The sequence below is a fragment of the Lynx rufus genome, unplaced genomic scaffold (assembly GCF_022079265.1).
Source record: "Lynx rufus isolate CCGP_SWC_20201006 ecotype Redwood Valley unplaced genomic scaffold, mLynRuf1.p SCAF_7, whole genome shotgun sequence".
NCBI lineage: Eukaryota > Metazoa > Chordata > Mammalia > Carnivora > Felidae > Lynx > Lynx rufus.
In genome coordinates, this window is record NW_025814889.1 from 115,129,031 (window position 1) to 115,417,388 (window position 288,358).

Here is a 288,358-nt window from a genome sequence, read left to right on the forward strand (position 1 = left end):
TGCCCGCCTATGGGCCGAACTTGGCTTCCAAACGTGTTTTGTTTGGCTTGCACACGTTTCTTTCAAATGAGCCAATATTTAAAAATCTGGACTTTTCTATAAAAATCTGGATTCCTGGCTCTTCTTTAAAAATCCTCATGTGGCAGCAACCAGCAGGGGCTCCATGCGGCCGGCTTCTTCAGAGGAGGCGTGCCCTTAGCCCCGCCACCATACCATGGGTTGATTTCAGTGGTGACACGGTTGCTTCAGGCGAGGATTTACAACCTCAGTTAAGCCCGAGGTGGGGGTAGTTCCAAGGTTAATACAGTGGCACAAAAACACTGTTAAGGACTGCTCCTCCCCCAGTGCTGAGGTCTTCTGCCTTTCCTCTCTGATATCTTCAAGCATGTCAGCAATGATGTTCCTCCTCATTTCTCCCAACGCTCCAAAGGCTCATAGGACGCATGCAAAAACACACGTGTCCAGAAGAGGAGAGCATGCCCTTGCATTGGTTTCTTTTTCTTATGAAGGCAAGTCTTAAAAAACAACAACAACAAAACAGAACCCTAGCTGACTTCCCCCTGAGCTCACAGTGGCCAGGACTGGATCATATTACCAATTCCCCGGGGGGGGGGGGGCAAGGGGGCCAGGAAGCATGTCCCACACTTCCTGCTGTTCTAAGTGGGAAGGCAGGATCTGCCTACAGGAAGGAAACAAGGTTGGTGAGTAGGCTCTCAAGAATGCCAGGTACAGCTCACCTGGTAACAGCTCAAGTGCATACATCCAGCTCCCGCTACTTACTTAGCTACCCCGGGGGCAGCCGAGTTTATGATTCTTGAGGAGGACTGTTTGCCCCATTTTACAGATAAACTGAAGCTCATAGAGAATACAGAATTTGCCCAAAGTGATACAACTAATGCATGCTTTGAAGACTGCTTGCCACGTGATAAGCATTCAACAAGTAATAGCTACTAATTTTCTGTCTTCTGAGAGGTTTGAGGTATGATTACTTTAAGCAAGTTTTTTTGTTTTGTTTTGTTTTTTTAATAATCACTTTGAGTTCTTTAGGAAGAAGGCCTACAGAGGTTGCAAATGCCATGATGACTTTACTTTTTAGAATTTGAAATTCAATTAAGATACTTACTTCTGCCTGGATAATCAACAGCACCAAGCCATATTTATTGGATCTCCAGGTACACAAATAAGGTGCCACTGAAGATACTATGGGGGAGTGGGTGGCACCTGGGTGTCTCAGTCAGTTAAGTGTCTGACTTTGGCTCAGGTCATGATCTCTCAGTTCGTGAGCTCAAGCCCTATGTCTCATCTCAGAACCTGGAGGCTGCTTCAGATTCTGTGTCTCCCTCTCTCTCTGCCCCTCCCCAACTCACTTCCATGTCTCTCTCCTTCAAAGATGAAGAAACGTTAAAAAAATTTTTAAAGAAAGATACTATACAGGGATGTGTGCCCTCCCAAACAACTTTGCGGGGCATTGTTTTATTATTTTAATGAATGAATTAGTTAATTTATTTATTTATTTTGAGAGAGAAAGAGGCGGATGGAAGAGAGAGAGAATCTTAAGCAGGCTCCATGCCCGGTGTGGAGCCCAGTGCAGGACTCGATCTCACAACCCATGAGATCATAACCCAAGCTGAAATCAGGAGTCACACACTTAACCAATTCAGCCACCCATGTGCACCACGGAGGGTGTTATTTTATAAGAGCAGAGCATGTGAATGTTGCAGGCATTGGAGATTGCCTAGATTGTTAGAATTTCTTAACGGGACTTGCATGCCATTTCATAAACTAAGGTGGGGGGAAGCTGTAGTTCTGTAGAAGCTACGTAGATGAAGTTGTTTCTGATGCCATGCTAATGATAGAACCCCAAAACAAGACCCGGCAAGATGTTCCTTGGTGGAAAGAATCTTGTTGGGTTAGCAATGAAAGTGACTGATGCAACTTACTGTTCTTTTCCAATTGTATCTTATAAACTACCATTGAAACAAGCAGATTAGGGCCCAGCCCTTCACTAATCCCTTAAGCTCATCCTTTTAAAATTCTCAGCAGCAAGGGAAGGTCTTACTTCTCCCCACCTCTGATGTTGCTTTCAGATCCCTTCACTGTTGGCATTTGCTCTTACTGGTTATTTGGCATTTGCTCTTACTGGTTATTTCCCATGCTGAATCAGACACCAGCTTTCCGGCCATCTCCTGGGGGAGCCAAATAGTTTAAAACATCCTCATGTATCCTTACTAGTTCTCTTATTTATTTTTGTTGATGGGTCACACGCACATGCAAAGTAAGACTCTCAAAAAGAGTTTCAGTCATCTAATACCAAATCTCTGCTTTCTCAGTGCACGTCTTCACTGGTATTGTAGTTTTCTGGTTCATACAGATGAAATAAAAATTTGATTATTTAATCTTTAACCAAGTCCCAACTTTAGCCAAGAGTATTAAATTCAGGATTCGGCTTCAAGAAGCGTAGGAATTCCTTGATGAAAAAGAAGGGCATATCATCATTCTTTTGGCCATTGGATCCATTGTTTTGCTACCTTCCACCCTTCTGGCATCCAACCCTGTGTCTGAAATTATTCAGTAATGAGACTAGCAGAGTCAGTGGTGCAATCCTGTTTTATGATTTTCAAAAAGCCCTGAAAATATAGGATGCTCAGTAACTAAGAGAGAAAGGCCTGATGAAAGTGATAAGCGATGTGAGGGGCACCCAGGGTGGACACTACAGCGAATACTTAGCCCCGCTGTTAAACTGTTCTGCCAGACTTGGCTCTTTACAGCTTGAGATCATCGCTTAAGTCTTCCTAGGGAGTATTTAAAGTAAAATGAGCCTCTTTTTGTTTATCCCACAGCTGCCATTTTGTCTTAACAATGTATTCCTTGAAGGCTTCTTAAAGGCTCGGCTGAATGCGGACATACTTTTGCAGACTATGCTGAGTCTTGACTCCTTAGCATGGCCCACCTCTCCAGCTTTATGTTGCTAGACTTTTTTCCAAAGGGGTGACACCGGCTTAGATTCCCACCAGCAATGTACCAGGGTTCCAAATTCTCCACATCCTTACCCACGCTTATTATTATTTGCCTTTTTGATTATAACTGTCTTGGCAGGTCTTACGTGGTATCTCATTGTGGGTTTGATTTGTGTTTCCTCCTTGATGGCTCAGGAAGTAGAATATTTTTTTCATGTGTTTACTGACCATTCATATATCTTCTTTGGAGAAATGCCCATTCAGATCCTTAGCCTATTTGTAACTGGTTTCTTTATTTATTTTTATTATCTAGTTGTCAAAATTCTTTATATATTTCAAGTCCAATTTCTTTTTCAGATAGAGAAATTGTAAACATTTTCTCCCATTTTGTGAGTTGTCTTTCCGCTTTCCTGATAGTGTCCTTTGAAGCATGAAAGTTTTAAATTTTGAAGCCCAATTTATCTAGTTTTCGTTTTGTTGTTGTGTTTTTGGTGTCATATCTAAGAAATCATTGCTTAATCCAGGATACTGAAGATTTTCACCTATAGTTTCTTCCAGGAGGTTGGTAGTTTTAGCTCTTATATTTAAGAGGTTTTTGATCCATTTTTAGTTAATATTTGTAAATGGTGTGAGATAGAGGTCCTACTTTCTTCATGTGAATATCTATTGTTCCAGTACATCTGTTGAGGAAATTATTTTTCCTCTCTCCAATTGCTTGGGCAACCTTCTTGAAAATCAATTGACTGTAGATGTAAGGATTTATTTCTGGAGGCTCCTGGGTGGCTCAGTTGGTTAAACACCCTGCTGTTGATATTGGCTCAGGTCCTGATCTTGCCGTCATGAGATCAGTTGTGAGATGGAGTCCTGCATTGGGCTTCTGGTGGAGGGTGGAGCCTGCTTGGGATTCTCTCTTTCCCTCTCTCTCTCTCTGCCCCTCCCCCACCTTCTCTCTCTCTCTTAAAATAAATAAATAAACTTAAAAAAGGATTTATTTCTCATTCTCAATTCTATTCTGTTGCTCTATATATATATGTCCTAGTGCCAATAACCACACTACCTTGCTTACTGTAGCTTGTACTATTGTGTAATTGATAAGTGTGAATTTTCCAACTTCATTCTTCTATTTTAGGATTATTTTGGCTCTTCTGGGTCTCTTGAATTTTCATATGAATTTTAGGATCAGCTTGTCAATTTTTGCAAACAGGTCAGCTAGAATCTCAAAAGGAGTTGCACTGGATTTGTGGATCAATTGGATGAGACTTGCCCTATCCAACAATGTTGTCGTTTGATCAATGAACATGAGATGTCTTTCCATTTAATAGGTCTTCTTTAGTTTCTTTCAGCAGTATTTTATAACTTTCAGGGTATATACTTTGAACTTCCTTTGTTAATTTTTAATTTCTAAGTATTTTATTCCTTTTGATGCTATTATAAATGGAATTATTTTCTTTTTTTAAAGTTTATTTATTTTTAGAGAGAGAGAGAGAGCATGTGAGCAGGAAAGGGGCAGAGAGAGAGTGAGAGAGAGAGAGAGGGGGAGAGAGGGCTCTGCCCTGTCAGCACAAAGCATGACACAGGGCTCAAATTGAGCTGTGAGATCACGACCTGAGCAGAAACCTAAAGTTGGACGCTTAACTGACTGAGCCACCCAGGCGCCCCAATGGAATCATTTTCTTAATTTCATTTTCGGATTGGTCATTGCAAGTGTATAGAAATACAATTGACTTTCATATAGTGATATTCTATCTTATAACCTTGCTGAACTCATTTTTTAGTTTGAATAGTTTTTTGGCGGATTCCTTAGGATTTTCTATGTATAAGATTGTGTCATCTGCAAATACAGTTTTACTTCTTCCTTTCCTATCTGAATGCCTTTATTTCTTTTCTTGTCTATTTGCCTAATTCACTGCAGTACAATGTTTAATACAAGTGGTGGGAATGGACATCCTTGTCTTGTTCCTAGTCTTAGGCAGAAAGCATTTAGTCTTTTACCATTAAGTCTGATGTTAGCTGTGGGTTTTTCATAGATGCCCTTTATCAGCTTGAGAAAGTTTCTATTCTTAGTTTGTGGAGTGTTTTTTAATTAATGAAATGGTGTTGGATTTTGTCAAATGCTTTTCTGTATCTTTGCATCTATATTTCTGTTTTTAATTTTTTAAATTTTTTTTAATGTTTACTTATTTTTGAGAGAGAGACAGACAAAGCATGAGTGGGGGAAGGGCAGAGAAAGAGGGAGACACAGAATCCGAAGCAGGCTCCAGGCTCTGAGTTGTCAGCACAGAGCCCGATATGGGGCTCAGTCTCACGAACCATGAGATCAGGACCTGAGCCAAAATCAAGAGTAGGAGGCTTAACTGACTGAGCCATCCAGGCACCCCTTGATTCTTCTTTTAATTATCTGTAGAATTTATCAGTGAATCCATCTGTACCTGAGATTTTTCTGTGGATAGTTTCAAAATTACTAATTGTTTTAAAACAATTATTTTTATTTTATTATCATTCAAGTGTGGTAAAGCTATTAGATGAGGAGATCATTGCTGTTGAGAAGATAGTTTGTTACTCGAAGTTCCCAAGGTCTTACACACATGGGGAAACAACATCGTCAGTGAGGAGGCAAGGAGATCAAGGGGAAGGAACACTTTGGCAAGGACTTTTTTTATGGTTTTCATGGAAAGCAGTGCCATCAGGTTTAGGATGGTTAATTTAATGGTTTCAGCAGGCTCTAGGGCATAGTGATTTTTCCTGGTTGCCTGGCACTTGGAGCTGGGATGATTAGGGCAGTGGAATAGTGGCCCAGAGTATAAGAGCCCATTAACAGAGATGGTGGGGGCTGGGGTGGGGGGTGGGCTTTGGATGTGTTAGTTTACATATGAAAGGTATACTCACAGGTGAGTAGGTTACTACCTGTGGGAATTGGCTAATCTGGAAGGGGCAGTCTCTCAAGTTCCACAAGACTTCAGATATCAACGCATCAGAAATACAGAAAATAAAAATGCATGATTAATACACAAATTCAATCTCTTTATTTATTATAGGACTCTTTAGATTTTCCATTTCTTGTTGAGTCACTTTGGGTAGTTTTTGTTTGTAGAAATGTGTTTGTTTCATCTATGTTATTTAATTTGTTGGCATTCAGTTGTGCATAGTATTTTCTTACAGTCCTTTTTGTTTCTCTAATGTTGGTAACAATGTCCCTTTTCTCACTTCTAATTTTAGTAATTCAAGCCTTCTCTCTTTTTTTCCGTGGTTAGTCTAGCTAAATATTGGTCAATGTGGTTTATCTTTTCAAAGAATCAACTTTTGGTTTTGTTGATTTTTCTCTGCTGTTTTTCTATACTCTATCTCATTAATTTCCACTATAATTGTAATTATTTCCCTCCTTCTACTTGGTTTGGGTTTAGCTTGCTTTTCTTTTTCCAATGTCTTAAGGTGTAAGTTTGGGTTACAGCTTTGAGATGTTTTCTCCCCTTTCCAGTATGGGTGTTTATAGCTATAAATTCCCTTGAAAACACTGCTTTAGCTGCATCCCATAAATGTTGGTATGTAAGACTTTCATTTTCATTCTTCTGAAAATATTTTTAAATTTCCCTTGTGATTTCTTCTTTGAGTTGTTATTTAGAAATATGTTGTTCAATTTCCACATATTTGTGAATTTTCCTAAAATTCTGTTATTCTTTCTGTTATGGATTTCTATTTTTATTCCACTATGGTCAGAGAACATATTTTGTATGATTCCAATCCTCTTTACATTTATTTAGACTAATATATACCCTGGAGAATGTTTCATAGTGCACTTGAAAAGAATGTGTATTCTACTGTTGTTGAATGGAGTGTTCTATAGATGTTAGGTATAGTCGGTTTACAGTGCTGTTCAAGTCTTCCATTTCCTTGTTGATCCTCTGCCTAGTTCTATCAATTATTGAAAGAAGGGTATTGACGTCTCCAGCCATGAGTATTGAATTGTCTATTTCTTCCTTCAATTCTGTCAGTTTTTGTTTCGTGTGTTTTGGGGCTCTGTTGTTAAGCGTACAGATAGATTTATAATTATTGTATTTTCCTGCTGAACTGGCTTTATAATCATTATAATACATCCGTCTTTATCTCTAGTAATACTTATTTTGGTTTTAAAATTGATTTTGTCTGATATTAGTATAGCCACTCCAGCTTTCTTATGGTTGCCATTTGCCTGATGCAACTTTTTTTATCCTTTTACTTTCAGCCTATTTGTATCTTTGAATCTAAATTGTGTCCCTTATATACAGCATGTATTTGGTTCTTATTTTTTTGATTCTGTCTGACAATCTCTTCCTTTTGATTGGATTGTTTGATCTATTCACATTTACCATTATTATTGAAATAGTTGGATTTATGTCTGCCATTTTCCTTCCCCCCACCCCAACTCATGTCTTTTTTGTTCCTTTAGTCTCCTTTGCTGTTTCTTTTGCATTAAGTGGTTATTTTTTAGTATAACATTTTAATTCCTCAAATGATTTTTCTCACTACATTTTTTGCGTTATTTTCTTAGTTGTTGCTCTAGGTCTTACCATATCCTCTTTAGCTTATTGGAATCGACTTAAGATTTATACAAATTTAATTACAATGACATATAGAAAATTTTCTCCTCCATAGTTTTATTCCCTCTTCCCCCTTCTTGTGCTGTTATATATATCCTTTCTTCTCGCAATTTCTTTAAAAGACATAAAATTATATAAAATAATAGTAATAATGACGGATTGTTGGGTATATACCATATATAGGTATCATATATGTATATATGTATAATATGTACATATACATATTGTGTAGTATACATTTATACTACAAGTATGTATTAGTTTGTTTATATTTGTTTGTTATATTAGCCTTATTTATTCTGTCTAGTTCTCTCCATTGTTACTGTGTGTGTGCATTACCATCTAGTGTCATTTCCTTACTCCAGTACAGCTTTGTTCCTTCTATGTGCTGTTACTCTCAAATATATTATGTTCCTATATGTTGTGGGGGCCCAAGGATTATATATAAACTGTTTTATATAATTGCTATTAAAATAAGTTAAGAAAAGAAATATACATTTTATGCATTTAGCCTTTCTCTTATAATTACCTACATAATTACCTTCCCGGGTTTTCTATGTATTTTGTGTCTGGAGTCAAACTACTCTCCAGACTTACTTGCTTTCAGCTTGAACAACTTTCTTTGGTGTTTCCTGAAAGGTGAGTCTGTATCTTTTGCATTGAATCTTTGTTGTTGTCGCTGCTGTTGTTTTCACTTGATAATGTACCATGACATTTCCTGTCAACTCTTCCTCAGAAAACATGACTTATTATGCCTACATGATATTTCATGGCTAACGTGTATCTAACTATTCTTCTAAGGGGTTTATTTTCAACTTTTCACTGTTACAAATCATGCTATCATTAACATCTTTGCATGTATGTTAATGTATGTATGTATGTATGTATGTATGTATGTATGTATCCTAAAGGACACCTTCATTTTTAAAGTAGGCAATTCATCTGAGAATATGCTTATACCTGAAACCATTCAATAACACGAAGTCCCCTTCATAGGGCATATGCATCTCCTTCTAGACATAATCACTCTTATCAGCTTAGTGTGTATACTTTTTAATGTATTTGTCTATGCATTTCACACACACACTCAGACATACACACACACACACACACACACACACACACATGTTTTTTGTTTATTTTGATGCTGGTTTTAGTTTTACATCGGTGGATCATCCTGTATGTCCTATTGTTCATCTTGTTTTCTTTACCACGTAACATATGTCTAAGGGATTTTTCCATTTAATAATTTGAATTCATTCTTTTTTTTGTAACTGTCACATAGAATTTCAGAGTCATTTAACAAACATTTGTTGAGTCCCTGCTGTGTGGCAGGCCCTGGGGATTCAGAGACTATGTTCTCATGGAGCTTCACTGTGACAGTATGAATGTACCAAAATTAGTATTCCATTTTGATGAATGTGTAGATATTTTCCTAAAGACAGATGCTTAGAAGAGGAATTACTTAGTCAAAATATATGAAAATTTAAAAGTCTCTTGACGTGCAGTGTGAAATTGCTTTCCAGGAAGTGGGACCAGTTTATATTCTCAAGGGGAGTGTATGAGCATAGTAGCTTGCTTATTTAGTAGATGGAAAATTTCTGTTTTAATTTGCATTTTTTATATTGCTACTGAGATAGAATATTTTTCATGTTTATTAGCCAATTGTATATTCTTTGTGGATTAAGAATTTTTTTGCCCAGCTCTTAGTAAGGCTTATTTTCCTTATTTAATACACTGTGGATATTTTTCTTTTGTACTTTTTGTTGCAAATATTCTTTCCCACTTGTTTTTGGTATCTAATTTTTCTTTTCTTTTTCTTTTTCTTATTTATTTTGAGAGAGAGATAGAGAACAAGCAGGGGAAGGGCAGAGAAGGAGGGAGGCAGAATCCCAAGCATGCTCCGCATCATCAGCACACAGCCCAGTGTGGGGCTGGAACCCATGAACTGCGAGATCGTGACCTGATTGGAACTCAGGAGGTGGACGCTTAACTGACTGAGCCACCCAGGCGCCCCGGTACCTAATTTTTCTAATGTCTCTTTGTTGGACAAAATGATTTTATTTTTTAAAGGTTTTATTTTAATGAAGTCAACGCATTCATTTTTTCCTCTTTTGATATTTCTTTTACTGCATTTATACTTACCGTGAGTTAAAGATAAGATAGATAGGATAAATTAAGGTAAATAATCAGACATTTATTTAGCTATTTGGTTTCGTTTTTAACATTAAACTTTTTAATCCACCTGAAGAAAGTACTGTAGGGAGTGAAGAAGGATTTAACTTTATTATTTTTCCCCCAAATTATTCTCCTACAAGTTACCAAATGGCTTTCTTTGCTCATCGTATCCAATGTCACAGAACTCTGTTCGCATTCATCCATGTGAGACCCATCTCTTGATTTATGTTTTTACTTCCATCACTGATCCTACTCTCATTTCTTATGCATCGACATTCACCTTAGTATGGTTGATGTAGGTCTTCAAATAACATACACACCCTTATAAGATGTGTATTGTTTGTTGTGTGTGCTTAAAATGCACACTCAGTGTAAAATCCCACAGATCGTTCTGCCTATTTTGTTCATCTTTTCAAGTAATTTGTTGTTGGTTATTAGTCTTCTCTATTTTCTTTCTATCCTTACCTTCATTACTTCTTTCCCTCTTATTTCACTGAGCTTATTCATTTTTTTTTCTAAATTCACAGATTAAGAAGAGTTTAGCTCATTTTCTTTCAATTTCTCATTTTCTAATAAATGTATGCAAAGCTCTAAATTCTCTTCTTGGTACTTTCTTGATATTTCTTTCCTGTAGCATTTCTGATGTTTTCAATTCTAAGCATTTTTTAAATTAATTTTTTAAATATTTTAGCTAGTTAACATATAGTACAATATTGGTTTCAGAAGTAGAATTCAGTGATTCATCACTCACATACAAGGCCCAGTGCTCATCACAAGTGCCCTCCTTAATACACATCACCCATCTAGCCCATCCCCCAACCACCTCCCCTCCATCAGCCCTCAGTTTGTTCTCTGTCATTAAGAGTCTCTTGTGGCTTATTTCCCTTTCTTCTCTTTTTTGTCCCCCCTTCCCATATGTTCATCTATTTTGTTTCTTAAATTCCACGTATGTGAAATCATATATTTGACTTTGTCTGATTGACTTATTGTTGCTTAGCATAATGCATTCTGTCTCCATCCACATTGTTGCAAATGACAAGATTTCATTCTTTTTGATGGCTGAGTAATATTCCATTATATATACATACAACATCTTCTTCATCCATTCATCAGTTGATGGATATTTGGGCTCTCTCCATAGTTTGGCTGTTGTTGATAACGTTGCTATAAACATTGGGGTACATGTATCCCTTTGAATCTGTAATTTTGTATCTTTTGGGTAAATGCCTAATTGTGCAGTTGTTGGATTGCAAGGTAGTTCTATTTTTAGTTTTTGAGGACACTCCATACTGTTTTCCAGAGTGGCTGCATCAGTTTGCATTCCCACCAACAGTGCAAGAGGGTTTCCCTTTCTCTGCATCCTCACCAACGTCTGTTGTTGCCTGAGTTGTTAATGTTAGCCATTCTGACAGGTGTGAAGTGGTATATCAGTGTGGTTTTGATTTGTACTTCCCAGATGATGAGTGATGTGGAACATCTTTTCATATGTCTGTTAGCCATCTGGATGTCTTCTTTGGAAAAGTGTCTATTCATATCTTCTGCCCTTTTCTTAACTGAGTTGTTTGTTTTTTTGGGTGTTGAGTTTGATAAGTTCTTTATAGATTTTGGATACTAACCCTTTATCTGATATGTCATTTGCAGATATCTTCTCCCATTCCGTAGTCTGCCTTTCAGTTTTGTTGATTGTTTCCTTCACTGTGCAAAAGCTTTTTATCTTGATGAGGTCCCAATAGTTCATGTTTGCTTTTGTTTCCCTTGTCTTGTGTCTAGATGTGTCTAGAAAGAAGTTGCTCTGGCCAAGGTCAAAGAGGTTGCTACCTGTTTTCTCCTCTAGGATTTTGATGGCTTCCTGTCTTACATTTAGGTCTTTCATCCATTTTGAATTTATTTTTGTGTACGGTGTAAGAAAGTGGTCCAGGTTCATTCTTCTGCATGTCGCTGTCCAGTTTTCCTAGCACCACTGGCTGTAGGGACTGTCTTTATTCCATTGGATATTCTTTCCTGCTTTGTCAAAGATTAGTTGGCCATTCATTTGTGGGTCCATTTCTCAGTTTTCTATTCTGTTCCCTTGATCTATTTTTTGTGTCTGTTTTTGTGCCAGCACCATGCTGTCTTGATGACTACAGCTTTGTAATATAGCTTGAAATCCAGAATCGTGATGCCTCCAGCTTGGTTTTTCTTTTTCAGGATTGCTTTGGCTATTCAGGTCTTTTGAGGTTCAATACAGAGAGACAGGGAGAGAGAGAAAATCCCAAGCAGGCTCCATGCTGTGCAGAGCCCAGTGCAGGACTCAAACCCATGAACAATTAGATCATGACTTGAGCCAAAATCAAGAGTTGGATACTTAACCAACTGAGCCACACAGGTGACCCTAAGCATTTTTAAATGCTCCTTACAATTTCTGCTTTAACCTAAGAATTAGTTCAGTAGAATATATTTTAGTTTTCAGACATAAAGAATAACTTTAAATATCCTTTTGTTATTATTTATTAGAACATTGTTGGTAAGACATCAACTGTACTTTATTAAGGTGGCCTTTGTTATTACTTTTTGTGAGTGTTCTATGTTTGCTTGGAAAGAATGTATATTCTCTGCTCGGTGCATGTTTGTTCATTAGTTGGTTTTTCAAACAATCCATATATTTGTGTATGTGTGTGCCTGTTGGGTTTTGTGGAGGGAGGTGGTGTTTGCTTGATCACAGAGCTTCTGACAAGCATATATTAAACATACCAACAACATTCATAGCTCTGTTTCTCCCCATAGTTCTGCCAGCTGTTGTTTTATTTAGTGAAGAGAGGTCCACAGTCATCTTGTTGTTGTTCTTTTAACTTTTTGGGGGGGGGGTGGAGAATGATTGCTTAAAAGATTTTTTGTTTTTAAGTAATCTCTACACCCAGTGGGGGGCTCGAACTCACAACCCCAAGATCAAGAGTTGCATGCTCTACTGACTGAGCCATCCAGTTGCCCCCTTAGCCATTATCTTGTATTGAACTCTGTTCCTTCTCTCATGCATAATGTCCCTCTTTATCCCTTGTGCTTTTGGTCTTGAACTCCATCTTGTCTGGCAATGAATATTTCCAAGTTATTTATTTTCCTTTATCATGGTAGCAGCCTTCTGTATTTCTCTTTCAAGAGTTGTTTTTTGTTTTTGTTTTTGTTTTTGTTTTTGTTTTTGTTTTTGTTTTTCAAAAAGGGCCACAGGATGGTAAACTTTCTGGGTCTTTTTTTCTTCTTTATTGTATGCTCACATAGAAAAGATACTTTAGCTGGGTTATAAGTTTCAGCATAATACATCCAGGTGTTGTCTTTCCCTTAATTTTGTTTGGCTTTCTGTAAGGTCTTTTGATCTAAAACAGCTTTCCTCTCTCTGGTAAATTCTGTTACCCTTTCAAACACTTCCTCCCCTCTGTTTGTTTTTTCTCCTTCTGGGATTCCCATTATAACACATGTTGACATTTCTATGTCTATTCTCCTATCTCTTAATTTTTCTTATACATTTTTCATCATCCTATCCCTTCTGTGTATCTATATGGTAGAGTTCCTCCAACTTGGTCTCCCAGCTCAGCAACTTGTTCTTTGGGTGTAGTTCTCAAGTTATTAATCTCATTTATTGAGTTATTTCAACAAAGCAAATTAGGTATTCAACCTGGTGCTTTATTCTGTTAGTTCTGATGTCATGTTACCAATATTGTCTCATGTGTTTGAAAATTTTGATGCTCATTTAGCATTATTTAACTACTCCGTTAATTGTTTCTTCTCTTTTTGTTGTCGTTTTTTTTTTTTTGTTTTGTTTTGTTTTTTTTTTTTGTTAAATAGTAACGCTCCTCTCTTTGGGTTTCTGTTCCCCTGGGAAATCGACTTCAGTATTTGACAATATGCACTTGTACTGGGGAACTGTCAGGTCTTGGGTGTGGTGGGGTCAGGTCCTGGGAGGCAGAGGGTCTCCTGCCCCAGGATGGAGAGTTCCTTGCCTCCCACTCTCAGCCCCATAGTATGGGCTTGAGCCATCTTTGCTGTGTCCTGTTCATCACACATAGGGCAAGTCACCTGTCCATTAGGGAACCTCCATCACCTCTGCCCTACATTTGAGCTTTTTCCAAGAGTTTCTCTCTCTTAAGGGTGGGCATGAGAGCAGGATGAAGTACCTTGTGCTGGCCAGTCCACCTGCACCTGTTGTTTTCTTCTCATCCACCCAGCTCCAGGGCCGCCTGCCAATGTGTTACCCTGCCTACGCTGGCACTGTGGGGCTGGTGCCACTGTTTTTCTGCTTCTCTAGAGGCAGGTGAAAATCAACCCCAGGGTATTGTGAGAGAGGAAGAAAGAACACAGCTCCCAAAGAATCCTCTCTTCTTCCAACTGTCCTCATTCCCCAAAAGTTTCTCGCAGGGTTCACACAGATCTCATAGAGCTGCATGCGCTCCTCGTGTTCTGGGTGTTCCAAACTCATCTCCTGCTGCTCACCAGACCCTGTTCCCCAGGCCCTTCTGGTTCCTTGAGGCCTCAGACACACTCCCTCCAAGAGTCTTTGTGCTTTTGCATTTTGCTCCTCTGCTTGGAGGAGTCGTCTGCCTTCAGGGCTTTCTTCCCTGCCTCCTTCATTCTCTGCTCAGTAAGAGCATCTCTGGGCATGCCCCACGAACACTGTTCTGGTAGTTTGCCATCTTGCTAGGATCCAGTTAGCTCCAGACAACACAAAGTGTCAACTTGTTAAATTGTCCCCTCCACTAATCCCACTGAGATTTTGATTAGGATGGAGGGACTTAGGTATTGTTTGGAGTTGCAGCAAACATGAATTTGAACAGAATTAGCCATTTTGCATTAGACAAGACTCTCACTGATGGAACGTGCTAAGTGTGTTAGTTTTCCAGGGCTGCTGAACCCAAGTACTGCAAATAGGATGACTTAAAACAACAGAATCTTATTCTCTCACAGTTCTGGAGGCCAGACATCTGCAATCAAAGTACTGGCAGGGCCATGGTCCCTCTAAAAGGCTCGAGGGAAGATTGTCTCTTTCCAGCTTCTAGTGGTTGCCTATAATCCTTGGTGTTCCTTGGCTTGTAGCTGTTTTACTCCAAACTCTGTCTCCATCACGGCCATCTTCCCTCTGTATGTGTTTGTGTTTAAATTTCCTTCTTATAATGACCACAGCCATTGGATCAGGGCCCACCTAATCAGGTATGATCTCATTTTAGCAAAGACTTATCTTCAAATAAGGTTACATTTACAGGTTTCTGGTGGGCATGCATTTGGGAGTACAGACTAGAGGCACTGTTCAACCCAGCATCACAAGTCTTTCAGTTTTCATGTCTTTGTGCCTGCTGGGAACAGGATACCTGCATATATTTTTTAGCCATTGTAGTTTTGAACTGGTAATTACTACAAAAGGAATGCTTTTTGGATAGTGGAAGTAGAAAACCCCACCAGATTTCTGCTGAGCAATCCTGTTAGTGGACTTGAAATTCCTCCCAGTGGAATCTGTAATCGGTTGCTGATAAAGACAGGTCCAGTATCTCTACCCTGTAGGGGATTTGTTCTTTTGTCCTCCTCTGTTAGATTATTTGTATTATTTGACCAGATAAATGCTCTTCTAACTTGGTGCACCAAAGTGATTTTCTGTGCTTACCAGAAAGGAAAAGTAAATTAACTTTGATGTGAGCTAATAAGAGGGTTCAGCATTAGGTGGGGCAGACACTGGAGTGTGAAACTGACGCTGTGGAGGACAAAGGGGGCAACAGTAGGAGGAGGGATTCTGAGAGAAGGGGTCGTCTTCATCTCAGTTGCCATAGCCATTCATCCTGCCCCCATGCAGAGAGAGTAGCTGGATGTGGACAGTAGTGGCGAAAACACGTGCTTGACTCTGACACTTAGCTATTGACCGCTGGGCAAGCATCTCATTGTCACTGAGCCTCAGAGTTCTTGTCTGAAAAGTGGGGCCATGATACCTCAGAACGTTGTTGGAAGTTGATGAGATAACACACATAAAGAGGGTTTCAAGCACCATGCCTGGTCCATGATAGGTGTTTAATAAATGTTAGTTCCTTCCCCAAAACCCTTCTCGATCACTTCTGTTTCCATTGGAAAGTTAAAAACACGGGACAAGGGAATGATTGTTATAATTTTCAGGGAACGTGAATGTCTTGACATTCCATTTACAATTCTTTTCCTACTTATAAAGCACTCAATATTTCTTTAAGTTATTGCAAGCTAGGAACACAACCTTGAATTAAGCTGAGGCACGGGCATCCGAAATTCATGGAAAACCAGTCAAGGAAAAGATACCTTACTCTTTTACCCTGCTCCTCTGCACTGCACCCCAAGCCTTTGCCTTTCCCAACCTGTCTCATTTTGTCACATGCCCTGGTCCTATAATGCAAGCAGGGGGCAGGTGGAGGTAGTCCCCTTCATGTAGAAACACTTGTGGCTTCTATTCCAAGCATTTTCCTCTTGTTCTTTTACCTGTGTTTTGCACGTTTGTAAAACAGCTGCTGTTGTGAGTGCTTCCCAGTCTCCTTGTGAACACTGGGGACTATTTTGCTATCTAAGTCTTTGCAGCTGGCTCCTTGGTAGTATTTTGTAATTCATTCTGCAAAATGGAATAGCCTCTGGTTTTTCATGTGCATAACATTTCTTGTCTTAGAGATAATTATGAGTAATAGTTGAGACTGGTTGGGCCATCTAAACCCTTTTTCACATGTCTTGAAGGGGCACCCAGAATGCTGAATTTTTTTTAAGTTTACTTATTTATTTTGGGAGGGAGAGAGGGAGAGAGAAGGAGAGAGAAAGAGAGAATCTCAAGCAGACTCCATGCTGTCAGCGTGGAGCCCAACGTGGAGCTTGTTGTCACGACCGTGGGATCATGACCTGAGCCAAAATCGAGAGTGGGACACTTAAGTGACCGAGCCACCAAGGCACCCCCAGAATTCTGATTTTTGAGGCTGATAGAAGCTGACTATTTAATTCATTTCTGTTGGGAGTTATGGCTTTTCTCAAAGGTCTATTATTTATCCTACTTATAAGTACTGATGTACCCTTGAAGTTTGTGTGATTTAACCTTCTGATTCGTAAGGGTGTTTGCCAAGTTTTCTCCTTTTTACAATTTCTTTGTGAATAATGCCTAAAGAGTTTTGGACTTTTGAATGGGTACCAGACTTATCAATTTCATGGACCAACAAAAGAGAAAAAAGTTGAGAACTGAAATCCTCTGCCAACATTTTATTTTGCCGGGAGTACACCTTTTTAAAAATACCATTTTCTATTATTATCACTTCATAAAAGGACATTTTAACATCAAAGCAAGCAAGGAAATAATCTTGCAATAAAGGACGGTCCTTTAAATGGAATGCATTTAAAAAGAAATACTTGCTACATTGTCCTTTTTCTCTTTTTGCCTGGGACCAGTGAAAATCTCTACAAAGACACATGAGAACGGCTACCTTAAGAGCCCTATCCATTCCCTCTTACCAATTTGCTTTGAGCACTTTCTGTTATCCTTATTTTGTCAAGGTTGTTCCCACCTGGCACTTTCCCCTCTCACTCAGCGGCAGTTCAAACGCCTTTCCCCCTGGCAGAGGCTTCGCTGCCACACCGGAGAGCCTTGATCATCAATTCTGTTAGGCTGGATGTCAAAGGAGCTGGTGGCGGAGAAAGCCCAGCAGAGGCGGCAGCTGTTAGCTCGGAGGAAACCAGGCAGCTGTTCGCTGTCGTTCCAGAGCTATCTCATCATTCATTGTGCACCAAGATGGATTTATAGCTCTCCCGCATCCTTGTTCTTCTCACCCAGGCTGGGGGAACGGATGCCTTTCATCTTGGTGCCACGACTCAAGGACTTTGCATTTGTCTTGCTTTCCTTCAGGGCTTTCTTTAAGTGTTTCTTCACGGTCATGGTCTGGACTGCGTTCCGGCACCGAACGCAAAATGTGGGTCTCCATACGGCAACGGCTCCTACCCTTTCAGCTCTGATCAGATTTTCTTTCTGAATTCCCAGCACAGCCTCTGCAAAATTGGAAAGAAAGTGGAGTGCCTGCTCTTCCTGGACGTTCTACAGGAAAGTCCTTCTGTTTCATCCTTATCTACCCTTCCCCCTGAGATCTGGTGGCTTTGTACCATCTTTCACTCTCCCTCCGGAGTTATTGTCAGCGTTCTCACTAGTCTCACAAAAACCACTCACAGTAAGGAGTCAGGAGTGTAATTCCCATCCTCCCAGAGGTTCTTCCTCACAATGAAGTGAAGAGAGAGCTCGGCTTTGGAGTCTGAAGGCCTTAATTCCAGTCCTGACGGGACATGTTGGTATGGGACTTGGGCAATTGATACAATTTCTCTGAGACTCTGTTTCTTCGTCAAGAAAATGAGAATGGTAATAATATTTATCCCACAGGCTTGATGTGAGATTTAATTGAGATTGTGAGTGGTTGGACTGCTTTACGATCTGAAAAGTCTTTTGATTATTCGTTAGTGTTTTCCTTGGGTTGTAAATAGTAGAAGTCAACTGAGTGAGCATCAGTAAGATACTGGATTTGACTAATGAAGCCTCGTATATGAGGCAAGATTGAGGGGCTACGGGAAACCAAGAGGTTCTCTCTCTCTCCATATGCAGCAGATCCTTCCAGTGCTGACCAATATCTGGTTCTGTTCTCGTTCATAGACACAAAGTGAAGTTCTATTTCCTTGCCCTCCTCGTGTCTAGATGGAGCTACACGACTGAGTTCTGGCCAATAGATTGTGGGAAGAAGTGATACATGCCTCCTCGAGACCTGCTTACAAAATATCCCGTGTGATTTTTCATGTTCTCTCTCTTCAGTACTGGATGGGAGGGGATGAGGCTGGGGGGATCTTGAAACCACCAGATTGTGGAGATGGAATGAAAGAGCCTGAGTCCCTGAATCACCTCTTGGAGAGAGCTGCACCAGAGAACTGCCCAGCCAACAACATTAACATTGGACTTTGTGTGAGCAAGAAATAAACTTGCATTGTGTTAAGCCATGGAGACTTGGGATTGTTTCTTATAGTGGTCTACCCAAATGCACCGTAACTTGAGTCTGCTTTTGCCTGCCCCCTTCATCTTCTGTCTGCTGCATACCAGCTTCCTCTGCCTTCTTATTCAGCATGAGGGAAAGTGGCCACCAACCATAGCAACCAAGGTGACCTCTCTTCCATTCAAGAGAACAGCTTGATTGCAACTAAAAACATTTATTTCAGGGGTGCCTGTGTGGCTCAGTTGGTTAGGCATCCGACTTCAGCTCAGGTCATGCGTGATCTTGCAGTGCGTGAGTTCAAGCCCCGCGTCAGGCTCTGTGCCGACAGCTCAGAGCCTGGAGCCTGCTTCGGATTCTGTGTCTCCCTCTCTTTCTGCCCCTCCCCTGCTTGCGTGCTCTCTCTCTCAAAAATAAACAAAAACATTTTAAAAAATTTAAAAAAATTGTATTTCGTATTTCACATTCCTTTGAGAGAACTGGGTTAATTCCAGCTCATAATAGGTGTCAGTCTCTGAACCATCACTCTATGACATCTGTGGGATAAGGAAGAGGGGGACATTCCAGAAAGGTGGTGCTTGGCCGCCAGCTCAAAACACATTTACCCGGTACCCCATACTCGCTGCTGACGTTTTTTGAAAAGGAACGTGGGCAGAGTGCAGACACGCTTTTCTTTCTTCTATACCTCTGGAGAATGAATCTCTAAGGATGGCTTTGGCTTCTTAGTCATCAGGTAATTATTTACTTCTTGGGTTTGGGTAGCCTTTCCCAACTGCCCTTAAACGGCACGATGCAACAATACTGCCCTTCCAGGGTGGTGAGGCAGTGGTGTAGGAGTTGCAGGTTCTGGCCTGTGGGCCACACCGGACATGGTGATCACACTGACGTCTGCAATAGGTGATGGGTGGGGATTATTATCTTGTGCGTTGGACTTCAAGTGTGATGCAGGAAAGTCCAGAAAGGGACCTCAGGATGGTGCTGCAGCGGATGGTAGATAGATAGGAGTTTGACTCCCCCAAAAGCACGGAGGAAATATCACAAAACAAAAAAGTGGCCACGCAAATGTCTGCTTTTCCACATAAGTAATTTTCTGTGTCTTTGTCACATCCCACTGCCTGAAAGATAAGTTAAGATTCAGAGCATGTTTTGCAAGGGCCTTTGTGAGAGCCACTCCCCAGTGTGATCTGCCACGAGGTCCTATCACACACTCTATCTACCAGCCTCTAACCAGGTTAAACCATGAGCGTTACCCTGAAAGGGCTATGTTCCCCAAAGGCTCAGTTTTCAAGGTGTACTTTCCCCCCTGCCTGAAATATCCCTTCCTCCTTATGAGCAAATAATCCTGGCTAATTTCAAAACTCAGCTCCAGCACACTTACAGTTAGGGTTAGGCCGTGTCTCCTTTATGCTCTGTCACAACACCTACCCATGATGCTTTGGTTTTGTAAACAACATTTTTCCCCTCTAATTGCAGTAACCAAAAAATGTTAATGCTACAAACTTTGGAAGTCCAAATAGGCACAAAAAAGAAAATGGGGGCGCCTGGGTGGCTCAGTTGGTTAAGCGTCCAACTCTTGATTTTGGCTCAGGTCCTGATCCTGAGCCCTGCAGTGGGTTCTGTGCTGAGTGTGGAGCCTGCTTAAGATTCTCTCTCCCTCCCTCTTGCTCTGCCCTCCTCTGCTCCTACTCTCTCTCTCTCTGTCTCAAAACAAACAAACAAAAAAGAAAATAAAAATCTCCCATCATCACACCCTCCAGGAGGTATATATGTACAACATATATACACACACACATCATGTACATATACAGATAATTTCCCAAAATTTTTCATTTTGTACTTATTCTCTTGACAATATGTCACAAGGAATTTCTTATACATCTACAATACGATTAAAAAATTTTTAATGTTTTATTATTTTTGAAAGAGAGAGAGAGAGAGACAAAGTATGAGCGGGGAGGGGCAGAAAGAGAGAGAGACACAGAATCCAAAGCAGGCTCCAGGCTCTGAGCTGTCATCACAGAGCCCGAGGCAGGGCTCTAACTTGTGAACTGAGAGATCATGACCTGAGCCGAGGTTGGACGCTTAACCAACTGAGCCACCCAGGCACCCCAATCTATAATACAATTTTAATGTTTATTTTATTTTTGAGAGAGACAGAGACAGAATGCAAGCGGGTTAGGGGCAGAGAGAGAGGGAGACAAAGAATTGGAAGCAGGCTCCAGGCTCTGAGCTGTCAGCACAGAGCCCGATGCAGGGCTCGAACTCACGAGCCATGAGGTCATGACCTGAGCTGAAGTCAGATGCTCAACCGACTGAGCCACCCAGGTGCCCCTATAATACAATTTAAAAAAAATATGTAATACCTTATGGATGGATGTCCCATACTTTATTTAACAAAATGGATCGTCAGATGTTTATGACTATTTCTTCCCCCCCCCTCCAATTTATAACATTCTTTATTCAGAGCAATGTAATATTAGCAGTTCTTTCCCAACCAATTGACCCTCAATGGGGTAATCCTTGGAAAAAATAGAGCACCGTGTATATTATGCCAGTTTTCTACTGTTTATGACCGTTTCTAATTCTCATTGTAGTAAATAATTCTGGGATGAGTGGCCTTGGATGTCAATCATTGCATATTTCTGATTGTTTCTTAAGGATGAAGACCTAGAAATACAGTTGCTGAGTTCAGGGGTGTGCAAACAAGTTCCAAAGGAAAGAAAGCAACAAATGTTACTGTCTTGGGTCCCTTTCACAGAAAGAGGAAAACCTTGGGGCGCCTGGATGGCTTAGTCGGTTTAGCGACCAACTCTTGATTTCAGCTCAGGTCATGATCCCACAGTTCCTGGGATCAAGCCCAGAGTCAGGCTCTGTGCTGATAGCATGGAACCTGCTTGGGATTCTCTCTCTCCCTCTCTCTCTGCCTCATGCCCTGCTCGTGCTTGCTCTCTCTCTCAAACTAAATGAATAAACTTAAAAAAAAAAGAAAGAAAGAAAGGGGAAGAGGAAAACCTTCCCAGGAACCTCCTCTTCCCAGAAAATTTCCCCTTAGGTCTGACAGACAGAATTACATCATATGCAAATGCAGAAACCAGGTGCTTGTAAGGGCAGCAAGACTCTGTGATTGGCTTAGATGTATCCTATCACATCCAATACCTAAAAAAAAAAAAAAATGTTTTTTTGTTATTAAGGAAGATTTGAGAGTAACTGTTTTATAGGAGCCAAGTTCCTTCCCTACTTGGTACAGGATATTAAAATGTTTAAAAGCCTTTTCTAATTTGATAGGTGACAAATAGTTCCCTATTGTCATGTAATATTCTTTGATTACCAGTGGGAGTGAACATTTTTTCAAGTATTTATTGGTCATTGTATTTCTATTGTGATTTGCTGAATCACATTATTTCGTACACTGCACATAAGTACATCCTTCCGAGCGAACTGTGTTTTATTTTCTGAATGCTGGAGAGCCTGAGGCTGTGTCTGCATATAGTTGGCCCAAAATAAAGCTTGTCAGATGAATGAATGCCCACATATACATGCTCCTACACACAGTTTGGTTTGTGTATTGTAGTAATAAGTAAGAATAGGTGAGAGAATAGTTCTCAGTGCACTTGACCTCCAGAGACTGGAAAGTTATGGGTTAGAGACCTAAGGCAGCCTGGGAACGGAATAAGAGACTTTCCCAGGATAAGTCAGGCAGTCATGTCTGAAGCTCAGCTTACTTCCTGTTAGTTCAGTGTATTTTCCATTGGCTAGCTTTGGAGCCAGTTTTACAATGACCATTACAATGTCATCATTACTTCAGCTGAAAGTACTTTGATGGGCTATGGAGAAAAAATTTCATCACCTGGAGAAAAAAAGCAACCCACATATTAATTATAGAACTGCTCACCTCGATAGTGATTCTTATAATGACTCCTCATAGAATTCTCATCCAGTTTTATGAGAATGAATTTGCAGTTGGGAGAGATTATCATGGTCTCTTAAGGCTAGACGTGCAGAACTCAGGAGAGCAATAAGAGATATCAGTCTATTGCTGAGAAACTAATATGGTGAGTCATTGGTTTGAATTCTAGGTTTATAGGAAATGAATAAGAGGGGGTGGGGGGATCTCCTGGAACCTCGTTTTGGCAAAGGGAGGCTTGGAAGTTTATCTTTCAAACCCAGGAGCTTCAAGTTCTAAATGAGGAAAGTGCACAGTTTTTTATTTCATGGTTAAAAATAAAGAAAAGAACCTTTTTAATTTTGTGACAAAAATTAACACTTGACTTTTATGGAGCCTTAGATAAATGAACCAGATTTCCTTTTCTGATGCGGTTAATGTTGCCCATCAGCAGAGCGATGAATCAGCATTATCTCCAAGACAATGAATAATTACGCATCCTTTTGTCCATCAATAAACAACTACCTGGTTATGTTAACATAACCAACCTTCATGTAGAAACCGTTCTTTAGATTTGTAATTATTGATAATTCTATTAAATTGATTTTTACAATAATTTATCTAAATCTAATGCTAACAATTTATGCTTATGGTAGGTCTTTTTTTTAAACCACAGGAAATGGATGCATCAAATCATTTTTTCTTTGCTTTCCTTGGATTTTTCAATAATTTAACATTGAGATGACTTTTGCATGAAGGAGATGTGGACCATTCAAGGGCTGTGTAATTGATTATGAAATTCTATAACTGAATGCAAAATTCTATAATCCTCCATCATCTAGACATGAAGGCAATCAATGACAAGCTGATGAGCATTACGAAGCCAATTACGAAGTGTTAAGTGTTAAAATTCATTGGCACTCAGGTGTGGAAGAGATTTTAGAAATGTGTGACCGGGAGAAAAGCCATACAATTCTGCCACCATTGTCCTCTCTCTGCCTCACACAGACATGAGACTCTGAGCATGGGTAGTAGCCCCCAGTGCCCACAGTGCCTGCTCACTTTGTGATAATGTTCACAGGTGGAGTGTTACATCTGGATGGATGTTATGGACTGAATGTATCCACCCCCCACCCCCGCTTATCCCCAGATTTGTATATTGAAGCCCTAACCTTCATTGTGATGGTATTTGGAGACGCAGGCTTAAGGAGATTATTGGAATGTAAATTCCATAAGTAATTATGTCTTGAATGTTGGCCTTCATGATGGGATTAGTGCTGCTACGAGCAGAACAAGAGACACAAGAACTCTGTCTGTGTCATATGAGGACACAGTGAAAAGGTGGCAAGGAAGAGGGCTCTTACCGGGAATCAAATTGGCCAGCACCTTGACCTTGGACTTCTCAATCTCCAGAAAGGTGAGAAATAAATGTCTGTTGTTCAAGGCACCCAGTGTATGGTACTTTGTTATGGTAGCCTGAGCTAAGACAGAGATTTAGGCTTCTGAGGATTTGATGAATAAATTGGATTTCTCAGGTGTATTGTCTCATGACTATACCTTTTTTTTTTTGTATTAACTTCTTTCCTCATTTTTGTAAGCAGCCACATCATACTTCATCAGCAATTATGGAATATGTAATTTAACCTCATTATTTTATTGTATGTTTATTAAAAATTTGCTAACATAGCCAATTTGGCCTTAAGCTTTGGATAGGATACAAAGGTGAAGAAGTGCCAGTCACTGAAAATGAGAATCTAACAGTTTACCCTTGAGTTTTAAAAAAAATAAATAAGGAACTGACCATAGGGGACTAAAATAGATGCTGTGGGAGTCCAGAAAGAGAAACTTCCAGAGGATTCTGAGGAGGCTTTCAAGAGGGGTGCTTATGAGTTTTACTGAGTAATGAAAATGCGTGTGAAAATTAATATTAACACTCTAATGTTATAGGCTGTAAACTATGAAGCATATTACACATACACAAAACACAGAAAATACTGTAGCAGACTTCTGCATATCCATGACCCAAGTGTAATACAGTGAGCTTTGTTTTAGATATCTCTCCTAACATTTGTTTTAATTTTAGGAAATAAAATGCAATAGTTACAGCGTAAGTTCTATCCTTCATCCGTTGATTTTTTCCTTATCCAGAAGTAATATATAGCATGAGATTGCTGGGTATCACCATACAAATGTTGCGATGCTTCCTGCATAGGTAAGTAAGTATGTATACATAGAATTATTCCATGTATTTTCAAAGTGCACATCACACTATTCTTCTAAAATTTGCCATCTTCAGGTAAGCATATACATTTGAGATTTATTCACATCTAGATAGGTTGATCTGCCACTTTTTCAGGAGGGGCAGTATCAATAATAGAATAAACTTTCATATACATATCTCATGTGCACTAAAGAGTATCCTCTAGATGCCTAGAAATGGAGCTGAGACTACAGTATGGTCATTTCAAGAAAGTGTTGCTCTAACCTAGGAAATTGTTTCACTATTTGAACACAAATTGCTATATGAACCTTGCCAGTAACAACATAAAATAACAGTCATTATTTACTGGGACTTGCTGTGTGTCAGGCACTGTAGTATGTGGTTTACGTGAATTACTTCATTAAGCATATTTAGTTTCACCTGTTCTATTTGCTATTTTTTTTTTTGGTCTTTCCAACTTTATTTGTATAACAAAATCTTCATCCCTACAGGATTTTTAATTTTAATAAAGTCTAAGGTCCAGTTTGCTTTCATGGATGTTTTTAAAAATGACTATTGTAAAAAATGTATAACATAAAATTGACTATCGTAACTATCTTTAATTGTACAGCACAGCAGTGTTAACTATATTCACCATGTGGTACAACAGATCTCTGGAACTTTTCATCTTGCAAAACTGAAATTCTAGGCTCGTTGAACAACTCCCCATTTCCTCTCTTGGTAACCACATTCTACTTTCTATTTCTATGCATTTGGCTACTCTACACCTCACATGAGTGGAGTCATACAGAGATCCTATTCTCAATTCTTCTGGATAATCCCAGAAGTGGGATTGCTGGATCATATAGTAATTTTATTTTTAATTTTTAAAAGAACTTCTAAGGGCACCTGGGTGGCTCAGCTGGTTAAACCTCTGACTCTTAGATCATACCATGCATATTTTCAGATCACACAACACTATGAAACTTGAACTCAACCACAAGAAAACATTTGGAGAGCCCCCAAATACATGGAGGTTAAAGAACATCCTATTAAAGAATGAATGAGTCAACCAGGAAATTAAAGAAGAAGTTTAAAAATATATGGAAGCAAATGAAAACACGACAGTCCAAACCCTTTGGGATGCAGCAAATGTAGTCCTAAGAGGAAAATACATTGCAATCCAGGCCTATCTCAAGAAGCAAGAAAAATCCCAAACACAGAACCTGACTTCACACCTAAAGGAACTAGAAAGATAGCAGCAAAGAAAGCCCAAAACCAGCAGAAGAGAAATAATAAAGATCAGAGCAGAAATAAACAATATAGAATAAAAAAAAAACCCAGTAGAACAGATCAATGAATCTAAGAGTTAGTTTTTTGGAAGAAAAACAAAATTGATAAACCCCTATTCAGACTTCTCATGAAGAAAAAAGAGAGGACCCAAATAGATAAAGTCACAAATGAAAGAGGAGAGCTCACAACCAACACAACAGAAATACAACAATTATTAATAGTATAAAAAATTGTATGTCAACAAACTGGACAATTGGAAGAGATGGACGAATTCTCAGATACCCACACACTACCAAATTCATAACTATTGGGGCCTCATCAAGATAAAAAGCTTCTACGCAGAGAAGGAGACAATCAGCAAAACTAAAAGGCAGCTGAGGGAATGGGAGAAGATATTTGCAAATGACATATCAGATAAAGGGTTAGTATCCCAAATCTGTAAAGAACTTATCAAACTCAACACCCAGAAAACAAATAATCCACTGAAGAAATGGGCAAAAGACATGAATACACACTTTTCCAAAGAAGATATCCAGATGGTAACAGACCCATGAAAAAATGCTCAACATCACTCATCATCAGGGAAATACAAATCAAAACCACAATGAGATACCACCTCACACCTGTCAGAATAGCAAACATTAACAACTCAGGAAACAACAGATGTTGGTGAGGATATGGAGATAAGGGGAAACCTCTTGCAGTGTTGGTGAGAATGCAAACTGGTGCAGCCACTCTGGAAAACAGTGTGGAGATTCCTCAGAAAAGGAAAAGTAGAATTACCTTATGACCCAGCAATAATACTACCAGGAATCTATCCAGTGGATACAGGAGTGCTGATTTGTAGGGGCACATGTACCCCAGTGTTTAAAACAGCCCTATCGACTGTAGCCAAAGTATGGAAAGGGCCCAAATGTCCATCGACTAATGAATGGATAAAGAAGATGTGGTATAGATATACAATGGAATACAATTTGGTGATGAAAAAGAATGAAATCTTGCCATTTGCAACAATGTCGATAAAACTGGAGGGTATTATGCTAAGTGAAATAAGTCAGAGAAAGACAGATATCATATGATTTCACTCATATATAGAATTTGAGAGGCTTAATAGAAGACTATAGGGGAAGGGACTGAAAAATAAGATACAAACAGAGAGGGAGGCAAACCATAAGGGAATCTTGAATACAGAGAGCAAATTGAGGGTTGATGTGGGTGGGAGATGGGGGTGGAGAAAATGGGTGATGGGCATTGAGAAAGGCACTTGTTAGGTAGGATGAGCACTGGGTGTTGTATGTAAGTGATGAATCACAGGAATCTACTCCTGAAGCCAAGAGTATACTGTATGTTAGCTAACTACAATAAATTAAAAAAAAAAATGTCCGACTCTTGATTTTGGCTCAGGGCATGATTTTGCAGTTCGTGAGATCAAGCCCCACATTGGGGCTGTCAGCACAGAGCCTGCTTGGGATTCTCTCTCTGCCTCACTCTCTGCCCCTCCCCCATGTGCACGTGTGAATTCTCTTCTCTCTCAAAATAAATAAATAAACCTTAAAAAACTACCTCTCTACTGTTTTCTAAGCAGCTGAACTATTTTACATTTTCACTAATAGTGCACAATGGTTCCAATTTCTCCACATCCTTAGTAGTACTAGTTATTTTCTTTCTCTTTCTTCCTTTCCTTTCCTTTCCTTTCCTTTCCTTTCCTTTCCTTTCCTTCTATTACCTTTTCTTTTCTTCTTTTCTTTTCTTTTCTGATGTTTGCTATCCTAATGAGTGTGAGGTTTGATATCTCATTTGGTTTTGATTTGCATTTTCCTCATCATTAGTGACCTTGAGCATTTTTTTGTATGCTTGTTGGCCATTTGTATATATCCTCTTTGGAGAAATGTCTGTTCAAGTCTCTTGCCCATTTTTAAATCGAACTGTTTGTTTATTTTGTTGTTGAGTTTTAGGGGCTCTTTATCTATTCTGGATATTAACTCTTTGTAAAATATATGGCTTGTGAATATTTTCTCCCATTCCATAGGCTGTCTTTTCACCCTGTTGATTGTTTCCTTGTCCATAGAAGAAACTCTTTGGATTATGAGAGTTCTCATTTCTTTGTATCCTAGACAGGGTTGAGTAGTGTCAGATTTTTTTCATTCTTGTCCTTCACGCTTTATAAACTCTGGAAGTCTCAGAACTTGGGCAAAAATAGTTCTGGAACTCAGGATTCTTTATTCTCAACCCAGGGCTCAGTAGTGGTTTAAATATTAACCATTTATGCCCTTGTATCTCTACTTTCTACAAATTTTAAGATAATTGACATAGTTGTGGGCCTGGAATTTGGATTTGCCTTATAACCCCCCTCAACCTGTCTAGCAGTAGGGAAATGCATCCATCCTTACCTTTCATTTCAAAAGCCTCATGGAAAACATGACCACTTACCTTGCTGTGTTTTTCTAAGTGTACATGGGAAATAGGGGCAGAGCATTGGGGATGGTATGATATGCCATCATTTGGAGAGTTGGGGCCCTTTTAAGACACAGCTAGAGATAAAATTCAAGGAATAGTTGAATTGAAAAAGTTCATCAGAATAGGTCTAGGTTATTGTTAATGCAATAAAAAAGAAAGGTAGTTTGGACAGAGATGTCGAACAGTTCAAATCTGGAAGGCTGTTGTGATTCTGCTGTTACAAAAATATGGGGCAGGCATTTATAGGTCAACGTACTTAATTCCATGCAAATCACACATTACTTTATAGAACTCATTGTTCAAAGATAATATAGAAAGAAATCCTTCTTCCTTTACCTTTGTCCCAGAGGACCTTCTATTGGCTGAAAGGTATTCACAGTGGTTTATAGGCATGAATTAGAGTATAGGTCTTCTCCCTGAGGAAGTAGGAATTAGGCCCTGCATTTATGAATAATACAGAGTGATGCCAGGGAAAAGGGCAGTATGATGGGTGAGTCTCTCTCTGTCTAGATACATTCCACCAAGCTCTCCTTTATTTAACCCAGACCTGGGTTTGTTTACTTGCATGCTAATTAACCTTAGTGTCCTCATCTGAAAATGAGGATAATAATAATTCTGACTACGCAGGACTGTTGTGACCATTAAAAGAGATAATGCATTTGAAGTGCCTAGCATATAGGAAGCACTGGATAAATGCTAGCTCGTTTATACCCTTTCTGAATCCTTAAAAGGCTTTTGGTGGAGTGCCTCATAATTTAGTAGCTAATCGCGTACTGTCTTATATAGTTTTCTCTATTTCTTCGAAGTTAATCATATCTTTCCTATGCATCATAAATTTCATGAAGGAGAGACTGTCTTAAAAATATCTAGACCAGCTCCTTTACATTGTACAGAACGTGTCCACAGGTATTCTTTTGCACATCTTTTGAACCTTGCACTTGCTCAGCTCACAGCTGAACATGGACAAGGCACTCTACAACATATATGAACTGATTGATGGCTCTTTGTCAGAAAGATGAATCCCTCCAGAAGTTACTTCAGTGATTGTGAATCATAAAGCTTCACTTTGAAGAAAGAGCAAAGTGTATTTAAACATCCTAAAAGAAAGCTTCTCAACTTGAGAATTTTTAGTCTGCTAGATTAAATACAAAATGATTATTAATCCTTTTTCATGGGAGCACTCTGGTAAAGTTAAAAAGTTCCTGTGGCACACTGTCCCTTTTTGAAGAGGAAAACACAATACTGTAGCGGTACGTGAAGCCAATTGCTAAGCAACAGAACCAGGTCTGGACTGCCCAGGACTGAAAATTCTTCTTTGTTCAGGATGATGAAGAATTATTAAATGGAAAGTGCTTAATAGAATCTTACCTGCAACAGTAACACTCGTTATTTTTCAGAGCACTAATCAGCAGTTGATAACTAATTTTCACAGGAGACTCTTTGACAGTAGCTTACATTTTCTGTTCTCTGAGTGAAGGAGTTCAACAAGGTTTTGGACATTCATTTTTTGTGGAAGGTATGGATCTGCGGCCTAGGTTTAATCCAGGACTATAAGAATCCATCTCAAGTAATTTCAATTCCAGTTAATCTTGATGCAAAAGTGTTTGTTGGCATAATTTAACAATGGTCTCCAGACAGCATCATCTTGGGAACTTGTTAGAAATGCAAATTCCCCAGCCCCATTCTGGGCCCTCTGAATCAGAAACCCTGGGGTTTCCGCACCCCATTTTCAGTAGCCCACCTGGTGATTCTAATGACCCTTAAAGTTTGATACCAGGGACATCGAGAGTTAGGATTACTGTGTGAGACATGTCAAAGTAGATAGCAAAGGGCTAAGTTCAGTTTCGTACTAGTGGATCATCTTGAATAACTGTGGAACTGTTGAACCATGTTGAACTGGGGAAGAAATTAATTCAGGAAATAACCATAGAGGGAGAAAAGCGTGTGTTATGAAAGAGATTTTTCAAGGCAGACCACACTTATGCCCTGCTGTAATTGGAGCCATTTGTAAACACCTTTCACCAGGTACATCTACAGGCAGTCAGTTACCGAAGAGATCATTTACTGAGAATATATAGCAATTTCTTTGTTTTCTCTCCCCAGAGACATTAAGGTGAAACGATGTCCATTGCTTATAACAATGGAGATTGGCAACCTGAAAGGTTTTAAATGAAACAAAATAGAAGTCTAGAAAAAAAAATATGCGCACATCAATATCATGAAACTCGGCATCATTTTGAAAGTTTGAAATAATGGGTACTAACTCAGGCAGAATGACTGAAAAGGTCATTGCTCAGCTACATATGGAGAATTAAATTTGGTAAATGGTGTAATTTCATTCCATCAGCTACTAGCTCTGCGACAAGTCACTTCACCTCTCCTGTGCCTCCTGTACTACTTTTGTAACATAAGGGGCCATTTCTCAATTCCTTTCCGTGTCCAGAATTCTGTGAGTGGATGATACTGCACATTCTGTGAAAGATCTCATTTCTTTTCAGAGAGACATCGTATGTACTAGCTCACTTGACTTTTATGAGAACACAATCCTTCTGTACTGGAGACCTGAATCTTAGAAAGCATGTAATAATCATTGTATAGGGTTCAGCAGAAGGTTCACACATTTAATAATCAACTGACTCTGGACATGCTGTTTTGGGTAATGTCTTGCTGAGCTTGCAGGATGTGCATCATAAGAAGCATATTTTTGGGTGGCCATGCCTTGATTTCTATGTGTTCTCAAAGTGAACCACGACATTCCAGGAATGATCCGTGAGCTCTAAATTGAGGCTAAGCTGCCATGACCATACTCTCTGGGGTGCATATTTCCAGAGAACTTGACTGGTTTTGAAGGGAATAGGGTATCAGGAGGGCAGTAATTAGGATTTAGGATTTTGGGATAAGACTGACTTATATTTGAATCCTAGCTTTGCCACTTAGCTAGTGGTACCTACTCCCTAAGGCTGTACAAGGATTGAAAAAAGTTAAACGACATGATATGTGTAAAGAATGCCCACAGTTCCTAGGAGGAAGTAAGTGTTCAATAATTATTAGCTTAAAAAATTAAGGTTAGAATTGTTGAGGGCAATTGAATCATCCAAAGCGGGTCTCAGTGAATATGTTATTTTACATACAAACCTGTGTTGTTTTGCATTCTGCTTATTCTCCATATACAGTTGTGTCTTAGGTTTACTGACTAATTGACTATTTATTTATTTATTTATTTAGTGTGTGAGAGAGAGAGAGCAGGGGAGGGGCACAGGAGGAGGAGGAGGAGGAGAGAGAGAGAGAGAGAGAGAGTCCCAAGCAGGTTTTGCACCATCAGCACAGAGCCTGACGTGGGACTTGATCTCATGAACCATGAGATTATGACCTGAGCTGAAATCAACAGTCAGACGCTTAATCAATTGAGCCACCCAGATGCCCTGATTCATTGACTTCTTTTTTTTTTAATTTTTTTTTCAACGTTTATTTTATTTTTGGGACAGAGAGAGACAGAGCATGAACGGGGGAGGGGCAGAGAGAGAGGGAGACACAGAATTGGAAACTGGCTCCAGGCTCTGAGCCATCAGCCCAGAGCCTGACGCGGGGCTCGAACTCACGGACCGCGAGATCGTGACCTGGCTGAAGTTGGACGCTCAACCGACTGCGCCACCCAGGCGCCCCTCATTGACTTCTTAATTCAAGAACAATTTAGGGATGCCTGGCTGGCTCAGTTGGTAAAGCATGTGACTCTTGATCTTAGGGCTTGTGAATTTGAGCCCCACATTGGGTGTGGAGCCTACTTTAAAAAAAAAGAAAAAGAGGGGCCCCTGGGTGGTTCAGTCAGTTGACTTGACTTCTTGACTTTGGCTCAGGTCAGGATCTTGTGGTTCTTGGGGTTCATGAGTTCAAGCCCCACATTGGGCTCTGCGCTGACAGCATGGAGCCTGCTTGGGATTCTGTCTCCCTCTCTCTCACTGCTCCTCCCACACTTGCTCTCTCTCTCTCTCTCAAAATGAATAGAAATAAACTTGAAATTTTTTAAAAAATACGATAAAAAAAGGAAGAAAATGAACTATTTATTGAGCACCTATTATGTGTCAGACTTTCTTGTAGACATTGGAAATACAGCAGCAAACAAGATGGCAAAGGTCCTTGCTCTTATGGACCCACATGTTAATGGGGAGAGACAGAAAGAAAGAAACAAATAAGTAAGAATAAACAAGCAACAAACAAGAAAATTAACTGATAGTGATAAATGCTGAGAAAAAAATGAAACAAGGTGATGTGATAGAGTCTGGGGAGCAGTTTTAGATCAGGTATTCAGGGAAGGCCTCTTTGAAGAGGTGACATTTAAAATGTCATGTGAATGACAAGATGGAGCAAAGTTCTAAAGTCTGAGAAAGATAAGATAGCGGTAGTGGTGAGGGTGGAGAGAGACATGACCAGGTTAGGAGATGTGACGATAGAATCAACAGGATTTATTGATGGGTTGGATGGAAGGTGTGAGGGCAAGAGAGGAATCAGAGATGACTCATGGTCTCTGGCTTGATGACTTAGTGGTACATCTATAGAAGCGAGCAGGTTGGGGAGGAATAGGCTGGGGTAAGAAGAATCAGAAGTCTGGATTTGGAAAGATTGAGTTGCCTGTTGAACTCTGAGTGGAATTTTCAAGTGGACAACTGGGTACATGAGACCAGAATTAAATGTTTGGGAGTTCTTTTTTTTTTTTTTTTTTTTTGCCTTTAGATAATACTTAATGGACTGAGCTGGATGAGAGTACTTAGGGAAATGAGTACAGTTAGAAAAGAGAAGAGGTTGTAGGAGTATTCTTAAAATCTCAGGTACTTATGACTCATAACAAAACTTCAGAGTAATAACACTCTTGTAGAATTAAAATGAATTGAAAGGAATTTTTGACTTTCTTACATTCTTTGATATATTTGGGGGGCCAAAAAGAAGTCTGGTTTTAATACACCTGTCTTATATTTGCATTCATTTGACCCATGTTTTTGAGTGCCTACTGCCAGGTGCCTTGTTAGGGACTATGTACAAAATGAGATCAAAAGAAACCAATCATGTTATTGGTGAAACATATTTGCTGAACACATGCTGTGTGCATTGTACTAGATGATTTGAGTATAGACCACAAAAATGAAAAATCAATTCTCTGTTCCCAAGAGAAGACAGTCTACCACGGCCGCTCAAGAGGAGAACAAACCCCTCAAAAGTCGCAAGGAAAGTGTGTTTCTTTTTTCTTCTACGTATGGATGGCCTTTGGTCATTGGCCATTAGGAGGTCTATGTGGGCCAAATGAATTTGGTGAAGTAGGCCACAGTCTAAAACCCATTTTGGTTTCCATGCAACACCCAGTGTTCATCCCAACAGGTGCCCTTTGACAATAAATTTCATATTAGAAATACATAAATAAATAAGTCAATAAATAAATAATAAAATAAACAAAACCCATTTTGTTTTTTCCCCTCCTTTCTACTTCTTGTCTGTGGGAGGGCTTCCATGAGTGGAAAGAAGCTTATTTCAGCCCATCTCATACTTGCAGTTGACTCGTGCTCCAAGCACCCCAGCATTCACATCCTTATTATCTGGGGACAAGAGACACAGAGAATCCATCAGCACTTTTAATGGCTGATTTCTTTTCCCCATTAAATCAAGCACAGTCTCTCTGAAGAACAGTTCTAATGCTTTCAATATTGATATTCACTGTTTGTTCAGGATTCTATACTTCCTCCATTGCTAGTGGATGGATTGGATCTGTGCCCACTTATCAGTGAAAATGGAAAGGAAAGGAAGCACCTCTTCTGGGCTAATGGTTGTATTTGCTTTATGAAGATGCAGCTGAATGTTTTGGTGGATTGTTGTCAGAAAGAACAGCCTAGCATCAATTATGCGGAAACAAAAATCATTTTTTTAGTAGTCATTGTCTAATTTTTAAATGGACTTTATTAAATAAACCCAGATAAGAGCTTAGTTCATTCAAATACCTGGTACATTTTCTGATAAATCATCCTGGCAGACCCATTGTGATGATGAAGTTCTGCTTGGAAAGAAAGACTCAGTGAGTTCCATGTGAAGTTTTTTGTGGTCAGTGTGGTCAACTGGTAATGGAAATACTTACATTTTTGGGGGGAGATAGGGTCAAAATAATTTTTTGGTGCCTTATGATGTCAGATTTTGTCATCTCAGCCAAATGCTTGGCCATACGCTTAAACAATTTCAAATTTGTGTTGTTGCTGTTCATTGAGAAATGTCTTAACCCTTGTCCCCTGATATCCATATAGTTTGCTTCTTTGTCACTTTCCTTGAACAAGAATAGAAGGTTAGTTACTAAGTTGTTCATCACAAACATTAATTCCGTTAATTCCTTATGTCTGCTATTGGAAGTGTATGGATTTCTCCTCAAATAATGATACATGATCTGAGCCCAGTAGATATTCAGCAGAGAATTTAGCTATTAAATTTTACCATTCAGAAGACTTCGGTTTGGTTGTTAGCTAGTACTTGAGAGTCTAAATGACACTCATTTACTACTTTTTTTTCAGTCACTGCATTTAGTTATATCACCAGAAAGTCATTCTGATATTGTATTATTTTGTGTTTTAAGTTGGGTTAATACCAGGAAGGTACATTTGAAGAACATTTTGGTATCTTATACAAAATGACACAGAGAAATCATAGTATTAATTTATCTAGTGTTCCTTATATAAAGAATCACAGGAAAAATTCCTGCTTGAAACCAGCATCAGAGAAATGTTGGTCTTTTTATTTATTTTTTTTTTAATTTTTTTTTTCAACGTTTATTTATTTTTGGGACAGAGAGAGACAGAGCATGAACGGGGGAGGGGCAGAGAGAGAGGGAGACACAGAATCCGAAACAGGCTCCAGGCTCTGAGCCATCAGCCCAGAGCCTGACGCGGGGCTCGAACTCCCGGACCGCGAGATCGTGACCTGGCTGAAGTCGGACGCTCAACCGACTGCGCCACCCAGGCGCCCCTGTTGGTCTTTTTAGATGACTCAGTGTATTTTCTGAGATGGGAACCACAGTACAAATGGTTTTCTCTTTCTATCATGAATGCCAGGAAACTAAGAACTTATTTTAGCATGTCCTAATATCTTTAGGTATCCTAATATCTTAAACTTTTAACTGGCTTCTTATCCATCTTTTAAATGTGTGTAGTACAGGTTTATAATAATTCCAAGTTTTTTGAAGAAAAATAGGAGGCTTTCCCCTCCCCTGGCCCCCTGACTGGGTTTTCTTATCAAAGCACTCTTCCTTCATTGAACTTGTAATATTTTGTAAATATTAATTATTATTTGTCCTTGTTTATGTTTATCTCCTTCTCTAGACTCTAAGTTCCATAAGACAGAGACCATATCTCTCTTTCAGTATGTTAGCACTACCTGATCCTAGCACGTAGTAAATGCTCAATAAAAACTTGTAGTCAAATTATGAATGAATTGTAGTAATCCTAGTACTATCAATCACTTAGACTATCAAGTCTTAACACACTTCGAACATCTAGAAATGTTGTTGGGATATTACATAAGTACATGATAATTTGCATGATAATGTATTCAGCTCTTTTAAAAGGTTTACAATTTAGGTTTTTATAAACTGTCCCAGAATTTTTACAATAAGCAATAATTAACCTAAGATCAAAACAAAATATTAGAGAATTTAAGGAATCATTAGAATCCATAACTTAGTAAAAGAGGTATCTATTAGTACACACGATTCATGTAATATTATCTACAGCATTTTACCAAGAGTTATACAGAAAAGGGGATAGCATGGCTGCAGATTCCAAGTATAGTTTAAGATTTACAGTTAGAGAGATAGATACTTATATTTCCTTTGACAAATTCTGTTTTTAAATCTTTTTTGGGGGGATGGGAGGGTATGGGGAAGAGTAGCTACATGAGATTCCTGTTGCATGTTCAGAAAATAGCAAACATGAAATGAGAAATAAGAATTCAGGTTCAGAAGTCTTCATACTTACCTGATGATGGGAAAACCTTTCACCATCTTCCTTTTCTACTTCTTTCCTCTTCTCTTCTGTACTTTGTTCTTCTCTTTCTTTAGTTGTCCTATCTCCTTAGTCTTCTCTGATCTGTGACAGTTTCATGACTGTGACACTCTGACTAGTAATTGTCAGATGTTTTGTGGAAGGTCTCTCAGTTTGGGTTTGCCTGATGTTTCCTCATGAAAAGACTGAGATTTTGAATTTTGGGGAAGGACAGCAGAGGTGGTATGTCCTTCTTGTCACATCATGTTGGGACGCGTGATGTCAATATGATTGGTTTCTCGTGAGGTTTAACCTTGATCATTGGGTTCAGGTGGTGCCTGCCAGGTTTCTCTACTATGAAGGTTTTTTTTTTTTTTCTATATTGGTTAGAAGTGCTGTTGTACCCAGATTTACTGAGATATAATTGACAAATAAAAACTGTTTACATTTATGGAGCACATGTGATAGTTTGACATATGTATACGTTGTAGTTGTTTACCACAATCAAGCTTATCGATACATCCATCATGTCACATAGTTATTTTTTTTAATGTATGGTGAAAACATTTAAGATCTACTCTGATAGCAAATTTCAAGTATGCAATATAGTACTAATGATAGCTACCATACTCTACGTTAGATCCCCAGAACTTACTCATCCTTCATTATTCAAACTTTGTAGCATTTGACCATCTCCTCATTTTCCCCTCTCCCGACCCCTGGCAACCACCATCATACTCTCTGTATGTATGAGTTTGACTTTTTCAGATTTTGCATGTAAGTGAGATCATGCAGCATTTGTCTATGTCTGGCTTATTTCACTTAGCATAATATCCTCCATGTTCATCATGTTGTAGTATACGACAAGATTTCCTTCTCTCTCTCTCTCTCTCTCTTTCTTTCTGTTAAGGATATTTTTTAGAGCAGTTTAAGATTCACAGCAGAACTGAGGGAAAGGTATAGAGATTTGCCATATACCCTGTACCCCATGCATATAGAGACTTCACCACTATCAACATCTTCTTGCAGACTGGTATATTTGTAACAAGTGATGACCCTACATTGACACATCATCATCACCCAAAGTTTATAATTTACCTTTGGGCTCACTGTTTATTTTTTTTTAATGTTTTTTTTTTGAGAGAGAGACAGAGACACAGAGAGAGAGACAGAGAGAGAAGGAGATACAGAATCCAAAGCAGGCTCCAGGCTCTGAGCAGTCAGCACAGAGCCCAGTGTGGGACTTGAACCCACAAACTATGAGATAATGACCTAGGCTGAAGTCAGATGCTTAACTGACCGAGCCACCCAGGTGCCCCCACTCTTGGTGTTGTACATTCTATGGGTTTGGACAAATGTATAATGACATGGATCCATCATTATGGCATTGCATAGAGTATTTTTGCTGCCCTAAAAATCCTCTGTGATTGCCCTATTCATATTCCCCTCTCAATCTCCTGGCAACCACTGATCTTTTTACTGTCTCCATAGTGTTGTCTTTCCTAGAATGTCATAGAGTTGGGACGTACAGTAGGTAGCCATTTCTGATTGGCTTCTTTCACTTAGTGATACGCATTTAAGGTTCCCCCATGTCTTTTCGTACTTGATAGCTCATTTCTTTTTTTAGGGATGAATCATATTCCACTGTCCAGAAGTATGATGGTATAATCAGCCATTTACCTGCTGAAGGACATCTTGGTTGCCTCCAAATCTGGCAATTATGAATAAAGTTCCTATAAACATTTGTGTCAGGTTTTTGTGGGAACATGTTTTCAACTCCTCTGAGTAAACACCAGGGAGGACAATTGCTGGACCATATGATAAGAGTATATTTGGTTTTGTAAAAAACAGCCAAACTGTCTCCCAAAGTAGCTCTACCATTGGGCATTCCCACTAGCCGTGGATGAGAGTTCCTGTTGCTCAACATCTTCAGCATTCGGTATTGTCAGAGTTCTGGATTTTGGTCATTCTAACAGGTGTGATTTTCTTCTGCTTTAAGGCCAAATATGTGCATATTTAGAATTATACGTACACACACATACACATAATCTCACATTTTCCGTATCCAGTCATCTGCCAATGGACACTTAAGTTGATTCCGTGATGTGGTTATCGTGTATGATGCTGCAACGAACATGGATCTATACTCAGAAGTAGGATTGCTGGATCATATGATAGTTCTACTTTTGATTTTTTTAAGGAATCTCCATACTGTTTTCCATCTTGATGTACTAACAGACTTTTTTTTTTTAATCAAGAGTTTAAGAGTTATTTTATTTAGTTTCTAAGCTTATGGGATTGATGGAAGCTATCTTGTTGTTAAAATTTCTAATTTTATTGTAAAATGGTAGAGTACATAGTTAGTAAGCTATTGATTTTTTTGGAATTTATTAGTTTCTTTGTGACTTAATTCGTGATCTATTTTTGTGACTGTTTCAAGTGTGCTTGAAGAGAATCTATTTTTCTCCATGACTTGATTTCCACATCCATTAAACAGTAAGAAGCAAAAGTGTCCAACTCCTTTGATTTTTGTTTTGAAAGTTGCAGAACCAAAGACCAAATTGAAAGAAAAATAATACATTTGTTTTTTTTCACTCTTTGTTTTGCAAACTAACAATGGGTTTGACACAAGTAAACATGGTAGGAGAAAGAGAAAAAATAAAATATCTGTCCTTCCTGAAAATAGATTTGTTACCACTGAGTAACAGGTGCTTAATCCTCTGTGGGGGCACATTTCCAGCCTACGGAGAGGGAATAAACAGAGTGGAGGAGGAATCATCTGTGATAGAGATTCTGGTCTGTTTGATTTTTTCGGGTCTGCTGGTCTTAGATATTTATATGAGTGAAAATGAATCTTTGGCGTGCTGCTCAGAAGTATCACTGTATGCTGATGTGGGTTGGTGATCCGTCAATAGGCTATAACTGATGGCAGTTGGCTAGTAATCAGAAAGCCAGCCTAGTTGCTTAGGGGGCAGCGCGAATGCTCATCTAAATTTGCCATAGGAAGAGGAATTTAATGGTCAAGGGCTTCACCTTCGGGATTTAAGTCAAATTCTTAATAGCCAACCTCTTACATTGTTCACCATCTGGACTCCACACCCCTCAGCTCCTGCACTAACTCATCTCATGCTGTCTCTTACTCTCTTTTCTTCTCTTCTGTGAACTCTTCATGGAACTCACTATTGGCTCCCCACCTCCCCTGGACATCATCATCACTGTCTCCTTCTAGATCCCAGAAGATCTCAAGTCTTTCCAAGTAGAACAAGTCATTAGGAAGTGTTTTAAAGTAGGTAGTTTTATGTGGGTGTGCTTTGTGCCATGTGTTTCAACTTTAGTACATGTTTGAAAATGATCAAAGTTTACAGTTGGAAACACTACACCCAAAAGTCTGTAACCTCAGCTATTGCTAGTATCACGAGAGGTCTGCACTTTATCTGGCTGAAAGCAGAGGATGTTTCTAATACTTGTCCACATACAAAAGATAAATCTTGCCCAAGAAAGGAAAGCAAGTCCAGAGGGGAAAAAAAGGAAAAAAAAGAGGAAGAGAGTGAAGAGAGTACTAGGAACTCAGGACTATCAAGAGTAGGAGGTGGCACCAGAATGATCCGCCAATGTTTTGGCTGTCATTAGAATAACAGACTCTTCACCACGCATACTGTGTACTGAAAGGGCATGAAGTTGGAAGGACCTGGTTAGAATTCAGGTTTTTTTTACATATAGCCGTGAAATTTTGGCAAGGACATTTGGGCATTTTGATTCTACAGTATTCACATATGTAAAATGCTAGTAATAATACTTGTCACCTACGTAAAAAAATTGTCACTGCTGGTATAATAAAATGGTATATTAGTATAATAACACTTTAAACTGGTTACAAAAATTAGAAGGTTTTGAGGAGGGTGGTTTAGAATTGCTTTCTGCTGACTTGCTTACAAAGATATTTTCATCTTCCACTAGAGGTGTTGGTTGAGAAAACCTTTATAGAAATAGTGATATTTGAGGTTTTTTTCCTGTTACTATCAACGAATTTTTAGCAGGCATATGACTTTCTGCATATATCACCCAACTGATTTAAAAGTGAATCAATGAATGTATTTATTGATTGCCTCAATTCATAAAAGAATTCAGGAAGGACCCTGATATTGATATTCTGCCATCTTTCTATATTTGGATCATGCATTTGTCTTGCCTTCCAAATGAAAAATGTGGTGAACTCAGAAGATCACCCCCCCAGTATCAGCTGCTGTCTTTTTAGAATGTCTTTGCGTTTCAGAAGTTGGAAAACTCCAAACTTCATGCCCCAGACACCTTTGCTGCTAATGTTCTGCATGCAAAGTAGGTTTTACCAATTGCATGCATCAGAATAAGATTTGCAGGTGCTGTTTTGATGCTGTTGGCAATTACGGCTGTGGAAACCTTGGTTTTTCTGCAGCAGTGTTTCAATGTCCAGTTACTTGCTCTGTCAGTGCTGAGAAGAGGTGGGGACTGTGGAGTGGTGGCTTCCTGACGACACCTTCCAAATTGTGGCCATGAGTCAGTTAGGCAATGTTGTTGAGGGAGTCATTTTTGGACGGCCAGGACTTTTCCAGCCTTTCTTGTGAATGTCCCCAATTTTCTGTGGCAAATTCCTTACTGTCTAGAGTAGCAGATTGCTACAACTGAATCATGACTGACTGACTTGTAATCTCTTTGTGGGCAGGAACTCTGATATAAAATGATATAAACAATCCTACATTTTTAGAGGAGGGAAAAAGATGACAATTAAGTGAAAGTTTTAATAAGATAGTAATACGTGCTACAGATAAAAACAAAGTTGGAATAGAGATGGGGAGTGCAGGAGATGAATGTTGCAATTTTAAATGTTTGTTTATTTTGAGAGAAAAGAATGTGAGCCCGGTAGGGGCAGAGAGAGAGGAAGAGAGAATTCCAAGCAGGCTTCGTGCTGTTAATGCAAGCACCGATGAGGGGCTGGATCCTACCAACCCTGAGATCTTGATCTGAGCTCAAATCAACAGTCTGCTGCTTAACCACTAAACCACCCGGGGGCCCCAATGTTGCAATTTAAAATAGAATGGTCATGGAAGCCTTCGCTGACAAGGTACGCGAATTGTGTACAAGGCCCTGGTGGAGTTCTAGGACTAACATGCAATTATCCAATTACTCCTTTCCTTAGATAACCCGCTAAATGATGCTACTATTTTTCCATCTCAAGAGGCTATGTTGTTTACCCACAGTAAACATGGCGAAAAAGGCTTCAATCTGACGCTTGGGTCCCCCAATAAAAATGCTCACAGCGCTTCCTGTGTTTGCCCTCAACAAAGATGGCGATACCACTTCCTGTTCAGGGCTTTCGCCTGCAACAAAGATGGTGCTTATGGTACAGGTTCCCTAACAGTCTGGATTCCGGTTGCGTTTTTTTTTTTTTTTTTTTTCTCCTTTCAATATACGTGTTTGCAGACGTAAGTAACAGGAAACCAGAAACCCGTATCCATTTTTTTCTCGAAGGCCCCGCACTGTGGTGTCTGCGGCCTGGGCACTGCTTGGCTCCCCCGCCCACGTAACTTGTTGGCGGCGTTTCCGAGCCCGACCGGGTTGGGGTGGCGGTGGGGGGTGCCGGGGCCGCTCCCGCTTCTGTCCGCTGTGAAGTTCATTCCCAGCACCCTCGTTTTAGCTTGTCAGGTTGCCCCGAGAATCTCTCATAGTTCTTCCCGTTCGTAATACAACAGGATTTCAGCTGGCGAGGCAGGGAATAAAAGTTCCAAATAGGCTCTGGCAGCCAAAAGTGCACACCCTCCCCCTCACCTGCCACCTCTCAGACTTCACCCAGAGCTACTCGACGGGGTGGGGTCGGGTCACCGGCTGGTGGTACTTTCTGTGGGTGCCTGGAAGCCCCATGTGCCGCGTCCTCCCCTCCCCCATCCCCGCCGCTTCTTTACATCCACGGCTTCCGCACCGGCGCCCTGGAGTTCACGGGCAGTGGCCTTTAAATCGTGCATGGCTACTGACCAGGAGTGGCGTGTGGACATTTTTTTCTTGTAGAGAAAAAGAAGATCCCCATTAAATGTCCCATGCGTGTGTGGTCCTGGCAGTGTAATCATAGGGAGTCGGAATTCTTAGAGGGAAGGGGTGGAGTCTGTGACCATATGTAAGGTTTATCATAGACTGGGCATAACACAATATTTTTCTTGAAGGTGATGGTGTATAGGGCTTTTTTTTTTTTTTTTTTTTTTTTTTTTTTTTTTTTTTTTTTAGGGGAAAAGAACCTTAGACTCACTGGTACCTACTGGGCTCTGGTGCTCACTCCCATTGTGGTACAAGTTCAGCAAATGCCCATGGTCAGAAGGGCACCTTGCATGCGTATTGGCAGTTAACTCTGGTATTGGGTATCTCTGATGAAGGCAATGTTAAAATAAAGCCACTGTGTTTTTTTAAGTATGTTAAAATGAAATGCTGCTCTGTAATTCTCCGATCAAAGTTGCTTTTTTTTTTTTTTAAAGCAGGGTCTCTGACCCACGTTTTTCCAAATCTCTTTATCAAGCAAGGAATCGAGCTAGGACCCCACTGTGAGGAAAGTAGAAACAGAAAAGATGATTCATGTTCAGGGTTGTTCGTTATGTTCGGAAACGTTCAATTTGCCTTGACTTAACAGCCAGGGACTATACACCGTGTTCTGACACTCAGCTAAGATTCAAAGAGGTACCTGACCTTAAGGAGTTTGCCTTGCATGCAGGACACTGTCTTTAGGGGTTGGTCAGCGGTCCTGTAATCTGAGCTGTTATTCTGTCTTTTCCCAGGGAGAGATGGAGGCTAGAGACAAGCAGGTGCTTCGCTCCCTTCGCCTGGAGCTGGGTGCCGAGGTACTGGTGGAGGGACTGGTTCTTCAATATCTTTACCAGGAAGGAGTCTTGACGGAAAACCATGTTCAGGAAATCAAAGCTCAAGCCACAGGCCTCCGGAAAACAATGCTGCTGCTGGATATCCTACCTTCCAGAGGTCCTAAAGCATTTGATGCATTCCTAGAGTCCCTGCAGGAATTTCCCTGGGTTAGGGAGAAACTGGAGAAGGCAAGGAAAGAAGCCATAACTGAGCTGCCTGCAGGTAGGCCTCAAAAAGATCATTTGATTTCAGTTGCAAAATTGTTGAAACTGCCCTTTGGATGTGAAGTTGGGGTTTTAGGCTGGGAGTGGGTAAGGAGTTTGGACTGAAAGCACATGGTATTGGAGGCACAGGATGAGGAAGTGGAATTAGGAAGTGCAGGGAAGGAAGGAAGAATGAACCATGATTGCGAGGGTGGGAAGGGAGGTCAGAGAATACATTTAGAAATGCTTCCAGGGAAGCTTGGCAAGTCACTTGGGAGGCATATTCTCATCTGAGAGCCAGGTCATATCTCAGCCCTTGGCATTGGGAGCGATTTGGAAAGTGCAGATGGGAAAGCAGGCATTAGGCCCACTGATAACTGATTCGTGGGGTGCCAGAGCTGCTGGCTGGAACAGGTCAGCTTCGGGAAGGAGGAGACAGCCTCTAGGAAGGCACGCCTTGCACCTGTTCCCTAAGCTGTCCTACATGGCCAAAGGGGATTATTTGGAAAGCTGGTTAAGTAAGTTTTTAAAGGTTACGATTTAAAGTCGTTCTTTTTTGTTTGGCTTTGTTCAGACACCCGGAGTATTTAATGTTAGAGGGTCAGTAGTTTGGAGAGGGTCTCATTTCGATTTTAAGGTAAGTTGGAAGCTATGGAGAAGAGAAACAGTCCTGGTGCTATTAGCATGGCTTGTAGCAGGAAGATGTGCTATGAAACACTTTCCCTCTAACACTTCCATGACGTTTACTGTTTTACGAAGAAGGAGGAGCAGAGAATTGAACTGGCAAAAAAATAAAAATAAAAAATAAAAATAAATAAATCTATACATAGATAAAATAAAAACAAATCAATTAAAAAAGAAAGAAAATAAATAAAAAGTTTCAAGTTGACTTGCAAATTTTTAACAGGAAGTCAACCTTCTCTTTAGTTTTTAAAAGCAGTGATAGAACTCCTCTGAGACGGTAGTCCTCAGACTTTGTTGTTGCAGTTTTAAACATACCAACCTAACTGGTTAAAAAACAAATAAGGAATAAAAGACCGATCTTATTATTTTTGCCCCATGGACCTCATATTTTATTTTTGTTTTTTGTTCATGGACCTCATATTTTGAATGATTTTTCAGACCACGCATACTAAGTAATCATGATTAACTCTTCTATTTTTATTAATGGCATATGTCTGAATATCTGCTCTGCATGAGATAACCGCTTAATGTAAGAGGGCTTGGTTAAATCCTAGTGGAAACAGCAAACATATTTTCATTTTCTAGCATGACCAAATTATAGGTAAATGTATGTTTTAGGCATTCTGAAATACTGAAAATAGCTGTCCTTTGAGGACCACAGGAATTCTCAAATTCGACTGTCCTTACAAAATTAAATACTCCAGGTATGTGAACAAATTGAAGCTAAAGTGTCTAAGACGTATCTACCACTTTACTGAAAACAGAATAAATAACATAGAACTGGGGACACGTGAAGAAAAATAGGGTATCCAGTGTCTTTTCCTGGTATTTGACTTTGAGATTCCTCTTTGCACTAAACAGTTGGAAACAAAGCAGGCAAACTGAGAGCCTGTTGCTACCAAAATATTTAATTTAATTTTATAATCATTTGAGGTGATGTAAGTGGTGTGAGGTGATGTAAATTGTCCTGTTGTATGTTGTTCATAGAGGTGTGACCCTATTTTCATTTCTTCAGATTTATTCAGAGAACAAGAAAAAAGATTATGATTTATTTTTACCAAATGGTGAAAGTTACACAGAAGCCGAGAGCAAGATAGTTTTTTTTTTTAAAGTAAGCAGAATGAAACAGTTTAACGTGAGAAAAAATTGAATGTGTCTGTGTGAAAAATAATATCGATGTTAATTCTGTGGAAGTGTTCAAATGAACAATAGGTTGGCTAATGTAGACATTGAATACTCTTAACTGTCCTACTTTTTGTTGAACAACATAGCTATTGAAAAATGTTTTGAAGGGAGAGCTTGATTTACATGTATTTCTCTGTATCTTCTACAATGATAATCACATAAACTCACTTTTAAAATAACTTTTGTTAATTATTGAGTATTTTAAGCAAGATTATAAAATGTAAGTAAGGTGTAGAGAAAAACGGCACAGAGAACACCTGCTTCCCCATCGCTCAGTTTTTTTTTTAAAGATTTTTTTTTTTTCAACGTTTATTTATTTTTGGGACAGAGAGAGACAGAGCATGAACGGGGGAGGGGCAGAGAGAGAGGGAGACACAGAACCGGAAACAGGCTCCAGGCTCTGAGCCATCAGCCCAGAGCCCGACGCGGGGCTCGAACTCACGGACCGCGAGATCGTGACCTGGCTGAAGTCGGGCGCTTAACCGACTGCGCCACCCAGGCGCCCCTCCATCGCTCAGTTTTTTAAAAAAATATCACAAGGGCGCCCGGGTGGCTCAGTTAAGCATCCGACTTTGGCTCAGGTCGAGATCTTGCGGTTAGTGAGTTCGAGCCTGTGCGTTGGGCTCTGTGCCGACAGCTTGGAGCCTGGAGCCTGCTTGGGGTTCTGTGTTTCCCGCTCTCTCTGCCCCTCCCCCACTCGCAAGCGCGCTCTCTCTCTCAAAAATAAATAAACATTAAAAAAAAAATCACCATTGCCTTTGAGGACCCTGGATGCTCCTCCTAGTCCTAGCTCAGCCCCAAAGCCCACTTACTGATAAATCCTAGATTTGGAATTTATCACTCCCTTCTTTACTTTGTAGTTTTCCCTCTCATAAAAATCACTTTTAATATCCACATGTTATGGAAAGTCCACTATACCAAAAGTTTTAGCAAGATATATAAAGATATAAATTTAAAAAATATATAAAATGTGTGTGGGAGGGTAAAAGATGGAAGAGATGATATATTTTAAAGGAGCTGTTAGTTAATAGCCTTCTCTTATTTGGGACCTTAAACTTTCAGTGTTTAAGTTGATGGCAATATTTTAATTCTATAGTTAATTGGGACTTAATTAATTGAAAACCTACACACACACACACACACACACACACACACACATATATGTATATGTATATATATATATATATATATATATATATATTTTTTTTTTTTTTTTTTTTTTTTTTAATCCTGGAAAGAGTATCAGAGTTGAGATGCCTTCAATTTCATGTTCCCGCAAAAACACAGATGGACCCAGAGGTCTATTTCCCCCGGACCCTGTGCTTTTCCAGTGTTGTAAGAGAGTAGTTTTAATAAACTTTTAAAGAGTCCATTTAAATCTTGTAAAGGCATTTTTTGAATTTTGAGGGATTAAACTGTCGGACAATGTGGAGCTTATATATTCTGTGTAATACATTAACCTCGTCTGATCTTTTACTCACTTTGTTGTTAGTAATTGATTTGTGTAGGTTTGGTGGTCTCCTCTTAGGAGGCCTGAGAACAAATGGGCTGAAATACCTATTTCTCTTTGGCCAAGAGCCTGCAACTTCTCCAAGAAAGAACTGATTTCATTTGATTAAAAAGCATTTTTGTTTTGGTCTTCTCCAGGAATCCTGGTTTTCCCTTTGCTTGTTTAATTTCTGTGTTTCGCTGTAAATTCTGAGCTGCCTCAGAAGGCCTTATTTGGTGATTGATCCTAGTTAGTTGGTTTTTATTTATATTCTGGGTGTAATTTTTTAGAGAAAAATCGAGTTGTATCTTAATCCCCTCTGGTCTCTTAAATCCCACCCTTATCGAATCCAGAAACATGAAGAAATACCTTAAAGCTTTGATTCCTTCAGTCTGCCTAGATGATAGGTTTTCCTGTCTCTGTTAGAAAAAAAAAAAAGTCTAAGATGTTAATGGATAATTGATTTTGTGTTTTTCTCACCTTGTAAGGACTCTTAATATTTTAAAAAAGGATTTCTGGCAATAAAATTACTTAATCCAGCTTGGCACCGTGGAAGGGACACTTCATAGTGTGTCCCTTGCTAGCCAAGGTCACACAGTAGACAGTAGATCAGCTGGCAGTCCTCCCTGGGCTCCTGTCTGGTCTTTTAGGAGATGAGAACAGGGCTGAATCTGGATGTAGACAGCATGTGCCCGCCTGCCTGGCTTCCTACTGCTCATGGGCCCTGTCTGCTGACAAGCTGTCTCTAGTGCTTGAGCTAATCTGGATCTGGAAAGGAGGTTTATGGGCAGCCCCAGTCTCACCAGCTGGTAGGACTTAGCCTAAGTCACGGTGGGAGGGACGCCTGGGCCCCGGGACTCTCTGTTCCAAGGTGTTGGCCCTGTTTGTGGGACTAGGTCTCTGCTGTGATTCTCACTTAACAGTCAGCCTGGCAACTTTGCCTTTAACTCCAGTCTTCTGTTAGACTTGGGAGTGTTTTTCTCCCCCCTCGTCCGGAGGCTAGATTCCTGCTTTATGTCCTCTTAGCCACTGGCAAGGATGAAGAACAGCAGTCTTGGAACACAGCTCGGTGCCTCATATGTTAGCATCAGCTGCTTCAACTCTCTAGCCTCCTGAGGCTGTTTGCTTCAGCTTTGCTTGAGTTTGAGCTGGTCCTCCCCACTGACCCTATGCCCTGACACCGTGGCCGCCCTCACGCCCTGCCCTGCAGGACGCAGGACGGGCCTGTTTCTCCTCTACCCACGGGCTCCAGGGCTCTGTCTGTCCCTTTTGGAATATGACCGTGCAGAGGCACATCAGCTACCCTCTCAAGATACACTCTGGCTCTCAGATGTATGCTTGGATGCATCTGAAGTTACTGAGCAATAATGGCAAAAATCTCAGGGATTGTAGTAGGTTTGTTGGAACAATTTCTAGCCTGGGATTCTCCGGTCGTTACCATGAACGAGCCCTACTCTACATATGTAAGTTCAGCATTGATCTCAGTTTTTCCAGCTTGTGGTCTATCCAGGCACTTGTGTGGCTGAGTAGAGTTCACTTTATGGCATCCTGTGTGCTCGAGAGGGAGTGGTGGGTCAGCATCCACGGTAAGACCCTTCGCTGTGGTGAGGGCGGAGTCTACAGAGAGCCCCTTCGTGACCATCGTGTCCTTCCTGAGGGCCAACTAGATACCAGGCGCTAGGAAATAAAGTCACGTGAAGGGCCTCCAGATCAACTGAGGGGATTCACTGTTCATTCAACAAATATTGAGCGTTGACATTAGGTGCTAGGATATTATGGGAAACAAAGCCCGTGTGCTTCTAGAGCTCACTGTATTCTGTATTCTGACGCGGATAGGCAACAAGCAGATGGGGGGATGCTGTGTGTGTGTGTGTGTGTGTGTGCGTGTGTGTGTGTGTGTGTGTGTGTGTGTGTGTGGTGGTGGTGAGGGAGGGCTTTGCAGACCACGCGGGGTGGTCAGAGACAGTCTCTCCGCTGTGATGACACAGAGCAGAGACCTGAATTCTGCAACAGAGTGGGTACCGAGAGGAAGAACGTTTCAGATAAAGGGGACCACAACGGCGCAGGAGCTCCAGTGGGAGCCCTCAGTGACAGTGTGGCTAGAGCCCAGGCCTGTCTGGGATAATAACCTCCCTCACGGAGAGATGAGTCAGGCTGCGTGTCAGCAAAGGCCCAGTCTTGGTCATTTGTTGTTGTGCTTCCCCAAATGTGAGATGCGTGCACAGCCATGATGTTGGGTAGTTCTTAAAATGATTTTAGGTGATGTGCAGATATGGGAGTGAATCTCATGGCGAGAGAGTCATTTCCTTTTTCTTTCTGTTTCAATCCTGAGGATATCCAAATGAAAGCCTCCCTTTGCTGTAATATATCTCTTGACACTTGCCAGTTTTCTTTTTAACAAAGAGAAAGAGGTCCTTATGCCTAAAGCCTTCTGTGGACAACAGTATTTAGCTAGATTTGAGTTGTGTTGCCTTTTTTCCCTTATATTAATCTCATGGTCTCCTTCCATTTATGGCAAGTAAAACTGTTTTCTATCTATGAACTTACTTTTATTTTTTTTTACATTTTATTTATTTATTTTTTTTGAGAGAGAGACAGAGCACAGGTGGGGGAGAGGCAGAGGGAGAGGGAGACACAGAATCTGAAGCAGGCTCCAGGCTCCGAGCTGTCAGCACAGAGCCCGAGGCGGGGCCCGAACTCACAAACTGTGAGATCACGATCTGACCTGAAGTCGGAGGCTTAACTGACTGAGCCACCCTGGCGTCCCCTTACTTTTATTTTTTTTAATGTTTATTTATTTATTTTGAGACGAGAGCGAGTGAAAGGAGGAGGGGCAGAGAGAGAGGGAGAGAGAGAACCCCAAGCAGGCTGTGCACTGTCAGTGCAGAGCCCAACGTGGGGCTCGAACCCACAAACCGTGAGATCATGACCTGAGCCGAAATCAAGAGTTGGACGTTTAACTGACGAAGCCACCCAGGCGTCCCGTGAAGTTACTTTAAAAAATATATAGCTTTTATTTAGGTAAAAATGAGTCACTTGAAGAAAAATACTATGAAATAATGGTTTGAAGATGTGGCAAAAAATTGTAAAGATTCTTTCCACACATTTTCTTATTTAAAAAGACAGGAGTTTGGGGCAGAAACCATCCCCTGGTCGTGTAGTTGGGGAAGGAAGGCTCCAGCTATAGTTCATATAGAAGATGGTACCATATTCAAGGCATTTTATTGTTTTTCTCATTCAGATTATGCAGAGTGGCTGGGAATTCGTTAAATTTATTAGTAGAATTGCCAGAATGACTGAATTTTAATTTTTCTAAGTTCTAAACATGTTCATTTGCTAGTGTACCAGAGTCAGCAAGATGGAGACATATTCTGGTATTCCAGAATTTTAGGCTGGGAGGGACTCATAGATCATCTAATTTTTCTCTGAGAAAGCTGAGGCCTAGGGAGATTAGGTCAGCTTGCCCATGATTACATAGCTAGTTAATGTAATTTATTGTCGAACTAGAATCCAGGCCTCCCAACTCTTGATTTAGGATTTTTTTTGCTATTCTTGGCTCCCCACTGGGTTTCAAGTGGAATTGTATTATACTGTTGTGTTAATAATTGAAATAAGCTTTTAAAAAATTATAGTAATGCTTTTTGTTTTAAGAGGAAAAATTTCAAGGGCTTTTAGAGGTGTACTGGGATAAGATTTTGCTAAAATATTTTATTGTTATTAATGCTAATTTTAATCATTTAAAAGGAAATTTTGATAGTTTAGTACTGCATTTTATCAGAAGATTTCTCCCCCTGCTTCTGCAAGGCTGACATAAAGGGAGAGTGGAAGACTTTTATCGAGTATTTATGGGACTGATGAAATAATGCATCTGTTGGCAGCTAATTGTAGCTCTTTCTAGGAATAGCAAACCATGTGACAGGCCTCTCCCCAGCAGGATGCTTCCATTTCACTTTAAAAAATGGATTTTATGTTCTTTTCTCTTAGAAATTCTCACCGTGACTTTTTTCTCCCTCCTGTGGATGTTTGGGCCACTCGGCTACATCAATCACCCTATTGACTATCGTGGTTGATTTAGCTTGTTGTTTCTCGGCCCTGGCTTTAAAACATTACTGATCCCTAGACTGTGACACAAGCCAATTCGTGCCAAAATCTGTGGAGGTGTGATCTGGGCAGTGGTAGTAAGACACACACACACACACACACGCGCGCGCGCACACGCATTTGCACACCCATGCATGTGTACACAAGCAAGCATAGGGACGTGCGCAAATGCCTCAGTGAGGTCATTGTAGAATGCAGCCAGGGTTGAGAACCTTGAAATCAGACCAGCCGATTAGGCGCGTGGCTCCTTTGTCACTTGTTGTTCCCCAAGTATGAACTTCCCAAAGTTGTGTACTTGCTTGAAGAGTTGTTCTTGTTTTCTGGTGAGGTGAGGTGAAAAGGTGGTAGGAATGGAGATGTAGAAGGATACGTAGTTTTGTTTTGATTAAAACCAAGTGTTTTTAATTCTTTGAATTTCTTGAACTGTGTTGCTCAAGAATGTTCCAGAACCTTAGACCCTACACAGGTGTGACTCTGCTGCCAACATATAAATCCATTAGAAGAACCCTGGGGGGATATACAGGCTTGATGTACTGGGAATGGCTTACCCAGTGAAATAACTACCATAATATTTATTGGCAGCTTTACTTTGTGCCAGGAACTGGTCCAGGTCCTTTGCATTTATTAATTCATTTAATTCTGGCAGTAACGTGGTGAGACAGGTGGTGGTGATATTATTACTGTTATTGCACGGAGATGTTTAGTCATGTGCTCAGGGTCATACAACCCAGTAGGGCCAAATTTGGAATCCAGGCACTTTAAAGCCTGCTAATTCATGGCCTATAAAAACACATTTTCCAGGTACGCTTTTCTCTCCCCCCTAATTCTGACAACCGGTGGCTGCTCCAGAGCCCATCATTTGCCAGCCCCCGGTGTTCTTCCCTCCCCTACTCCAGTCACTCCCAGGCGTGCAGCCCGAGGGACTTCTCTGTCTTTCTCTTTACTGCCTATTGTCAGAAGACTAAATTCTGGCTGGTATGTCTCTCTCCTCTGTCTCTTATTTTATTCTTTTTTGGGGGGTGAGATCTAATGTGAGGCCACATGGGGTCAAGGAACAGAGCTCCTGGGTTGCTCCTGTCCCAGCTTGCTACCTTGAGAGTAAAAAAAGACTAAATCTTCTTGGCTGTGATTAGGAGACGGTGTATTGGCTCTCCTGATACTGGAATCAGGTTCCACTTTTGCAGCTCTTAAATCTTGCTATCGAAAGGCGAAAGCCATCAGTTCTAATAACCAGCTTTTCCGATGGCACAACCTCAGAGTTTAACCGTATGCTTAGCAAGGTAGCTTTCTATTTTTACGGGTGTCGTTCAAACTTGTAGGCCGTTGTTGTAGCTAGCTGCAGGAATGTTTGCCTTTGCTTAATTTTAATAGGCAGCTGTGTTTATACTTGTTGCTCAGTTTGAACAGTAAGGAGTATATGTATATGCTTCTTTGGAGGACTTTTCCCCCAGAGGGGGGAAAAAGGGTACATTGTACTTTTCCAAACAGTAAATTTTAATTGAGAAGGAAATGTGACCTCTAAAAGAAGTTTAGTCCTAGGCTTTATTTTTGTTAATGTTATAAAAGAAATCTTAACTCCTTGTAAGAAGTGCCAAGTTGACAATTCCTGGAAATGTTCATGTTCTATTTATGCTCAGAGAGGGTGGTGACGCTGTTACCAAAATAATACTGCTGAGATGTAGTAAGTGGCAAAGGAGAGCTTTGTGGTTTCATAACCTAAATATAAGACTTTTAAAGCACCTCTCAGTTCCACCATTTGTATATAAGGTGTAAGGTGCTGAGTGATAATGACCAAGTTGTTAGGAGACTTGCAGAGGCAGTAGAGCACGTCTGCTGGGACTTGCCCCATTGTTCGAACTACTGTGGAAGGTTAGCGCCGGAAGGGACCTCAGAGACCCCCACTGTACAGATGAGGAAACTCAAAGATGTAAGTCAGTCTGACAGCATGTATGTGAACTCTTTGGTTCAAGCAGTAGCCCTCTTGCTAACGTAAGCAAAAATAGGAATTTCTCTGACGTATACTGGATTATTCACAACTTTGAAAGAATTGCTAAAATTTCAGGGCCCAGTAAGGTGGGAATGGGGCACCTCTGGGGATCTCTGGCCATTGGTGTTCCTCCTCTGAGTCCCTCCACCTTGCCGTCTCTCAAGATTCAGGGTCTGACTGGCCTAGGTTGAGTCATGAGTCCTTCGTTTAGGACACCAGAGTCACCTGGAGTGGGAAAGGGACAGATCCAAAAGGAAGAGGTGAAAGCTGGTGAAGACATGTCCACCATACTATATCATTCCCATTGTTTTTATATTGAACCCATTCTATAGTTGTGGACCTGGAAAAAAATGAAAGCCCTTTAAAGAAAGGAGAATGTTCTACATCTTAGTCTTAGTATAGCAAGGCTGAGGTCGAAGGCCAGAGGTAGTAGGAAAAGTAGAGGAGAACAATTTTGAGAGCAAGGTAGGTCTTCTGAAACCTTTCCAAAATGAGAAGATGTTCGGAAAAAACAGATTTGAGAATGTAGAGAGGTGGGTAGAAAGAGAATTTGGATTGGGTTCTGGCCTCAGGGCTTTACGTACATAAACTCACTTTATCCTTTGAGGTCAGCACTATTATTGTTACTTGCATTTTACAAATGAAAGTATTAGATGAATTGCCCAAGGTCACATAACTTGGTAGTAGCAGAGCTGAGATTTGAACACCGATAGTCTGGCCCTCCTGTCCATGCTGTTAATTGCTAGGCTATTCTGTCCCTAATACCAGTTCTTGGTTCTGGTCCATGTCACGTGTCTCAGAGTACCTGACCTGGGCTTGCTACAGCTTCTTTATTTTCTGACCCTTTCTTCCCTTGAGCCTCACATGTAGCCAACATTTTCATTGTGTTTTTAGAAATAGCTCATCAAATGAGAAGTTAAAAAAATACCAAAGAAGATAAAAAATATTTTCTAAGAAATGTGATTAGACAAAAATAAAGATTTTGAATGAGATTGACATGGCAGTTTTTGTTCCTTGAGTCTTTATCTTTTCCCTTTCTATTTCTTTTTATTCTCAATCAGCCCTTTGATGGGGCTGTGGGCAGTTGTCCTTTTTCAGGCCTCCTCGTAGTTGAGCCCTTTTATTCCTTTTTGTGCCAGTCTGGATCTATTCAGGAAACTTGAACAAAGGAAAATTTAATATAAAGAATAGTTAACTAGTAGAAGGTTAACTATGGTTAACTACTGAAGGGGTAAAAGAGGTCTCTAAGGAATATAGGAATAGCAGATGGAAGGAGCCATTTTTTCTAGGGCTGAAGGAGAGCACAGGATGAAGGCACCAAGAGCTCGCAAGAGGCCCCTCACCACCCCCAAGGCTGAGTTTCAGTCCCCTTTGGAGATGAGTGACTGCCACTTGAATATGAGGCCTACTGGTGGCCAGTGAACTGGCTGGACCGGTCTGTAAGCCCACTTGGCCGAGAATCTTGGGAGAGCATGTGGGTGGGCCAGAGTTGATCCTTAGCAGTCTGCTGAGTGGCAGAGAAATTCCCTGGAGAGTAAGCACCTTTGCGTTTCCCAAATGCCACTGGCAGTACACTTTGGGGGTGGGAGGGAATAAAGCATCCCAAACCCGAATGAAAAGCCCCTGCCTCTGCCATGGGCTTTCAGTGTCCCTCCAGTGCCCTCTTTTGATGGAAACGAACACTACACCATCTGGCAAAGGCCAAATGTTCCCAGGGTCCAGCCCCAGGGTCATGAAGCAGGGCAAAGAGGGCGAATTTAAAACTAAGAAGTAATACATCGCTAACTGGTGCATCTCATCTATAAAATGATGAGAGTATATAATTCCCAAAGTAGTTCTAAGAACCTGATTTAGTCATTCGTTTATTTAGCCAACATTTATTGACTGTCTACCATTGCTGGCTATTCAGCAAAGGCTGTGTTATGGCTATCATTGTCTATTTTTGTTTGTCTCTGAAGATACAGACTAATCACATCTAAGGCAGAGACTGTTTTTATCTCTGTACCTGCAGAACCTGTCTAGCATAGTGCTGGGTACACATTAGTCCTCACATGTTTATCAAATGAACGAAGGAATGACTATGAAGATGGATGTAAAGATGGAATCATACCCTCAAAGAGTTTAAATTATAACTGGGGAAAGGTAGAGGCAAAATATAATATGGTATTCTAGTTATATTTTATTGTGTAACAAGCTGCTTCAAAACATGATGGTTTAAAATAACAGTTGTTTATTTTTTTCCATGATTTTTTTTTTTTTTTAATTTGAGAGAGAGAGAGAGAGAGAGAGAGAGAGGGAGAATATCTTAAGTAGGCTCCACATTCAGAGTGGATCCTGACATGGGGCTCGATCCCACGACCCTGGGATCACGAACAGTTATTTGTTTTTACATGCATGTGCAATTTGGGCAGGGCTCAGAAGGGGCAGCTCATTTCTGCTCTAGCTGTTGTCAGTTGGAGTGGCTTAACCGGGGCAGGAGGAGCCGTTTTCCAGATGTGTCACTCATATTGCTGGCAAGTTGGTGCTGCTTGTTGGTTCCTCTCCACAGAGGCCTTTCTGCAGGTGGCTGGGGTTTCCTCACAGTATGGTAGTTGAGTTTCAGGAGACAGGAAGCGAAAACTGCCAGTTTCTTAAGGCCTGGGCCCAGATGCTGGCATAGTGTTAACTCTCACTGTATTCTTTGGTTCAGCTGTCCTAGAGGCCAGATTCAAAGAGTCAAAATAGAAACCTCACATTTTCTTGGGAGGTATGTCAAATCATTTTGGGGCCTTACTGCACTTACCAGATGTAGTGACTTAAAGTATGTATATTTGTTATCGTAAATGGAAATGTAGCTGCCATACGTGAAAGTGACTTGTAAATTAATAACAAATGTTCTTATTAGTTTCACAAAAAAAATGTTTTAAAAAGTGAAAATAGCTCTTTTTCCCCCCCAAATATAAAGGCAATTTGTTGCTTAAAAAGCAAAGGCTCTAGAAAGATACCAAAAAAATGGAAGTCATCCATAATCTTATTGCCCAGAGATAGTCACCGTTTATAACAAATGAGTAGTGAAATGCAGTATTTGGGTTTTTACTCTAGGACATTGTTTTAGAAGCGCTCTCTTTTCTCAACTGCAGTCATTTCCAGAACGTTATTATTTACTTGATACTAACACTTAAATCTGGAATTTCTTGTGATGCCAACTAAAGAATAAAAGTCAGAAGATTATATGTGTGTGTGTGTGTGTGTGTGTGTGTAAAAATATATAGACTTTTTTTTCTCCAGAGAGTAAAACTTTCGGAATCAATTTGACGTAGTCTGTTAAGTTATCCTTGAGGCTAGTCACTCGTTGTTTCATTTCAGTTAGCAGAGGGTGGGGGTGGGGTGCGCTGGACTTAAATGACCTTCTCCAGTTACCCTTAAGGAACTATGAGGAATATTCTTCACTCTGTTGTTTCAAGTATTTTTCTGTTTATCTTTCTATGAGTATTCTATTTCAAAGTGTTTCACTAGGATATTATATAACCTGATTTTTTTTCTAGGTCTCCTGTTTGTATGTTTTTAAATATTATGTTTCTAAATCTTTTCTCTTCATTGTTTTTCCCAAGCTGCTCCACTATAGGTGATTAAGTTCTTGCCTGTGGCATTTTTAAGATCTATTTATATCCCTCACATTGACTAGATTTGTAAATATGTGAGTGTTCTGGATGGTAGATGAGATTTTTTTTCCCCCTTTGCACTTGGAAAGGCATTCCTAATGACTGTTTTCACTAAATCACGGAGTATATTTCAAAGAAACTGTTAAAACCTTTGGCGGAATAATCATATCTCATCCCTCTCCTTATTATCAGAGTAAACACTATAAATCATTGTAGGAGGGGCTGTATAAGTCAGAGGAAAGAGCAGATCTGAGCATCTCCAAAACTTTGCTTCCTGCATTACTTCAGTGAGCATTTATTGAATTTCTACTGTTGGCTGGGAATACGGAAGGTTAGATACGGAAATTAATAAAGTATAATTCCTGCGCTCGGGTTGCTGCAAATAAATGAGATGATACGTGTAAACTGCTTAGAATAGAGTCTGGCGTCTATTTAACATTCAGTGAATGTTAGTTGTCACTATTACCATTAGAGGTAACTGAAGAGTTGTGACGCAGAGAGGTATGTGCAAGGGACGGGATGGCTCCACCTAGCCTGTGGTAAGACCGAACTGGGGAAGGCTTTAGAGAGCGTGTATAGTTGAGTGTTGAAGGGTAAGTAGGAGTTCACAAGAAAGCAGAGGGGAAGGGCATTCTAGGCAGAGGTAACAGAAAGTGCCAAGGCACGGAGGCAATGGCTTTACGTTGTATGCACCGAGTGTCTAGGGATGGGATGGGGTGGTGTGACGGCAGCTAAGGCTGGAGGCTCAGGCCCAGTGCTGCTCGACAGGGGCCTTGAGTGCCATGTAAAGGTTCAATCCGTGATGGAGCACAACTTGATGAAATTTGAGAAAGGGATTGACACGAACAGACTTGCATTTAGAAAGCCTACTCTGGTGACATATGGATGGGGAGCTGGGCAAAACAGGGGTAAGAAGCCCAGTTAGGAAGCTGTTGGAACAATCTAGATGAAAAATGGTGAGGGCTAGTTACTGGCATTGAGAATAGAGAAGAAGGGGATGGGCTGAGGGAGATTTAGGAGGGAGGATTATTAGATGTGTTCTTCATGGGGTGGGGGGGGGGGGCGGCGGTGGTCCCAAGGGGATCTTTTCCCAAGGTGAAAATTGGTTGGGGGAATGGTGTAAAAAAAAAAAAATCCTCAGATATTCAGATTCAAAAGGGCCACAGTACATAAACAGAGAAGCAGTTATCCATGCTGTTAGAATTTCATGGGAGCGACGCTATTAGGGACGTGTTCTTAGAGAGGCAGTGACCACACGAAGGCTGAGAAGCACGGGGTTAGAAGGACTCATTGCCTGGTTGAACTGTGGGCTGAAGGAGAAAGAGGATTCCGGCGTGATTCCTGGATTTCTGGTTTGGACAGCTCTTCCTGCTCACCGAGAATGGACACGTGCTGTGTAAGCTCTGTGTACACGCTCTGCTCCTTGAATGCAAGCTGACAGTGGCTCACATTTATCGAGCACTGACCGTGAGCCCGCCCCTTAGGTGCCTTACATTTATTAATAGTGTGAGGTACAGGCTATTATCGTTCCCATTTTTACATTTTTTTTTTAACGTTTATTCATTTTTTGAGACAGAGAGAGGCAGAGCATGAACAGGGGAGGGGCAGAGAGAGAGGGAGACACAGAATCCGAAACAGGCTCCAGGCCCTGAGCTGTCAGCACAGAGCCCGACGCGGGGCTCGAACTCACAGACCATGAGATCATGACCTGAGCCGAAGTCAGACGCCTAACCGACCAAGCCACCCAGGCGCCCCAGTCGTTCCCATTTTTCATAGGAGGAAGCTGAGACCCAGCCCAGAGCCACGAGCACTTCGTTCTGTGAAAATGCAGGGTGAGCGTTTGGAGATCCTGGGTCTAGGCTCTGGATGAAGTCCTGCTTCTACCTTTATCTCTCTGTGAGGTCAGGTAGATGATTTTGTTTTTATTTTTTTCCTCTAAATGTCAATTTCTTCATGTGTAGAACAGAGCTGCCGGTATTCTTCCCTGAGAGTAGTTGTTGAGGTTAAATGAGAGGGTATATGAATGAATCTTTCAAAACAAAAAGTGCTGTGTTCATGGAGGTAGTGTTTTTCATGTCAGTGAGTGCCTCACAGGTAGTCAATAAATGCCATTTTTCTCCTTTGCCTCACTTTCCTTTCCACTCTCTTCAAGCAGCCCCCAGAAGACTGGAAGAACAGAACGAGAGTCCCCTCGGCACCCCCCCCCCAGCCTCAACCCCCAGCATTATTGTTGCAACTGCCTCTGTGTCGTCCATCTCCTCCTCTCTTACCAGCCCCAGAAGATGACTCAAGCGGCTTTTATTTCCTTGAGTTTTCATGAATGTCCTCCCATCTGAACACAGTGATTCACTTCTCAAGCTGTGGCCATTGCACTTCTGCTCCTTGTAGCTGTTTTCACAGAGGTCACCAGGGACTTTTGGTTAAGTCCATTGGCATTTTTCAGGTTGCCACTTGCTGTCTTGGCAACATCTGACATGGGGGCCGCTCTCTCTTTCGTTCTTGGTGTTGCCCCCTTCCTCGGTGTTGTTTTTCCTCCTGCCCCTCTATTTATTATTTCTCCGCTTCTCCTTGCTCTACATGCCTCTTAAATGCTTCTCTTCTCTGGAGATGTGTTAAATTCTTATCTTCTCCCTGGCTGGAGGCTCAGCTTCCTTTCCCAGCAACCTTCTCCTAGGGCAGAGCCCATCTGCACTCCTGGCTTGATGACCACCTCAAAGTGAACTCTTCCAAATCCCTGTCTCCTGGCCGAATAGCCAGCTGCACTTCAGTCCTCCACCTTAACTCCACATGGCCAAAGGAGGACCTCCCATCGCTCACATCACACTTCCTCTTCCTCAGTGATATTTATTTTCTCCACTTCGAAAATATATTCCTATTCAAACAACCAGAAGAAAGTAGTGTTGTTGTTGTTGTCGTCGTTGTTTGGTTTTTTTGAAAGCCCTTAGCCCAGACGTTACCTTGTTCTTGAAGCTTTGTGCACCCCTTTCATGGCTGACTGAGAAACCCCTCTTCTGTGTTTCCAAAGTGTCGTGGGAATATTTCTGTTATGGCACATCCATACTATGTTAGAAAATTTTGTCCTCAAGTAGACTGTGAGTTCATCGAAGGCGAGAACTCAGTTTTTCACCCTTGTAGACTCAGAACCTAGCACATTGCAGAAATACTTATGGGGACCAATAAATGTTGGTTGAGTGTATGAATCTGTGGTAGCCTTATTTGCTCCCCTCACCTTCCTCTTAATCTCTAGGTGTCATAACTGTTTATATTAGTTTGTTTGTGTTGCCATAATAAAGTATCCAGACTAGGTGGTTTAAACAACCCAAATTTATTTTCTAACGGTCCCAGAGGCTGAAAGTCCCAGGTTAAGTTGTCAGCAGGTTTGGTTTCTTCTGAGGCCCCATTGGCTTGCAGATGGTGGCCCTCCTGCTGCCTCTTCAAATGGTCTCCCGTGTGTGTGTGTGTGTGTGTGTGTGTGTGTGTGTGTGTGTGTGTCTCCATGTGTCCTAATTTCCTTCTCTTACAAGGATACCACTCGTAGTGGGTTAGGGTCACCCTAATGGCCTCATTCTAACTTAATTACTTTCTTAAAGACTCCAAATACAGTTGCATTCCCAAGCACTGGGTAAGGTTAGGGCTTTAACATACGGCTTTTGGGGAGGCACAGTTCAGCCCATGACACTATTATCACTTTTTTAACTTTATCTTATTTGTCAGTCTTCCTCAGTAGTCAATAGATAATAACCCTTTGGTTCTTGATCCTCCATGAAATTGACTCTTTGGCATTTCTTAAAGGTTGCTATTTAATGTTTGCTAGGTGCCAGCCTTTAACCATTCATTTTATAAAACTTAAAGCATTTTGTTCTGGTCTCTGTGCAATGCAGTTTTTAACCTGTCTGGTTATTAAACCATTTTATCAGCTTTATTTTTAACTGTTGTAACAATGAAATCTCACATATGAGTGCGTTTTTTACCTTCTCACTGGTGAAAATTTGTCTCGTAGAGGTACAGATTAGGTATAGGAGCGGGTGCAGCAGTTAGAACCCCTGAAGCCCATCTCTTCCCAGGGCCAAATCATTTTAAAGATGAAGGAAATTCTTGGGTGCCTGGGTGGCTCAGTCGGTTGAGTGTCCAACTCTTGATTTTGGCTCAGGTCATGATCCCAGGGTCATGGGATCACGCCCCATGTTGGGCTCCATGCTGAATGTGGAGCCTGCTTTAAGATTCTCTCTCTCTCTCTCTCTCTCTCTCCCTCCCGCCCCCTCTGCCCTTCTCCCCCACTCACTCTCTCTCTCTCTCAAAAAAAAAAAAAAAGGATGAGGGAAATTCTAAGACTGAAGACTTGAGGCTTTCACAATTGGCCTTCTTGAACTGATATTCCTAGGAGCAATTGCATAAGATAAAAGCAAAACGAAAATCACCGTCTCCAACAGGCACGTAACCCAACAGACTTGTAAGGAGAATTGTCCTTGCCTGCTAAGAGAATAATTTTGTACACATAGTAGCCTCAGTTCTTAAATTCTGGGCTGCTCGGTTAATCTGCATTTTTATGATGTTCAGCTTTCTCACAGTTTAATCTACAGCCCCTCCCCTGGGCTACTCATTAGCTGACTTCCCTTTCATCCCTTCATTTCCCACAGATGCCCTAGAAACTTGGCCTCCTCCTTCCTTTTTTCTACCCTCCTCCCACAGCCCCAAGCTTTCACCTCTTTTACTTGGGTTTCTCCTCCCTTAGGCTGCAGTTTCCTGGTTTCTCATGGGCATCCCTTCTTCCTTCTCTATTCACCTTCTGTTCCTCTTCCTTCCCCAACAACCTTCTTTTAGAAGCAAGCTGAAGTTTCCAAGCTAATTTTGACTTTTTGCTGCCACCTTGCCTTTGGTATAAAGCAGGGGTTGGCAAACTATGGCCATGTCCCTGTGGTCCATATCCAGTCCACTACCTGCTTTTGTGTCCTGTGAGCTAAGAGTGGTCTTTACCTTTTCAAAGGGTTGAAACAAAAACAAACAAAAGAAGAATATTTCATGACATATGAAAACTATAGGAGATTCATATTTTAGCGTCTATAAATAAAGTTTTATTGGAACACAGCCATTCTTATTTGTCCATATGTTGTCTGTGTCTGCTTTCACACTATACCGGCAGAGTTCTGTAGTTGCAACAGAGAGTTTTTGGCCTAGAAGGTCCAGAAAATATTTACTATTTGGGACTTTACAGAGAAGGTCTGCCCCACACTTCGTATAAAGAGTTAGAAGGGACAGAAAATAGCTTTGCATGACAGGAATCAGTTTTGTTTACCTTTCTTTTCTTTGTGCTTACCAGAGTGCTGGATTAAAGCTAATGCTTGGTTCTAAAATTGTTTTGAGAGTCAAAAGGGGAGAGGCCCTTCTTCAGGACAGACTTTTTCTGTGAAAGTATGTTATTATCTTTGCCATTTCTTTAGAATTAAATTTTGCCAGAAGCGATTCATCATACCAGGGCCATTGAACCTTTTCTTTCATTTCTAAAATTGTACATAAGAGAAAAAGAATTAGGTAAACCAAACAGATAAAACTCCTTTGTGCTCTGCACATTCACACGAGGATTTAATTTCAGCTTATCCCATATACTTACTCATGGTTTAGTCTCAAAATGAAGTATTGGGGTGAAGAGATAATGTTAGCATTTGGGTACTAACCACAAAAAGAGTTAAGCAAGGTTTGCCGTCATGAGGATTTGGCTTTTGTTCTCATCTGTCACATATTTAGTGTATTTTTTACAACCCCCTATCTTGTCTCTGTTTTCACCTCCTTTGAAGGAAATCATTTACCACTGAAATTCAAACCTCTTGACAAGTAATGCCAAGCAAGGTTAAGAAATTTCTTCCCATTTCCTGAGATAGCCATTGTGCTATTTCTGTCTGTTATTCAGAAGTGTGGCTGTATGAGGTTTCTCAATCCCCTGAGGCATTTGTTAACAATACATTTTGAGTGTTCACAAAGTGCTGTGGGCTCTAAAAGGCGTCAAAGTGATTACATCAGAAATAGAAGGTCCTTCAAGGAGTTTGTAGTCTTTATGGCTATAGAGGGGTGACACACATGTGAATTTCTGGACATTTAACAGTGGCCTACAGAGAATAGAGTGGCACCAGAGCATGAAGCATGACTGAGCAATCTCAGTGGGAAGAAGGGTAAAGTACGGAATGCTTCTAGGGCAGCTCTGGGTCGGGGGGAAGGTAGTCATGATTACTAGGGGAGAAGCCAGTCCAGAGTAGATGCTGAGTGCTTTCTCCAAGATACCTTCCCAAGATGTTTTGCTGGAACATTAAACCTATCATGTTGCAAATGGAATGACCTTTCCCCAGCTCCTCCTCTTGCCTTTAGTATTGTCAGTGTCATTTCACTTTCTGAATTATATACCTGCCCTTTTTACAAAGTAGGTCCTTGAATGAGTGGATTCTGTGAGGGGAAGGATAGCAAATTGTTTGGCTCAAATGAAGAATTGATGTGTTTAGAAAAAGAGAGAAAAAGAGAGAGGCAGGTAAGAGAGAGATGAGCTGATGGATAATCTTAATGTTTGGGCTTGGGGGCGGAGGTCGAGCCTTGAATGTGAGGAAACTGGCCTAGGGAGAGAGAACATCACTCCATCTGCCATCTTCTGGGGCTGACTTTTCTGCCCCATACCTTCCAGGTTTCCCTAGATTTTAGCAGAGACAGAGATTTTCATTCCGTTTCTCATTTTAACTTAAGTTGGCTTTAGGTCGGTGCTGTTAGGTCTGGTAGCGATAGGCTTTGGGGGAAAACCGAGAATCCCATGTCCCGGGTGGTAACTGACTGTGGCTCTGCTTGGCATGATGCAACCTTGCAGTTTCCCTTGTGAGAGGGAAGTATCTCAACCTGGTTTTCAGGGTCATGCTGTGCCACCACCTGGAAACTGTATCTCCATTTTTTCCATCCTTTCTCTACCCTGTACAAAACGAACAACCAAACCAACCCCTGCAACTTTTTCCAGGAAAATTCACCTTGTAGGTGCTGTGGTGAGCCTGTGAATGGGGGCACGGCTGTTGGTCTTTTGGCACTGTTGATAGCTCTTGAGAGAGCAGTGGCCCTGGAAAAATGAGAGAAAATCACCCACCTGAGGGCACTGGTTTTCCACACTCTGGGCCATTCACATTTGATAAGCTCCATCCGGATTCGTTTCACCAGTGGTTTCCATCGTTTAGGTTATTTTGTTCAGTTCACTTGGGAAATGAAAACAGACACAAAACTGACATTTTAATTGTTTTTAGAATGAGTGTTTCTTTGCACCTACTATAGACCAGCCAAATGTAGATTTTGCCTCCAAGGCTGCTGACTGCATGCTGCCCATGTTCTTGGCAGAAGTGAACACAACCAAAGATTCTTTTTGCCTTCAAAAGGGGCAAAAAGGCAGTTTCTCTTTAGAAAGCAAGAAAACAGATGCCAATCAGGTATTGCTTTTTTTTTTTTTTATCTTAAGGCTCTTTTAATTCAAAGAAGTTTAAAAAAAAATTTTTTTAACGTTTATTTATTATTGAAGGACAGAGAGAGTCAGAGCGTGAGCCGGGGAGGGGCAGAGGGAGAGGGAGACATAGAATCTGAAGCAGGTTCCAGGCTCTGAGCTGTCAGCACAGAGCCCGACGTGGGGCTCAAACTCGAAAATGGCGAGATCATGACCTGAGCTGAAGTTGGTTTGCTCAACCGACTGAGCCACCCAGGCGCCCCTAATTCAAAGAAGTTTTGAATAAAAAATATGGCACGCTCAAAAGAACGAGAAATCAGGTGATCTAGACTTAGATATTGGCTGTTTCCCACTGCTTCTGTGTCCTTGGACAAGATTTTTTTTTTAATGACTTTTTACTTTGAAATAATTTAAGACAAGAGGTTCCAGAAGTAGTGCAGAGAGTTCTCAGGTATCTTTCACTCAGTTCCCACCAGCCAAAAATATCTTATATACAACCATAATACATTGTCAAAACCAGGACACTGACATTGGTACTATTAACTTAAATATAGACCATACTGGGATAGTTTTAACATGTACTTCGTGTGTGTGTGTGTGGGTGTGTGCGTGTGTGCGCGCGCGCGTGTGTTCTACGAAATTCTATCACGTGTTGATTTGTGTATGTTTTTGATTTTTAATGCACACTGACCTTGAAATTATTCTGAGCCTTTGTGTGAATAATTAGTAATAGCAAAATAGAAAAACTGGGTATTATTTAATGTGGAAATCTCAATTTAGTACTCTTAATTAAAAGACTTCTGGATTAGGAAGTAGAAGGTCAGGTTCTAATTCCAGCTGTCCAACTGGAGAAGGAATGAGGGACCTAACCCGGACAGAAATATTGATTTCCCATGGTTCCAGCTGAAAACCTGGGAATCATCATCCTTGCTTTCATCTTTTCCCGCACTAACCCTCCTCCCCAACATCTGTTCCATTACCCAACCTTCTAAAATGTTCTTCAGATCTGTCTACTTATCTTCTTCCCTTGCCAGGATAATTACAGTGGCTTCCACATGTATGGGAGTACATCCATTTTCCACACAGCAGTGTGCAACTCCTCTGAGCAAACCCTCCTCCGGTGGTTTTCCATTGTACTGAAATGCAGTCCGAACCCGTATGAGAGCCCATGAGGCCCTTGTGGTCGGAAGGCTGCTCCAGTCACATCTGCTCTTGTCCCTCACCGTGCTCCAGCCACGGTGACACAGGTCAACTAGCAGCTTCTCCTGGTGCCCAGGGCAGTTTCTGCCGAGGCCTTTGTTCTAGCTTGTTCCTTCCTCCGGTGTGCCCTGCTCCTACTTTTCCTGTCATGATTAGCTCCTCTGGTAATTTAGGTGTCGGGCCTCTTCAGCGAGGCCTCCCTGGGCGGTCCAAATTAGAGCCCTTGTCCGTCACCTTCTATCGTGTGATCCTATTTTGTCTCCTCTGTAGCTTTCAACACCATCGGAATCTATCCCTGTACTTGATTGAATTTGTTTTTACTTGACCAGTGAGTTACCCTTCCATAGACTGGAAGCTCCTTGAGAAGTGGGGCTGCTACCCTGTATCCCCAGTGCCCAGGACAGCCCCTGCCCCCTAGGGCAGTGCCTGCCCCATCAGTAATTATTTTTTGAGTAGCCATCATTGGACCATCAATGGTCCATCAATGGACCAGGTAATCACAGAGATTCATGAAACCAAAAAAATTACTTGATTGAATGAAATAATCTGATGTTTCAAATTATTAAATTTTTCTGTATTTGGGACTCTGAGGAATGCATTATGATTCAATTCCTAGGTACTATACGTTCCCTTTTGTGTACCCGTGTATTAATAACAGGTCTATTTCTGAGTTAGGGCCATTTGAGGTGGAAAATGTAAATCCTCTGTACCTTGGTGACAGGCTCCTGTCTGCCTGAACATGTCAGGCCACATTAGTGATTTGAAGAAGTAAATTTGACATATATTCATTTCCCCCATCAGTGGTGCTTTGGCATTAGAGAAGACCATTGAGCAGGTTTTAGCTTTCTTGGTAATGAATAAGGTGCAAGAAACTTAGTATCATGGGGTTTGACATTTAGCCAAACTTGCTTTCATTATTGGCTTAAACGCCTTCCTTTTCTTTTGAATTTCACATATAAGTAATGGCTCCCGAGGCTGGAAGACACAGAGCTGCTAATGTTCTCACTGAAATGAAAAGAGCATGATTTATGTCCTCTGCTACATTTCTTAAATTCCTGTTTAACTTTCATTTTATTGATAGTGAGAGCCACGTAACCAAAACGTCACTGTGTGTGCTTTGATGGTGTTACTAGCTACTTGTGCCTTTTAAGCAGTTTTAGAAATACAATGCAGTGTAGGAATATAAATACACGTGTTTTTAGACATGTGTTTTGCTGACCTAATGATTTACTGCTGCTGAAGGAATGGTTTCTGTGTGAAGGAAATCGTTAGTCTTTCATTAAGTATTTTTATCAGAGGTTAATACATTTTTCTCTAATTAAATTCTGGAGTTCTCTTTTGAAAAATGCATGTACCCACGTAGCTGCTAGTGATATAAATGTCGACATTTGGTTCCTTTTGTTATGATTTTATTGTTGTTATTGATAACGAATTATTTTTCAAGCAAACACACATGCTTATAAATCTGGAAGGTGATGTTTTCTGTTAAAAGCATTTTGCCATTTTCACATTGCTATGCCTCTCGCTTGTAGGGGGTTTTCTTGAGAACTTATTTTCTTCTGTTGATTTTTAAAAATGGCATACCAGTGGTGAGTGTGAATTCATATTATGAAAACCGTGGTGGAATATGATTAGACATACTACAAGGTAGTAGTTTATGTGAAAAATTGATGCTCTAAAGCATTTACTACCAAAATTTGTTCTCTTCATCTTACCCCTCCTCCCTGCCCTTGGCACCACATAATGGTTCTGTATTGTGTTGTGTGTGTGTGTTTTGAAGAACCAAACATGACTTGAAGAAGGTAGTGGGGGAAGGAAGAGGAGGAGGCTATAAAATGAGCAGGCTGCTTTCCCAGAAGCCTCTCACGTGCAGGGTCTGAAATGACTATTGTTGGGGAAAAGTGATATTCATACTGATGGGGCTAAAAATGCCTGCCCATTTTGAGGAGCTTTTGTTTTCATAATAGAACTTCTTTGCACAAACAAAAGGATGTTCTAAAAGAGAAGGACCGTTTGCAACTGAGTGTTTTCCATTCTGGTAGCGTCTGAGAATAATTTTCACAAATTCCTAGTATTGCATGTAATCATTGTCTAGCAGTTGGATCTTTTTATTTGCATGATAGAATTGTGCATTTAATTTCTGTTTTAAGTCCCACCCATGTTTTTAAATAGTATAATACAGTTGATCCTTGAACAACATGACAGTTAAGTGGTGCTGACCCTCTGCGCAGTCAAAAATCCGCAGATAACTTTTGACTTCTCCAAATTTACCTACAAATAGCCTATCGTCGACCGGAAGCCTTACCGATCACATAAACAGTCAATTAACACATATTTTGTATTTTTATTTACTATACACTGTGTTCTTACAATAAGGTAAGCTAGAGAAAAGAAAGTATTATTAAGAAAATCACAAGAGGGGCGCCTGGGTGGCGCAGTCGGTTGAGCGTCCGACTTCAGCCAGGTCACGATCTCGCGGTCCGTGAGTTCGAGCCCCGCGTCGGGCTCTGGGCTGATGGCTCAGAGCCTGGAGCCTGTTTCCCATTCTGTGTCTCCCTCTCTCTCTGCCCCTCCCCCGTTCATGCTCTGTCTCTCTCTGTCCCAAAAATAAATAAACGTTGAAAAAAAAAATTAAAAAAAAAAAAAAAGAAAATCACAAGGAAGAGAAAATACATTTGCCGTACTGTTCTGTATTTACTGAAAAAAACCCGTGTGTAAGTGGATCCACGTAGTTCAAACCCATATTGTTCAAGGGTCAGCTCTAAGTTGTTTTCTTACCTGTTGGGTGACTGAGTGAAAATATGTATAATTTGGTCAATAGCATAATTCTGTGACCTGTATAACCAAATGGATGCTGTGGCTTTTACATTGGATGCATTTCAGGTGACTTTTGTTGGCCTGCAATTTTAGTAGTGAGATTGATTCAGAGTACTCATTCAAAATCACCTCATTTGTCTTCCCTATGTCTATGGGTTAAATCTCTGGGAAGAGCAGTTCATTGGACATAGGACAAATCTTGGACTGTGTGTATCTGTCATTTTTATAAATGATTGGGGGACAGGCACTTTTGTGAGTAGTGATGTTCTATGGTTTTTTTTTAATTAAAAAAAAAACAACTATTGTATAACAGACTGCCCTCAAACATGGCAGACTCAAAGAAACATTTTACTGTGTGGGTTAAGAACTTAGAAAAGACTTACCTGTGTGGTTTGTCTCTGATCCATAGGATGTCAGTTGAAGTGGCGGGGGCTGGAGGATCCACTTCTAGGGTGGCTTCTTTACTCCTGTGTCTGGGCCGGGGTGGTCGACTGTTGATGCTGGCTCTTGGCAGGGGACTTTGCTGTGGCTGTTGGTTTGAGCACTGACATATTGTCTCTCCATTGTGCTTGAGTTACAGCATGGCAGCTGGCTTTCCAGAGGGAGTGTCTCCAAAAGGTGTGGGTGGAAACTTTAAGGCTCAAGGCTTTTTGTGACCTAGCCCCATAAGTTCCAGAACACTAATTCTCCTACATTTTATTGGTCAGATAAGTCGCCAAGACCAACCCAGACCCCAGGTGAGGGGAATTATCCTCCACCTTTCATTAGGAGAAGCAGCAAAGAATTCGAGGCCATCTTTAACGGCAGGTGTTGGGATCACATCAGGATAGCATTTACTTAATAGCAATATACGCCTGTCCTGAGGTTCAAATGGCTTAAAGTACAAATACTAATAAGTAGTTCCACTTAAGAGGATCCCATTCCAAGTGGTACAACCTTCATTTAAATAAAAACTCTGATGTGATTCATCTCAGTCATTTAATGGATGACTGTAATCTCAAAATATCTAGAAAGATGTCAGTCCTCTGAGTCATAGCGCAAACTAGTTTGTCAAAAGAGTTCAAAGGAAACATAGATCTTACAGCTGGAAAGGACTTCAAGGGATTACATCATCATTATCACCTTCCAAAAAGATTTATTGAGCACCATGTAGGTAGGTGCCAAGCCCTGGAAATGCAGAGGAGAATATGATACAATTCTTGTCCTTGAGACATAGTTGAGGAAATAGAATTGATGCATTAGAGATGAGTAGAAGTCCATTGAATGTAGACGGGGGTGGCAAGTAAAAGGACAGGTGATAAATGCACAGGAAGGAGAAGTGATCAGTAGAGGCTTGTTGGGGCGGGGTTAGGGCTGGGAAAGGGCATCAGGAGATAGGCTTCCCATTACACTGAAAACAAAATCCAAAGTGTTGGTCATTACCTATAAGTGCCTCTGTGAACTGGATCCCTGCTTCCTCTATGATCTCCTTTTCCACCTCTCTTTTCCTCACTCACTAGCCTCCTTCCTGGAATATTGCAGACATTTCAGGACCTTTGCATTTTCTCATTCCTCTGCCTAGAATGCTCTTTCCCCACATGGTCCCATGGCTTGCTTTCTGACTTCGATCACACCTCTGGTCAAATATGCCCTCTTCAAGTTTTCTCTGACCACCTACCGTATCTGCCTCCTATCCTTCATTCCTGTTTATCTTCATGAAGGCAGGGCCATTGTCTGCCTCGTTCATTATTGTATCCTCAGCACCTAGAACAGTGCCTGACAAATAGTTGGTGCCTGATAAAAAACAGTTGAATGAATAAATGGGTAAGCAAATGTAGAACTTGAGACAGGGGAAGGATTTAGCAAAGTGGAGAACAGATGGTGTTGTTGACTGCCTGCAAGGTAGAGTGAAAGAGAATTAGAAATATACATGATAGATTCATAGATAATTTGTTTTAACACCTTGACATCAGGGGTCCTCATTTTATAACTTTGGGTCCTTCAGACCCCTCTCTTCATAGCTTCATGTGGTAAGCACATCACAGGGCTTGCACAGGGAGTGATTCACTTGGACTAGAATAGCTGTGTCATGCTGGGTCTCAGTTGTCAGAGAACTCGCCATTCCTAAAAAATACTCTGTACTACAGTGCTTCTTTGTCTTTGCTCCTGTTCATATTTCCATCTGGAGTATCCTGGTTTTTGCCTTGACCTATTGAAATTCCATGTGAATGACCTCTTTCATCCATTGTACTTATTAGTTATGTGATTGATTATCAAATAAGCACATTCTGCTTCAATTGGAAATATTTATGTACATGTAGTTCTTCCACTTAAATATAAACTCATAGAGAGCAGAGCCTGGGTCTAGTTTATCTTTTATTTTCCAGTACAGTACATAAATGATTCTTAACAAAACATGTTAAATTTACTTGAGCATGAGAAATTAGAGTACTTTAGCTTCTAATGTAAAACAAATACATATGCCTAGAAGTCAGAAGAGGCAATGCGAATTTCCCCAGGAAACTAAACAATAATAAAGTAACTTCATCCATGGGCTTTTCTGGTTGGTTTGATCTGTTTAACATCCTTGGATGACTTCATGATTTGCACAGGGCCTTGTGAATCAACAACTCACACATTTTTATGTCAGTTAACTATAGCCGCATAACATACTGCCCTAAAATACAGTGGCTTAAAACAATAATAGCTTATTCCTCACAATTTTTTAAGTTGGCTAGGCTCAGCTGAGTGGTTCTTTCGCTCCATGTGGTGTCACTTAGTATCACGAATGCAGCACATGCTTTCAGTTTCAGAGCTTGGCTGGGGCTGGAATGTCCAAGAGAGCTTCACTCACATGTCTTGTGTTGGTTGTAGATGGGACCTCTTTGTTCTTCTCCATTAAGGCCTCATTTCCTCTGGCATCTAGTCCGGTCTCTTTTTTTTTTTTTTTTTTTTTTTTTTTTTCAACGTTTATTTATTTTTGGGACAGAGAGAGACAGAGCATGAACGGGGGAGGGGCAGAGAGAGAGGGAGACACAGCATCGGAAACAGGCTCCAGGCTCTGAGCCATCAGCCCAGAGCCCGACGCGGGGCTTGAACTCACGGACCGCGAGATCGTGACCTGGCTGAAGTCGGACGCTTAACCGACTGCGCCACCCAGGCGCCCCTCTAGTCCGGTCTCTTTATAGCATGGTCACTGGATTCCAAGTGGGTAAATATGGAAGGTGCTCTTGAGGTCTAGGTCTGGAATTGGCACCACATCACTTCCACCACATTTTATTGGTCAAAGTGAGTCACAAGGCCAGCCCCAGCCCAAATTCGGAGGGAGGGGAAGTAAACTCCACCTCTTGGTGGGTTGGGGAACATGCATGTAATAGGGATGTGAGCAATTATTAGTGGCAATGTTTGCAGACGGTACATGCCAGCATGCTTAGATATTTAGTAGTAGTATCTTTTCAATGCAAAGGGGAGCATTATTAGTGAAGTCACATGTCTTTGAGTATTATTTGAACCCCTTGTTTTTGCATTGTGAATTGTTTATAGAGAGGAGTGCTGTGCGCATTGTGGGCTGAATTGAGCAGCAGCCGAAGATCATTGAGTGTTGCAGACTGTGAGTCTGGAGTTCTCTCTTGTCCAGCGAGAGAGTGGATGCAGAATTGAATATGAGAGAGGCTAATGTCTGGGAGGAGACAAGAACCCCAAACAGGGGTTTTGTCTTTGTATTTATTGAGCTCACAGGGTAGTACCCACGTGGTGAACGTGAAGACAACAAGACCTTACACACATGAATGTGGAGAAAACAATCAGACAGTAATCATTAACTTGTATGTGTAAGAAGCAAAGGGTCTCATGGGGCACCTGGGTGGCTCAGTTGGTAAAGTGTCCGACTTCAGCTCAGGTCATGATCTCATGGTTCGTGAGTTCGAGCCCCTCATCAGGCTCTGTGCTGACTGCTCAGAGCCTGGAGTCTGCTTCGGATTCTGTGTCTCCCTCTCTCTCTGTCCCTCCTCCGCTTGTTCTCTCCCTCTGTCTCTCTCTTTCAAAAATAAACATTAAAAAAAAAGGCAAAAGGTCTGGGGGGCAAGTGGTGTTTGTGATCAGGTACATTGGCACCAGATAGAAAGTAATTTCCTGCAGGTGATATAACAAGTTTCTCATGATCCCATTACAATATCTCGCTAGCTAAACTTGGGCACTTTCACCCCGTGGTGGCTGCTTTCTGCCCTAGCTTTTTTCTAACCCATTTATGTAAGTAGCACCTATTTTTCCATAATTGACTGTGTTGCCCTTGTTTTCTGCTTTACTTGCCATTTATATAGTGTTGTTTGTGTTCCCTTGGTTAGAGTGGAGATTGGAATCAAAAGCCAAAGCATCTGAAAGGTGGTCCTGGGCTCTTCTCTAGTTCTCAGTGTAACCTAGAGCGAGTGACTCCATCTGCAGGGCAGGGAAGCACAGGCCAAGAAGCAAAAGGAAACAACAAGCCTGTTGCCCTGGGCTGATGCTATAATGTTAACAGATGGCGGAGGAAAATGTCAGCTACTCAACTGCTGCTTGGCTTCTGTCTTCCCTGTCCCAACTGGTTTTTCTGATTCCATCCTTGCCTCGTACAGTTCATTTCCCACAGAGCAACCAGAGCGATCTTTTAAAAATGTAAATCAGATCATGTCCTTCCTCAGCGTAAAATATGCCAAAGGGTTTCCGTTGTGTTTGTAATAAAATACCAACTCCTTATCATAAATTGGCTCCTGCTCCACCTCTTACCCTTCCCCTCCTGTGACTCTCCCCTCCCTGTTTATATTCCAAACCACTTTTTGTTTCTTTCTGTTTCTGGAGCCCCTCGGATTTATCCTGCCAGGTTCATCCTGTCTTAGGGCCTTTTACTTGTCCCTTCTGTCTGGAATACTCTGCTCCTAGATCTCTGTGTGGCTGGTCCTTCGTTCCAGGCCCTGCCCAGATGACCTCGGAGAGACCTGTCCTGACCTCCCAGACCAGAGCAGTGCACCAGGCACTCAGAATTTCTCTCTGTTTCTCTCTTTTGTTCTTTCTAGCACTGAATCTCTGTTTCTCAGTTCTCTCATAGATAAAATGGGGTTGGTGACAACAGAAAATCCTTCAGAGTTGTTATGAGGATTAAATTAGTATTTACACGATGTGCTCCCAAACGTTAACTGTGTTATTCTATCACTCTCTACTACCTGAAATTGTCATATTTATTTATTTGCTTGTTTACTGACTTCTATCCGTTATTAGACTGTTGGCTCTTTGCCAGCAGGGACTGCCTTTGCCTGTCTTGTGCATGTCCCATCTCTGGTCCCATTATGTTGGCATATACAGTAGATCTTCAATAAGTACTTACAAAGTGAATAAATGAAAGGCAGGAATGGTCATCCTGAACAAGCCAGAAAAATCCTTGGTAACATGAAATTAAAGCTTGAGAAACTTGAATGGATAGGAAGACATTGTTTAATTGCTCAAAATGAGTTTAAGATTTTTGATCCAGAAGAATTCTATTCCAGGACACTGAAAGAACTTCAGGATAATATATTATTATTAAGTATTATTTCCTGGAATTTTGAAGAATGGAAAAATGTCAGAATTATGAAGGTAGGTAAATGCAGTCCTGATTTTCAGTAGTGAGGAATATGGCTCAAAAGCTATAGACTGAGAGGGAGTGGTAAATTCCTTGTGGCAGAGTTCTAGAATGGATTATTAACAGATGGTTTGTGGATGTTTGAACAGTGTTGTTGTTTAGTGGGAGAGTGGGGGCACCCTTAGAGAAAGAGGCCTGGAAAAATAGGTTCCTCCAACCCCGGTCACCATGTAGTTTGGTAGTAGAATCAAATAAAAATAGAGACCTCCTGATTCTTTTCCAACAGTGTTTTCAAACTGGGATCATAGAGCTCCTCAAATTTTATACAAAATGGAATCTTTTTTCAAATTAAAAACAATTTTTTTTAATTAAAAACAATTTTTTTTTTTTTTTTTTTTTTTTTTTTTAGGGATGCCTGGCTGGCTCAGTTGGTTAAGCATCTGACTTCAGCTCAGGTCGTGATCTCCCAGTTTATGAGTTCCAGCCCTGCATCAGGCTCTGCTGACAGCTCAGAGCCTGGAGCCTGTCTTCGGATTCTGTCTCTCCCCTGCTTGCCCTGTCTCTCTCTCTCTCAAAAAGAAATAAAAGATTAAAAAAAATTAAAAGAAAAATTTTTTAATGTTTTATTTATTTTTGGAGAGAGAGACAGAACATGAGCAGGGGAGGGACAGAGGGAGAGTGAGAGAGGGAGACACAGAATCCGAAGCAGGCTCCAGGCTCTGAGCTGTCAGCACAGAGCCCGACGCGGGGCTCTAGTTCACCAAGCGCCAGATCATGACCTGAGTCAGAGTTGGACACTTAACTCACTGAGCCACCCAGGTGCCCCCGAAATAGAATCTTTTCTTTTGTATGTTGTTATTTTGAGGATAAGCTAAAAAAAAAAAAAAAGCCACTTTTGAAAGCCTTTTGAAGACTCAGTTGGGGAACACTGATCCCTGGAAGTTCAAGGACATATTCTTAGAGATCCATGAGTTCTAATTCCCTTTTCCTCTCCTTTAAAAGAGGTTTGTGTGGTATTCTAGGTCAAGAACCTTGGTACTATGATATTTGGCCAGTTTATTTGATTAACCGAACTCTATCTTCCGTCTACAGAAAACTGCATATGTTCTTCGAATACACCTGTGCTGTTCAACATGGCAGCCTCTACCCCATATAACACATATGATTGTTGAATAGGGAAAATGTGATAACTCCAAGTTGATGTGTTCTGAAGTGGAAAATGCATAATGGAGTTCAGTATAAAAAAAGTAATGTGAGATATTTAATCATTATTTTGTTTTGAATATCTGTTGAAGTGATAATATTTTTGATATACAGGGTTACCTAAAATACATTATTAAAATTAATTTCAGCTTGGTTTTCTCTTTAGAAATGTGGCTGCTAAGCCACTTGAAAATTTAAAATTGTGTGTGTGGCTTGCATTATCGTATGTGTGTCGTCAGAACTTGTTGCCTCTCTCAGAAGGGAGAGTTGAAGGAATTGGTTTTCCTTGTGGTTGCAAGATGGCTGCCTCCGTAAGGCTGTAAGTTAGCGGGGAAGGGGCCACTCCTGATGCATCTGTCACTTTTATCAGGAAAAGCAGTGGTCTTCCCAGAAATCCCCAGCACATTTCCTGTTTTGTTTCATTGGCTAAAAGTGTCACATGGGCACCCCTTGCTGCGAGAGAGGCTGCAACATGAATGTTTGCTCTTCCAGCCTCTAGAATAGAGATGGTACAGGAGAAAGAGGTTGGCAACGATAGTTACGTTAGCCCAAAGAACGGAGTTTGTCACAGGTAGTCTTAGGTGTGACCGGGGGTACTATTTCCAAGTCACATTGGAGTGCTTTGCAGTCAAGAGAGAACATCATCCAATGCCCTTTTTATTGTTAAAAATTCTTTGGAGTGATTTTAGCTGCCACTGATGGGCTGTGCCCTGGGTTGAGTTTTATTAGACAACTCCTATTTAGAGATGAGTTAACTGAGGACCAGAGATGTTCTTGCCTTTGATTCTTAGATAAATTACTTGTAGGGTAAAAGTAAGGCTTCTCGTTTTATCTCCTTCTACCTTTCTAACCTCATTAGCAAGAAGAATGTATTCCTGAAAAATGATAAGGCACGTTGGGTATAATTGTCACCATTTTTCATCTTTTTAACATTGGTTTGGACATTCTGTTTTACTACAAAGGAATTTTCAGTAGTCTTATCCGATGAGTAGCAGAGTTACAATTTTTATGTTAACCTCCTCGTTAACTTGTTGTATTTGCCTATGAGTGTTCTCTGTGCCTCTCTTTTTTCACCACTGGCCCATTACGGGTATCATAATGTATGAACAATGTATGTCTAAGAATAAAACAATTTTAAACCACCATGATTACTGGCAGTGTTCAGCTGAGTTTCTGATTGTCACCACCTGCTGCACATACTCCTTAGATAATCATTTGCATGTTCTCAAATCGTTCTGCTTTGAAGAAAAAAATGTTGATTGATTAAAAAATACAAATTGAACCAAATGCCAGTACTGCCTTTGAAGACTAAAGGCTCCCACCCCACTGTACCCTGCCCCACTCCTCCCAGCAGAATCCCTTGTGAACTACTATGGGAAATGGTGGTGGTACAATGGTATTTGTAAGGACAGGAAAATGAGAGGTTGGAAATATATAAGAAATTCAAGTTTTGCTGAAGAGAATGGACTTGTGGAGTATTGTAATGCAAAATGAGTTTGGTGTGCTTTAACGGAAAGAAGTCAAAACAGCTGGTCCCTGACTTGATTTTTCAGCTTTATAATAGTGTGAAAGCTATACACATTCAGCAGAAACCGCACTTCACATTTTGAGTTGTGATCTTTCCCTGGGCTAGCAATACACGGGACAGCACTCTGGTGACACCGGGCAGCGGCAGGAAGCCACGGCTCCCAGTCAGCCACACAAGATCAGGTGTGAACAACCCCTACCCTCACGACCATCTGAACCCATCCATATACCTATTCTGTTCCCCACTTTCAGGAATCAGTAAATCACATAATATATTCAATACTTTCTTATAAAATCGGTCTTGTGTGAGATGACCTTGTCCAGCTTCAGGCAAGCATAAGTGTTTTGGGCACTGTTTTTTTTTTTTTTTTTTTTATTTTTTATTTTTCTAATGTTTATTTATTTTTGAGAGAGAGAGAGAGTGAGCTGGTGAGGGGCAGAGAGAGGGGAGACACAGAATCCGAAGCAAGCTCCAGGCTCCAAGCTGTCAGCACAGAGCCCGACGTGGGGCTCGAACTCGTGAACCGTGAGATCATGACCTGAGCTGAAGTCGGACACTTAACTAACTGAGCCACCCAGGTGCCCCTGGGCACTATTAAGGTAGGCAAGGCTAAGCTATGATGTTCTGTAGGGTAGGTGTATTGAATGCGTTTTCAGTTTATGATGTTTTCAACTTAAAATGGGTTTATCTGAAAGTAACCTAATTGTAAGGCAAGAAAGATCCGTATATTAAATAGTAAGTGTCCATTGTGTGTTGAAAAGCTAGAGACATTTATTTTGACCACTTAGTGGGCTGAGAATTTGAATAGGAAACTAGTGGGGTGAAATGCCTCCTCTGTCTATTCATTGTTGGGCTTTATATATACCTTTCTTCAATCCTCAAAACCTCTCCGTATGAAGTAGGTATTTTTCCCATTTTGCAGAGAAGGAAGCTCAGAGAGATGAATTTTTCCAAGGCCTCAAAGCTACACATCATGGCACTATTATTTAAACTCAGAACTGGTTCCCAAGACCTGTGATTCTCCAACTGAGTTAGTCTGAATGCAAAGTCTGCAGCTGTAATTGCTTTCGTAGTTGATGCTCTTGAATTGGCAACAAGTAGTTTATTTAATGACTCTCTCAACTTGATTGGGCTTATTTATTTGAGACCACATATTATTTATTTGGGTCAATAAATGTATTTTTTACATTTAACTACTCATTTGATTTTTTTCAGATCTTGCTTTTTGTATGAGGGAACCAAAGTTTACTAGTACTCTTCTTGGACAGGAACATCTCTTCTCAGGCAAAAATCTTACTCATATAAATAAATCTATGCCATGATGATTGAAGCACAAAGAACTGCAAGTTATTGCATTTTCCTTATTCTTTTCTGCTGTGAATGTTACAAGGTTAAAGTTTCGTTTTCAGCGCAGGATAGAACAAATGGCAACTTTGTGAATTGTGGCATTTGAGATTTGACTGATAGACAGGACTACTCTAGCACACTAGTTAACAGAAACGAATAGAGCTGCTGCCGAAGAAGAAGACGGAAGAGGAAGAAGGTCTGCTGTATGTGAGAGTGATCTTTGGCATTGGGCCATCTCAGTTTCACGATAACATGAAGAAGCAGGAACCTTGGGATTGTTCTTCCGTATATTCCATTCCTGGCTAATTACCAACTATACCAAGATTTTGAAAGGTCCTTTTATTTTGTGATTGCATCTTTCAGCAGCAGCTCTTATTATCCTATTATGCAATTTGTCTCATTTATGCTGCTCAGGTGGGAAAACTTTCAGCCCCAGCAACTGAAAAGATCACTATGATCGAGCATTTTGTGGTGCTTTCACTTGTTTTGTGTTGAGTAAGCAGGGTTCAAGACAGGAGAATTTTTTCCAGATGTGCTTTGGAATAACTGGACAGATCCCTGGGATCTCTTCAGGAAAAACACAAGTGATTGTGTGTTCTCTCCCCTTCCTCTCTGCACATCTTCCTGCAGTCACACTGCAGAGGGCTCTGTAGTTGTGGGATGATTCCACAGTTCATACTGAACCGAGGAGGAGGGGTAAATAGTTCACTCAAGCAGCCAGTCCCTGAGCTTGACTAGGTCTGCTTATTTGGTACCAAAACCTGTCACTGTCCAGGAGACACACGGCAATTTTACTTTCATTTGATTTGTTACCATTATAGGCCTGAAATGGAGCCATTTTCTCCAGAACATAATGTCCCTGCTTAGAAATAAGTACTTTAGGGATTCTAAGGAGTCGAGAGCCAGGCCCATTAGTAACTGAAACTGTAATGACTCAACTTGACACTGATGGCCTTTTCCTGAGGCTGAAGAGAGGGGCTATGGGAAGTGTGGCTCTTTGACCCACAGTGTTCTTACGGTCCAGCTCAATGACAGGCGGCCAGGGTAGCTGAGCCAGTGGGTGAAGCCAGCAAGTTGAAGGGCTTTGCTGCCATGTTTAGACATGGAAGACAGGACATACTCAGCTCTGCCTTAATGGCACTCATTAGTTCTGGAGGATTTAATGCAGCTTCTAGATGTGCCTACTCACTGCCAGGTCTATTTAAGGGGAGAAACAGGGGCCCACCTCGGGGATCAGGGGTCAGTTCTTTGGGAAGTTTTTTCTAATTATACCCTCTACTTGTGGAGGAAGACTGTGTTGATCTCTTGAGCTCTCCTCTAACACAGAGCTTATGCTGCCATATTATGCTGATCTGTGTCCTTGTGTATCTCACTGTCTAAACTGTGAACCCTTGAGGACAGGGGTAGTTTGGAAACTGAATGCCTAGGATGCACTATGTATTCAATAAATGTCAAGCAGGTGAAATGGCGATATTCAGCTCCTTTCTTCCACAAGGTCCTCCATCCCTTCCAAGGACAAATATTATACCAGAAATCCTACCAGTTACCCACAACTGGTAGTCAGAATTAGTTCAGAATAGTAGTATCAGTAGGATCAGTAGTAATCAGAATAGCACCATGGACATGAACAGAGTTGAAAAATAAAGGTGATCATAAAATACATAGCAATTGTGCAGGACATGTATGAAGAACCCTTCCAAACTTGACTGACCCATATAGAGGAACACTTGAATAAATGGAGAAACATATCATGTTCTTTGGTGGGAAGTGTTAATATAGTAAGTATATCAGTATTGCTTTTGTCCACATTAATCTAAAATTTCAAACAATTCCAACAAAAATTGCAATAGGATTATTCTATGGAATTTGATAGAATAATTCTAAAGTTTAGAAAAAATATTGTTTGAGACTAGTGAAGAATAAAAATGGAAGATTTTATCCCATCAAATTTTAAAATATTATAAAATATAGTAAATGAAAGTAAAATAGCATATAAACTCAGAACATAGAGGCCAGTATAACCTGGATGCCAAAATGTGACAGAGACATTGTAAGAAAAATTAGACTTCGTTAACATAGATGCAAAAATCCTTAACACAATATTCGCAAGTTAAATACAGTAAAACAGAAAAATGATAATATGTCATCACCAAATGATTGGCTTATCCCAGAAATTCAAGATTGGTCTCTCGCTCACTCTCTCTCTCTCTCTCTTCCTCTCGAGAAGCATTTGGAAGTCAATGTACTTCATCATAGTAACAGAATAGAAGAATTTAGAATGGCATAGCTATGATGGGACGTCTAAAAACAGGCTTGAGTATGTATGGAAACCTAGTACAGGTCCACAATCCATTCTTTGAAACGTTTGGGGCCAGCTGTGTTTCAGAATTCAGGGTTTTTAGCAACTTCCCTTAGTCATATATGTGTTTATTTCCATAGCCAAACACATTAATAGTGACATGAAATGGAATAAATAAAGATAGAAATGGCCTCAGTGTTGGCTTAGGTCAGACTTTGCTACCAGACGAATTTTGGCACCATTCTTTAAAAAAACAGGTAAAAAGTTCTTTGTTTTCAGAGCTTTATGATTTCAGAATCTCAGATAAGGAATTAGCAACTTTTTGATATCAAGGTGGCATTTCAAATCAGTGATGAAAGGATTTCTGAAATCTTTTCTGAAAGGTGTTGGGATTACAGAGTAGTCATTTAAGAGAGAAAAAAAGATAAAATTAAATCCCTACTTTGTAGCAAGATTACTGATGATTAAATATTTTACTGTTAAAAAATTGAAGTCTATAAAAGCAGTAGAATGAAATATATACCCAATCTTTATTTATAAAGACTTCACTTTCTTGTGATAGTGAAGATCTTCGTAAGCATGACACCAATGGCAGAAACTAGAGAATTAAAAAAAAAAAAAAGACTTCACTATGTGAAGATTAACTTCTAGATAACGAAGAACCCCATAAATAAAGTTAAAAACTCATGCCAACATGGGGAAAATATTGGCAACATATATGGCAGCCAAAGAGTCATTATAACTCATAATTTAGAATGAGCTCTTATAGGTTACTAAGCAAAAAAATGAATTCTTTAGCCCAAAAATGGACCAAGAACATGAAAAGGCAGTTAGCAAGAGAAAGACATACAAATGGCTGCTAATCCTCTGCTACTACTCTGATGACCGTTATGACGACTAAAACTAGCCCTATGATTTACCAAGTGTTTATTGTATGTCAGACACTGAGCTAAGGGGCTTAAGAAAATACCGAGACAGGTGCAGTTATTCACATTTTGCCATGAAGAGGGTCCAGTTTAAGGAGTTCGGTCAGGTCACACATTTAGCAGGGCTTCTGTAACCCAGGACTGTTTGCGTCCAATGCTCTTGGTCTTCGGTAGACACTGACTTACCGCCTCTATATATCGATATGCATATGAAAAGAAAATGCAGGTGAAAGCAACGAGAAGTTGCCATTTGTTTTGTCTATCAGATTGGCAATGGTTTAAAAAGAAAACTCATTGGGGCGCCTGGGTGGCTCAGTCGGTTGAGCAGCCGACTTCGGCTCAGGTCACCATCTCGCGGTCCGTGAGTTTGAGCCCCGCGTCGGGCTCTGGGCTGACAGCTCGGAGCCTGGAGCCTGTTTCAGATTCTGTGTCTCCCTCTCTCTGACCCTCCCCCGTTCATGCTCTGTCTCTCTCTGTCTCAAAAATAAATAAACGTTAAAAAAAATTAAAAAAAAAAAAAAGAAAACTCATTGCTAGGGAAGGTCAGGGTGTGGAGAAGCCTGTATTCGCTTCTGTAGTTGGTGAGACTGTCAATTGACATGATCTTTCTGGAAGGCAGTTTGTCAATATGTATCAAGAGCCACATCCTTTGACATAGTATTTCGACTTCCAGGAATTTGTCTGAAAGGATTAATTTGACAAGTACTACATGTACAAGAATGTTCAATTCAGTATTGTTTATAAAAGCACAAAGGCTGAAAGAAACTTGTCCATTAACGAAAGACTGGCGAAATCAGTTATAGGAGAGTTGAAGATGTACAGCTATATTTATTTTTGAATATTGTTCCTGATTTACCGTTGGATGGAAAAAGAAAACAGCTGGTTGCAAAACAGTGCGTGTGGCGCAACCCTATCTATGTTTGAGAAAACTCAGTGTTTGTTTGTATACCCATGCACGCCAAGAAAAAAGTGGGACACGGTGTTGACAGTGGGGTAATTATAAGTGATTTATTTTCCTCTTTATGTTTTTCTGTAGTATTTATTGATTTCTTTTTGCTGTACAAATATACTCTGGTTTTTAAAAAGTATTTAAAAATACTTATTATAATTTTCCCATACTCACGGAACATTCCAACGTGAAGATTAAGCACAAATTTGAGGATTTCATCCAGGTCTGTATATTTACGTTGCTTTTGTTAGAGAGTATTTAGGTACTTCCTGTACTTACATTTTACTCTTTGAGAGTTCACACAGGCATAAGTTCACACATACACATGGTTTCCCACGTTTTTCCAAGAATTGCCAGACCTCTTTTTTACTGATTGTGTTTAAAGTAATAGTTTGCCTGCTGTTTGGTTTATAAATCCAATCAGTGTGAAACTGATGTGAGTAAACTTCTGAATAGATATAAGGGAGTCCTATTCATGTTTGACCCATCAGTAGATCCATAAGGTCAGGTTTCTTTATTGGGCTGACACCGTTTTTTTTTTTGTTTCTTTAACCTTTTTTTTGTTCTTCTTTTTTTTTTTTTTTATATTAATTAATCTCTACTCCCAACGTGGGGCTTGAACTCAAGAGCCTGAGATCAGAAGGCACATGTGCCACACCAACTGAGCCTGCCAGGTGCTCCAGGCTGACCCCTTCTTAATAACAAATGGAATTTTTAAACTTAGTCCTAAATATAGCTGAAGGAGTCCTCCCCAGGGAACCTGCTGGTTTAGAAAAAAAAGTATTATTTCTGGTAGGGAGGTAGCCATGTTGGGAATATCGTAGGAGGCTTGATACATAACCTAGAGTTTATAACGAAACTCTGAAAGTTGATACTCTATATGGCATGTGGATAATTTGCATAGTGGCTTTGAACATCTTCCTAACCACTCGACATTGTTTAATGATGACAACTGTAGACTGGGGAACTAGTGTACATTTTGGGGGCATCTCTGAAGATTTGGATGCAGAGGAAGGAGTTGCATTCGATTGGACTGGTAGTTTAAGAAGGAGATTTTTAACTTGCTTATCAAATGAAGAAGGAACACACTTGTAGTGAAAATGCTGGTTGTGGATTGTTCCAGAGGCCATCTGGGGCAACAGAACAAGATGACTAAGGAAGTGGTTAGTAGCAGTTAAGAGGGTGTATTTTGGAGTCGGACAGACCTGAGTTAAAATCCAATCTCTACTACGTAGCAGTGTTTTCACCTTTGGAAAGTTACCCCAGTCTTTGAGGCTTCGGCTTTGTCATCTCAAAAGTACCAGCCTTATAGGATTGTTGAGAGGATTAAATGAGAGAATTTTTGTAGAGAGCTTAATAGCATCTGGTACACGGTAAATGCTCAGGTTGCTCTTCCAATATATAGTTCAATCTCTTTTAGAACATTTTCATAGTAATACATGGTATAATGGAAAGAATATTTACTGTATTATCTAAAAGACCCAGATTTGAACCCTGCATGTGCCTCTTAATAACCCTGTAATCCTCGGCTAGTCACTTATGCTCTGAGCCTTAATTTTCTCTTCTGTGAAATGGGGTCAGTAATGATTACCTTTTCATATGTTTTGAGGATTAGAAATAGTAGGTTGGGGCGCCTGGGTGGCTCAGTCGGTTGAGCGTCCGACCGGCCTAGGTCATGATCGAGCTCGAGCCCTGCATCAGATTCAGTGCTGACAGCTCTGGAGCCTGGAGCCTGTTTTGGATTCTTTGTCTCCCTCTCTCTCTCTGCCCCTCCCCCACTCGCGCTCTGTCTCTCAAAAATAAATAAACATTAAAAAAAATTAGAAATAATAGGCTAAGTATCAAACTCTCTGTTTGGAATTAAGTAGGTATTCAATGAATGGTTACTATTATCATTGTCATAAAGCTAATAAATATCAAAGAACATCTTATCCCTCTTATCTTTGTTTTTTACCTTTTAGTTATAATTCTTTAAGAAATTGAGTGCACGCGGCCATGACTATGCAAGATAAGAAAAGTTTAAGAAGCTATATAAAAATTCATCATAACACGACATTTGGCAAAGAGAAAGGATAAGAATCTGGAGTGATGGGTTGTATTGGTAGAGAAGACCTGACTTTGGGGTCCCTGTCAGGGACCCGTCTCTCGGGCAGAAGCAGCATGAAGGGCAGTGGTTTCATTTCTCACATCACCTCCGCTTACTACACTGAAGGAGTGGGTGCCACAGGTTTCTGATCCTGTGCGGGCTGGCCTGCTGGCCGGGCCTCTAGGATAGCTGCTGGAGGTGCGTCGGCACCGAGAGGCCTGGCTCGTCCGCAAGCGTCTGCGATGTTGTACTAGCTCGTTCCCCTGTGGAGGCTGCCCTCCTGGGTGGGCTTTGTCCACACGTGGCACCTCTGGCTTCATATGTGTACAGTTCGGTGCTTGATGGGATCCATTTGTCTGCCTGCTCCCTCCCTCTTCTCCCTCCCTCTCTTCTTCCTTCCTTCCATCCACCCTTTAGGTGCTAGTAATAACAGTGGACAAAACAGATAAGGCCCTTGCCTTAAGGAGCTTCCATTTTAGAGATTTAAAGCATTCTCGAGTGTGTTATCTCATTTGCTTGCTTGCTTTATTTACTTATTTATTCACTTATTTGTAATTATTGAAGCATAGTTGCAATACGATGTTATATTAGCTTCAGGTGTACAACATAGTGATTTGACAATCCTAAGCACTACTCCGTGCTCACCACGGTAAGTGTCATCACCATCTGTCATTATACAATGTTTATTACAATACAACTGACTATATTCTCTAGTACTTTTCATCTCCATGACTTAATTCGTTTTGTACCTGGAAGTTTGTGTCTCTTAATTCCCTTCACCTATTTTGCCTATATTCCCAGCCCCCTTCCTTCTGGCAGCCACCAATTCTCTATATTTATGATCTGTTTCTGGTTTTGTTTGTTTGTTTTGTTTTTTAGATTCCACATATAAGCGAAACCACATGGTATTTGTCTTTCTCTGACTGACTTATTTTACCGTAACATTCTCTAGTGCCATCCCTGTCATTGCAAATGGCAAGAACTCATTCTTTTTTATGGCTGAGTAATATCCATATATATATATATATATATATATATATACACACATATATATGGTCTTCTTTATCCATTCATCTGTCAGTGGACACTTGGGTTGCTTCCATAATTTGACTATTTATTATGAATAATGCATTTGCTTTTTAAAACACATATATGAATTTGGATTTTTTTTTTTTTTTTTTTTTTTAGTATTTTGATAGTTGAGGAAATGGAGATATTTTGATATTAAATAACCTACTCAGGGTAATAATGCTATGAATAGAACCCATTATTTTTCATTCTTAGTTTAGCACTCTTTCTTCCCCAACACTCTGCTTTCTATTCTAAATCTGTTTTTTTATCATTAAAAATGCTTTTTCACACTGTTTGGTTTTTCTTAATACATTGATCTCAGGTAGCCAAGGGAATTTGGAAGAACATTAAGTGAGTTCAGTGGACCTGCTTTAACCTTTCAGTGCATTCCCGTTGCTCTTAGGGTGAGATTTGAAACCCAAAAGGGAGTCTGCCATGCCCTGCATCAACTGCCTGTGCCACCTTCACAGCTCTAACGTGGGACACCTTCCCTCTGTTACCTGTCTTCTGGATACATTGGCCTTTCTTCCTCACCTCAGAAGCATTGTGTTCTTTCCAGATTCAGGCCTTCGCACATGCTGTTCCCTCTGCTTAGAATGCTCTTCTCTGTTCCCCTTCCTGTCCCTCCACCCCTATCTTCATCAAGCTTCACTCAGTTCATGGGTCTCAGCTTTAATGTCACTTCTTTTTTTTTTTTTAACGTTTATTCATTTTTGAGAGACAGAGAGCATGAGCGGGGAAGGGGCAGAGAGAGGGAGACACAGAATCTGAAACAGGCTACAGGCTCTGAGTTGTCAGGACAGAGCCCGATGTGGGGCTCGAACTCATGGACTGTGAGATCATGATCTGAGCTGAAGTCGGATGCTCAACTGACTGAGCCACCCAGGTGCCCCTTTAATGTCACTTCTAAAGGCAGGCCCTCCTCATTCCCCAGCCAAGGTCAGATCCCTAGCCCTATATGCTTTCTCACAGCACTCTGTGGTTTTCCTTCACAGCATGCTGGCCCCAAACCATGGCTTTGTTTACTGCTTTCCTCCCCTCTTGGAATGGCTAGAAGATGAGCTCCATGACGGCAGAGACCCCGGTTATCTTAATTCTCACTGCTGTCACCTCAGCTAGTCCTGGGCCTTATAGTAGATGCTCTAAAAATATGTGAACAAACGAATGATTACTCAAGCAGCATGGAACTGAGAGTGGCACAAGCAAATTTAAATTGATTATGGTTTGTTCAGTTTTGGCTCCCTCCAGAATGTCATTCTAGCAATGGAGGGAGTTTATGAAATGGTGGTGGAGGTTTCCCATGTTTTACTAATATTTAAATAAAGAATGGGAAAGCAACTCCTAAGATTTGGAAAGTTAGTAAAGTGGCAGTAAAAAGTGACAAAAGGGGAAAACAAAACCTAATACAGAGCCTGGGGGAAAAGAATAAGCCAAGTCATTTGTTTCGGTGTCTGTTTCCCAATAAATTGAGTAGTTTGAAGTCAAATACTGGAACTAGTTTGTGTTTATATCCTCAAAAAGAGTAAAGTGCCTGGCTCATAGTAGCTGCTGAATCAATGTTGAATGAATGAATGAATGAATGAATGAATGATACACCTTTTACCTTTGAAGCTGACTTCTTGTATTCTCACTGCTGATATTAGAAACAGGAATAGTACGATTTATGGAAAGAATACTAGATTTAGAACCAGAGACACCTGGGTTTAAGACTGCATTGAGAATGAGAATAAGTATGCCTACTAAATGGGCTTGTTGGGAGAATGGTGGATAGATGGTGTATATAAAGTGCTTAGCAAGTACCAGGAAGATATAACAGGTCCTCAAGAGATTTTTAGCTCTCCTGTTCTGCCTCTCTCCCTTTGGTCTAGTGCCAGAAGGCTTTTGAGGAATATGGTATGCACATTGTTAAAACAGAGAAAGAGAATCTGAGAGCATAATAATGGCAACAGAGCTATGACATGAGTCAGTACGTAGCCCTTGTGTCTGTCAAAGCAAGCAAGCTGCTGGGATGCTTAAACAGCAGTGCAGCGCACTGTGTAGGAATTGGGGAATGATGTTCCTATTATTCTTGTCTATGGGCAGCCTATTACTAGAAAAGAGAGACCAAACTGATTTCTAAGCCCTCACATTCAAAACTTTCTGTTTTGCATTCGTCGTTCTGTTTTTCCCATCTTTTCTTACAGATACCGCCTCGTCCCAGCTCTTCCTTGGATTATTGCTTCTATTTGTTCTCAATGGTAGTTTTATTCTGTTTGCAACAGTAAACTCTCTGTTTTATTTCCATCCATGCCAATTCCAATTGTTATGACGGGTAGCGCGGAGGGTATGTTAAATGTTGATAGATCCACTGGTTTCCTTGAGTTCTACACTGATTTCTTTTAGGATACGACTAGGTAATCCAGTTATTCTCCAGTAACCCAGCGCCCCACTGCCCCCCACCAAAGAGCACAGAGAAGTGTGGCCAGGCTTTTTTTCTTTTCCTTTGAGGACAGAGCAAGAACAAATGGTTTCAGACAATAATGTGACAGACTTAAGATCAACCAACAGGGTCTCTATGAGCATATGAGGCTCATTATGCTCATTATGGTTAAAAGCTACAAATCATTTTACAGCCACACTAGCTTAGTTCTTTCTCTCTTTTTAATTTTTATTTTATCTTTAAATTTTTCTTAATTTTAATTTTATTTTATTTGGTGCAAAATATGCAAGGCACTAGAGATATAAAAACAATTTGTTCCTTAAGGAATGTGAGTCCAGCAGGGGAGACAGACGTCCTCCCCTGTCCCTCCCCTGGAGGAACAAACGTGCTGCTGTCTGAGAGGGGTAATCTAGGTACCTGTACAAGCAGAAAAGGGGGCCGTGATGACTTAGGTCTGGGACAGGTGAGAGATGGCGACGTGGGCCAGCTGTTGAAGAGTAAATTAGAGTTTGCTATGCAGATAGGGTTGGAGAGGGAATTCTAAGTAGAGGAAACAGTGTATGGAGAGACAGGGAGACGTGGGCTAGCATGGTGTGTGTGCAGGAAACTCCCAAGTAATTAGATTGCTCGACTGTTAAGTATAAAGGCTGTTGTGAAGTCTGGCAACGCAAGGTAGGTCATGGAATTTCTTTTTTTGGAGTCTTAAAAATCACACGAAAGTATTCACATCTGCTTAGGATGGTTTGGGTATTATTTTTGTCAGAGGTAGAGGCACATGACCGTAAGTGTTAGATATGTCAATGACTATTATGTAAACATTGAAATTATATTAATTAATTTAAAGAATGGCCTCAAAATTTGCACTTCGCTATATTTACCTGTTTTGTATGTACAGTTTCCAAGTCACCTAACTAAGGCAGGCTGTTGTTTGTTTTTTTATTTTTATTTTTTTAAGTTCATTTATTTATTTTGAGAGAGACAGAGACAGCGTGAGTCGGGGAGGGGCGGCGAGAGAGGGAGACAATCCCAAGCAGGCTCCGTGCTGCCAGGAAAGAGCCCGATGCGGGGCTTGAACCCCCAAAACCGTGAGATCATGACCCCAAGCCTAAACCATGAGTCGGACACTTAACCGACTGAGCCACCCCAGAGCCCCACTAAGGCACTCTGTTGTACAGAACTCTGCTCCCTCTCGGTGAAACAAATGCGTGTTCATAAAAAACAGTTCAAATTTAGTGTCAACCTTTCTCCACTGGGAGGGTGGTTTCTTTTGGAGCAGAGGTAGTTCCCATGGAATCGATGTAAGAGTCCGAAGAAAAATGGAGGGTGGCCCCTCCTTGTCCGCTCTTGGCTGCCTAGGAGCGAAAAGGCCCCTTGGATATTATATGCCTTACATCGGCCATGTTGCCTCTTTCACGGCCTTCCCGGGCCCGAGGAACTGGGGAGTCGCCTCCTAGTTCTGAGCCCTGGAGCAGGACTGCTGTGCTCGCACTTGCATGCTTTTTATGGAACAGGGAATGTTGTTTAGGGAATTTAGGCAGCTGGAACCTGCCGCATTAGCAATTTGGACTAAGGAAGAGTTTCAGAGTGAGAAAATAAAGCTCATTATATAATTTCACGTGGGTATTTAGGAGGCTGAGAGGGGAGGGGATGACAGTATTATGAAGGCAAGCAGGAGAGTTTCGTAAACAGCTCCCTCTCTATTCATTTTTACTGTAAGAGCTGGATTTAAACAGGGTGATCACGTGGCCCATTTTGCAAAGGGCAGTCATGTTCCTCTGGTGTTTCTTAGCTGTTTTGTCAGTTGGAGCAAAACAACAGCGCTGCTCATTTTTTGCAGGGTTAGAGGAGAAAGGAAGGGCTGGCTGAAGAATGGGGTGGAAGCTGGAGGAGAGAGGAGAGGCCAAGAGTGTCAGACTGTGGGGACAAGGACCTGAAGGAGGCCCGTTGGCCTCGGGGATGGAGCCTGGAACTCTGCCTTTTTTGAAGCCTGTTGACGATCTCATCCTAACTTAGCCTTTTGTGGAATCTTCCATGAGATGCAGTTGCCAACTTCAGTCTTCCTAGAGAATAGAGCCTGCTCACTCTGTTCTGAAGTCTGCCCGGAAGGGCTGGCAAAGCAGGCCCCCTCCTTAGAACGAGGATAACACCAACACGAAGTGAAAATCCTCTCTCTGCTAAGAAAGCACACTCAATTCTTCACACCTACCCCCCACCCCGCCCTGCCAGAAAACCCCACTGACACCCCAGCAGCCCTCAGCAGAAACTGAAGTTGACGTCACTGTAACCTTTGTCTCTGCCTCTTTGTGCGTAAAGCGTTACCCTCCTATTTCATCTTTATAAGCAACGGAAATCTTACTTCTTTCCAGAAAATCACCTAAGATAACAGGGACCAGAGTCAAACAGAATAAAGATCATTAAGTGAGTCTGACTTAAAAAAAGGAAAAAGGGGACCAAAAAAAAGGGAAGAAAAGAATGTGCCTACTTGTTGGCCTTCAAATGTGTCTTAAGGGGAAATCATTTAGGTTATGGGTGGTTTCTTGTTCTTTCATACTAACTTATGGTAGTAAAATTTGATTTTGAAAGGATACAGGGAGTTTGGGAATAGTTTTATGTTCTTTGCTTTTTCCCTTTTTCTCACAGCAGAACAGACAGATAGCTGGCTGTAGAGACACTTAAACTGAGGATTTCTGACTGACTTTGACGATGATCAGGATGTAGTGGGAAGTGTGGTGCTACGGGGTAGGCAGCTCCCCGCAGGAGAACGAGGCTGGCCGTGCACTCTTTCCGTCCTTCTCTTACACCCAACTGGGAAGACTTCGAGCCGTGGTTGACGGAGCCTCTTCTTTAAAAAATGCGTACACTGCCCATTTCTGACAGGTTTGAGGCTGGTGTCACTAATCTTAACAGGACATACATATTGAAAGCATGTATTACTTGAAATCAAATACAATGTCTTATTTAGGTTTTATTAAATTATCCTGTTTTCAGGGTATGCCGACAGGCTAAATTTGCCTGAACTATTGAGATTTTAGATTATCTAACTTTTTCTGGCATTGCAAGATTTTCTTAAGTAAAAGCTATTAAGATTAAATATCAGTATCCTATAAATCCTTCTAGGAAAATATAATCAGAAGCACCAAGGCTATCTCCTACTGTTGGTGGTTTCTGTTCTCTCGGTTCTCAGAGCTGTGACAATGTCCTTGAATTTCAAGAATTCAAAAGATAAATAAAAATAAAACTTGTAGTTTTAAAATGGAGAAAAGGAAAGATGCTGGCAGTTGTTTTCTGTTTTTAAATTAGTCATTCTCACCTTAAAAATGGAAAAAAAACAGAAATCTTTTTTTTCATATATTAAGAACAAAAATGAGCTTGTCTTTGTGAATTAATGCAAAGACCGGTGTTTTATGGATGAACATTAATAATCATTGTGGAGGCTACTAATTGCAACACTGTTTTTGATTTATTGTAAATATGCCTTCAATTTTCCTCCTCATTACCAACTGCCTTCTTTAATTACAAGAGGGCTTTCATTAAAACACTTGAATCATTTATTTTGAAGCATCTGACTTTAGAAAGAGTTTACTGATTTTTATAGCATAAAATACAAACATTTGTATTTTAGGATACAAAATCATAAACCAAAACTTTATGTGGGGAGTTTGGCCAAAGACACAAAGATATATAGAAGGGAAAGTATATTTAATACTGTGCACATTTGTACAATACAGCATGTGACATTTGGATTCAGAGTTTTAACTATAGCAACCTCATCTGTTTAGTAATGGTTTTTAAAACAGGGGGAAAAAAATCTACCGAAGCTGACCAGGTATTTACTAGATTTTTAACTTGGTTGAGCTGAAATTAGAGAGCAAAGCAGGATAATTAGAATAACTTTTTAATGAATATCTAAATATGCATTTTTTTAACATTTCACTTAAATGTGAAGAAATCCCCAAAATTAGAGACCCATTAGCTGTGTGAAAGGAATTCTGAGAGTTATAAGCTGTCCACAGTTTTTTATGTCATGAAGATTTTTTTTTCCTAAAAATAATTTTGCAGGGGGATTTTAAAATTTGTTAATTTTCCCAAATGCATTTACCAAAGGTTTTATTTTAAACAATGAAAAAAATTTTTTAAAGAAGCTGAGTCAGTTCATTTTTGTTTTAGTGTTGCTGTGATTAATACATGAAAATTAGAATGGAATGGATTTCTGTGAAAGCTATAGTCCTAACATCAGTACCTACCTAGGAAATGCAGGAGGCAACATTTGATCACTTGTAATCAGTTTGAAATTTTCTGATCTTTTTTTTTTTTTTTTTTAAAGCCTGTATTGGCTAATAGCATTGTGTGGCTAGTTATTTATTCTTGGCACAGCAGTTGAGTGATTTTTGTATACCTATAGCTTTTTCCTAATAGTTAGAAATATGTCTATTTGTGATATAAAAAAAAAGTATGTACATTTGATAATTTTGTTGTGTAGAATACTTAATACCTGTTAAGAGTTGTTTGGATTGACTTTCGGTTTTAAAACTGCTCTGTAGTTTGGTGACTCCTGCAAAGATTCTGGCTTTCTCCGTGACTTGCCAGCTAAATAATTTTTGCAGTATTTTCCTTTGCTTTCTTATAAACATTTAAAAATTTTCCTTGCTATTCCGTAAGTCCAAGCATTAAGCTAGAAAGCACTGAAGTTACTATAAAATTGCCCTTTATTTTTTCATACATCAGGGAGGAAAGATAGATTTTGTGTATCCCCTGTGAGTTGTTAAAACAAAAATACTTCGGGCTGCTCTTCTCGTGGAGCGGTCTACTTGTCTTATTACAGATGAAATGATTTTGTCTGACTGCCTTGCTTCAAATGAGTTTTGTTGCTTTCCTGCTTAGGCAAAGATATTTAATTTTATATTTGTTGAGAGTTTCCTGTAGTATACTTCTCCCCTATCTCAGGCTCCCAAGTTTGGGATAAGCATAGAATCCTTTTAGGACTACAGGTAACTTTTTACTGAAAAGCAAGACTCATGTAAAATAGTGACTAAGGATTATGAGTCCTTACTTAAAGGTTATCAAGAAAAAAAGTGAAAATGCCAAAGACAGTGCTGTGACAATAGAAACTTTATTTCCTCCGTAAAAGCCTGATACCTCACAGGAGGCCTTGGATCCTGTGCTCAGCTATCAAAAATGGTTAAATATGAAAGTAAAGGTGACGTGAAAGTGTAAGACATTCTGTGCCGAAGGCCCACTGTTCTCAAGGTGTGCGGTTATTAATCTTGGTTTGAATTTACAAATTATGTAGTCTGAGATTAATTTGCAGATAGGGTAGATGGAAGTTAGTTCATGGGGTTTAAAATGAGGAGGCTGGCGAAATAATACTCATGAGCCTTTCTGCTTCTGTTTTTGACTCTCTGGCAATGCTGTTAGATAGTTTTACTGTTTTGTATGCCTTTAGCTGTGGTTGAAGTAAACAGGCTTAGAAGTCAAATGTATTACTTCTTTGTAAAATAAGGGGCTGAACTGTGCTCTTTCTAGGCTGTTTCCAGAGACGTGAATCTCCGATTCTGAACTCTTGTTAATCATTCTATGCTTCACCTTTCATGCAAGCCATGATTTTTGTTATCTGATTTGCAAGTCAATGTTATGGCAAGTTCTCTATTGTGATGCAGAAAAATCTCAGCCTCAGGTCCTAGCCGATGTCAACAACCCAAAGGCGATATTTCAAACCACCTCAGAAAGAAAAATCTTTTTAAAAGATGGCAAACTTTGCTTTCATGTTAACCCAAAATGAAGTTCTCAAGCGGCATCTGGCTCTGCAGGGTAATCCAATCTATTTTAATGCAAAGATTTTCCAAGAAGGCAGGAAACAGTGAAGGGGAAAGCTTTCAGGCATCTGCTGTTTTGTTTCCAGATCCCTTGTGTTAATTTAATGTTTCTAGGGAACCGGGCTCTTTCTTTTTTCTCAGAATGCCTTCTCTAGGAACTGGTGAGTGCGGTGGCGCTGTGCGAACTGCAGATAAGCCGAGAGTTTGGCTCGGGGCGCTCGTCGGTCCAGTGCAGCCTTGACCGGGAGGCGGAGAGTCACCCCGTCGCCCCGAGGGCGCCCTGGGTGTGATCTGCGGGTGACTGGGCAGTTTCTCTTCGTTCTCAGCCTATTACGCAAACGCAGCGCCCGGCGTGACAGAGGTATACTTGAAAGACGTGTTTATTTGCGTTCGTCCAATTTGGCCTTAGTGAAAGGTAAATATGAAGTGACTGGCTTGTCCTCACTCCACCAAAACCAGGGAATCTCAGCCAATCTCAAGGAAACAAACCAAACCTAACGCGAACCTGAGTGAAATGTGAATCTTGTACGAACACTTGCATTTGTGTCTGGGAAAGAGAATACAGGGAAAATTGGCATTCCTTACAGCAGCCTGCTGCTTCAGTAAATTAGCAATCACAGGTTGCCGGGAAACTTCTTGCTTTTGTGTGATGAGCAGGTTCTGCAGATTTTGTTGTGAAGGGACAAACCGTACTAGTAGTCAGGTGTTTGTGTGACCCAGGGACATTAACACGTTGTGTTCTGGGTCCCTTCTTATCAGGGCAGGTTCGCTGGGTCCCTCTCACCTTCTCATCCTCCACTTCAGAACCAGAAGGAGAGATCCAAACTTCACTTTTGAAAAGGAATTCTACAGAATGAAAAACAAAAGCCTGCCCTCTAAAATAGTTTTGTTTCTGTATACTCATGTATGTTATTCTTATTTAGAAACTTAGAATGGTAAGAATTTATGTTGCTGGGAGAATGACCCTGTGCACCTTAATGTTGGAGTTTAAGTTCATGTGCCTGTCTGTATATAGAATGATAGCACCTTAACCAGGACTCTGAGAATGCCAGAGTTCTTGTAGCAGCCAATATAACTCTGTTACTAAGTGGATGAAATCACAGAATTTGGAGTTGGAGGTGGAGCTCATTCAGGCCTTTTTTTTTCCCCCCTATGGAATTGTAAGCATCCTAGAACATTTCTGACTGACTTTTGAGGTAGTCCATTTTGTGGCTGGAGAGCTCTAATTATTAGAACATTATTCCTTGTATAAAATTGAATTCCCTGTGTAATTAAAATAATTCAGCATAATCTCTTTCAAATCAACTGGTTAGTAACCTTAATTACACAGTGAAGTTCCTTCACAGCACTACCTCACAGGGGATGGGAATATTGGGGGCACATCTTTAGAATTCTGCTTACCACATCCTTCCAGGTACAGCTTTCCTGTGATGGTAATAGTCCTAATCCATCATCTTAAAGAGATTTTAAGCACCTTAAGTCTCAGAATTTTGCAAGGTAAAATTAAAATTTAAAAAGGCCAGGTAACATCAAATATTAAGACTTTTTCGAGGTTTAATAAAACATCACCTCTAAGTTTTGGTTTTTTTTTTTTTTCAACTTAGACTTTTATGTTGCAAAATCTCCACCAGTCTTCTTGTTTCGTTTTGTTTTTGGCATCATATGGGGTAACATCAAATAGATTTCAGTTTATAGTACCAATATCATATGTAATACTAATAATTGCATTTTAGAAAGAGTAGTTTTCCTCTGCAGCCTGATTTCAGCCTTGGTGAATTTTTGATCTATTCAAATAGAATTCGGTCAGCATCCGATTTGGGATAAGAAACTGACCTAGCTACCAGTTACTCATACCTAAGATGTGCTTGACTGTGTGACTTCTGTCATAGGGCACATATAAACACCTTTTTCACTTCTTATGGAGCTTCTTACACTTTGGGCCGGGGGCGGGCAGGCTTACATTATGTATCCTAATTTACTATTTATGGATCTTGACTGCCATTTGTTACTTAAATTCTAATTTTTCCTTTCAGAAATGTTAACTAGATAACTCTTCAGAAGTATGGATTCTATAAGGAAAAATTCGAATGCTTTGGAACCACTCAAAAGAAAAGAAAAGGTTGCTCACCAGATGCAGCCGTAGAACAGAAAGCATTTGGCTCTTAGGGGTTTTGTGAATACTCTTTGGGATTTCCCCATCTTTCAGTAACTCCATTGTCTTCCAGTAACTCCAGCAAGTAGGGGGTCTGCTGCAAAGAGTGGGAATTTCATAATTTCAGGCTCAGATGTGGTGCTGTGGGAAATAACTGATGGTCTGGGGATATGGAGTAGAGAGATACCTTGAATGCCGAGACTTGAAACTCGTGTCTCCCCAGCCTTTGGGGTAAAGTGATGGTCAAATCTCAGTCACATAGCTCGGGTGACAATATATATATTTGAAACACGCAACATAGCTAAGATGCTTTTTTGCTTTCCCTAATTTATGATCATATAATGAATGATGGCCATGGGCATTTTGGTATAGAAGGTTTTAATTATGGCTCAGTATTCCTGCAGTTAATCAAGTAGAATGATTTAGAGTTCTGTTACTACTGAAGTCTTTACAGCTGGGAGTAAATGGATCCATGCCAGTACATTATTAACTATACAATTACTTATTTGTTTACTTATCCAAACTCCACCTTATTAAAAGAAGATTTTGAGGAAATTTACAATACAAACACATCCACTGCTTCCCCTACTACCACCACCGCATAAAACAAGTAGATGAAGAAATTGGGCCAAAGGAAAATAGGAGAAAAACAACAAGGCTGGTATAACTTTACAGTGTAAAATTCTATATAGGAGCTAGAGGAAGGCTATACATTTGGCTCTGGTTTTTCTACCAAACAAAATGGGAGAAAAATAATCAGCTACAGGATTCATCACATTCATAAGATGGTTATAAGAAGATTGGAATTTTCCTTTGAACATATCTTGTGTTGAAAAGGGCATTTGATGCTTTCCTTCTGCTAGAAAGGTAAACTTTGGCAATAAAAGTCTTATAAACATAATTTGACAGAAATATAAATGAACAGAAGGACAGAATGGAAGCATTTAACAGAATTTCTAGTATTACCTCTCTTTTCTTTGGTCCATGTTCTAATATTCCAACACTCCTCAGTGTATAGAGAAGTGCAAGAAGATTGGCCTTTTTTTTTTTGAAGCTGAAGACTTCCTTGAAGATTGTGTGGGAATGGGAAGCAGGGTCGGATCTTTTTTTTTTTTTTTTTTTTTTTTTTTGCAAGATGGAAACCTTTTATCATGAAGAATTTTTCTTTATTGTATACTTTTATATAGTTTCCAACCCATGAATTAGTGGTGTCCCAAAAGTTCATTTTTAAGTTGCTTGTTTGAAATTAAGAATATATTTTCCTAAAGAAATGATGCTGTCTGTGACCTAATTTCAGACTTGCGATGAACCCAAGGTTCAAAGAGGTTAAATCTGAATAAAGACAGGTCTACAGTTCTGTATTCAAAACCTTTGAGGCCAGATTTTGCTGACTCTAGATTTTTTTTTTTTTTTTTTGTAAAGGATAATATTGTGTATATACCAGTTATTACATAGCACTGCAGTGTGGTCTGGAGCAGGATCCTATAATCAGACACATTAATACTTCTGCAGTGAAACTGATGAATATTCACACTCAGTGGGATAAATAAAAACTATAAATAACCACATGTCAGTTCAGGTCCGGTTTTGTCGCCAAATGAATTCAGGCCAAATGAGTTCAGGTCAGGTCAGGTTTTGCTGCCAAATGAGTTATGAAAAAACTTATGGTTTTCAGAGCATTTTGGATTTCAGATTAGTGGATCTCTATTATCTTTCTTTCTTTCTTTCTTTCTTTCTTTCTTTCTTTCTTTTATTCTTTCTTCTTCTTCTTCTTCTTTTTCTTCTTCTTCTTCTTCTTCTTCTTCTTCTTTTAAATAAAAAGGCTGCTGCTATTATAAACCCTAACCATAATGTAATGTAATTTTATGGAAAAATGTGTTGAATTCCAATTAGGGAAGCTAGTAAGCCATCACACTGTTGTAGCCCTGCAGCAAGAGTGAAGTGTTTCAGTCAGGCCAGAATCAGAGAGGGGAGGCTCTTGTCAGGCAGGTGCTGGTGAAAGTGCGAGACCAAAGTGGGGGGTGGCGGGGGGGCTGGTAAGAAGCATCAGGGGAGAGTGGGGAGAGCCGGGGTGGGAGGCTTTCTTTCTTTCTTCTTACTATTCATTACTCTACCTTCTCCCCCCAGATTTCCTTTCCTCCTAATGTTAGGGTGGGGAGCAGGGCAGTGATGTCAGATGGCATTTCCCCTGCCCTCTACTCCCATCCTTTTCCCACAACTGCCTGTAAAGACTTCAGATGGTTCCAGAAATAATGTAGCTTTTAAAGGTAGTTATACCTAAGTCTAGATCCTCCCTCTCCTCCCCTCTAGCAATGTGACCTTAGATGGTTTATTCAGTTTACAAAATGGGAAAAAAAAAATCTGATCTGCTTCCTAGGGTGGGTGAGAAAATTCTAGATTCTGAGGTCAGTGTGATGTTGTTATGTGAAAGTGCCTCACACAGAATGAGTGTTCAATAAATAGTAGTATCTACCAGCATTGTTGTCCCCTCACATACCTTCCAGTAATTCTCTCCCGACTTTGGCTGAGGTGCAGGGAACCAGGGCCTGGGTGGAGTTGCAGTGTATCTAGAAACGGGGAGGGAAGACTCTTCTCAACTGATGGAGAAGTGGTCTGCAGAGGCGTGAAGGCCCCACAGTGTGAGCATTTGTATCTGGCCTGACCAGGGTGTCCAGTCTCTCTTTAGAGCCTGATCCTGGCTTGGTAACCCTTCAGACTCGGAAGCTTCTGGAAGAAGGAATAATCTGTGTGCCCTTCTGAGAGTTAGGATGGAACCAAATGTCTCTGGGGCTTATCTGAAGCTGTTTGCAGCCATGAGGGCTGATATTGCTTCATGGGCTGGGGCCTAGTAGGAGTAGCAGGAGGACTTCCAAGAAGCGACAAGAAGTTGCATTACCTATTCTAGGGAATAGAATCTACCTATTCTAGGGCTCTGATGTGGGACCTGTTGGGTGGTAATCTAGTTCTTCATATTGACCACATGCATTCTTTCAATAATATTAAGTGCTTAGGTACTGTTCTGGGGATGTAATGGTTAGTGACGTAGACAAGATCCCTGCTGTCGTGGAAACAAGTGAGCATACTAAGTTAGGAAATAGTAAGATGCAGGCAGATGGGGCTCCTTGAGTTGGGGTGGTTAGGAAAGGTCTCTTTGAGGAAGTGGTATTGAAGTTGGGTTCCAAAGGATGGACAGAGTTAGTTAGCCATGTCAGGAGAATCCTAGATAGAGAGCCAGCAAGTTTGAAAGACCTAAGATGGGGAGGAGCTTGGTTCTTCCTAGGGTCTTCAGAGGCCATGTTGGAGCTTCGTGACCAAAGGGGAGAGAGGATCAGGGATGGAGGGAAAGGCAGGTGGGCCAGACCTTGCTGAGCCTTGTAAGCTCTGAACAAGAATATGGATTTCATTTGAAGAACAAGAAGCTCCTGAAGGTTTTTAAGCAAGGAAGGAATATGGGTTGCATGAGTCCACTTTGCCTCTCAGTGGGACATCATGTAACATTAAAAACTGGCAGGGTTAGGCTCTTTTGGCAATATTCCAGTATTTCCCTTGTTTTTAACTCAAATGTAAATAATTTGATGTCATTTGCCCCTCTTTTATTTTTTATATTTTCTCTTCAAATCCAATTAACGATTGTCATTAAATTGCTTTTTGGTGAAAGAATGCATGAGCAATTACTTCTGTAATATTGAGCAGTTCTCCTATTACCTGTTGTTGCTGTTGTTTTTATTCCTACTGGGGATTTTGTCTGTTGTCCATTTATCGTCCAGCACACCCATCCTTTGCTGCCAGCATTGACATGTTTTCTCTTTTAATCCTTCCTCTTTTCCTCCCTTGGTTTTATACTTGAGATAGATTTTTTTGTGTTTGTCCATTTCTTTTGGGACCTTTGGGGCATTCTCTTTTGGCTATGCTGATTTCTTACACAGAATTTGGTTCAGTGTAAAAAAAAAAAATAACAGACCTCGTACTGCTCCTTGTACATAGTAGGTTCTCAGTAAAGTTTTGTTATGTAAATGAAAAAATAGCAAGATCTGGGCTTTTGTGGTGAACGTGAGCAAGAATATGTCCTATTTATGCCCTTAAATGGGCTGTTGTCTAAGTGGGGCCACTTAAGGACTAAATGTCATTGTTTGGCATAGGACCCTGATAATGGGAGGTAAGTACAATGTGGAAAGGAACTTCGGGGTATAAATTTGACACCCGAACCTCAGATCTAGCCTCTGTTCTGGCTTTTTAATTAGGTGGGTTTTCAGGGAAAAAAGTATAGTTGTTATCATAATGGACAACTGAATCAGGAGTTTGTTCAGTTTAAGGAAAATGTTCTGAAACTTGGTAATAAGTTAATAAGACAAAAGTAATAACCTTTTAAAATCATACTAGAGCATTCTACAGTAAGACCTAAGGGTCATCGGAGATTCTCTAGAGAATGTAAATTTGTGGGTCATCTCATTCTCTAGACAATGTAACTTTGTTTTATGTATTAACTGCTATTAATTAGTACCTGGACTCTGTTAAAGTTAGAAGTTAACTTACAGAAAATTGTTGTGATGCAAATGATTTTTGTCAGGTAGAAGAGATAACCTGAGGGTTAAGTTTTATTGACCTATAGAACATTAGCTGGTTTTGTATGTAATTCAGCGATCTTGTTTCGTTTTTTTTTTAAATTCACTGTAACTATTTTTTTTCGCTATAACAATTTTTTTTTTACCACCTTGCTGTTTTCCCCATTAATAAGTTACATAGGTCTTTGACATGTGCTCACTACATATTTATATTCGACTGTATTTTTAGCCTTTTAAAAAATATATTTTGACATTCACATTCAGTAAAGTCCTTAGACCTGAACGTACATGTCATTATCCAAATTACCTAATTATATGTTACCACATAACTTCTGAATAGAAACATTATAGATGTCACAATAAGGGGAATTCTAGTGTGATACATAGTTAAAAATTTTGCTTCCAGAAAAGCTGTACTTTAAGAGGTTCTCTGAGGGCATCTGCCCCTGTTCAAGTTCACTGTAAATAATCTTAATTTTAGCCAGTCTCAGGGAGAGCTCTCATTGAACTGACCCTGGGAATGGGCCTGTATTCACCATACTCTTTCTTATATGGTAGCAAAATAAATAAGTAAGCTTGAGAGTCTTTCCCCAAATATAGTCTTGCTTTTTTTGCTTAAAAAAAAAAAAAAAAAAGAGAGCATGAACATAATTATAGGAAAAGTAGATTCTGAATTGTTTACCATAAAGAATTGCTAGACCCAAAGCATAGGAAGTCACTTCCAGTTGCATTTGGAAGTTCAGCATGCTTAGTGTTTATTTCCCCAAGGGTTCTTTACCGACAATGAAGGCAAGCTGTCAGGACCTGATGCTGTTTTCCTGTCCTCTTTGTCGAAACTGGAAGTTCACTTAAAGTCGCTATTAACTGAAACCTACATTAGTATGTGTTCTGCCCCACTAAAAACCTAAGGAAGATTGACTCTTTATTTGAACATATGATACAGTGAGAGAAAAACTAATGGCATAAAACATTTATTTGGTACCTTTTGGTAAACTCTTAACTTCTCCATCGCTGCTCAAAGGAATCTTAGAACTGATCTCAGTCAAGGCTCTAGCATAATGCTTTATTGACATGCTTGGCTCTAAATTTTTACTTTTGACTGCTCCTCTCAGGATAGCTCTGGAATTTGAATCTCCTTTCCAGAGCTTTATTCTCATCTTCAACAGTTTTTGTTTTATTTCCCACACTGTAGTCACTGAAGGATGTTTACGTACCTGCTTTGTTAGGGACCGTCCTATTTTATGCCAATATCATTCTCAGTAGGGTTCCTTTTCACTCTCAGAGTTATCCCTGTTTTTATGGCAAACTATATGGTCACCCTCCTTTTCCCTGGTTAGATGTGATTAAGGCTTATTAATCCAAATCTTGTTTGCCTTCTCTGGTCTCTTGGCTCCTTTTTCCCCCTTTCCTATATGTTGCAGAAGCCAAAAAAAAAAAAAAAAAAGGAATCAGCAGCCAAGTGAATGTGTTTTCCCAATTCATTCTACTGTCATTTTTACCCTTTTAAAAAGAATAACTTCATTTACTCATAATCATAGTAAGTAGCATTTATTGAGCACTTACTACATTCCTGACATAGTTCTTTACTAGGATTACTCACAACAATCTTATGAGACAGGTACTGTTATCATCATCCCCATTTTATAAGACTGGACAGATGAATAACTTGTCTCGGGTCACACAGTGTAGAACATACCTTTGAACCGAATTCGTCTGACTTTTGAGTTCTTGCTGTTGACTACAGGTGTATGTGTATTGTTTATTCAAATGTATGTAGTAGCTGGATCTGGTATGAATTGATAGTTAACATCGAATGGTTCATTTGTCAGCTGGAAACTTCACAGTATAAAGTTTTATATTAGTTATCTGTTGCTGCATAACAAACTACCCCCAAATTTAGCAGCAGCTAACAGTAAGCGTTTATTATCTCACACATTTTCTTTTAGTCAGGGATTTAGAAGGGCCTTAGCTGAAGCTCTGGCTTGGGATCTCTCATGACATCTCAATATGTCAACTGGGACTTGAGTGATGTGAAGGCTGGCATGCTTCTGGAGAATACACTTCCCAGATGGTCTACTCACGTAGCGTAAGTGTCCAGCATTAGGCTTTTTTATTGTGATGTAAGTGCCTGGCATTATGTTTTTCATTGCTGAGGCATTTACTTCAAAGACATCCATCTTGAATAAACGTATTTCTAGCTGTGTAACACAGCTACTAGCAAAACAACTAGATAAGGAACCAGGCTGCCCCCATCCATGAAATTCCCCTTTTAGAAAGCCCCTGGTAACCTGGATAGCTGACCACTTGGGTGACTCTGCTTCTCCCTTCTCATGCCTTGATGCTTTAAATTTGCCAATAAGGAGTGAAGCCATGAACTCCTAGGCACCCAGCCCTTAGACCCGATAAAGGCAGAGCCTCGGGCTCTTCTTCCTTCCTCTCTACCTGCCATCTTGGTGTGTGGCCATTGGGTGTGTCGGATATCCTCCAGGGCTTGTGAGTAAAGAATCTTATTCTTCAAAGTTCCCTGATAGTTTGCTGAAGTGTGTATCCTGCAGTCATGAGAACCACAAGGGCTGGTCCAGCCAGAACGTTGGCTTCGATCAGGGTTCACCACAAGTAATTGGGCCCAGGGGATGCCTTTCTTGCCCATGCTATCACTGTCAATGGGCTTACTGACACACAACTCACATGGGGCTGGGTGTTGGCAGGTCTTCCTTCCTTCCCATCTGAGCTCCTTCCTGAGCTGCTTGAGTATCCTCACAGCCTGGAGGCCAGGCTCCCCCAGAGCGAATAGTCTCACAGAGCAAGGTGAAAGCCAGAATGTTTTTTTATGACTTACTCTTGGAAGTCACACTCCTCTGTTGTTTCAGGAATATCTTACTGGTTACACAGTTCACCCTGAGTAGGGTGGGGTGGGAGGGTTACAAAGGGGTGTAAATATTAGGAGGCAAGAATTATTGGATCGTTTTGCAGGCTGGCTATCACAAAAAGACTTCTGTGTTTTAAAACAGTTTTTTAAGGCTTGACGTTTTAAATCCTAAAACTGAGATCCTTTTACCCACAAATTAACAAAAAAGCTCGTTTTTTTTTTTATAAAGTGTACCCATATCTAGTTGCTGTTCTCAGTTTCCACTGATAACAGCATCATTTTGTATATTTGTATAAAAACTATGGTTACTATTAATCTCAGAAGTTCTATCCAAAGAGGTATAGCAACAAAGCAGAAACTTCTGACTATCTGACAACAGTAGAGTGCACGTAGGCACCTGACTCTGGAGAAGGTAGTGAAAAAGCAGGAAGTGGAGGATAGTTTTGCCTTCAGAAGGTTGCAGGAGAGGAACAGGCAAGTAACTGCTTGCCCTATGCTGAGGAACTCTTGAAAGCATCTTTACTTGCTAAGTGTGGGCCGTAACTTTTCCTAGGCCCTTATTCTCACTGAACTACAGGGGAGGGTAAGGCAGGGTTTTTGCTGACAGTTTCCAGGTGGCGTTCCAAAGTGTAGTTAGCATGAAGGACTGGGGATGGTGACTATCTAGTTAAGTCATAATGTAGAGGTCCTTTGGGTTCAAGGTCTTTCTATTTAGACTTGCTAGATAGGGATATCAGCCATGTTGGGGCTCCCGGGTGGCTCAGTTGGTTAAGTGGCCGACTTCGGCTCAGGTCATGATCTTATAGCTCATGAGTTTGAGCCCTGCATCAGGCTCTGTGCTGACAACTCAGAGCCTGGAGCCTGCTTCAGATTCTGTGTCTCCCTCTCTCTCTCTGCCCCTCCCCTGCTCGTGCTCTGTCTGTCTCTCTCTCTCTCTCTCAAAAATAAATAAACATTGGGGCGCCTGGGTGGCGCAGTCGGTTAAGCGTCCGACTTCAGCCAGGTCACGATCTCGCGGTCCGGGAGTTCGAGCCCCGCGTCAGGCTCTGGGCTGATGGCTCAGAGCCTGGAGCCTGTTTCCGATTCTGTGTCTCCCTCTCTCTCTGCCCCTCCCCCGTTCATGCTCTGTCTCTCTCTGTCCGAAAAATAAATAAACGTTGAAAAAAAAAAATTAAAAAAAAAATTAAAAAAAAAATAAATAAACATTAAAAAAAAAAAGGATATCATCCATGTTCACATTAAAGGCAGGGATATTAGATTGTGATAGTGATCACTGAGGAGTTTTGATACCTTGTTTTGCCAACTACTGAGACCGTATCTCCTGTTAAGTCTTAAGGAAAAATAGACTGGTCACATTAACTCTGTGAGTTTAGACTGTGAGAGCCAGAGTCCCCTGTGGATTAGTGGGTTAGCAGACATGGAACATTTGGACACAGACATGTACTAAGGTCTGTAGCTTTTCTTATCTTGGGTAAAAGATGTATGCTAACCAGTCAGGACAAAGACTCTATGTGATGGTAAATGGATACAGCTCCTGAATGTGGCCTTATCCCTCCCAAGAGAGTGGTGGGCTTAGGAGGCCACATTTCAGAGAAGTCCAGCATTTCCTCTGTGCAGGCTTTTATCTCCTTTTGATTTGGAAGGTCCCTCCTCTGTGTCCTAATTTCATCCCGTACCCTACATGACAGTGAAGGACTAGGGCAGAGCTGGCATCAGCTACTCATTGTGGGGCCTTCGTGGTTTACTGCTGTATCCCCAGCATCTAAAACAAGGCCTGATCTGTAATAGGTACTTAATAAATATTTTTTGAATGCAGAACGGCTAAGTCTTCCCAGGTAGGAGGCAGCTTCTGTATACAGGATGGAAGAGGGAGGAAAATCCAAAGAGGAAATGAGTCCAATGGGGAAAAGCTGATGAAAACATGCCAGGCAGGCATAGAACCTCAACCTCTTAGCTTGTCAGGTATCCGGGGAGCTTGCAAGCTGTTGAGAACTCATAGCCTCCTGGCGTTCATCTGTACTGGGATGCCCCTCCTCTGGCACACCGGCAGGGGAGAAGCCTTGAGTGCCCTCTTGAGATAAGCACACCACTGGCAGGGGAACTCAACTTAAACAAGAGTAATTTCTTTGCCAGTCAATATTTTATTCATGTTATTACCATTGTCACAGAAGAGTGAATTTTTCGTCTAAGGGATGAATGAATTATAACCTTTTAAACAGCATCTCTTAAAACCGTCGCAACCATTTTGTTGGAAAATTTACTAAAACATATTGTGCATTTCTCCATCTTCCTAAGAAAATATTTGGAATACCATCTAACGTCTTCCTGTTATTTCAGGATCATTTTGGAAATACTGTGCTGTAAATAGTGATACACTTAGGGTTTACTCCAAGTGGAGTTTTTCCATTACACTGAATACCATATATTATCCTTTGGTTTTTTAAATTCTCATGTTTATTTTTCATAGTTTTGTTATCTCCTCCATGGCAGGCTATTAGTGTTCACTTTCTGATACTGCCGTGTGCGTGCCTCAAGAGCTCCATCCTCAACAATATATTCTCTCTGGTTATATGTAGGAAAAGGGATGCCTGGGGTTATTAGGTTTGTCTAAAATATGAGGGAACTTTAAAAAAATTATTTTTTTACCTTTTATTTTTGAGAGAGAGAGACAGAGACAGAGACAGGGCACAAAGCAGGGGAGGGGCAGAGAGAGAGGGAGACACAGAATCCGAAGCAGACTCCAGGCTCTGAGCTGTCAGCACAGAGCCCATCGTGGGGCTCCAGCTTAGGAACCGTGAGATCATGACCTGAACCGAAGTCAGATGCTCAACAGACTGAGCCATCCAGGCACCCAAATATGAGGGAACTTTGATGTGAGGACTTTGTGATATCTCTGAGTCTTCTTTCCCATTTGTATAATTTCTGGTTCTTCTCCAGTAGTGTTTTAGAAAGTTTGGCTCATCAGACATGTGGCTTCTGGGTAAGTGAGGTGTTAATGACTCCAGTAATATCACTACTAAGAATGTGCCAATTTTAGGGGCCAGCTCTCTTAGCCCCATTCTCATCAGAGCCTGAAAAGGAGAAAACAACCATAGGATGTTGTTCACCCAGTCTGTTTCTACGGGAAAAGAAGGATAAGGAGGAGGAAGAAGGGAAGAGAAAATGTGCAGGAAGTAGGATTTTTTAAAATGTTTATTTATTTATTTTGAGAGAGTGCGAGAGCATGTGCACATGGACACACATGCAAGCAGGGAAGGGGCAGAGACAGAGACAGAGAGGGAGAGAGAGAGAGAGAGAGAGAGAGAGAATCCCAAGCGGGGCCCATGCCCAGCATGGAGCCTGATGTGAGGCTTGATCTCACAACCATGAGATCATGATCTGAAACCAAGAGTCGAACGCATAACCAAGTGAGCCACCCAGGCGCACTGAGTGTCATGTTCTAGTAGATAGTTTTGAAAGGTTCTTCTGGCTTTGGAGTGGAAAAATGGGTTGTTGAGGATCAGGAAGGAGCAAAGAGGCCAGTCAAGAGGCTGTGGCAGTTGTCCAAGTGAGGGAAGATGGTGACTTGGGCAGGTGCAGAAGTGGTACAGGTAGTAAAGGGTGGTTGGACTCAGTATGTAATTGAGGTAGAACAGATTATATGGTCCATCGCTCCTATTATTAGAGTTTAGTAATGTATGTTCATACCCCACACTGGTGTTTGCTAAGGAGTCAAGTGTATCAGTTAATCCTCATTGCTACTGTTAGGACCATGGTTGGTTTGCTCTGAAAGGTGCATTACCAATAAGGAATGAAGAATGAAGACCAGTCCCTACCCTGTGGGCAAGCAATCCAGGTGTCTGAGATTAGAAATTAGAATTTGGGGGGCGCCTGGGTGGCGCAGTCAGTTAAGCATCTGACTTCAGCCAGGTCATGATCTCGCGGTCCGTGAGTTCGAGCCCCGCGTCAGGCTCTGGGCTGATGGCTCAGAGCCTGGAGCCTGTTTCCGATTCTGTGTCTCCCTCTCTCTCTGCCCCTCCCCCGTTCATGCTCTGTCTCTCTCTGTCCCAAAAATAAAAAAAATAAAAAAAAATATGCTTTAGAAATTAGAATTTGGCTCTAAAGAGTTGTCAGAATGTATGTTTAGCAATAAACATGAGATTTTATTGCCCCTTGCGATTCTTGTTATATAATTTACCAAAGAAAGATAATTTGGACGCTTTTCTAGAAACTCCACAATTTTTCAGGAAGTGAACACAAATCTTCAACTCAATGACTGAAATATTTCTCACAGGATACTAAGAAATATAATTTACAATTTGATTCATTTCTTCTAGTTAAAATTTTTGTGGTTCTTTTATAGTTCATGACATTTCTAAATAAGATCACCTCAGTGTTTCAGAGTTTTAGATACAGTTGGGGGTTTTACATTTGGCATTACTCAAATTGTTTGATTTGTTTTTAGTTTTATTTACCTGATTTATCATTAATTTTAGATTTGGTAGATTTTGATGTGATACCACTGTATATCAATTTATATTCAAAAGCTTCATTAAGATCCTGGGAGTACACAGCTTAAGTATCCAATCTTCTTATACTATTTTATTATAAGAAAGAAAAGTATGGAACCTTTAGGCTGGGACTGTTCACAGCTCAGTCTTATGAAATCAGATAAGTTCTCATAATCGTTTTACAGCCATTATTTGTTGTGCTTTTATAGTTGTTTCTTCTGAGCTATCCTTACAGGTTTCTGGGAATGCAAGGGCTAAGAAACATTATACTAAGAACTTGAAATACCAAGGCATTTAATTTTATGGGAGTGCAGAGTGTTTATTACTTTTTAAGTTTTGAGGACTAGCAAAATGCAGAACTGTATTGTGTTACACAACATGCAGTGTTATAAGTATGTTTACTTTTACTGCACATGATGTAACTGGAATGGAAAAAAACCAAAGAAATAATAATTGTTGATATAATCTTGCCTAGGAGTTGGGGGGGGCACAGGGAATGGGGAGTATTGCACAAGAAGAGAAAAAATCTTTTACAGTTAAACAGAATTGCATAGATGAAGGAATAACAATAAAATCTTTACCTAGCTTTTCTGAACATTTACAAACATCTTCCCTATTTCTTTGCTTAGGTACTTGATAAAGGGAAAAATTCCTCTTGGGTTCTTTAGATGAAAAACTAACTCCACTATTTGCTTTCTGAAGCTCTTCATCTTTCATGTTAGTCACCAGAGAATACTGTTTGGCTGTTTTGAAATCATTTCTGTTTCCAGCTTAGCTTGCACTTTGCCCACTGAGAGCCTTTCCTCATCTCTTTCTTCCTTTTCCTCCGCCCCGCTGCTCGCCTCATCACCACCTCTTTTACTATAGCCAAGGAAGGAACTTGTTAACCATGATTTTCTCTTTTATGAACCTACTGAAAAATCCCTTTGGTATGATACATTCACAGGCACCCTCCCTCCGTCTGATCCCAGAAAAACAAACAACAGGAAGTACAGGAAAACACGCAGCTCGACTCCACGCAGATAGAAAGAAGTGGCCAAAGGAAAATGTGAGAACAACGAAGACTGTTCATTTGGTTTCCAGGAATGGAAATTGTTGGTAGTCTACTCTTTTCAAAATAAACTTTGACCTGGAGCAGACTGCCTTGTTAGTTACTCCCCCAGATGCCGGATGCTGGGAGTGGCAGCCACCCTTGTTGGCCTTGCAAAGTCAGTGTGCTGATTGCAGATATAACCGGCTAACAGTCCCCCCTCGAAAGAAGTGGAGAGTGATAGTCGCTCGTCCATCTAGGCCCCAAGGTGAAAGCAGCACAAGGGTATGGGAGGATGTTCAGTTGAAATGGAAAGAAGGTAGAAAAGAGGCTAGGGAAAAATATAGAAATGTTGGCCAAAAAATTACAGTTAGAAGCAAACCATCACCTTACTAATCTATGTGTTATATTCATGTTCCCTATCATCCCTTCCTTCCTTCCTTATCTCTTTCTTATGATTTCTGATTTCCTTCCCTTTCATCCTCTCCTTTGTTTTCTCTCTTCTTCCTCGTTTCCTCTCTCCTGATCTTCCTTTTATCCTTCTTTTTTGAGCTTAATATGGATGGTGCTGTGGTGAAAACAAAGACAATTAAGAACAAATCTAGCTTGGTTGATAACAAATTCACACACAAATAACTGTATGAGGTACTCAGTGAGAATAATTCTACTCGAGAGATAGAAAACAAAGTTCTGTGGTGGTTCTGAGAAAAATGACTTCATCTACTTGTGGAGGCTAATAATTAGGCATGATTTTTTTTTGCATTCATGGTTCATTCATTCATTCATTGACACCCCTCCCCCACCCCCCATATACCAGGCATCCTGCCTGCCAGGAACTGAGGGAACAGTATAATAGTGGTGACAATATATGCATGATCACCATCTCCTAGAAGCTTATATGCTAATGGAGAGACAGGAAACAAGCCCGTAAATAGTAAAGAGTTACAGGTTGTACAAAGGGCTGTGAAGGAAACAAATACTCCTTGCAGTGACAGACAGCAAAGGGGGGAAGTTGCCTTCCTAGGGAGGACTGGGCAGGCTCCTTGAGGAGGGCTATTTCAGGAGACGTCTGAAGGATGAGAGGAAGCCGGTCTTGGGGAGAGCCAAGTGGAGTGTCCTGGTCAGAGGGAGAAGTAGATACAAAGGGGAAAGTGCCCTGAGGGGAAGAACGGGCCACTCTGCAGAACTGGCAACAGTCAGGATGGCTGGAGTGAGCAAGGTAGGAGTGTCCACGATGAGATCCAAGAGGGAGGTGGGCCTGGAGCCATAAGGAGTTGGGGTTGCAACTGGTACACTGGAGAGCCGCCGAAAGAGAGTGCTTGGTGGGAGTTTGTCTTTTAAAGTCCGATCTGTTTGATGTATAGAGAATATATTTTAGGGGGCCAGAGTGGAAGCATGGAAACCACAATATGATCTGTACTACAAGGGACAAAACGGAGTATTAAGGACTTAGGTGATTGAGAAGTATGTTGTGGACATGATATTTTATATGGACTTGTAAGAATGGTTGGAGTTTGGACAAATGGAGATTTGGAGAGAAGGGAATTTCTAGAGCCAGAGGTAGGATGATGAAGGTATGGAGGGTGAGAGGCATGAGGTGAGTTTGGAAAAGGGCCAACTTAATATGACTGGAGGGGAGAGTGCATGTAAGGGAAGGTCTGCCTTATAATAGAAGGTCTTGGATACCAGGCCACACTTTTAGGAGTTTGGCTAATGTATCTAGAAGATTATTTGTTTAGGCATTTTTTATTTGCTGTGAGAAGTCTTCTAGTTCTCACGTTTGTAGAGAAATTAACCTAAGACTCGCAGTTCTTATTGTCTGTTTTTAAAACATGAGATGTCTGAGAGTCTATAGACTTTCCTCTACTCCGTAGTTGCTAGCACTTAATATCTCACCACTCACAGCGGGTCGAACCAGAGCCCAGATGTAGGATGGTGGCTCCTCAGTAGGAACTTACATTTGAGCATCCATGTCTTGGCTGGTTTGTTTGTTTATTCATTAATTCAGCAAGCATCCTCTGAGCACCAGCCCTGTTGCAGGTGCTGTTTATCTGGGGCGAGTGTGAGGGGGCTCCCTACTTTCCATGTGACTTGCTGTTTTCTCCTGGTGTCTTTAGTGAGGATGTGGGGATACCATGCACTGTGATGGGTGGCTTTTGCCAGGGTCGGGAAGGCCCCCCCCCCCCGCCCAAGGACAGTTGAGCTGAAAACTAAGTAATGAGCAAGAGGAAGATTGGTCCCAACAGATGGGCCTGCGGTGCAGAGGCCGTAAGGCTGAGCCGGGCGTATGAGAAAGGGAGAGGAGTCTGCTGTGTTTGGGGTTCAGGGAGCGAGGTGAGAAGTGGCGGGAGATGAGATGGGGCAGGTCGGCAGCGTGTTAACCCTGGCTGCACAGTTGCGGTCCCGCAGCTGGCTCAGAATCTATGTGGTGAGATTCAGCCGTCAGCATTTTAAAAAAAAAAAACTCCCTGGGCAACTCTAATGTGAGTTTGGATTTATTCCGATTGTCCTGGAGAGTGTGTGGAGGAGAGTGGTATCATCAGGTTGTCATTCTTTAAAAGATCACTTTGGGGTTGTGTGTAGTGTGAAGGGAGGAAAGAGATGAAGGGTGTCATCAGGAAGATGAATGACTTAGGGGGTTCTAGTCATGTCCTGGGCAAGAGATGATGGTGGCTTGAACTAAGGCAGCATGGGAGGTGACTGTGAAAAGTGGTTACTTTCAGGAAGTGGGGTGTGGGGCTATGAGAGAGGTCAAGGGGCCACTCCTAGTTTGGGGCCCGAACAGTTGGGTTGGTGGTGTGGCTGTTAACTGAGTCGGGGCAGTGAAGGAAGGGCAGGTTTGGTGGGGCAGGGAGAGGGAAGTTGGCCTGGATTGTGATCCCCTTCCCTTTGTCCTCTGGCAACTCCATCTGCTCCTGTAGGACATAGCTCGTATGACACGCCTTGACTTGCTACAACTCTTCAGGTTCATGCCTCCATTACCGCACTGTCGGGTTGTACCGCCTAGTGTGGACTTTCATATTTTCGGCAAAATTCACTATGGGACCAAATTGGGCCTAAGAGCACTGGTTCCATTTTGTGACAAATAGGAACGGAGGAAAAATTCTCAGTAATTTCCCCAATTTTAATTCTCTGTTGCTCAGTATGCTTTGGGTCCTGATGTATTTCTTGTTGATTTTCAGAAAAATTCTGTCTCATTTTCATATAAAGGAGTGGCAGATAAATACTGTGAACTCAAAAAATTACAGTGTCTTTTTGGAGGATGAGCTTTGCTTTCCTTCCATCTTCTGTGCTGTTTCTTCCTAATATTAAAGGAAGCACTACCCTACTGCAATAAAAACCTAGAACAAAGATCCAACTCAGCAGAAAGTAAAAGACCAATAAGCTTAAAATAAATTTGAAAAGGTTAATAACTTGAAGCTTTTTTGTTTGTTTGTTTTTGTTTTTGTTTTTTTTAGCTCAAGAAAGGACTTGTAGTCTTTGAAGTGATAGTCTGCCTCTTCTGGGTTCCATCATGATATATAACTGAATAAAGAAATTTGAAGATGGTGTGATCAGTTGTAACTACTACTCTCTGGCTTATGTTAGGCAAGCCATTAACAAATATTTATTGCCGTCATTTCTGGGTTAAGGCTGAGAGCAATAAAGAAGTCGTCTTGTTCCTTGCTTTTAAGGGATTTGCAGTCTATTGGGGAACTATGCCTGCCTGCGTACTTGCCTGCCTTCTTTCCTCCTCTCCTTCCTTCCTTCCTTCCTTCCTTCCTTCCTTCCTTCCTTCCTTCCCTCCGTCCCTCCCTCCCCCACAGGAGCCAGTCAGGTGAGAGTCTGTGGCTCTCCTGTTTTGGGGTTTGCACTCAGTGATTCCAGAATGATGCATCTGGGCATGGGTCAAGACCTATGCACATTTCCATTCAATTATCTTTTTTTTTTTTCATTTTTTTTCATTTTACTTTATTTTATTTCGTCATGGTAAGTCTACTCTTTAATCTTCATCACCTATTTCACCCATCTCCCCTCTGGTAACTATCAGTTTGTTCTCTACACTTAAGAGTCTGTTTCTTAGTTTGTGTTTCATTTATTTCTTTTGCTCATTTGTTTCGTTTCTTAAATTCCACATATGAGTGAGATCATATGGTATTTGTCTTTCTCTGACTGACTTAATTTCATTTAACATTATACACTCTAGCTCTATCCATGTTGTTGCAAATGGCAAGATTTTATTCCTTTTTATGGCTGCATAATATTCCATTGTGTGTAGGGGTGTGTGTGTGTGTGTGTGTGTGTGTGTGTGTGTGTGTGTACATACATACATTCTTTATCCACTCATCTATTAGTGGGCACTTGGGTTGCGTCCATAGTTTGCCTATTGTAAATAATGCTGCAGTAAGCATAGGGGTACATGTGTCCCTTTTAATTAGTGTTTTTTGTATTTTTTTGGTAAATACTCAGTAGTGTGATTATTGGATCATAGGATAGTTCTAGTTTTAATTTTTTGAGGAATCTTTGAGGAATTTTGAGGAATTTCCATAATGGCTGCACCAGTGTGCATTCCTACTAACAGTGTGATAGAGCTCCTTTTTCTTCACATCCTCACCAACACCTGTTGTTTCTTGTGTTTTTTATTTTAGCCATTCTGACAGGTATGAGATGATATCTCATGTAGTTTTTATTTGCATATCCCTGATGATGAGTGTTGTTGAGCATCTTTTCATGTGTCTGTATGTCTTCTTTGGGGAAATGACTATTTGTGTCTTCTGCCCATTTTTACATTGGATTATTTGGTTTTTTGGGGTATTGAGTTGTATCCATTCTTTATACATTTTGGATACTAACACTTTATTGGATATGTTGTCTGAAAGTATCTTCTCCCATTCAGTAGGTTGCCTTTCAGTTTTGTTGATTGTTTCCTTTGCTGCTAAGAAACTTTTTATGCTGGTGTAGCTCCACTACTCATTAATGCTTTTATTTCCCTTGCCTCAGGAGACATGTCTAGAAAAATGTTGCTGTGGCTGATGTCAGAAAGATTACTGCCTATCTCTCTTCAAGGATTTTTATGGTTTCAGGTCTCACACTTAGGTATTGAATCCATTTTGAGTTTATTTTTTGTGTATGGTGAAAGAAAGTGGTCCAGTTTCATTCTTTTGCATGTACTTGTCCAGTTTTCCCAGTACCATTTGTTGAAGATACTGTCTTTTTCCCTTGTGTATTCATTCCTCCTTTGTTAAGGATTAATTGACCATACCATTGTTTGTTTCTGAGTTTTCTGTTCTATTCTGTTGATCTGTGTGTCTATTTTTATGCCAGCACCATACTATTTTAATTATTACTGCTTTGTAATATAACTTGAAATTTGGAATTGTGATACCTACCTCCAGTTTTGTTTTGTTCTGTTTTGTTTTTTCAAGATAGCTTTGGCTATTTGAGGCCTTTTGTGCTTCCGTATAAATTTTAGGATTGTTTGTTCTAGTTCTGTGAAAAATGCTGTTGGTATTGCGATAGAGGTTGCATTAAATCTGTAGTTTGTTTTGGGTACTGTAGACATTTTAACAATATTAGCTCTAACTCATGAGCATGGAATGTCTTTCCATTTCTTTGTGTCATCTTGAATTTCTTTTATCAGTGTTTTATAGTTCTCAGAGTACTTAGCCTATTTGGTTAAGTTTATTCCTAGATATTTTGTTGTTTTCGGTGTAATTTTAAATGGGATTATTTTCTTAATTTTACTTTCTGCTCTTTCATTATTAGTGTATATAAATGCAACAGATTTCTGTACATTGATTTTGTATCCTGTGACCTTACTGAATTCATTTATCAGTTCTAGCATCCACAACCAGGTGGAATCTTTAGGGTTTTTTATGTATAGTATCATGTCATCCGCAAATAGTGAGAGTTTTACTTCTTGCTTACCAATTTGGATGCCTTTTATTTGTCTGATTTTGTGGCTAGGACTTCCAGTACTATGTTGAATAACAGTGAGTGTGGACATCTTTGTCTTGTTCCTGACCTTAGGGGAAAAGTTCTCAGTTTTACACCGCTTAGTATGAGTTTATGCCTGACTTTCTTGAACCAGATAATAAGTATATGAGATGTAATTGGGAGCTAAATGATGGAGATGAGAAGAATGGACATTCAGAGAAAGGGGAGGCCAGCAGGAAGAGCCACGAGATCAGTAGAGGCCTTCTAGGTCATAGGCTTGGCTCTCAAATGTTTGGTTGAATGAAGGTGGAAGTTGAGCTGGACCTTAAATGATACATAGGACTTTATTCAGTGTTGATTTAATATCTCACATTTTACTTATTTTGAACTGTCAACAGGTACACAGGTTACAAATGCTGAAGGTCTCCTTTGTATTCCTCCTTTGTGTTCCTAGTCCCTCAGTGCCCTAGCCAGAGGCAGTGATATGAGTCATTTCTCAACAGTTCCTTCCAGATACAGCGTAATACTTTCAGCCACATATATATATATATCATTTCTTATTTGAATTGATTAGTTTCATTTTTTAAATGTATCCCTTTCCCAAGTGCTAAAATAGTAAAGAACATGTGACCTAAAAACCCCCAAACCAAAGCAAACCAAACCAAAAGAAACCCAACAAATGGTTTCCTTGTTGGCAGGTCCCAGCTGTGTCGGTCTCATTCATTGGTGGTGAGCAACATGTGACTGAGATTTGCTTTCCATGTGATGTTTGCTTCCACACCCACTAGAATATCAGTAGCTCGGGGCACCTGGTGGCTCAGTCGGTTAAGCATCTGACTTCAACTCAGGTCATGATCTCGGAGCCCATGGGTTCAAGCCCCGCGTCGGGCTCTGTGCTGACAGCTCAGAGCCTGGAGCCTGCTTTGGATTCTGTGTCTCCCTCTCTCTCTGCCCACCACCCCCACTCGTGCTGTCTGTCTCTCAAAAATAAGTAAACATGAAAAAAAAAAGAATCTCAGTAACTGGAAAGTAAGCAACTGTGAACCCTCAACTGCCTGGAGAATGATGATAATGTTGTCTTGAGTGCTATGCTGTGCTTGAACTTCATGATTATCTTTTCTAATTTCCACCACAACTCCACCAAGTGGGCCTTTTCCTTCTTTTACAGATTAGGAAGCTGAGACTCAGGCCACACGGCAAATAGGTGCAGTCAAGGTTGGAGCTGACTTGAGCTGGAGTACTGCTGCCATTCTTTCTTCTGAGGCTTAAGTTCTGAGACATTGATGTGAATTTGTGGTGACCCAAGAGAGGGAAAATGAGCAGAAGCTTTGTTCCTCTCTATTAAAAAAAGTCTGCCAGCAGGAAAACGGCAAATTCACAGCTCTGTTACAGGGGTCTGTGAGTCAAAGCAGTGTGTGTGTGTGTGTGTGTGTGTGTGTGTGTGTGTGTATTTAATGTGGATAAACCGCCTCTCTCATTTTGACTTTTTGAACTTGAGATGAGAATCTCATGAATAACAAGTACCTTCTCCTAATTAGCATTTTGGATTCAAGTTTAGAAATTTTTTCTTTTTTCGTTTTGTCCAGCATCTCCTTTGACAAAATATTGTCAAAAAAATAAAATAGGGAGGACAGTTGTCTTCTTGCTTGTTTTGCACTTTTTTTTATTAGTGTGCTTATGTGTAACTGGTCGCAGGCTTCGTGCACAACGCCAACACTCTGTGGCAGGAGGTGATGCCAGGCTCGTGTGACTGCCGCGTCTCAGCGGTGATGCATGAGTTAGTGTCAGGGTTCAGAGTGGTGGACTTTATAACCCGAGGCTGGAGAGAGAGCTCCCTCATAGCAGATCCTTGACAGGCTAGTTTTGTTTGTTTGGAGGAGGCTGAGTGGGTCTAGTTAAAGCACAGGGACTCTGAGTTTGAGTCCTAGATCTCCCACTTACTAGTCATGGGACCTTGGGCAAGTTATACCTGCACAGTGAAGAATAGAATAGAATGTCTACCTCAAAGCTTTGAATGAAGTAAATGAGTATAAATAAAACACTTAGAGCAGTGTTTAACCCAAAGTAAACATGCTCTTGGCTACTGTTATTATTTTTCTTAGTCCCACCCCATTTTCTAGTTTCTCTTCCTACTTTCCTTGTGCCTAGAATATGAATGTGGTGCCTGTGGCTTCCGTCTGGGACCTTGAAGGAGAGAGAGGCCTAGAGAATAACAGATTCACTGGCTCTGAAAGCATTGAGATGTTCACCCGTCTCTCGCTTACTTGTGGCCTTGTTAAGTGAGAGAAATAAGCCTTATTTCTTTTAGTTGCTCTGTTATTTCTATAGCCCAGAGGCAGAGAGAAAATATGACCTGTGCAGGGAATTTTAAGGAGTTCAGTAAGGTTAGCAGGTTCAGAGTGTGAGGGGACCAGCTAGGGTTGAGAGATGACACTGAAGCCATTTGCATGGCTTAGACTTGGAAGGTTTTGTAAACCACATTATGGATTTAGGACTTTTTTCCCGCTGAGTTATTCTAATTGAAGGATCAGACATGATCAGGTTTCTGGCTTGAGAAAAATCACTGGCTGCTCTGTGAACAGTGAATTGGAAAGGATGGGACTGGAAACAGGGAGACCTGTTTAAGGCGATCACAGTAACCCCAGTGAGTGGCGATCATGGCAGTGTGGATGGAGGGAAGTGGCAGAATTCTAGAAATGTTTAGGGATAGAAAAGAAGGAGAAGAAGGACTCAAGTAGCTTGGGAATTTCTGGTTTGTGTAACGGTATTCTTTGATGACAAAGAGCATATAGAAGGGGTGCTTCGTAGTCTTTCTTTTATCAATGGATTTTAATAAAGTCATCTCAGACTTTTGAATTATCATGTTTCTTCATGCTTGTTCTGTGTCTCTGTCTCCTTTTTTTCTTTCTTTTTAATTTTTTTTGGGAGGAGGGCTTGAGTCTCAGTTGCTCAAGAAATCACCTTCATGCTAGGAAAGAGTCTGTGGTATAGAACAATTTTCTTCCTAATTGTAGACTTCTTTGTGATATTTGGTAATTGTTATTGGGGTTTTTTTTTTTTTTTTTGACTACAGGGATTGGAATGGAGATCATTGGTATATAAAAGTTCATTTTATCTCTTAAGTTTTTGATGTAATTTTATGTGCAAGGAAAGTATCTTCATGGAATTCTTTCTATGAATGTGGAAAAGGGGATAAATACCTCATATAAATGAAAGGCACTCATCCAGTTTTGAATTATTTGGGAAAGAAACCCCCATGGACAAATGAACATAAGGGATCAGTAAAATTCTCTAATTCAGAATTTCAGATACTGAGATATGACTCAATGGACATTTTATTTTTTTTATTTTTTTTTATTTTTTTTTTTATTTATTTTTGGGACAGAGAGAGACAGAGCATGAACGGGGGAGGGGCAGAGAGAGAGGGAGACACAGAATCGGAAACAGGCTCCAGGCTCTGAGCCATCAGCCCAGAGCCTGACGCGGGGCTCGAACCCACGGACCGCGAGATCGTGACCTGGCTGAAGTCGGACGCTTAACCGACTGTGCCACCCAGGTGCCCCTCAATGGACATTTTAAATCATGAGTGTGGTTATAAATTAGAAATGTAAGATTTAGTCTAGGTCCAATCTAGAGACTGAGAAAGACTGAGCATCTTTGCAAATATTAATGATTAGATTGTGAGCTTGATATGCTTGAAGAGAAACATCATTTTAGTGCTAACTGCCAGCCTATCAGGGAGTAAAGGGCTTTTTGGACAGCTATTCAGAAAGAGGTCGAGAGAATTACTGGTTTTCTGGTTTGTTTTTAATGAAGTTTTAAATTAATAATAATAGTATTAATGATGTCTTATATTTGTGTAGCCCTTCCCAGTTTACACTGCTCTTTAAAATGTGTGGTCCTTTTAGCCTTCTGTGAAGTAGGCAGGACAAATATCCTCTCCACTTTAGAGATGAGGAAACTGAGATCCAAGGTTTACCTCCGGTTATTTGATTCCCAGAGCGGTACTTTTCCCAGTAAACACCAGTATTCTCTGTGCCTTACCATGGTGTCCATGGTGCATCAGTGTGGAGAAGGGGAGCCCCTTTAGGGAGGGTGAGGTAGTGTATGGTCTCCTAGCTGTGCTCTTCGGATTGCTTTAAAAATTTACAATATAAAACACACAACTCCAATCGCACACGTGAATGGAAACAAAAAAGATGCTGGACTAAGCATGATGGGCTGGTCCTTATTTTTTTCCCAATAAAATTTGTTTTCGGTTCCCTTATCTTTCTCTATGATTCTTTAGGAAGAGCATTAAGTAGTGCCATAAATTTAAGGGAAAAAAATACGTGCAAATTCCTTTACATTGAGAATATTTTATTTATTGACTTATTTTCTGTGAATTAGTAAAAGACTGCTATGTATGATATTAGCAGAATGAATGAATATCTTGGTCCCGATTGAGAAACTCTAACCAGTAATCCTTGGGGGCATAGTTTAAGAACCACATAAACACTTTAAAAGTGATTAAAATGGACATGACTTGAAAAGGTACACATGCCTTCTGAGGAACATTTGTATAGATTTTTAAATCATTCATATTTGAAATAATAGCATTATAAAGAAATATAATTTTTGAGAGACAGTTAGTAAATATCTAATGGAAAACTCTGAATGCCTGCCTGTTGCCCTTGACATCCTTTATCTTTTGACAGCTTAAACTAGCTAAATTACTAATCTCTGGTTATTTTTGAGACTTACTATAAGCCTTCGTTAGCGAATCTAAAGATTCTAGGGCCAAGCTTAGTGGATAGATTGCACCCATGCTGTGTCTTCCCACCCGCATCCCACCCCCCACCACCCCCCCCCCCCGCCCCCGCCCCCGCCCCTTCCCTATTACAGTGCCTTTTGCTGCACACAATTTAGCCAAGAATGCAGTCTTTTAATGGGGGTGTAATAAGGGAATGCTCAGTATAATTACAGATACTGCTTTTTCTGATTAAAACAAAAGCTAAAAGACTCCCAATTGTCACCTGTAACAAGATACTTTTATTGGAGTTGTCCATTGGGCTGTATCATCTAATTTGAATGGTCACCTCCCTGTGGCCACTCTGGGACTTTTTTCTGGCTACTGTCCTCCAGTCCCTTTATTGAACTGGCAAGGATCCTAATGCTTTTTTCTAGTTCTCTTCTACCTTTGGCCAAGGTTAAAACTAACTCCAAAATGAAGCTGATCCTGGTGAAGGTGGTCATGTTTCATTCTTTCTTGGGTATTCCCCATTCTCAGAAAATGGATATTTGAAGTGTAAATGCCATCAACTATCCTTTGCTGAGTAGTAGAGAATCAAACCTAGAATATAAGCTCCGTGAGGGCAGTGAACTTGTTTTATCCATCTCTCTTCCAGGGGCCCAGGACAGTGCCTGGAACATTATAGAGGAAGATTAGCCAGTTGAAGGAGGGAAACTTTCCTGTGGGGACTCCCTAGAGACAGCTGGCTCAATTTAGAGATGTGTGCATCAGGTCTCGTGGTTGCAAGTGAAGGATATAGAATGAGCTTGGTCCATTTCCATGATTCTCTTCCTCTCACTTGTACCCAACCAGAGACAAAGTCCTTGTCCTTTCTGTGGTTCTAGGCAGAAAGCCCATCGCCTTGCTCTCCAAGATACTAAGTCTCACACTCACAAAGAATAAAAAAAATTTCTTCTGGTTTATCTATAATGTTCCAAGCTTCAAACATATGTAAAGGGTCTCAACAAATTTATTTGTGATTACTTTATATCCTTCCCCTTCTAGAGATAGGTGAAGTGTTAAACTCTTGGTTTCTATTCTTCACTTCCTTTAAGCCTTAACTGGAGCCCCTTCTTACCTAAGAAGCCTTCCCTCATTAACCTCATCTCCCTTACGTCCCTCATACCTCACCTTGTGTTTCCTCAGCGTGTTGCCAGTAGGTTGTGCTGTGTTGCCTTTCATCTGTTTTGTTACATTATGTATACATTTGTTCTGTTTCTCTCTACCCCTCCCACCTTTCATTAAAAAAAAATCATTTACTTTATTCTACAACATACATACAATAGTCTTAATGTAACAACACTGATACTACCACCAACAAAATGATTACTAAGAACAATTTGAGATTTTATTTTTTTAAAATCTGTTTTCTTTCCTTTTTCTTTTATGGAAACACTTAAGTTTTACCCTCTTAGCAAATCAAATTTCAATTATACGATACGGTATTATCAACTATAGTCACCATGTTATACGTTAGATCCGCAGATCACATTCATCTCATAACTGAAAGTTTCTACCCTTTTGCCTCCCTCTCCCCTTTCCCCTCATTCTCCAGCCCTTGGCAACCACCATTCTACTTTTTTACTTGAATTTTACTTTTTTTTCTTAAATTTTGCATGTAAGTGATATCATCCAGTAGTGTCTTTCTCTGACTTATTTCTATAGCATAAGCGTCCTTCAGGTTCATCCATGTTTCACATGGCAGGATTTTCATCTTTTTTAAGGCTGCACAATATTCCCTTTATATATAAATTTACCATTTATTCATTCATCTGTCAACAGACATTTGGGTTGTTTCCATACCTTCACTGTTGTGAATATCACTGCAATGAACATGGGAGTGAGATATCTCTTCAAGATGGTGATTTCATTTTCTTTAGGTATATACCCAGAAGTAGGATTACTGGATCATGTGTTCCTTCTCTTTTCAGTGTCTTGAGGAACTACCATACTGCTTTCCATGTTGTCCAGTTTACCTTTTCCCCAGCAGTGCACAAGTGATCCCTTTCTCCACATCCTCACAGGAATTTGTTATCTCTTGTCTTTTTGATAATAGCCATCCTATCAGGTGTGAAGTGATATCTCATTGTGGTTTTGATTTGCATTTTACTGATGATTAGTGATGCTTGAGCACCTTTTAATGTACCCGTTGGCCATTTGTATGCCTTCTTTGGAAAAGTGTTTACTTTAGGTCTTTTGCCAATTTTTAAAATTGGGTTGTTTAGGTTGTTTTGCTATTGAGTTGAGTTTCTTATATATTTTAGATATTAACTCCTTATTGTATATATGGTTTACAAATACAGTAAAACCTTGGTTTGCAAGCACAATTTGTTCCAGAAACATGCCTGTAATCCAAAGCACTTGAATATCAAAGCGAATTTCCCCATAAGAAATAATGGGAACTCAGATAATTCATTCTACAACAAAAATATTCATATAAAAATGGTTACGATACTGTAATATATAAAATAATAAAGAAAATACAAAATATAAAGAAACATAAACAAGTTAACCTGTACTTACTTTTGAAAACCTTTGTGGCCAGTGTGAGGGAGACAAGAGAGAGGAGGGTTATTGTGTAGGACAACTTTCACCATCACTAATGGAATCACTGCTATCTACTGACTCAATGAAATCGTTTCCTTTTCGTGCAACTTTAACAAGGAACCTATCCAAAGACACTTACTTTTGCCTTCTTTTGAGGATTTTGTGAAAATGGCGACATTACATTGTCCTTAAAAAGATTCATCGCCCGCACTGCTACAGTCTTATTCATGTGGTACTTTTCTACAAAATTTTGCACTGTTTCCCGCATTTTACACATCTCCCTATCTCATTTGAAGTGAGGGATTCCTCTGCCTTTTTCTCCCCCTCCTCTGCAGACGAGATCTCCTCCACAATCTCTTGCTGTTGCTCACAATGCAGATCCGTCAGTTTGTCGGTGGTCAGCTTCTGGCCATGCTCCTCCACCAGCTCTAGAATGCCCTCCTCATTCACCTCCCGTTCTGTGGTCTTCTCCAAGGACACAATTGCATCAACAATTGGCAGCACCTGTTCATGAGCAAGCCCCTCTAAGTCATGTCCAAGAATGCAATCAGGCTACAGTTTTCTCCAAGCAGAATTGAGGGTTCTCTTGATGATCCCATCCCAGGCTTTGTTGATGTTCATGATGTGGAAATTACTTTTCCAAAATTCTTGGAGGGTAAGGTTTGTTCCTTCAGTCACCTTGAAGCATTGCTGAAATAGTGCTTTGGTGTAAAGCTTTTTAAAGTTCGAAATGACCTGCTGATTCATGGGCTGGAGGATTGGAGTGGTGTTGGGAGGAAGGAACTTGACCTTAATGAACTCGAATTCCTGCAGTAAATCGTCCTCAAAGCCTGGAGGATGAGAAGGAGCATGATCTATAACCAGCAAGGCTTTGAGTGGCAGATTCTTTTCTAAAAGGTATTTCTTCACTGCAGGATGGAAGACCTCTTTGATCCACTCAAAGAACAAGATACGAGTGACCCAAGCCTTGCTAGTGGACCTCTACATAATGTTGAACTGGCTGTTCTGCACCTTGTATTTCTTGAAGGCTTGTGGATTCTTGGAATGAGACATGAGCCGGGGCTTCACTTTGAAATCCCCACTTGCATTCGCACAAAACAAGAGGGTGAGAGGTCTTTCATGGGCTTGCAATCGGGCATTGCATGCTCTTCTTCTGTAATGTAGGTCCTCTTTGGCATCTTTTTCAAAAAAAACCCTGTCTTATCGCAGTCGAAAACTTGCTCCAGCAGGTAACACTGAGAAACCGTGAGCTTCTAGAACTTGGTAGCAATTGCTTCAGCTGCCGTAGGGTCCAAACTCACAGCCTTTCTGTGCCTCAGAATACTTCTCTTAAAATTATCAAACCATCCCCTGTTTTCCTTGAAGCCTTCTTCATTTTCTGTTGATGTACCTGGCTGTTTGCCTGCGAGGTCAGTGTACAAGGCCTTTGCCTTCTCACAGATAAAGTTTTCAGTCACAGTATCACCTGCTAGTTGCTTCTCATTTATCCAAACCAGAAGCAACTTTTCTACACCTTCCAGAACACATGGCCGTTGCTTTGGTATTCTCGTGACTCTTTTTGCTGCATTTAGCGCCCTTACTTCTTCTTTTTTCTTTAATATTGTGCAAAAGGTCAACGTAGACTTCTTATAAAATCTTGCAATTTCAACCACTCACATATCTTGTTCATACTTCTTGATGGTTTCCTTCTTAGCTTCCACTGTAATCATCTTCTTCTTACCACCTTTCTTTTCAACTTTTTTCTGCACGGGGGCCGCTGTATATGCTCACATGGATTGACTACAGTACAGTATTAATAAACTCTTGTCATGTACTGTATTTAATGTGACTGGTGGTAAGGCAGCAGAGGAAGGGTCTATATCTGCAGGCAGCCTAACCTAGAATGAAGCAAAGCATTCCCAAGCGTACCCTTGTATGGAAAAGCAAAGGACCATCCATAGGTGCTTTGAAGTGACAAGAAATACACTAGTGCCAGTTGTGGGCACCTTCCAGCGTTGTGAAACACCACTGATTTCTGCCAAACACCATAGCCTGAGCATGGGAGATGATCACCCACAATCCTGCAGTGAGAGAGAGAGAGAGAACCATTGGCTCAGTTGTGATCATGTGACATTTGGCATCATGTACTACTTACATTGCAAGACATCTCTTGTTTACCAAGTTAAAGTTTATTAGGAACGTTTGCTTGTGTTGCAGAACACTCACAGAACAAGTTGCTGACAGTCCAAGGTTTTAGTGTATTTTCTCCCGTTTGGTAGGTTGCCTTTTTTCATTTTGTTCGTGGTTTCTTTGCTGTGCCTTTTGGTTTGATGGAGTTCACCTATGTATTTTTGCTTTTATTGCCTTTGCTTTTGGTTTCAAATCCAAAAATTTATTCCCAAGACTAACGTTAAGGAGCTTACCCATGTTTTCTTCTAGGAGTTTCAGACCTTATGTTCAAGTCTTTAATCCATCTGGAATTGATTTTTGTATATTGTTAAGACAGTAGTCCAGTTTCATTCTTTTGCTGGTGGCTGTCCAGTTTTTCAACCATCGTTTATTGAAGAAACTACCAGCATTTTATATTCTAGGCCCTTGCTCAAAAATAAATTGACCATATATGTATGGATTTGTTTCTGGGTTTTCTGTGTCAATGACCACACTGTTATGATTATTGTATCTTATAGCTTATTGTAAGATAGTTTGAAATCAGGGAATGTGATGTTTTCACTTTTGTTCTTTCTGAAGATTGCTTTGGTTATTTGGAGTCTTATGTGATTCTATACACTTTTTGGATTTTTTTTTGTATTTCTGTGAAAAATGCCATTGGAATTTTAATAGGGATTTCATTGAGTCTGTAGATTACTTTGGGTGGTATTAGCATGTCAACAATATTAATTCTTCCAATCTGTGAACACATAATATCTTTCTATTTGCATCTTCTTCAGTTTCTTTCATCAAAATCTTACAGTTTTCAGTGTATGGGTCTTTCACTTACTTGGTTAAATTTGTTCCTGTGTGTGTGTGTGTGTGTGTGTGTTTTGTATGCTATTGTAAATGGGATTGTTTTCTTATTTTCTCTTTCTGATAATTTGTTGTTGGCATAAAGACATGCAACTGATTTTTGTATATTCATTTTTCATTCTGTACCTTTACTGAATGTATTTATTCTAACAATGTTTTTGGTGGAGGCATTCATGTTTTCTATATATAATATGTCACCTGTAAACACAGGCAGTTTTACTTCTTCTTTTTTATTTTGGATGCTTTTTATTTCTTTTCCTTTCTAATTATGCTGGCTAGGACTTCCAGTTCTATGTTGAATAAATGTGGTGAGAGTGGGCATCGTTGCTTGTTTCCCATGATAGAGGAAGAGTTTTCAACTTTTCACCTTTAAGTATGTTATTGGCTGTGGGCTTGTCATATATGGCCTTTATTATGTTGAGGTACATTTCTTCTGTACCCAGTTTGTTGAGAATGTTTATCACAAAAGGATGTTGGGTTTTGTCAGATGCTTTTTCTGCATCTATTGAAATGAAAATATAACTTTTATCCTTCATTTTATAGGATAAAATGTGTATATCACATTTATTGATTTGCGTATATTGAACCATCCTTGCATCTCAGGAATAAATCCCACTAGATCATGTTGTATGAGCCTTTAAATGTATTGTTGACTTCAGTTTGTTAATGTTTTGTTGAGTTTTTGTTTGTTTGTTTTGTTGTTGTCTTGTTTTTTTTTTTTTTTTTATATCTGTATTGATCAGGGATATTGGCCTGTAATTGTCTTTTCTTATAGTGTTCTTGTTTGTCTTTGGTATCAGGGTACTACTCGCCTCAGAAAATGAGTTTGGAAGTATTCCCTCCTTTTCTATTTTTTGGAAGAGTTTGAGAAGGGCTGGAATTAATGTGGTTTTTTTTTTTTTTTCAATGTTTGGTAGAATACACTAGTGAAACCATCTGCTCCTGGACTTTTCTTTGCTGGGAGATTTTTTGATTACTGATCCAGTCTCCTTACTAGTAATTGGTCTGTTTAGTTCTCTTTTTTCATGATTCAGTCTTGGTAGGTTGTATGTTTCTAGGAATTTTTTCATTTCTTTTAGGTAATCTAATTTGTTGACACTATAATTGTTCATAGTAGTTTCTTATGATCCTTAGTGCTTTTATGTTATCAGTTGTAATATCTCCTCTCCCATTCTGGTTTTATTCATTTGAGTCATTGTCTTTTTTTTTTTCTTAATCTAGCTAAAGGTTTGTCAGTTTTATTTATTTTGTCAAACATCAGCTCTTAGTTTCATTGATTTTTTTCTGTTGTCTCTTTCGTCTCTAATTTCATTGATTTATGCCCTGATCTTTGTTGTTTTTTGACTTCTTCAACCCATTGGTTGTTCAGGAGCATGTTGTTTAGTCTTCACATATTCATGAATTTTCTAGTTTTCTTCTTATAATTCATTTCTAATTTTATTCCATTGTGGTCAGAAAAAATGGTTGATATGATTTCAACCTCATTAAATTTATTAAGACTTGTTTGTGACCTAACATACAATCTATCCTGGAGAATGTTCCATGTGCACTTGAGAAGAATGAGTATTCTATCATCTGGAACTTTCTCTATGTCTGTCAGGTCCATCTGGTCTAACATGTAATTTTAAGTTCAGTGTTTCTGCATTGCTTATTTGTTTGTTTGTTTGGGTCTGGAATATTTTATACATTGTTGAAAGTGGGATACTGAAGACTTCTGCTGTTTTTGTGTTGCTGCCTATTTCTCTTGTCAGGTATGTTAATATTTGCTTTATTTAGGTTCTCCTATGTTAAACGAATAAATATTTACAATTGTCATATTCTCTTTTTTTAATTAAAAAAAATTTTAATACTTCTTTTTGAGAGACAGAAAGACAGAGTATGGGCAGGAGAGGGGCAGAGAGAGAGAGAGAGAGAGAGAGAGAGAGAGAGAGAACCCAAGGCAGGTTCCAGGCTCCGAACTGTCCGCAAAGAGCCTGATGTGGGGCCTGAACCCATGAACTGAGAGATCATGACCTGAGCCTAAGTCAGAAGCCAAACTGAGGCACCAAGGCACCCCACAACTGTTATATTCTCTTGATGAATTGACCCTTTTATCATTATATGATGGTCGTTTTTGTCTCTTGTTACACATTTGTTTTTTAAAGATTTTTTTTTTTTTTTAAGTAACATCTGCATCTAACATGAGGCTCAAACTCGCAATCTCAAGATCAAGAGGTATGTGCTGTACCTATTGAGCTAGCCAGGCACCCCTCTTGTTACAATTTTTAACTTAAAGTCTATTTTATCTGATATGATTATAGCTACCCCTACTTTCTTTTGGATTTCATTTTAATGGAATATCTTTTCCTATCCTTTCACATTTAGTCTATGTGTGTCCTTAAAGCTAAGGTAGATTTCTTAATAGGCAGCATATGATTGAATCTTGATTTTTAACCCATTCAGCCACTCTGTGTCTTTCGATTGGGCAATTTAGTCATACATTTATTTTTGAGAGAGAGAGCACAAGCAGGGGAGGGGCAGAGAAGGAGACACAGAATCCGAAGCAGACTCCAGGCTCTGAGCTGTCAGCACAGAGCTTGACGTGCGGGTTGAACCCACAAACCACAAGATCATGGCCTGAGCCGAAATCAGACACTTTACTGACTGAGCCACCCAGGTGCCCCTAATTTAGTCATACATTTAAAGGAGTTATTGATAGGTATAGACTTATTATTGCCATTTTGTTTATTGTTTTCTGGCTATTTTGTAGTTTCTTTCCTTTTCTCTTGGTTTCTTCCCTTGTGATGTGTTGATTTTCTGTAGCGGTATGCTTAGATTCCTTTCTGTTTACCTTTTGTGTATCTGGAATAGGCTTTTGCTTTTTGGTTTACCATGAGCCTTACATAAAACATATTTATAACAGTCTAATTTAAGTTGATAGCAACTTAACTTTGAATGCATATGGAAGCTCTACAGTTTTACATTCCCTTTCCCCCCACATTATATGTTGGGGATGTCACATTTTACATCTTTTTGTATTGTGTATCCATTAACAAATTATTGTACTTACAATTACTTTTGTCTTTTAACCTTTATACTAGAGCTGTGATTTACCTACCACCGTCACACCATTATTCTCAATTTAACTATGTATTTACCTTTACCAAGGAGTTTTGTACTTTTATTTTCCTGTTAATAATTAGCATCCTTTCTTTTCAGAATACTCTTTAACATTTCTCGTAAGTGGTCATGAACTCCTTCCACTTTTGTTTGTTTAAAAAACTCTTTTATCTCCCCTTAAATTCTGAAGGATAACTTTGCTGGATAGAGTATTCTTAGTTGGTAGTTTTTTTTCTTTCAGCTCTGAATATATCATTTTATTTATTTGTGGCCTGCAAGAAAAATCTGCTAATAGTTTTATGGGGGCCTCTCTTGTATATAACAAGTTGCTTTTTTCTTGCTGCTTTGAAGTGTCTTTCTCTTTGTCTTTAACTTTTGACAATTTAAATATAATATTTGTGGATCTTTCGATTCATCTTACTTGGTACTTTTTGGGCTTCCTGCCTCTGGATGTCTGTTTCTTTCCCCAGGTTAGGGAAGTTATTAGCCATTATTTTTTTGAATAAGCTTTTTGCCCCTTTCTCTTTCTCTTCTCCTGGGACTCCTATCATGCAAATACTGGCCCACTTGGTGGTGTCCATAAGTCCCTTAAGCTATCTTCATTCTTTTTTCCTTTTGCCCCTCTGGATGAATTCCACTGCCCTGTCAAGTTTGCTGATCCTTTCTTCTGCTTGATTTAGTCTGCTGTTGAACTTTGCTATGGAATTTTTCAGTTCAGTTATTATATTCTTAAGGTCTATGATTTCTGTTTGGTACTTTTTTATATTTTCTATCTGTGTTGAAATCCTCACTTTGTTCTTTCATTGTTTTTTTGACCTCAATGAGCATCTTAATGACCATTATTATGAACTCTCTATCAGATAAATCACTTACTTCCATTTTATTAAGGTTAGTTTCTGGAGATTTATCTTGTTCTTTTTTTTTTTTTTTTTAACATATTGCCCTCTTTTTTCGTTATCCTTGACTCTTTATGTTGGTGTTTGCACATTAGGTAAAACTCCCTCTCCCCTTCTTGACAGACTGGTTTCATGTAGAAGATGAACCTTGTTAATCAGCCTAGCCCGAGCTCCTGGTTGTCTTTCAAACTTTTGTGATCGTCCAAGTTGCCATCTTTGTTCTTAGTGGTTCCCAGTAGCTGAGTATGTGTAAAGACCCATCAGTGTCTTAAAGGGGGGAAGGATTGCAGTCAGCACCTGGATGCAGGCTTATCCCAGGCAGCAGGTGGGAAAGTATATATACTCTGAGTACGTGTACCTTAAGCCCCTTCCAGGGAGATACTGGGAGATGGGTACTTTTGCCTGCTCCCTCTGCACTGATTCTGGGTATAGCTGTGGGGGGTGGGTACTCCTGCTCCTGTTTAAAAACTACTTCTCTATTTACATAGTCTTATAGGACTCGTGAATGCTTGTCCCTTTGACTGTCAGAGCTCTGTGATCTGGGGGCTCATTCCTCCAGTCAGCCATAAAATTAGGGCACAAGATAGTGTAGAGAAGCTCCTTCCAGGGAAATACTAGTGACTTAGTTTTATTGTTGCAGTGAGCCAGAGGGAGGAGGAAGAAGTGCCCACTGGCACTTTTGGGCTCCAGGGAGGATCGCAGTCAGCCCCTATAAGCATGCTAATTAGAAGCTGATCCTCAGGCAGTAGCTCATGGAATGTGTACTCAAACCCCTTCCAGTGAAAACTAGGAGATGGGCATTTTTGCCTATTCTTTCTGTGTTGAGCCCTGGGGGTATAGCCACAGCGAGTGCTCATGGGTGCCTGTTAAGAACTGCTTCTTTGCTTCCTTGTTTGCTATAGTCCTACAGGACTCAGGAATGTAAGCCCTGAACTGGGCAGTCTGGGGGCTTGTGTCAGGTGGCAGTCCCAGAAGCTGGGTTGCCAGACCTGTATTCAAGCTCCTTCCAGAGAGATGCAGGTGACCTGGTTTTATCACAGTAGTAGACCAGAGGGGGAAGGTGGGGGAGGTGGCTTCCAGCTAGCTCCCCAGGCTCTAGGTGGATTGCAGCCAGCCCCTGGATGCATTCCAAATTAAAGTTGGACCCTCAGGCAGCAGCTTGTAAAGTATGCACTCAGATCCCTTCTAGGTAAAGACTGAGTGATGGATGTTTTTGCCTGATTTCTCTGCACTGAACCCTTGGGGGATAGCCTTGGTGAGTGCTTCTGTGCCCATTAAGAACTACTTCTTTGTTTGCTATAATATTACTTAGGAGTCTCATGGATACAAGCCCTATTGGCTTCCAGAGCAGAGTGTTTCGGGAGCCTGTCCCTTGGGTGAGAGTCTTAAGAGTTGGGGCACTAGGTGTATAGTCCAAATCCTTCACTGCTTGGGGAGAAGCTGGGAGTTGGAAGTTCCTTCCTGTTCGTATGGCACAGATGTTGGGGGTGGGATTATGGCAAGATGTGTCTCCGCCTTCTCTACCAGTTTTAATGTGGGAATTTTCTCATTTGCTTGATGTTTAGGTGTCACTCAGCTAGTTTCTGGATTTATCTCAAAGGGAATTGCTCTGTATAGCTGTACAGTTGATGTGTCTGGGGAAGGAGGGAAGTTCAGGAGCCTTCTATGTTGCCAACTTGGTCCCTCCCTCCTGGTTTTGTTTTGTAAGGTAACTTTTATTGAAGCTTACTATGTGTGAAGCACTGTGATTTCACTGTAGGTCTTACACTATCATGTTAATTCCCACAGCAGCTGTTTGCAGTAGGTGGGATGATCCCCATTTTACAGAAAAGAAGTCTGAGTCTTAGAGGGGGAGCATGTGCAAGGATGTACAGCCAGCACATGACAGAACTGGGGTTTCAACTGATCTGTTTGATTCAATAGCCGTAATCATCACATGTCACACTCGCTTAGAGGAGGGCAGGGTTCATGTCATCTAGTTCCCCCAACCCCCACCAACTTTCTTAAACCGCTCTCATAACAAGCTTCTTATGACTTGGAAAAAAATGTATGAATACAAGTTCTGTGAAGAAATACACAAGCAAATTAAATTAAACATTACCAGCAACCCTTCCAATGAAGATAAACCAGTATTAACATTTTGGAATATATACTCTATATTTCTTATCCAAAGACTTAAGTGTATATATAAGAAGCACCTCCCCCCCCCCGCCCCCGAGAGAGGGAGAGAGAGAGAGAGCATGAGCTGGGGAGGGGCAGTGGGAGAGGGGGAGAGAATCTTAAGCAGGCTACACGCCTAGCATGGAGCCTGACACAGGGCTCAATCGCACACCTGTGAGCCCAAGAGATCAAGACCTGAGCTGAAACCAAGAGCCAGATGCTTAACCAACTAAGCCACCCAGGGGCTCCCCCCCTTTTTTGGGGGGAGCGAGCGAGAGAGAGAGCAAGTGAAGTACTCTCAAGGCTAAGTGCGTTCTGCTAACAAATGTGTCTTTAGTGTACCCAAAATGGTGTGCTTGCTAAGAGCCTTTTGTGCTTTTTCTTAGCCCTGTTCATGCCAGTTGAAGTTATTGTTGCAGTTACGTAATCTAAATATTACATAAACCAATGAAATATGAGTATAAAAATAGAACAGTTTTCTCCACTAAAATTAGGTTGAATGCTTTAGCAAATTGCGATCTCTAAAACAATTGCTCTGGAATTCACAGTGGGTGAAATAGCTATAAAAGATTTGAGAAGAAATGTTAGAAGTCGTGAAGGAGTCCACATTCGTATTGCTTCACAAGTGTATTTACGTTTTTGTTTGATGTTAACAGAACTAAAGCTGAAATGGAGAAGATGGGGTAGGATATGACTTATGCAGGAAAGATGGCGTGGAGTTCTAGTAAGCAAATACTCAGGTCCTTAGTGTTAAGTGAAAATACGAGATGTTGTGGGCAGCAGGTGTTTTTATTTTTATTTTATTTTACTGTTGGTGAATCCTCACTTTCACTACCTTTTGAAATCAAGCGATTAACTTGTGCTCCCAGATGTGTTAGAGAAGTATGCTTCTGTTCTATATATCTCAAAAGGAGAATCATGTAATCTGCCGAGCTACTTTTTTTTTCACTTAATACATCGTAGACACATTTCCAAGCCAATAAATACAGATTAAAGTATTTTATGACAGTATAACATATGTTCAGAAAAGTGCACAGATCCTTGAATGATCACAAAGCAGACACATCCGTGGAGCCCCCACCCAGGTCAAGAAACATTGCCAGTTCCCTGGGAGCCCCCCATAGCCTCCGCTTCCCATCCAGAGATAACTGCTGTTGCCACTTCTCACTGTTTTCAAACTTTGTATAAAAGAAGCATCTGTACCTTTTTTTTTTTTTACTTTTTTACTCCACACTTTTTGTGAGCTTCCATCCGTGTTTTTAATGTGTATCATGTATTCATTCATTGTCGCTTTTGAACATTTTTTCATTGAAATGAAATGCCAGAATACGTACTTAGTCTGTTGTTGATAGCCGTTGGGGTTGTTTTCAGTTTGGGGCCGTTGGGAAAAATGTTGCTACGATCATTCTTGTAGTACATGGCTTTTGGGATACCCAGGAAGGTTCTAGTTCTTGTTGTTTGCGTATCTAGGAATTGAGTTAGTGGGTCACAGGATATGTTTGTGTTCAACTTTAGGGGGTACCGCCCTGGTGGTTGCACCAGTTTATACTCCCACCCATTTATACCCCCTCATACCAACTCATATGTGAGTTTCTATTGCTCTGTATCTTTGGCAACACTTGGTATTGTCAGTTGTGTTGATTTTATCCAATCTGATAGGCGTATGGTAGTATTTTGTGATTTTAATTTGCATTTTACTGATGTCTAATGAGGTTGAACACTTTTTGACGTGCTTATTTGCCATTTGGGTGTCTTTGGTGGGGGAGGAAGAGGTTTGAAGTACTTACTTCAGTGTCTTGCCCATTTTTTCTGTAGGATTGCCAGACATTTTCTGATTTATTAGCACTTCATATATTTTAGATATTAAGTTCCTTTGTTAGTTACATGTGTTAAAAATACCTCAAAGAAAAAAATATCACCTCCCACTCTGTGGTTTGGTTTTCTTATTCTTCTGATAGAGGTTAGTGAAAGTTCCTAATTTTAGTGTAATCCAATTTACGAATTGCCCCTTTGTTATTAGTGTTTTTTGAGTCCTAGTTAAGAAATCTTTGCTTTGTCTCAACCCCAAGGCCCTCAAGATATCCTCCTGGGTTATCTTACATCAGCTTTATTGTTTTACTTTTCGTAGTTAGATCTACAGCTTACCTGGATTTAATTTATGTGTATGTTGAGAAGTTAAGCTCAAGTTTCATTTTATAGCACATTGATATCCAGTTGATGAAGCAGCATTTGTCGAAAAGACCATCCATTCTGTGTTGCTGTGCAGTGCAATCTTTTCTGTAAATAAAGTAGGAATCTATGTGCAGATCCAGTTTTGGACTTTCTCTTCTCTTTCATTGGTGCATTTCTTTTGCGCTAATGCAAGTTTTGATTGCTGTAGCTTAATAAACTGCAGACAAGTCTTCTTTGTACCAATTCCTGATGATACTCTTTAGTTCTTTCCGTTTCCAAATAAAGCTTAGAACCAGCTTGTCAGTTTCCACAAACATACTCAGAGACATACTAAAACTTCAGGGATTTTGATCAAGATTGCTTTGGATTAAGAAAGGTAATGTAAGAATAAAAAAGACTGCTTTGGACTTGTAGATCCATTGCTTTGACAGTCACATCTATAGGAGAGTTGACATCTTAGCAGTATTGAGCGTCTCAGTTTGTATGCGTGGGATATCTTTTCATTTGGTCTTCTTTACTCAGTGTTTCATATGTTAATTATTTGGTTTTCTAATTCTTTTCAATGGCTTTAGAATTTTGTGGTTAACATCAAAATTTAATCAGTAACTTTATGTTACAACATAGTTTATTTCTATTCTTTTACTGTTATAAACGGTATGAGCATTCATGTATATACATTTAAAAACTTTTTTTTTAAGTTTATTTATTTATTTTGAGAGAAAGAGAGCGAGAACTCGCAGGGAAGGGGCAGGAAGAGAGCTGGCTGCCACGCAGCCTCTGTGCTGGACTCTGAGCAGAGTCCAGTGTGGGGCTCGAACTCAACAAACCATGAGACCATGGCCTGAGCTGAAATCGAGTCAGATGCTTAACTGACTGAGCCACCCAGGTGTCCCCATGTATATCCATTTTCAATACCTTTTTACTTGTAATTAACTCCTGAAACTGGAAAACTGGAAAACTGGAATTTATCTTCCCCCGTGAATTGTATCATTTTAAACTCTCACCCACTGTTATAATAGGTTCCATTCTTGTCAACCTAGGGAATTTGTGATTTTTTTTTAAAAATAGTTTTCAGTTTGATGGGAAAAAATAATAACTCATTGTTCTTTCAATTTGCATTTTTTAGTACTAATGGAATTGAGCAAGCCATTTGTAGTTCTTTTGTGAATAGCCTGTTCATAGCTTTTGCATATTTTCTTTTTTTTTTTTATACCTTAGGTAAAAACCCTTTGTCACATATATTTACAAAATATACATCTGTACAACACATGAGTTAACCAGAATCCTTTTGTTACTAGAATGGGCCTTTGTTGAAGAGCAAAAAGAAAACCCTGTTTCAAATTGTGATGATTCCCCAAATCTTTATGTCCTTCACATATTTAGTAATATCATAGCAATAATGTGCTTGACAGGAGGGACTAGTAGCAACTAGATAGAAGAAAGATAATGTAATAGAGTGGTAAGATCATTGAAATTAGAGTCAGAAGCCTGGGTACTAGACCTGGCCTGACCAATCTCTACCTCTGAGATCTTGGTTAGTCCATAGACTCTCCCTGGGCCTTCATTTATCTGTACAGAGCACAATGTATATCATATATCTCGCAGGGCTAAGATGAGATCCATACATTGTAAACAGTAAAAGTTAACACAATACAAATTGTAATATGCTAATAAGTATGGTATAATTTTAGCAAGTTGAATGTATGCTTTGTTAAAATTATCTTTTAGGAGCACCTGGCTGGCTTAGTCAGTGAAATGTGTGATTCTTGATCTGGGGGTTGTGGGTTCAAGCCCCACGCTGTGTATACAGATTACTTAAAAATAAAATCTTAAAAAAAATTTACCTTTTGAGGTAACCTAACATAAAATATTCAACCTAACATCTTTCTCAGTCTGTGGTTTGTGGCTATTGTACTTATTTACATGATTCCTCTAAAAAGAAATGTTAAAAAATTGAAGCTGATATTCTTTATGACAATTAAGTGTGTCTGTGGTATATTGGCTTCTAGGGCACTAGGCTTCTCTCTCCAGTATTGACATTCTCTGTGAGCTCATTAGCTACTGTTCTGGTAAAAGTTTTGATCTGTGATAAGGGTACTACATTAAAAGGGCATTGATGTTGGAAATCTGTACTTTGGTCCATTCTTTAAAATGCAGTCCTCACAAAAGAGCAATATGAATTTGCATTGCAAAGGATAACATTTCTTTTTAAAACTCTTGAAACCAGGTAATTTAATTATGTCTTTGCCATAGCCTTTTATCTTCCTCCCCAAAGGAGCTCGGTCTCCTTTGACACCTCATATTGGAAGCTGGTCTTCTTATCCTCAGAATTAATTAACATGCAAGTGCTTGTCTAGAGAAACGCTGCTTTTCGATTAGCATTTAAATGTCATTCTTAATGATGTCAAATTGACTCTTTGAAGGGAAAATCAAAATGGTATGGTTATCTCTTGATTGTTTCCTAGAGCATGTTACTGGTAATTCTGGTTATCTGGTCTTACTGGATGCTTTAATCTTCTGTTTGTAGGCCAAATTGAGTCAGATACAAGACTTACTTCCATATTTGATTGCAGCAAAGCCAGATTCTGGCCTTCCATTGCCTACAGTTTCTAGATAGGTCTACTTGGAATATTCTGCACTACTTCTCAGTAACAAGTTTATTTGTGTTGGAATAGCACCTGTGAACTATTAGCAACAAGTCTGAGGTACCCAGGAGCAAGGAGGAGGGTACAGAGGGGCTTTGGTAGCAACTGTGTGATACAGAATAAAGAAGATGGGGGCGCCTGGGTGGCTCAGTTGGTTAAGCATCTGACTTCAGCTCAGGTCATTATCTCACTGTTCGTGGGCTCAGGCCCTGCTTGGGCACTCTACTGTCAGCGAGGAGCCAGTTTTGGATCCTCTGCGCACCCCCCCCCCCCCCCGCCCCTCCTCTGCTCTCTCTCTCTCTCTCAAAAATAAGTAAAAAATTAAAAAAAAAATAAAGAAGGTGAACTTTGGAGTTAGAGATTCATTGGTTCAAATCTTGCCAGTGCCACTCTGAAGCTATGTGACCTTGACATATTACTTCCCTTCTCTGAGAATTTCCTCATCAGTAAAATGTAAATAGTAATATCTACCATTCAGGTTGTTGGGAGGGTTAAAGGTGATCATGTATGTAAGGTACTACTTAGAGCAGGCTATCTGCTATAACAAAGAACCCCCAAATCTCACTGGTTCATTTCCTGCTGTGGGGAGGGAGGGCCCTGCTCCATGCAGACATTCAGTGACCCAGACTTCCTGGCGTTCCCCAAGACCTTGGAACCTTCATTGGGTCATCTCTCTCTGGCTGGGAGGTGACGGAAGATTGTGAGCATGTGGATCGCACAGGAGGCTTTGTGGGACAGGCTGGGGTTGGTGTATATCACTTTCACTCATTTCGCACTGGCCAGAACTCAATTCCATAGACACACCTACTTTCAAGTTAACCCTCCAAATGTCTGTCTTAGGAGGAAAACAAAATGGGTTTGTTTGGTGAGCACATAGTCCTCCACTACAAGCATCCAGTAACATTTGTTATGTAAATGAAAGAAAGAAAGAATGGATTCTCTGTTCATTTTCTTTTTCATGGACTCCTAGAGTGTTAGAGCCTATAGAGGGCTTTAGCAGTGATCAAGTTTTACTCTCTTTAGATGAAGAGTCTGAAGACCTGGAGAATTTAGTCCAGCTATTAGTGACAGGACTAGAACTTAAACCCACTTTTCCCAAAGCCTGCTATTTATTCTGCGTTTAATTATTTAAACATTATTCTTTGTTTTTTGCCATAGGGTTGCCCTTGCCTTTTGGCATATGAAGATGGAGATTTAAAAACATGTTATTCTGATCATTATTGGACTTCAGTTTTCCTTGGAAGGAGGATTTGGTATTTTAGGGTGGTGGGATAGACACTGCAGGGGCTGGAGTCTCCACAGCCAGTGGGTGTTTTATACTGAGGGTGAGAATTAATCTTCACTCACCCACTCCTGTGTTTGAGCAATCTTTCTTTCTTCCCCGTGTATGTGTATTGAATTATGCGAGGCAGTGTGGATGCAGCAGTGATTAAGACAGGAACATTCACAGCCTAAGGAAGGGGTCAAATATTTTACCCCTAATTACTACATAAAATGAGAGTGCCCTGGAAGCAATAAGGTGGAAGTGACCAGCTGCTGGGGTGGGAGGGAGAAGGGAGTAAAGAAAGCTTCCTGGAGGAGGTGGGTACTTGAATTGGATCTTAAAGAATGGGTTCATTTATTGGGAGTTTGATTTGCTCTGAAACAGACACATCTGTATTTCTGTAATCTGTGTGGATAACTTTGGCCGGTGGTGACTATACACTGGGAAAAATTGGGAGAAAAATGCAAACAAACAGATCAAAATCCTGATCAAGTCTCCTGTATAAGATGAGCATTGAGCACTTATATTTACCATTCATTTATCATTTTGTCGAGTTTTTACAAGTAAACAATTGCATAAGACAACCTTTGGATACAGATCAATCCATCAAAAACAAATACTCTGTTGTGAGCCAACAAGTTCTTGATACCATCCTTCTAGGCCCAATGGGCCTTGCATAATTTTTGGTTAGGTACAGACCCTTAGAAGAGTTTATAGAGGCCGGAAATACCAGAAGACTGAATCAGTGTGAAGGGGGAGCACATGCACCCACTGCAGAGGATGTGCAAACATGTATATAGGTCTGAATTTGGGAGTTGATCTTCAAAAGTTTTCTCTGACAGGTACTATTTGGAGCCTAAATTTGTAGGACTGATGGGAATGCTTGGGAGTTGGCATTATTGTTACATCATAGTGAAAGAGCATGGGTTATTCTGTGGTCTGGCCAAGAGGATTTGGGGGAGGACAAGTGTAGTGAAAGTTGCACTGTTAGTAAGTGGCAGCATATATGGCTTGGGACCCAGTCTTGTCTGATGTCTGTCCTTCTCCCTTAGTGCCATACTGTCTCTCTGGGAACGCAGGTAGGAGTCAGAATCTAAGCGGCTTTCGATGGTTAGATTGAGGGTTACCTGGAAGCAGTCAGCAAGCAAGAGATGTCTGTTTTCAGCACCCCGCTCCTCTTTGGTGCGTCTCTTCTCTTTTTGGCGAGCATTTTCTCACACTCTCCCTAACATTCTCATAGTAGAGTATCAGAGGACTCCTGGAAAGAGAATTTGTGTTGTTTTAAAACATACACCTTAAATTCTGAAAGCAGTCTTATAGAAAGAATTCAAGTTGTACAAAAAGGATATGAAGTGCAAAGTCATTGTCCCTCTTCCCGAAACCTCTGATTCTAATGAAAATAAATGTTATCTTTCTAGACATGTGGACAAAGAAGCACACGCAGCTGTATCCTTTTTTACATACGTGGACTCATTTAATATGTGCATTTTTCTGTAAGTCTCTTAGTTATGTAAGACAGCTTTTCATACTGCCACATAGTTCTATCTTGTTATTATTATTATTATTTTAACCCATGGCATTGTCATCCACTGTAGGACTTTTCCATGACTCTTAATGAACAGTCTTTAAGGTTTTTTTCCTAATCCTTTGCTATTTATTGCACACTCTGCTTCAGAGAACAGAGTAGCCATCCACAAACTTCTTATGGAGAGATTTTTTGGTAGGGTACTTGCAGTGGAGTTCCTAGACCAAAGAGTACATGTATTTAAAAATTTGATAGATATTGGTAAACTGTCCTCCAGAAAGGCTGCACTTATTTTCATTCTATCCACAGTGTACGTGGATTCCTTTTTTCCCCCCAATATTTTTCATTTTAAAGAGGATCCTGGACTTTGGGTCAGATAAGAACAGGCAAAGAGGAGAGAGCCTACTAAAAATAAGTGATGACTTAGAGAATTGAAAACATGTTCACACAAAGACTTGTATGTAGCCACATTATACATAACAGCCAAAAAGTGGAAACAACCCAGATGTTCATTGGCTGTTGAATGGATGACCCAGATGTCGTATGTACACACAATGGAATGTTACTCAGCAGTGAAAGGAATAAGGTACTGATATATGCTATAATGTGGATGAACCTTGAAAGCGTTATGCTGAGTGAAGGAAGCCAGTCACAAACACCATACATGTTTATGTAAAATGTCCAGAATGGGCAAATCAATAGAGGCAGAGTGTATATAAGTGGTTGCTCAGGGCGGGGATGTGGGGGCAGGGGAGATTTGGGAAGTGACTGCTAATAGATACAGGATTTCTTTGTAGGGGGTGATGAAAATATTTTACAGTTAGATTATGCTGGTGGCTGCACAATTCTGTGAGTAACCACTGAATTGCATATTTTAAATGGTGGAATTTTATGGTATGTGAATTATTTGTCAGTGAAGCCGTTGAAAAAATGAGCGGTGGCGGAATTCATGGAATGGGATGGAAAGGATGAGGAGGTGGCCATTACCATGGGCTTATGGGACAGGCAGGAAGACAATGTTACAGCAGTGTGGCAGGGAATTTGATGGGGAAGGTATTTCTCTATGCAAAGCTGAGCCGTGTTCAGGTGGTTGATGATAGCCAGCTACAGAGTTGGTTGGTGGGGTTTCTCCCCTAGCAGAATGGAGACAAGGGGCAGGTAATGCCATGCCCTAGTTAGGGTGAGAATGGGGGTTAGTACACTGAATTACTGACTCCTTGTCCTTGTTCAGTCCTTTGAATACACAGAAGATACTGTTCTCCTGGAAGGCAGTAATACTTTCCTTTGCTGACCTAGAAATGCCTGCTGTGCTCCAGCATTTGGAAGAGGAAGGTCAGGGAGAGGAAGCTGAGCTCAGCTGCTGAGTCAAGGAGAAGGGGAGGAAGGCCTAGGGTCACAAAGGACAGTGAGGCCCTCCTTTGTGAATAAGAGCAACTTGTCCATTTTAAATTCAGCAATTAAGCTTTTTCTACATAGTGGAAGTGACTGTTCTTTTGGAATGTGTTTGCCAGCAACTATCATGATAAGAATGTTTAAAAGGAAGTTATGATTTTAAGTGGCCTCTGAGTTGTACTGATTGATAAAATTTAGCTTAAGGGAAAGAGATTTAAACTTAACAGCAAACACTGAAAGTTACGGGCAAATCAACATACCTTTCCGTGAAGGCTGTTTTCCTTATAATTGGGGCTTTTTTAACACTCTTTACCCTTTCGTGTCCTCATTACCCATCACTGTGGCTCTGTAGCACAGAGTAGGTTAAACTGTAACATCCAAAACTTTCTTATTATTCTCAGGTCTCAGGTTAGCCTCAGAAAGAGCCTCAGGTAGGTCTCCATGGTTACATTTTGGAGGTTAATCTTTTTAGGTGGCTACTCCTTGCTTACCAACGGTTTGCTTTAGAAGCCCAGGATGGCACATGTGTGGGTCCGTATTGACATAATGGCAAAATTATTTTGTATCAGGCAGAAGTGTGGGGTCTCCTGAATGGGTGGAGGCTGGCGGCATGGGTGGTAAAAGAATTCATGTAAGGCAGAACAAAGGAGGTAGAAATTTACTGAATCCAGCACAAAGGAGCAGCAGACAGGACAGCAAAGCAGAGGCTGTCTGCCAGGAGACGGTGGTGGGGGGCTGTAGTTAAAGGGGGAAGGTGAGGAGCTCTAGGAACATATGGAATTTTCATTTTTTGGCACCTGTATCCGGTGTAAGTAACTCAGTGGTCATCTAGGGCCTATGGATATTTTGAGGCGGGTTGCCAAATGGCCCTGTTTATATTCAGCCAGGGGGGTGGGGGGGTCACTGTGGGCCCTTCTACCTTCCTCAGGTTTCCATTGTTCAAGTTGGTTGCCTAAAAGCAGCCTCTACAAGAAATCTTTTTCTTGGTCACTGTATTTGATTTACTACCTGGAATACACTTTATTCTCTAAAACTTCATTTAAGAATCTACCATGGATAAGAAACCACGAGCCTTTGTGCTCGATTAGGATGTAAATAGGAACCTTACTCACTTTTAAACCTTTATAAGAAATAAATTTTCTTCTGATTTTATTTTGACTTGCTAAAGAAACTTTAGCAGTGAGAGACACTTTGGTTGGTGATTCAGAGCACGAGGGAAGGGAAGGGAGCTATTCTGGCCCATGCGTACTAGTTGAATAACTGGCAGATATTTTTATATGCATTTCTATTCTTAGTCTCCAGCCTGCAGTTAACTGGGAAGTAACCAAGCTCAGTTACACTTATCAGGCTTGGTGATCTTAATTTGGATATGTCAATATCTAGACCTCTGGGGGAACTTAAGTATGTTTAGCTGATTGTTGAAAGGCAAACCCTCTCTTAGGGAATTCCCTCTCATTCAATAAATGAAGACTAAAACTTCCGATTAATAAGACAGATTAAACTGCAAGGTAATTAAAATTGCTCTTTATTTCTGGCTATTAGCTAAATCTTAACCATTAACGTAGCCACACAGAGTTTTTGCTTGGTTTGGGTTTGTTTGATTTTGGGGTTGTTTCTCTTAAATACATTTTAAGGGTGGTCAGTTATGGCCTGTATTAGAATTCCTTCTTGTATTAGGATTCTGGAAGTTGTAATGAATTCATAGAAGAACTCAAGAATGTAAGAAATTATGGGTCAATTATATCTAAATTTAAGAAAATAGCAAAAACACACAAAATGAACAAACGATGTGAGAGCAAGGTTTCTACCACGTACAGAGTTGGGGGTACGAACTTTCATCTGTTTCCAACCCCATTCACATTGTGACCGTGAACTGTCATGACTGAACTTCAAAGCACAGCTTGTTCTCTTGGCAGTGGCACCAAAACATTTTGATTATGCCTGAATAACTATTATAGGTCAGTGTAGACAAGTGAGTGAGAGTCTTACTTGGCTGGTTGGTGATACTGCACATGCTTAGATTTAGCAAAATGTCAAAATTGCCACAAGCCAAGATACAGTCATTGATGAGGACTTGAAATTTCTCCATGTCTGATAAATGTTTCAGTCCATGGAGAGCAGAAGTCCTTCTGCCATTTTCTTTTTTTAAACCACAGATCGAGGAAGCAAGGAGATGGAAATATTACTGTGAACTTAGTTCTAACCAACTGTAACTGAAGTAGAAATGACTAAAACCTTGGGAGGGAATGGCTGTGATCATAATGTTTTGCAACTGCCAAAGAAAGGAAAGTTGGACATAACCAAATAGTAATGGTGACTTCAGGAAAATATAGAGAAAGGATAGGTATTTTTCAATGTCCAGAGACTTGAAAAGAGGGCACTACAAAAAGAGAAAGGGAGGGAGGGAAGGAGGGAGGGAGGAAGGAAGGAAGGAAGGAAGGAAGGAAGGAAGGAGGGAAGGGGAATTCTGAGGGCAAAAATCACCATTTTGGGGGGTGAAGGAGAAAAGGGAGGGAACCACTCTAAGAACAAGGAAGTTTTTAGTGAGTTGGGTATTAAGAGAACATGTATCCAAGATTGAAAGCGGAGCACATGCTCAAGGACCAATTCGGAAGAGTGGCATAAAACTCGTCAGAAAATACCTGCAACGCTCAAGTTCAGACCGAGGTGAGGCTGGAGAGAGCGCTAAAGACGGCAGAAAAGGCTCTTGAAAAGCTATGCGCAAAACAAGAACAATTGAGGGCTAAGCTCTTGCTTGGGGCGGATGGACTAATGTTAGCATGACGGAAAGCAGACCCACTCAACTATTTGGCTTCTCTCTTTCTCTATCAAAGAGAGTGATCTTCAAACTGGAATGTAGAACATAAACATGGTTCAGAATAAATTGAAGCACACAAGATTGGTGATGATAATAATAATCACAACTACAATTTGTTGAGTTTCCACTCAGGACTGAGTACGAGGAAGGAGAATTTAGTTACTTTTTTTTTTCTACTGCTTATGACCACTGTGGGTGGCACGTATTATGATCAACCCTATTTTATAGGCAAGGACACTGAGGCTCAGGAAGATTTAATAACAAGCCTGAAGCTATGCAACTGTTAAGTGATTAGCTAGGATTCAGATCCACGCCTGACGAGGTTCAAAGTCTGGCTCTTTTGACTGGACACCCTGACTCCCATGCCTATCAGTACCTAGTGGTTTTAAACAGGATTGTGTTTGCAGCTCAAATTATATTGTAAGACACATAAACAAGCAAACAGTACCCTGTAGATGTTAGCCAAGAGCCACAGTGTGTAATTTCAGGGAAAACAAGGAAAATGGAACATCAAAATGATAAAACACAGACAAGGCCTGCCTTGACTTCTTTTTTTTTTTTTTTTTTTTATTTAAATTTTTTTTTCAACGTTTATTTATTTTTGGGACAGAGAGAGACAGAGCATGAACGGGGGAGGGGCAGAGAGAGAGGGAGACACAGAATCGGAAACAGGCTCCAGGCTCTGAGCCGTCAGCCCAGAGCCTGACGCGGGGCTCGAACTCACGGACCGCGAGATCGTGACCTGGCTGAAGTCGGACGCTTAACCGACTGTGCCACCCAGGCGCCCCTGCCTTGACTTCTTTTGTAAAGGTTCACTTTGGACTGTCTAGAACAAATTGCTTGATACTGACCCTCAGCACACTTGCGACTGTGCTACGCAAGCAGATGGCTGTGAATGAAAGTAAGGATTCTCAAAAAGTGGCCTAGCTTCGCAAAGCACGCCCAATTAGACTCGTCCCTTCTTCCTTCTCTTTCTTCCTGTCATTCGATAGAGGACTCCAGAAAGCCGGTAAACAAGTTGAATTAATGTAGACTCAGTAGGCAGATTCGTATTTAATTGAACCACTTTATACAGATTATTGACTTTAGATAGATGAGCTTTACTGAAATCACAATACCATGTTTGTGGCAGTCCCCCTATCTGTCTGGATAGCGACTCTATCAAAAAAGGAAATGAAGTTTTTTGACTTAAGTTGTTCATGGTAAACCCCTGATGGTTCCTGGTATTTTTTGCCTTCTAAGTGAGTATGAACATTCTGTTTCAGCTTTCCTCAGGGTGTTTTGTGAAGAACTCTAAAGATGCTTTAAAAGTTAATAGAATAGGTGTCATCTCATGAGAGCACTGTTTCAGAAATGCTGATCTGTATAATAATTTGTTGTTAAATTTTGCTAGGGATAGGCATTAAGTTCATTAATCTATGACTTAGGGAATCAGATTCATCCATCCTTTTCAAAATCTGGATAGTTTGCTTTCTCTTTAATTTTTCAGAGTATTGCACATCTTAATACATCTGTCAGTTAATTCAGTATCCTAAATAGAATTCATCTTGGCTTGGTAACTTGGACTCCTTTAAAGGAATTAGGCATATTTTTTCTTGTTTTAGGCTTTAATCTCTATTTATACCTTACTTTTTGAGATTTAAGGAGGAATTAGACATAGTGTATATAGTGGCCAGTAGCTTAAGATAGGAGCAGTAAGTTGAAGTTACAAATAAAGAGATTTCATATCAATATAACGAAGTGCTTTCTAGTAATTTGGAAGGTTCAATAAGAGATTATATTATATCTGTTAGAGATATAAAGAGGAGATTCAGACGTTGGATAGATGATGGAGAAGATGACCTTCTGACTCTAATATTCTATGATTATAGACATTTCTGTCTCGTACGTAATCAAAAATAGGATAGCCTTTGGGTGCTGTCAAAATCTTAAAAATCAAAGACTGTTTTGTTGTGGTTCCATTATTATCCAAGAAAAGCATGTGCAGTCTCCAGTTCTGAAAAGTAATTGCTGCCTTGGTTATTCAAAGGGAATGGGTGGTTGGGCAGTGGATCTATTTTATGGTCCCTTCAGTTTATTCCAGTGAAATGATTGGTTGTCACCACTGCCTGAACTTCCAATAGCACTATTCTACGTGGTTTTTATTGATCTTGAAAGAAGAGAAGTCAAATTTTGGTTAGGAAACTGTTTGCATATAACCTGATTATGCTGAGATTAAAATCTTGCGGAAGTTTGAAATAAAATGAACTTTATCTTGCCCTATAGGTAGATTGGAAGCAATGCTTCTGAAATTTTTGCCAGGGCAAAGAGCTGTATGTTCACTTTTTCAAAGCAAGCAGCGGTTCTTTGAAAATAGCTCATTTCTCCACAGTAATGAATAACTTAGTATAGGGATTAACTGTGTTTTATTGTTGAAACGAAACATTGCTGGAAGTTATAGCTGGTATTCGGGACCAGACTTTGAGTGAATTTAGTGGTAACATCAGCGTTTTAAGACTATAACAGTTCCACCCCCCCCCAAACAAACAAACAACCATTTTTTCTTGATCAAGTGCATGTAAAATATTTTCACCCCCCCCCCCAAAGAATATAACAGAGAATAGTTTTATGATGTTCAGTGCACACTTGTGCTTAACAATATGAAATGAACAAGGGACTGATAACGTATGAGTGTTGAATAAATTGCATAGAGAGTCACGTTGGAGTAACCATTATATGGTCTTGTCTGACTGTAAGAGTTATGGGACCCTGATATGAAAGTATTGACAGTCATGAAATCTTTTATAAGATTTTGTCACTGTTGCCTCCCCGTTCCAAATTACTTCATAGCAGTGATCATATGAGTGTTGTAAAAATGTATTCGTGTGTCTCTTTCCTAGTAGATCGTAAGTGAATTGGGGGCAATTATAGATTATGTCTTGGTCGTCACTGTGTTGTGCCTGGATCCCTCTGCTGTATGTAGCCACTAGGTGGATGATCACAGAGCTGCAGGGGGACCACTACATCATGATGGTCCTTCTCTCGCATCTCCTCAATTGTGCATTCTTCCTAGCCAAGCTCTGTGGCTATAACAAATGTTGAATGAGCAAAGGGAGGAATAAATGAACAGGCAAACCATTTTTGTTATGTGCTGGCAGACCCTTCTGGAAATAGGACTGGCCAATACAGGCATTGGTATCCTATGTGGCAAATGTGGCATGCAGACACTGTGTCATAGGACTTGTGATATGGCTGCAGTCTTGCTTCCCTTTCTGGCTACTTTTGAGGCCTTTCCTGCCAATTTCCCCATTGTAAGATGTAGCAGCTGGTGGGTGGTCTCCCTTTCTTTCCTCCTCCCTCCCCTATCTCTCGCTCTCTCTCTTTCTTTCCTTCCTTCCTTCCTTCCTTCCTTCCTCCCTCCCTCCCTCCCTCCCTCCCTCCCTCCTTCCTTCCTTCCCTTCCCTTCCCTTCCCTTCCCTTCCCTTCCCTTCCCTTCCCTTCCCTTCCCTTCCAATATTTTTGGAATGCCTCACACATATCAAACACTATGCTAATACTTTTGCATATAGCGTGTATCTAATCCTATATAATGCTCTCAGTTAAAAACAACAACAACAACAACAACAACAACAACTCTTACTTTGCTGGTACAGAAACAAAGACACGAGAGCTAACTTACATGCACTCACATAGAAATAAAGAGAAAGTGCCAGGTTTCAACCCAGTCGTCCCTGGGTCCAAATCTCCCGTTCCTGCTGTTACACTAGGCAGCCTCCCTGGACTGCACGCATCTTTGCTCTTTCATTTCTCTCTGACATCCCTGCCCTTTCTCACCTGCTGTTCCCTCACCCAAAACACAGACACAGACTGAGGTGGATCCTTGGCATCCCACTTTTCAAAGGATACTGAAACTGTGATCCTCTTACATGATATCCTCAGCGTTCGGCCCTGTTTAACTCTTTGGTCAGTGCTAGGCCATTTCCCACTTTGCCTATCAGACCTTAGTCTTTGTGTCTTCTGTTACTTCCCACAACAGGTCTGAACACCATGGAAGAATTCATCTTTCTACCAGGCTAACTGTGCCATTCTTCTCCAATATATCCTATGGGAACTCTCCCTGTTTTCTTCTAGAGAGGCAGCATTGAGGGGTGGTTGAGATCATGGGCTCTGGAGTCAGAATGCCAGGCCTCAAATCTTGGCTTTGGCTTCTTCCTGGCCGTGTCATGTTGGATAAATTATCCCTGTGTCTCAGTTTCCTCACCTGAAAAGGGCAGATGAGAAAGTACCACCATCACAGGATTGCTGATTATGGATTTCACCCAGATAAAAGTTCTTAAAGTAAAAAGCCCATAGTCAAATCCTCAATAAATGTCAAGTGTTCTTTTGAATAAAGGCCAAGAGTGTCACTCATAGTTTCAGGCTCATCCACAGACTGTTTGGGTTTTCCCGATGTTTTCATTTCTAATCACTCTGGTGTGTGTCCTGCCTGTCCCTCTGGTCTGGGTCGATCTGTGACGCAGGCTTTGTCACCACTGTCCACTGGTAAGTCTGGATCCTCTCCACCCGTATCCCACTGTCTGGGCTGGGCCGATCTTCCCTGTCCGGTTCTGTCAGCTGGTCTCACTTACAGAGCTTTAAGGGCCTTCTGAAGTCCCCTTCCCTTCGTGAAACCTTTCTCACCAAGAGGGAGAAAAGTGAGTAATTCCCCTGCTTATACCTTTTCTAAACATAGCACTTCACCTCGCCAAAATACAGTACCACTGTGAAGTGTGTTTCTGAAAAGAAAATAATTTGATTTCACTGTTTGCTCTGTACCTGAACGTGTGCTCGGAAGATCAACATTCATATAGAAAAGGATACTTGTTTCTGAGGCCACAGCTCATAGAGAAGAGGGGCTCTGGTTTGACACACCCCTATCCCAGTAGCACCTCCATCTGTGATTAGTAAATTCCTGATTCGGAGAGTAGGCCATTTAAAATCAATTATCCACCAAAAACCTAACCCCTAACGTGCGTTCTGAAAATGGATGCTTTACTCGGATCCAACAGTTGAAAAGTCGTCTAAAGCTTTCTCGTCTTGCATCAGGGGTGTTTTTTTTATTTCTTTGACTCATCAATAGGTGTTAACTAAAGTTTTTTTTTCCCCTCAGGGTAGATGTAAAAAACACCAGTGCTTCTTCCCAGCCACCCCCCCCCCTCTTCTTTTGAAAGCTTTCATATTTACCCCTGTACATTGTTTGACCATACCTTGTACTTCAAGCCCTGTACTGGAGGAATGACTTTCACAGTCACATGTTAGGAACTGTTCCGGATCCTTAAGAAAAAACTACTACTGAACAGTGCATAGTCTTCTCCTTTGGAAAGAAGACAAAAATTATAGTGGTTTTGCCTGTCATTTAAAAATAAACAGACTCTGAACCTGTCTGGATTTATTGGCTTCATAGAACCAGACTGAAAGTACACCATGCACCAAATTATGGCAGAACAAATTCTTCTTTAGGACACTGATGGTAGGTTGGGCTTTTCTTTCTTTCTTTGTGTGTCTCATTACTGGCAATGATTTCTGAAGCATCAGGCGTTTTCCACCTTTGTATAAAATTAATCAAAGGCAGACCCGTGGTGGCCTTGAGTTACTTTTCCTCTCCGTGTTGGATCAAGGTTTTGTCATGACTGCCTTATGGTGTCCTAGACAGAGGTGAGTGGGTATTCCTGAAGAGTAGTGTGTCTTGTATAAAGAATGCATTTTGGATGACAACTGGCTAAGTTATTTTACGTGAACTTTCAAAAATGAATCAAGGAAGGAATGTGGGCATTTAGGGAAAATTATGGGTCTTTAACATTAAATGCTACATAAATAAGTAGGATATTTGTTGAGGGAGAAGATGGGGATATTGCTTGAGCAAAAGCCTTTCCTATTGCTAGATGTTAACATTTTAATTTTACTTTAGTTTTCAAACTGATTTCTCACACATAATTGCATTTGAACTACATGGAAATCCCGTGAAGTTGGTAGGGAAGGTATTTATTATCTCCAGCATATGAAGAATCATTCCTAAAGAACCCAGGGCTGGTCTTGTTGGCTCAGATCTCACGACTGAACCCAGAGGGCAGTCTTTCCATTCTGAGTACAGCAGTTTCCCCACTATATCAGGGAATCTCACACCCGACTGTTCAGAAGGCCTGGAGGTGGGCTTAGAAATTCACATTTTTGTCACATACTCCAGGAGACTGATTGTGATGCAGGTGTATAATGGACTGCACTTTAAAAAACTCTCTGGGGTGCCTGGGTGCCTCAGTTGGTTAAGCGTCCCACTCTTGATTTTGGTCAGGCGTGACGATCTCATGGTTTGTGGGACTGAGCTGCATGTTGGGCTCTGCACTGGCAGTGTGGAGCCTGCGTGGGATTCTCTCTCTTTCTCTCTCTGTCTCTCTCTGCCCCTCCCCCATATGCCTGCACACATCCTCTCTTTCTCAAAATAAAGAAAGAAACATTTAAAAATAAGGAAACAAAAAATAAAAAGCTTTACTCTCTGCCATATTGTATCTTGGGTTTCAGCCTCTTTTTGTTAAATGTAATGCACTGAAAATACCATTTTTAAGATGGCATGTTTAACTTAAGAGAGGATTGAACAGTTCATTTACATGTTGTGCCCCAAATTTACAATGGTACAGACACAAGTTAATACAATATTATTTGTAATAGTCCAATATTAGAAACCTTCCAAATATCCATCAATAGAGGAATGGTTGAAATAACCAAATGGTACGTTCATAAAGAGGCATAATATGCAGTTATAAGAAGGAACCAGGAAAACGTCCACATCTTGCTGTGACGTCGTCTTCGGGATCCATTGTTAACTATACAAGTAAAATGGCGAGGTGTTTACAGAGTATGGTCCTTGCAGTATAAGGAAGAAAGGAAGATACGAGTGTTCACACACACGCACACACAGCCAGTACTTCAGGGTGAGTTCTTTTTTCTTGGTTTTCCCAGGGAATTTGGGCAGACCTGTGGACAAGGAGGCTCTGCATCTGAAAAAAAGCGTTGGACCTCTTGGTGGGGAAGTGGTGCTTGTGGTGGCACGGTGGGACCCGGTGTGGCAGCCAGAAGTTGATCTCAGAGTCGTGGAACTGCTTGACTGCCTGTTGGCAGCACTTGCTGGCCACAGTCTCCTCCACCTTCATGATCTGGATGGAGTGGGCCCGGGTGCGGTGCGGGGCGCCCATGCCTCGCTGGCACTGGGTGACAGCACCTGCAGTGGTCAGGTTCCAGTGCTCCCCTGGCGTGGGTGCCCCTGCGAGAGCCATAGCACAGCCAGGTACCAGAGTTCTTCACCCGTAAGGGGGTTTCTCGAATACCTGTCCACAGTAGACGGTTTCTCCTGAAGACGTCATCTTCTTCGGCTGAAACACAAAGTACCAGAAATGGGACTTGGCGACAACATGATTAGGTGCAAAGATTCATGTGCCGTAGAGGGGCAGAGTGCAGCATTCGGGGTTGGGCAGGCAGCACCCCACCACCTTGTATGCCCGCGGTGTGCCTGACGCCTCAGGGCGCACCCTCCATTTTCATCGCCCCCCCACAAAAGGAAGTGCCAGGGCAGGGAAGTTCTTTATAGAGAATGACAGCTAATAAATGCAGAAGGGAGCTAGAAATAGAAAACCACCGTCTTGCAGCATCTAATGAAATAATGGAGCTAGGCAACGGTCATTAATGGCTGCTAAAATCTTAAGTGAAATTGGTGCTTTGTAATTGAGAATCAGCTTGACGACATTTGAACCCACTGATCAGTCTCAGCATCACTAAAAGTAGAATAGCCAAACATCATACTCCTCCTGACGTGATCTGATTGAAAAGAAACAATACCACTTGTGCAGTATTCTGCCCACATCCCTTCGGCACATATTAGAACCAGAATCTTACCAAGTTTCCATATCTACCTGCTAGTTTACAGGAAATACAGGAGACAGAGGGACATGTTAAATACCACCACAAGGCTACAGATCAGCCCAGTCCTGAGTGTGGGAAGTTCTACAAAACAAATGACCCAATTTCTTCAGCAAATAAATGTTATGAGAAAAAAGTAGGGTGTAGGAAGGGGGAATGGTTATATGTTACGAAACTTGGAGACCTATAAACCAAATGCCAGGTGTGAACCTTGTTTGGAACTTGATTTGAAGAAAAATAATATAAAAATACCTTTCTTTTTTTTAAACAATAGGAGAAAATGAAACAACTCTATTATGTGTTATTTAAGAAATTATTGATAGTTTTATTGATCTGATAGTGGTATTGTGACGTTTTTTTTTTTTTTTTTAAGTATGCTTCACACCCAGCATGGAGCCCAATGCAGGGCCTGAACTCTCCACCCTGAGATCAAGAACTGAGCTGAGATCAAGAGTCGACTCTTAACTGCCCAGGTGCCCCTGTGATTATTTTTTTTAAAGTCTTTACCTCCAGGAGCACTTACTGTTGAGTTGATATTATGCCTTGAGATTTTCTTTAAAACTATGCCATCAAAAGAAAACAAAAAAGTGTGTTTAGGGAAGTAGATGAAATCAGAATGGTAGGAAGTAACAGTTGTTGAAGTTTGGTGGTATGTCAAGGGGGTTCTTTACACTTTTCTCTCCCCTTTATTGAATATGGAAAGTCTACCTAATAAAGAAAATCAAGTTGTGCTATTTTAGAGGCCAAATCCTGGCAAAAAGCCTGGATTTTTGCCAGTATTTGTGTAATTCGGGGAGTCCTGGCTAACTCCCTTTTCTCCTGCTTCCCTGCCTTTTTCCATTTCTTCCATTCCTTCTGCTTCACTTGTCTTTTACTCAGCCACATTTTGCACCAGGCATCACTCTGGTGCTGCCAGCCTTACAAAACTTAGGCACTACTGTTGTCCCCATACAGGTGAGGAAACTGAAATATAGAGGGGTGAAATTTCTTGTCCACAAACCCACATCTGTCTGTCACTGAAATCTGAATTCTTAGGCATTATTTTATGCTGCTTCTCAGAAATAAGCCTTTGATTTTATAATTTTTCTATTTTATTTTTAATTTTGTTTATTAATAAATTTTAAACACTGAGTAAATCAAATGGAGTAGCATCTGTGTATGAGAAAGACACAAAGTGTCTTCCTTATTGGAGTAATTACAAAGACCTGATCAAAGGCAAAGCAGTGATGAGTCTGAAATGTAGCAACTTTCTTCATACTCATAAAAAAGTAAAACTCTATAAATTGTAACTTTAAGCCCCCAAATAAGGTTAATTTATGCTTGCTCTTCAACAGCAATGTTGAATCATCTTTTTACTAGAAATGGAGGCCAGAGAAAAATGGCTGATTTCCTTTCTCTTGTGTTTGTAAAATACGTTTAGGACTATCGCAATAAGGAAACCCTCAAAAACTAACAAGTAAAATCCTGAACTTCCCCCAAGCCATGGTTTGCTTTACTTTCTTGCAAAAGTATTTTGGCATTTGTAAAACCCAGGCATGCCCATGGGCACGTGCCACCATGTCACTGTCATCTGTCACGTGCGACGCTCTGGATGTGAGCAATAGCAGTCATCAGTCAGGGCATGATAGCAAGCCACATCACTGAATTCCTGCTGCAGGGCGTGCGGGAATCATAACCTCTGCTTTGTAAGATTTAGTGTGACTTTCCAAAGCACCTGCAGTGTGGTTCTTCGTGGCCGGTCCCACACGGTGATTTATGCCCTAGAGATGTCTGACTGAGAGCCTAGAAAATTATATTAATGGGTTTGACATTGTTGTTTCCTTCAAGAATCAAGGCACTGAATGTAGTCAGGCTAACTGACAAAATTTTGCTCATATCCAGGGCATGCCAGTGAAGGCACCAAAAATGGATAAATAATAAATATTGAATCTTGCTGTATGCCAGGAGCTGTGCTAAGTCCTTTAAATACCTACTAATGTTTAACCCTCTTAGCAGTTTTGTTTTAGAGCTGAGGTGGCTAAAGCGCAGAGAGGTTAAGTGACTTTCCCAAGGTTGCACACTTAGAGAATGCAGAATGGCAGAGCTCTGGAGTCAGGCTTTCTGAGTCCCCAGACTTTGCTGTCAACCCCTGTACAGTCTCAGAGCATCAGCAGGAAGTAATCCCACCCAGTAATCCACACTGCCATGGCTTGTCCCTTGGTGGACATGAGGGCACCTTCAAAACCTGGGTTATGTGCCAGAGTGCCATTTTATAGTTCTGCAGACACGTGAAGCCAAACAGAAGGAGATGAAGAGATTGACGAAGCACCTGTAGCAGATCTCTGGTATTTGATGTCAGATACGCACTTGTTGCTAGAACACAGGGTTCCAGAGTGATTTGCAGTCCAGTGGGAAAGCCAGTTGGCCTGGCTACCTTGCAAGACAGTTAAGGACATAAGAATGGATATTCATTCAAGACGACCAGAAAGAAATCAGGTCGGGAATGAAGACAGATGGCAAAGAAATAGCATTTTGGTAGAAATCTAAAATTTTCTCCTGCTTAGTAAAGTGAGTATCTATTCTCTCTTGATTTATTAGAGAAGCATGGAAACTGCTTACTTTGAAATCCTAAAATCTTTTCGGGCCCAACTCATTATTAATGTGGTGTACTTCCCTCAAGAGTGGTATTTTCACAAATGCTGTTTCTGGCTTCAGTCACATATAGAAACATTGGAATGAGTCCAACGTGACGTTTCGCATTTAAAAAAAAAATAGGAACTATGTTTGCTAATGCATATGCTACAAACACCTCTAAAAATAACTTGCAGTTTGACAAGCTGTCTCTTTAGTATCTTCTCCTGGTCCAGGAGACAAGGTTTTAAAACTTAAATTTGATCAACTCAGTACCTTTGCAAGTAAGGACAAGAAGCTTTGCCAGCTTATGTGATTGGAATATGCTTTAGCATTTATATCATAATTGAGAATGACTCAAACTGATTTTCTCTAATAAAGCTGTAAAAACTTCAGAATTAAAACAATGTCTTCTCCAGAGGGTAGTAGGCTTGAGTTACCCACTGGTATCATCTTCCAGTCCTCGACCTGTGAGTGAGAAGTGAAGGGTGCTCTTTGGAGCTTCCTTCACACCTTCTTTTACCCTGCGATATTCAACCACAAGTGCTGCTGGCAGCTTCTGGCAGAACAGGAAGGGAGGCCAAGGAGCGGATCCGTCAAAGCAGAGCGATTTGTGCATAGGAGCACTTTGGCGAATAAAAGAAAATAGATTTGAAGTTTTGGCAGTACGAGCAGTGATTATTAGAAACGCAAGCTCATGCTAATAGTATCAAACAGAATTTCGGAGGAATAGTGATACCCCACTTCGTAGGTCATTAACTCAGACATATGTTTGGCTATCAAAGAGGAGCTGGGTAGCAGAGCAGACAAGATTAAGAACATTCAAGATCTAGTCCTATTTCTTGTGATGATGAACTGGTCACTTAACTCTTTGGCCTTCAATTCTGTATGAAAGGCTTGCACTCGACCTCAGTAGTTATGGTCTACTTCATCACAGTGGTATGATTCTAAGTTCCTGTGAGATACCCAGGTAAGATATGGGTGGAATATTAGTTTTGGTTTTTGCCTTGAAAGAAAGTGTTGGGGAGGCAACAGAGAATGGCAGGGGTCACAGACCTAAAGGCATTATCTGCCTGGCCTGTGTAGGCAGATGAGTGAAGTGAATTTGATATACGAGAAGTACAAATCCATAATTTATGTAAAACCCCTTACTTTAATTTTTTTTTTAAGTTTATTTATTTTGAGTGTGGGGGGAGGGTCAGAGAGAGAAAGAGAGAGAGGATCCCAAGCAGGCTGTGCATTGCCAGTGCAGAGCCCGACCCAGGGCTTGATCTCACACACCCTGAGATCATGACCTGAGCTGAAACTGAGAGTCGGTTAACCAGCTGAGCCACCAAAGTGCCCCGTAAAACCCCTTATTTTTGAACATTGGCAAGTCCTTTCTGTTTGTTTTTTTTTAATACCCAGAAGTGGAATTGTTAGATCATGTGGTTCTATTTTATTTATCTATTTGTTCACTTATTTAGTTAGTTAATTAGTTTTTTAGTTTTTATTTAAATCCCAGTTAGTCAACGTGCAGTGTAATGTTAGTTGCAGGTGTGCAATATGGTGATTCAGCACTTCCTGCAACACCCAGTGCTCATCACAACTAGTGCCCTTCTTAATCCCCATCCCCTGTTTCACCCATCCCCCCGCCCCAACATTGTCAAGTTTTTTTCATTTTTATCAAATCACTGTTCTTGGTGACACACAGCTGGCCAATGGGCCTTCTGCTTTAGACTTCTGGGATGGACTTCAAACTTAAGGGGTAAAGGACGCGGTTTTGGATTCTGACAAGCCTGAGTTTGAACCTTAGCTCTGCCTTCTAATGTGTTAGCTTGTATATCTGTATTTAACTTCTTAGAGTTTCGAGCTGCTGTATCTGTAGAAGTGAGAATGGCTGTACCTCTTTTGTTGGGTTTCCTGAAGATTACATGTTGCACGGTACTTAACACACCGTAGCCACATTCTAAATGTTAATTCCATTACCTTTGTCATGGTGGAAGGTCTCCTGTAATTTTTTCATTCTTATCTTGATGGTGAGTTGCTCAAAATTTACAAAAGAATGCTGTCAATGCCAGTGCTTTTTCGTAGATTTTGAAATCTCTTCAACCTACATTTCAGTGGTTTAAAAATAAAGATTTCTTCTTTAAAAGATACCATTTTGGAAGGACACTTTTCCTATTTGCCAGTGGATATAGGAGGCAGTATAGGATGGTCTGTTACTCTTAAAACTACTTTTGACAGTGATGAAATATAACACTGCATTTCCTCCTTAGAAAAAAATGTCTGGTGGTTGGAGACCCTGCTGTTACTGGTGGTAATTTCATAGTTTGATTATTCCCAAGGGAAATCTATTTTGAAAAGAATTTGCTACATGTCCTACTATGTACAGGGCACTATTCCAAGGGAATAATATAAAGATGGCTAAGACCTAATGCAGTTGTTACGTACAAGACTGTCTTGACTCTTTAGATTCAGTTTGTACAGAATTGTGTATGAGTTCGCCTCGAGAGGCTACACAGGCCATCCCGTGATGTTGTTCAAGGTATCTTTGAAGTCTCCCTTTGGAATTTGTCTTTAGAGCCCTTGGTGCATTTTGTGAAGATTTTCATGCTGATGGTATTCATCCTTAGAAGGTGGGTTTGATTTGATTCTGGCCAAGAACACTTCATGACTAAGTCTGCCACACAGGTGGTAATCAAACTGGCTAGAGTCATTTTTGGCTAAAAGATGGCCAGGACCATAAAGCAATATGACAAATTTTTCTTTTTTTTTAATGTCACTAAACTGATCACAGAGGTAAGGGTAGTTCCAAAAGAGGCATTCTGCAGGCGTGTTGCTCAAAACCAGTATCACTGGAATATATTTATAGCTTCCCAACAGGGCTGCTTTGAAAGAAGCAGGGTTCATCTGTCCCTGTGTGTAGTATGTCTGCTTAAAGATCCTCGTACTTAACCTCGTAGCAGACTGAATTTTGTTTTGTTTTTCCCTTTAAAATCGTATAGCATTCTCTCAAGCTCAGGGATAGATTTCCTCCAAGAAAATAAAACAAATTAGATCCATTCTCAGAAGACTTTAATAGAAAGAAATACATGTTTATAACAAGTTCTTTAAAGCTACCTGATTTGGAAAGGATTGCCTCATTGTTGACCGTGATTATTCTACCATGATTTGGGGACAAATAAATTTCCTGTCAGAATGTTTAACAGTAGACATAAAGAATTCTGTGGTGTGGCCTGTTGACCTCATTCATTCATTCCACCGATATCTTTTGAGGCTGACTGCATGCCAGGCATTATCAGGCACTTATCATGACGATGGTGATGATAGATACGTTTCACCCCAGGGAAGCCTTATATGTGAGAATGTAAACTTACTCGATAAGTAACCTGAATATAATTAATAGTAGTATTATCAATTGTCCTACTCTTTTCTTAAAGGATAATTTGGAGTTTCATGAAGTGGTGAGCATCTCTGGCACATTTGAAATATTGTTCACCTGGGGCGCCTGGGTGGCGCGGTCGGTTAAGCGTCCGACTTCAGCCAGGTCACGATCTCGCGGTCCGTGAGTTCGAGCCCCGCGTCAGGCTCTGGGCTGATGGCTCGGAGCCTGGAGCCTGTTTCCGATTCTGTGTCTCCCTCTCTCTCTGCCCCTCCCCCGTTCATGCTCTGTCTCTCTCTGTCCCAAAAATAAATTTAAAAAAACGTTGAAAAAAAAAAAAAGAAAAAAAAAAAAGAAATATTGTTCACCTTAGGACCATCGGAGTATGTCTATACTCTGCCGGGGCACCTGGTCACCACGTGTGTGGTCCCCCAGGTCCAAGGATCGATCTCAGGGCACCTCTTACCCAAATGTGTCATTGAGCCCTTGTTAGAATGATGTTTTTGGTTCTGCGGGGGAGGCTCCGAGGTTGTTGCCATGTTCCATCACCTCTTGAGGATGCTGTCTGGGGAAGGAGAAAGAGCAATGGCCCTGGAATCAGAAGACAACACTTTCCGGTCCCCGCTCTGCTCTCCTCAGGGTCATTTGACCTACCTAAACCTCAATTTCCTCACCTTCCGAGGGAGATCAGTAACCCTGTTTCTCCACAGCACTGTTGTGGGGCACGGTGGGGGCCTGGGTGTGTGAAAGCATTTGGGGGATGTTAGGCCTTGTTGCTGTTATTGTCCTTCTGATGACTCAGCTGCACCGAGACAGACTAGCTCTCCCTGGGAGCTCCTGACACTTTGTTTCGCAGCCCTTAGCTCTTATCTCTTCTTCCTCCTGTGGGTTATTTGCATGTCTTAACTTTAGTAGCCAAGTTTCTCAAGGTCAGAGACTGTGCTGGTGGACCCCCCCCAGCCCCGCCCCCATTCCTTCTATTTTCATACATACTACATTGACAGAATCTCCTGATTTCTCAGAGTGGCCAAAGTTCTTGTCTGAGAGTCTGGGTTCATGTTTCTCCCCAAACAGAGGCTAAGAAGTACCCTGTGCAGTCACTTGTTTCAGAATGTGGCTATTTTATCTCCAGAAAATTCCCCCGGAAGGTGAAGCCTCCAGGGTGGTCACTCCATCTTTCTCGAGTGAACTCCGCATGCCACCTTGATACAGCCTCCCCTGCGAGAACGAACCGGAAGTCATGGTATTCGACTTCCTATAGTGTATAATTTTAGAGAGAACATAAGGTGATGGGTTGGTCTGGAAGATCCAGGGCATGACTATGGAACACATGCAAAACAATGGTGTTAAGTATAGATTTTAGTTTTTGGTTAAAAAACAGGTGGGTTTTTTTGTTTGTTTTTTTTGTGTGTGTGTGTTTTGCTTTTTTAAATCACGTAGCATTAAAAATTGAAAGCACGTGAGTGGCTAGCTGGGGTGAGGGGTTTAGGCATGGTGGGAGGAAGGGATGGCAAAGGGGCAGGCAAAGACTTCAGGTGAAGATGGATATGTATATTATCTCGGTCGTGGTGATGGTTTTACATCTGTGTGTGTGTGTGTGTGTGTGTGTGTGTGTGTATTGAATTGTACCAAATTCCATACTTAAAATACGTACAGTTTATTTTATGTCAGGTGTACATGAAAAAAGTGGTTAAAAATTGTATAGCTTTATCGTCTGGAAGGAGGGAAATTTTGGAAGAGATGTTTGCTATAGAGAATAGCCTTCTAGAAAGAAAAACCAAACATAGTTTTTCAGGTTCTTCGTGGGGTGGTCGTTGTCTCCTCCTCTTCCTCCTCCTCCTCCTCCTCCTCCTCCTCCCCCTCTTCCTCATCCTCCTTTTCCTCCTCCTCCTCCTTCTCTTCCTCCTCCTCCTCCTCCTCCCCCTCTTCCTCATCCTCCTTTTCCTCCTCCTCCTCCTCCTCTTCTTCCTCCTCCTCCTCCCCCTCTTCCTCCTCCCCCTCTTCCTCCTCCTCCTCCTCCTCTTCCTCCTCCTCCTCTTCCTCATCCTCCCCCTCTTCCTCCTCCTCCTCCTCTTCCTCATCCTCCCCCTCTTCCTCCTCCTCCCCCTTTTCCTCTTCCTCCCCTTCCTTTCCCCCCTCTTCCTCCCCTTCCTTTCCCCCCTCTTCCTCCCCTTCCTTTCCCCCCTCTTCCTCCCCTTCCTTTCCCCCCTCCTCCTCTTCCTCCTCCTCTTCCTCTTCCTCCTCTTCCTCCTCCTCCTCTTCCTCCTCCTTTTCCTCCTCCTCTCCTTCCTCCCCCTCCCCCTCCCACAAATTCTCTGTTTTGGGCCTTTAATTGGATTTCTTTCAATATGTAAAAGTAGTCTGAACTCTTTAAAGTTCATTTGAATTCATCATCTAGGTAGCAGATGTGGGTTTAGAAAGTCATGTTCATGTGTTGCTTTTGTAAATTGAATATAAGCCCCCTGTCCCACCCGGGGAATTTGTGATCTGATGGAATTTTGCAGAAACTCCCAAGCATTGTGGGCCCTGGCCTGAGGTCCTGGAGCCAAGGATCCTGTCCGCTCTGTTACTCAAGGCCACAAAGTCCACTTCAAAAATTTCTTGTGGAGCCCAGCTGCAGGAAGAGCTTTGCTTCTCTGGGTGGAAATAGTATCTATTATCCTTTCTGATAACTGTAGCAGATGCTGTTCCTTTCTTCTCTTTGGCTCCCAAGCAACTCAGAGATAGACCTAAAGCTTAGCCATAACAATCATGGTCTGTGTAACTGTGTTTATATTTTCATGGGTCATGAATTTCTATTTTATTTATATTCTCCTGACTTAGACACTATAGTTTTTGAATATTGATAATTTTATGACCTTGATAGAAATCCCCTAAAATTCTTCTTATAATGAGTCAGGAGATGAAATCTGTGGTTTAATCCAGTAACTTTTCTTTGGGCAAGGGATATTTGTGCTAGAAAAATCAAAGATTATGGTAAATTTGAAATACTAACAGGGTTCTTCAGGTTTAAGCATGTTCAGTCCTCAGGTTTGCCCTGGACTTTAGGAATGGTCTCTCTAGGTCTCAAATTTTGACTAGGTATGAATTCATTATGAATAATAATCATATTTTATACCCCCCCCAAGAAAAGGCAGTCATTTAATTAACAGTGGTTATTGAGTATCAGCATCTCCTCCAAAGTAAAATGTTATACACACACATACTCTCTGTTTCTGGGCATACAGAGCTAATTTCTGCCTCTCCCCTCCTTTTCTTTCCTCCTTTCACTCAAACATTGGGGTCTCTGCTACCACAGGAGCTGTTGTAGAGAAAAGTTAGGTCAAACAAAACTGCATTGTTTCAAAACAGAACAAACTATGAAAATAGTGCTAATGGATTTTTTTTTTTCTTAAGTTAAGGCCATTTTCCAAAATAAGCGCTATGGTGTTCTAGACTGCTTAATTTTTTTTTTTACTTAGTTTTCTTACTCTGCCTAAATTTCCAGTAATTAGAACCTTTGATAAAAACTTTCTTTTGAGAATAGAAATACTTCTGAGATTCTTAAGATGTTAATAGCTATATACAAATAATTGTAAATTGTAAAAGAAATAAAATTGTAAATTTTTTCTCCTTACACATAGCTAGGGGTAGAAGGTCCTAGAGAAAGAATTCATAGGTGACTATCATGGCAAATACTGGTGAGTATTACGGTAAAGGACTTAGGACAAAATAAGGGTACTTGGGGGCTTGGAGAGCACGTAGTTCGGAAGTAGGGGAGGCTTGCAGAAAGATGTGATAGGATGTTGAAGACCCTCCATCTGCTTTCTGCTGTGCTCCAAGGCTGGTCCAGTATTCATGAAGGGAATGATACTAGGACTCTTAGTGAGTAGTTTGGTTATATTGTGGGTGAAATCGGTTTGGTAATAAAACCTGACACTATTTACGCTATTATGTCTATCACTTATATAGATTTCAAGTTAGGTTTTACTGATTTTCAGTGTCCTCTCGTGGAACGCTGGTGTCGTAAACTATAATACTGGTACCACTTGTGGTAGCAGGTGTAGTAGCAAAATATGTATGTTAAAATGCAGAACATAGTGTGTGCCTGGTACTATTCCAGTTATGGACATCCCACTCATTTAAAGATACAAGTTGTCACTGTCATTACAAGTTACACTGTTTGAGTACTCTGTGTCGTACTGTTATGCCCATTTTTCAGATAATGAAACTAAGGAACAGAAAAGTTATGTGACTTAACTTGCCAAGGTCACACAGCTACTAAGTAGCAAAGCCTTGATTTGCACCTAGAGTCTGTGAGTTCTAGTTTGTGATCTTAACTGCTATACGTCTCAACAGGATTAAGGTTTTCCACAACTGAAATAAAATGACCAAGTCCCCCTCGATCCACAGAGGTTAAGAGTATATAGAATTTTCTGTTTTAAGTCCTGTGTCTCAAATATTTGTAGCCAGTACTGCAGATAACCAATGAATGAACAAGTGGCAAATTAATATCAATGATATAAATATGCATCCCTATATACTGAGGGTTTACCCAAACAACCCACAATACACTAAATTGTTGCTGATGGAGCTAAGTAATTTGTAGCCAAAAAGCAAGAATAGAAGAATTGCAAACAGTAAGCAGCTCAAGACATGCATGGGTGATTAGGGTGAAATTCCTTCAATTTATAGAAATTCCAATCATACGTATATATTCTGCAACAGTACCAGGCATTGTGTGGCAATCAGACTTCTTAGCATAATTTTGAATGAGAGTCATCTGCAAATTCTAGGAATGTCCTAATTTTAGTAATCCTAGACAACTTACTTACTAAGTTATACTACTTATTCATGCACAAAACAAAAACCAAAAATAGAAAAAGCAAACAAAAGACCATGATCTTGGACTTCCTTTTCCACCATTAGAACCTATGGAAGGGCTTAGGTCTTCCCATCAGTTTGCTGTTCACCTGTAAGCCCCTCATGGCCGCATGGTTGGCTGTGGGCCATAGTTTGAGAATTCTTGCTTTAAAGGAAAAATACAGTTCATACCTTTTATTGAAGTCAGTCTGTTAAAGCAGTAGAGCTGGAATTTTCTCCATGAAACAATTGTTTAATGGGGTTTTCTGTGTTTCAGAACAGTCTTCCTCACTTAAACCCAAAACAACCTTTCCTTGAAATAACGTCTGGGGTTTGCTTCAAAATAACCCTGTGGGTGGAGAGTGGGGAATGAGTGGGGGACTAGGTGAAAGAAGTGTGATGAGGAGTTGAGACTGTGACACTAGGGCTTCATTCTACTCTCTGCTCTGCATCTTTGACAATAAAGTTAACAACAACAGCAACAGCAAAACACCTTCCCTGACCCCTGTCCTACCTACTTCGTTTCTCTGCCTCTCCTTCATTACAGAGCTTCTAGAAAGAACCCTCTGTATCTCTGCTTCTGTTTCCTCATACTGTGCTCAGGCCACCTCCTGAGGCTTCCAGCCCCCTGGCTGTACCTCTGTCAAGGGCACTGCTGACCTCCATCTTGTCATATGTGATGATTTATGACAGTCCGTGCCTTTTTCTCATGTTACTTGACTTTTAGCAACATTTGATATTATAGGTCACTTTTTTTATGGAATATTTTCTTTTCTTGGCTGATGTCAACCCACATTTTCTTGTTATTTTCTATACCTCACTGATGTTCCTCCTCCTCCTGACCTCTATTAGGAAGCTTCTAACGCCCAGTCTTTGGACTTCTTTTTCTCCTTTTCTGGATAATCTCAGTGGGTCCTATTGCTTTATGTATCTTCTGTTTGCCAGCTGACGTCTTTAACCCTGACTTCCAGACTGGAATGTCTGAGAGGCAGTTTGAATTTAATGCACCCAAATTACAACTCTTACTCTCACTCTGCTTTCTCTGTGAGGCCGGCCCGTCCTCGTTAGCCCCGTCTCAACAAGGGACCCCATTATATACACCTAACTGAGCCTCAAACCTGAGCATCATCCTTGCTTGCTTTTTTCCTCTCATCTCCCACATCCAGTCTATCAGTATCACCTGCTGAAAGACCTCCGCATGTACCCACATCCATCTATCTATTTCTCTCATCTCTTAAACTACCACTCCGGTCCAAACCTCTGACGTCTGCCTCTGGACTTCCAGATTGCCTCCTGACCTGTCATTCTGCTTCTGTGCTCGCCCCTGCCATCAACCACAGGTAGCAACCAGAGCAGTCTTTTAAAACATAAATGTCACTCCCCTGATTAAAATCCTCCATTGGCTTCTCATTGCTCTTAGAAGAAAATACAAACTCCCTCATGATGTGGCTCCTGCCTATACCTGTCCCTTATCTCCCACCCCTCTCCCATGGCTCACTACTGCATTCACACTGGCCCCTGTTTTATTCTTCAGATACACCATGTGGGTGACCAACCTCAAGGTCTTTGCAGTTCTCTTCTCTCTTGCTGGTATGTAGATCACTTTAGAAGGCTGGCATCCTTTCGTGAGTTAGGTCTCAGCTCAGTAAGCTGAGAGAGACTTTTCCCTAACTACCCCATCCAAAGTGCCCACGTGATCCCAGGTGATACTCCTGCCCACAGCTTGTTTTCTTTTAATTTATACAAAAGCATGTGTGTGCTTGTGTGTTTGTGTATTTATTGTTTGCTCCTAGCCTGTAAACTCCAGAAAAGCAGGTTCCCTGCCTGTCTTGTGTGTGCTGTCTCCCCAATACCTAGAATAATATCTTGGACATATAGGAGGTTAGTACTTCTTGCGTGAAGGAACAAAAGACTTGTGTTTCTGATTCAGGATCAAAGAACTTCGCTCCCAAGGACCAATCTGTGCAGTCTTCCCCCATACTTCTTCCCCATCCTCTGTCCCCTGCTCACTTGGACTCTGTTCTTGCGTACTGGGTAAAAACCTTGTTCGACATTTTCAAACAGGTTAAGGACATATTGTAACTTTGGTTTCTTTGTCATTTCCAGCTGTCAGATTCTGTCGGGGGCCCCATCCACACGGGGCTTGTCTAGTTTCCCGGTTTCTCCGAAAGACAGTAATATTTCATAGTTGCTCGCCACGTCTTCTTCTCCAGTAGTATTTGAGCTTCAGACCATGCATCTGCAGAGCTAGGTCTGAGCAAAGAGCAGCAGAGATTCACCAGCTCCATTTGCTCTTTGATCTAAGACACTCTTGTTTCTTATCTTTCTTTGTCTTTAGTTGTCAATTTGCTCCTTCCTTTCTTTCCCCTTTATTTTTCTTTTCATGTAGCAAACAGCTCATAAATTTCTAGTTTAGTGAGATCAACTGCTGGAAAGGTCCTTCCCAGTTTTATTTATATAACTAAAAACTATGCTCAAGTCTTAATTTTAATATGATAATTGAACAGCCTTGTATAAAATAACTGGGCAAGTGTGTTGTTACCAGTTTGACTATTAGACTGGGACAGGCCAGGGCTGACTCAGGGATCTGAACAAATTTTAGTCTTCTCTGAGGAGGATGGAAGGAAATTTCTGACAAAAGTGAAATCCGTTGTCATGTCTCAGAGTAGGTTAGCAAGTACTTCAGGAATCTCCTAGACAGGGGATGAGTTGGAATCACCAATTTTTATCTATTTTTCTAATGGGTGTAATAATAGCTCTGTGTGTTTATTTGATAGAGAGCGTAGGAGGGTAAGTTCTGTTTTCAAGGACTTTTGGGTTCTTTCTCAAAGAATTCTATCTTAAGGGAAAACTTGACGTAAAATTAAGCTGTTGGGATTTTCTCTTCTGCCATAGCTAACAGTTATTGACATTCTTTTGCAATATAGATATAAATCTGTTCTTTTGCCAAGATCATTCTTTATGAACTCCCATATAAGTCATCTGAATAATACTTATACCTTATAAATATTAAGTATTTACTTGTAGACCAATGAAACCATTTCTGGGGCTATTCCGTGTCAAGGTTACAATTTTTCGTAGGAGTTTTTCCTTGCAGCCCGTTTCCTGAGGTCTTAGGGTTAATGGGTCTCTTTGACGTTAATAATTTTCAGTTTGCCGGTTCTTAGCACTTCTGCTCTAACAGGGCTCCAGCCCTTTGCAAATCTCTTTTTCCCCTTTGGCGTGTGTCCCATGCTCGTGAGCAGCTTAGACCTGAGGTCGTGTGACATGTCCTGATGCCACCTCCGCTGTCTGCAATGGCCACGGCCGAATCTGCCTGGCACTGTTGCTGCTTCTGCCGGGATCCGCCCCTCCTCTTCCATAGAAATGTTAGGGGGGAATGGATACACTATTATCTGAACATCTGGCATCAGAATTTGTTTTATGAAGGAAATAATCTTGGGAAAAACTCCTTGATGAATGCTGGAGGAAGAATACGAGGCCCCAAAGGTCTGGATGTCGGCAGAACTACTCTGCACGAAGTCAAGGGAAAGCGTTTGTTGTTCAGAGAGCTAGAGGGACATGTGCAAGAACAGGAGAGGGGAGGACGGAGGAGGGACGGGGTCTCAGCTAAGTGCAGAAGACTGTGGGGAGGACCCCGAGGGCACTGTTCCGGGTGGCCCCCTGACTTTTCTGTGCAGTGTGCTGAGCTGGTGCACGTCCAGCGCCGAGTGGATCTCGGGAAGGGCACCCAAGATGCAGACGCTCACATCTCAGTCGGTGCGGGGCAGCGGGGAGATGGCATCCATGCCATCGGGGGCCCGGGAAGTAAAGGAGGCCCTGAGAACATAATCTCGCCTCAATGTTGAGAAGGCCTTTCGGTTTCCAGAGGCTGCAGACCTGGTGGAGGGTTGAGCCAGTTTTCCCTACCTCTTGAAGGACAGTGAGAGCTCCAGCTAACACAAGAGCCCAGCTACCTCGGTAGCTCGGCTGCTGATGTTGTATTTTATGTGTGCTCTGTCCGTAATTCTGTTTCAAATGTTTTCATTGCACAAAGGATATTACATAACTGTGTACCAGGAACAACCTTAAAAACCAAGACAAAGGGACACGTTCAGCCAAACGTGTCTAGAATGTGTGGCAGACAGGTAGTCAGGGTGGAGCTGCATGAAGAGAAAGTCCAAGAGGAGGCAACTGCTGTTTTTAAGCAGCTTTCCCGATTGAGCTCACAGTTTCCGCATCCTGTGAATCAGCTGTTTTTGGTTTCGCAGCCCAGTAGCGTCTTCCAGGCTTTGCGGAATTGATTACGGGGAACCAGTGAAGTTTTGCTCAAGACGGGACAGAGTCTCTTTCCACATCGCTGAGGCCTCATTGGGAGCATCACCCCCTGGCCTCTGGCTTTAAGCTTCGCCGAGGCTCCCCCCACCCCACCCCTGTAACCTCTGTTGCTGTCTCCTCCTTGGTCCTACAGCACTTTGTATGCTTTTCGGTTTTTACACTTGGCACAGTATTTGCAACCGGTCATATGAGTTTTTCTTTGTTTCCCAGGAGATTATACCTTTCTTGAAGGCAGGAAAGTGTCTCTTGTCTGTGTTTGGTGGCTTCCCACAGATATTTGCTGAATGAATGCCTTTGGGGCATGAGTAAAGATATACTTTTACTATCTTTGTCTTTTTGCTGGTATGAAGCACAAGTGAGGAGGCAGAGGGAGAAATAATATTGGCGATGCTAATAATAGCTATGTCAGTCACTGTTCTAAGCACTGCAGGGATTAACTCATTGAACCCTTATAACAACCCTGTGAGATAGCAGTTGTTATTATTAGGTCCTCCCCTCAATTGATGGGGGAAGAAACAGAGACCCAGAGAGGTCAAGTGACTTGCTCAACGTCACACAGCTAGTAATCTTGACAGTTGGGATTTGAACGCCACAGGCTGGGCTTTTAGCCATTATCCTTCCTCTCTAAGGTTGGAAGACACTGAGAGAGCTCAGATCCTGGACATGTGAGATCTGTGTGGTCTCAGATTTACCGTACTATTACTTTCCTGTTGCCGTATTATTGTAATTACTGTCAGTGTGATAGTAATAGTAATTTGGGTACTACTGTAATATTATTAAAGCGCTACGCTGAACGTGTGGCTGACTCCTTTCGCAAGCCCACCCCCTCCAGATGCACCCCTGCTGAGCTCTCAGATAGCTGGGACAGGTGAGCCCCAGAAAGGCTGGGCGAGGAGTGCTGAGGAATTTCTCGCCGTGGTCCTGGGAAAACCTGCCCACGTCAGCTGCCAGCTCACGGCAAGTCTGGTAACCTGGCCCTGCAGGCCTGGGGGCCCATCCCTCCTACAGCCTGTGGAAGAGAGAGAGATCCCAGACAGAATTCTGAGCAAACAGAGTGAGGGACAGGGAGAGGTGGCACATATTCCTACCTGTCTGAGTTTGGTATCCTAACCTTAATACGAGGGACTTGAACTACATTATTCTTTCTCCAAATGGGTCTAAGGACTCAGGGGATCTATGAGGCCCATGAGAACTAGGTAACTTTATTTAAACATTCAAACAAAAATCAATAATGCCTTATTTGGGATCATTTCTCATGGACCCCCTGCCTCTTGATTTCAGTTTCTGAAGTCGTGTCGGTCACCGTGACGTCAGTGAGAACAAGTGTCAGTCATCTGAAGCGTCAGCCTTTTTGAAATTTACATTATGTTATAACCCAGCACACACATCCATGTAAATCTGCGTGCAACCAGACGCTTCCTGGAATGTCACGTGCTCTTTCTACCCGGGAAGTGCCCTGTCGCTCCCGACCCTCCCCGGATAGTCATGACCGCAACTGCAGTTAGAGGGTCACAGCACTGAGCAGTGAGCGTGTCCAGGCTGCTAAGTTCTCTTGCAGTGGAAAGTTGCCCTTGAAAGACATGTTTATGGAATACATCTTCAGTTTCTTCAGTTACTTAATAAATTAGGTCCTTCACTTTGAGATCATGAGAATAAACTAAAGGTACGAAGTAATGACTCTTTTGTTCTGGATCACTGAGAGTACTACCCAGGTGGTTTAGTCTGTGGATTAGAATGACCACACCAGGAAAAGGCCAACTCAGAGTCTCTGTGCCACGGGAACAGAGGTTGTGTGACAGGGCCATAGGCAGCTGCAGCATGATAGCCTCTGCCACGGCCTCCCGGGCCGTTTTGTTTACTTTGCCAGCAGGTGTATATGTGGGTCCTCTCTCTGAATATACCAGCTTACAGCAATTCATTAGCAGAAAATGCGGCAACAAGTAGATGGTGCTTTCTTCATTAAACTTAAAGTCCGTATTTTATTTATTTCGGGACACACTGTTAAAGTGGATGTATCGTTTAACTTGTACAGTTTCACACATTGTAGATTCGGCTGATTTTATTCTTGTGGTGGTGTTTGGTGTGTTTTTCCTTCCCCTGTATTTCCCGTAAGCGGAGTAGTTAGATCTAGGGGCTTGATTAAACTCAGGCTAAATATTTCAGGCAAGAGTACTTCATAGATGATAGTGTAAGCTCACAAATGTATCACACCAAGAGGTGCAGAAAGCTTGGCAGTCCCATTTGTAACGCGTAGGAGCCAGCTCTCCAACCTGTCTGCCCACCCAGTACTGTTTGTGAGCAAGAAAAGAAATATCTGCTGTATTTAAAAGAACTTAACGAATATAGTTTCTCTCTTAAAGCCATTCGACATCCACCTTTTGGCACTAAGCATCTAAAACCATCCAAAAAACTGTAAGTGCCTTGCCTTGCCAATAAGCTGTTAACAAGTCTTAACTCAGGAGATCTGTCTCTCCTGGCGTTCTGAGAAGCAGAGGTCTCAAATTACTTCCAGCTGAAATGGAAAATAAACAAAACAAAAACTCATCTGTGGTTGGCAGAATAATGCCCCCCCCCCCAAATGTACACATCTTAACCTGCAGGACCTGGGAATGAGTACCTTATGTGGCAAAAGGGACTGATTTTGGGATGCAGGTATTATCTTGGATTATCTAGATGGACCCAGTCGAATCACATGAAAGACAGTGGCAAAGGGAGGCAGAAGAGTGGGTTGGAAAGATGCGACCGCAAGGATTTGACCCACTGTTGCAGTCTTTGAAGACGGAGGAAGGGGCCATGAACCCAGGAATGTGGGCCATCTCCAGAAGCTGCAAGAAGCAAAGGAATGGAATTTCTCCCAGAGCCTCCAAAGAGAAACACAGCCTTCCTGATGCCTTGATTTTTAGCTCAGCGAGACTTATGTTGGTCTTCTGACCTACATAACAGTAAGATAATAAACCATAAGATAAATAAATGTTGTTTTAAGTCATTAAGTTTGTGGTCATTGGCTATGGCAGCAATAGAAAACTCATACCAAAAAGCCCTTACATTTTTATCTCTTTCTCTCCCTGTCTAATGTATCTCTGTACAATAGATACACTTAGAGGTCCTTAATGCCTGGCATTTATCTCTAGAAGCATAGATGCTTAATTAGTGCATTTTGACAGGCATGATGTCAATGAGGATGTTCCTCAGTAGCCGAAATATATTTAGGCTGGGGAAATGATGCCAGACGTTCCAGGGAAAATGTAAACATTTAGTTAGTCAATATGTATGATTCCAAATATGTGGATATTGGAACTGTATAGCCAGGTGTAGACCAGCTACTGCCGTGGGGATCTTTTTAGTTTTCGTCTGGACATCTGGCAAGCATTGACATATCCAGATTGTGTGAGATCTGGCTGGAACTAATGTCGTTCCCGTGTGGTGGGAGAACAATGAAATGTGGCCCTGGATGTCCTCTGGACTCATGGTGCTTTCATCAGGACAAGCCACTGAGTGTTGTGGTCAGGCCCTTGGGCAAGCGACACCACTGAGCTTTTCTTTCCTTCTAAATCGCCACCCCTCCTGTACCGTTGAAATGTGGCTAGCTGCTTCATGTCTCAGGGTGTCACCCTTCTAAGTCACACCAAGCAAGACAGGAGGCAAATAAAACCTCACGGCTGGGCTGAGGGGAGAGGAGAGAGGGAGGAAAGGGAGGAAACACACAACTAGGAGCCCAAAGCTAAATGAAAGACTCATAGATTTGGGTCACGTCTTTGTTTGGCCATGGAGTCCGTTTTGACCTTGCATCGACCTCCTTGACCCTTAACTTCCCGGAACTCTAAAAAGTGATTAATAACGCTTGCCACATAAGGGTGGGGAGACCTAATAAATGGTAGTTAAGGATGGTGAGTCAGCCAACATAACAGCTCCTGCTTTTAACATTTCTCAGAATATATTCATGTTGCTTTTTTAAGGACTGTGATGAGTTCAAGAAGTCATCTCTGGGGCGCCTGGGTGGCTCAGTTGGGTAAGGTTGGACTCTTGATTTCCGCTCAGGTCATGATCTCACAGTTCGTGAGTTCGAGCCCCACGTGGGCCTCTGTGCTGACAGCGTGGAGCCTGCTTGGGATTCTGTCTCCTTCTCTCTCTGCCCCTCCCCCACTTGCTGTCTGTATCTTTCTCAAAATAAATAAAAATAAACAAAAAAATAAAAAGAAGTCACCGCTGAGCTGGGCACTGGTTATCTTTCTGTGGTAAAGATTCTTAAAGCTGCAGGAATTCCCTTGCTGGAGCTGTAAAGCAATTCTGAAGATCAAATCATGCCATCCTCGTGCTTAGGAATTCTGAGGTGTGCCTCTCTTGCCATATGTGGAATCCTGCAATACAGGTATCAGCCTTACACTGAAGTTGATTGGGTCCGCAAGAGCTTTCTAAGTCATTCTTTTCTTAACAAATATGTGATATAACTAAAGTAACAAGAAATGGGAAATTATGAAAGCATAGAAATTCCTTTGGAGGGGTTACATAGGGTCAAAATAATTTATTTTATTAAAAGTTTTAGGGGCGCCCGGGTGGCTCAGTCGGTTAAGCGGCCGACTTCGGCTCAGGTCATGATATCGCGGTCCGTGAGTTCGAGCCCCGCGTCGGGCTCTGTGCTGACAGCTCAGAGCCTGGAGCCTGTTTCAGATTCTGTGTCTCCCTCTCTCTGACCCTCCCCCATTCATGCTCTGTCTGTCTCAAAAATAAATAAACGTTAAAAAAAATAATACAAGTTTTAATAAATTATTTTAATAATTTATATTTATTACAGAGATTTTACATCACTTGATAGTCCATTCCCCCCCCCTTTTTTCTTTTGAGCTAGTCCTCAGAGCGGAACATGCTTTTCTCCTTTAATCTTACCCAGTACATTGAGTCGTTCACTGAAAAGGAACAACAACAGTATTTTGTATACATGCAAAAAAAAAAAAAAAAAAAAAAAAAAAGTCCAACAGCTAGTTAATATAGGAAAACCCCTCACAAATTCCCTGAAGAAATATATATTAGTAAGATGGCCAGAAACCCACCTTGATTTGTTATGTGGAATTAGGACATTACAGCCATATCCAGCTGCTTACTGCCCATACAGCAGCCTGCTTCTTGGCTCTGGGACAGAGTGTAACAAGTGTCTTTATGATGGTATGCCTGCCAGAGGGAAGGAGGAGAACACGGATCATATTAATGCTGCATAGTACTCGGTTCCTTCAGAAATTACCCAGAAATGCTTGGCTGGGCAAAGTAGCGTACGTCCCTGAAGGATGCTGTGGTTTCTCCGGCCTGATAAAGGAAAGAACACCGTGTGCGTGAGTTGCTGTGTTCTTAGACATTGGCAAGGGCGGCATGCTTGGTAATGAGCTGATTGGGTATTTCAGCATATTTTCTTGCCTTGGGAAATTTTCCGGGTACACCTCTGTTTTCTTTCAGCTGCCAAAAATGTCAGTTACCATCAGACAGGTGTAGCTGGCCTTCTTTGCAAAAACAAAGGAGGCAGACTGACACACTGTCATTCTTTGTCCTCTGGTGGCTTGAACGCTAACAAAGTGTCTCCTACCCACTGGATGAGCCGCTTCTACCTCTCTTCTGCTCCCCCACTCCACGCCTTGCCTCTCCTTGTTGAGAAGTGCTGTGAAGGCAAAGCGTAGTAGTTGCTTTATCCCAGAGTATGACATGTGATGTTTGTAAAAGATCAAGGTCAGACTTTTGGGCTGCTGGCAGTTTCACCATGCAGGCCAGATTAGTTTTTATTTATTCATTTTTTTTAATTTTTTTTTCAACGTTTTTATTTATTTTTGGGACAGAGAGAGACAGAGCATGAACGGGGGAGGGGCGGAGAGAGAGGGAGACACAGAATCGGATACTGGCTCCAGGCTCTGAGCCATCAGCCCAGAGCCCGACACGGGGCTCGAACTCACGGACCGCGAGATCGTGACCTGGCTGAAGTCGGACGCTTAACCGACTGCGCCACCCAGGCGCCCCCAGATTAGTTTTTAAATAGTAGTTAGTGCCTGAATATAGTCATCTGACACTCTTTCCTATCCTAAATGATATGTAAAATAAGAAATATTTTGCTGAGTGCTGGAATTCAGAGGAGGGTGCTGTCCGTGTGTCAGAAACTTGAAGGAGTTTCTAATAGGTTCGGTAAGCTGATTCCAGAGAACTCATTTCCAAGTCATCTTCACAAAACGGAAGCATCGCCGTGAGAGAAGTAAGTGTAGATCAGTGGTCTTCTAACTTCTTTGCTGGATAGCCCCTACAAGGATTTTTTTTTTTTTTAATGTTTATTTTTGAGAGAGAGCGTGAGCAGGGGAGGGGCAGAGAGAGACGGAGACACAGAATCTGAAGCAGACTCCAGGCCCTGAGCTGTCAGCACAGAGCCCAACGTAGGGCTCAAACTCAGGAGCCGTGACATCATGACCCGAGCCGAAGTCAGATGCTTAACCGAGCCACCCAGGTGTCCTAGGATTTTTTTAAAACATCATATTTTCTTGAGTTTTTATCTTGACATCTAAATGTCTTCATCATTTGTAAAAATAGAAGGTAGAAAACATTACACATTTCATTAGTTGAAAGAAGGTAAAGATTGATCATGATGGAATAAATTATTTCATGACATGATTTGATAAAATAGGTTTTAATGACCTCACCGAATAACATATTAAGTCTGAAAGGAATCAATAAAAAACATATGCAGACTATATCCAGCACATCTGGTGGTTCCAGATTTCTTTTTTTTTTTTTAACATTACAGTTACTTTAAAATAATCCACATCACTATTTTGTTACTTTATTCTGAATTCAGAACTTCTCAACACTTGCCAGGCTCATCTCAACAGACCTGTTGAGGACAGAGAGAAACAGAAAAGCCCGAGGTTTTCCCAAACCAATATTTGGAATCATTTAGGGTGGTGCACCATGGTGAGATTTGAGATCTATAAATAGTAGGACTTGTAGGGTGGGAGAAAAAATGTTGTTACTGCTGAAAAGCTGTCAGGCAGTTTTAGAAAAGGGTACATATGGAAGCTGAGGATATAGGAGCTCATTTGCATAAAACTATCCCTTTGGAAAGTCCATTTGAGGAGTGCTGGAATAAAGGCTGCTGGGATTCACCGTGGACCTGATGAAGGCTGTGTAGTAAGAGGAATATGGAGGAGACAGATAAAACAGACTGAGGGAAAGAATAGGGATGCTCCATTTAGATCAGTTTAGATGCCATGGGTCAGTCCATTTGAAGGTGCACTAAGCTCATTCTGGGTGCAGGCAGTTCTCTCCAACAAAAGGTGACAGAAGAGACGGAAGGGCTTCCCCCAAAGGGGCAGCCTCAGATCACTCATGACCTCAGCTCCCTAAGTTCGTTCAGGCTGCTATGCTTGATGAAGAAACAGGTAACTAGTCCTCCAACTTACGATCTGAGGCATTTGAGTGTCTGCTATGTGCTAAGCATTGTCTTAAGTACCAGAGATACTCTGGTAATGAAGGCGGATAAAGTGGTACCTCTGCGGAGTTGGGGAGCAGGGAGATGGAGAGACAGGGAACACAGATCTGTGAGAACATGTGAGACAGGATAATGCCATGACAAAAATCACCTGTGTGTTATGACTGGCATGGCAACTCTAGCTTGGCTGATCAGAAATGGCTTCTCAGAGGAAGTGGTGTTCATGTTGAGACCTAAAGTCATCTACAGAAAAATCAATCAGTACATCCAGAATCAGCAAATATTTATTAGGTGCCTACTGTGTGCCAGGCACTGTTTAGGTACCTGGTTTATATTGGAAAACAGGCAAAGATCTTTGAGCATCTTACATTCTACCTTGGACAGCAGGGGAGACACATCATAAATAGTAAGTAGTATAAATAAGTACATTATATGGTATATTAGAAGGTGCTGAGTGTTACGCAGAAAGACAAGGTGTATAACAGGCTAGGGAAAATGGGTAGGATGGGAACAAAATGTAACCTTCATTTTTTTTTTCATTTTATTTTTTAAAATTTACATCCAAATTAGCATATAGTGCAACAATGATTTCAGGAGTAGATTCCTTGATGCCCCTTACCCATTTAGCCCATCCCCCCCCCACAACCCCTCCAGCAACCCTTAGTTTGTTCTCCATATTTGTGAGTCTCTTCTGTTTTGTCCCCCTCTCTGTTTTTATATTATTTTTGCTTCCCTTCCCTTATGTTCGTCTGTTTTGTCTCTCAGAGTCCTCATTTGAGTGAAATCATCTGATTTTTGTCTTTCCCTGACTAATTTCACTTAGCGTAATACCCTCCAGTTCCATCCATGTAGTTGCAAATGCCAAGATTGCATTCTTTTTGATTGCCAAGTAATACTCCATTGTATATGTATACCACATCTTGTTTATCCATTCATCCATCGATGGACAGTTGGGCTCTTTCCATACTTTGGCTCTTGTTGATACAAAACGTAACTTTCCTTAGGGTGGTTGGGGTAGGCGACACTGAGCCAGTCACCTAGGAGCGAAGAAATTAGCTGTGTGTAAGGGACCACATAAAGGAGAGCTAGAGCAAAGGCCCCAGGTGGAAATCATGGCTGATACGTGTGGAAAACAGCAAGTGGACGGCTAGAGCAGAGTGAATGAAAGACTTAGTGTTCGGACAGGAGATCAGAGGTGTCACCAGAGGCCAGGCCCTCTAGGCTTTATAGGCCCCTGGGAGGAGTCTGTGTGTTCACTCTGAGCAAAATGGAGATGCGTTGCAGAGTTTTGAGCCAACTTAGATTTCAACAGGTCACCGTGGCTGCTGTGTAAAGGTAGATACTCAGGATTAAGAGGAAGAGGGCCCGGTGTAGTGGGCCGAGTAATCCAGGTATGAGGTGAAGATGGTCTGGAGCAGGTGTTCAGAGAAGAGGTGGTGGATGTGGTGGGACTAGCTGTGTACTGAAGGGAGAGGCGGCACCATCTCCTTCCGGATTGGACCAGGATGTGGCACGGAGAGAAGACACAGGACGGTTCCAAGGTTGTGGCCTGAGTGAGTGGGAGATGGCATCAGGAAAGCTGTCGTGGAGCAGGTTTGGATCGAAGATTCGGGGAAAGCACAGAGGCAGAAGGAAAATTTTTTATTCTTCCACTTGTACGTTAAAAAACTGTTACTGAATTTTATGCGCTTAAAAATCACCTGGGGCTGAAACTGTATGATTTTTAAAATGAGGGAGTGGCAGAAACGGGGGAAAGAGAGGCCAAGGAGATAGAGGGGGGTAGAAGGTATTCCACAGGTACTGTTTTGTTCAGGGGAGTATGTAAATATACTGTAGCTGTGTGCTAAAAGTTTTAATTTAAATATGTATGTTTAAAATTTATCAGTAGACTATATACTTTTAAGAGGTGGCAGTGGGAAAAGTAACAAAAACTTAATTAGTTCACTAAAAGTCAGGAAGGACAAGAAAATATGGTCTGTAAAAAACTGAACAAAGTGAGGAACCAAAGAAGTCTTAGTCTGAGAAATGGGTAGGAGGTGCTACCATTTGCTGACACGAGGAAGGTTGGGCAGCAGGGTTTGTGTCAAGAACTGGATTTGGGGTAGAGAGGAGAGAGAGAGAAATACATCTGGTTAGGTCATGTCAAATTTAAGATTCCTATTTGACATCACAGGGGGAATGTCACATACATAGGTAAATACGCTATAATTAAGTACATAGTTAAATAGTTAAATATCTTCTTGACTCTCTTTGCTATTTTAAGCTTGTTTTAACTTAGGGGTACTAAGTATACTAACTATATTAAATGTTTTAGGGTTTTTGTGTGTTTTCAAGGCTGTTTAGCAATGCATTTGAAAACTGTGGACACTGCATTGTAGTGACCAGATATAAAGGCAGGTGGCAGAAATACTATCTATTATGGAATTTGATTCAGATTTTATAGTAATTTTGTTTGTAGAACTCCAGGAAGAAATGGTAGGAGATGTATCTCTTTATTTCCTAGATTCGATTAAGTACAGTGAAATTCTGTTTTCTTAGCTCTGGCAACATGAGTAAAATTGAAGCTCAAGTTATACCAAGGAATCCTGACCAAACACAGGAAACCATGAGATTAAGGGATGGTGTAACAAGTGGATGCCCTGGAAAGTGCTTTTGCTCTTGGGAGAGTATTTCAACTACTCATAGTGGTCAAGCTTGTTTTTCCCATACAAGTTTGATATATTCCAGGAAGCCAGTAGTTAAAGTAGAGTAGTATTGTTTGTCCTCACTGATTTTAGTGATTTTACTGTTGAGAATTCAGTGTTTAGAATTTTAGAAACTTTAATGTTTCTCCGAAATATTTGTGTGGAAGTCATTAAAGTTGGGTTTTGCAGCTTCACTTTTTCCTATACGACCTTTTGGTATAAACTTGATGCTTCCCATCAATGTGGGAAAATACGATTACTAGCCGCTGATTAAGACAATAAAAATTATTTAATGAGTATCTTTGGTTTGTGTCAGTATAGAAGAGATGTAATTTCTGAGGCCTGTATTCTACTTTGAGAGAAGCTGGAATATAGGGAGTGTTGGTCGGGTTTTAGATAACCCATCCAGCGCAGCTCGAGAGCCACAGGGTTGAACACAGCCATAGTCTTTTAGAGGGCACAGGGGATCAAGATGGGGAAACCAAGATTATTCAAAAACACTGACAGCGGAAACACAGAGTTTGGATGTGGTAGAACCTGGAATGGAAGAGGCAAATCCAGAACGAAGGAAAGAAAGGGCAGGGGTGCTCTGAAAACCAGAGTGACTCTTGCTTTTAGTGACTTCCGGGCACAGATGTACGAGCTGGTCACCTGCGCTTAATAGTACAGGTGCGTTGTGTAAAAAGTGAGGAATTAAGACATATACACATGAACTGTTTATTCCATTCTATATGAATAGAACATTCTGCCTAGGTAACTTCAGTTTTAATAACAGAATAGGACCCAGAAACTTTTGTAGTATACTATTGTCTTTCAAGAAAATGAAGAGGAAATAAAATATATATTCACTATCTAAAAATGTTCTCTGAATTTGGTACAATGTAGTGTGGAGTCTTTAGGGTTAAACACGTCACCCCCTTCAGTATCTAGGTTCTAAACAGGCTATAGCCCCATAATTTGGAAACCAAGTTTTTAAAAACCTTTGAGAAAACTTTTCAAAAGTCATGGTGTTAACCATGACAACTGGCTATTTTCCAAATTCCATCATGGAACTAGGTTGGTTCACAAAACTCAGAAAGGAATTTGAAATAATATACTCTGTCTAATATTATATCTAGTATAGTTAAAGTTATTTTATTTATAAATTTATTGGTTAAAGTCGCCATTTTAAATCAATTATTCATTCATTTCTGTGACACATTCATGAAGGAGGAGTGGAAAAACTAGGAAAGGCAGTAGTCCCTCCTCCACGGGGAATACATTCTAAGACCCCCAGTGGATGCCTAAAACCACAGATAGTCCCGGACCCTATATATACCATGTTTTTTCTTCTGCAGATGATAAAGTTTAATTTACAAATTAGCCACAGTAAGAGATTAACAACTAATAGTAAAAAAGAACAATTAGAACAGTATACTATAATAAAAATTGTGTGAATGTGGTCTCTCTCTCAAAATATCTTACTGTACTTCAGTTACCCTTCTTGAGATGTGAGAGGATGAAATGCCTACATGAGGGATAAAGCAAGGCGAGTGACATAGGCATTGTGACCTAGCGTTAGGCGACTCTTGACCCTCTGACAGTGTGTGACCACAGTTGACCAGGGGTAACTGAAACCATGGAATGCAAAACCATGGTTAAGGGGGGGCTACCGTAGCCAAATTATTCAAGAAGTTTTGTCATAAAGGGAAGGGACAGGGTGTCCTGATTGGCCAGTGTAACTTTGAAGTTCCGTGGAGGAAATGATGTCATGCCATTTGTAGATTTGTCTGATTTTATTGTATCTTGAAATTATTCTTCTCCCCTTTATTCCAACACTGTTGCTACCCAGTTTCTCAAGGAGGCCAGTGAGACAAGAAGGTTCTGGCAAGTGACAGTATTTCGGACTGCTTTGCAATTGTATCCTTTTAGTTCAGCTCTTTGTGATTTTAGTTAATACAGGTCCAGTCCCTGTTCATCTCGGAGTGAACCAATGTTATCGAATAGCTAAACACCATGAATGCATACTCTAAAATGCTTCTCCCAAGTTTCTCTGAAGAACCTCTGCCTCAGACTAGGAGGGTCTTGGAAGGTAGACTGTAGTAGGTCACGTCAAGCTCAAAATCTTTGTGAAACCTTTTTATCTTAAACATTTTTTTAAATTTCTATTCCAGAATATATTCATATTTGTTTTGACATATAAATGTTTATCATTTAATAAAATCGACCCTCTAGGAAAATACGCCATGTTTATCTTGTTGCTTGCACACTGATTGTACCCCAGGGAATGGTTCTGCCTCAGTTTTAGGAACTGGATGTACGGGAAAGAACACTGGCTGGGCTGGGGATAGAAGTATTTGGGTAGCCCCATCTTTGCCATAAATTAGCTGTGTGACCTTGGGAAAATCATTTGAAGCTATTGGTTTCCATTTCCTTTATATGAATGAGGAGAGTTGAGTGGCCAGACTGGATAATCAAAAATCCCCTTCCTCCTGTCATTCTATAATGACATAGACTCTGGCATGCTGGACCCATGACCTCAGGCCCAGGTGGTTGCACATTATAGACATAAGATCCAATTTGTACAACTTTTTGCCCTTCTTTACTACTTCATGATTACAATTCAGTTTTGATTATTGAATGAATAAAGATGAGTGGGCATCTTGGCATAAGTGGTTTATACATTTTTCTTTCCCTTTCCTACCCAGATGGAAATATGAATTAAGTCCAGAGCCCTTATCTGGCAAATAAAGAAATGGACATAAGGTTTTCATGAATTTAGTCTGCTTTTATATTCAACAGTCTCATCCCTTCCCCTCAACCTGTATCCTCCCTGATAGAAACCTAGCCACTAATACAAGTGCCAGCCAAAGAAATATTCTCCTGTAACCTCTACCAATAGCCAAAACGTTACATAAACTTTTTAAATAAAGACCGCCATCAAAGGCCAGTACTTCTAGGCTCATCCAAATTGCTATGTAAAGCACATTCTCTAAACTAACCAAACTACTATCCATGAGAGGAAGCATCCCTCTTCTTAAGCTTCTAAGCTATTTCTCCAGGCTTTACCAAATTGTGCTTTCTCTTAAAGTAGGACATTCTGTGCCCTTTTGCAAGCTGGTGTGACTAACATTGCTAGAATTGCCAAAAAGAGAAGAGAAAGAGAGATAACTGAGGTGCTTTAAGAATAGGGAATTTCACCGGGCTCTTTGCAGAATACAGTGTGGCTGATATGTGTATTATTATGTGGAAATACTATCCCCTACTTCTATGTGGTAGAATGGTCTCCACCTCAAGGTCATACTAAGTAAGTGATGGCTAGACCTCAAACCTAACAGTGAACATAGGCTGGCCATAGCCCCTACTTCCCTCAATCATTACTGCCTGTCACTCCTTCCCCACACCTACACTGTATGTTATGGTGATCAGTTACCTGATGTACAAGTGTGTCTGGATTTCTGCCCTGCTTGAGAATGAGGAATATCTCAGATCACACTTCAAGAATGCAATGTGAAACTCCCTTGTCTTGAGCTAAAAATATAGAAACATTTTTAAGTGACTAAATCTCTTAGCTTATAGGTCTTAATTTTTTTTTTTCTGACAAAACAACTTACAAATGGCAGCCAGTGACATTTTCCCCCAGTCTTGCATCTTAGAATAGCCAGCTGCTGGTTTTCTAGATCTTTGAAAGATGCCTTGAATTCAGAAATCCGATGCGGGGAGTGGGGGGTGGTTGGTTAGTATTTGCATTACTGAAAGTACTTTTATGGAGTGTTAATGCAAAGGTTAATGATAGCAAACTGTCTTTGTCCACAGCTGGAATTGTGCTCAGGTGTATCTACCTCTAACACCTGCCCTCTGCCCTGTTCACATGGCCTTGTAGCCCCTCTTTGGAGCTGTGGCCAAGGAGGAAGGGGAGAGTGACTCCATGGCTCAGCAGAGGAGGAAAGTTATAAGACTTGTGCAATCAGACAGTTCCCTGATGTTTGGCTTTAGGCTCAGGACAGGGACATTAATATTTCCAGTAGAAACTGGCTACATACACAGGCACCACTGAAGGACCCTGCCCTGGCTGAATGTGAGTTTTGCTTAGAGATGCAGCATAGTTTGGTAGAAGGGTCACCAGCTCGAAAGCCAGACCAACCCAAATGTGAATCCCAACATTAGCCCTTACTCTGCTGTGTGACTTTGGGCAAATTATTTAACTTCTTGGAATCTCCATTTTCTCATCTGAGTAACAGATGTGAAATACATACATTGAAGGTTTGCTAAAAGATTAAGTAATGAGAAAGCAAAAGAGGATAGCCACTTTGGGAAGCAGTTCTGCAGTTTGTTAAGAAGCTAAACATAGGGCATCTGGGTGACTTGGTTAAGCATCTGACTCTTGGTTTCAGCTCAGGTCAACTCAGGTTTGTGAGTTTCAGCCCCGCATCAGACTGTGCACGGGCAGTGCAGAGCCTGCTTGGGATTCCTTCTCTCTCTCCCCCTCTCTCTCTGTCCTTCCCCTGCTCCCTCTCTCACCCTCTCAAAATAAATAAATAAGCTTTAAACAAAAAAGCTAAACATAGTCTTACCGCATGATCCAGAAGCCCTCCTCTTAGGTATTTAGCCAAGGAAGTTGAACGCTTATGTCCATACAAAAAACCTGCACACTAGTGTTTATAACAGCTTTATTCATAATTTGCCAAAAAAACTGGAAGCAACCAAGATGCCTTTCAGTAATTGAATAGATAAACTGTGGTACATCCACGTGATGGAATATTTTTCAGCAGTAAAAAGAAACGAGCTATCAAGTCATGAAAAGACATGGAAGAAACATATGCATATAGCTAAGTGAAGAAAGCCAGTCTGGAAAGGCTACATACTGTATGATTCCAACTGTATGGCATACTGGAAAAGACAAAACTGTAGAGACCTCAGTGGTTTCCAGGGGTTTGGGGTAAAGGGCTAAGCAATGATGACGTGAAGCACTGAGGATTTTTAGGGCAGTGAAACTATTTTGTATGATACTGTAATGGTAGATCCATGGCATTAAGCACCTATCAAAACCCATAGAACGTACAGTGCCAAGAGTGAACCCTAATGTAAACTGTGGACTTCAATAAACACGCAAAGAAAGTTTCCTCAAAAGATCAAACAAAAGGATGTATCTAAACGACCTAACCTACTAACTAGTATATGCTAGGCTCTAATAAATGATAGATATTGTTATCATTTCTATTCTTATTCTAAGTTCCAATAGTATCATTTAGACATAGTTTCTGTCTGGGTTAGATGTATCAGTTTTAATTAAAAGTGATAATATTACTTAAAAATCTAGCTGGTTACCAAATGAGAATTAGTTGTCTTTTATAATCATGGATTGGTTCAAAGAAGCGTGTGTTTTCTCCCCCTGCCACCCATCCTCTGCTAAGTTAATAATTTGTTGCCAAACCCAAGCAAAGCAAACTCTGGCTCAGGCACAAGTTTCATTGAGTTTTATTTCAGTCCGTGAATTACGGTTGGTGTAAACTCTGGGTCTGGATTTGCTTAGTTATATAATGCGATTGCAATATAAGGTCTTGAGTTGATTTTGCCATATATCCTGTATTGTTATGTAAAATTCTGCCTTTAATCAAGAACTGCCCCGATACAATATCCTTATTTGTCTTGCATGAAGTTCCTCCTCTTTGTAAGTTTTTTTGTATGGTTCAAATTAGTGTGGGAAGAATAGGCAGGAAATATAAATTTAAGTGACACATGTTAAGCATAAAAGAATTATATGACAAAGCATTAAAATGGTGCACATTTTAAATTTGCCGACATCTGATAGAATACGAGGGGTTGCATAATTAAATAAGAACTGACACCTATTCTGTGACTGAAAATCGAATGTGTCCGAGTCTCTTTCCTTTTTTCAGCCGATGCTAAGAATCTAGCCATGCAAAAATGTCCAAAGTGGCCAAATCCCACAGAATCCAGTACAACAATGCAGAGAAGTTGTCAAGAACATGCACTAAATAGTCTTTGGGTTTTTACTGAGCGCTGCAACTAAATGTTACATTTATGTCCTTGTCCTCTACCTCTCGCTTGGCAGCTTTTTCTTGGCTCATTTTAGAGACATTGAACTGCAAGCAGTCAGGGGAAGTTGGGACAGAAACTTGCTCTCTCTCTTTTCCTTTTCTTTTTCCTGCACATATGTGTGCCTTTATACCTTCTCTCACATTTACGTTATCCATGCCTGTTGGAAAAGTCTTAATGACCAGTCTAGTTGGTTTCTAATTTTTTCTAATGTTTATTTATTTTTGAGAGAGAGACAGAGTGTGAGTGGAGGAGGAGTAGAGAGAGAGGGAGACACAGAATCCGAAGCAGGCTGCAGGCTCTGAGCTGTCAGCACAGAGCCCCACACGGGGCTCGAACTCACGGACCGTGAGATCATGACCTGAGCCGAAGTCGGACGCTTACCGACCGAGCCACCCAGGTGCCCCTAGTTGGTTTCTTTTGTCCCACCTCTGTAACTATTTTAGATTGAGGTCTCTAGCTCATGTACCAGAGTCTGTATAACAGATCATCTCAAAGCCAAAGGGGCCTCAGTGGTCCAAGCGTCAGCAACAGGGGCACTTGCCGGCAGAACTAGGGCTTGCCCTGGGTTCTGTGGATATTGGGGAACCACTGGACTGTGGAAGGGCATGGAGCTGAGCCAGGGTGGGAGGCAGGGTGAGCTCAGAACTACCCAGGAAAGGGAAAGAGTATGTGTTTGAAGAAGAGGTATTTCTGGGGAATCTGAGAGCAGATTGTAGTTCAGGGCAAGCCAGAACCACCCCCTCCCCCACCTGCTGAGGGGGTCACAGAAAAGAAGCTGACTTGAAGCCACAGAATATTGCCTGCAGATAAATGCTCAAATCAAAGGGTTGGACAGGTAGGGGAAAGCAAAGTCAGTAGTCGGAGCCTGGCGGTCATATGAGGTTTCTCAGCTGCCTGGCGACTCTCTGGTGGGTCAGTGCCAGCCACCAAGTACAAGCCATACTTTGGTGCTGGCTGTAGACATACTGTTTTCTCATAACTACTGTCATTCAAACAGGATCTAGTTTCTTGGCATGAGCAGATTGTTCCCACTGAGCACACGCACTGTGCTGTGAGCAAGGCAGGGCAAATCCTCAGAGGAACTGGATGGATTTCTCATTCTGAGATAAGGAAGGGGGTGGAGAGGAGCTGACTTCACCTTCTGTTTATGCAGGTTCTGAATAAAATGAGTAGAGCCCACACTCCACCCCCCATCCCCCAGAATAAATAAGGTTCAAGTGGGATTACCCAGTAGAAATCTAGTGCAAGTGCATTTCGACTTGTTTGAGGGATCTAAATATTTAATCTCCCTTCGTCATGAATCCTAGAGTCATGTGTAAGTGCTAATGACCAAGGCCCTGAAAGCAAACACTGGAACTGGAGTCAGAAGTGTTGCAACCAGTACAACTTCTGCTGTGACGTCCTAGAAACTTTGGAGTATGCCAGAGGAAACAAGCCTGAAAACGTGGAACTGGCAGTCAGGAGGCCTGGGTTCTCCAGCTCAGCCTGAACCCTAGGGCCTCTTCTGTCAAGTAAGGACATGGGCAAAACATCTCAGAGGACAAGTCGTTTTTCTAACTTGCAACATGATAGAACCCACAGGGGTGCATGAAATCAGCCACACAAATTGTGAAACCTAAGTTCATGGTTCCATTCATTCTCTGATAGTGGATCAATGCAACTGTGTCTTCAAAATAGAAAATGAACTAGATGACGATCTGGTATCTGTGACCCCCACATTTGTTCAAGTTATGCCAGTGATCAAAAGTTTGGCTTGTCACGGCTTCTCCACAGAGATTGGAATCACCCCCCTGGGGGCTTTTAGCAATCTGCAGGGGTGTTTTTTAGATGTCACAGTGATTAGGGGCAGGGAGGTGTGGGTGATATTTGATGGGCAGGAGCCCAGCTGTTGAACAGTACTCTGGACAATCCTGTAGAGCAAAGAATTATCCCACAACTTGCACGGCTTTCATATCTGCTGCCAGATATTAAATGTAACTTTGTTTTCCATATAGATGTGTATTTTTCACGTTTGAAAATATACACTGAATTTTCCAGGAATATGTGCAAGTAGAGGTAAGATTGTACTTTGTTTTCTTCAAAACTTTACCAAGAATTATTCATCATTTCAGAAAAACCAGATCACCAATAGCAAACACTAATGATGTTTGAGTCACCAACACAGCAATAACACAGAATAGTCTGTGTTATCGATGTCACATTCGTGGTGATTCCACAGGTGTATGAATCTGAGGCAAAATTGCTTTTTAGAAGAGTCATGCAGAGTATTTATATATTGACATATGTATCATTTTATAGAAGTTATTTTCTTTTCATTGCTCCTTTGTATTATAATTTGCATATTGTTTAAAAATATTGGTAGGTTTTTTATCAGTTAGTAAATATACTACGATAAAAAGTTTTTAACAAGGCATTGTATCTGATTGAGTTGAAAACCACTGGGCCAGAGGATCCTAAGCTCCCTTTTAGTTTTAAAATTCTCTCAGCGTATGTGATTATTTAATCTGATGCCTTCATTTTTACTGGTGAGTAAACTGAAGGCCGTTAAGTCTTTCATGCATTGCATTCGACAGAGATTTACCGATGGTCTCCTAGGGAGATGGGCATGTAGTTGTGTGTTATGCACAAAAAATGTGATCCTTGTCTACAAGGAGCCTTGGGTCTGGTAGCCAAGATGAGATAGATATATGCCAAGAAATAGGAAAAAAGAGAGAGAGAGAGAGAGAGAAAAGAAAAGAAAAAAGTAAAGAAAAGAGAAAGAGAAAGAGAAAGAGAAAGAGAAAGAAAGAAAACCCAGTAATTGGTTAGTAGCTCAGCTGCGTCTAGAACCCACCATTGCTGTGAGGGCTGGTTCTCTCTCCCTGCCCGGCCTGAAGGGGGGGCCTGACATGATAAGGCCAGAAATGTTTCTGGCTCTGATCGTTGGGTAGGTAGGCAATATCCCACCAACTAACGGAACGTGATTTTAGTTTACTTTCTTTTTCCGAGTAACAAAGGCCCAGGAGTAGCTATTTAGGTCACCACCCGTACCGCTGCTCATGCATGAGGGTAAGAATTGACATGAGGACGTCAATGGTGAGAGGGGAGGGGGCACAGAAAGCCGGTTCTAGAGCGCCGTCCTCTAGTGGAAATATAATGCAAGCTGCAACGTAAGTCACAAACGCGATTTTAGATTTTCTAGTAGCTCCATTTAAAAAAGTAAAAAGAAATGTAAAATTAGTCCGAGTAATATAGTTTGTTTCACCAAATATACCCAGCATATTAGCATTTCAACAGGAAAGGAATGGCAAACAAGTATTAATGAGATACTTTACCCTCTATTTCTCACTGGGACTTCAAAATCTTGGTGTATACTTCACACAGCCCTCAATTCGTGCAAGGCTCATTTCACACATGGCTGGTGGCTCCTGTACTGGACAGGGAAGTGGCTCTCAGCGCCTTTTCTGCCTCCACCTAGTTCAGCCATGTAGGCACCCCATCCATGACTTCCCATCCCGCGCAGTGACTCCCATCTAGAGGATGCGCTCCCGTGAGGTGACAACGACTGGGGATGGGGGTGCTGCAGTGGCGTTTGCCACCACCCACCTCCTCCCTGTGCTAGCGTCAAAGGCGCTGAAAGTACGGAGGGTTTCTGCGAAGTCTTGCTCACATAGGTCAGTGTGCTAAAGAGCCAGCCCAGGAAGGGAGGGCTGATGACCTGGAAGCCGGGGTTGGGATTTGGAGAAGTGGTTGAGTGCCAGACGCTCAAGGGCTCAGTATACAGAACTTGACTACAGAATGTCACAGGTTTACTACTTTTTAAGTAATTTATTTTTTCTTCTCATCTTCATCTGCTCATTTGGCTCATTTATGCAATGCACGTACAAAAGGAATCAGACCAGGTGATCGTCGAAGGCCCTTCCCTGTCCAGGTTACTGCCCCCTCATTTGTAAAGGGGCCCATCAGAGCCTCTGACCTGGTGTTTCAAAGGACTGTTCCTGGCCAGGCCTTGCCTGGCCCTGAGGTATTTGAAATGTGTTTTCATAATTCCTAAGAGTTATGTTCAGGGCTGTGTGTGTGTAGGGATGGAGGGTATGGGGGGCAGAGAACGTGGAGCCTGGCTGGGCAAAGTGCTTTACTTACATCGTCCTACTGAATCAATAGAACAGCCACTTGAGGTGACGGTGTAGTTATCCTCATTTTCCACAAAAGGAAGTATGGCCAAAGAGGTTAAGTAACCTCCTCCAGGTCCCAGTAGCTGTCATCTTTATATTTATGGTTGCCAGGCAGAATTTTCTTTCTTGGCAGTAACCTGCCTGCTTCTGCGTGCTCATCTTTCTTTTCCGTGCCACGTTCTTTCCCCACCCCTCCCCCTCCACCACAAATGTGCTTCAGGTGGGAGTCCCTCATCGTAAAACATGTTGAGGGCTTCTACTCCACTATATGTGCCCCCTCAGACTTCTAAACTGGTTTTCCATTTGATGGCTCAGATTCCTTTTTCAGGAAGCTCAAGCTGGGAATGTGGGACATTCAGCTTCTGTCAGGTCACCATTCAGCCAATGGGGGATCCCATTCGCCTGTCATCTCCCAGGGATCCAGACATGAGAGCAGCCTTAGGGATCCATAGGAAGAAAAGCTGCTTCCCAAGACCAGAAGGGGGCTGCCTGGCCACTTAGGCAGGGCCTTGCCGATGAGCAGAGCCTTGCCAGAACTCCCCCCTCCAGGTCTGTTCCTCAGCTTTGCACGTCAAGGGTAATCTCAGACTGAGGGCAGAACAGGCTGGGAGATGGCGTGGGAGAAGCTGATTCATGACACCCAGTCTTAGGAGAGACTAATGGATAAATCAGAACACCCGTTCATTAATGTGCTGGAAGGCACAGATATTTATGTCTGCAGGCAGGCCAGCATATTTTTATTTCCACAGAAAAACCTTGCATTAGGAGCCAGATTTTTTATCAGGAAGTTGTGTACCACACCTGGAATCAGAACTAGGAGAGTTATTGTTGAAACATTTAAGTATTTATAGTTGAAGAGGATGTGATACAAAATGGCATTTCGTGAAAAAGGTCAGCCTCTCTTCCAGGCCTTGCCTCTCCGTCCTTAGCCCCTTCCTCAGACGCAACCCGTATTCCCAATTTCTTCCACAAGTTACATTGTCTGAGGCTGTATTTCCTGAATAGGGATGTGCCCACTGCACAGACCTTTCTTGCAACGTTACTTACGTTGCAGGTAACTTGCGTCTTCTGGGTGGTCTCCCTCCCTGGACCAGTTTTTTCTTGACACATCAGAGGGTCGGGAGGTGGGAAGCGTGGAGATGATAGAGGCCAGCTGGGGAGAGGGGCACGCAGGGCTTGTGGAGTGGGAAGAGCTCTACTGTCCCGGGGAGGGTGTGGGGGTGAGTGAGAAGAGATCTGGTGACAGTGCAAAGGAGTGTACCCAGGCCCCTGGCAGGAAGTGGACGGGTGGTGGGTATTTCTCTAACCACTCCCAGCCTCTGGGGAACAGGGCAGGAAAGAAAACCCCAGAGTGGGAGAGACAAAGGGGGGCTCTGCCCCTTCACTGTCTTGAAGGGGGCAGCAACCCTGCCCCAGGAAAACACCCCAAAGGGACAGGGCAGGGACCAAAAACATTGTGAGAGACAACCTGGCCCCAGAGCAGCCAAGTAAGGTGCCTTCCAGCTCCAGCGTCCTGACCTGGAGACAGCACCGGAGAAGGTCTGCAGAAGGAACAATTAGCCAATTCATTATGTTGACATTTCTAGCCACAAGATAAGGCCTTTTCCCTTAATTAGGGCTGTGACAGATAAAAATATATTCCCAGCCAACCCCTGTTATCCGCATGGGCAGACCTATCATCCCTACTTGGTCTGGCCCTGTCCTTATTAGAGGGCTTGCTCTGTGTGCCTACACTTGGCAGCTCTGTAAAGGATTCGGAAGGAATAAACACAGGGCCTGCTTCCTGCCCTTCGTCTAGAAGAGAAGACTCATTCATACACATGGTCCGTGGCAGCAGACTTCGGTGGTTCAAGAACAGGAAAATAAAACTAATGGGGGGGGGGTGTCTGGAAACCAGCTCATGTGAGGCAAATAAAGCTAGTGAGGGATTCTGGTCGCCAGTTCAGGTGAGGAAGCAGGGAGGGGTGTGTAGTGCGGAAGGAGGGGGGGGCGGTAACTGAAAGAAGCTGTGAACACCATCTCGGATGTTGGAGAGGCAGTGGGACTTAATGTGTGGTAGGTAAAAGCCAACCTCTAAAGGCACTTACCCCCTGTGTGACTTCAGACAAGCCATTTCACCTCCCTGTGCTTCTCTTTCTCCGTTTTAAGAAAGCGAGGACAATATGGTACCTATCTCATTGGGCTGACGGGAGAACTGAGCAGGTTGATACGCAGTAAGCAGTTGTGACAGGGTGAGAGAGCACCATTCGAGTATTTGCTGCTATGCCTAAGAAGGCAGGGAGCAGACAGTGGGTTGCACCTGGTACGCAAAGGAGACAAAGTGATGGAAAATCCGCCTCAGTGTATGGATTACCTTATTTTAAATTAGAGTTACCCAACAGGGGACCTTGAAAAATAAAGAGCAAAGAAAACTTGAGAGTTTAAAGGGGTTTCTTCTCTAACCTAGACCCTTTTGAGTTCTGCATATCTATCTAGTCATCTGTTTGGCATTTCCACTTGGATGTCCCCTAGGCATCTTATGCTTAACATGTTCAAAAAGCTGATCCCTGGATCCTGCGTCTACCTGCTTCTCCTGCATCCTTCTCCGTTTCGATGCCAGCAGTGGCAATACCAGCACCCCTGGTCTTGTTGTTGATGCCTCTATCTTGGTCCTTATATTTAATCAGTCAACAACAGATATCCACTCTACTCTTCAATATGGAGTCCATCTACTTTTCTCCATGGTCACTGCCTGGTGACTGGTTTCTTGTTCAAACAATCATCTCTCCCCTGCAGTAACTTTCCAACTGGCCTTATTGTTTTACCTCTGCGTTAAGGCCAGCAAGCCTACAGGGCAGCTTGGGGTAGAAAAAATATATACTGACCACATAAGAAGTTGCAACTGGGACCAGGTATTTATAAGCAGACAGAGGCTGGATTTCCCCCATCATGTGCTCGTGTGGCTGGTGTCCTTGTGCCTCAACACCTGCTCAGCCATGTGTACTGGCCCTTCCTTCCAGTTCATTCTTCCAACAGAGTGATTTTATTAAAATGTAAATTGGATCTCACCATACTTCTTTCTTATATCACCCAGACCCCCAGTCTTTCATGGCTTCCTGTTGCCCTTGAGCTCTAAATCAAATCTGGGTTCCATCTACAATGGTATAGTAATTGGCATTAATAGCCACTAATAAGAGATTTTACTGCAAAAACTAGCTCTGGGTAGATCCGGAACTTTAGCTCCAAGATAGAGCTGAGAGGCACTCTGCCTAGTACAGAGGCGATAGGCTGGACACTTAAGGTCTGGAGCCAGCCTGCAGACAGGCTATCACAGCATGTAAAACCAATGTTTAGTTGACCCTAATTAAAATCGAGATTTCACCTAAAGCCTGGATTCTTGGCTTCCCAAAGTTTACAAGATGTGGAGACATTGTCTCCTCCTCCTCCTAGGGCTTTGGTTGGCGCTGAGCGGCGCTCTCTCCCTCGCCGCCACTGCTCCACATTTTATATTCACTTGTGACCCCTGCTAGGCCCTGGCAGATACTTGAATTTGCAGCCCCTAAGCTCATTTGACAGGAGGGAAGCTGAGGCTAGAAAGGTGGCACATCAGTCTCCAGGTCTTGTGCTGGGTCTTGAACCATCTCGTGGCTTCTGCTGTCTCTACTGAATCACAGAGGCCTCTCAGTTGAAGACTGAAAGACACAATATGCAACTGGGTTAATTATTCTTTCTGCTGTGATTGCTAACCAACGCGTCCTTTAGTTTTGCTTATATCTGTAGCAACGTGAAAATTAGAACATACAGTCTGGAGGGCCAGGATGGTGTTCTATGAATATCACCTACACCGCTTGAGACTCTAGGCCAAATAAGTAAAGTGGAGAGATAGGGAGGACTGAAAAGGACAGGGAAAATAAAATCCGGACACCTTTTGAGACAGGAACGGCCTCTTCCTTGCGGAGTTGTGGAAAGCCAGCTGGGCTCTGCCACCTTTCCCGGGATGTGGAGATCGAGGTGTAGACAGCAGTGAGTCTGTTACACAGACAGGAGTGAGTGGCAGGAAAAGGACCAGAGAGCAGATCTGTGGGCTCAGTGCCCGATGCCATGCTGTCACACCCTGAAAATTACCGTGGACAAATCGATGATTGCAAAAAGAGAAATTTGCAGTTGACTTGGCAAACAATAGCCTTGACCAATCAAGAGGAACTTGGATGAAACATAGCCCCAGAGTCTCGAATCAGATAAAGTCGTCCTGTGTTCTTTAAGGAAAGAGGCCACATCACGCATAGGGAAATTGGCCACGACAGCTACCAGATCCTCCTGGATACTGCATCCTCTTTGTCCCCTAGTGAATCATGGTCAGGAAACTGCCATGAAGCTGTTCTGAGTCCTGAGTGACTCAAGACCTCATCCTCATTGCAACCCTGGGCTCCTTTCTCCTAAGCTAATAAAGAGGCAGGCTGTGTATAAGGGGGAAAATGGAGTGACAGGACCTGTCTCCAAAGGCAAGCCATGGGCGGGGGGGCAGGGGGGTACAGTGTGACATGCTTTCACCTTCTGGGCTTTGTCTCTCTTGTATTATTGTCTTTTTTGTTTCTCATTAGGGTCTAAAAATGTTTAATGGTACTTAATTATACTTCTTTTATCTGTATTCAAGTGTATCTTGGAACTCATGCATACATTAACACTCTCTCATAATTAAGCCAAGGCAATTAGAATATTTTATCAGTAAGAGAAATATTTTCCTCTAGACCTAGATGTAGAAATCAAATCCTCTCTTTCAGATCTCTGAGCCATTGCTCAACAATGGAAGTCAGATTTATAATTTCATAGTCCTCTCCTTTTGATGGCCGACTAATGGACATAGTGATTTACACAAACAAAATGTGCTCATAGAAGAATAGGCTCACATTGTTGATTTTATTTCTAGAATCCCTGGGGCCTCTGTTTTTCCCCATAGAGACTATACTTAAAAGAGTGAGTAATGGATTAATAAGTAACACTGGGGTGGGGTGGGGGATGGGTGCAATAGGTGATGGATATTAAGAGTACACTTATTTTTTTATTTATTTTTTTAGAGAGAGAGAGCACACAACTGGGAGAGAGGCACAGAGGGAGAATGGGAGGGAGAATCTTAAACAGGCTCCTTGCTCACTGCAGAGCCCAACACGGGGCTTGATCCCACAACCCTGGGATCATGACCTGAGCTGAAATCAAGAGTCAGATGCTCAACTGACTGAGCCATCCAGGTGCCCCAAGGGTACACTTAGCTTGATGAGCACTGGGTGATGTGCAGAATTGCTGAATCACTATATTATACACCTGAAACTGATATATCACTAAACTACACTGGAATTAAAATTAAACAATAACTAATAGTCTTCCACTCCCTGCTCTTAGACAAAAGTAATTTTCGAAATTCAGACTAAATTACTTTCACTAATGATATATTTCCATTAGTTGGTTGGATCAACAGGAGGAAGAAACTTTTTTCTTTTTCCACAAAGACTTCTCTGCCACCAAGTTCTTTCAGCTTAAGAATGTTTGTTAGTTTGTCACAATACTTCTTCAGTTCAGGAGGCATTGACTTTATTCATTCGAAGTGTAAAATCTGTTGCTATTCTCATCTTTGTCTAAGCTTGTCTTTTTAAAAGTGAGGCCTTTTTCCTTGCCTGGGGTTCAGGCAGAAGTAGAGAGAAGGATCTAGTTAAGAGGAGGGGTGCAAGGGGGAGAGCATAGAACCAGGTAATTAGTGAGAGTGGGATATGAAGGGGGGATTGTCACAGGAGAAGGAAGCAGGGCTGTTGGAACGGAGTGGTCCAAAGAGACCCTACTTTAAAGGGCTGCCGTCATAAAAACCCAGCTGCACAAGTCTGGGAAATTACCAAATAGCAAAGAGCCCGCCATCCAAGCAGTTCGGGGGCAACTGCTCTCGGCAGTAAAAATACCGAGTTGTGGAGAACACAGTGACCCACTCTGACAACATAATGAAATGGATGGCGATTCCCCAGTGGATGGAAATTTGCTTTTTACCATATCCCAAAACACCGGCTCCAGGGGGTGAGTTGTGTTTTTGTTTGTAATACCCTGCACTGATGGTTCCTGGAAACTCGACTGCTAGTCTCTGCCTTCTGGTGCAGGCTCTGAGGCGGCATCACCCTCACCTCTAGGTCGCTCTTATGACACACCCTGGGTCTCATTTTCACTGTCTCGGCAGACTTTCCAATGCTTCCAGTAATTGATTGTGCAAAACACAAAACCAAAAGCAGATGGGACATATGTAGATAAGCTGTTTTATTTTTCATCCCTATAATTTGCTAGGTTTGATAGCACTTCAATTTTCTAACCATAAAAGCTGCTTCTATGCTCTTTGGAACACACACACACACACACACAATGCTGCCAGTAAGTAAGCTAAAAGAATATTACATGTGGTTTTCTGTTGTTGTTTTGGGTTTTTTCTCCTTTCTTTTTTTAAGGAAATACCTTGCTACTGGGGAAAGAAAGTCAAAAAAATTACTTTGAGTGTATTTCCCAGGGCTCAGATTACTTCTGGAACTATTGTGTTAACACCCAAGAATACTTTGGAATGTCCTATCATAGCTGAAGTTAAAACCTAGCTTTCTGCTGAGTGGTATTCCTGAAGGCACTCCCTCTGGGAAGTCACTGTATTCATTTATTAAAGTTTTAGATGCTGGTTGTGGCATCTGTGTCTCCTGCATCGGTGAGAGGGCGCTGCTCTGTCCAAGAAACGTGACTGACGAGCGGGAGGTGAAGGCTGCCCCTGACACAAATGGGACATGTTGGTGGGGACACTTTACAGGAAGTTCCTTTGGGCCCATTCGTCTACTTGTCAGCTAAATGCTCACATTATCTTCTCAGTCAGATGGACATTGCCAATGTGGATTTATAAGGGGCTTGTTTTAAATCAATCATGTATTATTTATTAAATAAATATGTATTATTATTTGTATTATAGTATCTATTAGGGTACACCTGCCCCTGAAACTCAGGCTGTGAAATGAATAATTTCTTCTCTGTAGGCGACCTCCTCATTGGCTCCAGACTCAACCATTTAGTAGGTGTCTCTGGGCATCTGAACAGTTTGGGAACCATATTTGAACCAGCACGAAATTACTGCCCAGTAATCCTCTTTCGCAAGGGATCTGTGGACACACATCTAATCCGACAGAGACAGCAGAGCACAGAGCCTCATCGGAAGAGCAGACTCCAGAGCCAGACAGACCCGGCTTTGAAACCAGACTGTCCCTTCTTAGGCTGAGTGCTTTGGAGAGACTTATTCAGCTTCTCCTAATATTAACACCCTCTTTATAAAAAGAGAATGATGATAACACCTATCTCCTGATGGCGGCCTCAAGAGTAAAAGTGTTGCCATTGCCGTCCCTTCTCGTTTTAAAATGATACAAGGGGGAACACACTTATATAGGAGAACTCTCTGAAACCGCCCAGGACCGTGTTCGAAACCGTTTATAAGCTGGGAGCAGGGCATTTGTCATATTAGTCACAGTGGAGAATGAAAGGGCTTCTCTTGCTTCTCCTCTCTGTCATCCACTCAGTAGCTGGAGGGGAGATTTGGGTTAAGGCAAGGATGAACAGCAGCAGGAGGCCACAAGAACCTCTTTGGTGCAGCCCTTTCTCAACCCCTCCCTGGAAAAGAGCCACTACAGCAAGGAGGAGTGGATAAGATGCCAGGTGCATCACTCCCCACCTCTCCGACCCTTCGCGGCCCCGGGGCCCTGAACACAGGAGAGGGGGCCTGTCAGTGGCCCCACACCTCCCCTCTCTCCCTCCTCCTCCGGTCTGCCTGATGGTATTGTTTTTCCCATTAGTAAAAGTACAGTGCCTTATAAATGAACAAATAGCGAGGCAAATACATCCCTAGAATCTGACACGTGTTTATAGAGCTGTGTGTTTTTACATTCTGTTCTGCCTACAGAATGCATAAATGGAAGGGCTACATCGTCTTCAGGAAAATCTGAAAGCCAGGAACTTATTAACAGGCTTCACACCTGCCTCTGTGAGGAATTTCTGAAGCCAGAGATATTCTTTGTAACTGAGGTCCATCTGTTGCACAGATTTTTAATTCAGATATTTTTCCTTCTCAAGCCAAGGCTGAGAGAGCAGCCAATTTTGTGGAAAGATCTCTTTAATATGAAATGAATAAAACTATCAATGCTAAATAAAATAGACCACTGTGAAACTTAGGTTAAATCCCATAGGGGAGAGGATGTGCGATTAACTGCATTATATAACAAGACCGCCTGTGATGGCTGGTGCGGTTCTCTTTGTTGTTCCAAGGGAGAAGCAGCCAAGGCTGGGGCCAAAGCACATGATATTATTTTAAAATACTGCAGCCTCTGGAATTTTTCCTCAGAGAGATGTCTGGAATCAGAGTTTTCCTTTGATTTATGGTTGCTTTAAATGTTTAACACTTTTTACATTTTCAAAGCTACATCCTCTGCTTCCAGCACCTAGGGGTGTGTTTCTGTTGCTTTGAAAGATGGTTTTCAAATGGGAAGCTTTAAAATTATGCAAAAAGGAGGTTTCACAGTACAGAGTGTTCGAGTGATTTTAAATGGATAAAAGGGATGAGGATTAAAGGCAGCCCCCCTCCCCCAGGGCCCCTTTTCTCAGCTGCTTGTGATGACCCAGCAGAGAGGGGCGGGCCGGAGAGCAAAGGATTTCCAAAGTGGCGGTGCATTCACTTAGCAAAACATCCTTGGGCCGGACTGTCCTCGGACCTCAGAGAATTCACCATCAGGTATGGGGGACAGCAAGCACTTAGGTTGAACCGGGTGAAGCTGCCGTTTTTTAGACCAGAAATGGTAGAATATTGGCAGTTTCATATGGCTCAATCCAGTAGTTAGATGATAGCTATCCACAGTGATGAAGATGGCCGTGGGGCCAGCGTGCAGTGTTATGGGGCAGCCTAGGAAGGAGGACCTCACACCATGATGTGGGGCCAGGGGACAAGAAGGGTTGTTGTTTTGTCTTGTTCTGTTGTCTTTTTTTTTTTTTTTTTAAACAAACCACTGTATTGAGGGATAATTGGCATGCGGTAAACTGCACATATTCTTAGTGTACAATCTGATAAGTTTTGACACACGTATACATCCACGAAACCATCGCTACAATCAAATAATGAACAAATCACCCCAAAAGTTTCCTCATTCCCCTTTGTAATTCCTTCTCCCTGTCTACCCCATCCCCAGGCAGACATGCTTTCTGGTATTGGTTTCATTTTGTAGAATTTCATAGAAATGGATTTATACAGTGTTCTTGTTTGCCTGGCTTCTTTCAGCATAATCATTTTTAGATTCATTCATGTTAATGTGCATATCAGTATTTCATGACCTTTTATTACAGAATAGTATTTCATTGTATAGATATACCAGAGTTTGTTTTTCCATTCACCTGTTGATGGACACTCGTATCGTTAGCTCTTACAAATAAGGCTGCTGTGAACGTCCACGTACAAGTCTTTGTATGGACACAGACTTTCTTTTTTCTTTGGTGAACGCCTAGCAGTGGAATGGCTGGATTATATGATAGGTATATGTTTAACTTTTTAAGAGACTGCCATACTGTTTTCCAAAGTGGCTGTCCCCACTATACATTCCCACCAGCAGTGCCTATAAGTTTGAGTTCTTCCACATCCTGGCCAACATCGGATATGTCTTCTTAATTTTTATCATTTTAATAGGTATATAATGGCATCACACTGTGGTTTTAATTTGCATATTTCTAATGACTAATGATGTGTTGTGCATCTTTTCATGTATTCATTTGCCATCTATATATCTTCTTAGCTGAAGAGTCTATTCAAGTCTTTGTCATCTTTAAATTGGGTTGTTTCCTTATTAAGTGTAGAGAATTCTTTGTATGTACTGTAGATAAGGCCTTTATAAGACATATGATTTGTAAACATTTTCTCCCAGTCTGTAGTTTGTCTCTTCATTCTTCGAGTTGTGTCTTTCAAAGAGAAGTGTTACATTTTGATGACCATCTTCTATTATGGATCATGCTTTTGGTGTCATTTCTAAGAAATCTTTGCCTAAGCTAAAGTTGCAGGTATTTCCCACCTAATGTTTCTTGCAGAAGGTATCTAGTTACGGGTTTTTCATTCAGAACTCTGATCCATTCTGAGTTCAAGTTTGTAATTGGCAGGCTGAAGTCCTCCCCTTTCTGTGTGTGCACACAGATACCCAGGTGTTTCAGCATCATTTGAAAAGACTCTCCTTTCTCTGCCAAATTGCCTATACACCATTGTTGAAAATCCATGGCTCACGTAGCTGTAGATCTATTTCTGGACTTCAGGCTGTTGCGGTGATCTATTTCTCTGTCTTTTCACGAACATATTCCACTGTCTTCATTTCTTTAGAACGAGTCTTAAAATCAAGCAGTGTAATTCTGCAACTTTGTCCTTTTTCTAAATTATTTTGGCTGTTCGGGGTGCCTGGGTGGCTCAGTCGTTAAGCGTCTGACTCTGGCTCAGGTCATGATCTCACAGTTTGTGTGTTCGAGTCCCGCATTGGGCTGTATGCTGTCAGCTCAGAGCCTGGAGCCTGCTTCGGATTCTGTGCCTCCCTCTCTCTCTGCCCCTCTCTTGCTCATGCTCTGTCTCTCTGTGTCTCTCAAAAATAAATAAACGGTAAAAAAAATTTTTTTTAATTATTTTGGCTGTTCTAGTTCCTTCACATCTCCTTGTAAGTTTTAGAATTACCTTCTCAATTCCTATTTAAAAATATGCTGGGATTTTGATGGAGCATGATTTCAATTGGGAGTTGTTGGACTTTCATGAGGCTGTGTCCATGGGAGGAAGGTATTCAAACATCACTTTTATAATCTGAACAACTGGAATTTTGAGACCAGTACAGCATTTAAAAAATTTTCCACAGCCTCACTTCCAAGTTTATTGAAAACCCACCTGTGCAAAATGGTGTTATTCAGTGCCAAAGGATACAAGGAAAAATAAAATGTTCTAATTTTGGTCCCTATTTCCTATAAATTCACCCTTTTAAAAAATCTCCTCCCAGAGGCAGAGAAGAAGACAATTATCTCGGGCAGATTTCCCCCACTGGGAAAAGACCATAGATAATTGGGAGGATCTATGCTTTCTTGGGTGAGAAGGGTCCCTTTTGCTATGCTCTTCTTTCCCCAGATGGCTGCAGGCTCATTCGCCAAGCAGTAGACTGTTGTGGACTATGGCTTTGGTATAGGAGTCACAGGTTAAACACCTGTAGAGCCTGAGCGATCCAGGACAAGGGAAAGCAGCCCAGGAACTGGACTTTCACGTGCATTGTGGGAGAGAGTGGATGTTGGGGGGTATCCAGCATGAGGATGACTCTGGTGAGCTGACCAGCAAAGCCACAAATCTGGAATTTTGCTAAAGCTCCCAATTTTCAAATGCCGTCTCTGTATTTTTTGAACAGCATAGGCCAAACGAAACATGTTTGCGGGCCAAATGAAGTCCATTGGCTACCAGTGTGCAGCCTCTGATGGATGGGCTTTTTTATTTGCTTTCGGGGTCAGCTCTTTCATCAGCTCCCTAAAGGACTTATTCCAACAATTGCTTATTGAGTACTCGTCATGTGCCAGGAAGTGCTCAGGTGGCCAGGAAATCGATCAGTGATGGGAGGCACCCTTTCCGTCCCTGTGCTCGAGGGGCTCCCGTTCCAGTGTGGGGCTTAGGTGTGGCCTAGACATTCATTCCAGTGTCACCTCCCCTTCTCTCCTGAACCCTGCCTCTTGCCTGTATTCTCACTGTCACTCATTTCAGGCTTCGAAGAAGGGCGTGGTTGGTTATACTTGGAAGAGTCCTGGGAGGCTTCTCTGAGGCGGTGACATACAAGCTAATGATTGAATGTAGAGTTAGAAATTAGCCAGCTGGATATATTGTAGAACAGCGTTCAGCAGATTTCCTGTTGCTACCTGTTTGTGGAACATGAAATCATTTTAATGGTTGAATCAGGACTAAAATAAAATAGGATATCATATAGTAAAAGGTAAGTATTTTTTGTTTTGTTAAACTTTTCACTCAGTTTTACACACACATACATGCACGTGCTTCTAATACATATTTTTTTAAAAGAAATTTTTGGTTAAAGGAGCACCTGGGTGGCTCTGTCAGTTAAGTGGCTGACTCTTGATTTCACCTCAGGTCATGGCATGGCATGGTCTCACGGCTCGCGTGTTCAAGTCCCGCATCGGGCTCTGTGCTCACGGTGTAGATCCTGCTTGGGATTCTCTCTCTCTCTCTCTCTCTCTCTCTCTCTCTGCCCCTCCCTCCCTCTCTCTCTCTCTCTCCCTCTCTCAAATAAGCTTAACAATTTTTTAAAATACAACAATAAAAAAAATTTTAGGTTAAAAAACAGAAAAGCATAGTCTGGAAAAATATTCTTTTTTTTTTTTTTTGAGAAGAACAAGGAGATTAAAAGAATAGTTATTAACGATTACCCCATGTTATTTCTGAGATCCTGTCATAAATTGTTAACTTCAGCTGCTGATTGTGACTGTTAAGTAGACACTGAATACCTGCTAGGAGAGGTATCTGTGGATGGCTCTGACTGAGCTCTGTCACCTATTAATTGTGAGAATGAACAAGTGACTTTAATTCTTCTGATTTTAGTTCCTGCATTATTTTCCTGGTGAGATAAATGAATTCATCCAGATAGGTCGTTTTCACTCCCAAAGTTCCACAGAGGTGTGTTAGGCACACTGCAAACTATTTGCATAAATAGCTAAATTTGCCCCCTGCTGCATTATTCGCACTAAGAGGTGACCAGGAACATTGTAGGCCGCAGTTAATATTTGCTGAATTAACGCATCTATTTTCAGAGTACCATTCCATCTTACGTGAAATTAGACACATTTGAAATCATCGATAAGTAGTACTTTAGGCACAAAATTTGAAGTCCTGAAAATCCTAGAAAATTCCAATTTTGTGAAGAATCACAAAGTTCTGAAGCCAAATGGAATTCTCTACTGTGCTTAGCTCTTGCTCCATGTCAGTACCCCTGTGCTTAGTCTGGCGTTGTGTGAGATGTTTGGAATGCATCCCCTCCATAAAATGCACTTCCTCCATACTTTTTTTTTTTTTTTTAACTAAAGACTTAAAAGAAATTTCTTGGGAGCTGTTAGTACCAGACATGTGCGAGGTCCTCACTGTGAATAAGACTGATACACAGTTTCTGTCTTGCTAAAACTTGTGGTTCACTGTGGTGGGTGCCGAGTGCTTTCACACTGACTTCCTGTGTGCTTGCAGGTTGCTGGCTTTGGTCAGACCCGGTGTTCAAGGTCCGTATAATCTCTGAGATTCAGGGTCCCGCATTTCTGTCCATATAGTGTGCAGCCAGATCATTGACCTTGGAAGTGGTCCGTGTGACTGACTCGTGTTAATTCTGTGAGACTATCGTCTTCTCGTTTCTGATTCCAAACGGAGGTGTTTTGTTGTTTGTATGCGAACGTGTTGTGCGTGTGCTGGGTTCCTATTCCCTTTGCCAGCAATGAAAACATCAGAACCTTTTCCCTTGAACTGCATTTAAGACAAGCTGAAAACATTCTGTACTTTTGTGATTGATTTTCTAAGCTTGGTAGGATGTCACATTTATCCCAACACAAATTAAATCTTGTATCATTCCATCGATCTATCCAAGTGATTTTGATTCTTGATTATGTCACTCACCACATGAATAGTCTCTTACAATTGCGGGAAAGCAGCAACTTAAAAAACCTGACTTCGTGCCCCTCCTTCAGTTGCTGGTATGAGGACTGAAATTTTCACTTTTAAGGTTATTGTGTCATAACTTTGAAAGATTTCGCTTGGCAAATTTACACGGTCTCCATCCCCTTTTATTTCTTTGGTCTTATCGCCAAGCCGCTCAGCCCAGTGGAACTGTCAAAGGAATGTACTTTTGATGCCTGGAGTCAGCTGCCTGTAAGCACTCATCAGTGATCTTAACGCTTCTTCCAGGCAGGTTTAGTACTGATAAGGAACACATAGCTATCAGAGTTATTTTATAATTTATAATATGCAGTTGAGGCTTCTTAAACTAACTCCCGTTACCCCTTCCTGCCTGGGAATCAGCCACAAAGATAATATCAAGGGACCATGGGGGCAGCTTGCTTCTTGTAGTTTGGGTATCAGTTTAAATATTGATGTTTCCATCTTGAGGACTAAAATAGAGTTACAAACATTTTTAAACGATTTTGAAAATTTTGAAGAACAATCACCTGTGGAAAATAATGTGATTAAGGAGCTCATTTTGCCTATTTAGAAAAAGGCGACAACCCAAAACTTTATATCCATATAGTGGAACTTCCATATAAAGGAATCTTTAATGTCATTTGCTTATTACCTATGAAAAAGCAGTGTTGTCATTAACATTGAGAATTTGCATTAGTCACTTGCGCACTCTGGGTAATCTACAAGGCACTCTGGAATTTTGTCTCTCAACACTCACACTCTGTTTTTAATTTCCAAAGGTAGTTTTTAAGCATGTTTCAATAAACCAAGTAATTTTTTGCCACCTGCCAATGAACTTGTAACTTAGAGATGTTAGAAGCAGGGCTGCATTATGACTTGAATGGGCTGGAGGCACTCTTGCCTTTGTGGCCCATTCCTCCGTAAAAAAAATATTAAAAGTTACATTTTATGACTCTTGTTATAAAGATGTATATATTAATATTATACATTCAAATATTTTCTTTGACCTAAAGTTCCTTTTTTCTTCTCATTTTAAAAGAAATTAAAACATTTCCATGGGCTTCCAGAAGTATTGTGGGCTCTCATGGGCTCTCATCCCCATCCCCACTGTGTGTAATGGGTAAATAGGCTCTTGTTAGAAGTTATGATTTTCCCTTTTCAGTTTATTAATCGTTCTTTTGTGTTTAATGTCCATTATTTTTTAAATGGGAAAAACCAACTCCATTTCCAAAGAACATCTCTTTTAAACTCAATAAGCAACTAACTGCATATTTAGTGGGAATGACATGTATCAGCCTTGAATATATATCAACAACTATTCTGAATAAAATATAAAGGGCTTTTCAAGAAATTGATAAAACAGAGAAATGTATGTCCTTTACATAATCGATTCAAACCAGCTACATGGCCTGAAGCTATCGGCATTTACCCATTTTGTAATTTCAAACGAGATATAATGATCATGAAATACCACATTTTCTGCTCCTATAATCCCCTGTCCTTTCCTACAGCACTGTAAAGCTATGTTCATCTCTTTCTCACTCTCTAGTGGTTTTAAGGCTTAGTGATAGAAGGTCCGGTGTTTCCTCTCATTCATTCATATTCTAATAATGACTCTTGCTATGTTTATAAAAATGATACATGCTCACTTTATATAAAGAATCCCAGGAATTCAGAAAAGTAAAAAGAAAAGATCACAAATTCTATCACTTAGAAGTAAGCCTCAACAATAACTGAACATCCTGTTGGACATCTCTTTAAGCATGTTTATAGATAGGAAGATGGATGGATGGATGGGTGGATAAGAGAAAGAGAGGGGAAAGAAAGAAAGGAAAGAAAGGAAAGAAAGAAAGAAAGAAAGAGGAAGGGAGGAAGGAGAAATACTTTCAGAAAAGTATGGTTATATGATACATGCTGATTTTTAAGTTTAAGAACCACTACATTTAATTTTATTTGTATTTAACTAGAGTAAAAGAAATGAAGTGAGAATTAAGAAATTACTGAACTTTGAATAAACATTTTTTTCATAGTAAGTAATGTTATTTTTTTTCATCTGTGGTTAAGAGATGATGAAGAACTTGATGTTTTTGTATTTTCTTTCCCCCCAGTTATGTTTCTCAGGAGACATTAATGCTGTTCACCCAGGTCTCTCCCCATCCTGGGACATAGGAGAATTCCTATAGGAATTCCTCAGGGATATAGGAGTACTCCCTCAATCCCTTCAAGTTAGGTATGACCTTGTGACTTGCTTTAGCTACAAAATGTGAGCAGAAGTGAGCAGAAGGTCACTTATGGAGTGATGTATTTAATTGCCAGATCTCCTATCTCTTAGCCTTTCTTTTCCGTCTTGGTGAGCATGGACGCTTCTGTGAATATGGAGGAGCATAATATCAATGCAGCATAGAGTGCGCGCCCAGGCCGTGCAGGTGATGCCCTGAAGAGCCATGTGGGCCTCACTGAGATTCAGGGCTTCTCTCCTACCATAGATAATAGTCTATCCTGACTGCCGTCCTCTCCATTTTAGGAAGTGTTGATTTCCTCCCTACTGTGATAAATGAGATCATCGGTGCTCTCACAGTCTGTCCTTCTTCCCTTCTGGATTTTTGTTAGTGGCGTTGTTATCATCACAAAGTCAAGATACAATGTTTATCTTCTGTTCTAGAATCTAGCTTTAATTCTGATCACTTGTATTGTTTTGATATAGTCGGGGTATATAACATTAGATTCTGTTCAGTTGTTTAAAATTAGTTTTATATTTAAATGAATTCAGTGTTCTGTACTAATCTTTTTACTGTGGCGTTCCTGTTCCTGATATCAAGAAATGGGTCAAGGGGATCAGGGCAGACTACCCGGCAGGGAAGCATTCCACCCCAGAGAAAAGAGATATTTTGTCATTTGCATTGTTTAGAATTTCTGGCACATGTTGATATGAAAAACAGATTTTTAGTGGTTTTATTATTGTTTTTCAATTCTCTAGAAACAGTGCATCCTTTTTTGCTTGCATCTGAAGCACACGGTTCCATGTATTCACCCTTGGTATCGCACTGCTGGTATCTTTATTTTATTCATTATACCAACTAGGTAGATTGCCAAGACTTTTAAAGAAAGGCTCAGAACAAGTTCTTGAATTGTTTCTATGTTCAAGAATAAGATATCTACCGATTTACCTATATATTTGACAATCATCTTAGCTAAGAATAATATAATATAATAATAATAATATAATAATATAATCTAAGTGAGGCTTTGGCAATCATCTGGTTTTACCTTTTGCAAATGAGAAAACATTCTGAGAGAGGCTAAGTGTCTTACCCCATGTTATGTGGCCAGTTGATGGCAGATTCAAATTTAGATAGGACCCACACCCGCTAATTCTTAGCCAGAGCTGTGGCCACCGTCCCTTCCCTCTTTTATTTCAGTGAGAACTCAGTTATTGCTAGTAGTTTTGTTGTTGACCTTCCGTGGACTATAGTCAAATCAAGTTTTCCATTGCAATAAGTCTGATTTACTTGTATTTTGCAACACAGCCTTGTTATTGGAGTAGGCGGTCACTTCGTTATCCAGGAATCAGTTTTAGAAAGACCAGTTTATTTCTCCACCTCTCTGTGAGGACCACATTGTTCTCTGTGATTATCTATCAGAACAAGTGGTTCTAATTAGTTTTCTTTTTTTTTTTTTTTTTTTTTTTTTTTTTTTTTTTTTAAATTATATTTATTTTTGGGACAGAGAGAGACAGAGCATGAACCGGGGAGGGGCAGAGAGAGAGGGAGACACAGAATCGGAAACAGGCTCCAGGCTCTGAGCCATCAGCCCAGAGCCCGACGCGGGGCTCGAACTCACGGACCGCGAGATCGTGACCTGGCTGAAGTCGGACGCTCAACCGACTGCGCCACCCAGGCGCCCTAATTAGTTTTCTTTTTAAGGTGCTTTTCTTTCATTTCCAGGCAGCCGGCGCCTCAGCCAAAGGGACGTCTCTGCAGAAACGCTACACTCAGGGACCCAGGTTAACGCAGCCCCTGGGAGGTGCCCAGTCAGGTTGGCTTTCTCAGTCTGGCATCCCCAGCCTCTCCATTCCCTTCCCTCCCACGACAAACCATTTTTTTCTGTCTCGGATATGTTCTTTCATTTGTGTGTGTTTTCACCAGTGGTGGTGTTTTACAACATACATTTTAAATATTCCATTGTTACAGGTCTCCTTCTTTTTTCTTATATTTTTGCTTTATCCTACCTGTCCAGCACTCTCTTTGTACTCCCTCATGTTTGCCTCTTCCCCTAGTAGTGAGCTCTGACATTGCTTCGAGCTCCTTTCCTCCCACAGTGTTACCTGATCTAAACAGCCTCGTACATGACTCCTCACGAGTCTGTACGAGAATTTTTCTGGGATCTATAAACCCCCAAACAGGAGAACCGGGTTGGAAGGCATATGTGTACTTGCAAGCACAAATAATGCAACTTTGTATAAACAACCTTGTACATGTCCCTGAGGGGGCTTTTTCAGAGTTTTTCGTGGGTACACGTGCGTGAGAACGAGATTGTGTACTGTGTTCCAGTTGCCCACCTGCTGCTGGCTTGTAGAATGGCTGGCTGCCCAGTGCCCAGTAAAGTCCCTGCGTCTCCACATCTCGGCCAGAGCTTGGCATTGTCTAGATTTCCAGGCACATAAAGTGATCTGCCATGGTTATTTCTGTTGTTATTTCTTAAATTTCTGTGTTTGAGCATCTCTCTCTCTTTTGAGTTCCCTCTTATTTGAATCACCTTGTCCCACCTTCATCCTTTTCCCCGTGGAGGTGCTTGTCTTCCTTCTCTTGGTTTCGGGACTACCGTCTACCGTCCGGGTAGTCTTCCCTCCTGGGGTATAGACCCATTCTGCTCCGTCATCTTGGATGAGGGTCTCCTTCATTGCACAGAAATCTTTAATTTTGATGTAAAAAAAATTTTATCTTTTGAAAAGGATCTTCCCACTGCAGGTCATAAAGATACTCGCCGTTATTTTTATTAACTTAGTAGTTTTACCTTTTATGTTTGGACCTTTATCCACAAGGAATCCATCACTGCTTATGGTGTGATACAAAAGTGCAGTTTTATTTTTTTCTGTATAATTAGCTCTCCCCAGTTTGGAGAAAGCCTCTCCTTTCCCCATTATAAAATTTCAGTTGTCATTACGAGACTTGTCATGTTTATATGCCTTCCCACCCAGAACACGAATGACTCCCCATTTATTCAGATCTTGCTTTATGTCTTTTAATAAATGCTTAAGATTTACCCCATTGAGGTCTTGTGTGATCTTTGTTAATTGAATCTCTAGATACCTTACAATTTTATTGTTTAATTTTATTGTTTATTATTATATTTTGTGTTTGATTATTGCTAGAATGCAGAAATACTGGTTTGTTGGTTTTTATTTTTGTTTTCTGGCAATTTTACTCAACCCTCTCACTTGTTCTGATGGATTATCTGTTGATCTTGGCCTTTTCTTACATATCAGATCAACTAGCCTGAAAATAGTGATAGTTTTACCTCTTCCCTTCAAATGTTTGTACCTAATTTCTTTTTCTTTATACCTCCGGTTCGGACCTCCACGACAATATGCAACAGTAGTGGTGACATCGAGCATCCTTGTTTTGTCTCTAGCATTAAAAGGAGAATGTTTAAAAGCTGTCAATTAAACCAAATACTTATTGAAGGTTTTTACAGTCTTTACCAAGTTAAGGAGGTTCCTCACATTCCTAATTAAAGATATCTTTTTAAGGAATCATAATTTTATCAAATTTTATCAAATACTTCTTTGCATCTAGTAAGATAATAGTGACTTACCACTTTGGACGATTGCTATGTTGAATTAATTGATAGACCTTGTAATATTGAAATTATTGTAATCCCAGGATAAATTCTACTTGCTCACAATATATTATTTTAAATAGATTTTTTTTTTTTACTCAGTGAATATTTAGGATTTTTACATCTAAAATAATAATTGCAAAGAACCTGTAATCTTTCTTTTCTTGTATTCTCCTTATTCTGTTTGGAACAAAATAAAGCAGCCTAATTAAAATAGGCTACATAACTTTTGTTATTTTCCTATTTCCTAGAATCGCTTATAGAAGCTAGGAAGTAAAACGTTTCATGAACATTTGATAGAGCTCACCAGAACACTGTCTGGGCCTAGGGCTCTTTAGCAGGGAAGTACTTTGATTGCCATTTCAACGTATTTCATTAATACTTTGACCTATTCGAGTTTTCTATTTTTTCTGGCACTAATTTTCGTATTTTATATATCCCAGTATCAGTTCATCTAGATTTAAAAAAATGTATTTGTACACTTGTGGATTTTTTTCATTTTTTTAATTAAAAAATTATTTATTTAAACTCACATTAGTTAACATACAGTGTAGTATTGGCTTCAGGAGTAGAACCCAGTGATTCATCACTTACATACAACACCCAGGGCTCATTCCAGCAACTTCCCTCTTTAATGCCCATCACCATTTACCCCATCCCCCCACCCTCCTCCTCTCCAGCAACCCTCAGTTTGTTCTCTGTGTTTAAGAGTGTCTTATGGTTTTCCTCCCTCTCTGTTTTTATATTATTTTGCTTCCTTTCCCCTGTGTTCATCTGTTTTGTTTCTTAAATTCCACATATGAATGAAACCATATGATATTTGTCCTTCTCTGACTCATTTCGCTTAGCATAATACCTTCTAGTTCATCCACGTTGTTGCAAATGGCAAGATCTCATTCTTCTTGATCACTGAGTAATATTCCATTGTATGTATGTATGTGTGTGTGTGTATATACGTATATACACACCACATGTTCTTTATCCATTCATCAGTTGATGGACATTTGGGCTCTTTCCATAATTTGGTTGTTGTTGATAGTGCTGCTATAAACATTGGGTGCATGTGCCCCTTAAAATCAGCATTTTTGTATCCTTTAGAGAAATAATTAGTAGTGCAATTGCTGGGTCAGTGTTTATAGATTATTGCTTGGCAAAATTTTACTCCTCCCACCCTATGAAAAGACTTAATTCCCTGTCACACTGGTCCTGGCCACATGCCTTGCGTTGGTCAGTGGAACATCAACCTGATGTGGATGTGGACTCAACCTGAGTAGAGGCCTTACATGTCCTTGAGGCAGGCATTAGCCTTTTACTCCAACAGTGGCCACATTAGAAGGGGAAGTCTCATAGCTCAACTTTTTTTCTGGTCCAGCAAACCTGAAGCATAATGATACTCGCAGCAGTGATAGCGGCTGACTACAGCAGTGAGTTGGCAAGAGGGATATGTTACCAAATTGTGCAAAGGAACATACATAGTTTCTAAAACTGCAACCCTATGTCCAGCTGAGTCACTCTTATAAGGAACTCATATGTACTTACATCTCTGGTTATATTACAGAAGTTTATAGTTAAAGGAATTTATCCTTGAAATCCTTTCCGTTATTGTAGATTCCTGAGCATAGATGTATCTGAGTCTCCCAGCAGCTGCTTACATGTCTTCTGTGACCTTCCATAGTCTTCATTCTCTGAACTGTGCTTTGGAATCCTGTACAGTTCCTCCTTGCAGGTCACCTTTAAGGTGGCCGCATATTATAGAATACAGCTCAAAAAAGAGAGGTCTACCAGGGATGATGGGCTCGTGGGCTTTCCTTCACTCAGAGATTACATACTCAGCCAGGATAGACCACAGGGTGCTGTCTGCACAGAGATTTGTTGGAAGAGATGACTTCTTTTTCTGTAACGAATGGAAAAGTCAGAAGCACAGAGCTGGTGTAGATGAGTTGGAAACTTGACTTGGAGCAACTTTTTAAGAATGTGATTAGTTATTGTACACTGAACTCCATTTTCTGCTTAACAAGGGGCTAAAGATTGGAGAAGGAGGGCAAGAAGTAGAAGACATGATCTCTGCCCATAATGAGCTTGGGAGACAAGTGACCTATAAGAAACAAAAAAGTGAAGTGTGAATCTTTGTACTTGACTCTAAATGCAATAAGAATTGGGAAGGAGACTTTTGGTTTGAGGCCAGAACAGCTGTTTATTGGTATGAGTGAAGGAGGAGGAGATAGAGAAAGAGAGGGGAACATTATGTTGTTTTTATTCATGTCGTGACCACAAAGATGGGGGGGGGTGGAAGGATGGGAGGGGACGGGGGTGGGGGTGGGGAGCAGACCTGGGGAGGGGGGCATTTATCCCTTCAAATGCATGGCTTCATTGTGATAGACCCATTTGTCAGGGAATGTTGTTTCTTCTGAAACCTGGGAGTTTGAACTTCACCGGGAATGGGATTGAAGAGTTGCAGGAAGGATTTAGGATCTGTATAAGAGAGAACATTCTGTCAGTATAGAGGGAGAGAATCCCTGCTTTAGGGTATTTAAAACTAGTGGATACTTACGCCACGGTATCTGGTGGTTCTCAACCAGGAACAGTATTGCCTCAGCCCAGGATATGTGGACTTGTGTGCTCAGGCTAGGGTGTTACTCGCACTTAGTAAGTGCACGCTGAAGGCCTTGTTGTGCACTGGGACAGCCCTGCCGAGCAGATCTCCCTGCCTCAGGTGCCAATAGCACCCTTTGTAGAAACACTCGACGTCCCCCACACTTCTGTCATTGGGGTTCTGCTTGTACAATTTTTGCTGTATCTTTGTACCACAGGTGCCGCTAAGTTCGTCCTTTAATTTAAATTTACTGTTGATTTAAACATTTATTTTTCTTTTTTGATCACTTGTTTTGTCATCCTATATCCACTTTGTAATGTACTTTCATTTACTTGTCTTGCAAGTCATGAGTTTGAAATGGTATTTATACTTTTCTAATTGTATTTAAGTAGGTACCTGACAATTCAAATACAGAATGTTCACCCATGTACCACCTGATATCATCTTGTACACCCCCAGTGGTACGCACAGCAAACTTTGAGGAGCAGTGTCCAGATGGTCACAGTGGATTCATTTATAGCTTGACCTGATTTTATGCAGTAAATCCTTGGATGTTGACACTCCAGCCTTAGGATTCTCATTTTTAAATAACTTCGTATTCAGCAGAACTCACGAGTTGGAAGGGCCTCGTGAGGATTCTTTTCCTGATAGAGGTCAGACAGCACAAACAGCTGTTATTCTCTCTTTCTGTGTGTAAGGTTTCCTTGGAAGGGCTTGAGTTGCCCTTGGCTGTGTCGTGCTCGTGTGCCAGTTATCTTTGCTCCAGACTGTGTCCACAGATTGCTGGCCCTCTCCCAGTTATGTGGCAGTATTCACAAGGCATATGTGACCCTGAAGTGTAGAGGAATGAGAGCAAATACCGCCCTCGCTCCCAAATAATTGGCCCAAAGCGTATGTTGCATTAATAGTTGGCCAGGAGTCAGAAGGATGACCGAGTGCAGCAGTCACAGGCTCCTCCCCGACACCCGATAAACTGAACCAAAAAAGTTAAAAGCAGAAACATTCGCCAGCGGCAGCCAAACAACAACAACAACAAAACCCAATCACGGCTTTTATGCCATGTGCTTTGAAAAGGGGCGGGCAGGGAAAGAAACACCAGACCCTGACCCTTCAGAAGCAATCCTGGGAAAAGAAGGGAAGTGTACAAAATCCTAAGGACTCCTGTTAATTCAGATCAGTATGAAAAGAAGCTGGTGGAGGAGGTGAGTGGATGGCCTTGGTAAATGTCAAGAAGCACCCTCAGCAGAGGCAGTAAGGCAACCAAACGCAGGCCATCTCCCAGTCTCCACGCTGAGCTACGGGAAAGAGACCACAGGAGTAAGTGCACCCTGGCTAGGCAAAGCAGGCTCGGTACAAGACATTTAACTGGTTTCCAAAAGAGAGAGCGGGGCACCGCACTCCCAGCAAGGGCAGGCTAGTGAGTCCTATCTCTCCTCCATGGCAGAACACTGCACAGAAGGCAACAGCCAACCCCAAGTTGTAGCTCAGAGGGAGAAAGTGTCAAGGGTACCTTGGCTTACCATAAGAGAGCAAACAGAAGCCCTGGATAGAGATGCTCATGTTAAATGGGAGCAAGATGAAGATAAGTGTCATGACAACTGTGCAAAAATGCTACAGGAGAAAAAAGAAAGGAGCATGGCTTGCAGAAAGTAAACATACACCAGTTTGGCCCGAGTGGAAACCCAACCCAAGAAAACTCAACCTCACGAATATTTCATGCTATAGGAGAGCTCAGTATCGCTTCATTATTTATTTATTTTTATAAGATTAGTCCCTCCTTTTATTTATTTTTTATTTTTTAAATTTATTTTGAGAGAGAGAAAGAGAGGGTGCATGCATGCGTGCACATGTAGGGAAGGGGCAAAAAGAGACAGAGAGAGAGAGAATCCCAAGCAAGCTGTCTGACAGCACAGAGCCCAATGTAGGGCTCGATCCCATGAACTGTGAGATCATGACCTGAGCCGAAATCAAGAGTTAGATGCTCAACCGACTGAGCCACACAGATGCCCCTAATTTTTATTTTTAATTGTGGCAAAATATGCATAACATAAAATTTGCCATCTTTTCCATTTTTAGGTGTACAATTCCATTGTGTTAAGTACATTCATATTGTGCAGCTAACCTCCAGAATTCTTTTCATCTTGCAGAACCCGCTACCCATTGAACAGTTCCCCATTCCCCTCTCCCCTCCCCTGGTGACCTTCATTCTTTCCATCTCAGTGGGATTGACTACTATAGGTAGCTCATATGGCTGGGATCACAGAGTGCTTGTCCTTTCGTGCCTGGCTTACTTCTCTTAGCATAATGTCTCCCAATTTCACACACATAGAATGAGTCAGGCTTTTTTCCTTTTTTAAGACTCAATAATATTCTAATGTATAATCTACCACATTTTGTTTATCCCTTCACCCCTTGATAGACACTTGGTTTGCTTCTACTGTTCGGCTATTGGGAACAGTGCTGCTGTGAAGATGGGTGTATAAATATCTCTTTGAGTCACTGCTTCGATCCTTTCAGGACTATGACCCAGAAGTAAAATTGCTAGGTTGTATGGTAATTCCATTTTTAATTGTTTAAGGAACCACCATACTCTCTGCCATAACAGCCGTACCATTTTATATCCTCACCAACACTTGTTATTTTCTGGAGTTGGTTTTTTTTTTTTTTTTTTTTTTTTTGACAATAACCATCCTAATGGATATGAAGTGGAATGGGATTTTTAAAAGGTAGATTGAAGAGCCAAGAAAAGAAATTGAGAAATAAAAACACAATATAAGATTTGAACCCAACAACAACAACAACAAAACCCAAAGCAAAATAAAACAGCATAAAAATAACCAAACATCAAATGAATGGCATGGGGCAGAGGCATGAGATAATCACAGGAAGGGAGTTAAGGTAATAAGACAGAAAGTGATAGCCATGGCGGATTGGCAAAGCCATCCGGCATCTGGAACGGAAAAAGAATGCAGAGATACAACACAGGAAGATTTTTCTGAAAGGGAAGAAGGGCTAAATCTTCAGTCAGAAGATCATGCTACATATCTAGAAAAGAAGATAGAGAATGGCCAAGATGTACTCTGGTCTAAAGCTTCAGGATCATAAGCTTCGGACAGAAAAAACAGGTTCTACAAAATGGGGGACGGTCAAGTTGGTGTCCAAATTCCCCATACCAACATTCCCCATCATAAAATATGAGCACAATCTACAAACTTAGGAGAGGAATAAAATTATTTAAATAATATAGAATTATATTTATAATTTAAAAGTATAATAGTGGGGCGCCTGGGTGGCTCAGTCGGTTGGGCGTCCAACTTCGGCTCAGGTCATGATCTCATAGTTCGTGGGTTCGAGCCCCACATCGGGCTCTGTGCTGACAGCTCAGAGCCTGGAGCCTGCTTCAGATTCTGTGTCTCCCTCTCTCTCTCTGCTCCTCCCCTGCTGCGCTCTCTCTCTCTCTCTCTCAAAAATAAATAAACATTAAAAAAAACTTTAAAAGTATAATAGTAAAACAATATATAAATTTGTTTGCATATTATTCAACAGTGAAAGCAGAAAGCAAACAGTCCTGATCTGAAGGAACTCAAAGAATATGGTGACCATGAGCATTTCTTGAAAAACATCACCCTGTGATGAAATTAACCCAACTGACTCAAATCAAAAGAACAGATTCAGAAGTAGAAAAGTCATGGTTTAAAACAAACAACAACAAAAAAGCCTTGGTGAACATTCAAACCATTATAATGTAGTTTTAAGACTAAACAACTTGGGTGGGGGGCGAGGGGGTGGCAGATTATTGTTACAGAAGCATAAAAATGTTATGCACCCAACACAATAAAAATGATATAAGCAAGAAAAATCATGAGGGAATGAACAGGAAATATCAAGTGTTAATTATAGAGTGTTAATGTGAAAATATATAGTTTACCACTTATATGTGAAAATATATAAATTATGTTATACTTTTTTTTCTCAGCATTAAATCTTTTGGGTGTACATGTTGTCATTGTTGTTTAAATATTTGACTGTAAGTCCGAAAGCCATTTAGTTTCATCTCTGTTTCTTTTTTTTTTCTGTTATATTCAAGCAAAAATCAATAACTCTTATGAGACAAAAGCTATATTACCCTTTTAGCAGTATGTGTGCATAAAGAAATGCCCAGAATGATGTATGGCAACTGTAAGTCTAGTGGTGGGATACTGGATGCCTTGTTTTCTTCTTTGTACTTTTTTTATTTTCCTTGAATAATAAGGAATAAGGGCTTTTTTCAATGAGCCCACATTTTTATAAAAGTGCCCATATTTTTATAAAAGCTATAAAATCATTACTGTTAGTATAAAATATTGTCAGTAGTATCATCATTATTCTAATTGCTTCTTAATCATTTCCAAAAAAAAAAAAAATTATAGTCTCGACACCACCAGAGTCCTTAACCGTATTTTTGCAACTCAGCAACTTGCAACTTGCCTAAGATACTGGCAAGTGCCTCGGGACCAAAGGCACATGCGGTGGAAAACATTAGCTGTTCTAATAGGATGCTTTGTGCCTTCTTCTTGAATTCATAAATCTAAACAATGAGCTGGTGAGTGTGAAGTAGGATTGACTCCAGATCCCTGTAATACTGGTGACAAAGTGTAGTACAAGTAGAGTACTGTCGTGCACACATTTGAGCCAGGGATATGAAAACCTCACTTCTAGTCCCGGCCTAACCAATAAGCAGCCCCAGAATTTGGGATGTTTGGAGTCCTTCTGACTCTCTGCGCTTAGCTACCCCGAACTGCTTTCTTTTCTTCGATTTACCATGGTTTTCTGCCTCAGGGCCTCTGCACAGGCAATCCCCTCTGTGCGGGACACACTTCTTTATCTTTCCATTCACTGGGCTCTTTCCCTCGTGTTCAGGGCCTAGCTTTAAGCCCCTTCCTCTGGAAGGCCTTCTATATCGTAACTGATGGTACTTCTTACTGGATATGCCTAGCCCGTCTGTAGTCACTCACTCAGTGTCAGAGTTCCTCAGCAGACTGGCCTCGGGGAGACGGGGATCTAGGAGGTGCAAGGTCAGGTTCTCTCACTGCCCCTCCACAGCACATGCTTTCTCTTCCTCCACTGGGCTCTGCCAGGGTGGTAACTCTCCTCCTGCTACCTCGTGGCCCCTAAGTTTTATTTTTCCTGAGCAGGCCTCTTTGCTTCTGCTTCTGTTAGGAACTGCAACTTTTCTGGGTAGTGTTCACGTTTATCAGGAGAGAGTAGGTATTCCATGTAGCCCGTTACCCTCCAGCACTAGCCATTCCTGCAGGAGAGAGTGTCACCCCTGGGGCCCAGGCTGGCATTCTTAATTCCCCACAGAAACCCCTGCTTGGCCTCTCTGATAAAAGATATGGAAGTGAAAAAAATCATGTTATAAAGCACTATGTGCCAGGTAATCCTAAATGTATGTTTTATATACAAAAAAACTGAAAAGAAATATCAGTAAAACTTTGGATTGTGAGTAACTTGTTCTGCAAGTGTTCCGCAAGATGAGCAAACATTTCTAGTAAATTTTGACTTGATGAACGATGTCTTGCAATACGAGTAGTATGTGATGCCGAATGTCACATGATCACAACTGAGCCAATGGTTCTTGAAATTTGCTTTGATATACGCATGCTTTGGATTACAAGCTTGTTTCTGGAACATGCTTGCAAACCAAGGCTTTACTGTAGATCAAATCATTATCAGCGGGTTTCTCTGATGGGATTTCTAGTATTGTCATTTTCTTATTTTCACATTTTCTGCAATAAACATTTTCATAGATGCTAAATGGTGTTTTGTAAACTCCTGTTTATGGCCTTTTACTGAGCAGCCCCCAGGAAGACTAGGAAAAGTTGACCCTTCCATATGGAAGTGTTGGGCTGTCCTCCCACAGTTTTCATGTCTGCCCCCATCTGGTGTGTTTGCTCTTTTCACCTTTATGTCTTTCTTTTCCCCAGATGACCGGATGACCGGTATCCCCCCACACATCCTCAACAGCTCCCCATCCGACCAGCAGATTAACCAGCTGGCGCAAAGGCTGGGCCCTGAGTGGGAGCCCGTGGTGCTGTCTCTGGGACTGTCCCAGACGGATATCTACCGCTGTAAGGCCAACCACCCCCACAACGTGCAGTCACAGATGGTGGAGGCCTTCGTCCGCTGGCGGCAGCGCTACGGGAAGCAGGCCACCTTCCGGAGCTTGCAGAGAGGACTTCAGGCCGTGGAGGTGGACCCCTCGGTGCTCCAGCACATGTTGGAATAATGGTGTCTCCCTCCATCCACCCATGGGGAGCATGTCCCCAAGTTGCATGTGCAGAATCCTGACTTTCTCCCAGGGCAGGTAGTTTTCGGGGGGTTTTGTTGTTGTTGTTGTTCTTGTTGTTGTTGTTTTCTTTTTAAGATTCTTAGATAAAAGGAGAAAATAGGATTTCCAGTTGATATTACTTGAAAGGCCAGATTACTCAGTGGCTCTACCACATTGACAATTGGTTGTTTTTAATTGCTTGAAGATTGCATTGTTTTAATTGTGCAGGTTTTAATTGTGTGGTTGCCTTTCAGTAAACTGGCTCAAAAAACACACACACACACACACACACACAAAAACCTACTATGTTATCACATTACATGCAGGTGTCCTATATATAAAGCATCCACTTTTATATTTCCTGGGAACTGAACTGTGCGCTTTGCTATTAATGATGATAATAAAAAGTGAATTACTATATATAATGTGACCCTTTCATGAGAGAGTATTGTTTGTTTGTTTTTCTCATTCCTGTAGTGCATAGATTAAAAGTGCGTAATTACAGAAGTCATTTTTGTTTTGAAACAGAATTACAAGTAATAACGAAATTCTTACTTTCTCCAGTCAAGGTAAATAGGCAGGGTGTCTGCATTAAATTTAAGACACTGAAGCTCCCCTGCAAGACCACTTCAGGTACCAGCATGCACACCTGAGCCCTTGATCTTTAAAAGGTTGCTTAAGAAAATAACTGTGCCATTTGTTTAAAGGCTTTAGTTGGGGGACAAAAGAGGGTGTGGTCTTTCTGTTGAAATTGTAGGGATTTAAGTGTTGTGCTCTAAAGGAGTACGATTTAGTCTTCTGTCTTTTTATTAATGACACATGATTTTTGTCAAATGGTTCACTGTTTTCAAGAGTTTTCATGTATGTGATCTCGTTTGGACCTGACAAAAATCCTATGAAGTAGTTGGGCAAGAGAGGTGAGCCTCCTTCTGTAGTGAAATTGCATGATTTTCCGGGGCCGAATGAGCTAGAATAGGTGTCTTTGGAGCCCTGCTCCTTTCCTGTTGCTCCATGCTGCTTCTCTTCTTTCTCACATGCCCCTCGAAGAAGCTTGAGTCCTGCTGTCCTCCTGCTAGCAGCATCACCTTGGACAAATCACTCCACCTCTCTAACCTAAGCCTCTACAGATGAGGAAATGATTGTCCCCTCTTCCAAGATTTTTGTGATGGTTAAAGAGATAATGTCTGCCAAGGGCTCATCTAGTGCCTTGCCCTTTGTCAGCTCTCAGAAAATGGGAGCTGTTAATTTGCTGCTGTGGCTGCACATGGACAAAGTTCACAGGCAAAGCCGAATAGTGGCTACAGGTGAGGACACTGCAGGAGGAAGTGCTATTACCATGCTTCCTGCCAAGCTTGAACCTGTGATGTAACGTACTAACTCTACCGTGGGTCCAATCAAGAGAAGGACAGGTGAACAGTCCCAATCTGTGATCTGTTCTTCTGAATAATCGGGGAATCTATTTCCTAATCCTAACTTAACCGAGGATTTTTTTCAAAGGGAAAAAATTAGACTTTTTACCTCGCTGTGTTCCGGGATGAGAATATAGAATGGAAGAATTGAACATGAAATGAGTGCTCACGAAGGTGACCATGGCACATCGATAACATCCTCTCAGATGTCTGGCAACCATATTCCCTTTACTAAAAAAGATCAGTTGTTTCACAGTTCAACAAGCAGTTCAAAAGGATGGTCTCCTGGCCCCATCAGCTTTAATTTTCCATTTTGTAGCCCAGCCATTAATTCACTGTCTTGTAAAATTCTCAGACTTCTGGCCCCATCACTGTGCTAGTGATAGACTGAACTTCTATGGCATCTTCAATAAACTGCCTGTCATTTTGAACCTTGGACTCGTTACGTTGCTGTTTGTCCCCTGGGTTTGCTAATAGAGAATTGCTTTGGCTTTTGTTCTCACCGCATTTATGGCCAAGGGAGTATGGCCGGGCTCTGCTGCCTCTGACTAGATGGCATTTTAGAAACGGGTCTGATGATAAGCTAGCTCATCTTCCCACCATTTGCTTGGAATCTACCATGCACAAAGATACCTTGGTGCTCTGTCAGCAGTGAAGGACAATTTGTGATGAACTTGCCCATCATGGGCTGCCAGGGCCATCAGAGAGCTCTGACTTGTTGCCCTTAACGAGCAGGGTGCCTCCACCATCAAATAGCGGTCGCGCCTGCTAGGCCTGCTCACGTTCTTGCAGAAGATTAGCAGAATGGAGGAACAGAGCATCTAAATCACTACCTCATTTCTGCCTGTGGCTGTGAAAAGTGATACTGAATGCCTCTGCCACCTCCCAAGAGAATTGAGTAGGCGATGCGCCTGCAAGGAGTCCGTGTGTTTTTGCACGGTGGAAGATTCTACAGTTCCAGAGGCTGCCTACCCCCAATAGAATTCTGAAGGAGTACAGTGAAGAGGCAGAGCATTTGCAAGCACTGACCGAAAAAAGATAAAGTCTTGCTCCACTTTGGTTTGGGATACACATGCATGTGCGTTCATGAGTATGCCCTCTTAGTTTTTAAAAACTATAACTTTTATTAATTTTTCTCTATATAAAAATAGTGCATGCTCATTATAGCAGTTTGAAAAATACCACTTGTCAAGAATAAAAACAAAATAAACATTACCCCTACTCTTGTCTTTCAAAGATAACCAGTATGACACCCGAGTTTTAGTCTCTACCCCCAGTTACTTTCCTATGGCTGCATATTTTTATATTGAAAATGGGATTGTGTCAAATCAACTATAACTATAATAAGTAGTTAAAGGACGCACAAAATTAAAAGATGTAGGTATCATGTAGGTACCTCAGTTTTCAAAATATACTACAAAGCTATAATAATCAAAATTATGGTACTGGCACAAAAATAGATACATAGCTCAATGGAACAGAACTGAAAGCCCAGAAACAAACCCACGCATACATGGTGAATTAATCTACAATAGAGAGGGGAAGAATATATAAATGAGGAAAAGATCATCTCATCAGCAAATGATGCTGGGAGAACTGGACAGTTACATACAAAAAAAAAAAAATGAAACTAGAACACTCTCTCACACCATTCACAAAAATGTTCTCAAAATGGATTAAAGACCTAAATGTGAGGCCTGAAACCATAACATTCCTAAAAGAAGACACAGGCAGTAATCTCTTAGACATCAACCTTAGCAACGTATGTATGGATATGTTTCCCTAGGCAAGAGAAGCAAACACAAAAATAGAGTATTGGGACTACACCAAACTAAAAAGCTTCTGCACAGCAAAAGAAGCCATCAACAAGACAAAAAGGCAACCTACTGAATGGGAGAAAATATTTGCAAAATCTCTATCTGATAAGGAGTTAATATCCCAAATATATAAAGAACTCATATATTTCAACACCAGAAAAATAATTCAAGTAGAAAATGGGCAGAAGACCTGAATAGACATTTTTCCAGAGAAGACAGACAGAAGGCCAACAGACATGTGAAAATCACATCACCCATCATCAGGGAAATGCAAATCAAAACCACAGTGAGATAGGTGTCACCTTATACCTATCAAAATGGCTAGTATCAAAAAAGACAAGAAATAACAACTATTGGTGAGGATGTGGAGAAAAGGAAACTCTCGTGCACTATTGGTGGGAATGCAAACTGGTGCAGCCACTGTGGAAAACAGTATGGAGATTCCTCAAAAAACTAAACACAGAGGTACCATACAATCCAGTAATTCTACTTCTAGGAATTTACCCAGAAAAAAATGAAAACACTAGTTGGAAAAGCTGCACCCCTCTGTTTATGGCAGCATTGTTTACAATAGTGAAGATATGGAAGCAACCTAAGTGTCCATCGATAGATAAATGGGTAAAGAAGATGTGGTGTATATATAGAATGGAATATTCCTCAGTCATAAACAATAAGGAAATCTTGTCATTCATGACAACATAGATGAAATTTGAGAGTATTATGCTAAGTGAAATAAATAAGACAGAAAAAGACAAATACCATATGATTTCACTTATATGTGGAATCTAAAAAATAAAAGAAATGAACAAACAAAACAAAACATAAACAGACTCATAGGTACAGAAAATAAAATGTTGGTTATGGAGGATGGAGAGGGGATGGGTTGGGAGGGCAGGAAAAATAGATTAAGGGGATTAAGAGGTACAAACTTTCAGCTATAAAATAAATAACTCATGGGGATACAATGTATAGCATAGGGAACATAGGCAATAGTACTGTAATAACTTTGTATGATGTTAACTAGATTTATCGTGGGTATCACTTCATAATGTGTAAAAATGTCAATTCGCTATGGTGTGTACCTGAAAATAATAGGATATTATATGTCAATTATACTTCAATAAAAAATAGGATTGTATTGTACATGCTGTTTTACACTTGGCTTCTTTTATTTAACATATAGCTATCTTTCCATGTCATTAAAGATTTTTCTATACCAGTGATTTTCAGCATCCTTTGTGTTTGGAGCACACTTCCAAGTCCTATAATTTTTGGCAGCATGCCTGGAGAAATTAAAAGACTCTAGCTACGTAAGACTGTCTTTCGCTGTCAAAACATCCACCATTATCCCAGTGTTTGATCCTCTTTTAGGGCCATGTCATTGCTTGAGTAGAGCTTTTTGCTGCTCCCCCCTAACACTTATGTCCTGAAAAAGCAAAGTTGAGCACTTTCCTGTAAACATTCTGGGCTTTATTCTGAGCTTTTTATTTCTTCCTCTAGTCAGAAGCCCTCTCCACTGCACTGTGCGATCCACTCAGCTCAGTGTTCATTTCTACACGAGTAGAATGTGTTCCAGTGAGCGGTAATATTGTGCTGATCCAAATTTGGTGGCACACCAAATATGATAGACCCGTGTGTGACTGCTGTTCTACACCTTCGTGTTTAGTGGTAGCATACTATTCCAGCATAGGCATGTGCCATCATTTGTTAACCAATTTCCCATTATACAAGATGGATCTTTGGGTAGTTTCTGCTTTTTGACTGTTGTAAGCAGCGATGTGACGCAAGGAAGTTCCTTGTTGCTAAATCTTTACATTCACCGGAAGTTACAATGAATTGGATCCCTCCTTTGTTTAGCGCCAGATAAGTTAGCTTTGTTATATAGCAAACCACCCCAAGGTGTGTTGGCTTACAAGTTGGCTCACAATTCTTGGAGCCAGCTGGACTGTTCTGACCTGGGTCGCCTCAGCTAATCTCTGTGGGCCCTCCTGCATCTGTGGTCGGATGGGGGGCTGGCTGAGGCTGGCTGATCTGGGACGGCTCGCTTGCACACCTGGAAAGTGACATGCTGCTGCCTGCAGCAACAGAGGCGTCTGGGTCATTCATCTCTAAAAAAGGTTTCCCTGCCTTCTTCACTTGGCAGTGGTGGTGGGGGTCCCCATGGGCAGCAAGGAGGCAAACCCTAGTGTGCAAGCACTTGTCAAGCCTCTGTTTGCATCCCTTTTGCTAATATTCTGTTGGCTAAAGTGAGTCCTAAAGCCAGCCCAGAGTCTACATTGGAAGGCTTTCCCAAAGGGCGTTGGGAGAGGGAGGGGAATAACGTGGGTACATTTTTTGCAGTCTACTATAGCCAGTATTTTAAAATTGAGATCTCTGGGCCCTGTTGAAAAACAAAGTTTGGTTACCCTGGATCTCCTCTGTCCCATTGCACTAATGGGCAGACCTGTTGCAGAGTGTCACCATCCTCACCTTCGACAGAATGCACACTTGTTACCCAGCTCCTCTGCCTGCTGCATTATCCCCTCAGCCCCCACAGACATTTACATTTATGGGCGTACAGCCAGGAAGGTTCTTAGGATTAACTCCTAGAAGAGGAATTGCCCAGCTTAACGTTGCACATTTTTAAAAGCTACTTACATTTTCTAAAACTTTTGAAAAGTTATTTAAAAACTACTTGCGTGAGCAAAGTATAATGGGTTGGTTTGAAATATTAAGCCAGTTAATTCCCCCAAACATCAGTGGTCACTGCGGAAGTTCCTGCTGGGGCATGTACACATGCACACACACACACACACACACACACACACATGCAACTGAGGCAGTAGAATGAGTCTGTCTTCATCCCTTTCTCTGGAGAATTCCCCAGAAGTGGTAGTTTTGGAGAGAGACTCCCCTCATTCAGTTAGCAGACATGTATTGAGAAGCTACTATAAGCCTGTCTCTGTGCTGGGTGGGGAAGCAAAAAGATGACCAATAAATCCACAGTCCGACAGGAACTCACTGTTTGGCCAGTGAGAAACATGGATCTCTAATCACAGCACGATCCAATAAGGTCCATGCCTGAGTACCAAGTCTCTGGGAATGCAGAGGGGAAGCAATTCATTCTGCCTTGATTCAGAGGTGAGAGGCATGTGGAATACTCTCCAGAGGCTCCCTCTCTTGGACACGTTTCTGGGCCGGAGTCCTCGTATGTAAAATAGGTACAGTGACAGTACCCACCTGTGGTCACAGTGAGGATCCCACAAGATAAAAGCTTATAACAGTGTCCGGTAGAGAAAAAATGTTTCGCTAAATCATTGTGCTGAATTATTTTAGCTATCAGGGTTTTTCTAACATTCTTCACCCTGCTGGGGCCCTGAGAAGTGCGAGGGTCAGAATCACCTTCTCCTGCTGTGATTTGCAATATGGAAACAAAGTGCATGGTTTCTCAGTACTTTTAGCAGGACTCTAAAAATAAGAAACAGGAACTAGTAGGCACACTTCAGAGCATATTCAGAATTGGGGTGGGATTCTGATCTAACACTTGACATTAAATGAATCCCTACAAACAGTGAGCTACTGATTTGCTTAAACTACCAGAGATACAAAGATAAATTAGACCTAGTTCCCGCCCTATAGGATCTCAGCCTGCTGAAGAGACCAGTGTAACAGCTAGCAATTCTGATATTCTTTGGCCAGCACCGAGGAAGGAGCAATTAAGTTGGCCACAGAGGAGGTGGCACCTCAACTGAGGTTTTGTAAGTTCTGCCCAAGTTGGCATGTTGGTTCCTTTGGGACATTAATGTGTATGGACACCAGAATTCCACTTAATTTATTTCATGCCCAATTGGACAAATAGCACTTCTTGCCATGGGTCTACAGGATACCTCCCTGGTGCTGCCTCAAAGTGATTTAGAAATAAAGAGAACCTTATTTATAGACTAAGTTGGCCAATATTATCCCATTCCGTACATCAAGACAGCAAGACATTGAGAAACGTGGTTTATTTACCCACAGGAGAATGGGATCAGGCTTCAGATTTTAGATATCAGGCTCATTTGGGGGTTCTCTGTGCCATTTCTAGCCCTTAGTTCTTCCTCTGAAAGACCCACAGATTAAAATTAGATGTTGCTGGCATACAGGGAATGTTTTTAATGTAATAACTGCCTGTTTACTTCTTAGAATCATAAACAGGGCTTAGAAGAACAGGGATGTCTATCTTGTTGGCATTTACTGTTTTTGTAGGAAAAATTAAAGTCTCACAAAGACATAGTTCAGTGAGCCAACTAAGCCTTGTTTGTTAAAATTATGCAAAATATATGGCAATGGTTCTGAAAGCTATTATTAATTCAAAACATAGGCCACGAAATCCAGGTTTGAGTACTTAGAAAAAACATAGACCCAATGTGTTGATAATATTTACATGTCTCCATTTCATATTCACATTCTGTCTTTAGCCAGTGCTGATTGCAGTGTCAAATGACATTCTTCATGGAGAATATTCGTGGAAAATATCTGGTATGGTCTGAATGCTTGTGTTCCTCCTCCCCTAATTTATATGTTGAAATTCTAACCCCTACAGTTGAGGGTCTTAGGAGATGGAGCCTTTGGGAGGTGATGAGGTCACAAGGATAGAGCCCTTTTGAAGAGACCCCACAGAGCTTCCTGGCTCCTTCTGCTTAACGAGGATACAGTGAGAAAGACCCAGCTCTGAAACAGAAGAGGACCTTCACTAGAACGTGACCATGCTGGTGGTGCCTTGGTCTTGAACTTCCCAGCTATCAGAATTGTGAGCAGTAAGTTTTTGTCCTTTATAAGCTATCCAGTCAGTGGTATATTTTTTTTATAGCAGCGCAAATAGAGTGAGACAATATCAAATGGATTAGATCAACTAATTATTATTCTTTCTTCTGGTGGCATAACACCTCCCTGTTATCAGCTTCTAGGAGGTGTATTGATTTAATCAGGACTTTGCTGATACCACAGTCTTTGGCATGACTTATTGGCTCATTGCTGATCCCAGGAAGAGACCAAGTGTTCACAAATGAAGTGAGTAAGTCCATTCATAGATGAGTGGTGAACTTAGTGCCTCTGGCTGTCATGGCCGTTGATGGGGGGTTGGGGGAGCTGTGTAGGGAATATTTCTTGAAGGCTCAGAATATTTGTGATAGGTGGTGGTTCTTACCCATTTAGGGGGCATAGATCCCTTTAAGGGTGTGAAAAGGCTGTGAGATCTGCAAGAAGAATGCAGGCTTCTTTGAGGAATCATTCTTTTAAAAAATGCACATGTGTACACACACACAACAGTTGGCATTTAATTTTTAGGAGATTCCCACCACACCTGCATCTAGTTCATTCATCCCAAGAACCCTAAATCTTTAGGTTGTCAAAAGGTCCCTGGCATCAGACTTCGTTGGCATCTAGGCCTGACTGGTCATTTTCTGGTTTTGTAGAGTATTTGGAAGCCTTGTGTCCAACAGAATGAAGCTAAATGTTTCTGTTGGATTTTGCTAGCATGTAATTCCTGGTATGAAGGGCTAACCACAGTATGGGAATAATGGTGAAACCATTTGTCTGAGCTCTGATCTTTACACAGCTGGTCATAGACCGTCTGCCCTATGGGAAGGCAGGCAGGTGGTCCTCCTAGACTCACCTCTTGGAAAGGTAAGAGCTTGCAGACATGCAGTGCATGACAATCTCCGGCTTCTAGGAGCTTTCTGCCTCAGCCCCAACTCTTTACAACCAGAGATCTTACACAGGAGAGGACTGAGACTTTTGTGCCCAGCACATTGGGGATCATTGATTTTCAGGGGCAAATTATATACAGTCTCATCTACTTTATATACTGCGAAATTATTTCCAACAGTATCTTTTTGTCCAGCCATCTGCTTGAATCAAGTTTCTGTCAACCTCTGGAAAAAGTAATTATTCCCAGCTCTGAAACTGGGCTCCATGCTGGCTTTCTGCTGACAGCGTGGACCCTTTGGCTTGTCTCTATTCTATTGTCAGGAGTTCTTTTGTCACTTACTATTTGTCAGCTGCTGATTTTCCAACCAACACTATCTTTGAGGCTAAAAATAAACCCTCCCAACACAAGTCCTCTCTTTATGATAGTGTGGAAGACAATAGACCAGTCACTTGTGGATATAATTTTATTCAGGCTATTGCAATAGGAGGAACACTTATTAATGAGAAATGTCTCAAAGAAAAGGAAGGAGGCCTGAATTTTATAGAGGCAAGTAAACAAGGGAGTCACCCACAAGTCTTGTGGGAATAATGAGGAAAAATGGAGGTGGGTCTTAGAATATGGGAAGGCTGAGTTGTCCATTGTGGTGGTTAGCCATTTCTTAGAATAAAAAAGCGTGGGGGGATTTCTCAACGATCACTGCTGTCAGGGAGCCCAGGGTTTAGACAAAGTTCAACACTGTCAAAAGTCGTATCTTCTTTAGCTTTTAAGAGCCTAACAAAATTTGGAAGAAAAAATTGTTTTTATAAGAGTTGGATATGAGGTAAAATCAGAATTCTGGCATCTTGACTGCTTGTTCTATAAAAGACACTTAAGCTGTCGCCTCATTTAATTTGGGTAGAGAAAAATGAATGGCCTACACGATCAAAGCTCAACAAAAGGAAAGGAAACAAAGCTATTATGACTTTCCTAGAGACACAGAGAACACATGGAACGATTTTCAATTTGCACCAGTTATGGGAAGGCTGTGACTTACAAAAATTCAGTCAACATGTACTTTTTGAGCACCCACTGAATGCCAGGCATGGGTACAGGTGCTGGGGCTACAGCATTCGATGCTCCTGTCCAAAACTCGTGCCCTCGTGGAGCTCTCCTCTATGGAGAAAAAGAACACACAAAGGGACAGTGAGAGCCAGAGGAAGGAGTGATGTCGTCTTTTAAAAAGTTGGTCAGAGAAGGTTTCAGTAAGAAGGTGACAGGAGTAAAGTCTGCTAGGTGAGGGAGGGAGCCATGCTGAGGCCTGAGGGAATCTTCTGGGTAGAGGGAAGAAAAAAACTGTGAAGGCCTGAGATGGGAACTTGCCAGACGTTTTCAGGGAATCACAAGGAGGTCAGAGCAGCTAGAGTGCAGTGGGCAAGAGGGCAAGTACTAGGGGCTGAGGCCGAGAATCTGACGGGCCCCTGTAATGACTTTGCTTTCATTCAGGGTAAGACGGGAAGCTACTGGATGGCATTCAGCAGAGGCATGACCTCATCTAACTTACATTTGCAAAGGATTGAGCTAGCTAACATTTTAAGAGGGCTGAATGAAACAGTAGAGAGGCTATTGCACCATTCTCGAGAAGATGGGGGCTCGGATCAAGATGGCCATGGCAAAGTGTAGTGAATGTGAGATACGCTGTTCATCTCTTCTTCGGGCATGGTAGATTGATTTCTCCAGCAGCTGGGAGGTCTCCAGCTAATGGCCTTTGGCTGGCAGCCGTCTTCAAGGATTGTCTCCTCTGAAGAGAGCGCTGTTGCCCAGTGGCATCCCCCTTCCCAGGGCAGTCTGTATCCTGTGACCAGTAAGGGGTACAAAGGCGTGGCCCCTCACCCCACTTCAAGACAACTCCTAAGGGCCGTCCCAGCTCAGGGCTCCTCGTGGAGTCAGCACAGGCCTTTGGGGTGACCAAATCACAGCCCAACTTTTCCTTCTGCCCAAGCCTGTTTGCATCCCTTCCCCAGGCATTAATCCCAGGAGCACTCCTTGATAACCTTCCTGTCCACTTAACTCCATCTCAGAGTCAGCTTCCAGGGGACACAACCTGTTACGTGGAGAGTGGGAGCAGTGGTCAGATTCTGAATGTTTTGAAGGAAGAGCCAAATGGATTTGTTGATGGATTGGGTGTGATGTTAAAAGAAAAAAAATCAGGGGCACCTGGGTGGCTCAGTTGGTTAAGCATCTGACTCTTGATTTCGGTTCAGGTCATGATCTCACAACTCATGAATTTGAGCTCCACATAGGGCTCCACACTGAGCATGAAGCCTGCTTAATATTCTCTCTCTCCCTCTCCCTCTGCCCCTTCCCCCAACTCTGTAAAAGAAAAAGAAAAAAGAAAAGTAAAAAAAAAAATCAATGATGAAATGACAAGATTTTTTTCCTAAACAAATAGAAGGATGAAATCACTATTTACCGTTAAGAGAAAGGCCATGGGAAAGGCAGGGGTTTTGAGCGGGGGGCGGTGAGGAAGGTAGGGAATATTCTAAAAATAAAAATAAACTCTTAAGATTCATGTGGGTAAAAGGCCAAATTCCATTTCCAGGAGGACATTCTTAACTTTGGCTTTGAATACTCCCCAACATTATACAGTTTTAGATAAAATCTGTTGTAGTAGACATTTCATTTAATTTGAGGAATGTGAGAGTAATTAAACATACAAAATGTGAATACATATTTTCAACCATTATGCAATGGCTGCTAATTCATAGAGACAGAAAGAGTCTAAGTGGTTTTATAAGGAAACAAAGCCAGCCATTGGCACATCCACCAGGATGTGTATCAAGAAGGGTTTTTTTTAATAAGGCCCATATAATTCATAGTACAATAACAGACTCCCTTGAGAAGTTGAAAAGAAGCAAAGCTGCTTACAAACTCTCTATATCACACACCCAGAAAATAATCCCAAGTCAACATGACATGACACCGCCCTGCACAGATATAGCTCTAAGAAAGTTCATAGTAAAAAAAGTCCATTGTAGGGTACAATAAATAGAACATGAATCTTTGAGCTGGGGCCTGACAGACCATAGATAAGTAGAAAGGCTGGGGAAGGGTGTTTCTAGAGGGAGGAGGAATGCGACAGGAGGCCCAGAAGTGAGGATGGATAAGACAGAGACTAGGGACAGTGGTGATGAGCTTGCTTCCCAAGAAGATTACATCAGTTGGGTTCAGTGGGACAAGTTCACTAACTTCTAAAACCAGAAGGGTTTGAATTTCACCTTTTTTGATTACCAAGGGAATAGAAGAAATTTTCTCAAAACCTTTAAGGTGCTAATATGCATTGTGAATCTCCAAGATGGAAACGGGCAGTATTTCCCAAACCTATTTTGACATTGAAAACTTTTCTCCATGAGACCACCTGTTGCCATCTTTGGAAAGATTTATTCTGTAGGCACACTGAGGCAGAGGACACTCAAACATAGAGCGTGCTGGGAAGACTAGTGGCTCAAAGGTGCCAAAAATTATCAAGATTTTTAAAGGGCATGAATAGTATCCTGGGTGGCGTACGAATAGCATTAATTTATTCTCCTCCTCTCATGATTCCTCCTCACTGTAAGCAGCACATTGTGGGTCACTTGGAAACAGATTTGTGGTCTTCCAGGACCTTCTTTTCTTGCTTTAATGATTGATGAGTCTGTCACATTGTTTTATCATATGATCCTTGTATTCTTGCAAAATACCCTCCTGGCTTGCTGTCATTGCATTTGGTTCAGGCAATAGGTTGTATTGCCTGTTCTTCAGCAGGCAGTGGGCACTTTCTCTGGTCATTGTCAGATGCCAGGTGGCACCTGTAAGACAAGCAGGAAGGAACTGCTCTTGCCCCATGACAGCAGCCCCAAGCCAGAAGGCTCTGTCGACAGCCCCAGGCCTTCTCTGTCTGTCCCCGCTCTTGCCAGGAGTTTCTGTATATTTGCTGTCTTCCCATTTGGGTTCTCAATTTGCTTACTCTGGTACCTCTTGCCACTTGGAAATTGAACTTGGCTTTTTCTTCTCTTCCTTCTATATTTCAAAAATATCTGAAAATAGCTTTTTTTTTCTAAAGGGGCCTCCAGAAAATCTTTAGGAGTAGTTCCTAACCGGGGTGGCACTACATCCCCCCAGCCCTTCACCATGTGGCATTTGGAAATGTTTGGAGGCATTTTTTGGAGGGGGTTGTCCCCATGCGTGGGGGGTACCATAGTAAGCATTTGACACTATGGGAGGTCGCCCTACCCAGTGAAGAGCTGCCTTGCCTGAAATGCCAGTCATCCCCCAAAGGGAGCTGCTGTATGCTTCCCAAACTCCGGTCAGCTGAGTGCCACTTTGTTAATTTTCAGTATCAAATATACCACCTGTGCCATTATTAATTTAACATTTTTTTGAATTAACTCACTTTAAAAAATCTTTAAGCAATAGTATGTTTGAAATATGAGTCACTGTTGTCGTGTATATGTTTTACAGGACACACAGAAATAAATACCTAACACCTCATACAAAATATTCTTCATTAGTGATACACATAGGAAGTTTGGGAACACTGGGCCCTTCTTATACTCTGTTGGGTTTTTGATGGGTGCATTAGCCTTGCATGCACTTTCTCTTCTAAACTATGAAGTTTAAACAAGCACAACTGATGGACTCCTTAGTATGGGCCTTATAAGGGCAAAGGCCACATGTTTAATGTCCCAGAAAAGTCATTTATTTTATATAAAGAAGTCTGTTCGACTGGAAACGACAGCATCCTTGACCCAAGTCAGCATTCTTGGCCCAACTTTGCTGGTTGCAAAGTCATAGGATACAAGTGAGGCTCACTTGGCATTTGCTCCTTGGATTGTCAGCTCCATGAGGGCAGACCTGTACCTTGTGGTCGACCCTGCCTTTCCTAATCTGGCACAAACTTCATTAATGAGTCTCAGTGAATGGAAATGTGAATAAATGAATGTATGCTTACCCATCCCCGCTAGACAAACAATGAAGTACTATAAATGTTAACTGTCACTGAGTAAAAATCAGTCTTGTGCACATGTTTCTTGGGCAAGTTCTGGAACTTCTCTGTGCTTCACTTTCGTTACCTGTGAAATAGAGATAATAGTGTCACCCTCACAGCACTGATCTGAGGAGTCATTGAGATAGTATTTGTAAAGTGCTTAGAACAGTGTCAGGCATAGAATAAATGTTATAGAAATATTTGATGAATGAGTGAATGAATGAATGGTGTCTGTCTTGTATTTAGGTTTTCAATATTTGTGGAAAGAGGGAGTCAACGGACGCTGGGTCTAAATGTTCCTACACTCCACATCCTTGATGCTGAGCAGTTCCCGGGGGCAGCTGCAGCTGCTGAAGCACAGCGTCCCAGGCTCCACTGAGGGGACCTGCTGTAGTCATCAGCACAGAAAGAACTCTCCAGAACAGGTGACCCAGGATATGCTTCCTTTCCCCCTACCTCATTACAGGCTGCATAGAGACTGTGTCCTGGTACTTATTTAAGGCAATGCTAGAACACGTCCCCTTGGCTAAATTCCTGCTCCATCTCAATGGACTCAGTCTGCCCGAGCACCACATTCACATACCCTGAGCAGAGGGTGGGAGGAGAGAAAAGGAGAGGAAGCAGCACTGATGGAGCATATGACCCAGGCACATGGAAGGTGATCTCAACTAAGTTTCGTGTCATTTCATCCTCTGACAACCTTAGGAGCTAGGATTTTAGCCTCACTTCTCTTATTTTACAGGTCAGGAACCTGATGCTCCAGGAAGTTAACTAACCTGGCCGAGGTCATTCACTAAGATATATAGCAATGCCAAAATCTGAACTCAGGTCTGCCTGAGTTGTTGTTGTTGTTGTTGTTGTTGTTGTTGTTGTTGTTTATAACCTCCTGAGGTACAGCCAAGGGCCCAGAATGGCCCTGTCAGCTTCATATTAAACATGTCTCCAGTCCACCTGCTGGATTTTTGGTGTCAGTGCCTTTCTCCTGTCATTATTACAGAAATTAAGTGAGTGATGTTCATAAAATAGATGTTCTTTAATATCTCCTGCTGCGCCAACCATAAAGTCATGTGATGTGGCACAGCAAAGTGAGGTTGTGGTTATTGCCCTGTGGGATTTCATCAAAAGCCAAGATAATCCTGGCTGAGACAGTCTGCAGGCAGGACACAGCTTGGGTTTGAATAGAGCATTTGTCTCATTGGCTGAAGGAAAAGGACTCTATTCATAACCTTCTCCTGATAGCCTTTGCACGAGAAAGTGTAGGAAAAGCCAGATTCTCAGCAAGTAGGGGCCTGTTCCCTTTCTCTGAGCATGAGGATTCCACATTCCATTCCTGGCAACCATGATTTAGATAAATGATTTAAATTTTCTTTTTCCCACAATTATGGGGGCAGTACTAAGAAGTTATCATCATATCTGAGTGTTCTGGGGAGTAAGTATTCTTACTTGATCTAGATAAAGGAAATCTGAGCTCCTCCTTGACATCACTAAAGAATCTCATTGCTCTCTGTCCTCACCCTAAAGCTTTCCTTCTGTCTCCAAGGAGTAGACACCAAAACTGTTTCCAAAGTGAAATGTCATTAGCCCACTCTACCCTCTGAGGAACAATCGCCCTGCCCTTTATAGCTGACTATGACTGCCATCCAGCCTTCCAAACAGCTTATCTTTTTAAATCACTCACAGGATTGGGACATGATCTGCCATCTGAATTTGTTAATTCCAGCAAAGATTATGTGAAATCAATATTGGTCAACCTGAAGTTTGTAACATGTAACAATCTGAGGAATTCCCTTCCTGGTCCCACCGACTGTGACCTAAACAGATCTCCAAACATGGTGGCCTCCCTTGCAGTACAGGGCTTGCTCAGGCAGTAATGGCCCCAGTATTTAAGATTCATAGTGAGTGGTTCAGGCACAAACTCATGTTTGTGCGTCTTTACTGCTCCAGTCTCCAGGTACAGTTGGCACTTCTGTGAACCTCTTCCTTCCCATGTCCAGGCTGTTGGCATCCCACATCAAGCCACTATGGTTTCCTCTTCTTTCCCTAGGCTCTACATCTCACATGCAACCTCAGACTTTTCTGCTCTTCCTTGATTCATTCATTCATTCATTCATTCAACAAATAAGTTTTTGTAGTACCTACAATGTACCAAGCACTGGTGAGGGATATCACAGTGAACTAAACAAGCATATATCCTGTCCTCATGGAGCTTACAATCCAGTGAAGAGTTATAAGCTACAACAAATGATAAGAAGAAAAAGACCAGTGAGCTATGAGAGCATACTGAAAGGAGGCCCACTCTCACTTGGGGGTCAGAAGGTTCCTATGAGGATGCTCTGGTCCCCTACTCTCTGCTTCATTACCTCAGGCTTGGTCCTTGAGCTCTGTCATCGGTTAGCCTTCCATTTTGGTGGCTCTGTTGGACCATTTATTTTGCTTTTGAGTTTTCCTCTCCAAGATGTCACCTTTCAGTAATGCCCCTTTATTCAATGAACCACAGTCAAAGATAACAGGGCGAAAGCTATCAACGATTATTTTACAAATGCTAGTCAATGACTATGGAAACAGTGAGAAAGAGGTTGGCATGAGACACGATAGCCTGTAACCTGAAAATATTACTGTAAATTCTATGTGCCGGTTCTACAGCACTGGTAATGAGGTACCATTTCTTGTGACCTGGCCCTTCACCACACTCAGACAGCATATACTGTCCAGGCCCTATATGTAGGACCCCAATATTCTAAGACCTCAATATTATTTCATTTGCCTCTAGTTTGCCTAGAACTTGTTTCATTTTTCCACTAATTCAAAAAAATATTTAAGCCAATGTGTCAGGTGCTGGGGCAGTGAGGGGGCTATGGTGACAAGACATGAACAGCACCTTGTTCAATGTAGCTTGTGTCCATTGTTGCCAAGTTAAATGAACATATCAGGACGTCAGTGGAGATGCTGCCCATTGTTGGTGAAGGGGCAACAGTCATACTGAAGGCAACTCACGTGGTCCAGACTTTACAAAGCCACAGTCCGTGCTGCCAGCTTAGGGGATTGGCAAGAACTTCCAGATCTTTCCACTTGCTCTTCAGTCACTGATTATGTCATTTTTACTTCCATTGAAGTAATGCAACCCTATAAAGAGTCAGATAGTCTTACATGACTGATTACAAAGAACATCCTTTGACCATCCACTTCCCTCATCTAAATTTAGTCCACTAGGGAACCCACTTCAATTTATTTAGCTGTTTCATTTCAGATCCACTATATCTCTTAATAGCTGCTACCCCTTGATTTTTTATGACAATTATATTGAGATATAATTCATATACCATGAAATTTACCCTTTTAAATAATTGTACAATTCATTGATTTTTAAAAATATATTCATGGAGTTTGCAACCATCACCACTATGTAATTTTAGAACATTTTCAATATCCTAAAAAAAACAAAACACCAAACACACTAACAGCCACTCTCCATGTCCTCTGTCCCCAGCCTTGGAAACCACTAATCTACTTACCATCTCATGGATTTGCTTTTTACGGACATTTCATTAATGGGATCATGCAGTATATGGCCTTGTGTGTCTGGCTTCTTTCACTTAGAGTAATGTTTTCAGAGTTCATCCATGTTGCAGCATGTGTCAGTAATTTATTCCTTTCTGTAAGCTGAGTGATGCTCCATTGAAAGGATATACCACTTTTTTGTTTATCCATTCAACAGTTGATGGACACTGAGGTTGTGTCTACTTTCTGGCTATTATGAAGGAAGCTGCTACGAACATCCGTGTACAAGTTTTTGTGTGGATACATGTTGTCAATTCTCGGGTACAGACCTAGGAGTGGAATTGCTGAGTCACTGATTTTTCAAGCTTTGGGCATTATTTACTGGCTTCTCACATGGAGTCACTATGGAGACATCTTACCTTCCATTGCTACCTCTCTTCCACATACACACTTCCCATCCTTCATTCTTCCAATGTTTATATCATAATTTTGATTGGATCAGAATTAATATGATAATATAAATGTTGAACTATGACTACTTTTCCTTAAGGAACTTTTGATTTTACCTGGAGTTATTTGTCTTATTTATTTTCTATGTATCTATCACTAATTCATCCTTATTTCATCTCCTCTCAAAATGCTCATATGCATTAGGCATTCTATCAGTTTTGTCCTCCCAGGTTTTTCTCAGAGTCTTCTGATTTGCTCCAGTCTAGACTAGTTGTTCTTTAGACCTGCAGTATGGTTGTTATCACGAGATTTCCCTTCACCAACACGCAGGGGGTTTCTTTCACCTCTCTCTTGTTGGGTTCCTTTTGTCCTAGATCCCATGTCTTTCTTGTGTTTCATTCCCCTATTTTTGTGGAATAGCTCCTCCAGTTGCATCCTGAGAACACTGCATAGTGGGTATGTTGTTTGAGAACTTACCTATCTGAAAAGGCTTTACATTATTTAATTATTGCTTTTTTTAATATTAATTTTTGCTAGTTTCATTTGACATAAGATTCTAAAAAATTCCCTTACTTGCAGATTTTTTTCTAGTTTCCTTAGTTGCTGTTGAAAAGATCGAAGCCATTCTGATTTTTTTTTTAATTTAACCAGTTTTTTACTCTCTCAAAGCTTTTAGGGTTTTCTCTTTGACTCCAATATTCTTAAATATGATATAGTTTGACTAATATATTTTATTCATTTTGCTGGACACGTGATAGGCCCCTTTTATCTGACAATAGCCTTCAATACTAAGAATTTTTCTTGAATTATTTATTTAGTGATTTTATTTCCTCCATTTTTTAATTTGTTCCTCTTTCCATGACTCATATTATTTGGATATTGAACTTCCTGATTTGGTCCTCAGATGTTCTGATCTCTTCTGTCCTGTTTTCTGTCATTTTGTCATCCTTTGTAATGTTTTGTCAAATTTTTCTTCCAACCTTTTAATTGGATTTTTAGTTTATACCATTTTTTAAATTTCTAAGACTTTTTTGTTTTATGAATTCACCTTTTAAAACATCATCCTACTGCTTCACATTTATAGCATACCCTTGTAGCTCTCTGATAGTTTTCACCTTATTATTTAATTTCTGTTTTCTCCAAATTAATTCTTTGTTTTTAATCTCTTTCATGTTTAAGTCTTTCTTCAAATATCTGGTGATCTATGGTTGTTCGATTACATTTACATCACAGGGGCAGGGCACCAGGCTGGCTCAGTTGGTTAAGCATTAGACTCTTGATTTCGGCTCAGGTCATGATCTCATGGTTTTTGGGATCGAGCCTCAAACTGGGCTCCATGCTGGCTATGCAGAGCCTGCTTGGGATTCTCTCTCTCTCTCTGCCCCTCCCCTGCTTGCATTCTCTCTCTCTTTCTCTCAAAATAAATGGATAAACATCTTTAAAAAAAAAAATGGGGACACTGAAAAACTTAATGACAGCTAAGTATGGTCGATGAGACTGAAAGACCACCAGATCAGGCTGCGCTGTTTAATTGGATAATTTTAGATCTTTCCTTTGGCTTGTCAGATGTTTTTCAGAGAAGAATTGCCTTATATCCTGCACAGTATTATGGGAACCAAGTGATGGAAGAGAGCGAGGAGCTATAGGGGAGTGTCTTAATATTTATTATTTAATCCTTCTGTTTCCAAAATTGTTCCTTCTCTCAACTATGCCATGTGTCTCCCATCTCAGAGACCTGTTTATACTCTCTTCAGGGTATAAACCTCATTTTCTGCTGACGTAGAAAGAGAGTGAGTCACCTGATTGCACAAAGTAGGGAAGAGGGTTTTTGCTGGGAAAGAGGGTTGTATCTAGCTTCCCCTTAGATTTCTGTCCTCCCTTCATTCCCAAATTACAGACTCCTATTGCTTCTAATTCTTGATGCTTTGGGTTTTATACAAGCTTATAAGCTTGCTCACTTAGGACTTAGATTTCCTGGGTCTGCTAGGTAGGTTATCTTTCCTCCTGTTTTTTAACTTGCAATGTTTTCTAGCTATCCTTTCCCCTCCAATTCTCTTTTTATCTTGACTTTATATCTTTTTTAAGAATATCTTTCTGTCAGTTAGGGGGAATCCAGAGAAAGTACAGGAAAAATGTGTCTAGTTTTCTAACTTTAAAGTGACTTTGACTCTTCCTTTACATATATTTTACTGAGAAAATGTCCCAATATGTAATTTGCTCTCTTAATGGTTACTTTTTAAAGGTAAGAAAGACAAGGAAGTTACAGCAATAATTTTGGAGGCATGTTAAAGCATTGCTTACTGACAAAGTTGGCAAAATTGTTGTAGGTTAAAATGAAATTGCAGTGACCTTAATTCACAAAGACAAAGTTGTCTATTTAAAATTTTGAGAAATGAAGTAAATTGTGAAAGTAAATGAGGGAATGTGAAAGGATTGCGGTCAATTGTGAATATTCATAGTAGAGCAGCACTGGAGGATAAAGCTCTGGGCCAGGTTGGACCGGGAATGAGGTTTTGCAGGTATAGTCAGAGGAAGCATGGCTGGAAGAATCTAAATTGTTTTTGATGGGGAGCCCAGAAGACAGGACTGATTGTTTCCTTCAAAGGAAAGGCAAGACTGAGACACGATGTCAGAAAATTGGATGGGGCAATAGCTCAAAATCAAGATTGAGAACAGCAAAAAGGGCTGGATACTCCTCATCTTATGAGTGTCATATGCATAGTTAATCTTATGGGAAAGATTTAGAAGATTAATAATATCCAATGTTGAACAACATTCTCATATACTGTTGGAGAGGATATATTGAGATAGCTTTTATTGGAGAGTAATTTGTAATTGTATGTTAAAATTTTAAATATGAATTTACTTTGATTTATCAATTCCACTCCTAGGATAATGATTCTGTAGGAAAGACAAAAAAATTAATGTATAAGGATGTTTATTACATCATTGCTTGGAATAGGAAAAACTGGAAACCACCAAAATGCACATTAATAGAGGATTGTTTAAATTCATGATGTTGTAGATCTGCAAAGAGCTCTTACAGTCCAGTCTTCATAAGGAGTTGTACTCAAAAGAAAGTAATTTAGTATCTTTCAAGGAACACTGAAAGAGGTCTAACTCATAACTCATAGTTCCATTTAAGCTTATTCTTGTTGTACGGCCTTAGAATTGAATACTTGAAGCACCGTGTATCAGGCAAAATAAGGTCAATCACTATATATTGACCCATAGCAATATCTAAAATATGTTATTCAATTTAAAAAGTGTTATCAAATAGAATATATAACATGATCTCCTTCATATTTAAAAAAATATAAAGGCTTCCGGCTTCAAGTAATGGCAGAGTAGTTTGGATTAGACTACATCTCACATTGATAATAATTATAAACTTTGCTTATAGACCTACTTCAAGGCCCTAGAGAAGGACCACAAACAGACACAAACTGGAGGACATATAATCCACATTTCGCTGGCTTTTCCCCTGCAGACATTGAGCAATCTGTAGAACTTCGACTTCTTGGACTAAAGAGTTAGAGGCCAGAGTTCAGGGCTGCCAGAGCAACTGCAAGGTGAAGGGGGAAGGGAAGTCCCAGAAGGTTCGGAGTAACAGTGGGGGAGCCCCCAGATCTATGTACAAAATCTTCTCAGAACCTTGGCTGACTCTTCCCAACTGCAAATGCCCAGGGCAAGACTCCAAGGAGCAATAGTAGAAAACAACAGCTGGACGGTTGAAAGAGCTGAGCAGAGACCTCATCAGCTGCCTGGTTCTAGGGAGATAGAGTTTGAAGTTAAAGCCTACCAAACTAGATGGACTTGAGAAACATCTCTTGCATTCCTGTGGTGCACCAAAAGCATCATGCTTTACATGTAAGGACCACATCCCAGGACTATGAGCTGTATCCTAGGACTAAGGGCAAAAAGTAAAGTATAATTCATTTAATAAAACCAAGAAACAAGCCTGCAAAGGACTAGAGTTATCCACAAGAAATTTAGCTGCTTTCTGGAACAAAAGCCAATCCTCACCAGAGGAAGATAACAGAATTTGGAGTTTCCACGATGTATCATTTACAATGCCCAGTATACAATAAAAATTGCCAGACATACAAAGAAGCAGAAAAATATGACCCCTAATAAAACAAGAGGAACCCCCCCAAAACCCAGAAAATAAAAGGAGACCCACAGACAACACAGATATTGGAATTAGCATACAAGGATTTTGTTTATTTTTTAAAAGTTTATTTATTTTGACAGAGAGAGGGTGTGCACACATGTGTGTGCGAGCTGGGGAGAGGAAAGAGAGAGGGAGAGAGAGAGAATCCCAAACAGGCTCTGCACTGTCAGCACAGATCCCGATGCGGGGGCTCTGTCTCACTAACCCTGAGATCGTGACCTGAGCCCAAACCAAGTGTCAGATGCTCAACGGACTGAGCCACCCAGCTGCTCCCTATATAAGGATTTTAAAATTACCATTACAACTATGTTAAAGAATTTACAGGGGAAAAAATGTGAACACATGGGGATTTAAGGAAAGATATGAAAATGCTAAAAAAAAATGTGTAAATCATAAAACTGGAAAGTACAATATCTGAAATAAAAATACAATACCTGAAAAAATATTGCATGGAATTAACACCATGAATATGACAGAAGAAAAGATCAGAGAACTTGAAGAAAAGTCAATAAAAATCACCAAACTGAAGGGGGGGAAAAAAAGGCAAAAAAAAAAAAAAAAACAAACAAAAAAACACCCACCAGGGCCTCAATTATCTATAGAAAAATAAGCATCTAACACATGTGTTATTCAGAAGGAGAGGAGAGAATTAATGGGGCAAAGAATATTTAAGGAAGTTTTGGCTGAAATATTTCTAAGAAGCCCAGTAAACCCCAAGCAGGAAAAAAGAAAGAAAGAAAGAAAGAAAGAAAGAAAGAAAGAAAGAAAGAAAGAAAGGAAGGAACTGCTGTCAAGGCACTTCATTGTCAAATGGCTAAAAATTGAGCATAAAGAAAAATATATTTAAAAGAGCCAGATAAAAGACACGTCATATATATGAGAAAAAAGACAAGAATGTCTGAAAATTGTTCACCAGCGATGACGAATGGGGTCGCAGGGGTGGAGCCAGGCCTTCCTAGACCCTCTCTGCCAGGAAAATAACAATTTAACTCGTGAAAAATACCTTTTTAAATAAATCATGCCAAGTCTCTGGAAATTGTCCCAAGGGCAAAAAGCATACAGCAAATAGAGAAATATTTATTCAAGAAAATCTACTAAATCTTGGCAAGAACGGGAGCTCCACCTCGGGTGTGTGAACTAAGAACCTGGGAGGGCGCCCTCTTCTCTGGGCTTCCCGTCTGGGGCTATGGTTTCAGGCCCAGAGGGGCAGACTGCTGGCTTTTTAAAACTCGTCCCCAGCCCCGTGTTGCTGGAGTTCTATTCCAGGCAGGCACGGCAGAGAGAACCAGGTCTGGCCTCCTCTACCCAGACCCCCGCTGATAGGATGAAGCCCTGCCCAGGGGCACTGGGTTGTGACAGGCCTGTTGTTTTTACTGCTGTATGCACTTGTCCGAATTCATTAAGCTGTAATGGTTAAGATCTGTGTATTACTAGATCAGGTCTTACCTCAGGTTTTTAAATTAAAAGGGAAAACAGGCATTGGCATTGCACTGAATTTATAGATGTACCTGAAGAAATTTGAATTTTACAAGACTGAATCTTTCTAGTCAACAAAGTGGTATTCTGTGCAGATACTGCTTAGTGGCCTCCCAGTCTCTGCTCTCGCCTTCCTCCTTTGAAACACAGCGTGGATTTTCAGCTCAGCGCACGTTGCCATACAGAATAAAAGACTAAATTTCCAGCTTCTCTTGCTCTAAGTATGAGCGTGTGACAAAGTTCTGGCTAATGAGATGTAAGTAGAAGTGTTGAAGGGGATCCAAGAAGTGTCTTTAAAAGATGTTACCTCAGGGGGTGTGGCTCAGTCAGCTGAGCGTCTGACTCTTGATTTCTGCTCAGGTCATGATCTTGCAGTGGAATCGAGCGCTGTATTGGGCTCCATGCTGACAGGGTGGAGCCTGCTTGGGATTCTCTCTCTCTCTCTCTCTCTCTCTCTCTCTCTCTCTCTCTCTCTCTCCCCCACCCCTCTCTCCCTACCTTGCTCCTGTGCTCTCTTTCTCAAAATAAATAAACATTAAAAAAATAATAAAAGATATTCTCTCAGTTGTGAATGCCCATTTGCCCTTGCTGCTATCTGGAATGTGGAAATAATGGGTAGAACTCCAGCAGCCCTTTTGGGCCATCAGATGACTTGAAGAAGGTCATTTAGGCCTGAAGATGACAGAACAGAAAGTTAGGGGGTGACAGAATAGAACACTCTTCCTTTTATACCAGGCCTGAACTACCTATTAGGCTTATTTTATGTGAGAAACACCCTCTTTTGTTCAAGCCACTGTTGCTTTGAGTCATCCTATTAAATACAAACAAACCTGATACAGACCTTCCTATTTATTTTTAAGTCTTCTTATGGGAAATACTTATTTATCTGTTTGTTTGTTTGTTTGTTTGTTTTTCTGGAAGTCATTTTTGTTCAGGAAACATGTCAGTAAAGCGTGTGACTCCCACGCAGGTCATGATCTCACAGTCTGTGAGTTCGAGCCCCACGTCGGGCTCTGTGCTAACAGCTCAGAGCCTGGAGCCTGCTTTGGATTCTGTGTGTGTCTCTCTCTCTGCCCCTCCCCCACTCGAGCTCTCACTCTCTCTCTCTCTCTCTCTCTCTCTCTCTCAAAAAGTAAATATTAAAAAAAAATTTTTTTAAACTTCACCTAAGTTTAAATTACACCACTGCTAGCCTGTCTTGTTCTTTCGGTCACATACGTACTATAAAATTTTCTGAGTGGAGGGAAAGTAATTCCATGTATCTAGTAGCTAATGGTTTTTCAACTGAAGAAATGACTTTTACTTAGTTGTAAGTGAAATGCTTCAGAAAACCTTGTACTTCTATTGTATGTATTCTGAATCCTTGTACATGGAAAATGTCTTTATTTTCCTCACTCACTTAAAAGCTAGTATAGCTGGTTGATTTGAAATCCTATTTCTTTAAAGTATGTAGACATTCCATTGTTGTCCATCATTCAGTAGTAAAAATGAAATGTTTATTACCAGTCTAACCCAAGGTATCTCTTTATAAGAAACTATTTCCATCTTACCCCACCACTGAATGCTTAGGATTTTCTCTTTAATTTTTGAATTCAGAAACATCAGTGGAAGATATCTGTGTACCTCTCCTTTCACTATTCTTGCTTGGGACATAGCAGGCCCAGAATTGTTGGTTTTTTCTTTTTCTTTTCTTTTCTTTTTTTTTTTAATGTTTTTATTTATTTTGAGAGACAGAGAGAGAATGGGAGCAGGGGAGGGGCAGACACAGAAGGACACAGGGGATCCAAAGTGGACTCTACAGTGACAGCAGCAAGCCTGATGTGGGCTCGAACTCACAAACTGTGAGATTATGACCTGAGTTGAAGTTGGACGCTCAACCCACTGAGCCATGCAGGTGCCTCATGGTTTTTAAATTTAACCTAGACTTGAGTCCTTATTTAGCCTGAGAGAATAGTTTTCTATTAATGACTTCCTGTTATCCTATCTATAATGTCTTAAATTCCTATTAAACATATTTTTTTCCTTGGGAAAATCTGTATTTTTTTTCCTCATAATTTCTTTCTCTGACTTTTTGCTTTATGTTCTTGGAAAAATACCTTGGTTGGGTCTTCCAAATCACTAGTTCTCTTTTCGGTTGTATTTATTCTGTAATTCGTTCTTGGCATTGAGTTTTATGATTTATTAATCAAATTTTTAATTTTTAAGATGCCTCTATTTTTCTCTGATTCTGCTTTTTCTATGGCAGCTTACTCTTGTTGTGTGATATAATATCCAGAGTATTCAGATACTAAATAAAACATTTTCATCATTCTCTTTGGCTTCCTGCATTTGCTCTTTCCTCCAAGATCCATTCTCTACTGATTCAGTTTTTAGGACTTGAGTTTGGTCCAAAAGTCTGGTGATTCTGCGTGTTCGTTTCATACATAAATGGATCAGTATTGATAACTGGCATCATTTCCTGAGTAATTGTTGAGGTTACCTTCCAACATCCCTTGCTAGGCTTGCCCTCCAAATGTGACGACCAACTGTGGCAGATGTGTTGTGCTCTAAGGTTAATGGGCAGGGGGAATAGGCCAGCAGGTTGGTGGCACTTTCCAAATAAGCAAGTAGGGAAAGTTACCAGCCTTGGAACACCTCAGGAGATTTCACACCTGTTCCAAGTTGCCTTTCCTTAATTAACAATTCAATAATAATGTACGCCATGCCCTTCTGTTCTCTCTGGCCCTGATCCTTATTCTGTGAGTCCCCATGACTGATCCTTTACTTTCCTCAGAGAGCCTGGGCAAACACCAAACAGCCTGTGTGCAACTTGGGGGGCACTGGCCTGTCAGTGCTTCAACTCCCCAGTCAAGCATCCCACAATACACTTCTATCCTCTCCTCCTGGCCTGAAACTTACTTTTCTCCTAGGAAGACCACATAATCATATTTAACAGTCACTACTGAATACCTGCTCTGGGCCAGGAGCTCTCCAAAGCAGAGGGGACACAGTCATGAATAAGACCGATGATCATTTGTCCTGAGGAAGCTTACAGGCTATAGAATTATTCACCCAGCAGCCCCCTTCTTCAGTTGTGTTTCCTAACTCTCTGGTAGTTTTGCTAGTCTGCTACCACCCAGGAATTCTTCTGTTTCCACTCAGCTGGCATTTTCTAGGGAAGGCCTGGGATTTCGTCTTATTTTATGTATCCTGTTTCACTGGGAGGAAGGGGAAGTAGCTATGTGGGCTCAGTCCGCCATCCTAAACTACTCTCCTTTCTCTTCTTCAAGTGGAAGAGGGATGGCCGGTAGAGTTCAGATCTCTGTGGCCTCAGAGCCAAATAGATAGTTTGCACACTCCAGAGCAATGCTTTGAACAGAGTTATTCTTTCATTGGCTCTGGCTCCAGCTTTGCGGTCTCTGGAGATTGGGGGAAGATATTAGAGTTCTCATCACATTCTAATGTTAGGGGGCAAGCCTAGGGTTGAGACTGTGCAACTTGACATCCTGCTTTTCATTCTGCTTCTTCTAACATCCTTCACGATCATCTTAACAACTGTAACTTTACAAATATGGTTGAGAACATGCCACTTTCAGAGCATAAGAACAGAGCATCTGACCCCTACAAAATCCCCCATACATCCCTGCCCACCCTTTTCCCAAGCTGTGCTTCTAAAGAGGAAGCTTTTACAAGCACTCTACAAGTTTTGATTCACTCTCTGATATCTGGAGACCAACCAGACAGGTGGAGTCTTTGGGTCTCCTTTGGAACCCAGAAGATTTCTTTGTGCCTTTCAGTTGTTCTGTGGCTTTTCTAGAAAACCCTATTTTCAGAGTCAGTATTGATTCCAGTTGACCTTTGTTGACAAGTCCTCTCTCCCTTACTAGTTTCAGTAGACTTGTTTTTGTTAGAACCAAACTGAGTAACAGGCTGCCTTCTCAGAAGTAAGGACAAGCACCACACTGGGTGACTGGTTTAGCCACTCTTAGGCAAACACAAAATTAAATATTTAGCAATTTCTTTTTTGAAGCTGGGGTGGGGGAAGGGCTCAGGGAAGCTACCCCCAGTTCCAAGAAAGTATAAACACTATTCATGCACTTTTTGAGATGATTATCATTTTTAGCCAATTGCTACATGGTCAACATCTGATACCTCTTACCACATTGAGGTGGCAAAGTTAATCCGTTGGCTTGTCTGTCCCAAAGCAACAGAGATCTTGTCTTCTGGTGATGATTTAATGAAGCCCAAGTCATCCTTGCAAAGAGGAAGTGCAAAGGATTCAAACAGTGCTTTTTTTTTTTTTTTTTTTTTTTTTGGCAGCAACAATAGTTCTGTGTCTGTTCTCTCTTAACAGAGAAAGCATCGTGGCTGATAAATATGTCAGAGCTGTTTAGAGATGTGTTCTGTCTTATGTGTGTTCTGCAAAGCTCAAAAAAAAGAGAAATTGGTCTTTTGTGGCTTCCAGGAAAAAGTGTTTTTCTCCTCTTCTTTCTGTTGTTTTGTTTGTTGCACATCTAAATCCCAGAATCATCTAGGAAGAGGAAGGGAGTGAAGACTTTCAAAAGAGCTGAATTTCTCACTACTAAAGTAGTATTTCACCCCACATATGCAGACACAGCATGTGCAGAAGAGAAGGTACTGTTTGTCTTACTGTTTGTCTTACTTTGGATGTTTGATTTAAGTAGAGAGAAGCCTTGTATTATCACCAATATGTATTACATCTGTTACCCCTGAGACTAGTCCTCAGAAACTGGATAAATGGAACTCTGTGCTCTGAGTAAAATGGCTTTCTAGGAGATTATCACAGGAAGATAAGAGAACCCTGCACTGTATACCAAAGAGGGGGTTTTATACACACACACACACACACACACACACACACACACTCACCTAACTTTGCATATAGACATTTGACTGTTTTTCAGAACTTTCTTAGATTCATCATGAATATAATGTCCTCCTCCTGATAATTTTTCTTCATAATCCATCTTTAAAATAAATTTGGCATTTTTCGGAGTTAAAGATTTTGAACTTTGAGCACCCACATATAATCAACTGATCAACTTGTGAAGACTGCTTTGTCTCTGAGGGAAGGAGAAGGAGTGCACAGAAAGATGAAAGCAGATTTCCTGGGGCCTTTGGCTCAATGTTAGCCTGATTCTCAGAATCTAGATTTAGGAGACAAACAAAATGTCAGCCTGGCCTCTGTGGTTTCCTCTCCATCCTCTCTCTTCTTAGAGGTCCACTCAGTCCTTGGAATTAACATCTGCCAATCTCAGGAGACTGTATAATTGAGTAAAAACAGACCCAAAGTGGCAACAGTAAGAAACTTGGAATTAATACGTCTTTGGGGCCAAAATATTCAGCTTAGTAAATATAATTTGATAAACACTGGATATAATTTAATTAGGCATAAGGACAAAGAAGGGAAAAAATGAAGTTCTCCATTGTGAAGAGGGGCTTAACTCTGGTACACACTGGAACTAAAAGTATGAGGCCAAATTTGGAGACAGAGTCGAAACCCCTATGTAAGTTCAAGAGATTTCTTAGACTTGTCTTTTACTTCTACACACAGACTTATTTAGTGATCTTAAATGTCTGTGAAATCTAGTATAGATGGCTACACTTGGCTTCTATTGGAAAACATTCAAACCCTACACTTTTGACATGTAAAATATGAATGTTATTCAACCTAAATAGAGAAGGAAGGATATTCTTCCCTTTGCGTCAATGTGGATAGACCTAGAGGCCGTGATGCCGAGCAAAATAAGCCCAACATGGAAGGACAAATACTGCATGATTCTACTTACATAAGGTTTCTAAACTAGTCAAATTCATAGAAGCAGAGAATATAATAGGTGGTTGCCAGGGGCCAGAAGGAGGGGGAAATGAAGAGTTGTTATTCAGTGGATACCAACTTTCAGTTATAATAGATGAATACATTCTAGAAATCTGCTGTACAACATAGCGCCTACAGTTATTATGGTATTGTGCACTTCAAAATCTGCTCAGAGGGTAGATCTCATGGTATGTGTTCTTACCATATAAACAAACAAAGCCACAACAACTACAACAACAACAACAACAACAACAACAAAGAGACAGAAGGAGACTTTGGGAGATGCTGTGTTGGATGTGTCTATGACCTTGACTGTGGTGATGGTATCCTGTATTTGCGTAGGTTGAAATTCACCAAAATGTACACATTAAATATGTGCACTTCTTTATATATCAATTATATTTCAATAAACCTGTTAAAAATTGATACTTGAACAAAAGGGAAAAATAAATAAATATGAGGTATGACTATAAGCTAAATGTAAAACTAAATTTCCTTCCACTCTTTATTCAAAAAGCATTTATTGAGAGCCTACTATGTTCCAGGTACTGTGATAGGCACTGAGGATTCAGAGACAAGTAAGAAATGTCCATACCTGGTCTCAAGGAGCTGGGGAAATTCAGAGAAGCACTCATATAGGGATAATGAGATATAATGGGTGGTACTGGCCATGGGGGATGGGAGCAGAATGAGAGGGGTAAGTTCTAGGAAGGAATCACAGAAGTCTCTCCATGGGTTTCTCAAGACATGGTAGCTGCTTTCCCCAACGCAAATGATCCAAGAGAAACAGAGCAACCAAGACAGAAGCCAGAGGGTTCTTTATAACTAGTTGAGGAGTTATGTATCGTCATTTATGCCATATTCTATTGGTCACACAGATCAACCCTGGTGCAGTGTGGGACGGAACTACAAAAAGTTATGAATACCAGGAGTAGGAGTTCACTGGGGATGGTCATGGAGACTGGCTACCACAGTTCTCTAGAAAGAGGTAGGCAGAGGACATGAGTCAAATAACTGAGCCAACAGCTAATAACACCCATTATAGGTTTTGATTTAAAATGAATGGAAGCACATGGCTTAGGCTTTGGGGCCTAAACAGAACCTCTCACTCCTTCCTGAATCTAAATTTTGACATCTTAGTACCCTCTAGAAGGATGCAGGGGGTGGGGGGGAAAGATTACAAAATAACTAGTGATTTGATTTATCTCCCTGGGCCCTTGCATAGAGGAGTCAGAGAGTAAGAGAGCTGAACCCACATGCCCACACAACTGCATGAAACAGAGAAGAGAGAGAACCATGCCTAGGGACCACAACCTTGCCCTGGTCACAGGCTCTGACCACTCAGACTAGTGAGTCCTCTTCCCTTGGGTTGGGGGTAGGAGTCTAGGAAGAGGCAAGATGGCAAGAAGGAAGGAATTGAAAAATTCTTGTTTCCTGTGCTGAAGGCAATGTCATTGGGTAATGTCTGTCATTCATATAAGGGAATTGAAGTGTAGAAAGATTAACTAAAGTTAATGAAGCCTATTTCCAAGAAGCCATGAGTGAAAATCCCAACTTTCAAAATCAGCCATAGTGGTCATATTGGGTCAAAGAGACCATAATTTCTGTTGATCTTGTCATGTACTCCTTTTTTTGGGGGGGGAGGCATTTTTACTGTGTCACAGGTATTTAGGTTATACATTAAAATAACTGAAGATGCACTTTCGAGAAATAGAAACATGGGAGAGAACCTGGAATCATTTATTGCTACCTGTTCTTTGCAGAAGTAAGGAAATTGCCATCCCAAGAATTAATGTTTGGGAATGAGGCTTAGGTCTTTTTCACCCCGAGTCTGGTGTTTTCTCCTCTTTCTGCACTATGAAGGGGTTCCTGAACGTATGCTTCCTCCAAGACTGGTTCCTTTTCCCCAGCTGAGCAAGAAGAGTGCAGAGTATGGTAGAAAGAGCTCTGGTCTTAGATCAGAAGCCCCATGTGAAGTATCAGCTCCATTCTGCATAAGTGTATATGATCTAGGCATGCTCTCCTCAGTTTCTTCTTCTAAAAAATGGGTATAGTAATATTTGCCAACCTCTCAGGATGGTTGTAGGGACGAAACGAGGTACTATTTGTGAAAGATCTCTGTAGGGTGTAGGTACTAGGCAAAGGTAGGGAATCAATGTTTGGAAATCTAAATCTGTAAGGTGTCCAGCTGCCAAGCTAAAATGGCCATGCCCTGGCTTCTTACATTTCACTACCTCCAGAATTTTTTTGACTCTCCATTCTTAGGCATTGTATCCCCCCGCTCCTTGTTTCCACTGATGGTGGTCCAGCTGAATTCTGGACCCCGAGTTCAAATACTGAGAGGTCAGTGATTCTGTTTTCTATGTGGGATGAGGTTTTCCCCTCCCCACAACCACAAGAATAAGCAGAGCATGTGAGTACTACTTTGGAGGGAAAAAAGCAAACCATCGTATCATTTAATAGGAATCTAAAAAGTTTTAGCTTCTTGAGTATGGATATTGAGACTGACTGGCAACTGCTTCTGCCAACAGTCAAGATTTATTATCATAGAAAATTATTTCAGTCCACAGAGATTCCATAGGGACCAGCGTATGGTCATGGGTATAATTAATAGCAGAACTGTTTGGGAAGGACATTAGCATTTATGCGGTGCTTCCCACACTCAAGGCAGAGAGTAAGGAGTGAGATTGGTGTCATTCTTGCTTTCCAGAGGAGGAAGATGAAGTTCGGAGAGGTTAGATAGTTGTTCCAAGGTCACGAGCTTATAAATGGTGGAGTTAAGACTTGAATCCAGGTCTTTGCACTTCCTATAGTCTCACCCCAGGGAAGGTCCAAAGCATTTTGAATCTATTATTTACTTGTGTTTGAAAATGAGAGGGGCGCTTGGGTGGCTCAGTCGGTTAAGCATCTGACTTCGCCTCAGGTCATGATTTCATGGTTCCTAAGCTGGAGCCCCACGTTGGGCTCTGTGCTGACAGCTCAGAGCCTGGAGTCTGCTTTGGATTCTGTGTCTCCCTCTCTCTCTGCCCCTCACCCACTCACACTCTGTCTCTCCCTCTCAAAAATAAATAAATATTAAAATTTTTGAAAAGAAAAAGGAAAAGAAAATGAGAGATGTGTGGAGAAACACAGTAACTAAAATAGCTTAACCAATTGCCCAGAGTTTGGAAATGTCAGGTAAAAGCAAGGTCAAAACATTGATTAAAAATTTTTTAAAAAAAGCCTCACACTTCTGCCTCTTGATACAAGGCACAGATACACTTTTTTTTTTTTCAACGTTTATTTATTTTTGGGACAGAGAGAGACAGAGCATGAACGGGGGAGGGGCAGAGAGAGAGGGAGACACAGAATCGGAAACAGGCTCCAGGCTCCGAGCCATCAGCCCAGAGCCTGACGCGGGGCTCGAACTCACGGACCGCGAGATCGTGACCTGGCTGAAGTCGGACGCTTAACCGACTGCGCCACCCAGGCGCCCCCAGATACACTTTTAATGACAGCTCCTTTTCTGACATTGTCCTCAGGGGAGATTTCAATTTAGGGCCATTAATAAGTGGAGGGTATAGAAAGTCATAACAAAATACAGGGGACCTAAAACAAGGATTTGAAGCCATGTCTGGCAAGAAGAAATTGAGCTCAGGAAGTTCTCAAATACATAGAGATTTATTTTGTTTCACAGCTTTTACCAAAAAAATTCCCAAAATATGTGGACTTCTAGGAAGCAGAGAAGTTAGCAAATTGCCAAGGCATTAATAGTCAGTTCTTGGTACTGTTAGAGCACAGTCTGACTTGCACATCTGACTGAAATATTTTCCTTAGCAAGCATACTCTTTCCTGGTAGTATTCTTAATGTTTCTGTTAAAAGGTGACTCATTCTTTTGGTAGTCTGGTCACTCTAGTCAGAAAAATAAGAATTTATTGAGCATATACTGTGTGTCTGTCTCTGACCTAGATTCAAGGGATACAAATGTAAACAGAATAGAATATATGCTAACTTTCATGGGGTTTGCATCCTGGTGGGAAAAGAGGTTAAGTCAACAACATGGAATTATAACATGTGCATTACAATAGGACTTAAACTGAGAACAAACTGAGGGTTGATGGGGGGTGGGAGGGAGGGGAGGGTGGGTGATGGGCATTGAGGAGGGCACCTTTTGGGATGAGCACTGCGTGTTGTATGGAAACCAATTTGACAATAAATTTCAAAAAAAAATAAATAAAAATAAAAAAACAATAGGACTTAAAATGAAAGTAGGACAAGGTGCTGTGGAAATGCAAGAGAGAGGTATCCCACTTAGTCTTGGAAAGTCAGTGAAAGCTCCCTGGATAAAATGCCATCTAAGCTGAGGCCCAAAGGATGAATAGGAATTAATGGGGTTATATTAGGGCTCACAAGAGAAACAGAATATATATATATGTGTGTGTATATATATATATATATATATATATATATTTGTATATATACATATACACACACACATTAATACATGAATATATATATGAATATACATATATGAACGTGTATATATGACTATATATGTATATATATGTATACATATACATATTCATATATATATTCATATATGAATATATTACCAAAGGAATTGGCTCATATAGTTATGGAGGCCAAGAATGAAGTTATGGACGAGGACAATTGGGGGTATAATTCAGTCTGAGTTCAGTAGGCCTGAGAACCAGGGTAAGTGTAAGTCCTGGTTGAAAGATGGATGTCTCAGCTCAAGCAGAGAGCAAATTCATCCTTCCTCTACCTTTTTGTTCTATTCAGACCCTCAGTGGATTGGAAGATGCCCACCTGCATTGGGTCAGTCTACTGATTCAAATGACAATTTCTTCTAGAAACATCTCACAGACATGCCGAAAAATAATGTTTCACCAGCTCTCTGGGCATCCCTTAGCCCAGTCAAGTTGACACATAAAACTGACCATCACAGGGGCTATATATTCAGCAGATGGAGGAACACATACAAAGGGATGAGGCGAAGAGTGGAGTGTGTTTGGGGAACTGAAAGAGATGCGTTTTGGGTGGAGTACTGAGAGTAGACGTGGCTGGAAAGATGAACTGGGGCTAACCTTGCATACCATGGTCAAGAGTTAGGACTTTATCCTAAGAAAAATGGGAAACCATCAAAGGGATTTAAGCATGATAAAAGACAATCAGACCTAATGTTCTAGCAAGATCATCATTCTGTGTGTATGTATTTCAGAAAGACCTATTTGGTGATTTGGAGCATGAGACACAGGTTGGAGGACAAGATCAGAAGCAGGATAACTAATAGGCAGCAATTGTCATCATCTAAGTCAGAGATGGGGTGGTCTAGTCCAGGGTCACACCATTCGACCTGGAAAGAAGTAGATTCAAGAGCTCCTTAAAGGGTGGATTGAGTCTTGACATGGATTAACCATAAGAAATGAGGTAGGGACGCAGTCCAAGATGGCTCCCAGATTTCTGGGATGTATGGATGGGGATGCCATCTCCTGAACTGTATGCTGCTGAGGGAGCAGGTTTCAGAGAGATGGGGAGGAATGCCATCTAGGGAATTGCTGGAGGAGTGTATGGGACACGCAGGTGGAGCTGTTCAATAGAAAGTAAGAACTATGGGTTGGAATCTGAGGAGAGAAATCTGAACAGGGGTTTTTTGAGACATTAGCAAATGGATGGCAGTTGAAGTCAAGACTAACATCACATTGGCAAGGCTACCTTCAGCAGACTTGTCGTCAGAGAAGGTCTAGAAGCTCCCACTTTTTTCTTGGTTTGCACTTGTCAGACCACATGCATGTCATTAAGACAGACAGTCATTCTCAAGTCACTTTCTGTTTTTTAAAGTAGTCTCCCTGTGTCCCTAGAACTATTGGTTAAGGTATGTAGAGAGAGGCAACGCACACTTTAGATATATATGTCCAAGGTCCTGAAGTGCCAAGCTGTGACAGAGTTCAGCTCTGGTTCCTCCCTGAGCTCTTTCCACTGCACTCAACTGCCTTGAGGTCACCCTTCCTGACACTTTATAAAGAATACACTCAATTCCCAGACAGCCATGATGGACTGCAGTTCATAATTACCGCTAAAAGATTTCACCCAAGAGAAGTGCAGGGACAGCCTCTGCCAGGCTCAGTGGCTCTTGGCTCCTGCCGTCCTTACCCCACACCCTTGTCCTCAATGCAGCATTTCCCAGCCTGTGTTGGCCTCAGCACAGATTCACATGGCCCCTCTCTACCCTCAGCACATCTTGGAGAGAGGTCTTGGCCCCATGGCTCCTAGGCTCTAGACACACGGTCATTCACTGGTTGTAAGAGGTGGCCTGACCAGCACCCAAATGCTCAAAAGGTGGGAAGAGAAAGTTTTCCTGTTGGTCCAGGAAAGCATGGTAAATGGAGAAGAGATTTAAAAAGATCACTTGGGCTTAGGGCTTTGTTTTCTTTTTGTTTCTGAGCAGTGGAATTCTTTTTCCCAAGGAATTCTTGAATGGGACTCCAATTTATAAAATGGTTTTTAAAAAGGGAGGGGGGGAGCTGCTCTGATAGAAGCAGGAGCCCTGGGGGCGGAGCCAGCCACCTCACCAGATACGCACTCACCAGGGCCCTCTGCGCAGCGGCTTCCAGGCTTCTTGGAACACTTTGTGTTCCAGTCATTTAGTCCACGCCCTCAGGATAGTGGATGATACAGGAGCATGGGAGCATGGACTTTAGAGTCAAACTCCTCTGATTTGAGTCCGGTCAACCTGCTTATTAGGTGTGTGATTCAGGACAGGTTATTTCAATTTTCTGAACTGCAGTCATCATCTGTAAAATGGGGATTGTAAGTACAGAATTACAGTGAGGGTTAAAACAGAAAAAATATCTCAGGTACTGAGTACCGTGCTCAGCATTTAGCACATTCTCAACAAACAGGTATTATTATTGTTAGCTGTCAAACATTTGGATTTTTAAAGACAGGCAAGAAATTTGGATTTTTACTTATTTATTTTTAACGTTTATTTATTTTTGAGACAGAGACAGAGCATGAACAGGGGAGGGTCAGAGAGAGAGGGAGACACAGAATCTCAAACAGGCTCCAGGCTGTGAGCTGTCAGCACAGAGCCCCACGCGGGGCTCGAACTCACGGACCGCGAGATCATGACCTGAGCCGAAGTCGGACGCTTAACCGACTGAGCCACCCAGGCGCCCCAAGAAATTTGGATTTTTAGAAACAGGCAAGAAATTTGGATTTTTTTTGGTGAGACTCTCCTAATTTTTTAATGTAGGCAAGTAATTAATTTTTTTAAAAAAAGTTTTATGAGCTAAATAAGATGCCCTCTAGCAGTCAGTTTGGGGCCACTGGAGTAAATAGTTAATACACCATTATACATGGTACGTACCGTGTGGGATTAAGCACGTGTGAGGACGGGGCTCAGATGAGGCTGATTTGTCCACGAGGGGGAGGGGCAGGAGGCTGAGCAGCCAGGAGGGAGGAAGTGGCCCAGAGCTGTGAGTGGGTCTATGGGCAGGGGATTGTGGGCTGCGGTGGTTGGTAGAGGTTGGACCCTGTTGTCCTGCTGTGGGGTAGATGGGTGTTTCCGGGGGTGGTGGGAACATTCTCTTCCCTGGCCTGCCGAGATGGGACCAGGATTCACAAAGGAAAGGCTGACCCCAGCACTTCCGGGCTGCACTCAACTCAGGAGTTTCCACGTGGACCCAGCCTCTATTTGAAATATTGATGCTTTGGTCATCATGGAATTTTTTTTTTTTTTTGCATTAACTTTGAGCTTTTAAAATATTGCATTAAAATATACGTATGTCCGGGGCGCCTGGGTGGCGCAGTCGGTTAAGCGTCCGACTTCAGCCAGGTCACAATCTCGCGGTCCGTGAGTTCGAGCCCCGCGTTGGGCTCTGGACTGATGGCTCAGAGCCTGGAGCCTGTTTCCAATTCTGTGTCTCCCTCTCTCTCTGCCCCTCCCCCGTTCATGCTTTGTCTCTCTGTGTCCCAAAAATAAATAAAAATGTTGAAAAAAAAATTAAAAAAAGAAAATATACGTATGTCCGTTACTGAGTTTCTGGGTGTCCCCTCACATTTTGTGCCCAAGTCTAGCACGTCACTCCCTTCACCCTAGTCCTTGCCCGAAATCCCAGACCAGTCGTGGATTAGGGGATTGTCCATGCGGCAGGCTGGCTGTCTGAGGCCAGTGCTTGGAGCAGGTGGACTCTGGGGAATGCAGACTGATTCTGATTGTAGCCAAAGCAAACAGTCTCTAGGAAACAAAGCTACTGGAGGAGAGGAGAGGAGGAGCGACACATTCCACAGGCAAACAGGAACTGTGTCCAGAAGATTTATTCTTTTGGATTCTTGGCACTTCTTTCTCCAGTTCTTTGGTAAGGAAATGCACGGACTGATTTCCAGGGGATCAACTGTGACTCTCGCCTCCCCGAACTTGCAAACAGCCTTCCCCTTTGTTCCATTATGAAAGGTACAGAGATTCCATTCAGAGGAGCTCAGATGTTCAAGGAGAAAACTATTTCCCCTGAAGCATCTCTCCTCGGAGACTTCCATGAAATCCCAGCTCTGGGTCTGGAACTGCCTGTGGGGCCCAGCCCTGCGGCTTCCAGGTCAGGGCCAGATCTCAGGTCACTGAGTCCGTCTGGGAAGCCACAGGTCTGCGAGCTGTGGCTTAGTGCAGGCGGAGCCACTAGGGGAGCTGTCTCTTCTGTGGGGCAGGTGGCGGCTGGAACCTGCATCCACTCCCAGAAATCCCACCTGCCTTTGAACTGAAGGACAAGGCCTGGAAGTTTGGTGGAATCAGTAGGAGTTCTAGATGAGTTCAGCTGTTTCAGACATAGGAAAAAAAGAGACCGTCAGGTTGAACTTCATATCTTCCACCCAAATTAAGAAATCAAACTTTCCAGATAGGATCAAAGCCCCCTTAAACAACTTAAATGTCCACCTTTGGGAGAAAGGATATTATAAATGCAGGCATGTTCTAGAATATTCTACAGCAGGTAAAACAAATGAATCAGAGCTATGTGTGTCATCTCAGATAAATCTTAAGTACATCGTTGAGCTTGATTCTTTCTCCAGATGTTTCCTGGGAAACTGGAACTGACTTGCTCTGTGAGGGCTCTTAGCTCAGAATGGGACCTGATTGTCCCCACCTGCTTCTCTTCCTTCTTCCTTTCCTGTATTCCACCCTCCCCACCCCCAGATTCTCTTCTCTTGCCTCCTCCAATCTTGGGTTATATTCTTCCTGCCTCTCCTGTTTCTCTCCTCCTTTCCTCTTATTTTTTTAAGTTGTTATTTATTTTGAGAGAGACAGAGCATGAGCAGGGGAGGGGCAGAGAGAGGGAGAGAGAGAATCCCAAGCAGGTTGCAAGAGGCTGGGGACACACACACACACAGCCTGACTCAGGGCTCCAACTCATGAAACGGTGAGATCGTGACCTGAGCCAGAATCGAGAGTCTGTTGCTTAACCGACTGAGTAGCCTAGGCACCCCTCCTTTTCTTTGATCTTAATGGGAGAGGCCTGGGGTAGAGGTGTGGGAATGCAGGGAGGTGTGTGTGTGGGGGGGGGGGTGGTGGAAGTGGTTAACATGTAGCTCGTACCAGACTATATTAGGTGCCATGCACACATTACTTCATGGTCATTCCATTATTATCCCCATTTTAAGACTGAGAAGACTGAGACACAGAGAAGTTGGAAAATGGGCCAGAGCTCTGCAAGCGTGAGCAGCTGAACTGAGACTTGACTTCGGGTCAGAATCTAGACTCTAGCTCCTCCCATCTCCCACCACACAGCCAAGGGGCACAGCCTTTGCCTCCCTCCTGCTTTTTCTCTCCTTCCCTCGCCAAAAACGTCCCATATTGCCCACTACTACAAGTACCAGTATTATTGTTATACTTTCTGTTACACATTTCAAGAATACCATAGGTTAGGGTTTATCAAATGCTTTCATGAACAAGATTTTATTTGGTCCTAACAACCCCTGTGAGGAAAGTGTGGCCGATATTAAGACCACTTTGTAAGTGAGAACCAGAACTCTGAGAGGCTGGGGACACCCTGCAGGCCATGTAGCCATGGGCTGATATTCTGTCCCTGACTCTGAGTCCCGGCTTCTGGTTACTCTGCTTCACCGAGACCCTCTAAAGCTGAGACCACTTGAAGTCAAGTGCTGTTCACTGGAGACACATGATGCTTGTGAAACCAAATCCTGTCTTTAAATTTTGATGTGTTGTCCATCATGGATTTTTTTGGCATTCATCTTGGGGTTTTTAAATATTGCATCAAAATCCTATTTCTATTATTTATGTGATTGCTGGGGTTATTTGGTGCCCTTAAATTTAGCCCTGGGGGTGATACCTTACTGTCCTCACCCTAGTCCCAGCCCTGTCTTTACCTCGTTCCAGAATTACCCTGTGTTTTTAATGAAGCAAGCATGTGCCAGCTGGTTTTATAACAGTGCCACATGGCTGCCTTTTCTGACCCGTCTCCCCAGGTCCCCTTCTGGGAAGCCTGTCTGATCAGAATGATTCCATAGAAGTCAGCGAGTACCTTTGGTTGGTGCAGGGACAATGATGCCTCAGAAAGAGGAGGCCTGCTTTCTTCCACGGGGCCCTTGCTGTTAGTGGATGCTCAGTGCTTTGAGCTAGTTAGAATAATAAAGTCGTTTTCTGGGAAGGGACTATTTGGGAATAAACTTCCATGGGTTCCTCCTCCTGTACCCACCAGCCCCCACTCCCGGCTGTCAGCCTTTAGGGAAACAGAAGGAACAGCTTGATCAGGGTTTTTCCTAGAAAAGCCCTTCGATGGGCCCATTATGGAAAACCGAGCTGTTTTTTGTTTTCTTTGATTAATCACGCTGTCCTATTTCCCAAAGCGAATGTGGCCTTGGGTCTTCCAATGAGCACAGCCGCAAAGGAAGGGCCCAGGCTCCCTGGAGCGTGATAAGGACACCAAGACAGGGGGAGGTGGGGCGGGACACGTGTAGTCCTGTCCTTAAGGACTCAGCTCTTTGAGGAAGCTCAGGTTACCCATTTCCTTTGTGTTTTTTCTGCCAGTGCAAAAGGAGAAACATTAGCCTTTAAAGATTTCTTTATAGTTCCTTGAAAGCTGGTGGGATGAAGTCAGCCAGAGAATTATATAACAGCAAAACTCATTTAAAGCAACAGTATCTTTCTATAGGGCTGTGGCATTTCATTGATCAGTCTTGGTCACTAATTATGAAGAAAAAGATGCTAATTTTGTGAAAAAAAAAATAGAGGGGCACCCGGTCACACACTCCCGCTTCCTTACCTTCTATTCTCTCACTGGAGGGATGCAATTCCTAGGGTGTTGATTAAAAAAAAAAAAAAAAAATCCTCTTCCAAGGAGGACAAAAGGAAATCATGTTCATTAACCTCAGGCAGCCACAGCATACCTAATCTTGTTTGAATTCGGAAGAAAAATAAGGAAAGAAAAAAGCTTTCTAAAGCACTCGTTTGTTGTAATTTAAGAGTCTTGGGAATTTTATAAATATTCAGCTATTTTTCTCCTTTCAGAGGAAGCCAGGCCCTTTGAGGTAGGGAAAGACTCAAGCATCAGATATTCTGCTGCTACGCTCATTTATGTGACACCTTTTACCTCAAAGTGCAATACCAGACGTTACCTCAACTGATCTCCACACTCCTCGCGTTTGTCCTTCTCTCTCTACCCATTTTAGAGACAAGGAAACTGAGGCCCAAGCATTCTGTGACTTGCCAGGCACACACAGCTCAGCTGGAGACCAAATTGTGAGATCTCGTCTCTGTCTTCACCGGCATCACCCGGCAGAGAGTCCCCATCTCCTTTCCCCTACACCTGCCTTCCAGGGGACATGGAACAATCAATGTCTGGAGGTATTTTTGGTTGTCACAACTGGGGGAGGGGCGGCACAGGAGGAAGTGCTACTGGCAGCTGGTGGATGGAGGCCAAGCGTGCTGCTAAACATCCTAGGATGCACGGAAGGCTCCAGTAAATCAGTATCCGGCCCCAAATGTCGCTGGTGCCGAGGCCGAGAAGCCCCGGTCCGCTCCCTGTTCCGCATCAGAGGGAAATTCCAACCCCTGCGAGTTGCCTAGGTCTCCTCTGCCCAGCGACGAGCTTGGCCTCTCCCCTGCGACTGCTACAAGAGTTAAAAGGCGCTGTCGAGCGTGCCCTTTGGCGGTGGCCAAGTGTCCCCTGCAGGGTTTACTGCGGGACACGCAGTGCATCAGCCGGAGCTGATGTGTTCTATAATTTATAGTCACAGGGCGTCTGTCTTCATTTAGCAGCAAGCCCGCTGGCAGCCGCCCTGCCCTGCCAGGGAGGAGGCGAGCTCCGCGGAGGCCCGTCCCCCCCCCCCCCCCCCCCCAGCCAGCCACCAGCCCGTGGTATTTGGGGACGGCAGTGGCTCAGGGGCACCTGGGAATAGGCCGGCGGAGATGGCGCTGAGCACGCGGTCTCCCCTTCCGACCCATCCGTCAGCGGCAGCCCCTGCCAGAAGATGGCCTATTGAACATTTCCAGGAATAGCGCTGCCAAGCCTGTCAACTGCTTTCTTGGAAATTCACTCAGTAAGGATGGCGGGCCTCCAGCAGGGAGAGCAGAAAGCCCGGCCTGGAGCGCGGCGCTCAGAAATGGCAGCGCCTGGCTGCAGGCCTGGTCCTCGCCCCGGGGCAGGGGAGCTGAGCGCGCTCGCTGGGCCGCGGGGCCCAGCGGCTTCCGCAGTCATCTGGAAACGTTCTCAGCGCTCAGCGGAGGTGGTCACGCCTTGCGGAAGGCCCGGGGCCCTGCCAACCTCCTGCAAGTCCGTGACCTTCCCATGCCTGCTGTGTTTGTTCAGACAGCGGCAGGCAGCGAGCCCATCGGGCTGGGAGGTGAGGCAGTCCTTGTCCGAAGCGACCGCCCTCCACTTCATCTGGGGAGCCTCGGCCAGCGCTCCTCCGGTCAGCCTCGCTCCCAAAATAGGGCCAAAGGAGCATCGGGAAGGGGCAGGATTTTCTGCCCGTCCCTCCCAGCACTGTCCCCCGGGCACTCTGAAGATGTGGTAAATAAGAGGCAAAGATGTGACATTGAAAGAAAAATCTTGTAATTCACTCTCCTTCCCCTCCCCCGCTGCAGAAGTGACCTTTTCCCTTACAGAGGCCAGACGTTCCTGTTGAAGTTTCACCACTGCCATTGAGCCAGGCCTCACAGGGGAAGCCCCTAGTGGTGGTTGTGGTGATAGGAAGGAGGGGGACCCCGCCTAGGGGCTCTCCATCACCTGCGATGCGAGGCATTGCTAAGGGGCTGCCTCTGGTTACCTGGTCTGCTCTATTAGATGTGTAACATCCGGACAGGGGAATAGGTCTTTCCATTATCTCCAGTGGGGAGCGGAAGAGAGCGACCAAATGTTCTACTTTTCTGTGACTCTTCAGACACACACACGCTCGGGCTGTGTCCCTGTGGGACGTTAATGGTTACAACAATAGCTAACATTTACTGAGTGTCTACTCTGGGCCAGGTGGATGGGATGGGGGTACCTTATATATATTATCCCAACTGACGCACTATGTTGTATGTGTATGTGTGTGTGTGTGTGTGTGTGTGTGTGTATTGTATGTGTATATATATAGATAATATGTGTGTATATATAGATATATAAAATGTGTGTGTGTGTATATATATATATATATATAATTTTTTTTTTTACTATTTCCCTTATTTACGAGAAATCATGACCCCAAAAAGTTAAGGTGTCATCTCAAAATCAATCGATTAGTCAGTGCTGGGGCTGAGATTTGCCTCAAGTGTGCCTGACTCCCAGCTCACCATTCATCCCTGCAGTTGGACTGCAGAGTCCAAATCCCAGCTCACTAGCTGTGTGGCCTGGGGCAAGTTACTTAATCTCTCTGTGCATCTGTTTCACTGTCTGTAAAATAGGGATAAAATAGGACCTATCTCCCTGAGTTGCTGTGAGGGTTTAAGGAGTTGGTACATGTCAAGCGCTTCGAACCCGGTACTTCACTTCCCTGACTGCACCCGATCTTTCAAGAATTCTCTGAAGTAGCTAATGTTATCATCCTTACTTACATATGAGGAAACTGAGGCCCGGGGGGCTAATTAACCTGTTCAAGGCAAGTGGGAGAGCTGAGATTCAAATTCTGACGGGCTAATTTCCTAGCCTACCGTGGCAGAGTCTACCTCCAATCTGTATACTTCTATGCATTCATTCTGCTGTTTCTGTGTTTTGCAACTGGGGCATTGTGCGGGCACCATTTTTGCATACTTATACTCGTGAACGAGGTACAGGATCTTTCTTACAGCCACGAAATACTTATCCTTCATAATAGAAGACTCGTTTTTTTTTTTCTGAATTTGCTCTCTGTCGCTGTTGATAGTGACACTGGTAGTGAGGCTCAGCAGGCTGGGCGAGGCTATGCTGCAGTAACAATAAGCCCAGAAATCTCCATGATGAAGCAGCAAAGGTTTATTTCTCCCGTACAGAAAGTCGAGGGATATTTTCCTCCAGGCATTGACTTTGGGGTGCCACACAAGGCTTCCGTGGTCACAGCCAACTGAGAAGGAAGGAGTGGAGGAAGCACTCCCATTGACTACCATGGTCTGGCGTTGACACACGCCTCTTGTATTCACGGTCCACTGGCCTCAACCACAGGCAAGTGAAGAAGTGAGGGGGAGCACATGGATTCCCCCTGCCCCCTGCCAGAGCCCTAGTGGTCTAGGACCAAACCCAGCTTGTAGCCCCAAGTTAAGGACAACTGTTAGCAACTTTGTTAAACAGGTCATGAGAACCCTTTTCTTATTAATTACAGTTGTGTGTTTATTTGAATTGAAACCTCTTTATTTGTTCATGCAGTAAATGTTTACTGAGTGTTCCCTTTCTGCCAGGCACTTTTAGGCTCTGGGAATACATCAGTAAATGAAACAGAACAAAAACCATTACCTTCATGGAATTAGCATTCCAGTAGGAAATGGGGGAAGGTAGATAATTAAGCCGGAGACTAAGAAAGCAATATAATAAGTATTGGTATGTGTGATGGAGAAAGATGAAACAGGGAAGAGGTATCAGGGTGTGAGTGTGTGTGTATTGAGGGGGAACTTTTATTTATTTTTATTTATTTTTTTAAGTTTCTTTTGAGAGAGAGTGAGCAGGGGAGGGGCAGGGAGAGAGAGGGAGAGAGAGAGAACCCCAAGCAGACTCCGTGCTGTCAGTACAGAGCCAGACACAGGACTCGAACTCTCAGTCTGTGAGATCATGACCTGAGCTGAAGTCAAGAGCCAGATGCTCAACCAACTGAGGCGCCCAGGCACCAAGGGGGGCATTTTTAAATAGGATGGTAGGGAGGACCTTCCTGAGAAGGTGATCTTCGAGCAGATATCCGAAGAATGCAAGACAGCTCTGGGGTAAAAGCATTCTGGGAAGAGGAAGTAAGTGGTGCAAAGGCCCTGAGGCAGGACAGTACCTGGCACACCAGAGGATGTCAGTGTGGCTGAGACAGAGAGTGGTAGAAGACAAGATCAGGAAGGGGTGGGGGTGGGACCTACAGAGCCTTGAGGGCCTTGTGACCTGTGTAAGGACTTGGCTTTAAAACCTCCATCACCTCCTTATTGCCTTCAGGACCGGGTCCTGCCTCCTCCCACACCTCCCAATGCCCACGCTGTACTCTTCTCAGTGGTTCTAAACCTGGGGTGGCATCAGGATCCCCTGGGGGTTAAAACCAGAGTGCTGTGGTTCACCCTCAGAGTTTCTGTGCGGGGGCTTGCGAGTCTGCAATGCTAACAGGATCCCAGATGACAGTGATCCTGATGGTACAGGGGCCACACTCTGAGAACTGCACCTGCTCTGGGACAAGCAGCTCCCTCTCACTTCTGGGCCTTCCCACTTCCTCAGGAAAGCTTGCCCACGTTCCTGGACAGCGCCGACTGTATGATCCGTAAGGCCCAGTGCAAAATGAAAATACAGGCCCCTTGTTCCCAAAGTAGGTAAGAAAGGAGAGTTAAAGGCAAGCTATAAAGTTTTCCTTTGAAAATATTTTATTATTTATAAAACGTAGTAAGAATGGTAATGACATATGAATAACAATATAAATTTTTTTAATGGCCCAAACATGTTTTGATGTCATCATTTTATTTTATATAAGACAATAAATAGTATGGATTAATATGATATCAAGATTTTTCTGGCTTACTTTCATACATATTCATTCATTAGGTCATAAGCATTTTTACTTTTACCAACTTCAATTTCAATTCATGCAATTGGAAGTTATATTAGTAGCCATCAGTAAATGCAAGGTCACAAAAACATTTTGATAAATTTAATCTTGACAGTTGAAATCTACTATGACTGGGGAAGGTAAGCATATTTTATAGTCTGTGACAACACTGGGATACATTTTCCATAAATTTTTTTGAACTGAATTTTAGTACATCAGAGGTAATGATTCCTATGGAACTTTTTTTCCAAAAAGAGTTAACTCTTCATACAAATCACTTGTATGTTCTGAGTTGAATATGTGAATTTATATTATTTATAAGCAAAAAATAAATACAACTTACATAGTATTTATCTTATGGAAATCATGTTAATTCTATGATTTTTTAAACAATTTTAATGTTTATTATTTATTTTTGAGAGAGAGAGAGACAGGGTGCAAGCAGGGGAGAGGCAGAGAGAGGGGACACAAAATCTGAAGCAGGCTCCAGGCTCTGAGCTGTCAGCACAGAGCCCCACATGGGGCTCAAACTCACCAACCACGAGATCATGACCTGAGCCAAAGTTGGACACTTAACCAACTGAGCCACCCAGGTGCCCCTAATTCTATGGTTTTTTGATATACAAATTTAATATTTTAATGTTAATATTTCCTCTGACAATTCCTGCAGTTTTTGGAGGTCATAGAAGAACCAAAAGCAGCTTCATGATTTTTATATAAATTCAAAATGCCTCCTTGTGCATTTGATCACTGTATCCTCAAATACAAGGACAATTAATTTTTAAATTATCTTCCTTGTTATTGTTGGTTTATCTAAAACTGTGTGAAGATACTGTTCTATTCTGTTAATTAGGACAGTCTGTAAGAGTTTTTTAAAAAAATCCGCATCTAAGCCCATGGGTATTTGGTTTGCAATGTCGCACTAATTTTGAAACCTAGAAATTCTAAAATCTTTGAAGAATTTTAACAACTCCTTGATATCCTTTATGGCAATGTCAGTGCAAACATCTGTTTTGTAATAGTTTGTTGACAGACTTTACTAGCTGAGCCCCAGCAGTTCCCGTCCTGGTACTCGGAGTAGACAGTTAATATTTGCAGGTGCTCTGGGGACGGGCTCTGGCGACAGACAGGCAAGCCGGTCTTCTAGGGTGCATCGCAGCGCTGCCCTTCAAGGGAACCCCTCTCCTCTCCCACGGCTTCCACTGCTGCCCCGCACCCCCACCCACTGCACCTGCTGCTGCTGAAGTGGACATCGGTCTAAGGCCCGGGTCCCAGGCGGGGCCGCCCCTCAGAACGCCGCGGGCCTCCGACAGCCCCAAGTGTGCGCATGCTCACCAGACGGCCAGGCCAGCTTCTCGCTCTGCACCAGGCCATGCGTGTGGGCTTGAGCCTGCCGCTGCGTTCACCAGCACCTGGCACAGCGCCTCTTTGTGCATGCATGCTCCATTGTCCCTGCTGACTTCCCAGATTCAAAAATAACGTTATCAAGAATTTCAAGACTGCTGCGTCAGAGCATTAAACCAAGGACGGGGTCCCTTCTGAGTGGGCCCTGTGTGACTGCACAGGCCGCACATCCTTGGAGCTGGTCCTGCTCTGGGACCAAGTGACCTACGCTAGTTTTGCCCACGGAGCATATAGTACTATATTAACAACGTAGCATCTGAAATGATTTAATGTCTGTCTTCCCCCACTAGCCGGGAGTCAGCAAACTCCGGCCCGCTGGCCAAATCCAGCCGCTGCCTGTTTTTGAAATGCACTTTTACTGCAGCAGGAGGGCACTCATTTGTTTACCTATTGTCCATGGCTGCTTTCCTATGCTGGAGTAATGCCACGAGGGGTGTTTGGCCCACAAAGCCTAAAACATTTGCTCTCCGGTCCGCTATAGAATTTTGTTGATATAGGATTTGTAAAATTCCTGAAGGCAGGAATCATGTCTGCCTAGAGTGCTGTATAGAGAATGATCAGTCAACATTTGTTGAAGAGAAAATACTAAAGAAAATGAATACATGAAGAGCCTCCTACTTTCCAAACGTAGTTTATCCTTAAAATATCACGTAAATTTGACGATACATATTTTTTTTTGTTTTTATATAAAAATTGTGTTTAAAATTTCTTCCCGTACGGTGAGCTTGGCTCTCCAGGGAAATGTCAGGTGTTTGTTTTGTGGCTTGGCATACCCCTTGATCCACCGCCACGTACCTCAGCCTGGAGAAACACAGGCACTGAATATCATTCATCATTTAATAAATATTTATTGAGCAAAGCACAGGGTAAGGTGTCACGACAAGAGTGACACTAATTCACACTTGAGTCTTCCCGGTAAACCTATAGAGCCTATGGACCAAAAGAGAAAAGACTTGCAAATGTATGTTATACACAAATGCAAATATGTAACTACATGGTAAAAAGTGTTAAGGGCAGATGGAAATTTCTAGATCAAATGCTTTGGGCTCTCAGAGTCAGGACACATTCCTTTTTTGCTGTGAAATCAGGAGCGGCTACTTGCCAGTCAATTTGTTTGGTCTCAGATCCAATCCCTGTCCTGTGCTTTGCTCTGCAGCACAAGGAGCTGACTCCTGCAAACTCCATTTCCCTGGCTGCCCTGCCGACTGGCTGCAGCTAGAGTCAGCAAGTGGGAGGCCACAGAGAAGGACCAGAGGGCTGGGGGAAGGGAGAAGCCAGGCTACTTCTCACCTCCCTCTGAGCCTCTTTTCTACCTGTACAATGGAAAAACCAATAGTATGTTTTCACAGGTTTTTTTTTTAATTTTTTATGAGAATTAAATGAGATAAGGCATGCAAAATGTTTATCCCAGTACCTGGTGTGTATAACAAGCCTTTGAAGAACAGAGCTGTTATTGCTTTTAGCCTTGCTTAGGTAAGTGGGAAAGAGTGCAGTGATCAGTTAGTGACGCCTGCTAAGAGTGAGGTGGGGGAAGTGGTGCCATGTGAGAGGAGGGGTTACCAACCCTGAGATTTAGGAGCCGTATCGTGGAGATAGACTTGATAGGGGCTGGCAAACGGACGGATAGACTCTTGTAAGGTGTTGGGAGAAACCTGAGAATTGGGACCATGATACCAAAAGTAGGCATAGACGATGCATGAGAAAGAATAGGTCTGGGGGACAAGATTATGGATCCGTTTTTAGACCAGAGTGTTGAGCTCTTTCCACTTGGAAACACGTGCGCGTGCACACACACACACACACACACGAACCAAAAACCAATGATAAACTTGAGGATACCTCAGGAAACGTGGCTTTTTGACAGAGATAGACTTAACTTGCAGTGAGTTAGCGAAGAAAACCATCTCAGCAGCTACACATTCGGGCCTCATGGAGAATTGGAAAACGATTCAGGAAACCATAGCAACTCCAGCTACTGGAGTGCGGTCTCCTCTGAAGAAGAGAAACCACTGTTCTGTACGTAGCAATTCTCCCTTGCTCAAGACACCCTCTGTTTCTGCTTCTCTCTCTTCCCAGCTTCCCTCTCCCTGCCTGTCTCTGTGGCTATATTCACTGTGTGTTGCATTCAGGCTTTTAACAGGGCTGTGTGCTGACCCCGGGCCACCTCACGGTTTCCTCTTCAGGTCTGGTCCTTATCAGATGCCTTTGACTCAGCACAGAAGTTGTGGCAGGCACGGCGGCCTCCCAGTGCCTCCCAGTGTGAAGAGCCACGTTTCTCAGAAGGAGCTGTGTAACTGGCTTCACGGCCAGTCAGTCTGGTGTGGATACGGGTGAGTGACTTGGAGATGGCCCTGAGATCTCGGTGAGGCTGAAAAGTAAGATTGGGTCATGGTGGAGGGACCCCTGAGGATACTTAGTTACTTCTGATGTTCCACGTCTCCTAGGAAGTTGATCATTCCAGATCAAAATCTGTCTAAGATTTAGGACAAAGATGTCAGAAATTATTTAAGAAAAAGACAATCATTTTAACAGAACCCAGGGAGTTAGACAACATATATCGAAGGGATCTTCTTGCTGCCCTATAGTCACTTGACTGATTTCTCAGAGGAAAAACTTAGAAATTGGTTTGGAAGGGTGGGTGTGGTGAGGTTAGAGTTTTCTTACTGCCTTGAGAGCTCAGGAAAATAAACAAAACAACCCAACCCTCTGTGATTCTTCCCAGAACTCTTCACATCCAAGACATCCATCTTCACGTTGGAACATGAGGGACCCAGAGCTTACAGCACGCATATTCCAAGTTGACACAAGCTCACTTACATGAGTGGCTTTAAAAACAAAGTGAGGAAGGAAAGAAAAGAGCAGAGAAAGAGGAGGCACAAAAACTAAGAGGAAAAAAAACCCTGAGTGTTTTGAAAATCTATCCTTGTTGGAGACAGATGGAGCTGTGAGGGGCCGGGTGGCTGCCTGCTCCTAAAATCCCAGGTGTGGACGAACAGGATAGCTCTGCAGACATCCCCGAGAGGCGGTATATGTGGTTTTCTTTTAATCCTTAAGAGAGAAGTGCCCCAACATGCACCGTCTTTTCCTAAAACAACTTAAATTAGAAAGAATAAATGCCACAGACTATTGAAGAAGTGGAAAATTTTACGTGAAAGAAAAATTAGCCGGTATCCTTGCCTCTAACCATACCCCCTTATTATATAAGTACTTTTATCATCCTTATTCACAGGCATATGTAATTTTTATGTAATTGTCATCAGAAGCGTTGGGGCTCACCTAACAGAACTTCTGGGTCTGGAGCTGACGCTAGCATTTGGCATCTATGTGATGCCAGCTACTTAAACTCTCTGGGCCTCAGTTTTCTCATCTGAGCAGTAGGGATGATAATCCTACTTGAGGATTAGATGAGACTTTCCAGAGGGCCTGGTTCAATGCCTGGCACAGTCCCAGTCCATTGTAACTGCTGTGACTGTTCGTCATTAAAATACGGCAGCTCTGTAATCCCAGGTTAGCTGGTGCAGGGGGGTTAGCAGGTTGTGAAGTCTGTGTTTGCCACCCCATTTTTTCTCTTTTGCCCGCAAGGCTGTGATCCCCAGTCTCCTTCCTCAAGCTGCCCCAGCCTCTGCCCAATCCAAGATGAAAGAAGTAACACACGTCGGTAGGTGAGCACCCAATATGTGCTGGAAGGACCCGTGCTAAGACTTGGGAAAACAAAGCAATAAAGCTGGCTGATCCCACAGAGAAGTTGCTGGGCTCGGGTGCTATGCCAAGTGCTCCATGGGCATCAGCTGAACCAGCACCCTACAAGGTGGCCGCCGTGGTTTTCATGCAGTTGAAGAATCAGTTTCTCAGCAAGGTTACTGTTAGGGGCTGAGGTGTGTGTCCCCAGAATTCATATGCTGAGGCCCTAACCCCCAGCACCTCAGCCTTTGACTATATTTGTAGATAGGGCCTTTAGAGAGGTGATTATGTTGAAATGAGGCTATTAGGGTGAGCCCTGATCCAAACTGGCTGGTGAACTGATAAGAGGAAATTTGGCTCAGGGATGTGCACACATGAGGAAAGGCCATGTGAGGACACAGTAAGGAGGTGGCCACCTGCAAGCTAAGGAGAGAGGCCTCAGAGGAAACCAAACCTGCTGACTGCTTGGTCTTGGACTTCGAGCCTCCAGAACTGTGAGAAAAATCAGTATCTGTTGCTTAAGACACCCAGTCTGTAATATTTTGCTATGACAGCTCTAACAGACTAATATAGTTACATAACTTCTAAAAGCTTAGGGGGTATTCAGCCTTAAAAAGGAAGGAAATTCCACCACATGCTACAACACAGATGTACCTTGAGGACATTACGCTCAGTGAAATAAGCCAGTCGTAAAAGGACAAATACTCTGTTTCCACTCAGATGTGGTCCCTAGAGTAATCAAATTCATAGAGACAGAAAAGAAAAAAAAGGTAGTTGTCAGGGGCTGGGGGAGGGAAGAATGAGGAGTTATTGTTTAATGGGTATAGAGTTTCAGTTTTGCAAGATGAAAAAAGTTCTGGAGATTGGCAGTGGTGATGGCCGCCAGCAATGTGAATGTACTCAATGCCACTGAATTATACACTGAAAACTGGTTAAAATGGTAAATTTTATGACACGTATATTTTACCCAATAAAAACTTAATTTAAAAAAAGCTTGGGGGGGGGGGCTTCCACCCTGCCTAAAGTTCAGTCTCCCTGAGATCTTGGCTAATTGCTGTTGGAGGGATGAAGGAAGGGAGTTGGAGGAAGAGGGGGGGTGGGGTAGGGGAGACAGGACTCTGGGATGCAGAAGGCTGGCTTACTTTGGCTGCCCTCTCAGAAATGTGCCGGCATGCCCAGATGAAACCTGTCCTGGCCCCACCTGCTCTCAAATGCCAGAATCATAACGCATGCCCAGCACCTTTGCCTTTGTCGATAATGATGATAGAGGAGAACATGATTTCCAAATGTGAGGCTGAATTCCCTGAGGTTTTTTTTTTTTTCTTTTTACCTCTTTTTGTTTCCCGCATCTCCTGGGCCTGCTCTTGGTCACACACAGAAAGAGAACACATGCTCAGTAGTGGTCAAAGCATTTTTCACATTCTTCCACAGCAACAACAAATCAGAACAGCCTTTCCTTATAGTGTGGGTTTCCCACCAAACCTAAGACCTGAGGAGTTGGGGCCCCTGGTATCTGCCCACTGGTTTGGATTGGCTGGATCAATATGGCCCTAACTAGGGAACCCATTGGCATTGCACCCATGGACTCTGAGAAAGGCATATGATCTAGGTTCTCTCTCTCTCTCTCTCTCTCTCTCTCTCTCTCTGTCTCTCCTCTGCCTTGACCCCGCAGTGTGGACCCTCAAGGTTTGCTGTGTACTTAGTGCAGGACCTGTGAGTAATAAACCTCTATTCCAATTTATCTTGTGGCTTACCATCTGACACCCTGTGCTACACTTAACATATGTTCATTTAACAAAGTCATAGCACATGGACAGACCCAAACTGAAGGACACCCTATAAGTGACCTTGACATCTTCAGAAAATTTCAGGGGTCATGAAGGACCAAGAAAGGACTAAGAAACTATTCCAGACTGAAGGAGACAAGACACAACCAACTGTAACTTGGTTCTGGACTGGTTTGTTTTGCCATAAAGGACATGACTGGGACAATTGGTGCAACTCAAATCCCCATTTGAGGATCAGATTGTAATGGTATATCAATATTTATTTCCTAACTTTGATGGTTGAACTGGGTTACACAGGACAATGTCCTTGATTGAAGGAATTACATACTCATTCAGGGGCGATGTGCCATCAGATTGGCAATTTTCTACCAAATTTTTAGGAGAAAGATAATTCTTTGTACTGCTGTCCAAAACTTCTACGAGTTTGTTTCAGAAGGAAAAGAGAAAGGAAGTGGTGTTTGGAAGTGAGTTTGGTTGGGAGGGAGGTCAGGGTCACTGAACTTGTTTTTCAGGTGGTTTTAAGCACAAGCCTGAGAATTTCAAGTTCAAAAAAGCTGGAACTTGAATCATCGCTTTGAGAGCTCCTATAGGGATCTTGGTGGAAATGGGATGGAGGGATATCAGATGAACAAGTTTATACAAAATCTTGCTACTCAGGTAAAAGAACTGGCAATGATTCAGTATATAAGCTTTTAGGTGTGTGTGTGTGTGTGTAGAAGCTTCTTTTATATGCAAATCCCATTGTACAAACTGGTTATGACCTCACCAACTTAACAACATCCTTCTACAACATCATTTTTAAAGGTTAACTAGTATATATCCCATTGCATGTGAACTTTAATTTAGTTTACTAATTGCTACTGGGGTTGGATTTGACATTTCTTGCTCCGTGCCTTAGATTTTTGGCTCATACTGTGTCTTAATGTGAAAGGGGAAAAAAAGAAACAACTTGCCAGGTTCTTTCTGGGAGGACTTGTGTTGTTTCCCACTTTCCCACAAACAGAATCGGGCTGTGAGAAGGAAGTTTCCAAGAGTGTTTAAGATCCTACCCCTACACAGATGAGCTGGGTTCAAATACTGACTCTCCTCTCACCACCTGTGTGAGGTTCGCTGGTTCGCCATTAACCATTAGCTAACATCTCTGTGCTTCAGTTTCCTCATCTGCAAGATGGGGGTGAAGTGAATAGTATCCATCTCACAGGGTTATTGACGCATTCATAAGCTGTGAGTAGCCGGTACATGGTAAGCGCCCATTGGCGTTGGCCATTGTTAATACTATGAATAGACTTAAGCGACAACTTCTGAGGTCTGCAGAAAGCTAGAAAGACATCAAGTTGGGCAATCTCCTCCCCAGAAAAGGAAATAGTCCTGTGTTGGTGGCAAGAAGTAATTATGATGGAAAAAACATTTTCCAAGGTCTGGAGCTGACGTGTACTCCTTGTGACATTTTAATCTCTGAGTAATACATTCCATTGCCTGCAGAGCTGTGATTTTTCAGTTTATTGCTTTTTCCTCTTCTCTCCTCAAACCTGGATTCCTCTTCCTCTCGGCTCCAGCCTGTCTCCAGCAACCATGGACTGTTTCTGGACAGTCCCCATTCTGGAGCCAGCTTCTTTACTCAACACAGGCAAGGAAGCCTGAAGCCCCAGAGTGGCACACTGCCCTCCTTGGGGAAAGAGGCCCAACTGTGAGCTCCATCTATCATGTCACCTTTCATGCTGGTGACAGCTGTGCAGGGCAGATATATCACTGAGACAATCTCCATTCTAGGGTTGTGCAGAGGGGATTCACGCGTGGGGCTTTGGAGTTAGTGAGCCCCGCTGTGGTTTTGTCACTCACTGTGACACCTTGAGCAAGTTCCTTAACTTCTCTGAGGCTTAGTTTCCTTATCTCTAAAACAAAGGGGATAAAAAGCATGCTGGGCTTAGAGGGTTTGGGGGAAGATTGAATTAAATTACATATATAAAACAAGTATACGGCATAGCACCTAGAGCATAGAACATACTCACTAAATGGATTACTACTGTTGTTTTATTTAGAGTTGAAAACACGGAGCCTCAGGGTAGTCATATTTATTATTATATTTTGCAAATGAGGAAGCCCCTCTACACCTTAGTACTTTTCCCACTGCACATAGTGGCTCACCCCTCTGGCCAAGACTACCATTCCCCTGCCTTTTATGGTAGTAGAAATTTTAGATGGGCATAAGGGCTCCATTTCCCAGCATTCCATGTGGCCAGATGTGGTCACATGACTAGTTTGGCAAGTAAAATGTGTCTGGAAGTGACATGAAGCTTCCTGGTTAGGTGAATACAAGGGAGGGGTTTGCTTTTCCTCACCTCTTTCTCTCTTGAAATGACTACATGAAATTTTACATAAGGAGGATATAACCTTCTGTGTTGTTTAAGCCATTGTATTTTGGATCTTTTTGTTACAGCAGCCAAATCTGCATAGAGAGGGAGCAGCAGAGTTAAGGGTAATAGGACCTTGGCTAGGAGTCCAGAGACCTAGGTGTCCTAGCCATACTTCTCATTTGTCACATGACCAAAATATTCATTCACTTCCTCATCTTACAACCTTTAGGCGGCAACTGCACTTGACAACAGCAATACAGAGATAAATAGGACATAGACCAGAAACAACCAAATCCACCTGCAGCCTTGATGATGTTATGCATGTCAATCCTTGAGGGGAACATATTCTCCTATAGAGGATACAGATTCAGTTCCAGATGCAGCCCGGGGCTCTCAGGTAATTTCTCCATGGGTCCCAAACCTTCTCAGGGTTCTCAAGTGGGTTCCAAATCTGTTAACATAGTTATAAAAATGCTCAAAACTTTCATAGGTACTTAGACACTTAATAGTTGCAAGTCCTTGGCAAGATATTGAACCTCAGCTCCAGTGGTTCAATGTCAAATGAAAGTAATGGTACATAAAGGATTAAATGAGAAAACACGGGTAAAATACTTACCACAACATCTGACATTTGGGAGACAATAAGTGATGATGAAGGTGGAGGCTTGATTCTTGGCTGCTCTGGAAAGCGGGCTGTGGTATGAGCTGGCCAAGGAAGGCCCTCTGAAGAGTGGTCATTGCCATTGCTCTGCCCACCATAGATGCCATGAGGGCTTAAATGAAGTTGTGTTTGTTGAAACACTTTTCCAAAAGGGTGATGTGGCAAGTGGGGCAAAGTCTTTGTCAACATTCAAACCTACAGCATTTCATGCTACCTGCCTTGGTCCTCCAACTGTTTTCCTTGTCCTTGCCAAGATCCCATCTGATGATGCCTGCTGCACTGCAATACTTTGGTGTTACTTCTGAGAATTTATGTTATTGACTGATTATCATCTTGTCCCTACATTCATGGGGATCTGTCTATATACATATACAATTAATCAGAATTCAGGAAAAGGAAAAGTTTCAATCTAATCATGACAATATATGGCCTCTCTACATTTGGATATTCATAACAAGTGACCAATTTTTGAGTTCTAGAATGCTGACTTTCAATACAAGATATCTTGTACCATATATATATATATATATATATATATATATATCCTATGAAGTAATGATTATTATCCTGATTTTATAGGTGATGATACTGTGATTCAGAATGATCAGGTAACTTTTCCCAGAGGCAAGGTCTACATAGAGGCAGGTCTACCATGACCTAAAGCTAATAAAGCTTAAGCTCAAGCCTCTCACTTACATAAGCCTCTTACAAGACCTGCTATTGATTTTGAATTCATGCATTTGTATTATTTTTCTTTTTTTTATTAAAAAAAAATTTTTTTTTCAACGTTTATTTATTTTTGGGACAGAGAGAGATAGAGCATGAACGGGGGAGGGACAGAGAGAGGGAGACACAGAATCGGAAACAGGCTCCAGGCTCTGAGCCATCACCCCAGAGCCTGACGCGGGGCTCGAACTCACGGACCGCGAGATCGTGACCTGGCTGAAGTCGGACGCTTAACCGACTGTGCCACCCAGGCGCCCCAGTATTATTTTTCTTAAAGAGCTCCCCAGATTATACAAACTTTAGGCCCTACAAAATCTAGACCTATCCCTACAGAGTTACACAGATGGTAAATATTGGAGCCAGAATTTGAACAGAAATCATTTCAACTGAGTTTATAGTCACTGTAATAGTTCATTATAGCTTGTTAAATAGTGCCATTGACATATAAGTTTGTGCCAGTAGGCCAATATTGGTCTATAAGGTTGGGATTGGAATGTCCCAGTGATATGCCCAAATGATATGCTGGGTAAATTTTATAAGGTCAATTTATTGGTATCAGCACTTCCTAGTACTGTCCAAGACACTACACTGTGATAATGACCATAATATCTTGGTTTCACAGGGTGTATTCCTTCTGACATGCAGTGATTACATCCATTTTTCTTATGGGGCAGAATCATCATTTCCATCTTCTAATTCCTAGTTGAGCCAAGGAAGCAAACACCTTAACAAGAGAACCAAAGCAGGGGTGCCTGGGTGGCGCAGTCGGTTAAGCGTCCGACTTCAGCCAGGTCACGATCTCGCGGTCAGTGAGTTCGAGCCCCGCGTCGGGCTCTGGGCTGATGGCTCAGAGCCTGGAGCCTGTTTCCGATTCTGTGTCTCCCTCTCTCTCTGCCCCTCCCCCGTTCATGCTCTGTCTCTCTCTGTCCCAAAAAATAAATAAACGTTGAAAAAAAAATTAAAAAAAAAAAAAAAAAAAAGAGAACCAAAGCAGAGGATGAGGGGGACTGGTCATGAGCACATATGAGACACCTCTGGGAATTCCCAGATATGACTCAGTGGCATGCTGAAGGTACAGAGCAGCTTGTCTTTAAAATGTGAGTAATTCTTGTGGTGCCTAGGTGGCTCAGTTGGTTAAGCGCTGGCTTTGGCTCAGGTGATGATCTCACACTCTGTGATTTCGAGCCCTGCCTCAGGCTCTGTGCTGACAGCTTGGAGCCTGAAGCCTGTTTCACATTCTTTTTTTTTTTTTTTTTTTTTTAATTTTTTTTTTCAACGTTTATTTATTTTTGGGACAGAGAGAGACAGAGCATGAACGGGGGAGGGGCAGAGAGAGAGGGAGACACAGAATCGGAAACAGGCTCCAGGCTCTGAGCCATCAGCCCAGAGCCCGACGCGGGGCTCGAACTCACGGACCGCGAGATCGTGACCTGGCTGAAGTCGGACGCTTAACCGACTGCGCCACCCAGGCGCCCCTCACATTCTTAATCACCCTCTCTCTCTGTCTCTCTCTGCTCCTTCCCTGCTTGTGATCTGTTTTTTTTCTCTCAAAAATACAGTGAACATTTAAATTTTTAATTAATTAATTAGTTAATTAATTAATTAAAAATGAGTAATTCTTCACTTGACTCCACTCTTTCTGCAGCCTGAAAACTTCTAATTGATCTCCTTCCTTCCCTCAGATCTTCCAGCCTCAGATTCCTTCATTCCTCTCCTCTGAACAGTCACCATCTTTCAGACTGAGGATCAGCATGGCAGAGGGATGTGGAAAAGGGGAGATGGTCACTCTCATCCAAAGGCACAGGAATGGGAAGATGGGGAAAGGGTGCATGGGGCCACCTTTTGCCTCCTGTTATAACTCAGGTCATTGTTGACAATTGAACTGAATGCTAATATTGCAACATTAATCCTCCTCTTTAGGATGGTTAACCAGAGAACTGTGGGATTCTCCCTCTCTCTCATCTGCTCTCACAGGGTCTATCCTGCCTAACAGTCTCCCTGTATGGCTTAAATCACCTCCAGAGCTTCACTCACTGAAGAAAAACAAACACACCTTGAAGTTTCTGATTTCCCCTAATTTAACCCCAGGAAAAGTGCCATCTCCGCACCTTCACTATCAAGATTTTTCCTGTCTTATCAGTAAAATGCCATACAAGAACAGTAAAAACTGTGCCTCACATTCAAAACAAATCACTTGGTCTTAAGATATGGAGATGATGTTTTTCTAATCCCTTGAGAGTAGAGATAAGACTAATTCTGATTTTCCAGGAAAGCAGGGTGAAAGTTGGCTAAGGAGATGGGCAGAGAACAACCTAAAGTATTCAAGTCCTGTGCCAACTACTCTAAGCTTGACAAGGGCATGTGGAGAAAAGGCAGACATGCTTGATGTGGTCCACATGAGGGGGTCACACAGGTGAGGGGTCCACCTGTGGGGGTCCACAGGTGAGGGCATTCAGAGGAGGCAACAGCCCTACCCCGGTCCAAGAGACCCATGGTGATCCACCAATGGGGGCACTGTTGTTCCACCCTCAGAATCTGAGACAGAGCTCTTATATAATATGCCAGTGCCCAGAATAGCTTCCAGGGGTGGATTTCTGCCTATTTTGAGAAGAAGGCTTTGAAATTCTGAACATTCTACATTATAGATAGACCAACAATCTTTTCCCCCCACCTCTTTAACGGTCAAAATTTTATCAGTTAATGCGTATACAGAGGGAAAAATTAAGATGGGTTTATAATAAAAAGAAATAGTCTCTTGCCCTATTTCTCCCTACCTGGTCCTTTTTGTCCAGAAACCATTTCTCCTTTTAAATTTTAAAGTTTTCCTTATTTATTTAGTTAGTTTTATTGTGGTGGTTATTGCTAATTTGCTATATTGCCTTTCATGATTTATCAACTTTACACATTTTACATTGACTTCTTATTAAGATGTGAGAGTTTTGCTCACTGGATCCCTTCTCTAATCCTATGACCCTTTATATATTCACATTACTATTTTCAGTTCCAGCTTTTGTAATTTAAAACACTACAACTGAATTTCTATTTATCTTATCATATCTTATCAGCTGAAGCCAAGTCTTCCTAATTCATGCAAAAATTGGATTGAGGGTTAATGAGGAGGACAGACACCCATAGAATCCAAGAGGCTGAAGAGTGAAGCTTCAGCAAAGTAACGATTAGGGGTTGTTCTGGGAATCTAAGGTTGTTTTGAAAATTGATGCACTGTCTCTTTAAGGCACCACCCAATGTGAATTAATGGCCATTCTTAATTTACCAGGAAGAGAAAGTCTGAATGGCTTATATTGGGCCACATGCCCACCCAAACGTGTGGATTGACATTCTCATTAAGACTGCATGTGTTGGTTGAGGAGGAGAAATGACCCAAAGGAAAATTGAGGTGGTATTTTAGAAGATGGGGGTAAGGATGCTGGGTACTACACTCCTAGATTTGTAAGATATTATTAGTACATGGTCACCCTTTCCTTCCCATAACCTCTCCTCCCTTCCTACATCTCTCATCTGAATTGGCAGCTTTACACTAACAAGAGTTATTATATTTATAGTCTTTGCTGTGCGTGCTCTTTGTTGGTTTTAAAAATTAAAAATCATTAAACAAACTTTACAGTATTATCTTTCTGGAGGAAGAGTAATGTGCTACGATAACAATCATCTAATAGTTTTTTAATTTTTCCTGGAATTTCTAATTGACTTAATTTTTTTATTTTCTGCCTTTATCATATGCTTATGTTCCTAAAATGTCTCCAGCATAGTAGCTACTTTTTAGACTATTCTTCCCCAGAGACCTTCTCTTGGCACTCTCCATTTACCTCCTCTGATTTAGACTGATTGTCTCCTGGGACTGATAATTAGCTGGTTTTTCCTTCCCTCCCATTCTCCTCTAAATTGGACACACCATTCCCTGGATCTTATGACTTCCTCTTTCTAGATTTAGTTCCTCATTTTACTGGAGCACATCTTCTCTAGTAACTCCCAAGTGAACAGTGGATAGGAGATAAACTTTCTGCATATAAAAAAATCTATTCTGCCATTATTATTTAATGACATTTTTTTCTGGGCTAGAATTCAAGTCAAAGACCATTTTCTTTCAGCATGTGGTGTTGTTGTACCAGTCTGTTTCTTTCTTGGCCATTTGTAGATGACTTCTTTCTCTCTCTGAAATTTTAGGATATTTTCTTTATCTTTGGTGTTCTGAAATTTCTTGGAGATGTGTCCAGGAGGGGATCCTTTAAAATTCACACCGTTCAGTGGAAAAACTCTTATCCTTCATCTTGGGAAATACATTGGTATTATTTCTTTCTCTCCCTTTTCTCTGTGTTCTCTTTTTGGAACTCCAATGGGTCAGATGTTGGATTTTCTGCACTGATCCTTCATGGTGCTTATATTTTTTTCCTCTCAGATTTTAAGGAACTCATACCAAGTGAAGGAGACAGTGGTGCTACAAAGCATGAAAGCATGGTGCGTATAGTTGGATGGCTCACTCAACACGTTCTAGCTTGCCTTTCTCTGCTTCGCAGACTGGAAAACTGAAACCTAACATTTCATAGACCACTTGTAGCTGGAGTTCAGGCATGTGGCCTGCGTTCTTCCAATGACATGTTCTAGTACAAGTGGCGGCAGAAATGATCAACATGAGGAGGCAGCCTTATACATGGAGGTTGAATAATCTGATGAGACGAGGGTAGAGGTGCCCAGTTCTGAGGTGGCTGTAGCCAGCCATGCCTGTCTCCTCAGGACACTTTGGGTGATTAGTGCTAAGGATCAGAAGCAGTAGCTGCCATGACTTCCCCAAGCAGCTAGTGTGATCAGGCTCTTCCCTGGCTATTATTTCTGGTTAGGTAGTATTGAGACCTGGTTCTTGATCTCTCCTCCAAATTCTGTGAGTCCATCCCCCCGCCCCCCCCCCCAATATCCTTTAACAAATCTCTTTCTGCTTGAACCAGCCAGAGTGGGTTTTGTTGTTTGCATATAGAAACCTTGACACGGAGGTATGTACAGGAGACTATGGCAGAAGACACAAAGCGGACTTCCCTACATGAAATGAAAGGAATGATTTCACAGCATGAATGGCAACTGAGCAGAAAATTTTAGGATGCGTAGAAGTTTACTGAATGGACAAAGGTAGAAAGAGATCTCAGACAGAGGCACAAAACTGAAGGAGCTCATACATATTCACTTCCCCATTTATTCATTCATTAAATATTCATGAATACATACTATGTTCCAGGGACTGAGCTAGATTCTAAGTGTACAACAGTGAGTAAGAAGATAACCATGATTCCTGCCCAGAGTATGTTTGTATATTTTCAAGTTATGCATGTAGATCATGTTAACCTGTAACAATTTAGATACGAACGTCATAATAAAAAATTGTGTGTCCCTTTCACATTAAGTACTTGTCTCTTTGGAGGTGATGAAGAATATTCTTACCTGCCTTTCTACAAGTAAGTGGTGGTGAAATAATCCTCAGAATGCTGTGCTTAATTGGTTCCATCCCGGTGAAAATGATCATCCTTTCCTGAATTAGGTAGGACAGTCTTGTCTATCCTACTTAACCAATGTCCAAAGTGACATGTGTTGGTGCTACAGAAAATCAGAGCTATAGGATAGGCATTGAAGACAGGGGTACAATATGCCACTGCCAAGGCCTACTTTTCCATGTCAAGTCTCATGGGAAAACAGTCCAGTTGTGGAAAATCGAAACTACTCAAGCTGCCCACTGTCACTGCAGTCTCTTGGCTTTGTGTCTTGGATTCCAAATGGCCAAGCCCAGTCACGGCATGACATACATAATTGGGGACAACACATAATTGGGGCTGATGCTCCTAGATGAAAGGAAATTTGCTGCCAGCCACTTTCTGTGCGATAATGAATGATCTCTTTACCTGGAAAGATTGATGCCTTGGCTGGGCTTTTGATTCATGTAATGGCTTCAAAGATAATGTCGCTTCCTGATTTCATATTATTGTCTATAATATCAATTTCCATCCCTATTTTTCCTTGGCTTTTTCCCTTCAGGCAACTGGCGCAGTCATGTATTCATTATTCACACTATGGGAACTGGTGGGGAGCCAATGGCAACGGCAATCCAAGAGGCAAATTCTAGATTCCAGTAGCCAGTTGCAGAATCAAATTGTTAAAGATTTCATTGCTGGGACATTTTGTGAAGCTGATCTATAATAATGATAGTAGTTAATATTTAAAGAATGCTTTTGATGTGCCAGTAGCTATGATTAAGCGTTTATATGCATTTTCACCTTTAACCTTCTCAGCATCACCATGATGTAAGTATTCCTATTGTTGCCATTTTAAGATGACAAGGTTGGGGGTGTTCAAACTGTCAGCTAATAAGTGGCAGAGCGAAGATTAGAACTCAGGGTTATGAAATCTAAGGCCTAAGCTCAGAACCACTTCACTCCTTTGTCTCCCTTCGAGAGCAGGGGTTTGTTCTGACAATTTGTCTCTATTTGACATCATCCCTGGGATAGTTGGTCCAAAACTAAGATTTTCTTGAGCAAAAAAGGTTTCGTCAAATTATGAATTGAACTTAAGACCAATTAGTTTCATGTGCGGGCATAACCTAAAATGAAGCATTACCAGCTCCTCCTCTGATTGGCCTGACGGGCATAAATTTTGCCTAAGTTGCAAAATTTATAACTCTAAAATATGCAAAATTTATGCCTCTGAAATAGTTCGGGTTTTAACTCAATAAATGAAAGAAAGAGCAGTGGGACACTCTTAAAATTTAAATGGTGAATATATCCTCTCTGAAGTACCATAATGTTACAAGACGATGTTTTACAATGCTCGATGATAACCCATTGGTGTTGCTACTATTTTCATACGTACATTAATTTCCAAGATGTTTAAATGGCATATTACACAAACTCAGCTGGGTTCTGATCTTTAAAAATCTGGAAATGACGGAAATGGTTTTCTGGATTTAAGTGAGAACATCCTCGCTGCTAAAACAACCCTTTGATTAGATTCATTTCTAGAACTGCATTACTAACACATGGAAATGGTATAAATTTGCTGCTAAACCATCTGCAGATGGTAGGGGTTTTTTTCCCCCCCCAGTAAACACCCAGGGGCTGTGATAGTGCTCTTCAGAACAAATAGCATTCAATTCTGTAGCTTCTTCATATTTTGCATAGTAATGGTCTGCTCACTGAACTGGGTCCCTAATTCTTGAAAATGAAGGCTGTTTAACATTAGCACATCTTGAAAACTGAGAGCTTTGTTTTGTGGTGAAAAATGGTCGGTTTTCTACTGCGTCTTATTTGGCAAAACAAGGAATAGCATGAATCCGAAGAAACAAAGTGACAGACTGCTGGAATTGCAGGCTCCTAGGAGTTGAGAAGTGCATTGTCAGCCAGCCCAAACCTCTTCTGCAGTCTCTGAAAGACGCTCGTCTCCTGCATTCTGGCTGAATATTCCACTGATAAGGTCCTCACCACCCTGCTGGACAGTTCCGACAAGAGTTACGGAGTACCTGCTGTATGCCAAGCTCTGTGCTAGGTACTGGGGATTTGGAGGTGAACAGTTTACCCACGATTGTTCCCCTGGTCCCTGGCCTCATGGAGTGTATGGTCTGAGGGCGGGGCGAAGGTAAGTGAGCAAGTAGTGATGGTCTCTGTGGGCTGTTTTCACTGTCTGTTGTTGAAGGGGGGGAATCCCAACCTAGGACTATAAGGATAGCTGAATACATGCCACTCAACACTGGACAGGTGAGGTCAACAGCAGTTTGTAAGTCACATATACTCACAGCCTGGGGGAGGAGGACACTACATGCCATACAAGGCCACAAAAAGGTTGCACTAGGAGACAGAGTGAATCTTCAGGGCTGTGAGTGGCAAGATTCGTAGTATTGAGAAGGTGGGGTGCCCTTGGTTCCCGCAAGGAGATGTGATTGGCTCGTTTGAATCGTTCCATGAGGAGGCAGGGAACTGAAACCCACTAGTCAGAGAGAGGCAGGAACTACACCTGGGCCATTGGGTAAGGAGAGTCGTTCGGCTGTAGCAGCAGAGTGGGGAGGGGAGATTGCCGGTGGGCCAGTCGAGGCCCTCCCAATTTCACCAGGTGTCCAGGCAGCACATATTGCTGAGCATCAAATTCAGGCTCTACACAAGAGGGGACTCTTAGGAGGGTCAATTAAAATGTGACTTGGGGTTGGGTCTGGGGAGGTGAGGTCAGGGCAGACATTCCTAAGAAAGGTACACTTAAAACTGAGACCTGAAGAATGAGTTGGAGTTAGACATCCCCAAGGTGGCTTGGGGTGGGGTGTGTAGACAGAAAAGCACAGTCACACTGGGGTGAGAGAGAGCCTGGATTGTGTGTAAGGGAGGGTGGTATGGGGAGGGGGAGACTGAGACAAGTTAGTCTGCCTTCATCAGGCAGGCATGAAGAGAGAGCAGTGAGAGATGAAGCAGGAGAGTGTCAGGGGGTCAGTCATATAGAGCTTACCCGTCCACAGCATCGGACAGGTAACCTCAGAGACCCATAGGAAGGAACTATAACAGGGTGGTGCAGACTGGGAGAGCTGGATCCACCAGGGAGACTCTCCTCAGCTCCAGACAGTTCTTTCCATGTGAGAGCATGTGCCCAGCGTTACCAGATGCCCTGATCTTCCAAGGGAAGCCTTCCATTTTGATTTGTACACAAAGTTTTCAAAATTATAAACATTGGCTTCACTTGAAATCTATAAAAGCACTGTGTGAGCCAGGCAAAACCTACCATCCCACAGGCTTCTGGTCTGCAAGCTCTAATGAAAAGCCTTGAAAGCCAGGAGAGAGTTGAGATTTTACCCTAAGAGCAATGGGGATCTATTGCAGAGCTTTGGAAGAGATAAGGGCAGGATTGCACTTGTATTTTAGAAGGATGGCACTTTCTGAAGACCAGATGGGAAGCTGAGATGGCAGTACCCATGCTTGGCCTGGGGGAATGTCTGTGAAGATGGAGAAAAGTTGTTTTCATGCAGGAAATATGCAGGTAGAAGCAATAGGCATGGATGTCAGGGGGAAGGAGTCAGGTCTCTGACTTACCACATCATCAGATAGAAAGCACCTTCTTACAGCTTCTAGATATTGAAGGCCACCAAAGATTCACCCTGAATCTTCTTCTAATTATTCCATATGTAGGGGGTGAGGTGAGTAGTAATTAATGGCATGGGAAATGCAAAATTCTTTCAGCCTAGAACTTTAAAACCGGAGCAAATATGATTTGGTGGGGGCGGGGGGAGGGTGGCAATAAATTTACTTGCCCAGCCATAGGCCAAGCTTTAAATGAGTTTTCATTTTCTGAGTTCTCACAAAGTGATTCAGGGACTGGGTTACCCCAGAAGTCTGCTGACTGCCATAGGGATTCCAGGCCATAATTAGAAATGTACGTATGCCATATACAGTTCACATTGTATGGTTAATTTAATTTCTTATCAGATGTTCATATGAAACTGAGGGTGGTAGGTTCTCTGATTGAAACCAAACACAACTAATTTAGCCATTTATCTATATTACAAGGAGTTGGGAACTTGATGCAATTGCCTTCTCTCAATAAATGCCCTTAATGGTATTTAGATTTTGCCCTCAGAATCAAATGCTGTGTGTTATGTCAGCCTCTCAAGCACAGGTAAATAAGATAGCCAGTGTCCTGCTTGGATGAAGGCGGGAAAGTGCCTTAAAAGGAATCTCTTTGAACTGCAAACTCCCAAAATGTGAAGGACAAGAGCAAATTTAGCAGTTACAAATGGCAGTTCCTCCGCAAAGAAGATTCTTGGAGGTTTTCTAGAAAGACCAGAATCCCAGGCATTTATAGAAGAAGAGGAAGGATGAAAAAAAGTCTAGAGCACATAGGAGATCCTTGGCGTGTCCTGGGCCAAGCATGAAAACCAAATACACATCAGTGGAATCTCCTTCATCCTTAGAATGAAATGGAATCAACCCTAAGTGCTGATTATTTTTTATTTTTCTTATTTTATTGTGATGTTTTTCCTACCAAAATAAATTCATTGTAGGAAATTAGAAAATAGTTCATTATGAAAAACTAGAAAAGCAGATACACTGAAAGAGAGAGAGAAGATTAAAGGAAAGAAAAAAGGAAAGAAGGAAGAAGAGAGGGAAAGAGAGAGGGAGGAAGAGAAAGATCCAGTAGTGTCACCACCCAGAGGTAACCACTGTGAATGTTGGATGTATATCTTTTCAGTGTTTTTTAGTGGATCCACACAGTCTTTATTTTTTCCCAAGAATGGAATTCTACTCAATAGGATATTAGATATCAGTCAACCCACATAGGTAACTTAATTTATATCATAAGTCTCCATCTTCTTGGGGGATGGGGGTGTGGATGGAAATGTGATCTCAGTTCAGTCCCCCCTGCCAGATGCTCCAGGAGTGAAGGAGCCAAGGCGTCCGGGATCCCTCGGCTGGGTCCTCACTTCCCCCACGGCCATCTCCTTGTGTCTGATTCTCCATCCAGCAGTGTTCAGTTGTCAGTACGCACAGTGTGCCGCTGAACCCTTCCTTGTTCTAATTCCTGATTGTCCAGGGCCCCCTTCATTTTGGCTGTGGCTGTGCCCTTCTTGGGTCCTGCTCAGCCACAAAAACCTCGGGGAGCCTGTCTCGAGGAGCCCTTTTGATTTCTCCCCATGCTCAGACACATAGGTCAGTTGGCCAGGGCCCAAGACATGCTCCCTGGTTACCCAAAGTCTTCTCCACACACACACATCTCTAAACCTTCATGCTTCATCCCCTCCCCAGGCTGCGCCCAGGAAGAAAACATGGGCTCGCCTTGGTCAGAGTTCTGTAAACGTCCATGCAGTCATGATTTCTCTGCTTGGTGTGTCCCCTCCACCCAACATCTGAAGAACATTTTGTTTTCTTCCTTCTCATGGGATCTTGCAAATCTGCTGTTCATGCTCTGATTTTTGTTGTCTTGTTACTCCTTTTGAGGGCTTAGCTTTCGAAAGAAAAAGTCAGGAGAGGGTCCCTGCCGTTCAGTTCCCACTGCACAGGCAAAACCTCAAAACAGCCTCATTTGAAGGGTGAAGGGGCCACAGGACAAAATTATCAGGAAGGTGAAAGAAGGCCAGCTAAAATTTTAGAGTCAGGTCACACCGCTCACGCTTATAAGACCCGAGGCACTGATTCCTCCTAACAGGACAGGAGCTTTTTAAGAGGAGGCATGGGGTGGGGGTGGGGTGGCTGTCCCTTGGCGGCTCTTTCTACGCAGGTCTTGTGGTTGTTGCTCTTGCCTCATTGGATGCAAACACAAAGGGGCTTCCCGGGTCCTGGACCTTGAGCCCTGGAGCACAGAACAAAGTACCCATCCATGAAGATCCAAGTTTTCTTATCTCACCTCGCACCCACTGTGGGGCCGGGGAGGCCAGAGAAAAGGATATGATCTCCTGGAGGGAAATGCACTTTCTAACTACAATGTAAAGCGGATTCACGCAACTCCCTCAGCCAGGCTCCTTTTATTTCCCTGACTCGGAAGAGAGGCTGGAGGTTCTTACTTATCTTCTGCCCCAGAAGGGGACAGTGATCAGGGCTTGCTCCTGCTCCAGCCTTAAAGTAGAAACCACAGCCTTGAGACTGTGCCAAGGCAGCCGATTAAGGTGTTGACGACACTTCTTAGGAATGTTTTTCTAGACGATTAACTTTGATCAAAAGTCTAAGCTTCTCTTGACCAGGCAGCACACATAGAAATCTGGGAGAGTCGCTTGGATAAGAATTCTCGCCTTTTGCCCACTTCTGCCAGTTTTCCCAGGATCCTGTCTGTGGGCTCTGGATTGAGAGGGGGTGTCCCAGTGGGTCTCATCCTGGTCACCAGAAACTGTAGAGGAAGAAAAATTTCCCTTTACCCTTTACGGGGAATGCTTAGCTGAGATAGATCCCTTTATCTGAAGGGCACCTTGTAAATGGATAAGCTGATCTAGGTTAAAGGCTCTCAGCTGTGGCCACTGTAATTTGAAGGTTACTTTTGGTAAGCTTAACCTGCTTGGTCAACCTTAAAACAAAATTTGATTCACCTGAGCCCTCACAATGGCCGCCTCCACCTCAGTCCAGTTTAAGTCAGACCTGGTTTAAAGAAAGAAAGGCTCAGAGAAGTCTGGAAGCTTCCAAGGCAAAAGCTGCAGAGGATCTGAGAAACACTTCCCTACCCCCTCCTGGGGCAGCGGGCTGCAGGGCCTCAACAGGTACCCATGTCTGCTTCCTCCTGGGGGTTGACGGGCGTCTCCTTTCATTCCATCTTCTTACACCAGAACTGTTAAAAGATAAACTGAGGCATATTAAAAATTTTAAGAGTTTATCTGAGCAAAAATCAATTTGAATTGGGCTGCATCCAACCTAGCAGGTAGAAAGGAGCCCTGAGGAACTGTACAAAATGAATGACTTTCATAGGCAGAGGGAGCAGGCACAAAGAAGGTACACTAGGAAAAAAATCAGGTTGCTCATTGCAACGTTACTTTCCTTTAGGGGATATCGGGGGTCTATCGGGCAGATTATTTAACACTGTTTAGGTGAATCGTGATTAGTTAAGTTTGTATTTCTGGGAAAGCTAAAACTGTAAGTCTTGGTTTGGTGATAGGGGGCTCAGCATAGGCACCTCTGTTTTGGGCCTGTTGTCTTGTTTTTAACAGTGCTTAAATACGATTGCTTTGGGGGCACTAAATTATTGGCACCATTATATTATTATAAATCATTTTTCATTTCCTTAAATGCCCTTTCCAGACATCTGTTGGTTTATCATTCTGGGCACAGAAAATGATGATCCATTTAGTGGCTGTTTAATGCAGATTCAGTCATTTGTCAGAAGATCAAAGCTTTTCAGAGCTAAGCAGCTGATAGATTAAAGGAAATCCTTATTTCATGTCGCATACAGTGTGACTTCTCTTTAAGTATCAGAAAATGGACATTTGGAATTTGTGTTCTTATCATAAAAATGCTGTCTTGCTTCTGAGAAAGCAAGTTACCCGGCCACCAACATATATTTGTGCCAAGACATGGAGTGGGGTGTAAGTAGGAAAGCCTGTGATCTTTCTTTTCCTTTGTAGTGATCCTCACTTATGACTTCAGTGACTGTGTTTTAGTGTCTCCTCTATACCAGGTATGTGCTGAATGCTGGGGGCACAGATATGAGTGAAGGCCACAGGAGTCCCTGCCCTCCTATAGCCTGGCTGGGAAGACAGGCAAACGTGGAAGCAATTACCTTAAACTGTAGGGAGTGTTACAACCTGGGATGCTGGTAGAGAAGAGGGTGGAGGGACGCTTACCCTGCCTAGACATCGGAGAAGGCCTCGATATGTGAACACCTGGGGGACAAGCAGAAGTAAGATACTGACAATGGCACAACATGTACTAAAGACGTGAGGGAGGGTATGGTTCCTAGCAGGAAGTGCATGGCAGTTCAGCCTGGCTGGAACAGAGAAGACGACATTGCCAAGAAGAGATGGCCAAAGGGAGGCAGTATCCAGATCACACAGGGCCTTAGGAGCCAAGGAGACGCTGAAACAAGTGGAGTTTGTCCTAGAATCTAGGGACCATAGGAAACCATTGGAGGGTTTCAGGCGGGAGACTCGCATGATTGGATTTGTGTGTTTGAAGAGTCCCAGGAGGGGACTGGTAAACCTGTGTGTATTGGTAAATCTGGAAGTCTCTCTGTAAAGCTGTTCTCTTTCTCTCTCTTTATAGTGAGTTATTACTTATACAAGGAAAAATGCATAAGTGTGCATATGCATTGAGCATCTCTGGAAAGGTACAAAAGGAAGGCACAATGGTTGCCTCCCAGAGGGGAGCTGAGGCCTGGGGGACAGAAGCAGGAGATTGACTTTCCACTGTGCACCTTTTAACACTTTCTGATTGTGGGTATGTTATCCAGTTAAAAAGAGTTGTATTGAGGAGTCTGGGTGGTTCAGTAGGTTGAGTGTCTGACTCTTGATTTCAGCTCAGGTCACAAATCCACAGTTGTGGGATCAAGCCCTGCAGTGGGCTCCACACTGAGTGTGGAGCCTGCCTAAGATTTCTCTCTCTCTCTCTCTCTCTCTCTCTCTCTCTCTCTCTCTCTCCCCCCCCTCCTTCTGCTCCTCTCCCCTGCTCTTGTACTCTCTCTCCAAAATTAAGAAAAAAAAAAAAAAAGGAATTGTATTAAATCCGAGCATTCTGAAGAATTCTTTAAAGGGGATAGAATCCAGTTCCCAAGATAATGAATGGAAGAATCCCTTCTTCATTGTCCCTGACAGATGGGAGTATGACTGTGTCCAATTTCAGGACTGAGCAGTCAAGTGTCTAAAATTCATTCTGACATGGAACTAAAGTCCATATTCTAGAAAGCTGCTCCCTCCACTCCCCCTGACCCATCTACCTCATGTGGGTGCTGCTTCTTTCTTTGTGGTACTGAGGAAGCCTCTTCCTCTCTCAGTCTAAAACATTTGCAGAAAGCTATTGCAGTTTTCCATAGTTGGAGGTCACAAACAAAAACTGTCCACGCTGACAGGTAACATGAATGAGTAAAGCAGGCAAGACCAAACAGGCAGTGCCCCCCTCTTCCCCTGGAGACCAGGGCATACAAGAAGTGGCAAGCACCCTGCCCAGGAGACTGAGACACAGCAGCTCTTCTCCAAGGAAATACTGCAATGGTGGAAAGAGGGCCAGATGTTGCCATATCTTCCCGGGGACATTAGAAACCGATAAATTTATTTTAAAGACCTCAACTTTAAAATGTTGACAACTAATTTTTTTTCAAACACTGTGCAAGCCCAAACGAAAATGTATATACAGCTGGACAGGACCCATAGGCCATCAGTTTGCAGTGTGTCCTGTCCTCTTTCCTCCAGGTACCATGAGAAGGTCTCTTTTTCACTGAGCCTTTAAATGGGGGACCTGATGCTGTCTGCCGGTAGATAGTGTAGGAATTGAACTGAATGGTAGGACACCCACCTGGTGTCAGAGGATTGCTTGGTGGTGTGGGAAACACATCCACACCGAAATTGGTATATGTCTTAATTTCTGTCACAGAATGATGTGCTAAACAGCACATAAACAGCCATAGACAGTAAGTAAATAAATGTTTGCTTATTGCATGTATTCCAATAAAACTTTATTTACAGAAATAAGTGGTGGGCCAGATTTGGTCCATGGGCTATAGTTTGCTAACCCCTCAGTTAGAGAAAAAAGATGTGCCAGTTTTTCTTTGCCTCTCCAGATCCACTCTATAGCTTTTCCCACCCTGCTCTCTATGCCAAGAGGCTGGCCTCTGCAGACTGTCACTCCAGCTCCTTGCCCTCTGGTTTCTGGTTAGGTTTGGCCAATGGGAGGCCCTGGAAAGAGGTCAGGAATGGAAAGAGAGGATGAAGGAATTTAGTGTCTCTACTCCCTCCCTTCTGGGCTGTGCTTTGGTAATGGCTGTGTTCCTCTATGTGTGGCCACCACTCTGGTGGTTTATACCCAGGGCCATGCCTCTCACCCAATCCCAGCAACAGCTCCCTTCCCTTAACCCTTCAGTCCAATGGGGTGGCAATGGTTTCCTACTGGTCCTAGTTCTGGGCACTTCTCCATCCCTTGTTGATTTCTTTATCATTGCCCACATCTCGTCTGTGGTCCCTTCATTAAACTCTCTTCAATTATCCCTTTGAGCGTGCTATCTCTTCCCTGCTGGGCAGTGTCTGAGTGTGTCCTTAGAGTGGACATTGAGTGTTTTTAGGCATAACAGTACTGATTGCACCCTCAGAGCCAGGATGCAACACATGATCTAGACATGGCCAATCAGGACACTGACTCACCCAAGCCACAGTAATTGGTTTCCCCAATGTTCACATGAACCCAGTTGTTGCAATTAGAGGGAATAACAATACTTACATAGGAGATACCAACAAGTGTTGTCTATTTCACTGATTTGAGCCTGGCAGAGCAGGAATTTGGAGCTTCCAGTGGCTATTTTATGAAGCCTGAGGACAAGCTCTAACACTAAAGAAGGCAAAGTCTGGAGGTAACCATGTTTTAGTCCCAGGAAATGGATCCGTTCCTTGATGTTTTTGCCAATGAGACAGTAAAATTCCTTTTTTTTTTTTTTTTTTGCTTTTTAAGCCAGTTTGAAATTTCTGCCACTTGCATCCAATACCATAACTTATTTAAAAAAACAAAAACCTGTGACCATTCTATACAGATTTTATTACACGCACTGAAGTATCTAAGTAGGAAACCAGTCCATTTTCATATCTGGATGAGATGCACACTAATACAGCATAGTGAAACCCACACTGGATTTCAGTAGTGACAGAAGCTGGAGAGTGGTAGCCATCAGCCCACTTCCAAAGGGAAATGACAGGAGGAGAGCAGCATCTTGGTGTTTATTGCCTTCCGTACCAGAAAGAAACCTCCCAAGCCATTGTCTCACCCACTTGGACACTTGACAAGAGCAAAGAGAGAAAACTCTTCATCTGAATGAATGGGGAGATTGGTGCTATTATTGGCAAGACAATGAGTTGCAGCCTGGCATTTTTTAACAGTTCTAAACAAATTATGAATTTGTGCCAGTAACCAGCATAGAGACAACTGGGCATAATAAACATTAAGTCTCAAAGAGATCATCTAACAAATAACCTCAAATATCTTTTGTGGACTCCAAGGGTGTTAATTATACTAAATCTTATTCTATTCATGAATTTATTTAAGAATTTGTTGAGTGAATGTCAGCCTCACGCTGTACAAGGAGGGCAATAGTTTTTCATTTCTCATGCCAATTGTGGTTGTGGCTGCTCGAGGGGCTGTGTTGAGGACAATTGTAAGGCCAAATCTGGTTCAACCAAAATGAGTACCCTAGTCAATTGAAGGTATCTTCTGCAGAAGTGTGAAACAGGAGTACACAAGGTACTTGTCATCCCTGAGAGTTGAAAAGTGAATCTGCAGTGAGAAAGAGTAGATGTGTGATAAGTCACTTCATGTCCATGTGCCTTTGTTTCCTCAGATTTTTTAAATAGGGGAATTGGGGCACCTGGGTGACTCAGTTGGTTAAGCATCCCCAACTCTTGATTTCAGCTCAGGTCATGATCCCGTGGTCATGAGACTGAGCACCACATTGGGCTCTGTGCTGGGCATTGAGCCTGCTTAAGATTCTCTCTCTTCCTATCCTCTGCCCCTCCCCAACTGATGCATGTGCTGTTTATCTCTCTCTCTCTCTCTCAAATAATAATAATATTAATAGTGGAATTTATCCAAATAACTTATGAGGTTCCTCCTTGCTTTCCTTATGTATTTATCCATACTTTGATTTGTTGGCTTATGCTTAGCAGCTATGGATGAAATTTGTCCTTGTGTTTGGGGTGATCTCCTATCTTATGAATGTACAGAAGCCAGAACCTGGTTTCTCAGCTTCCTATGTAGCAGGAGTGTCACCATGGAATCTGGGCCCACCGATCAGACGTATCTGTTCTGAATTAGTTTGGAAGCTGGTGACGGCAAGAGATGAGCTCTGCACAGAATCCATCTGGCAAGGAGGAAGGCAGAGACCTCCACTTTGTTGAAGTGCAGTCACAGAGGAGGGAGTGGTAATGTCCAGTGCCAGACTGATGGCAGCCCCAGCCGGGGAGCCTCTGAAGGTGTCACTGGACCAGCTCTGTAGCCCAGGTGGGGGCACTGTTCCTACTTGTTTCTGGCACCTTCCAACCCTCCATCTTCGGGCCTCCTTTAGCAACCTTTAGCTGTTTAATTCTCTGTACAATTCTC

At 41.6% G+C, this 288,358-nt stretch overlaps 1 protein-coding gene, 1 long non-coding RNA gene and 1 pseudogene across 2 annotated transcripts; 2 read left to right on the top strand and 1 right to left on the bottom strand.

Moving 5' to 3' along the window:
- The first annotated feature begins 41,866 nt into the window (after positions 1 to 41,866).
- CRADD (CASP2 and RIPK1 domain containing adaptor with death domain) lies at positions 41,867 to 216,346 on the top strand. The gene is made up of 3 exons (XM_047067320.1): positions 41,867 to 41,973; positions 43,309 to 43,612; positions 214,163 to 216,346. Exons 2-3 carry the CDS (start codon positions 43,315 to 43,317, stop codon positions 214,462 to 214,464), a joined length of 600 nt encoding a protein of 199 aa, XP_046923276.1. The 5' UTR covers positions 41,867 to 41,973; positions 43,309 to 43,314; the 3' UTR covers positions 214,465 to 216,346.
- On the bottom strand, positions 149,530 to 155,184 carry LOC124501197 (60S ribosomal protein L18a-like; annotated as a pseudogene).
- Positions 216,347 to 242,484: 26,138 nt separating the features above from the next.
- LOC124501488 (uncharacterized) lies at positions 242,485 to 265,896 on the top strand. Its single transcript, XR_006959766.1, has 3 exons — positions 242,485 to 242,614; positions 255,499 to 255,673; positions 263,598 to 265,896. It is a non-coding gene; the product is annotated as an uncharacterized LOC124501488 (long non-coding RNA).
- The last annotated feature ends 22,462 nt before the right edge of the window (positions 265,897 to 288,358 follow it).

Coding starts and splice junctions, on each gene's coding strand:
- CRADD (XM_047067320.1), top strand. CDS start 43,315: ATGGAGGCTAGAGACAAGCAGGTGCTTCGCTCCCTTCGCCTGGAGCTG. Junction 43,613..214,162: donor CATAACTGAGCTGCCTGCAG/GTAGGCCTCAAA, acceptor TCTTTTCCCCAG/ATGACCGGATGACCGGTATC.